Source organism: Pseudomassariella vexata, assembly GCF_002105095.1.
Source record: "Pseudomassariella vexata strain CBS 129021 chromosome Unknown BCR38scaffold_6, whole genome shotgun sequence".
Lineage (NCBI taxonomy): Eukaryota > Fungi > Ascomycota > Sordariomycetes > Amphisphaeriales > Pseudomassariaceae > Pseudomassariella > Pseudomassariella vexata.
The window spans coordinates 339,228-575,183 of NW_024467961.1; the positions used below are offsets into that span (position 1 = coordinate 339,228).

At 50.5% G+C, this 235,956-nt stretch overlaps 65 protein-coding genes and 2 non-coding genes across 67 annotated transcripts; 40 read left to right on the top strand and 27 right to left on the bottom strand.

Moving 5' to 3' along the window:
- Positions 1-739: 739 nt before the first annotated feature.
- BCR38DRAFT_340947 (uncharacterized protein) lies at positions 740-2,135 on the bottom strand (the record flags this gene model as incomplete). Its single annotated transcript, XM_040855825.1, has 3 exons — positions 740-1,585; positions 1,648-1,855; positions 1,909-2,135. 3 exons carry the CDS (start codon positions 2,133-2,135, stop codon positions 740-742), a joined length of 1,281 nt encoding a protein of 426 aa, XP_040716013.1.
- Positions 2,136-5,182: 3,047 nt separating this feature from the next.
- On the top strand, positions 5,183-6,446 carry BCR38DRAFT_431172 (palmitoyl-protein thioesterase 1). The gene has a single exon (XM_040860083.1). The coding sequence runs from the start codon at positions 5,325-5,327 to the stop codon at positions 6,333-6,335; it is 1,011 nt and encodes a 336-aa protein (XP_040716014.1). The 5' UTR covers positions 5,183-5,324; the 3' UTR covers positions 6,336-6,446.
- A 121-nt stretch (positions 6,447-6,567) lies between these two features.
- Positions 6,568-7,775, bottom strand: BCR38DRAFT_408627 (electron transfer flavo protein alpha-subunit; the record flags this gene model as incomplete). Its single annotated transcript, XM_040858284.1, has 2 exons — positions 6,568-7,653; positions 7,713-7,775. The coding sequence occupies 2 exons, from the start codon at positions 7,773-7,775 to the stop codon at positions 6,568-6,570; spliced, it is 1,149 nt and encodes a 382-aa protein (XP_040716015.1).
- Positions 7,776-8,551: 776 nt separating this feature from the next.
- BCR38DRAFT_465492 (putative reductase) lies at positions 8,552-9,883 on the bottom strand (the record flags this gene model as incomplete). The annotated part of the gene is made up of 2 exons (XM_040862704.1): positions 8,552-8,800; positions 8,932-9,883. The coding sequence occupies 2 exons, from the start codon at positions 9,881-9,883 to the stop codon at positions 8,781-8,783; spliced, it is 972 nt and encodes a 323-aa protein (XP_040716016.1). The 3' UTR covers positions 8,552-8,780.
- A 2,873-nt stretch (positions 9,884-12,756) lies between these two features.
- On the top strand, positions 12,757-14,949 carry BCR38DRAFT_185869 (Rho GTPase activation protein). The gene is made up of 3 exons (XM_040853969.1): positions 12,757-12,931; positions 13,014-13,409; positions 13,461-14,949. Exons 1-3 carry the CDS (start codon positions 12,921-12,923, stop codon positions 14,941-14,943), a joined length of 1,890 nt encoding a protein of 629 aa, XP_040716017.1. The 5' UTR covers positions 12,757-12,920; the 3' UTR covers positions 14,944-14,949.
- A 1,787-nt stretch (positions 14,950-16,736) lies between these two features.
- On the top strand, positions 16,737-18,216 carry BCR38DRAFT_340786 (uncharacterized protein; the record flags this gene model as incomplete). Its single annotated transcript, XM_040855811.1, has 2 exons — positions 16,737-18,131; positions 18,184-18,216. The coding sequence occupies 2 exons, from the start codon at positions 16,737-16,739 to the stop codon at positions 18,214-18,216; spliced, it is 1,428 nt and encodes a 475-aa protein (XP_040716018.1).
- Positions 18,217-22,117: 3,901 nt separating this feature from the next.
- BCR38DRAFT_408631 (uncharacterized protein) lies at positions 22,118-24,799 on the bottom strand (the record flags this gene model as incomplete). Its single annotated transcript, XM_040858285.1, has 1 exon — positions 22,118-24,799. One exon carries the CDS (start codon positions 24,797-24,799, stop codon positions 22,118-22,120), a length of 2,682 nt encoding a protein of 893 aa, XP_040716019.1.
- Positions 24,800-25,620: 821 nt separating this feature from the next.
- On the top strand, positions 25,621-31,249 carry BCR38DRAFT_431192 (uncharacterized protein). Its single transcript, XM_040860084.1, has 3 exons — positions 25,621-26,327; positions 26,386-30,738; positions 30,838-31,249. Exons 1-3 carry the CDS (start codon positions 26,034-26,036, stop codon positions 31,099-31,101), a joined length of 4,911 nt encoding a protein of 1,636 aa, XP_040716020.1. The 5' UTR covers positions 25,621-26,033; the 3' UTR covers positions 31,102-31,249.
- Positions 31,250-32,015: 766 nt separating this feature from the next.
- Positions 32,016-32,291, top strand: BCR38DRAFT_342343 (uncharacterized protein; the record flags this gene model as incomplete). Its single annotated transcript, XM_040855939.1, has 1 exon — positions 32,016-32,291. A coding segment is annotated over one exon (276 nt), but the record flags the coding sequence as incomplete, so codon positions are not given.
- A 625-nt stretch (positions 32,292-32,916) lies between these two features.
- On the top strand, positions 32,917-33,267 carry BCR38DRAFT_408633 (uncharacterized protein; the record flags this gene model as incomplete). The annotated part of the gene is made up of 1 exon (XM_040858286.1): positions 32,917-33,267. The coding sequence occupies one exon, from the start codon at positions 32,917-32,919 to the stop codon at positions 33,265-33,267; it is 351 nt and encodes a 116-aa protein (XP_040716022.1).
- Positions 33,268-34,552: 1,285 nt separating this feature from the next.
- BCR38DRAFT_186048 (Sodium/calcium exchanger protein-domain-containing protein) lies at positions 34,553-36,337 on the top strand. Its single transcript, XM_040853970.1, has 3 exons — positions 34,553-35,151; positions 35,222-35,428; positions 35,484-36,337. The coding sequence occupies exons 1-3, from the start codon at positions 34,712-34,714 to the stop codon at positions 36,241-36,243; spliced, it is 1,407 nt and encodes a 468-aa protein (XP_040716023.1). The 5' UTR covers positions 34,553-34,711; the 3' UTR covers positions 36,244-36,337.
- Positions 36,338-37,497: 1,160 nt separating this feature from the next.
- BCR38DRAFT_390704 (cytochrome P450) lies at positions 37,498-39,383 on the top strand (the record flags this gene model as incomplete). The annotated part of the gene is made up of 4 exons (XM_040857561.1): positions 37,498-37,563; positions 37,639-37,752; positions 37,830-38,967; positions 39,078-39,383. The coding sequence occupies 4 exons, from the start codon at positions 37,498-37,500 to the stop codon at positions 39,257-39,259; spliced, it is 1,500 nt and encodes a 499-aa protein (XP_040716024.1). The 3' UTR covers positions 39,260-39,383.
- A 101-nt stretch (positions 39,384-39,484) lies between these two features.
- BCR38DRAFT_431199 (AARP2CN domain-containing protein) lies at positions 39,485-43,916 on the bottom strand. Its single transcript, XM_040860085.1, has 11 exons — positions 43,785-43,916; positions 43,408-43,728; positions 43,190-43,354; positions 41,209-43,076; positions 40,979-41,061; positions 40,912-40,928; positions 40,649-40,753; positions 40,451-40,591; positions 40,276-40,360; positions 40,173-40,200; positions 39,485-40,120 (listed from the first exon to the last, which is right to left on the bottom strand). The coding sequence occupies exons 1-11, from the start codon at positions 43,846-43,848 to the stop codon at positions 39,584-39,586; spliced, it is 3,414 nt and encodes a 1,137-aa protein (XP_040716025.1). The 5' UTR covers positions 43,849-43,916; the 3' UTR covers positions 39,485-39,583.
- A 710-nt stretch (positions 43,917-44,626) lies between these two features.
- BCR38DRAFT_484353 (peptidase inhibitor I9) lies at positions 44,627-44,954 on the top strand (the record flags this gene model as incomplete). Its single annotated transcript, XM_040863732.1, has 3 exons — positions 44,627-44,641; positions 44,698-44,807; positions 44,864-44,954. The coding sequence occupies 3 exons, from the start codon at positions 44,627-44,629 to the stop codon at positions 44,952-44,954; spliced, it is 216 nt and encodes a 71-aa protein (XP_040716026.1).
- A 420-nt stretch (positions 44,955-45,374) lies between these two features.
- Positions 45,375-46,920, top strand: BCR38DRAFT_408637 (branched-chain alpha-ketoacid dehydrogenase; the record flags this gene model as incomplete). Its single annotated transcript, XM_040858287.1, has 3 exons — positions 45,375-46,213; positions 46,269-46,333; positions 46,418-46,920. The coding sequence occupies 3 exons, from the start codon at positions 45,375-45,377 to the stop codon at positions 46,918-46,920; spliced, it is 1,407 nt and encodes a 468-aa protein (XP_040716027.1).
- A 1,362-nt stretch (positions 46,921-48,282) lies between these two features.
- BCR38DRAFT_484355 (chitin synthase) lies at positions 48,283-53,731 on the bottom strand (the record flags this gene model as incomplete). The annotated part of the gene is made up of 3 exons (XM_040863733.1): positions 48,283-49,651; positions 49,713-53,375; positions 53,427-53,731. The coding sequence occupies 3 exons, from the start codon at positions 53,729-53,731 to the stop codon at positions 48,283-48,285; spliced, it is 5,337 nt and encodes a 1,778-aa protein (XP_040716028.1).
- Positions 53,732-56,186: 2,455 nt separating this feature from the next.
- BCR38DRAFT_431205 (class V chitin synthase) lies at positions 56,187-62,745 on the top strand. Its single transcript, XM_040860086.1, has 3 exons — positions 56,187-56,901; positions 56,958-62,218; positions 62,288-62,745. The coding sequence occupies exons 1-3, from the start codon at positions 56,597-56,599 to the stop codon at positions 62,317-62,319; spliced, it is 5,598 nt and encodes a 1,865-aa protein (XP_040716029.1). The 5' UTR covers positions 56,187-56,596; the 3' UTR covers positions 62,320-62,745.
- BCR38DRAFT_186155 (uncharacterized protein) lies at positions 62,128-62,846 on the top strand. The gene is made up of 3 exons (XM_040853971.1): positions 62,128-62,218; positions 62,288-62,746; positions 62,803-62,846. The coding sequence occupies exon 2, from the start codon at positions 62,346-62,348 to the stop codon at positions 62,715-62,717; it is 372 nt and encodes a 123-aa protein (XP_040716030.1). The 5' UTR covers positions 62,128-62,218; positions 62,288-62,345; the 3' UTR covers positions 62,718-62,746; positions 62,803-62,846.
- Positions 62,847-65,364: 2,518 nt separating this feature from the next.
- Positions 65,365-65,467, top strand: BCR38DRAFT_t162. Its single transcript has one exon. It is a non-coding gene; the product is annotated as a tRNA-Thr (tRNA).
- A 1,571-nt stretch (positions 65,468-67,038) lies between these two features.
- BCR38DRAFT_408640 (glutathione S-transferase) lies at positions 67,039-68,271 on the bottom strand (the record flags this gene model as incomplete). Its single annotated transcript, XM_040858288.1, has 3 exons — positions 67,039-67,817; positions 67,900-68,155; positions 68,269-68,271. The coding sequence occupies 3 exons, from the start codon at positions 68,269-68,271 to the stop codon at positions 67,039-67,041; spliced, it is 1,038 nt and encodes a 345-aa protein (XP_040716031.1).
- A 1,558-nt stretch (positions 68,272-69,829) lies between these two features.
- On the bottom strand, positions 69,830-70,314 carry BCR38DRAFT_431209 (uncharacterized protein; the record flags this gene model as incomplete). The annotated part of the gene is made up of 1 exon (XM_040860087.1): positions 69,830-70,314. A coding segment is annotated over exon 1 (257 nt), but the record flags the coding sequence as incomplete, so codon positions are not given.
- Positions 70,315-70,662: 348 nt separating this feature from the next.
- On the bottom strand, positions 70,663-71,784 carry BCR38DRAFT_340958 (uncharacterized protein; the record flags this gene model as incomplete). The annotated part of the gene is made up of 1 exon (XM_040855828.1): positions 70,663-71,784. A coding segment is annotated over one exon (1,122 nt), but the record flags the coding sequence as incomplete, so codon positions are not given.
- A 182-nt stretch (positions 71,785-71,966) lies between these two features.
- On the bottom strand, positions 71,967-73,761 carry BCR38DRAFT_186225 (uncharacterized protein). The gene is made up of 4 exons (XM_040853972.1): positions 73,065-73,761; positions 72,714-73,014; positions 72,384-72,668; positions 71,967-72,335 (listed from the first exon to the last, which is right to left on the bottom strand). The coding sequence occupies exons 1-4, from the start codon at positions 73,493-73,495 to the stop codon at positions 72,090-72,092; spliced, it is 1,263 nt and encodes a 420-aa protein (XP_040716034.1). The 5' UTR covers positions 73,496-73,761; the 3' UTR covers positions 71,967-72,089.
- A 2,637-nt stretch (positions 73,762-76,398) lies between these two features.
- BCR38DRAFT_484358 (uncharacterized protein) lies at positions 76,399-76,752 on the top strand (the record flags this gene model as incomplete). The annotated part of the gene is made up of 1 exon (XM_040863734.1): positions 76,399-76,752. One exon carries the CDS (start codon positions 76,399-76,401, stop codon positions 76,750-76,752), a length of 354 nt encoding a protein of 117 aa, XP_040716035.1.
- A 1,941-nt stretch (positions 76,753-78,693) lies between these two features.
- On the bottom strand, positions 78,694-81,842 carry BCR38DRAFT_484359 (putative ubiquitin-protein ligase; the record flags this gene model as incomplete). The annotated part of the gene is made up of 2 exons (XM_040863735.1): positions 78,694-79,428; positions 79,479-81,842. 2 exons carry the CDS (start codon positions 81,840-81,842, stop codon positions 78,694-78,696), a joined length of 3,099 nt encoding a protein of 1,032 aa, XP_040716036.1.
- Positions 81,843-83,702: 1,860 nt separating this feature from the next.
- On the bottom strand, positions 83,703-87,380 carry BCR38DRAFT_484360 (uncharacterized protein; the record flags this gene model as incomplete). Its single annotated transcript, XM_040863736.1, has 9 exons — positions 83,703-85,544; positions 85,652-85,907; positions 86,034-86,174; positions 86,450-86,568; positions 86,713-86,832; positions 86,884-86,935; positions 86,991-87,056; positions 87,115-87,132; positions 87,187-87,380. 9 exons carry the CDS (start codon positions 87,378-87,380, stop codon positions 83,703-83,705), a joined length of 2,808 nt encoding a protein of 935 aa, XP_040716037.1.
- A 3,528-nt stretch (positions 87,381-90,908) lies between these two features.
- On the top strand, positions 90,909-93,744 carry BCR38DRAFT_186468 (uncharacterized protein). The gene is made up of 5 exons (XM_040853973.1): positions 90,909-91,228; positions 91,303-91,398; positions 91,457-92,118; positions 92,172-93,192; positions 93,261-93,744. Exons 1-5 carry the CDS (start codon positions 91,102-91,104, stop codon positions 93,707-93,709), a joined length of 2,355 nt encoding a protein of 784 aa, XP_040716038.1. The 5' UTR covers positions 90,909-91,101; the 3' UTR covers positions 93,710-93,744.
- A 971-nt stretch (positions 93,745-94,715) lies between these two features.
- Positions 94,716-95,627, bottom strand: BCR38DRAFT_457190 (chromatin modification-related protein EAF7-domain-containing protein; the record flags this gene model as incomplete). Its single annotated transcript, XM_040862010.1, has 1 exon — positions 94,716-95,627. One exon carries the CDS (start codon positions 95,625-95,627, stop codon positions 94,716-94,718), a length of 912 nt encoding a protein of 303 aa, XP_040716039.1.
- Positions 95,628-96,044: 417 nt separating this feature from the next.
- BCR38DRAFT_484364 (Spc98 family-domain-containing protein) lies at positions 96,045-100,646 on the top strand (the record flags this gene model as incomplete). Its single annotated transcript, XM_040863737.1, has 4 exons — positions 96,045-98,893; positions 99,116-99,368; positions 99,436-100,459; positions 100,513-100,646. The coding sequence occupies 4 exons, from the start codon at positions 96,045-96,047 to the stop codon at positions 100,644-100,646; spliced, it is 4,260 nt and encodes a 1,419-aa protein (XP_040716040.1).
- Positions 100,647-104,290: 3,644 nt separating this feature from the next.
- On the top strand, positions 104,291-106,100 carry BCR38DRAFT_342044 (cytochrome P450 61; the record flags this gene model as incomplete). The annotated part of the gene is made up of 4 exons (XM_040855922.1): positions 104,291-104,450; positions 104,541-104,691; positions 104,760-106,011; positions 106,062-106,100. The coding sequence occupies 4 exons, from the start codon at positions 104,291-104,293 to the stop codon at positions 106,098-106,100; spliced, it is 1,602 nt and encodes a 533-aa protein (XP_040716041.1).
- A 690-nt stretch (positions 106,101-106,790) lies between these two features.
- On the top strand, positions 106,791-107,429 carry BCR38DRAFT_341779 (rhodanese domain-containing protein; the record flags this gene model as incomplete). Its single annotated transcript, XM_040855894.1, has 2 exons — positions 106,791-106,979; positions 107,097-107,429. 2 exons carry the CDS (start codon positions 106,791-106,793, stop codon positions 107,427-107,429), a joined length of 522 nt encoding a protein of 173 aa, XP_040716042.1.
- Positions 107,430-107,668: 239 nt separating this feature from the next.
- On the bottom strand, positions 107,669-108,786 carry BCR38DRAFT_484367 (uncharacterized protein; the record flags this gene model as incomplete). Its single annotated transcript, XM_040863738.1, has 3 exons — positions 107,669-108,129; positions 108,234-108,639; positions 108,709-108,786. The coding sequence occupies 3 exons, from the start codon at positions 108,784-108,786 to the stop codon at positions 107,669-107,671; spliced, it is 945 nt and encodes a 314-aa protein (XP_040716043.1).
- Positions 108,787-109,044: 258 nt separating this feature from the next.
- On the top strand, positions 109,045-109,861 carry BCR38DRAFT_431234 (uncharacterized protein). The gene has a single exon (XM_040860088.1). The coding sequence runs from the start codon at positions 109,159-109,161 to the stop codon at positions 109,663-109,665; it is 507 nt and encodes a 168-aa protein (XP_040716044.1). The 5' UTR covers positions 109,045-109,158; the 3' UTR covers positions 109,666-109,861.
- A 1,710-nt stretch (positions 109,862-111,571) lies between these two features.
- On the bottom strand, positions 111,572-114,981 carry BCR38DRAFT_484368 (uncharacterized protein; the record flags this gene model as incomplete). The annotated part of the gene is made up of 4 exons (XM_040863739.1): positions 111,572-111,818; positions 111,880-113,891; positions 113,950-114,438; positions 114,496-114,981. The coding sequence occupies 4 exons, from the start codon at positions 114,979-114,981 to the stop codon at positions 111,572-111,574; spliced, it is 3,234 nt and encodes a 1,077-aa protein (XP_040716045.1).
- A 1,035-nt stretch (positions 114,982-116,016) lies between these two features.
- Positions 116,017-120,443, bottom strand: BCR38DRAFT_341545 (thermotolerance protein; the record flags this gene model as incomplete). The annotated part of the gene is made up of 5 exons (XM_040855876.1): positions 116,017-117,872; positions 117,946-118,274; positions 118,329-118,828; positions 118,880-119,995; positions 120,213-120,443. 5 exons carry the CDS (start codon positions 120,441-120,443, stop codon positions 116,017-116,019), a joined length of 4,032 nt encoding a protein of 1,343 aa, XP_040716046.1.
- A 3,098-nt stretch (positions 120,444-123,541) lies between these two features.
- Positions 123,542-125,489, top strand: BCR38DRAFT_431239 (rab-GTPase-TBC domain-containing protein). The gene is made up of 3 exons (XM_040860089.1): positions 123,542-124,013; positions 124,083-124,298; positions 124,425-125,489. The coding sequence occupies exons 1-3, from the start codon at positions 123,764-123,766 to the stop codon at positions 125,285-125,287; spliced, it is 1,329 nt and encodes a 442-aa protein (XP_040716047.1). The 5' UTR covers positions 123,542-123,763; the 3' UTR covers positions 125,288-125,489.
- A 56-nt stretch (positions 125,490-125,545) lies between these two features.
- BCR38DRAFT_390763 (Sac2 family-domain-containing protein) lies at positions 125,546-128,026 on the bottom strand. Its single transcript, XM_040857562.1, has 2 exons — positions 127,366-128,026; positions 125,546-127,309 (listed from the first exon to the last, which is right to left on the bottom strand). Exons 1-2 carry the CDS (start codon positions 127,829-127,831, stop codon positions 125,763-125,765), a joined length of 2,013 nt encoding a protein of 670 aa, XP_040716048.1. The 5' UTR covers positions 127,832-128,026; the 3' UTR covers positions 125,546-125,762.
- A 637-nt stretch (positions 128,027-128,663) lies between these two features.
- On the top strand, positions 128,664-130,072 carry BCR38DRAFT_431247 (eukaryotic translation initiation factor eif-5a). The gene is made up of 4 exons (XM_040860090.1): positions 128,664-128,803; positions 129,039-129,305; positions 129,368-129,500; positions 129,561-130,072. The coding sequence occupies exons 1-4, from the start codon at positions 128,786-128,788 to the stop codon at positions 129,629-129,631; spliced, it is 489 nt and encodes a 162-aa protein (XP_040716049.1). The 5' UTR covers positions 128,664-128,785; the 3' UTR covers positions 129,632-130,072.
- Positions 130,073-130,235: 163 nt separating this feature from the next.
- On the top strand, positions 130,236-133,971 carry BCR38DRAFT_523464 (uncharacterized protein). Its single transcript, XM_040865261.1, has 9 exons — positions 130,236-131,254; positions 131,367-131,574; positions 131,622-132,396; positions 132,567-132,703; positions 132,943-133,017; positions 133,087-133,093; positions 133,186-133,366; positions 133,506-133,616; positions 133,675-133,971. The coding sequence occupies exons 1-9, from the start codon at positions 130,607-130,609 to the stop codon at positions 133,759-133,761; spliced, it is 2,229 nt and encodes a 742-aa protein (XP_040716050.1). The 5' UTR covers positions 130,236-130,606; the 3' UTR covers positions 133,762-133,971.
- Positions 133,972-134,941: 970 nt separating this feature from the next.
- On the top strand, positions 134,942-135,271 carry BCR38DRAFT_408659 (uncharacterized protein; the record flags this gene model as incomplete). The annotated part of the gene is made up of 1 exon (XM_040858289.1): positions 134,942-135,271. The coding sequence occupies one exon, from the start codon at positions 134,942-134,944 to the stop codon at positions 135,269-135,271; it is 330 nt and encodes a 109-aa protein (XP_040716051.1).
- A 6,083-nt stretch (positions 135,272-141,354) lies between these two features.
- On the bottom strand, positions 141,355-144,045 carry BCR38DRAFT_431259 (hsp88-like protein). Its single transcript, XM_040860091.1, has 4 exons — positions 143,806-144,045; positions 143,710-143,741; positions 141,870-143,634; positions 141,355-141,810 (listed from the first exon to the last, which is right to left on the bottom strand). The coding sequence occupies exons 1-4, from the start codon at positions 143,878-143,880 to the stop codon at positions 141,547-141,549; spliced, it is 2,136 nt and encodes a 711-aa protein (XP_040716052.1). The 5' UTR covers positions 143,881-144,045; the 3' UTR covers positions 141,355-141,546.
- Positions 144,046-144,944: 899 nt separating this feature from the next.
- BCR38DRAFT_341187 (uncharacterized protein) lies at positions 144,945-146,783 on the bottom strand (the record flags this gene model as incomplete). Its single annotated transcript, XM_040855851.1, has 2 exons — positions 144,945-146,552; positions 146,697-146,783. The coding sequence occupies 2 exons, from the start codon at positions 146,781-146,783 to the stop codon at positions 144,945-144,947; spliced, it is 1,695 nt and encodes a 564-aa protein (XP_040716053.1).
- Positions 146,784-148,189: 1,406 nt separating this feature from the next.
- Positions 148,190-150,252, top strand: BCR38DRAFT_484377 (amidase family protein; the record flags this gene model as incomplete). Its single annotated transcript, XM_040863740.1, has 9 exons — positions 148,190-148,329; positions 148,416-148,530; positions 148,584-148,629; positions 148,691-148,811; positions 148,864-149,008; positions 149,064-149,479; positions 149,532-149,938; positions 149,995-150,036; positions 150,083-150,252. 9 exons carry the CDS (start codon positions 148,190-148,192, stop codon positions 150,250-150,252), a joined length of 1,602 nt encoding a protein of 533 aa, XP_040716054.1.
- A 440-nt stretch (positions 150,253-150,692) lies between these two features.
- On the top strand, positions 150,693-153,165 carry BCR38DRAFT_484378 (GMC oxidoreductase; the record flags this gene model as incomplete). The annotated part of the gene is made up of 9 exons (XM_040863741.1): positions 150,693-150,870; positions 150,922-150,952; positions 151,020-151,281; positions 151,339-151,468; positions 151,522-151,799; positions 151,857-152,070; positions 152,117-152,209; positions 152,266-152,942; positions 152,995-153,165. 9 exons carry the CDS (start codon positions 150,693-150,695, stop codon positions 153,163-153,165), a joined length of 2,034 nt encoding a protein of 677 aa, XP_040716055.1.
- Positions 153,166-153,700: 535 nt separating this feature from the next.
- Positions 153,701-154,648, bottom strand: BCR38DRAFT_484379 (uncharacterized protein; the record flags this gene model as incomplete). The annotated part of the gene is made up of 1 exon (XM_040863742.1): positions 153,701-154,648. One exon carries the CDS (start codon positions 154,646-154,648, stop codon positions 153,701-153,703), a length of 948 nt encoding a protein of 315 aa, XP_040716056.1.
- Positions 154,649-159,627: 4,979 nt separating this feature from the next.
- Positions 159,628-162,429, top strand: BCR38DRAFT_341079 (uncharacterized protein; the record flags this gene model as incomplete). Its single annotated transcript, XM_040855837.1, has 1 exon — positions 159,628-162,429. The coding sequence occupies one exon, from the start codon at positions 159,628-159,630 to the stop codon at positions 162,427-162,429; it is 2,802 nt and encodes a 933-aa protein (XP_040716057.1).
- Positions 162,430-164,099: 1,670 nt separating this feature from the next.
- Positions 164,100-165,608, bottom strand: BCR38DRAFT_341529 (glycosyl transferase family 4-domain-containing protein; the record flags this gene model as incomplete). The annotated part of the gene is made up of 2 exons (XM_040855874.1): positions 164,100-165,083; positions 165,174-165,608. 2 exons carry the CDS (start codon positions 165,606-165,608, stop codon positions 164,100-164,102), a joined length of 1,419 nt encoding a protein of 472 aa, XP_040716058.1.
- A 1,206-nt stretch (positions 165,609-166,814) lies between these two features.
- BCR38DRAFT_187053 (major facilitator superfamily domain-containing protein) lies at positions 166,815-169,673 on the top strand. Its single transcript, XM_040853975.1, has 5 exons — positions 166,815-167,338; positions 167,403-167,919; positions 167,977-168,078; positions 168,225-169,006; positions 169,084-169,673. The coding sequence occupies exons 1-5, from the start codon at positions 167,141-167,143 to the stop codon at positions 169,192-169,194; spliced, it is 1,710 nt and encodes a 569-aa protein (XP_040716059.1). The 5' UTR covers positions 166,815-167,140; the 3' UTR covers positions 169,195-169,673.
- A 209-nt stretch (positions 169,674-169,882) lies between these two features.
- Positions 169,883-171,754, bottom strand: BCR38DRAFT_431287 (S-adenosyl-L-methionine-dependent methyltransferase). The gene is made up of 8 exons (XM_040860092.1): positions 171,542-171,754; positions 171,410-171,483; positions 171,333-171,355; positions 171,244-171,262; positions 170,763-171,191; positions 170,505-170,618; positions 170,253-170,445; positions 169,883-170,191 (listed from the first exon to the last, which is right to left on the bottom strand). The coding sequence occupies exons 1-8, from the start codon at positions 171,685-171,687 to the stop codon at positions 170,080-170,082; spliced, it is 1,110 nt and encodes a 369-aa protein (XP_040716060.1). The 5' UTR covers positions 171,688-171,754; the 3' UTR covers positions 169,883-170,079.
- Positions 171,755-173,095: 1,341 nt separating this feature from the next.
- On the top strand, positions 173,096-174,668 carry BCR38DRAFT_473916 (uncharacterized protein). Its single transcript, XM_040862950.1, has 4 exons — positions 173,096-173,419; positions 173,479-173,535; positions 173,713-173,861; positions 173,891-174,668. The coding sequence occupies exons 1-4, from the start codon at positions 173,350-173,352 to the stop codon at positions 174,185-174,187; spliced, it is 573 nt and encodes a 190-aa protein (XP_040716061.1). The 5' UTR covers positions 173,096-173,349; the 3' UTR covers positions 174,188-174,668.
- A 1,276-nt stretch (positions 174,669-175,944) lies between these two features.
- BCR38DRAFT_408670 (uncharacterized protein) lies at positions 175,945-176,280 on the top strand (the record flags this gene model as incomplete). Its single annotated transcript, XM_040858290.1, has 1 exon — positions 175,945-176,280. The coding sequence occupies one exon, from the start codon at positions 175,945-175,947 to the stop codon at positions 176,278-176,280; it is 336 nt and encodes a 111-aa protein (XP_040716062.1).
- A 1,184-nt stretch (positions 176,281-177,464) lies between these two features.
- Positions 177,465-178,834, top strand: BCR38DRAFT_457208 (WD domain-containing protein; the record flags this gene model as incomplete). The annotated part of the gene is made up of 2 exons (XM_040862011.1): positions 177,465-177,689; positions 177,782-178,834. 2 exons carry the CDS (start codon positions 177,465-177,467, stop codon positions 178,832-178,834), a joined length of 1,278 nt encoding a protein of 425 aa, XP_040716063.1.
- A 3,998-nt stretch (positions 178,835-182,832) lies between these two features.
- On the top strand, positions 182,833-183,878 carry BCR38DRAFT_484386 (NAD(P)H-dependent D-xylose reductase; the record flags this gene model as incomplete). The annotated part of the gene is made up of 2 exons (XM_040863743.1): positions 182,833-182,871; positions 182,928-183,878. 2 exons carry the CDS (start codon positions 182,833-182,835, stop codon positions 183,876-183,878), a joined length of 990 nt encoding a protein of 329 aa, XP_040716064.1.
- A 4,582-nt stretch (positions 183,879-188,460) lies between these two features.
- On the top strand, positions 188,461-190,243 carry BCR38DRAFT_431318 (uncharacterized protein). Its single transcript, XM_040860093.1, has one exon. It carries the CDS (start codon positions 188,600-188,602, stop codon positions 189,884-189,886), a length of 1,287 nt encoding a protein of 428 aa, XP_040716065.1. The 5' UTR covers positions 188,461-188,599; the 3' UTR covers positions 189,887-190,243.
- Positions 190,244-190,587: 344 nt separating this feature from the next.
- BCR38DRAFT_367714 (uncharacterized protein) lies at positions 190,588-191,825 on the top strand. The gene is made up of 2 exons (XM_040857248.1): positions 190,588-190,826; positions 190,901-191,825. Exons 1-2 carry the CDS (start codon positions 190,713-190,715, stop codon positions 191,537-191,539), a joined length of 753 nt encoding a protein of 250 aa, XP_040716066.1. The 5' UTR covers positions 190,588-190,712; the 3' UTR covers positions 191,540-191,825.
- A 10-nt stretch (positions 191,826-191,835) lies between these two features.
- On the bottom strand, positions 191,836-192,764 carry BCR38DRAFT_523478 (uncharacterized protein; the record flags this gene model as incomplete). The annotated part of the gene is made up of 1 exon (XM_040865262.1): positions 191,836-192,764. Exon 1 carries the CDS (start codon positions 192,331-192,333, stop codon positions 191,836-191,838), a length of 498 nt encoding a protein of 165 aa, XP_040716067.1. The 5' UTR covers positions 192,334-192,764.
- A 1,070-nt stretch (positions 192,765-193,834) lies between these two features.
- Positions 193,835-194,841, bottom strand: BCR38DRAFT_431326 (uncharacterized protein; the record flags this gene model as incomplete). Its single annotated transcript, XM_040860094.1, has 1 exon — positions 193,835-194,841. A coding segment is annotated over exon 1 (197 nt), but the record flags the coding sequence as incomplete, so codon positions are not given.
- Positions 194,842-196,996: 2,155 nt separating this feature from the next.
- Positions 196,997-199,963, top strand: BCR38DRAFT_431330 (acyl transferase/acyl hydrolase/lysophospholipase). Its single transcript, XM_040860095.1, has 2 exons — positions 196,997-197,378; positions 197,445-199,963. Exons 1-2 carry the CDS (start codon positions 197,165-197,167, stop codon positions 199,655-199,657), a joined length of 2,427 nt encoding a protein of 808 aa, XP_040716069.1. The 5' UTR covers positions 196,997-197,164; the 3' UTR covers positions 199,658-199,963.
- BCR38DRAFT_431332 (ribonuclease III domain-containing protein) lies at positions 199,964-201,611 on the bottom strand. Its single transcript, XM_040860096.1, has one exon. It carries the CDS (start codon positions 201,495-201,497, stop codon positions 200,226-200,228), a length of 1,272 nt encoding a protein of 423 aa, XP_040716070.1. The 5' UTR covers positions 201,498-201,611; the 3' UTR covers positions 199,964-200,225.
- Positions 201,612-201,873: 262 nt separating this feature from the next.
- Positions 201,874-202,298, top strand: BCR38DRAFT_484394 (uncharacterized protein; the record flags this gene model as incomplete). The annotated part of the gene is made up of 3 exons (XM_040863744.1): positions 201,874-201,917; positions 201,974-202,156; positions 202,229-202,298. 3 exons carry the CDS (start codon positions 201,874-201,876, stop codon positions 202,296-202,298), a joined length of 297 nt encoding a protein of 98 aa, XP_040716071.1.
- Positions 202,299-202,722: 424 nt separating this feature from the next.
- BCR38DRAFT_187261 (uncharacterized protein) lies at positions 202,723-203,289 on the top strand. Its single transcript, XM_040853976.1, has one exon. It carries the CDS (start codon positions 202,923-202,925, stop codon positions 203,205-203,207), a length of 285 nt encoding a protein of 94 aa, XP_040716072.1. The 5' UTR covers positions 202,723-202,922; the 3' UTR covers positions 203,208-203,289.
- Positions 203,290-209,211: 5,922 nt separating this feature from the next.
- BCR38DRAFT_187306 (uncharacterized protein) lies at positions 209,212-211,336 on the top strand. The gene is made up of 3 exons (XM_040853977.1): positions 209,212-209,506; positions 209,560-209,722; positions 209,775-211,336. The coding sequence occupies exons 1-3, from the start codon at positions 209,394-209,396 to the stop codon at positions 211,137-211,139; spliced, it is 1,641 nt and encodes a 546-aa protein (XP_040716073.1). The 5' UTR covers positions 209,212-209,393; the 3' UTR covers positions 211,140-211,336.
- A 1,474-nt stretch (positions 211,337-212,810) lies between these two features.
- BCR38DRAFT_513245 (uncharacterized protein) lies at positions 212,811-217,957 on the top strand. Its single transcript, XM_040865054.1, has 2 exons — positions 212,811-213,235; positions 213,291-217,957. Exons 1-2 carry the CDS (start codon positions 213,022-213,024, stop codon positions 217,544-217,546), a joined length of 4,470 nt encoding a protein of 1,489 aa, XP_040716074.1. The 5' UTR covers positions 212,811-213,021; the 3' UTR covers positions 217,547-217,957.
- Positions 217,958-219,756: 1,799 nt separating this feature from the next.
- BCR38DRAFT_408679 (uncharacterized protein) lies at positions 219,757-221,015 on the top strand (the record flags this gene model as incomplete). The annotated part of the gene is made up of 2 exons (XM_040858291.1): positions 219,757-219,871; positions 219,928-221,015. 2 exons carry the CDS (start codon positions 219,757-219,759, stop codon positions 221,013-221,015), a joined length of 1,203 nt encoding a protein of 400 aa, XP_040716075.1.
- Positions 221,016-225,725: 4,710 nt separating this feature from the next.
- Positions 225,726-225,899, top strand: BCR38DRAFT_341171 (uncharacterized protein; the record flags this gene model as incomplete). Its single annotated transcript, XM_040855849.1, has 1 exon — positions 225,726-225,899. The coding sequence occupies one exon, from the start codon at positions 225,726-225,728 to the stop codon at positions 225,897-225,899; it is 174 nt and encodes a 57-aa protein (XP_040716076.1).
- A 1,155-nt stretch (positions 225,900-227,054) lies between these two features.
- Positions 227,055-227,157, bottom strand: BCR38DRAFT_t175. Its single transcript has one exon. It is a non-coding gene; the product is annotated as a tRNA-Thr (tRNA).
- Positions 227,158-227,496: 339 nt separating this feature from the next.
- Positions 227,497-229,587, bottom strand: BCR38DRAFT_513253 (uncharacterized protein; the record flags this gene model as incomplete). The annotated part of the gene is made up of 2 exons (XM_040865055.1): positions 227,497-228,407; positions 228,474-229,587. The coding sequence occupies 2 exons, from the start codon at positions 229,585-229,587 to the stop codon at positions 227,497-227,499; spliced, it is 2,025 nt and encodes a 674-aa protein (XP_040716077.1).
- Between the last annotated feature and the right edge of the window lie 6,369 nt (positions 229,588-235,956).

Consider the following 235,956-nt stretch of genomic DNA (forward strand, 5'->3'; position numbering starts at 1 on the left):
ATCACGGGATAATTGTTTAGTCAACAATGCATTCCGTACTCTATAAGTATGCTAGTGTGTGTGTGCGTGGCCTCAAAGCGGACGTCAGGACATGGCCTTGATGCCAAGTCTCCCAATCCAAATGCTTGTCACTGCCGTATTGCGAAGTTTGAGGCTATTACAGGAAGAATCCATACTATGGACAGACACGCAGTCAGTCAGTCCTACCGCAGAAAAGCGGAGACACAATGCAAACTAACTACGACAAAGAAAGCCAATTAACAAACTGTCGTCCTACCGCAGACGAACAAATGCTGCAATCCAAATACTCCTCAAAGAAACAATATGCCGAAACATGCCTCTCTTGGGGGTATCATTCAGTCATCCTTCCCTGGACGCCTTCCAGATGTAATGCATCAAATCGTAGTGTGCAATCAACAAATCCATTGCTACACCGCCCAGATGCGATGCAACATAGTGCAGTGTGTGACAAAATAATTCCAGTCCTCAAACGCCTAAAGACTTTTCAAACACCTTCATTCCAAGGCATCTACCGTTGATATCGACAAAAGACCAATTGGTCAATCTCAAGTCATGGACGGCAGGGTAGATTGCAATGTGCAGGCTTGGTTCCAAATGATCAGTGTGTGAACCTTGAGGGCAAACCAGTGAAGATGTCAAACATCAGCCATCGAAGGTCGGGAAAATCAAAGGTGACAGCCGCCATAGACCGACGAAGTTACCAGACACGGCGCAGAGCTTAGTAAAAGCCACCACGGTGTCCTCGATCGCGACGACCACGCCCGCGGCCACCGTACCATCCATCGGAACCATGACCGCGGCGCCCTTGACCACCGTGGCCATGTCCGTGGCCATGACCACGGTGATCGCGAGGCCGCTCGCGGGGCTCGTGGATTGGCTCCTCGACCTCGATCTCGTGCTCCTCGTACTCATCCTCGAAGTACGGTGCAACAATTTCCCTCTCTCGTTGGGCCTCTTCCGCATCGAATACAAAGCGGTTGGTTCCGGACAATTGGTCTCTTCCATGCTTAGTGGAAGTGCGACTGTTGTTGGAGGCAGCAGTGAGCAGGGAAGTTGCACCATCATCAGATCCGCAACTGTCACACCAGTGCTTCTGGTATCGAGGCAAGCCTGAGCGCTCCATCTCCTTGTTCAGCTGGATCTTAACATCAATGAACTTAGCGGGATCGAATTTCTCTCCAAGCCTTGTCTGCTTTTGATGCTGCGTGTATAGGTCAAGTAAGTCGAGCACCGTCTCCATGACGCGACCACGAGACGTGTGCCAATGTTCGGGATCCAATCCATCGATCCTGTCAGCAGCCAATCCGCTGATGCGCGAAGTAAGCAGAACAATGCTAAAGGCCATGGTGAAGCTTGTCTGCTTGAGCGGCACAAATGTCTTGTACATGTCAAACGACATATCCCACGCGAGGGGCATGAACGCCATTGTGCCATCTCCAGCGAGAACGTCCTTGACCATTTTGACAAGAACTTTCTGCGGGTTGCGAACGCGAAAATCGAAGGACATGGTCTCGAGGATCAGTCGTTCAATACCGATGGCAATCTTGGCAGGCTGCTCAAACATCTTCGTAGATGTCAGTGCAATTCACTTAGAGAAGTACATGCTGGTCCACAAAGTAATCTCACCTTGTCATCTTGGGTTCTGGGCTCAACATTGTCCTTATGATTATATGCAGCACAGATAATCTCCTTTGACTTCTTCAAGGTGTCCTCTGCCTTGCAAGCGACAAATATGCAAGCAATTGCCACGTCTTGATAGTGGTAATCGACATCTCGATGCTTCAGGCGAAAGTGATGGTAGAAGGTGCAGGCAGCATCAAAGGTTTTGACTGGTCTAATGAAAGTCAGCAATCGAGCAACAATGGTCCAGTGCCCGTTGAAACTTACAGCTGCATGGCTTCTCTAATATTTTCGATCAGGGTTACACCATCAATTCTGTACTGATCCTCTTTGGAGCTTGACCTATCCTCACGTAGTAGACGGGCAATAATATCCTCAGTCATGTACTGCTTGCTCGAGGCGACGTGGCCAGGGTGGGGGTACTGAACAGTTGCCTGCGTGGCTGCACCCGGATCATTGCCATTTGTACTGGCTTGGGTCGTGGGAGGAGCCATGGTGGTCTTGTTCTGGTCATTGATGTATGGATGAGGACCCTGGTCTGCTGGGTGTGCTTGAAGTCCGAAGAATTGCTCACTATCAGGTGTGCAGAAACGACCAGGAATCCTGTCTTGCAGAGACTCGGCGGTGTCGAAGAAAACACTGGGATCGACGGTAGGGACCTCGAGTGCGTGGATAAAAAAGATGTTTAGAGGTGTCTCGTTATGTGCGGGTTGCTGGTGTAGTTGGGCCTCTTCCTGTTGAATCTCTTGTTGGACCTCTTGGATGCCCTCGTTGCTAGTAGCAGGCTGGCTCTCCTGCTCCTCGGGGTGCTCCTGTTGTCCCTTTTGAATTTCCTCGTCGTCAATAGTAGTTTCTTTCTCTAACTCCTCGGAGTTCTCCTGTTCCTCTTCCTCTTGAGATTTATTGTCGCCAATAGCTGAGTTGTTCTCCTGCTCCTCAGGGTTCTGCTGAAGTGATACCGCCGGAGAACTCGAGTACAACGCAGGGGTGATTGTCGCGTCAGAATCGTCAGAACCGTCAGAGTCTTCGTATTCAGTGTCGCTCACTAGATCAGAGTCACTGTCGTAGTTGCTGCCTCTATTGGCATTCGGGTAGGCTTGCAGGCTCTGCACCTGGAGCGGAAGGGGGCCGCTGTAAGAGGCTTGTGTGATGGGGTTCGATGCCAGAGGATTAGGGTGGTGCGAAAAAGGCAGAGACAGCGGACCAGTACGAACGGACAATTCCCAGTGTCGCCGCTGAAGTTCAGGACCGCCGTAAATGGGCTGTGTAGGGCTCACTCTCGTAGGGTTCGGCTGTAGCGCCAAAGGTGCCGGGTGAGCAATGCGTGAAGATGCACCACCAGCGCTGTTCGTCAATGACTGCCGGCTTTCCGGCTGGTGAACAGCTCGTGAGGATGCGCCAGTGCTGTTCGTCAATGAGTGATGACCGGAGCTTGGCGGCCCGTTGTAATGAGGCTCTGCAGAAGCTGTGAGATATGCGTGCGGCCTAGGATGACAAGGACCAGGTGGCGGCGGCAGGTACGAATGGTCAGGATGGAATTGCGGAGTCGGATGATAGTGGGTCGGATTCAGTGATGGCACAGAACTTGGGAGTCGCCACTCTCCTGGGGGAAGGCGAGGAGCGGTCACGGAGCGACCTTCAACCCTGGTATAGCTTTGGGTAACTTCACCTGGAGGAACGACTTGAAGCTGGAGACGTGCAGATGAGTCTGGCAACTGAGGTTGAACTTGAGCAGATGCCTGAGCTCGCACCTCATCAGCCTCATCACGGCTATTCTCCGGTAGAACCATTGTGGCGTTGTGGCAGTATAGAGATTGGTACCACGTGATGTGGCTGTGGTGATGTCAGAATCTGACGTAAAGATGTGGCGGTGATGTTAACTGCCCAATGCAGGACGCTTGGGCTTTGTGGCGGTGTAGCACATGTAAGTGCAATAGTTGTGACAGGAAAGCTGAGACAAAAGTCTTCAGATATCACCATCCACGCAAGACTTTGTTTTGGGTTTTTTCTTTCAATCAGTGTCGTGATGATGATTTGAAAAAGCTGCTGCTTTCCAGAAACAAAAGAGGTAAGAAGTAAAGTTGGCAGATGGTAGTCACCCAGGTGAGTAAGAAAAAGCGGATGCTACTTGTACTGGTGCTTTCCACGACTAGCTTTTGTTCACGGAAATCTGCTTTTACCGCAGCGGTCTTGAAAATCACCCAGGAAGTTTCATCAGAGTGATAAATGGTGCGTTCAAGGGAATTCGTGGGTTGCTTCTACCCGTTCTCGAGTTGGGTGCATATGAGGTTGTGGCAGTTGTGCAAAGCACCCTTTGTTGTGTTGTGATGTGGAATTTGCAATTCCGTCAGGATCCAAGGATCAGAATTCAAAGCAGAAATAATAGCTGGTAAGAGTCCTTATGCGTATATTGCAGTGGTTGACGTTCTCCTCTCGGTCGTCTTCTCGAGTTGAACTCTTGAAGCTTAAAATTGTCCCAGATGGGCGTACTGGTCCAACACATTCATAAGAACCTCGTTGATCCATATAAACAAAGTATACATTGCCTGCTTGATGGTAGACGTTGGGTGGCTTCTTTAGCATCATCGTTTCTAATGGGTTAAAATGTCCCATTCAGCTTCGGCGGCTCTATTCATGTTTAATTTGGTTTGCAGTCCTTCAGGTTGAATACGGTATTGGAATCAAGCATATATCAGTTAGGTTTCTTACCAGGAAAGAAACAACATGTTGACTGATTCGCGCTCTGGGTTTTGCGGCATGTTGCTGCTCTTGATATATTCCCGCCAAAGATGGATACCCATCATTCGGGAACTGGATGACAAACTGAGCTAAACCACCTAGATATTCCCAAGCTGGTTGGTTATGCTGTTTCCCCAAAGCTACTTGATCTCCTGACATGAAAACCCCACTGAAGGAGAACACGGCGATCATGAGGATCCGAATACGACCGATGATATCAAGGGACAACAAGTTTTGCTCATCTAATAATAATATGCATACGCCATGGTAGAATCTCCCCATTCAAACACACCAGAAGCAGCAAAGGTGATAGAATAGCCACCGTTGTTACTGGGACATGCCTGGAGCAGGGCCTTCATGTGTTTATGTAAGTCTTCTTGCTCTTGCTACCTCGGTGTCGAGGAGTCTTCTCCCAGGCATGGAAAGTTCAATATGTAAGTAATATTCCAAGATGTTTGATATTGTTGGCTTGATTCGACACAGGAGAGCCGATTGATGGGTATTCCGGTGCTTCGCACAAATGCTACACAACTGGTTATGGTTCACTCTAGTCAGATGTGACAAGACATATTCAGTCAGTTCAATCTTTTGAATCTGGATAATGTACGGCAGAAACCTACCAGAATACCATGATGCACTTTCAAAGTGGTTCATCAAGCAAGGACAAGTGATGTTGGGAATGATGCTATACGCAGACAGGCACGCCAAGCCTGTGGGACCTACCGCTGTTTCCAACCAACAAGAGATCTTGGCAGACCCCTGCTAGCTTGATATTAGCTGCTGTCATGAGCAAGCTCCGTGAGCTCCATCTCTCCCTTTAGGCAAACGCATCGATTTCAACAATAAGTGAATAACACTCAGTAACAGATGAACCATTCTTCCACGCATCTCTCCTAGATGCAACATCTTCACTGAAACCCCCAGTCGTACAACTAACCACCAAAATGCCCTCTCTCCGTAACATCACCATCCTCCTCTCACTCGCAACCTCCACCCTCGGCTTTCAAAAGCCCATCAACCGCCGCCCGCGACTCGGCAATAACAACCACGCAACGCCGTACTCCACCGACGATGAAGACGACACCCCTCTCCCGCTAGTAATCTGGCACGGCCTAGGTGACGACTTCGCGGCCGACGGCCTACAGTCCGTCGGATCCCTCGCCGAGTCCATCAACCCAGGTACCTTCGTATACTTCATCCGACTGTCCGAAACCCCATCCAACGACCGATCTGCGACCTTCTTCGGCAACGTGACCGAGCAGCTTTCCCAAGTGTGCTCCGATCTGGCTTCACACCCGATACTCTCCACCGCGCCTGCCATCGACGCCCTGGGCTTCAGCCAGGGGGGCCAATTTCTACGGGGCTACGTAGAGCGGTGCAACAACCCCCCGGTGCGCAGCCTCCTCACCTTTGGCAGCCAACATAACGGCATCGTGGACTACCGCGCGTGCAGCACTACCGACCTAATTTGCAAAGGCACCATGGCGCTTCTACACGGGAACACCTGGAGCCAATTTGTGCAGAACCGGCTCGTTCCGGCGCAGTACTTCCGCGACCCGGCGGACATCGATCGATACCTAGAAGCGTCGAATTTCCTAGCGGATATAAATAACGAGCGCGCGCTGAAGAACGAGACGTACAAAGAGAACATCGCCAAGTTGGAGAACTTGGCCATGTATATGTTTGAGGATGACACGACGGTTATACCCAAGGAGACGGCGTGGTTTGAGGAAGTTAATGGGACGGAGATTACGCCATTGAGGGCGAGGCAGATGTACGCCGAGGACTGGTTGGGACTGAGGGAGCTTGATCGCAAGGGGGGCTTGAGTTTCAGGACTACGCCGGGGGGTCATATGCAGCTTGGGGACGACGTTCTCAAGGCTGCATTCAAGGAGTTCCTTGGCCCCATTGGAAAGAAATTCCCGAGGGGAACCGAGACGATGGACGAATTGTAAAATATTACCGGCAACTTTTGGTATTGGGGGAAGTTTTCTTTCAGTCACGGGGTATCAGGAGTTCGACAAGTGAAAGCTGTTCAAACCAACGACATTGCAATGATAGATAATACATGTCTATCACAACTTGCTTTCTCCCTCTCTGCAAACGCCGTGCTATGACTTTACAGCGAAACATGATTAACTCCTCCAACGCCTCATCCACTATGTACGTCCAGGATTTCCATTCACATTAGACCTCGAGCGCCTTTTTCGCAGCAGCCTTTTGCTTCTTCAGCTTAGACTTCCGCTCCGCAATCTCCTGCGCCAGCTTATCTTCGCTGCTCTCGGACAGCTTCGGGACCTTGGCCTTCTTCACCTTCTTGGGAGCCGGTGCGGTCTCCTCGGGGCCATCGAGCGACTTGCGCTTCTTGCCAATATTCGCCTTCTCGGTATTCATCAGGCTCTTGGTCTCCTCGCCATTGGCAACGATGTCCTTCTCCTCGAGCCACAGCTCGTCAGTGAGCCAGACTGGCAGCGCAGCAGTTTCCGGGCCCTTGATGTAGATGCTCCTGACGTTTTGCCATTTTTGCGGGACGTACTTCTCCACCAATGTAGAGGCGACGGTGTTGGCGTTGTCAGCAATCTGCTGAGCGGTCCAGCCAGCGTAGCCGATGCGAATGGCGGTCGAGGTTGACGGCGTGAGGTTGACGAGCGCAGTACCGACGGCCTTTGCAATTTCGGCAGCCAGCTCTTTTGGTGTGCATATGTTGATATGGTCTCCGCCCTTAACGTGCTTCACCTTCTTTCCGTCGACTTTCGGTACACGCTTCTGGATATCAACCGGGATTGGACGTTTTGCCGTAGTCTTGTAGAACGTCTTGCCGAGAACTTTTGGTAACCGGTTGATGATTCTGGAGTCTCCGAGAAAGACGTCATGTTCCGCGAACAGCTTGCGCAATTCCTCATATGTCTTGAATTTAGACTTCAGCTTCGACACATCAACCACTCTGGTGACACGTTTACGCCACTCCTCTGGAAATTCCTCAGACGCAATCAAGTTCTTGTAGGCTCTCTGGGGGTCGGCACTGATCAGGCAGATGGTAACGGCAGGGTCGGTATTCAACGAGTGCGGCAGGACGATTTTCCCAGGCTTCAGGCTCTTTCGGTTCGACTCAACGATATGACGCTTGGTTGTAAGGTTCAGCCATATGGGCAGCTCGTCAGTGGAGGTTTCATCATCTGGGCTGGCAAGAAGGTTCTTCTTTCCGGCAGTGTTGGCCTTCTCCGAAGAGGTCTTCTTCATGTGGGCCAACAATGCCTTTGCGGCCTTGAGAGTCTGGACGAGGCAGGGTCAGTTTTGGGGCAGGAGCAGTCTTCTTGCGCTGTTGAACATACCTGATCAGCATCAATGCCTGCGATGGCATTTGAGCTCGTAGAGACTTCCTTTGAAGGCGCCATTTTGTTGTTTTGAGAGTTGTCAAGATGATACTGACCGCAGAACTTCGTCAAAACCGTCCATCCAATTGGGCGTGGGGCAGTTCTCAGAAAAATTTCGAGAGCACGGAACATCTGTAGCCGTGGTTCCGCGATCCGAAATTTTGAGCCAATCAGACCCCGATACCAGATGAGAATCCCTGTTAAGGCAAGTACCTAGTCATATGTACCCCCACCTGCGGCAGTGATGCCGAACAGTTACAAATCGATGCCAAAACTTGAGGAGATACTGTTCTTATTAACCAGAGTTCAGAGCGGCGAAGACTCGTGTGTACGTGCAGATAATGCGCAAAATTGCCCTTGATGTAGACACCGAGTCAATCGAGGGCAACCCATCAATTATACAGGCGAATGGATAGGTATGGTGGAGTAAGACCATTAAGGAGGCATTTTCCTTTTACAAATCGAACAACATCAGCTGGAAACTTCATGGAAGGTACTTTTCGTCATACGTTATGGTCTATCTTTCTCAGCTACTGAAAGTTTTGCTCAACTTCTGGAATCGGACTGCGAGTTATCAGAAGATACCTTTGTGGCGAGACACCTCTCAAGTTAACCAACCATCTGCAATAATATGCTGGAGCCATCCGAACAAGTTGTACTCCAGACACTGCAAGTACACCACATGATCTTCAACTACTAGCCGATTGGCACTCATGGCCTTGGTTGCAATTTAGAGTATGGTCAGACAGGGGTTCCCATCCAAGTAGTATGACAGCACCCACTAGCTGGACCCTCGACCTCAAAGTTGGAACATTTGATGGTGAAAGGTTGACCTTTATTAGTCGTCGACAGTTCTGTGCTCCTGAACATACGTTGTAGCAAGTACCAAAAGTACCAGTAGATGGCCCATGTACCAGGCCATTTCTTGCCGCACAACACCAACCTTGATTTTTTCTGCCAGTCTTGTCTTAACCGCAAGAAGCACCAATCGCGCAAAGACACAATACGAGCCCATCAAACTATCCGTCAAACGACGTAAAACTGGCCTACCACCCCAAAATCCAACACTTACACGCATCCCATCATCACCCTAACAAAACCGCCTCCTTCTCACCACTAAGTCCAATGACCAACCCCCCATCCTCCCCACGTAACTCCTCCGCCATCGGATCCCCACTCCCAACCCAATCCCACGTATCCCTAACCGTCTCCTCACACCCTCTACACCTCAACCCCTGGTCCCTCGCCTTAGAAGCGTCACACCCATACACATACACCCTCCCCGGCGCATCGGGCGGGAGCCACAGTGGAAGTTCCTTACCCGGGTCAGTTACTACTTTCATGATCTCCCCCGGTTCCTTCCACTTCAGTTCCGCCCGGCCACCGGTGACTTCGTTGCACGTCTCGAGGAGTTGTCTCATGGTCGTGCGGCCCGGCTCGCTGACGAGATTATACGCACCCGCCAATCGTTTCTCCGCGGCCCCGATGACGAAGTTGACCAGATCCCGCACGTCAATGTACTGTAGCATGAGATCGTCCGGTCGTCCTGGAGCCAACGTAGGACCGCCGCGATGCATGCGATTTAGCCAGTACGGGAGTCGAGCGCCGTTAGCCTTCCATTCATGGGGACCCAGTATAATTCCCGGGCGTGCGAGCAGGATGGGGACAGCACCAGCAGCTGCCTCCTCCGCGGCAATCTCGCCAGCGCGTTTGTTGAATTGGTAGACCGAGTCCTTAGCATTGGGCTTATTGACGTCGTACAGCGGCGCCTCTTCCGTGTAGAGCTGAGAGGGGTCGCGGTCCAGGGGCAGGTCGTAAACGCTGATAGTGGAGATGTACGTGTAGTGCCCTATATAGCCACGAAGCGCGTCAACGGCCTTGCCGACGGCTGAGGGCTCATCCTGCCAAGTATCAATAACAGCGTCAAAAGCGGTGCCGTTGTAGGCTGCGAGGCCCAAGACGTCGGCGAGCCCGCGGGCGTCGAGACGGTCGCCTGTTATGGCGTTGGCGCCTTCGGGGATGGACTTGGTTCCGCGGTTGAACATGGTTACTCGGTGCCCCTGAGCCATAGCTTCCTGGACTGCCACCTTGCCGATGAAACCGGTACCACCGAGAATGAGGAAATGCATCGTGAAAGCTCAACTTGACTAAATGGAATGAAAATAAGCCAAATAAGATATTCTGACGACGAGTCTCGTGCACATTCACTAAATCGATTTTGCGTCTCGCGAATGCAATACACTTGTCGCAGTAAAAGCCAACGATCAAAACCATGAACAAGATACTAATCAACTCGAAGATTATTCTAGTTGATGGAAGACCTACTCCGATGGCATGGATGAATCGAGGCTTCGATATCGGCTCCGATGCGATGAAGGAGGTAGCATAACCCGATGCGGCATGATAGTGCGCTGCGGATTCTCTGCGCAAGAAACGATTCGCTGCTGTGCCCCTGATATTGAGCCAGTCCCATCTACCTAAATCTGGAAGGCACTTCGTGGCTGGCCAAATGGCCACATTTAGAAACACCAATGCCGATTGTCGGGACTTCCAAGGGCTCTTTAAACACGAAATGCTCGAGATTTTAGTACTGGCGCAAGATGCCAACGGCATAGCCACTAGGTGGAAGGCTTCAACACTGGTACTGTAAGCCCATTGTGCGTCCTGCAGCAATAATTGTCAGCAGCTATCATCCAATGATGGGCCTCAAGCACGATAGTCCGGTTCTTATACCTATGCCAGGTCAGATAACTCGCGAAAAGCCCAATAAGTTGTGAGCATGTCACTAAACAAGATGACTTGAAGATTTGGATCCTGGTCGGACAAGTGGTGGATCACATGTCGAATGCCCCAGTCGCCGGGTTACCAGGTTACCCGGACTGTAAACCCCACGATATTTGACAGGCCTCAGCGGGTCACATCCCGCAAAAGGGAATCCATCCCATCAGATGAGCCCAAAGCAGACAAAGTAGACATACTTTCCCACATGTGATCTACAACTGGTACGGGGTGAACAAGCTTGAAACACACCAGTGCTTGCATGTCGGGTTATAATACGTCAATTCAAGCTTCGGTCCATTACACACGGTCTCCCAGGAACTACCTCCAACCGATAGGACCGGACGATTCGAGCTCTGCGATTGGACCGGGAGGCCGATGGCAGGCTGTCATCGTCAAAAGGCTATGCCGAACCAGAAGACGAGATGCAGCAGTCGAGACGAAACGAAGGGTCCAAGACGCGCCACGACGACCATCTACCAACGTAGATACTAAATGGGATCGTCTTCAAAGCGCTTGCGGCCGGTGGCTTGATTTTCACCAGAGTGCATCAGGACCGATGCCGCGATGTGAGAGACACATGTGTATCAAGGGTTGGTTCTGCTACTAGCTTGCACAAGTTTTTGGTCCCTCTCAGTAAGTAACCCGCTTCGCACGTGCATGTCGCATACTCTTACAGTTAGCTTCCTCTCTTCTAGCGCTAACTCCACACATGGGTCCACCGGTACTTTGTCAGGCTGAGGAAAATGCTAAAATAGCTGAAAGGCATGTCATACTGACAGCAGTAGACTGCCTTGACTGCAAGCTAATCAATAATCAATCGGTTCTACAACGAATATGACATGGTAGGGATGGGCGAATCCTTCGAGGCACAAGGATGCTCGCAACCAGTACCGGATGCAGCTCCAGGGCTCGGTGTTGCGCCTTAGAAAGTCCAACTGCCACACCTGCGGCTGTCCCCATGTCAGCTCGAGTCGTTATCGTCGCACTACTCCGTACCTAGCCCAATATCGCCACAAAATGCAACAGCATGGTTCAGACTACCACCAAGCTGTAATCAAAATGATTGTATTGAACCGGAGAGTGCAGATATCGCAAAGCATCCTAAGGCAGCGAGCCTTGCATGCCAGATAAACAGACGAGCCCAGCACCATAGGCCGGGGGCGTATGTCGGTGTGTGACGCCCCTCATCACGTCTCCTCCCCCAGTTCATACACCTCGTTTCCCGAGCATCCTGACATGACATCGATGTTTGCATTGCCATTACATACCTCGTCCAACAATGGGAGCGATTTTCACATGATGGTCGCGCATGATATCAAGCGTGTGGAGTCGGTTGCGGGTCCCTCGCCAGATCATATGCAAATGAGATGGTGGAATAATCCGTAGCGCACCAGGGTTGGCACCTTGTTCAGATCCCAAGGTCGACGATCCATTGCAGGAGTGAGTTTACTATGGTATACCTGGCATACAGTCGCGGGCAGTCGGGGCGGGCCAGACCAGAATTGTATTAGCCAAAGATCGAGGGAGAGTACGCCGAGGAAGCCGACTGCAACCCATGCGACCAATGTCGTTTAGGAACTTCGGATATTGGTCACGCAGGCTCGACTGTATTTCCCAACTAAGAAGCTCTATGCCAGCTTGACGAAGTGCAATTGGGTCGTAGAGTGAAGCTGGGGTGGTACGCTAGACAGCCGGCTTGAGGAACGGTGTAGTGTCAGCTTTGCACTTTGGAGCGGAGCTGGACGAGTCAGCAGCTGCAGTTGTGAAGAATTTGGGGTTCCGGCGCTGCCAAGCCAGGACCTGTGCTGTGGCAAACCAGGGAGCTATTGTGGGGGGGCCTAACACACCTTGCCAGATAATAGTTCGTGGTATCATACCGGAATGAGGGTGCAAACCTGGCTCCTTGCCTGCCCTCACGTACAGGGGAATGTCGCAAGAAGGGCCGGGATGGTGTACATACCCTTGTTAGATGATAATCGGAACTATCAAACTTGTGCGTCCGGCCACATATGGCATGGGTGTCAGCGAGCAACTGCCTCCCAAGAGCCCTGCGCATGCGCTACCTTGTTTTGCGTGCTACTATGTGCTGCCCTACGTGCTGAGCCCAGACGAAACCTGTCTGCAATTTAACAAAGCCCTTGGCAGGTTCAGGATTGTTGTTAAACATAACGAGGACACCTTGACGGTGTGTGACTGGCTCAGCTTTTCTGCATTCCATCACGCACGCTCGGGATGTGAGAGCCAGCGAATTATCTTCATCTTCCCATTTCGAGTCTTAGCCCCCTCCCCAAGTCGATGGCGCGGTCGTCGCATCTTTAAAGACTCTTCATCCCGTGTTTTGGAATAAAGTAGCGGCCGAGACGAGATTCCAGACAAGCTCCAACCATGGATTCCTTGTAAGTTGACGTTCCCGGTGTCTCTAATCCTGCTTTGGCGGATTCAATGAGAACGGGGCAGCTAATGGCATCGGTGCGGCAGCTCCATCACGACCGATTGTATCGAGCTCGGGAACACCATCTCGCGGGCCTCATTGGTGCTTAATGAATTCGTTAGAGAAGTGCGCGAAGCCCGTTCGGACTTGGACACCATTTCACGGGAACTACATTCGCTACAGAGTGTCTTGACTCTTTTGAAAGAGGATGCCGGCAACCTGCCCTCCAAAATAGCTGCTCAAACCCCTGCACTCCTCGAGCAGTGTAACAGGGTCGTCAGCGAGCTTGATGCTTGTCTTTTAGCACTCAATGGCAGCGCCTTATCGAAAACGCAGAAACGAGCACAATGGATAGCCGTCGGGAAGCAACAGATTGCCCAGCTGAGGGCAGCTCTAGAAGCTCATCGTGCAACCATGGGCTTAGCACTGGACCTGGTTGGAGCGTGGGTGTAATCTCGTGTCGTACAAGAGCACGTTGCTGACTTGCATGCTAGTACCAGTGGCCGTGATCTACACGACAGCTCGGAACAGGGTGATTACGATGGCATCGAGAACGAACAACAGCTGGCCGAGGTCAGCAACGATGTCATAAGAATTGTCGAGGAGATGGCACAGCTGCAAGCCAAACTGCCCGGCGAATTCGAGCATACCAGGACCGGATTCAGTCTACGGGTTTATTTAGCCACATTGGGGGTATATGCAAACTTATTGACCGGTGGTAGCGAACTCGAAGATGGCGGTTATTTCGGAGTATACGAGGAAGACACGCCAGATAGCGCAATTGAGGTCACGTCCGAGTCCTCGTTCCCGGCATTCGACGACGCACCGCCCAAGTCCCCGGGGGCCGACCAGTATATCCAGGAGGTGAACCAATTGATGGATGAGATTCTGGATGTTCCAAGTCGAGCACCTACTCCCCCGCCCAAAGACTTGAAACGCTTCGAGAGTCAGCGGAGGTCTATGGTCACCCCATTCCTTGATCCTCCGATAGCCAGGTATGGGGAAGAATCGTTTGGAGTTGTCACCGAAATCAGTTCAGATGGCAGGAAGCCAGATCGCCCGCCGCAAAGCAAGCCCGGTCGATTTGGACGAATGCTGGGACACATGCGCAGTACTCTCTCAGAACCGTCGAGTTCAGAATCCATGTCGACCAATTCCGAAGTTCGTCCGTCGACACCCATCATCCAGGCAAGTCTGGTACGGCGCGGCAGTCGGAGGTTGTCGACATCGATCAAGAGACTACCGCTGTGGAACACGGAATTGGAAGAGCCCGAAGGACCCCCTTCACCAGGATCGAATGCTGTCTTTGGGGTCTCTCTGCAAAAGAGTATGCAGGCCGCCAAGAGTGGTGCCAAAACCCATCATTCCGGCAGCGGATCCTCACGAAGAGAGTTTCCCCTTTGCTTGCACAAGTGCTGTGTGTTCCTGCAAACGGAAGGAATCGAGGCACCAGACATCTTTGCGGAACCAGGCGACAGCTTCCGCGTCCAGAAGCTCAAGGAGGTGTTCAGCAAGGCGCCGCTCTACGGCGAGAATATCAACTGGGACAACTACGGGGTGCATGATGCGGCGGATATTATCCTGCTGTACCTTTCTCAGCTGCCGAAGCCGCTCATCTCCGAAACGATAGCGAAGCGGTGGATCTCACTATCCAGGCAGGCAACCATCAGTGGTCCCCACGGCAGTCGCGCCGACCAGTGCATAGATTTCTGGGAAGAAGCGCTGGGCGGTCTGCGAGGAACCAGCAGGAGCATCTTCAAGTTGCTGATGAACGTATGGGCGGAGATCGCGGACGCAGCCGAGAAGAACGGCATGACAGCCGAGCGGCTCGCTAGTGTCATTCTGAAGCCATTGATGCATACATCTTCGGAGAAGTACAGCACCGACTTTATGTTGGCAATGGCTTTCTTGATCCGCAAACGCAGCGAATACATAATGATGCTGAATGAGGGCCGAAAGAGTCGAGCAGCATTTTGAGAAACCCAGTGGTCAGTCAATGGCCGTGGAGACTGACCACCTTGCGCTGAGCATCACCAGAAACCGGAGATCCGGCGCCGTGACTGGTGTCGCTATGGAGCCGCCCGAGTTGCTGGTGCATCTTCCGAAAATTGTCAGGTTTCTGCCGAATCTGCAACAGAGTTGCCGCACGAGGTTACGCAGATGGCACATGGATGAGACTTTCTGGATATTTTACCTGACCTTTGGGTTTTGACACACGGCATTGTTTCCTAGTGTTGATCTATGATTCCTCTGGGGACTGGGACGTTTTGAAGAATAATGAAAACATGAAGTACGGCGATTTCCCAGGTCGGACGCGATCATGATCTTCCGATTCATGACACGATTTCGATAATAGCTCGCTGGGGCGGCTAAATTAACTCGTTATTCGCACCGATTCCGTCAACTCCGCAGGAAGGCTTGGTTAGCGTCAGTTCGTGGGGATCGGGGCTGGGTTCCAATGAGACGAATTGGAAAGCATTATTGGAGTCACTACGATCTGCAACAACCCAACACTCGGGTCGGAGGTGTTGGCATCATGAACCACCCCGATCCCACTATACAGATGCGGTTGTTGGGTGGGGTTCTTAATTTTGTTCCTTGTTCGGTCTGTTCAATGATACCAACTAAGTATAATAATATTACTCGTTGCTTTTGGCTTTTGACTTTGAATATGACTGCAGCAGTGCATAGTTCCGTCCCGTCGTGTCAGAGTCTAATACCCGTCGCGTGTAGAGTTCGTGATACCAGGTGGTTTAATTGACATCCATCTTATCTAAGTAAGGAAGCCGCGGCGCTGAAACTGATCCGAGCGGCGGTGAAAGTTGCTCCATCTGCGAGCCCACTTGCATCGTCGAGCGGGGGTCAAAGACACATGGAAAGCGATGACATACTTTAAAGCTACGACTCGGGGGTCTCAAATAAGTTATGCTACGCTCTATTTGAATGTTCTATTGTGTTCTAAAGCTTCAGTATCATGCAGTTGGCGGAACGTCAAATTTTACTTGAAGAATTGTACCAGTATAGCTGCAATCTCTTTCCACCAAGCCGAGGAATCTATCAAATTAACCTCTACCCGCCTGGCAGGGCTATTCTTACCCAACCTGCTCTAAATCTTTAGTGAAGCACCGCTGTAAAAACTCCACTGCAGGCCGTCTTGCCGGAACACGGCGCGCACTAGTCAAGACGCGCCTAGAGGACCGCGTTTTGGAACCCGAGCTTTTCTCTCTCACTTAAAACCCGCCCAAGCCCATTTCTCTACCTTAGGCCTCTTTCTGCCAGACCTAGACCTCACGGCCAGAGAGACCACATCTGCAGACCACTTTTTTTTCTTAAAAAAATCTCCACCGGACGGAATCGTGACATTTCTTTTCAGCCCTTTGTCTGCTAGCAAAGCTGATACCCTTCTTTTGGTTTTTGTCACAACTGTCCCTCCACCTTTACTACTCGGATTTCAGACCTCGAGAGGCTGGCTGGGCTGAGCGACTTACACTAGTACGAGTGGAGAAAGCAGGTGGAGGACACGCGCACCGCGAATCGACCTAACCCAAGACGCGAGGAAACCTGCCAGGGCGTGATACTGTGCCACCAATTTTTCTCAGGAGCCGAACTCTACAAAATTATTCGTGCTTGTTGTTCAATTCGTTTTGTATTGACATGCATCTTGGCTCATCAGCATGATATCCTCACCAGAGAACAGATTGGCCGCGGCCGTGGCCGTATCTGAACCTACGCTGCCACCGCCCGTTCCCGCTCCCTCTGCCATGTCGACCATGGCTGGCGTCAAGCGGCCTGCTCCCTCACTCCTTCCGCCTTTCGAGCCTTTGTCTTCCTCACCTGGGTTGCCTCGCCCGCTTAAGAGGCAGGCTCGTGGGGGTTCCATTGGGGCAATCAAATATCCTACGCCCGTCCCAACATCCAGCACTGGCATACTCTCGTCGTCGCCACCACATGCCCATCTAGCCAGACCGAACCTAGTTCGCACACAGTCTATGACAGAACGAGCTCCTCTATCCGCCGTTCCGTCAGTCGAACTAAACGAAAATGGCGAGATGCTACTCATGGGCCGTTCCAGTAACTCGTCCCATTACCAACTGTCTGCCAACCGTCTCGTGTCGCGTGTTCATGTCAAGGCGCGATATATACCTGCCACGGCGCCCCTGGAACCGAACAAAGTCGAGATCACGTGCAATGGTTGGAACGGACTGAAACTGCATTGCCAGGGAAGAACGTGGGATCTGGCCAAGGGCGACACGTTCACGTCAGAAACCGAGAGTGCGGACATTATGTTGGACGTACACGACGCGCGGGTCATGGTGCATTGGCCTAAGAAGCTTGGTCATGAGTCCATCGCGAACTTGTCCGATAGCTCGTGGGATGACTCGCCGCGTTCTCGACTACACCGAAACAGTGTCGTGTCATTGCAGTCCAGTCCCCTGCGAAGACAGACGCGTGTCAAGTCGCCTGAGTCGCCAACACCCATTAATAAGTCATCGTCGTGCAGCCTGAATGCACTGTTGGCCAACAACGAAGCAAGTGAGCCGGTTCAAATCTATGAAGATACCAGTGCGGATGAACAGGACCTGCCGGAACCTGTTGTCGACGCGGGCGCATCCTTCGCACAAACGGTCACCACCAACAGCTTCTCGAGTGATCTCAGCGAACTGGATGAGAACGACCCAGACGAGGAAAATGATCCCATCATCCATTCCTTCGGGCCCTTCGGCGCAAACCTCTCAAATCGCCTCGCAGCAGTCACGACAGGCTCTCCGAAACAGCCATCGCGCATGTTGTCAGGTGATTCGACTGCCGCTCCTTCCGTCGAACCCGAGGAGCCCCTGAACAAAAACATTGATGTCTCGGCTGTCACGAACCATGTCGTGAACCAACTCGCATTCTCGCGACTGTCATCCAACCCGCTGTCCGGCATTATGAACAACCTGCCCGCTGAAGAGAAGAAGGATCTCAGCAAGCATAACTTGCGACGGATCATCGAGTCCACTAACTGCATCGGCATCATCACCCGCTCAGGCAAGGATGCGGCAGGAAAGGCACTGGAGAGTGAGTATTACTACGTCCCCGAGAGAGACACCGATGAATCTCGCCGCCTTGCCGTAACCGACGGCCTGAGGAAACCGAGCTTGAGAGCTTGTAGAAAGCAACACAAGGTAACATCACGCCTCCCATATGGCGACAGCTGTACAAGCTAACCCCTGGCAGCAATATTATTGGAAACGACCTAGAACTCCTTGACCTATGTCATTTCTAGGAGATGGTGAAGATGGGAACGAGACCCTGGATTCCTCTATGTTGGCATTTGGAGGCATTATCTTTTGTGCGACAAATGCGATCATACCCCCACATCATGTTCATCCCGTTCTGGCCTTGGCACTATACCATTTTTATGTGTGGTTCTGTTTCTCTGCATAGCAAATGGCGTTCTGTATCATATCCTTTTTCTTCCTGTTTTTTTTCCTCTTCGGTACTTGTCAAGTTAGAGTACCGGCTTTGCCCTCAACCATCACCACTATATAGTGTTGAGGTATAGATAGATGACGCATCATGGGGGAGGGGGGCGGCATATTTGCAACGAGAGACGGAACTCGACACAAAAAATGATAGGTCCGAACACCAAAAGAATAAGTATGTGTATATGATTGCCGAGGAGACGGAAAGTAAAAAAAAAATATGACGAATACTTAACTCAGTGTCACACCAAGTTTGCGTGAAAGTCATTTTCTTCCACATGCAGAAAGATTAATACCAAATTGGCGAACTTCGACTAACGTACCCCACAAGCAAGTTGGCCACTTTTTCTTGGCACCGTACGAACAACCTTTTAATTAACATCTTTACACATACCAAGATGGGATCGAATTGGAAAGAAAGCGACATGATTCTAGCGTGTCAGGCGCTTCAATCGAAACCCGAATTAAGCATCCGACGCGCTGCCCAACTCTACAATGTCCCTCGTACAACTCTAGCTAACCGGTAACGCGGACTACTATCTCGACGCGATACTCGACAATCTACTCATAGCTTACGGAATCAGAAGAGTTAGCGGTCGTATAATACATACTTGACCTAGATTCGCGATCATTTCCTCCCCGGCTCCATGGTGTTGAAGCTATGGCTAACCGACTGCTCCGTGACCGTGGCGCTAGAGGCGTCGGCGTCAACTGGGCCTCGAACTTCGTACGACGACAACCAGACCTTCGGACGCATTTTGATCGAAGAATCGACTACCAACGAGCCTATTGCGAAGATCCTGACGCGTATCGCGCGTGGTTTACGCTCGTACGAAATACAATTGCGAAATATGGTATCCAAGAGGCGGATATCTATAACTTCGACGAGACAGGGTTCGCGATGGGCTTAATCTCATCCGAGATGGTAGTTACAAGTGCCGAACGACGCGGAAGGCCTCGTACAGTCCAACAAGGCAATCGAGAATGGGCTACAGTAATCCAGGGTGTTAATTTGTCCGGCTGGGCTATCCCGCCGTATATTATTGTCGCGGGTCAAAACCACCTCTTATCCTGGTACGAGAATAGCCCATTCCCGTCCGATTGGGTAATCGCTGTAACTAAAAACGGTTGGACAACAAACGAGCGAGGCGTAGACTGGATTCAGCACTTTGATCGCTATACGAAGGATCGTACGAAGGGTGTTTATCGTCTTCTTATCCTCGACGGGCATGAGAGCCACCACTCGACTGACTTCGAGCTATATTGCAAAGAGCATACGATTATTACATTTAGTATGCCTGCTCATTCGTCACATAAGCTCCAGCCTCTCGATGTAGGCTGTTTTAGGGCTTTGAAAAGGTCGTACGGCAAAGAAATTGAAGACCTAATACGGGCGCATATAACCCATATCTCGAAGGAAGATTTCTTTTCGGCATTCTATAGGGCGTACCGTACGACTATAACTAAGTCGAATATCCAGGCAGGTTTCAGGGGGACAGGACTTATTCCGTACGACCCGGAATATGTGATTTCACAGCTGGATATTAAGCTACATACGCCTACACCTCCTGGGAGCTCGTCTGGCGCCCCCTTAATCTGGGAATCAAAGACTCCAAATAACCCAACCGAGGCGCAATCCCAGTCTGAATACGTTAAAAACAGAATCGTACAGCATCAGAATAGCTCCCCGACGACAATAATTACGGCTATTGACCAATTTTCACGTGGTGCGACGGCTGTTATGCATCGGTTAGTTTTACTTGAGGATGAGGTTACTACACTTCGGAAGGCCAATCAAGAGCTAAGCCGTCGTCGAAGGACTAAAAATCGACAGCTACAAGATGGAGGATCTCTTAGTTTACGAGACGCTCAGGACTTACAGTCTCAACGGGATATTGAACAGCAGCTACAGGATGATATACGTGAAAGTCGTCGTCGTACGAGGCGCTGTAGGATCTGCGGAGAGCCCGGACATAATGCTCGTACTTGTGAGAATGATAAAGATACGTACGAGGAAGAGGATTCCGATTAGTTTGAATTATTATTTTTTAGTTTAGTTAAGTTATTGAAGTTATTCATACGGTGCCAAGAAAAAGTGGCCAACTTGCTTGTGGGGTACGTTAAGCAGATCGCGAACTAAGATCATTTCCTGACGTCGCCAGCCGATAACATGCTTATCGGCACAGCTACCCCGCACTCCGAGCTCCTTCCCTGCGATGAAGCTAAACCATTATCCTTATCCTATTGGTCAGAGTGATCGGGTGGTAACGCAAATGGTATTTCGGAGACGACCGGCGTCGATCGACGTCAATGTTTGCTAAGGAATCCGATATATTTCATTCTGGAATTGGACCATTTGGTCGTCTGTGTCTCATCATCGCACCCTCAACCCTACCGCGAAATTGCATTGATTCCCCATTCTGGACCCGAAGAGACAAGTTCGTGAAGCCCAAACTACCCGATAGCTACCCCCTGACACCCCGCGATGGATGTTCCCGAGTAGCTCCACTGATCTCAAATATGAGCGGGGCCCTAACCCCGTCGTCAACACCTTTCTATACCATCCCTCCTACGGCTCTATCACAAGGCTTATTTGACTAACCTACTATCTACTAGTCCACCTGCCGACAAAGAATTCCACATCATTCTCCTAGCACAGACAAACCCACTCCATTAACAATGTCCTCCACTCAACGACCCCCCCAAATCGACACCTCCAACCTCCCCCTCACCACCCCGGCAGGCCCAACCTCGCTCCAGCTCGAAAAAGATGCTGCCCGCGCTATGAGTTCGACCGACTCGTGGCAGCCCATGCTCGACCGCAAGCAGAGTTACAAGATGGAGGAGCAGAAGCACGATTTGCAGATGTCGGGCCTGAGTGACAGCGTTAAACCGGGGGCGTCGGGCTTTACGGAGAGGGCATAGGTTTATGGGTTTGATGGTGCTTGCTTGTTTTCTCGGGTTTGGGTGGATGTAAAATCATGGGTTACAGCGGTTGGTTGGTTGGGTTGGTATCGCTAGTTGGTTCAGGTTGGCTTTAGTCTGAAGGACGGGAAGCAAGGATCGGGTAGGAGAGTTACAAAAGTCTTATTGTAAGAGCAACTGGGTTTAATCTTGGCTTACGAGGTATGTTATAGGACACGATGAACTGCGTAGTATGAGTGGCTTAGTATTCGCTCGTCATACGGTTTTCGCTGTCTGGGGAATAGGGTGGCATGGGAAATTGCATGACAAACAGGCTGGTGGTATTCCATGGAAATTGGCGGCATTGCACATTGGCATAGAAAAGTAATTGGAACACTCATTCAGAGAAATTTGTACTTGTACCATTATCTCACATTTCTATGTGCCTGTATTTCATACAACCAGATTGATATCCATTCACCTTTGCAGCTGGAGAAAGGGGAAGCCTAACTCCAGAAGACATTTTCCACGCCAGAAGAGGGTTACTTATTAACGATATATGGGCTACTATACAGAATGCCATATAGAAAACGTAAGGACAGACGATATGACCGGTACTAAGATACGCGCTTTCCAATATAAGTCCCATGATGAAATTATGACGATGTCCATATTCCGCTTCAGCCATTCCAGTCCAGCACCCCGTCCCGTAATAACTCCTTCATGCCAAAGTAGATCCTTCCAATACAGATTGTCCGCAAATAAACATTTCCAACATCAACTTAGAAGCCCATAGGCCCCTTGCCGTCAATACCCCCAGTGACGAAGTATTGGCTGACAATACCAAGTGCGTACGAAATTCCAGCAACCGAGGCACCTGCAATGAAGACTCTCTTAACCAGACCCCTCTTCTTCTTCTTATTCTTCTTTCGTCCCTCGCTCGAAAATGACTTGGGCCCACTAAAGACTGTTTCCTCCCGCTGCACATCAATCATTGAGCGGAATGGCGGCGTCTGCGCTTCTTCAACGGGAGGGATGTCGTAGTTGACGAACCCAGTAGGCGAGGCGAAGGCAGCGGCGTTGGGCAAAGCTGTGGGTTTTCCCATCATGTCAATAGGGTTGACCGGGGATGCTTTTGCTTTTGCTGTTGCTGGCGCTGCTGCATCTCGAACCTTGCGGAACACCAAAACATCGCCGCTGCCGGAGACGATCTCGAACCCTTCAGCTTGCAAAGGAGCGAAATGGGGAAAGAATTTGGTCGGGTTTGACAAGCGAAGGAGGACCTCGGTTGGTGACAACGGTGATGCTTGATCAGGTACCACAGAAGTCGTCTCAGCAATGTTAATGTTCTGCATCGTCGGGTCGTAGGCGAGGATCTTGTAAATGGTTGGTTCCTCCTTGCCTGCTGGTGTATCTGCAGTGGCAGTATCGGACGCTGCCGCTAAGTCTTCCATATCCTTGTTCTGCAGACTCCCGTACATTTTGACAAAGGTTGGCCAAGTTGGCAATGTGCCGCATTCCTCAGAGTAGCTCGTCTCCAAGCCTTGAGGAGCTTTTGAGTACGGGTCAACTTCAGCCTCTCTCCTTTCCAAGCGACTTAGACATCCATGGCTTCGATCCAATGAAGATTCGAGCTTCGAGAATTTCGCTTCTGAACTCGATGAATATGACAGACCCTCGAAAGCCTTGTTTTTTCCAGTCTGCTTCCCTTGTTCGTATGCCGTCCACAACGCTCGCGGGGAGGCGTCATGGCCCCGTGCATCTGTTCCCAGTTTCTGCTGAAGGCCTGCTTCGGATGAGCTAGCATTTTCCGACCACGATGTCGCGAATTCTTCTGGAAAATCGAGGACAAAGTTATCAGTCAAGGTTGACTTTTCGTCCTGTACCGACTGGCGAGACTTCTGAACATCCACACTAGCCTGTTTGTCAACAGCGTCAGAAGCTCGTATGCGATTTTCCATGGCCTCCTCGAGCTGTGCCCTGTTCTCTAGTTTCGCATCATATTCTTTCAAACCCTTCCCCACAATGTCCTGATCCGGTGTACCCTTTCCACCCAATTCTTGATATCTGTACGCTTTGTACTTTTCCAGGTCGCCGTACTGTTGAAATGGCTCTCCATATTCTGCGGATTCAGCATCTGGAAACTCTTTCGGATTGTACTTCTCCAAGTCATCATACTTGGGTCCGGGTTCTGGTGCTTCTTCATATTTTTCAAAGTTATCTGACTTGTATTTGTCCAGATCATCGTACTTTGGAGCAGTTTCATCAACCTTAACGTCCTCTTGGTGCTTGTATTTGTATTGGTCCAGGTCATCGTACTTTGGGGCTGGCTCTTCAATAGCAGGATCCTCGCTGTATTCAGTTGGGCGATACTCATCCAAGTCATCGTAGGCTGGTTTCGATGGAATTTCAGTGGAGTCTACCTCGTCGTACTTATCAGGCTTGTACTGGTTGAGATCGTTGTATTTCTCGGTTGGGTTCGTAGTTGGTAGCTCCGACTCATCATGGCGACATGGTTCGTGCTTGCTAAAATCGTCGTACACCTCGGTTGTTTCCTCAGGTGGAAGGTGGTTCAACGCGTATTCTTCACTTTCGATCACGGGGGCTTGGGTAGTGTCATTTTGGGCTTTGGAGAACATGTCTGCTGTGGTGCTGTAGTCCAAACTTTGAGCACCTTCCGACATGTGATCAATTTCAACTTGGTCATATTTAACCAATTCAGCGGCTGGCGGAGGTCCATTCGAATGGATGGGGGTCCTGGCTTGCCCATCCTGAGGAGGGGCAAGATTCGAATTTATCGATCTGTTTGACTTGCATGTCGTAGCAGGGGCCTTAGTCTCGTCACCAACAGAGCCGTAGCTCTTCCTCAGAACTTTACGGTTAGTGATAGGATCGATAACGTACTCCTCCTCGATCGACGCGGAGTTGGCTGTTGCATTTGCTCGTAACGTTGATGATGCCGCCGGGGATACCGTTCTCTTTGCTCCTGGAGATGCTTGCTTGGACAATTCGTTGACCACATTGTTCAACTGTGACCGCCAGGAGCTTTGGTCGCTTGTATCCTTACCCGCAGCAGTATCTCCACTGGGGTGCTTCCCTGTGTCATAGCCACCGGCCTTGCTGTTGTTTTCTCTTTTAGCGACTGCCCAGTAGTTGTGGTCTATGTAATGCAGCCAAAATCGATGTTCTTTGGCAGCAGGATGATCTTGATCCCGCGAAAGCGTGCGGTTGAAAGACTCGGTATATTTGTACTTGAGCTTGCGATGGGAGCGGCGAGTATCCCTTCGAGCCTCGGGATCACAGTGGGATGGCCACAAATCCATGCGATATGCACGGGTCTGTTGAGGGTGTCGCGCCTTCAAAAGAGACGACACAGCAGTCGGGCGAAGGACTCTGGTGGCACACGCGCTGCTCTGGAGTGAGCTCGCCCGTGTACCCGCTTGGGAGACGACGTTGGTCAACATGGTGACAGGTACTATTCTGACCCCGAACAATGCTTCATGCTAGGTAGATTCGCCTCCTAGATGAGCAAAGTGGTGTTAGAGAGGTCTAAATCGTGGCAGGTTGCAAGTGCTGTGCGGGGTGCTCAGAAGGTGTCGCGTGTCTCGGAATAGCATTGGAGAGAGCAGTTGTATTTACTTACACGGAATGGTAGGCTGTCAGCTGCTGTGAGAGCGAAAGCTGGGAGGATTAGGCGAAATGTCAGAGCTGGATGATTTGGTTGACATCACCATGAGGCACTTTGTACCACAGTCACGATCGAAGGCTGAACACAAGAGAAAGGTCGGATGAGTTGGGATCGACGTCTGTGTGCTATTGGAGGGGAACTCGTTACTCCTCACACAAGGTGTAGCCCGTGCTTGTTAGTCTAGGCGTTCCACAGCCCCCACGGCCTACGACCACTCACTCTCCTTTACTTCCCCCGGAGTCCTGTGACTTGCAAGCGGTGGGCCAGTGGTTCGGGCGATTGCGGGGTAACAAGGGCAGCGATAGGCCGAGACTACATGTGTCACTGGCTTGAAGCCACCAAAGTTTCGTCAATCAAACGCAGCGAGCATAAGTTCATTCCGCTCCAAATAACCAACATCATCTTAAAACAACGATATGGTTCTTGAAAGCGACTCTAGGACCATGGAAAATTACAGGCAATGAGCCAGATGGAAGAGGCGGGTCAAGTGCAGTCACAACGGGATTCACCCTAGCTGGGCGCTTGTGGGTGATATCCATGCGGAGAATCCGGTTCAACCCGACCTGATGGGGGGGCAGCTGGATCACAGCGGGGGAAGTACTAGACTCGGCGAAGGCAAGCGCTTTCTGCGGGTAAGGCCCGGTAAAACTCAATGGGTTTTCTTAGAACGACATCGTCATTATTCAAACTGCTTTCTCAGCCTGAATCAAACGGCACCTGCGAATCCAGATTCAAGTTTCAAGCCACAAGCAGTCCCTGTTGCGGATTCACATTTCAGGAATTTACCGTCGCAGATTCTCATCAAGCCAGCTTTGCTAGAGATACCTGTCTTCAATTTTCTCACTAGTTCATTCCACCTCAGGTCTACTAACGCTCTATCGCGGGGTTAAAAGAACAGCTTCTCCAAGTCGCCCTGTGAAGCGTCTGCGGGACGTTTTTGACGAATCATCTCCAGTTACTCTTCTGTCAACTCTAACATCAAGTAACCCGACCAGCACGTACCTCGAGTCATGAGTAGACGACAGCTGAAGTCTCGAGCCGCCAGCGGCAAGGTGTTCACGACTACCAGTTCCAGCGGTTTTGGCGCATTTTCTTCCACTTCCACAGGCAGCACGCTGTCTTACTTATCAGAACCCCCGGACTTTTCCTCCATTTCCGATGCCAACGTGGTCGTATCATTCAAGAACCTGCTCAAGAAAGATGGCACAACAAAGGCCAAGGCGCTGGAGGATCTCATAACATATGTGGAGGCGCATCCGTTTGAACAAGGTGGCGGCGCCGAGGAACCAGTGTTGGAAGCTTGGGTGGGTTGTCTCTGTGCCGGAATGCTATACATGTGTCACTTAGTAATGTATGTAACAGGTCCAATTATACCCTCGCACATCAATAGACAATTCTCGCCGCGTACGCGAATTATCTCATACTCTGCAATTTGAGTTGATGAAGTCGGCACGAAAGCGAATAGAAAAGTATGTGCCAAAAATTGTTGCAACCTGGCTTGCGGGTACTTTCGATCGGGACCGAGTCGTATCCCGTAATGCTACCGAAGGGCTATCTTCATTCCTCACAACCCCAGAGAAGGTCACTCAGTTTTGGAAAAGATGCCAACCGCAGATATTGGAATATGCCTCGAATGCCATCTTAGAGACGAAAGACACGCTCAGTGACGAACGATCTACTAGCACGGATGATGCAGAAGCAAAATACCACCGGGTCCTGGGCGGAAGTCTAGCTCTGGTCCTCAACCTTCTTCAGAAGCTAGATGCTGCTGATGTCGAGAAGCACCAGGAAAACTATGACAAGTTTTTCGAAGCAGAAAAGGCATGGGGTAGTGCTATAAGCAATGACCCTACTGTTAGGAAGCTATCTTGCCAATTGCTGCTGGTTTGTTTGGGAAAACGTCGTAATGCGGTAGAAGCCGAGCTTCCCCGCCTGAGCAAGGTGTACATTGCAGAGGGGCTGAAAAGCTCCCAAAGCGGCTCTGCCAGTGACTACATCAAAGCCTTGACCACAATGAGTGCAGAGTTTCCCTCCATATGGACATCTGACTACCGTGGAAAGAAGTCGCCGTCATCACGCCTAAAGATATTTCTGGAGAAAGGATCTCAGGGCAGCGCCGTGACATTTTGGGATACTCTTAGTCAAATGTTGGCAAGTCTTCCTTCCGGTATCATCCCTGACGACATCGAAGGAGCCATAGACTTCATGAAGGTCATGAAGTTAGGGATCACACGCCGTGAAGAGCCTCGAAGCAATGCAGTGAGTGCCTGGACGTGTTATCTAAATACGGCAAAGCACTTTCTACAGTTACTTCTGGATGAGGCATCTATTCATAGGTTCATTGAAGAGACCGTTTTCCCCTTGACGGAGCAGTACCTCTTCCCGGTTCCGGAGAGGTCTTCATGGGCCTCTGGTGCCCAACTTCCTGTTCTCATCAAAGCCTATACGCTGGCTGCCACGTCAACAAATACCGAGCTTGTGGGCGCAATCAAAAAGGAGTGGGAAAGACTCAAGGAAGAGTACAAGACCCATATGAGAAACTCGCTCCCGGAAGCTTCTAAAGATCATGAGAGGTCCCAAAAGGCTATAGCAGATGAGGGTTCTCGGTGGTTCGCTCTTGTCGGCCTCATACTCGAGGGACACGCAAAGACCACAGATACCGAGCGTCCCATTCCAGATATACCAACAGGGCCATCATTAGAGCTACTGCAGGAGGGACTTAAGTTGTTGGTGAGTAGAAATTGGAAACCTTTTGGTGCTGCTGCGACTGTCGAGTCGGCTTTCAAAAACAGTTCGTTGCTTTTTAAAAAGCAGACACCGGCGTCGAATAGTTTGGTACAACTTCTCAAGGGTTCGGTCCTGGAGACCACGGAGACGTTGCTAGTTTCCTCTAGTGCGCCTTACATATTCTCAAGTATCATATCCTTGGGTGATATCTCTGGCCGCGAGCAAGACTTCGTCCAGCTCTGGACGACTGCCATTGAAGCTATCCTCCCATATATGGACGAATCGGGAGCAATACAAGGCGTGGCAAAGCTTGTAGCGAGCAAACCCTCCGCTTCTTTGGCTCGTCAAGAATCTAGGTTCCAGTCGCACATTGTAGAGACTTGCATCAAATGTGCATGTGGAACTCTTACGGCTGGCTGGACCCTATTCAATGCCGCAATAGGGTTTGACGCTTTGAGTGAACTATCTGAAGGTCAACTGGCGAGGGAGCTTACGGCACATCTGACAGCTCCTGCTGGGCCGGCTAGTCCTGGGGTGCTGAAAGCTTTAATGCTGATCGCACAGAAGAAGCCCAGCATCCTTTCTCAAGACCAAGATACCCACATGAGTTTAATGATGAGCCTGCTCAGTCTTTCGGAACGCTCCAACGCCAATCCTGAAGTGCCCACCCTACGTACCCTATTGGAACACCCCCTGACAGGCAAGTCAAACCTCGTGGAAATCATTCGGCAGAACATCAACGATGTCGGCCCGAATTCTTTGGGGATCGATACGCTCGTTCAACAAACAGTTCAGGTCCAAAAAGCGCATGGGGGTCTGGAACCCGGGTCGCTTGTGCCCGATCTGAAGATTTGGGACAAAGAATTATCCGTATTCCTAGATCACGCTCCCGATGCATCTCTCTCGCTCACAAGTAGCCTCGGAAGCTCATACTTCTTGGTGTCTACGGCGTCCGAAACCTCTACCGCAAATATCAAGCGGGATCGAAGCGGTTGCTCCATTCCTGGCCGCATGGCCATGTACACGGCCCAACTATTGGAATTCGTGTTGGAGCTCGGTACTTTGCATCTCGACAAGCAAGTGGACCTGGTTGTGTACCTAGCTGTCACAGCAGAAATTGTAGCAGATCAGCTTACCATTATGGACAATGAGAAGATCTGGAAGAACCTGGACATCGACGAAGCCAATATCGACGCCGAAAACTTGGTTTCTTCTGCCCGGAAGGTTGTAAGCACATTAGCGGCGAATGCTAGCGGATGGCGCGACGGTTTGGGGAAAGACCAGTCACCTGTCGTCCGTGGAGTATTCAGCAAACTGCTTGAGATGGCCAAGTCACTGTCGCCGTCAGGACTTTATAGTGCACGAGTGTTGAGTGCTTTACTGGAAAGTCTGACTGAGAACCACGGGTTCCCGTCCAGCGCAGAAGATTGGATGGCAAAGTTGGATGTCCTCAAATCTAGCCCAACGGCTGTGCTTCCTGCCGTGGCATTGATGACTGGGCTTGGCGAATCGCTGTCGGTTGGCAAGAGCGTCAGCAATTTCTGTAATCGACTGGTGAGCGACATTGCTGGCGCCAGCCCCCAGTCCGAGAAATCATTGGTTACCCTGGCTCTGCTCAATGCATGCATGCCGATTTATGAAATTGGGTTGCTGCCGGTGGCCAATAACCGCATAGTCTTTGCTGTTAGGCAAATCACATCCTGGCTGGAAACACCTGAGACCCTTGATTACAGGCACGCTGCTGAAGTGTGCCGCAGTCTCCGCTACCTACTCCCGTGCATCAAAGATGTTTATGGCGCGTACTGGGAACGGGCGGTTGAATTCTGCATCCACCTTTGGACGGAAGATAGCAAAGAACCGCTCAACAACCGTCTCCCCTATATACACGCATCGCTCAGACTGATGAGCACGATTCAGTCAATCGAGGAGCCGAATGACGATCTGGTGGATGTGCTGCAATCGACCTCAGAGAAGCGGTCCATAGCTATACTGGAGCTTCTGAAGCTTCCACGCGACAAGGAGACCCAGCCTCTACAAATTATGGACGCCATTATTTGCAGAGAAGTGGAGAAACTGCCCTTGGAACATGTTCAAGACCTGTCGGACCTGTATGGCTTGGTAGCTGTCGACTCGCGGGCTATTCAGACGGCGGCCTTCACTGTCCTCCACAAAGCCCTGCCTGCTGCTCAAGAGGAACTTGCACTCGATGTGCTTCTCGAAAAGAAGACCGCCCAGCTGCCTCATGAACTCTTGTCTCTTCTCCTCGAAGCTCCCACTCTCGAGGCGTACTCTGACGAGGCTTTATCCCTCTTCCCCACGTCGATACGATCATATTTACTCACGTGGCATCTGGTCTTTGATGCATTCCAAGCAGCTTCCTTCAAAGTCCGCAGCGATTACGCGGAAAACTTGAAGACGGATAATTACATCGGACCCCTGATGAATTTCACCTTTGATGTCCTTGGACATTCGGCTGCTCAAGGCTTGAATCTAGACAAGGCGAACTTCACCGTCGAACACATCCGCTCATACGACTTGAAGCTCGCTGACGCGGAGCCGGAGGAGAGGAACATGCAATGGCTCCTCATCCACCTATTCTACCTTGTCCTAAAATACGCACCCGGGCTGTTCAAGGCGTGGTTCATCGAGTGTCGCTCCAAGCAGACCAAGATCGCGGTCGAGGGCTGGATGACCCGGTTTTTCTCGCCCATCATCATTTCCGAATCTCTCGATGATGTAGCCAAATGGGCGGCGACACAAGAAACTCCGGCTGAAGATGAGAGGGAGCTGCTCGTCAAGGTCAGCAGACCGGCAAAGGAGGTGACGGCGGGGTATGAGGTGGACGAACTACATGCTGCAATCGCTATCAAAATCCCTCCTGCGTACCCGCTCGAGGGTGTCTCGGTTGTGGGGATTAATCGGGTGGCGGTCAACGAGAAGAAGTGGCAGAGCTGGATCCTAACAACGCAGGGTGTAATTACATTCTCAGTATGCATCCTCCTCCTCCTCCTCCTTTCGCATCCCCCCTTTCCTCCTAGCAAATCTCCAGGATATCGAAGTAGCACTAACATCCCATGTGTGACCCAGGGCGGGAGCATTATCGACGGCCTCGCCGCCTTCCGACGCAACGTTGTCGGCGCCCTCAAGGGCCAGACCGAGTGCGCCATCTGCTACAGCATCATCAGCAGCGACAAGAAGATGCCCGACAAGAAGTGTCAGACGTGCAAGAATCTGTTCCATCGCACGTGTTTGTATAAGTGGTTCCAAAGCAGTAATCAGAATACGTGCCCGCTTTGCAGGAATCCGATTGATTATCTAGGGGCGGACACTAAGGCTAGGAGGGGCGGTTAGAGAAATGGTTGAAGGAAGACGAGAAGGGAAGGAGACGGGAATTACGGACGATTAGATGAGTGGGTGGGTGGATGGAGAAATGGGTATCATAGATTAGATGGGATAGACAAAATAGGATTGATGGTGATGAGATATGGACATATTCCACGTGGAAGGTGAATGCTTTGATGTTTCTGCTAGTGGATTCAGGCCATCGTTCTTACTCGGGTTGTAGACTGACAGTAGACTATGAGTCAAGCATGATGGCTTTGTAGCTTAATGAGAGAGTAAGTACTACTAATGGAAGCGGCACCGCTACCTGAATCTGGTAAGTGTAATGGATTAGAGGGTTTACAATCCTGAATAAATCTTATACACCTTGGAACGCTATGGAGTAGCGATAGCTCAGAGCCTAGCTAGATCCGCAAACATAACATTTCTGCAAATAAGAGTGCGTGTAAGTCTCACTGGTTTGAAGACGGCAATTCTGGCCATGAAAATATCTGCCAGATATGCCGGGGAATTCCCGAGCTACTGTGATGAATAACGTAAAGAATTCGATCCTTCCTAATTACTCTGGTTCCTCGATAGTATAATCGCTACTGGTGTTGCAACTATGATTGTGCTTGCAAGGCCTCAAATGGGCATGTTCACGCTTTGGCAGCGCAGGGCTCCCTACCTTACCTAATCCCGTATTGTGCCGGCATATTATCCGACACACGATATGCAGTAAATGCAACACAACTCATCCCCATTATGGATAAACCCGAGTCTTTGGCCTACCCGCGAAGGTTATTATCGGGCTCTAGAGAACACATACCCCAGACTGCGGCCTCATGTAAGCCTCCGTGGTAGACGGAGCCTAGCCGGCTACTTCAATCTACGTAGTACGCGAATTTGTACATCTTTGCCAGTCGTTTATTACGATGTGCTAGCAAATTACCGAGCTGTACTCTGCATGTAGATTTATCTACTTTAAACATCCAGTTGACCGTTCCAAATCGTATGGAAGGCCGGGTCATTATCTGACCAGGAGGACGCTACTGGTAGTGACGCCTGCCAGAAACACGGCAAAATTTTCAAATGCCGGATCTTCCAACCACCAGTCCTGCTCACGAACCGGGGAAGGTGGCGGCGCAGGAAGTGGACGTGGGTCACCAACCCCGGAATTCCCGAACGGATTTAGATGGCCGTGCCAAAGCGGTCCCTAAACGCGAAACAAGCCGAAACAGTATGCGGAAGTACTGCCACGACCACTCCGATACGCTAGGGCGTGGATATCGATCCGTCCAAACAAGGGTAACTGGTAGCCATTTCTCCTGGCATAGGCGGAGAGAAACCTCCAGTGTCTACTAGCTGCCAGCCAGCACCTATACCACCTATACCACTTACATTTAGCATTTATACTCAACGTCTAATCCTTCTGAAACTGCTATTGGGCAAAGTTTATATCAAAAAGGGTCTTGCATATTGATAGCGCACAACACCCGAAGATAACCACAGTCCTGAAATGCAACCAAATTATCTAAGTGTTAAACAGTGGCATTGCCTAGGTCCTCCACTACCGAAAGATGTCGGTCGCGCGTTACTAGCAGAAGATTCCGGTCTGATATCGCCAAACTGTCGCGATTCGTAGACATGATGCCAACGCCTGAGCCCAATAAGGATCGTCATTCTGACCTTCAGCGTCTGCGTGACAACTAAACATCATCCAAATAAACGACGACCCGAAGGGCAAGATCGGGTACATTGGGGCTGTAGCGAGCATGCAAGGTTCTCGGATACCGTCCATACCACACATTTAAAACGCTGGCACGAGGCGTCCCACAACTCAAGATGTGTCAGGAAGCTATCCACGTCAGCGAGTTTGGAGAGGAACCCATACGAACGAGAGGATTGCGACAAGTGGCTCGGGGATTACGAGGTGCCCCTCTTCCCAACGCGACCACCTACCTGGTCGCCAGCTACCGGACGCAGGCTATTGCTGATATCAGAGTGTACCCGGAAGCCAAGTTCATACTCGTCGAGCGCGACCCGGACATGTGGGTGAGGTTGATGAAGAACACCGTTGGTGCCCGAGTCGAAGCTATCTACAAGTTCCCGCTGTCATATTCCAGGCGGTTCGCTAATTTCATGGACGAGTTTTCCAATTTCAGCGCCAAGCTCATCGACGTCAACACTCGCTAGAAAGGGCTGTGAGATGAGGGCTGGGAGACGGCTAGACAACACGATGTCGACTAATAAGCTCCCCGCCGATCCCTTCGTACCTGCAGTACTGATCCCATGAAGCATTGCCATGTGTAAGAAGCTAGTTGCGGCTGGAAAGCTATGCATCGTGAGACTCGAAGACAGGTTGGGCTGGAGACAGATTTGCCTGCCCCCTTCTTAGGGAGCCGAAGGCGAAGTATTCTCAAGGCAACGATCCGTTAGAGTTCAAACGGATCGTAGGTGACCGCTGGCACCCGGGATACAGAAGGCCAGTTTCTCGACGGGCGCGATGCACGTCGCACACTCGCGGTTGGAGCTTGGAATGGCATGTCGTCGGCTTGACCGGCGTCGCGCGATCATCTCCACTTCAGAGTCTCGTATACGTCGTGGGAAAACCGCGAAACGCCCCAGCACAGCAATTTGTTGCATGACTCAAGACATTCGAATGTTTTTGACTTTATTTGACTGGGACAATCCGCGCACCAATTTTCTAAAGTTCACACCAAAACCATGTTTTCGAGCAGCCATAGAGCAATTCGCGTCAAAACAAGCTCTCCCAAGCCGTCACCCACGTTGCCTAGGGTCTTGGTGATTCTCGACCTGGATCTCGGGCTGCTGAAGAACGGCCTACGTACGTAGGTTGGCAGCGACTGTCCCTGTGATTGGCTACCGAAATAGTGGCGGGCTCTTTCCGTCGATCAGACAGCTTTTCGTGGACTTGGCCCGCGGTTGTCCGTGCCAACTAAGCAAATAGTCTCGCTGGTGTTTCTGTCGTGCATCATGACAATTTGATAAATCATTCAACGCAAATATGTTATTGCGTGTAGCGCAACGTTCGTCACCATGTTGTCCGATGGTCGATACAGAAATACAATCAGCCCCCGAGACTGGAAGAGTCCAGACCGGGAATGTAACGGTCCAGGGCGGTCAGTTATGCACACTGACGCAATAATCCCAACCCCAAATCTGCGGAAATTGACTGGATAATCCCTCGAGCGAACCTGCCATCTGGCCTGGAATGCCCTTCGTGAAACGTATGCCAAGCAACGTAGAATGCTCACTAACTTGCCATTGTCGTCGTGGCAATGACCACCAGGAGCACTGAACGCCTGGAGGCACCTCACCTCCCAATGGAAGCCAATGGCCGCGGTTTCCCTGGTTTACAGGGATGCAGCGCTGTGTTGTTCCAATAGGAAAGCGCGATCGTCAGACAATTGGTTTCGTCTCAACAAGATGGAAAAGTGATATTTTTAAGCACTGCCCGCCCAACTGCCATTCACAATCGACTGGTCGAGGCCTCGTTTCCTTGCTTTGACTATAGTCTATTTCTTCTTCGAGCAAGCCACAAAACCTCCCATTCCCGCACACTGGGACTTTTCTGGAGCCCAACTAGCGTAACTACAACAATAAAAGTCTTGTGAAAATGGCGTCGGCAAGACACCCAAGACGATCGACTGGCCCTCACCGTGAGAAGAACCACCGAATATCGGCCAACGGCACACGCGATGCCACCCTACCACGACATCGCCAGGACATTGAGCATGGCACGAGCGGTACCAAGAGGAGGCGCAGGCGAGGGCCCAAGATCCGTGTCGAAGGAGAGAGTGGACGTCGTGGCCTGCACCCGCTGCACTTCTTCAGGATCATCTGGCGAAGCACCTGCTTCCTATCCCGAGCCGTCAATATCCTGTGGCCCATTGTCCCTATCGCCATAGCTGTCTACTATCGAGTCGAAGGGCACGACACAGCCAAGTTCACTTTGGCATATATCGCCATGGTGCCTTGTGCTAACCTTATAGGATTTGCCGGTCAGGAATTGGCACGCAAGATGCCTCACATGCTGGGCGTCTTGACTGAAACCACGTGAGTGACCGATATCGAACCTTGCTACTGGATTTATGAGCGGCGGAGACTAATAGCGGAATTGCCTCAGCATCGGTTCCATCGTCGAAATCGTCTTGTTCATGATCCTCCTTGCGAATAGACTCTACCCGGTCATTCAAGCCGCTATCCTCGGTTCGATCCTGGCGACTATGTTGCTGTGTCTTGGAATGTGTTTCTTTGCCTCTGGTATTAGACGGGAAGACGCTCACTTCGACGAGGCCATCACTGAAGCGGGTAGTGGGCTACTTCTTACTGCGTAAGTGTTCTGAGCAAGCCCAACTCGCCACCAAACTATTAACCACCATCTACAGCGGTGTGGCTCTTGCGGTTCCAACCATTTACGAATACTCTCTGGCTCCACTAGTTGAGAGAGGTGAATTGGCATGGACCACGGAACAGCTCGACGGAGAGGTACTCCACATCTCGCGTGCCGTAGCGATCCTCCTCCTCATCGGCTATGCAACATTCATCTTCTTCCAGACGCGTACCCACCACGGTCTCTTCACCGCCATCTTCGAACACGATGAGGCCCGAGATCACGACCGTGAAAAGGACGAAGCGAAAGACAAGCTCACATTGACGGAATGTATCGTCGCACTGGTGATCTCCGTCGGTCTCGTTACCATTATCGCCTATATTTTGGTCAACGAGATTGAGCCCTTGGTAGAGCACAACGGCATTTCGGATCCATTTATGGGATTGATTCTTGTGCCGCTTGTCGAGAAGGCTGCCGAACATCTCACCGCCGTCGATGAGGCCTGGGATAACCAGATGAACTTTGCCCTTTCCCACTGCGTCGGCGCAACGCTGCAGACGGCGATGCTCAACGGTCCCCTGGTCGTTCTCGTAGGCTGGATCATGAATAGACCCATGTCCTTCAATTTTGAAATATTTGACATGGTCATGTTAGTACTGGCCATCATCACGGTCGGAAACTTCTTGCGGGATCAGAAGACCAATTACCTCGAAGGTGTATTGTGCGTCCTCGTGTACGTGGCAATCGCAACAGCGGCCTTCTTTTACCCATCCCTTCATGTCGCCAGCGCCGAGGGGAGTGGCGGGGAACACTAACTCGATGGGAGTTTCTCATACACGGGATTGGTGTTGAAAGTAGTTAACTTGTGATTTTGTCGTGTTTTAGGAAAGGGAAGCGAATATCGGAGTGGCGGAATCAACATTGTTCCAAGGTCATGGGTTGCTCATTTGGGTCGTTTGATCACCGTGTCCATAGAGTTGGTTTCATACGAATGGACATATTATGCTCAGGAATCGTCCGAAACTTTTCTTTTACGGGAAACGCATGCTGTCCTTGGAAACTTCATGCCGGCCCAACCAGTGTCGCTGTGCCAAGTGCAAAGTGCTCTTAGCTTCAGCCGATCTCCTAAATAGCTGCTTTGGGATCATCATGCCGTTCTGTTAGGGACACTAGCGAGGCCAAATTGCCCAAAAATCAGACACGGCCGAACTGCGATGTTGCAAGTGAAGAGTCGCAAACGTCCATTATTCAGAAGATAAGAGCTGGGAAGAAACCCACGGATGGGATTCGTCGCCTGCAAAGCATCCATGGCATCGTCAACTGGCACTCAGCAACAGGGAAAACTAGAAGAGACTCCAACTCGAGTCTGTGTGCATGACGATTACTAAGGGCAATCGTCCCAAGAAATGAACCTAGTAGCGAGCCTATAGAGGACAATTCCGAAGTGCATCTCGCAGTCTATCTATTCCCACCATCCCAATGGTACGAAACCACGGTCGTCGTCCCATGTTCCTCGGGAAACACGGGCTTTCCGCTGGCTCGGGTGTCCACCAACGACTTCTACTTCCGATCTGGCTTGTAAATGTATCATTTTACCGAAGCGGCTTCATGGAATCTCCTATTGCGTAGCGGCCAAGGGTGACGTCCAACTCAAAAGACCCCGCCATCACGATTTTTAACATTTCAACGTGTATGAATCAGCTCACGATGAATCCGCAAATGTCAGAGCTGATGGAGATCGTTCTATTGAATCCCAGGCTGGCGATCTGGGGCCCGCCGTTGCTTGTTCGTTGCATGGAAGTCACATCCAGACGTGGTAACTGGAAAGAGCTTTGATTGGGGGACATTACCCTGGATTCTGGCTTGTTTCGTTTCACCTGTTGATACATATGGGCTTTATTGAAGCTCCAAGAGTGGATGGATGGTAAGGAAGAAAGTAGAACGAACCACGGGGGGAGCTGGGGGAGTTATAAGGACATGATGTCTTGAAACCAAAACAGAGTTGTTCGTTGTCTTTCTCACAAGTGATCCCATCAATTATACGACTGAACATCAGTCTCGAGCTCATGATGCCTTTATTGGTGACAGATCCTGTAACCATTTTGGGGGCCCTCGTCTTCACAGTAGTAGGCGCAGTAAGCACATAACGCTCATTATGTTATTTCATTATGTCCTCGCCGGTCCTGGCCAGTGTTAACGAATGTTTCCAGTACATCTACCAAGGCCTTACCAACCCGCTTCGAAATATTCCTGGACCATGGTACACGAAATTCACTACCCTCCCATCAACCTTCTACGTCATGACGGCCAAGCATCCCGCCTGGGTCCATGCCCTCCATGAGAAATACGGCAAATCAACCCCTTTTCCGTGCCACTCCAGCATTCTATCATACGATAACAGACACTAACACACCCCCAACCAGGCCCTATAGTCCGCATATCCCCCTACGAAGCCGACACAAGCTCCATCCCGGCCGTAAAACTCGTCCACAACGCCACCATGAAGTCCCAACCTTTTCTTAAGTCCCCCTTCTACAGCACCCTCATCACCGACTCGGACAGCGTCTTCAACACGATCCATCCGGCTAACCACCGAAAATACAAACGCCTCCTCTCCTCACCCATGTCCGAATCAGGACTGAAAGCCTTCCTGCCGCAAATCGACGCCCAAGTCCGGCTCGCCATGACAAAGATCCGCGAAGAGGACGATGGACCACGTGGTGTCGCGGACGTGGCGAAATGGTTCATGTTCCTGTCATTCGACGTGATCGGCGAGCTGACGTTTGGCGAATCGTTCGGAAACCTCGAACACGGGAGGAAAAACCGGTCCGTGGACGACTTCGTGAGTTTGGGCTACGTCGGCGGGCTAAGGAGCATGTTCCCCGTGATTTCCAAGATCTCGACTGTGCTGCCGATCCCGGTATTCAGGGACGCGACGGAGATTCAGTGGCGGACTTTCGAGTATGCGGAGCGGGCGTTGGAGAAGCATCGGAAGATGGTAGAAAAGCATCATGCCGAGAGCGGGGGAGCAGTGAAGACGGACCCGAAACCGACCGTTTTCAGCAAACTGTATAACGCTGAGCATGAGGAGACTTGGACGCAGAAGGAGATCCGGGATAACGCACAGGTGTTCATTGTGGGTGGGAGCGATACAACGGCCAATTCGATGATTTACCTTGTCTGGGCTGTGTGTCAACATCCCGAGATCAAGCAGAAACTCCTCAAGGAATTGAGCAATCTCCCTGAGGGCTGGGGGTACGACGAGCTGAGGGATCTGCCCTACCTGAACTGTATTGTCAACGAGACGCTGCGACTGCATACCGCTTTGCCGTGCGGATTACCTAGGATCGTGCCGCCGGGCGGGTGTGAACTGGCGGGTCACTTTGTGACCGGCGGGGCGACGGTCACGACGCAGGCGTACAGTCTGCATCGGGACGTCGAGGCTTTCCCGGATCCGTATCGGTTCTACCCCGAGAGGTGGGAGAATACGACGCAGAGGATGAAGGACTGTATTATGCCGTTTGGTGGGGGTGGGAGGAGTAAGCTTTCCTTCCTCTTGTCTTTGCTCTCCAGCGCTCTTCTTTCTTTTCATAACTCACGTAGGACGCATGCGGAAGTTGAATATGCAGAGCTGACACGATACGATTAGCATGTCTAGGCCGCCACCTCGCTCGCATCGAGTTGCGTCTCATCACAGCTCGCTTCTTCCTCAATTTCCCAAACGCCGTTGTCTCCCACAAGGAGGGCATGAGCGACAAAGACATGGAAATGGCTCTGTATTTCTTGATGGTGCCAAGTGGTCACCGGTGTCTTATCCAGAAAGAGGCATAAATACGAATTTGTTTTGTATGGTCACTACCGAAGGTTGCTTGGCCTCATCACGGAAGACGTAGAAACCCTCGAATATTTGGGACTGTTGAAGTTGTGAGAGGATAGCAGAGAACGTAGCTTGAAGGTGAGCTCAAATTGGGGTTCTGTGCCGCTTGTAGACCAGAACGAATGCACCTTATCTACTCGAAGCTGAATTACTTGAACGACGAGGCGAAACCCATGGTAATGTGTGTCTAAGTCTATTATAACCTGAAGGCCGATGATGCTAATAACTGTGACTTGTACATCGTCTCCAACACAACTAAGCAAAGTAGCCTGCTGATACTACTGCCTCCTCCTTTTACCACCGCCCCCTTCATCCCCAGTCTTCCTCTTTTTGCCCTCCTTTCTCCAGTACTCCTTAGTCTCCCTCTTCTCTCTGGCCTCCTTTCGCTCCCCTTGCTCTTCCATCTTCTTCCTGAAAACGACCCGCTTCTCCTCCTTCTTGGCCCTGCGCTTGGCGACTTGGTCCTTTCGGATCGTCGTCAGCTTCTGCATTAGATCCCTTGCCTTCTTCTCCTCGCCTCCAAGCACCACAGCTCGCTTTTGCGTGTACGTCTGGTGGCGCTGGGGCTTCATGCGCACGATCTGAGACTTGAAGGGCAACTCGGCTGCAAGTGCTCGCGGCACCTTGAGTGGGTTGAAGTGGCGGGTTGGGCGTTCAATAGCGCGGTATTTGCTGTTCTTATCTTGGGGCGTCGGGATGTTTTGATCACGGCGAACTTCACCCGTCAAACGCATACCTTGCCATGGACCCAAAAGATTGGTGACAACGTTGTAGAAGCGATGCGGGCGGATTGGATACCAGGCACGCAAGAATACCTACACGTGTCATCAGTCAAGGTTTCTATTGATCAAATATGCTGTGGCTTACCAGGTCGCTCATCAAGATCTTGTCCTCACTACAGTAACGGGAGTTAGTCATTGCGAGTTTACGATTAAGGTGTCAATATTGAGAGTTGGCAGCAAACACGTACAATGTAGCTCGGAAATGGCCCTCGGGTTTGGACAGAGCACGTTTTATCTGACCACGTATACCTGAGACCGTTTTGATGGCGGCACCTGAAGCTTTTGGTCAGTATACACTCTTTGTGGTAGGTTTCGAGAGGGATATTGGAAGTGAAAAAGGCATATGGTACTGCAAGAACTGACCTTCAAACTTGGCAATTTCAAGAGACGATGTGAACATATCCTTGATGTACGCAGTGTTCTTAAAAATCTTCACAGGTGCACCAGTGAGCTTCAACTTCTTGACTATTTCGGTACTCTCGTCAACCGAGAGAACATTGCCAGCTGATTTCGTGTATTAGTACCCATCACTTCTTAGCAGGCTGTTGGACTGATGCTTACTCGCGGCGATGCGGAATCCTGTATTAGTAGGCGAGAATGAGTTAAAGGCCACGAAACCCGTGTTTGGCGCTACCAGAGGAGCGTAGATTTGAGCAAAACAGTGCACTAGATAGCGTGAGTCAGCAGTTACTCCAGCAGACAATCATGATATAAATCATAAAGTCTAAGTCATAAATCAAAACAAAGGCCCCCAAGTCGGTTCAACTGGGGTACCTTTGCTCTTGAATTAGGCAAGATGGTATGGGGACTGGAAAATTTCTTACTATGCTCAGGGGTGTATCTATGTCATGGTTAGCTCCATTTCATACATCGATGGGATAATAGACTTACTTCAACATCCTGTTCCGGACCCGAGAGTCCGAAATACTATAGATAGGCATTGTCTGGAAACGCCGCCAACCCAATGAGATGATCTGTAGCAACGGGAGTCAGCGATGTCTAATACGAAGGGGTTTGAAAGTTGCGGATCATGCATCAATAGCATACGCCGTCTTTGAAGCAGGAATACAGGAACAGGCACAGTAGAGGGGTTGTATATCAAGCCCAGAGTGATAGCTTACCAAAGGGTCGTTTGTCTTCAGAATCTTCTTATGCCATCGATGACGCTTGATCCTCACTTGCACAAAGCCGAATCTATCTTCCGTCGGTGCAAGACCGCCGATGATGATCGGCGTCCGGGGATCAAAGTTACTGATGAATTCTGCAGGAACTCCCTCGAGGACCAGTTTGGCATATTTCCCAGCCTTGAAACCCTCGACGGCAACTCGTTGGTGTTCATCGAGTGCCTCAAATTCGGCATTGTTGATATCCAACTGTTTCTGGAGCTCAGCCTTCTTAGAGTCAAACCAATCGTCTTCTCCAAACTCCTCGGCATCATCGCCACCTTCGCGGCGTGCTATGGCCTTGTCGTTCTTGAAGCCTTCGCGGTCTTCTTCCTCGAAACGTTGTTTGAGCTCCTCTTTCCTCCGAGCGTTCCGGGCACGAGCTTCCTCCAAGCTCTCTTCGGGCTCTGCTTCCGCTTTTGGTTGTTCTTCGGCTTCAAGATCGACGAACTCGCCGTCTCCTTCATCGTCCTCGTCTCCAAAGCCATCGTCTTCAGACCCATCATCATCACCATTGGCCCCATTCAGTGTGGCTGTTGTGAACTTTTGACGCAGCAACTCGATGTTATCCGCGTCCGACCATTTAGTAGCAAGTCGCTCGTAGTCGAGTTGAGGGATTTCACGGTCGTCGGTTGAAGCATCTTCCTTGTCCTGTCGAGCCTTATTGAAGAATTCCTCATCATCGGATGCTTCGATGTCTTCTTCATCTTCTTCAGTTTCGCCCTTCCATCTCTGAAGGACTTCGTCTGAAGTAAGACTCAGGTCGTACATCAGGCGGGCTAGGTCACTGGTCCGGTACGATGGGCGATTTCCGTGCATCATTGCTGCCCTCTCAGTCATGTTGTCTTTCCATCTGAGTGCTCCGGCTTCGTCATCCTCATCATCTTCGGAGTCAGAGTTGGAATCCTCAGCTTCTTCGCCCGATATAGAGCCCAGGTCAGAGTCAGAGTCCGCCCAAGCCACATCGTCCTCGCCGGGTTTCTTGTCTTCCTCCTTCCGGAACACCTTGCCCAGCTTCTTCTCGTTGAACTCGACTTCGTCATCGGACTTAAACTCATCTTCGCCACTGACAAAGCCTTCATCTTCCGGAAACTCATCTTCGTCTCCATCCCTCTCTGCAAGCCTTGCTGTCCTTTGGCTCTTTCTCCCAGTGTCTTCCTTCGCGGGGACCGTTTTGGTCTCCTCGCCTCCGCGGAAAAGTTGGATCCCCTCGTCCGTCTGACCAAGAATTCGTCGTTCCGCCTGGAGACCGATGATGAGCTCCTCTCCCTCGCCCCTCTCGACATCTTCATTGTCTTTGTCGAAATTAAAACCTTTCTCACGGGTGAACCAAACCGCGTCACCCTCCATTTTCAGACCGTGTCGATCTGAAAAAGGGGCGTGCATCCTCTTCTCCTTCTCATCCAGCCTCCTCCTGGGTTTCTTCCCTGTAACGTTTGCTATTGCTTGTTCCATAGCGGGGGTAGGACAAGGATCGGGCAGCGCCTCGATGTTCGCTACTGTGAAATCGCCCAGGCCAGGGATATGCACTCGTTGAGCCTCCGAGGAGAAATTCGTGCCTCTGAGGTAACCGGACAATACAACAGTACGATCGCATTTTTTATCCTCCTCTATCTTTGTCGGATGTGTAATGTCTCTCATTGAGTCAATAATCGTATACGGATGGGTATTTCGCCAGATGAGCGGGCGTGGGTTCTTCATCACAGACAGGAACCGGGATAAATTGTGGATTTCGCGATCAGGGTACCGTCCGTTCATAACACCGGATAAGTAGAAAAGATGGGCTCCTTGGTACAGCTCCGACCACAATCGGTGTTTTAAACGTTCTAAACAGGAGTAAATTAGCAACAGTGACGTACTTCTTGTCTCTGGAGTCAATAAAAACGTCTTCGGCCCTAGAGACAGCCCAAAAAGGGGATGATATGATGTAAGCACGTACTCTTTGCGTCCTTCAAGGCTTGGGGTTTCCGGAAGAGATCGAGATGAGTCAGGATGCCGAAAACGTTTCCAGGCATACCGGTCGCAGCTAGGATATTCAACAATTCCATGGTCTCCATTTCAAAGCCGTAGTTTCCGTCGATCATAAGGAGGACAATGTCGGCAACTTCAACGAACAGTCAGCATCAATCGAACGGCTTCAGAACCAAGCAAGCTCACCTTTGGCCATGTCGACCATCGCCTCGAGAGTGTTGGGGCATTCGATAAACGTCAGACGCTGCTTCTTCGAGGTAATAACGGTGATAGGACCCTGCGGGTCTGACAAGGTCTCCTTTGCATAGCGGCGGATTAACGACTTCAGCAGTGTAGTCTTTCCGACTCCCGGAGGTCCAACGATGGCAACGACTCGAGGAGGAGCTTCTTCGGGAAGTCTGTCGACAAGAGGGACGTGGAAGCGTTTCTCTTTGATATCGTGGGATCGCGCGGCAGCTCTGTGCAACTTGCCCGGATTAGAATAGGCGAAGGCTTTGGGGTTCCGTTCTGTAAACAAGTTAGGGTGAAGATTCTTGGTGAGGGTCATGAGTTTTCTGGCTGACCTCCTGTGTGCGGCTTCTTCTTATCCTTCGCTTTGCGATGCGCCTTATGCGATTGGTCGTCCATGGTTGCGAATTTGGTAATAACAGCAAATTCCAGCACCACAGTTGCGACGGCCTCTGCGCTTGTACATCGTCAAGCTTCAAATTTTTGAGAACGGATGTTGATCCACAGCTTATCGATAAGATCGATAAGATCGATAAGACCTTTTTATGTACATGTACTATGTAGTTTCCGGGTTTCTCGGATCGCGGGGCTTTGTAGACTGGGAAACTCAGGTGGGGCCGCCAAGACACTCCCTGAATCCACTCCCAGGTAGCGTCCATCAGCTTTTCCTATGGGTAGCAACCTCTTGCATCTTTGTCTGAGCCATGCAATGCAAAGATAACGTGCTAAATACATACAGCTGTATCCTGGTCGTATGCAGGCCCTTACGCAATCGCTGCGAATGACTCGAAATAAACTTGGTTCATCGCAGTCTTGACACCAGTCACTAATACTTCGAAAACTCTAGGAAGCGGAGTTGGTTGGTTGGTGGGCTCTCACGATACGCTGTGTGTGTGGGCTCGTGGGTGTGTCAGTCAGTCACGGCATGACGTATTCATACCCGCCGCGTCAGGCCGCGATTCCCTAGTCGCCCAGCCAGCTTCCGCAGTTGTTCGAGGCCTCTTCTCTTTAAGAACACCACATGCCCGTCTTTCCGCATCTTCCGCATCTTGCCAAACAAGTCCATTATCCACTCCTACAAAGACAAATCCTCTCTTCTCCACAAGAGTATTCCCGGCAATTATACGACCACTCAAGACCAAATAGATACTTATTTCACACTTCACGCACAGTCAACATGCCTACCTACATTGTATGTTGATCGCCCTCCAACTGTAGCCCGCTACTCCCTTTACTAACATTTTCAAGGTCACTTGTAAGCCAGACGCCTCCCCTGAGCAGGTTGCCGCCGCAAAGAAGCACGCCGAGGAGCAGGGCGGCAAGATTGGCCATGAGTACAATCTGATCAAGGGTTTCTCGTACGAATTCACTCCCCATCGACCACCATTCCCCTGAGCTGACTCCATCATTACAGTGTTGAGTTCCCCAAGGACTCCGTGCAGACTCTTGAGTCCCATGAACACGTTAAGGCCGTTGAGCTGGACCAAGAGGTCAAGACTCAATAAGCACATGTAAACAATGATGGAGGGGCAATCCACGATGCGGGGTATTGGAGTTAGAGCTAGTATTACCTAAAGGCACCACTTGATAAATGGAGACCCAACACTGCGACAAGTGAAATGGTAATCACGATGCTCTGATCTACTCTTCCATGTAGAAATTAAAGCGATACCCTTGCGAATTCCCAATCGGTTCGCAGCAATCCCAGCTGCAAGTGCATGGCGAGAAGAATTGGTGTCCCTGCCGGCAAGCCAACTACCGATCTCGGCTTGGATCGGCATGTTTGGTGATAAGATAGCGAGCTTGGATTGTTTTGAGGTTGGCTTATGACGACTTTTAGAACATCACCGCCTCGACTTGTGCTCATGATTCGATCAATATTCGACAATCTCACGACTGGGCATATTAAATGCAATATACCAGTCATGAGAGGGTTACACCGGTCATTGAGGCTGAAGGTCCCTGCGACTACCGTTATACCCGTTGGACAAGCGTCCTCCAGACGAGCTAGACTATGCGCAACTCGTGCTTCATGCTCAACGCCCCTGGGTATTGCCTCTAGAACAGCATTGTACACGACTTTCGCCACAGCAAATTCTTCCTCCAAAACCCCGAATTGGAATCCACTCACGACAGCCCCAGTGACGAATGGAGAGATCGCCGATTTAAGCAAACAACACCAACATCCCCTCAGCCTCGCAGACCTCGTGAAACATGGCAGACCACCGCTCTCGACAGAAGCCCTCTTCTCCTCAGCGAACTTCACCTTGAGCCTGTTGCCGATCCGACTCGCCCATCGTATCCAAGCCCTGCGCAACCTGCCTTTCATCGTCGTCTCAAATCCCAACATCAACAAGATCTACAACAACTACCTGCACTCGCTGTCGACACTCCTCCCATGGAAACATCGCACGATATCGAACGTCCAAGATGAAATCGCCTTCACATCGGTTCTCGCCGAACTAGTCGCAACCCACCAAGACACGATCCCCATTCTCGCCAAGGGCTTCCTGGAGTCCCGTAAATACATCTCGCCTGAACAAGTGACGGAGTTCCTGGATAAGCACCTGCGTGCTCGCATCGGTACGCGTCTCATTGCGGAACAACATATCGCGCTACATTATAGTAGTGCGGCTCATTTCGACCCCTCGGCTAGTCCGACTCCATGCCCCGAGCACCCGCACTACATTGGTGTGATAAACACGGCGCTCTGCCCGGCTCAGATTGTTGATAGCTGCGCTGGATATGTGGCAGAGATCTGCGAGTAAGTTTTGGATACAAAACGCTTCTGGCTTTATTGTTGACGATGCGCTATGAAGGTACAAATATGGCATAAGACCCAAGTGGATTATTGAAGGGGAGCTAGAGACAAACTTTGCGTATGGTAGGTCACTCGAGGACCTCCCTCCTTTTTAGAGACTACGAGTAGTTGAGAGTTTGAAAATCAATGCTGACTCCCCGGATTTAGTCCCGATGCACCTAGAATACATAATCACCGAACTGCTCAAGAACGCCTTCCGCGCCACCGTCGAGGAAAGGGGTAGGACCCTCGAGCCCGTCGTCATCACCATTGCACCCCAACGGCCCGACACGGAGGCACCGCAAGTCAAGGTCGGTCCTCCCGCCGAAGACAAAGGCGCTTTCAGGAGCGAGGCCATTAAGCCGCTTGACGACAATGCGCCTGGCGTGACGATCCGGATCCGAGACCGAGGCGGCGGTATTGCGTCCGATATCCTCCCCCGAATTTGGGGTTACAGTTTCACTACCTTCTCCGAGGAAGAGGAGTTGTTCGGCACTAGCATGCTTTCTGGCGCTGGTGGAGGCGGGAGCTCGCTTGCGGGGCTCGGGTATGGGCTGCCGCTCAGTAGAGCATATGCTAATTATTTCGGTGGGGATATTGCGGTACAGAGCCTCCATGGTTGGGGTTGTGATGTGTACCTCAAATTGAAGGGCGTGGGGAAGATTCATTGATTTTATCATAGTGTGGGATCGATTGCTGGAGAAACCTTGGGGAGTTCATGGCGTTTGGGCATACGGCGCAAGAGTGAACGTACCGTAAAGAGGTTTGAAAGGCGTTGTATGTTGGGAGCATTCGCTACTTACATAGACGTACATATATACAGAAGACATGTGAAATCACATAATTAATTGCAAGGCGCTCTACATTGGACTATACGTTGTCTTCTTTGGCATGGTGATAATGACCACGGTATCAGTAGAAGTAACACAGTATGTCATCGTTAAAGCCGCTGAGTGTATATACACGTTGTATAAAATAACTGGAATGAGGAATTACATGCTGGACTAGTGCCCAGGAGACTTGTTCTCAACTGCCCTCAATAATACGTAGTAACGCAGCTTCTAAACAAGTCTACCCTAACATTAACACAACGTGAACATTATCAATGAATACCGCTCTAAATAACATGCGCGTATAACCCGAAAGTGAAAACATCCCGTAAGACTATTCTGGTTTAATACTCACAACCCTACAGGGGAGACGTCATTGAGGTTACGCTATCCATATCTTGATAAGTCTATCAAGAAGGCAAAACAATCGTGGGGCTATGTATTCGGAATAACGTTGGATAACTTGGTACCGACATGTTGCTGCTGTTGGCATATTTCACCCAACGAAGTTGGGTCTCGAAGATGGATCAAGTGCGTCTGTGGTCATAGTGGAATAAGTGGCACGCACTTGTAAGTCCTATCGGATCGACATGTCATGAAAAATCTTCAGTTTTCCTTGCCATATACCGGAAAATTGGATGAAATTGAGACACAAAGTGCCACGCGTTAGTTGTCTGGTTAAGAAGCCTTACTTGAACCGAGGGGCAACATCAACATTTCCGGGGTATGGTCACTTTCGAGTATAGACAAGACCAGGATCCGCTCCTTGGCTAGTAAGAAGGGTGAATGACTGTGAACATACTTCGGAACATGACGAGCCTTCACCGGGACGAACGAACGAAGCAAAGTGTAGGAAGCATAGTGTAGGAAGCAAAGTGCAGAAAGCTACATCCTATTCTTGAGACCGTCTGTATGTGATGCAAAAATCCACGCATCCTATCCCATTCCTTTCCTTTCCGAGGATTTGTTAAAACAAGTAATTTAACCTGAAGCTCCCTTCAAAATGCACTACCCTAGGGCGCTCACTCGCACCTAGTACTAAGATTAACACATCATTGTGTCTCTCAACGCCCGGTCCCCAATGTTTTAGTAAGTTTCACGAACCCCAGATGGCTACTTTGGTAGTTGGTTGGTGAGATGTATGTGTATATACAAAATATGACGTGAAAACACCAACTCAACAACTGGAGTCACCATCTCCATCTACATATTAGCAAGCTCATTATCAATCTGCCGATCCATAAACGTCCTCCTCTCGCCGACAAGCTCTGTCTGCAGACGCTGCTCCACAAGCGCACGCACCTGCTTCTTAGTGCACGTATCAAGATCAATATCCCGGAGCACGCCCTGGATAGCTTCGGTGATACTGTAGTCATCGGGCCCTGCGGTGCCCCTCTGGAAATCAAACGAGGTCACGGATTGCTGAGCCTGGGGGTTACGATGGCCGCCCGAATAGCCCAGGCTAGTGGTAGATTGCCGCTGCTGCATATCGAGCGCCGGCGAATTATTGCTGACGGCACGCAGGTTAGACACTGATGGGCGATAGGGGTCTTGGTATGGGCTTTGCATGCGGTGGATGTCTCCGACGGAGGCCATGGAGCCGCGATGCATGGGGTTATCAGAGTACGGAGCAAAGTTGGATTGGGGTCGAGCGAAGGGTGCCGGGCTCTGCGGTGGCATGAAGGCTGATCCCGCGCGGTTGGCACCGTGAAGGCCAGTGAGGACCGAAGGCTGGCGCACAGAGGAGTAGACTGACTTCATGTCATCCATCTCGTAGCTGTCCTCGAACGGCGTATGCTCCGACTTCTCAGCGTGAAAGCCGCGACGGCCGGGCAGGTTGTTTAGCATGGCGTAGTCGTCCCAACGCTGCAGGGGAATGGAGCGGGGGTCGAAGCCCTCATCGTCGACAGCCACAACCTGCTTGTTGCCCTTCTCTCCAATGACGATACGCGTGTTACCCCACGAGAAGTTGTCCTGGTTCCAGAAAGAGTAAATGGGCAGAACGAACGAGTAAATGGGGAAAGCCATGACGTAGATAATCATCCATCCAATATGCTGCCACTGTCGCTTGAGGATGAAGATCAGCGCCTGGAGACCGTACACGGCCGCCAACATAATAATTGAGATCAAGGGGAACTGGCCCGTGCCGGTCGCGACGAGGTAAATCAGGTATCCGAGGTACACGCATGTGGCCGGCAAGATTATGGTACCCGTCAGGTCAATCAGGACGACAAATCTCATCGAGAAACAACAGAAACCGCACATGTCTTTCAACAACACCAGTTCAGCCAGGTTGTGAATAGTCGAGTTGATCCATCTTCGTCGCTGAGATAAGAGAATGCTCCATTCGTCAGGTGCGGCCGTTTGACAGTATGCATCGGCGATAAACTTGAATGACATGTATGGAAAATGCTTGGTCATAAGGGTTGTGAGATATCGATCCTCTCCGAGTGATAGCAGGTTCTTCTTGTGAAGCGTGTCCACGTTGCAAACGGAGTATTCCTTAATAACATTATCCGAAATGATCAGAGGCTTGCCTCTGTCAGATGTTCGCAGACGGTACATGGAGAAACTGCAGGTAGGGTTAATTTAAATGCAACAAACGCGATGGAAGCGATTTTGGGAACACATACCATCCAGGAAGACAAGTAACACTTCCAAAGAGTGACTCAAAGGCCTTTGCCAGATGATGCGAGATGAAATATTCGTAGACCTGGATCATACTCCACCACGATCTGTCCTCATTCTGAAGAGCAGTCTCGCCACAGATACCGGCGATCTTAGCATTGTTGGCACAAGCAGCGACAAGCCGGTTCAACGAATCTTCGCGTACAGAAGTATCGGCATCGATCATGAGCAGGTATTCGTAAAGCTCGGGGTCGACTCCAATAATGTTGTTAATTTGGTGGAACATTTCCAGCTCAAGAGGGTTCATTGGAGCTCGGTGGTGCACCCGGTTGAGGAAGCTCATCAACAAGATCTGAGAATCACGCTTGCCGCGGTTACCAGGCTTGGACTTGGTCTGCTCGGATTCTTTGCCGACCTTGACGACAACCATGTACGGGACGACGTTGCCTTCGAATTCGTAGAGGCCAGAATACACCTTTCCGTAGTTCAATTGCTCACTGCCGGTTCCCACAGACTTGAATGGCAAAGCCGGAGGGTCAAGCTTCGGGTCGACACCCAGAATATCCAGTACAATCTTGGGGGTTGGGCGGTCGTTGCCCTCACCAATGAGGACACCATCACAGATGACGCAGATCAGCTTTCTCTTGTTATCGTATTGCAGAGCTGTGAGGGAGTCTAGTGCATTCCGCAATGAGTCCTCGCCTTCCGTATAAGCAGGAACTTGACAAATAACGAACTTGTCCTGGGGAGCTGGTCGTCGCTTGGACCCGAACTGCAACGCCGAGATAAACTTGATGGCGATGACTGAACAGACAATGATGGTGAAAGTGAGCAGAATATAGTTGTTGACTTGGCACCTAGCCGAATAACGGAAATCTGGGATGCCAACATAGAACGTCTCCTTGATGCAGTTGAGACTGTTGAGGGCTGTGGCATACGCAGTCTCATTGGACTGCACGTTCTTGATATGGGTGTTCCAGGACGTCGTAACATCCTCGCCCGGGTTGTTCTTGACAGTGTTGATCATGGTGGTATCCAGGAAATTGTATGTGTCAAGATTTTGGTAATAATCAATCGTGTTGAAGTAGTCCGTCAAGTCATAGATCGAGCCATCATAGATGACCCACATATGGTTGTCGTCGGAGCCTTCCGAATTAACCGTCTCCTTGTCCCAAACAAGCTCACCATGGTAGTATTCCTTAATTCTGGGCTGGAAGTAGTCGCGGTACCACGTGTCAGAATGAAGCTTGGTGGTCGTATCGGCCTGGAGGTACCCGGAAGTGTGGACACCCTCTGTGAGTGTTGGCGTGTTGTTCAACGTAAGGTACGTCGTCTCCTTAATGCCGAGCCCCGGACAGGTGAGTGGGAGAGGGGCCACAAAATACCCATCGAGATTCATACCAGCGAATTGTAGCATCAGTTCGCTTGTCGTGTCGGTATCTGTGTCGCTATGCTGGAGCTTCCAAAATTTGGATATGTCATATACCTTGCCATGGATGCTGACCCAGAAGTCGGCTTCACCTAGGTGATTTGCGACTTCGTCCTGCGTCCAAGCCTTATCCATATTGGGACAGAGCAATTTACCAAACCAGATGATCCAGAAGATGATGAGTGCGTTGGACAAAAATATGAGCCACACCAGAACCAATTTCTCACGCCATGCCATGCGGACGTCAGGTCGTTTCATACGCCCAACCCATTTAAGCAAGGGAGAGGGAATCCAGAAAGTGTTAGCCCACACGAAAGCAACCCAGATACGGCGAGTGAAGCTCGTGTCCTGGGTTTCAACATGTTTGCCTTGAGCCAGATCAGGGTCCAAGTTGCCAATGAACTCGCCTTCAGCCGTATAATAGACCTGGTCATGGTGTTTGTCTCCCTTGTTGCCAAGACCGTAGTCGCCACTGCTGGCGTTGCGCATAGCTGTAGAGGCCATGAAAGGGCCAGCCAGGTGCTGACCGAGAGTAACTTGACTCTGGTTGCGGGACTGTAGCAGCTGGTCGCGGCTCCCGTTGGTGTCGTGGTCCGCCAAAGGGGCTCCGAAGTAACCACTGCCACCATTCGAGTACCCCGTTTCAAGACCGCCTGGAGCTAGCATCATGTGGCCCATGCTGGGCACGTTGCCGGTGGGCTTGAGGTCGAGCATGCTCTCGGCTTCCCACCAAGCATTTTCACGCATCCAGACGCGCTCTCTGCCTACAACAACTTCACCGTTGCTCCAGCCTCTTTCCAGGATCCACGTTTCGATTCCGTCCCGGCCATCTATGCAACCTAGTGGGGCGAATCGCTGGGCGAACTCCTCCAGGTCGAAATCTGCGGTGAAATCCAAGTTCTTGTTTCGACGGTTGGCCCATTCCGGCAGTCTCCAGGCTCGGAGTTGCCGTGACACGGTTCCGGCAGACCACGCCGATGTGACGGACGGTAAGGCGGCTAAACTGGCGGGAGACTCGTCAGTTGGGTGCAGCGACAGGTGATACCAGACACGGCTCGAGCTCAAAACCGAAGCCAGGTCGAGGCGGCCATTTCGGCCGAGATTAATGCCCTGTCCGTTGACTGGGAACAGCAGTTTCTTGAGGAATCCATCATCCTCGCCGGCCAAGCCGACCTTCTCGAGGACCTCCTCCCGCTTCTCCAACACGTGCAGTCTTTCCCGGGCAACTGGGCCAGTCAGGATGCCCAAGTCGGGTGCAACGTCCGAGACAGCAGTCTGCATTTCGCGAACGACAGAGCTTCCCGCAGAAACTACTTCGACGCCGTCCTCTTTCATTTCAGCATTGATGCCCGTGCTATCATCGAAGATGCTACGCATGGCCAAAGCCTTGCCTAGCGATGGGTCGGGAATTTCAATGACGGAGATGCAGACAGTGTCGCCATTGTCCTCGTTTGGAGTAGGCGTACGGGCGCCACGTCCGTCGGACGATTCTGTACCATCCCGAATCCGTTCCATTTGAGCCGCAATCGCCACATTAGCTTTGAAGATGACCCAGTCAACAAGGGCCTCGTAGAGCCCTCCAATCAGAGTTTGCCTGTCCTCGGTGCTGCATTGCCTCGCGAGCACCTCAGGATCGAGACCCAGTAGTCCACCTACATCCTCGCAGATGTCATCAAGAACATCTCCGTCCACATTATAATCTAGGGTGTTGCCTAGTTTGAGGAGTCCGGCAAGTGTCGAAATAAAGTTTCTGTGAGCTGGCCCCTTGATGCCAATCTCCTTTAAAGCCGTGCGGAAGTCATCGGCAGCCGCAGCGTCGTCAGCAGTAGGCAGGTACGAAGGAGGGTCGTAAGTGCCCGATTTGGCGAGCAAAGAGTAGTTCGCAGCTGGCTTAAGTCCCAGGAACTCGCGTTCGGCGGGAGTGGATGCTGAAGTAAGCAAATAGTAGAAGACGTCAAAGGCTCGGTGCCCTGGCTCGGCGGGAATGTTCAACAAGCCCTTAGTGGTGTCTATTCCCCCCTGAGACAGAGCGAGAGTCGCTGCAGTCAAGTTGCCCGCGAGGTTCAGGGTCAAAGTTGCACCGAGTCCGATTTCACGGGGTGTTGAAGGGTTGTAAGGCGTTACACATCGAATGAAGGGCCTAAGAACTTCGAGAGCAGTAAACACGGATTGCGGGATGGAGAGAGGTAGCGACAAAAGGAACGGCGCCAGAAGAGAGGGCGCCGATGGGTGTAGGGAGCTACTTCAAGTTAATAGAAATACCTTATATTTGCGAAAGATGAGAACGAACCCAAGAATAATGCATCCATCCTCAGCACGTCGTCGAGCATGTTCCCAAGCTCGAGCTCCCAGCGCAGGGTCTACCGTCCCTCCTGTTCTTCCTTCAGGTCCGGCTTGTGTGGCAGTTAGCCATGTGTTAACGACGACGCTCGTACCGGCATCGAGTCGATATGGCTGAGCGGAAAGGTAGATGTTGTGAATGCCGTTGAGAAGTGTCGTCGTTGATACTTGGGAGGGTTGTGGTCCAGGTCCTCGAGGTCCCCCAGAGTCGGACGCTACCGAATACATCGACATACGGGCTTGTGAATTGGCCATTGTCAACTCAATTGAGTCGTGGTGTCCTTACGGACAATCACGTTGGTTTGGTCAAGTTGAGCGGGACGCGGCAGATGTTGTGGTGTATCCAATCTTTCCTTTCCTCAAGGCCAAGTCAGTCGCTGCGCTCAAGGCAGCAACGAGCAGTTTATAAAGTTCAAGTATGGGAGCAAATCGTGAGGGGAGCGAGTGTGTCGTTACGTGATGGGGAGTCTAAAAAAGAGGCTGCAGGTGGTGGTCGCCGAGCAACACTTTCAACGCTGCCGTCCTATTTCTCGCCGTGCAGGAAGTAATAAGGAAGACGATTATAAACGATAGATACTATATGCCGCCAAAGCGAGTGAGGCGGTTGGATAGCACAATTGGATAGCACAATGGCAAGATACAGAAGGAGAAGAAACCCGAGAGCCGCAAGGGAGACTCTTGATGGTGTTGGGGAAGAGACAATGAGGTTCGCTGTTCTGTCTACTCTGAAAACCGATCGAAAACGACCTTCAGGGTGATCACCACTGTTCCCTGCTGAGGGAGCGGGTAGCTGGGTAGGCGAATTGGAATACGGCGGGCTTTAGAGCCATTTGCGCACTCGCGCCAACCCCAAAAGACTATTTTGCACAAGTAATTAAGGTGCTCGGCCGGCATTAGAATAGTGTCGATCTGCCTATTTTGTTCTGTCCGGGGCAGAGCTGGGTAGAGGCGCGGTCGCGAATGAATTGAGGCCGCGCTGACCCTCAGTCCAACCCCTGAGACGCTCTTCTCTGACCTTGTCCAACCACAGCGCCCAACTCATGGTTGGAACAGCCGCACCTCCCCACTCAGCTCTGGCTGTTGTGGAGGCTCTATGCATAAAAAGCTGGCATCGGCCATGTTCGTGTAGAAGGAATACGAAGGGGCGAGACTGGAGCACTTACCCACACGATGACCAATTTGGCTTCCGATTGATGGGCTGATGGGCGGTGGGCACATCAGATTGATCACTGATGCGTTGCAAGTTGCAAAGTGCCAAGGTCGATGACCTTCTCGAACTTCCCATGGGTTTTTTCACTGCCTCACTGCCCACACACGGGCATGGCCGCACCACTAACTCGGGCCAACAACAATACGAGTGAAACTCATGGGTCAATCAAGCGTCTTTTTGCCTCTCTCTGCCAAGCTTTGCTCAGGGTCAGTCAATCCATGAATAGACAAGTAAATGGCATTGTTGATTGGTAGGGCACAATGCAATAATTGTGAATTATGGATGGAACGGCAACCTTGGCTCAAGACTCAAATTCTCCTGTTCTCGTTGTCGGGTGTCACTTCGTGACACCACGATCAGAGCGCAGGGAAGCCCGTTGCCCATCGGAAGCAGGTGTGACCCTGTCGTATTCAACTTTATTTTTAGCTGCGTTCCCACAGAACGCCGCCCAACGGGAGGGCTCATGCGACAAATGCAAGTCGCCAGCAGACTCATGAACTGTTGAACTGGCCACTAAAAAATGACTGTCTTTTTCCAGGCCAAAGACACAGCCTTTCGGACTGGTTTTGTTTAATTCCTCGAGCTATTTGCAGTCACTGTTTGGATTTGGGGGTTTCTTTTCAACTTCGAGGCTGTGATTTCAAGAGTTCCCTACTATTTGCTACTAAGGACAAGCAGGATCGCTCTTGTCAGCGGCTAGTCATCCTTGTCGGACTCTTTCGCTTCCACGCCGGAACTTGGAGCTGATCATGCGGTTTCTGATACTACGATGCATTTGCCGGTGCTGATCTGGAGCAGCATAACGTGATAGCTGCAGCTTCAACTTGGGCGAGACAGGATACCTCGTCTTGGTCTAAAGTCTAATCCGTCCAAACTGTGCATCATCAGTTGAAAGGTAACGGGTAACTCCCCTGACATTTCCGCTCCGGTTATCCAAGCCTCGGGCGGCTTTCGAGCTTCCGTAATGTTTCTGAATGTACTACAGTAAGTTGCATAGCAAGACTCCAGACAGTGACAAATCCGTGTCCTCAATCTCAACAAATATCAATAATGCGGTAGAGGAGGTTAAACAGAATGAAATATCGTCGCATTTCCATCAACCCCTGAGTATGCCAGCTTGGGGATCCAAAGATTTGCGCCAATGGACTGAAGGCAATTTATTGTTTGTTCAGCGTACCCGGAATCAATCCCAACCTCTCAGCACAACTGACAGCAAACAACTTGAATGAGGTCATACCAAATGCAACGTGAACGTCGTTTCTAGAAAAGCAACACAAGTGTAATGGATTCGAAGCAATGGTGATTCCGACTTGGCCAATTTACACCACGTCGAGGACCACGGATCCATACTTCGTAGTGTAAACCAAAGAGAACGTGCCGGGATCTAGCTCCGTGTTGGTGCCACTCTCCAGAGTACTTCGTATGAGCTGCATGAGGAATAAATATGCGCACCTGGCCCCTGCGGCCCGCCGTACAAAAATAAACTCGAATGCAGCGCTACCAAAGACAACAGTCCCTTTCCCTGTTGCACGACTGAACTCAAGTTCGAGTACACCCCATTTTACACTTTTTGGGAAGTAAACGTTGCGGGAGAGAAGAGCATCACCAAGCTCTCGCGTTTCTCTTGTTTATTATTATCTTTTCCATTGTATCCCACATTCGTTGCTGTACTTAATTTTACACTCGCTTCCAACGCTACATACATACTGGACCGAATTGGATGGGTTTTAGCTACCAAAGTAGAGACAGCCAGAGAATTTACACGCCATCAACCACGATCCGCAGTCGGCATACGAATTGAAGGGCCTTAGGGGCCTTCGCGTCTCTAACGCTCACGATACCTGCAAACAACATCTTGCATCGTCAATCCCTCCTTCCCGCCTGATAATTTACTGCTTGCTTCCAACAACATGGCTCTGAATCTGCCCATGGGTGGCAGTGGGGGCGCCCATACTCAACCTTCGCTGCCCTCGTTGCCCACGCATCTACAGTCCGACACGAACATAACGGCACACCTCGCCAGTCGTTTCCATGTTTCGATACCCACTGCTCGATTGTCCTCACATGCACTCGTGTCTCTCAACACCTACACGACCTCCACCAAAGGTCTCGATGGCGGAAAAGAAGGAAGCGCTATGGCGGGCGCTGAGGACATGGCCGACAGGGCTTTCCTTCGATTGGGACATCGAACGGAAAACCAGGCAGTTTTGTTTCTGTAAGTCGATCGAATTTGGTTCGTGACTTGTTCCCGTAAACTGACTTCAATTTCAGGGGTGAATCCGGATCTGGAAAGACGACGATTCGATCCCATCTCCTGACCTCGCTCTTGAATAAGTCTTCAACGCCTCTGTCTTCCAAGGTTTCGCTTGCGGCCTATATCTTCGACACTTTGACCACCACCAAAACCGCAACGACTCCTACGGCGTCCAAGGCTGGTCTGTTTTACGAGTTGCAGTACGACACAGCATCGACGACGAATCCAATTCTCATTGGAGGAAAACTGTTGGATCACCGTCTGGAACGGAGCAGAATTGCCGATGTTCCCACGGGAGAGCGCAATTTTCATGTTCTGTACTACTTGCTCGCAGGGACAAGCGAGGCTGAGAAGTCCCATCTTGGAATCGACACACCCAGAGACGCCGCGGGGCATCGCCGGTGGAAGTACCTGGGCCACCCCACGCAGCTCAAAGTCGGAATCAATGATGCCGATGGCTTCCAACTGTTCAAGACGGCTCTGCGTAAGCTCGAGTTTCCCAGGAGCGAGATTGCCGAAATCTGCCAAATTCTAGCTTGTATCTTGCACATTGGCCAACTCGAGTTCGAGACGTCGGCAAGCACAACTGCCATGGGAGACGACAGTGGCGGCTTCTCCCACGAAGGCGGACAGACGGTAACGGCTGTGAAGAATAAGGATGTGTTAGGCATTATTGCGGCGTTCCTGGGTGTCAGTTCCCAAGATCTGCAGACAACCATGGGCTACAAGACCAAGATGATTCACAGGGAGAGGGTGACTGTTATGTTGGACCCTATTGGAGCTCGGGCAAACGCCGATGAGCTTGCACGAACACTTTACTCGCTCATGGTCGCATATGTGATCGAGACGGTCAACCAGAAGATTTGCGCTCCCGAAGAGGCCATCGCCAACACCATTTCCATTATTGACTTTCCCGGTTTCGCCCAACAATCATCGACGGGTTCGGCCCTCGACCAGCTTCTCAACAACGCCGCCACCGAAACTCTTTACAACATGACGCTCCAAAACTTCTTCGACCGCAAGGCAGACATGTTGGAAACTGAGGAAGTTACGGTCGCTGCAACAAGCTACTTCGACAATTCGGACGCTGTGAAGGGCATGCTCAAATCTGGAAATGGTTTACTCAGCATTTTGGATGACCAGACCCGGCGCCATCGAACTGATATGCAACTCTTGGAGAGTCTCCGAAAGCGGTTCGAGGGCAAGAACCCTGCCATTCACGTCAGTTCCGCTCAGGCCAAGCTCCCAGGAAGCAATTTCTTCACGGAGAACACAGCCGCCACTTTTACTGTTAAGCACTTTGCTGGAGAGGTGGAATACCCCATCAAGGGTCTGGTAGAAGAGAACGGCGAAGTCATCTCGGGTGATCTGATGAACCTCATCAAGTCCAGCAAGAGTGAGTTTGTCACCCGCCTGTTCGGACAGGAGGCTTTGCAGACGGTCATGCACCCGCATGAGAGAACCACAGTTATGCAAGCCTCGGTCAGCTCTAAGCCCATGCGAGCGCCCAGTGTTATGTCTAGAAAAAACGGTAGGGCTGCGCGAACGGCTCGCGTGCGCAGGCAACAATCTGTGGATGACTTCGGCAGTGACAGCGAAAACCATCCGGAAGGTCGCACTGGCGAAACTGGTAAGAGTTCAAACACCCGCCATTCCGAGCAAGGTGCATCCGGCCAGTTCCTCTCGTCACTTGAAAACGTCAAGCAGTCTCTCACGGCGTCCAACACCAACATGTACTTCGTATTCTGTCTGAAGCCCAACGACCGACGCATTGCAAATCAGTTCGACAGCAAATGCGTTCGGACCCAAATTCAGACCTTCGGCATCGCTGAGATCAGCCAGCGTCTGCGGTCAGCCGACTTCAGTCTGTTCCTTCCCTTTGGCGAATTCCTTGGTCTTGCCGATGTCGACACCATCTTGGTCGGCAGCGAGCGCGAGAAGGTGGAAATGGTGGTCCATGACCGGCAATGGGCCAGTAATGAGATCCAAATTGGTTCAACGGGTGTCTTCATCAGCGAGCGCTGCTGGATGGAGATTGCCCAGCTTGGTGAAGGCGGCTCTGCATCTGGACGGTATCCCTCCGAAGTTGGTGATGGCATAACGCCGTCTGCCGGCGACCTACCATTCGGTGCTTCCAAGGAGCGTCTCCTGTCGGTCGGCAATACCCCTCAATATAGTGACAAAACACGAGCAGGCTACTTTGGGGGGGATGCTGATGCTCGGTCCGACGCTGGCGCCTCGGCCCTCGGCGCAGGTGACATGTTCAAGAACCTGGACACCAGGGAGCAGATGGCGGAAAGGGGCAATGAGAAGTCGCTTGTTGAAGTCGAGGAGTACCGGGACAGTCCAACCCGTAAGCGCTGGGTCTTCGTGTGCATGGCCTTGACGTGGTTCATTCCCGATTTCTTGATTCGTTGGCTGGGCAGGATGCCTCGCAAGGACGTCCGTCAAGCCTGGAGAGAAAAGTTAGCCATCAACATGATGATCTGGCTCACCTGTCTCCTCGCCGCCTTCTTCATGGTGGTCTTCCCGCTGCTCATCTGTCCTAAGCAAAACGTCTTCAGCTCCGATGAGCTATCGGCGTACAACGGCAAGTCCGGCAGTGACGGCTCATACGTGGCCATTCGTGGTCAAATCTTCGACCTCGAGGCCTTTCTCCCCACGCACTACCCACCTTACATCGCCTCCAAGCAGCTTACTCAGTACGCCGGGTTGGATATTACGTCCTTGTTCCCTGTCCAGGTTTCGGCTCTTTGCCAGGGCGTCGATGGCCAGGTCGATCCTGCTGTCCAACTTGACTACAAGTCGACTAACACTTCTGGGTCGACGAGCGTCATCAGCAGCCAGGACTTGAACTCCAAATACCACGACTTCCGCTACTACACCGATGACCCGCGTCCCGATTGGTTCGCCGAGAAGATGCGGGAGCTCAAGTCCAACTTCAAGAAGGGCACCATTGGATACTCTGCTGAATACGTCAAGTCGCTCGCAGAAAACAAGAATTCCATCGCCATTCTCAATGGCCGTGTCTACGACTTAACCAAGTACATTGTGGGTGGCCGCCACGTCGCCGTCCCCGATGGAGTTGCGGAACCAACCGACCCGGATGTGTCCAATTTCATGAGCCAAACTGTCGTTGACCTTTTCCAAAAGAAGGCTGGCCAGGATGTAACCAAGACGTGGAATTCTTTGGCCCTAACCCCGGAAGTGCGAGCGCGTCAGAAGCTCTGTCTTGACAATCTCTTCTACGTGGGAGACCAGGATACGAGAAACTCCATAAAGTGCCAGTTTGCAGATTATTTGATTTTGGCCGTCTCCGTCTTGCTTTGCAGCGTTATTGGCTTCAAATTTTTTGCAGCTCTACAATTTGGAGGCAAGAACATGCCCGAGAATCTGGACAAGTTCATCATGTGCCAGATCCCAGCATACACTGAAGACGAAGAGTCGCTTCGACGAGCTATTGATTCGGCGGCTCGCATGCGATATGACGACAAGCGCAAACTCCTCGTCATCGTCTGTGATGGAATGATTATTGGTCAAGGAAACGACAGACCGACGCCCCGCATCGTGCTCGACATTCTTGGCGTGTCCGAGACGGTGGATCCCGAACCTCTCAGCTTCGAATCTCTCGGCGAAGGCCTCAAGCAGCACAACATGGGCAAGGTATACTCTGGCTTGTACGAAGTCCAGGGCCACATCGTACCTTTTCTGGTCATCGTCAAGGTTGGCAAGCCGTCGGAGGTGTCGCGTCCCGGAAACCGTGGCAAGCGAGACTCGCAGATGATCATCATGCGTTTCCTCAATCGCGTTCACTACAACCTCTCCATGAGCCCACTCGAGCTGGAGATGTATCACCAGATCCGGAACATCATTGGCGTTAATCCGACCTTCTACGAGTTCATGTTTCAAATTGACGCCGATACTGTGGTTGCACCCGACTCGGCCACGCGCATGGTTGCCGCGTTCCTGGACGATACAAGGCTCATTGCTGTATGTGGTGAAACGGCGCTGACCAACGCCAAGTCGTCTTTCGTCACCATGATTCAAGTGTACGAGTACTACATTTCGCACAACCTTGCTAAGGCTTTCGAAAGCTTGTTTGGCAGTGTCACTTGTTTGCCCGGTTGTTTCTCCATGTACCGTATCCGCGCCGCCGATTCCGGGAAACCGCTTTTCGTCAGTCGGGAGGTGGTCGACAGTTACTCCACCATTCGTGTGGACACACTGCACATGAAGAACCTGCTGCATCTCGGTGAGGATCGTTATTTGACGACGCTCCTTCTCAAATTTCACAACTCGTACAAGACCAAGTACATTTTCGCGGCTCACGCTTGGACCATTGCCCCGGACTCGTGGGCCGTCTTCCTCTCACAGCGTCGACGATGGATCAACTCGACGGTGCACAACCTCATGGAGCTTATGCCCTTGGCTCAACTTTGTGGCTTCTGCTGCTTCAGCATGCGTTTCATCGTCTTTATTGACTTGCTTTCGACGCTTGTGCAACCCGTTACGCTCGTCTACATTACGTACCTCATTGTCTTGGTTGTTACCAAAGCCACGGTCGTGCCCATCACGGCTTTCATCATGTTGGGAGCCATTTACGGTCTGCAGGCCATTATCTTCATCTTGCGTCGCAAGTGGGAAATGATTGGCTGGATGATCCTGTACGTGCTCGCCATCCCTGTCTTCTCCTTCGGTCTGCCCTTGTACGCCTTCTGGCACATGGACGACTTCAACTGGGGTAACACCCGTGTTGTGGCTGGTGAACGTGGTAAGAAGGTTGTCGTTACCGACGAAGGCAAGTTTGACCCGGCCTCGATCCCGCGTAAGAAGTGGGAGGAATACCAAGCCGAGCTTTGGGATGCGCAAACGGCTCGCGATGATGCCCGCTCTGAGGTCTCTGGCTACAGCTACGCCACCAAGCCCAACCTTGCCACGTCTGAGTACGGGTACGCCCCGAGCCACAATGGCTCCTCACACGGTGTTGTTCCGCCTTACAACATGCAGCACATGGGTGACACCTCCCGTATGTCGCTAGCTCACACCGACTCGGCTGCCAACCGGATGAGCCAGTTTGGTGGATCCCAGTTCTTCGGCCAATCCGAAATGGAGATGGCCAATCTGGCTGGCATGCCGAGCGACGACGCCATCTTAGCTGAGATCCGTGAGATTTTGCGAACGGCTGATCTGATGACGGTTACCAAGAAGGGCATTAAGCAGGAGCTGGAACGTCGTTTCGGTGTTGCTCTTGATGCAAGGCGAGCTTATATCAACTCTGGTAAGTTGCCACTACCGCTATTACTACCCGTTGCATCTGATGGCACATGCTAACATGAAATTCCCATAGCGACCGAAGCACTCTTGTCTGGCCAGCTGTAGATAACTTGTTGTTACACCTTCTGCATATGAATGAAAAATATATTTCATTAAATCTTATATATTATAATGCGTCGCAGCTGGCGACACGACTCTCCTGGCCTGACACTGGAGCAGATGGGTCGGTCAGATGGGGTTTACCAAAAAGAATCGGATGGAAAGGAGAGAAGAGCTCCTTGCTCTTCAGCAACGACCAACAACCGCAGCGCCAGCAGAAGAGCGCCAGCATAATATATACCGGGGATTTGGGTTCGGGTGGGGTGGGGTATAGTTATATCGTCATTGTATCTGAACTGAATCCGCAAAGAAAGGGAGCGTGGAGATATATGGGAATTGGAAACATTGGAGTTTGTATGTTGTCTGTGCTGTATTGCCAGTTTGTTGGATGTTGGATACATTGAAGAGTAAACATAACTTACATTATCATTATGTGTGTCCGTCCCAGTGTTGTGACTTTCTCCTGATACCCACTGATTCATGCTGGAGCCTCCTGGATACCTTTCTGCACGTGTTTGCCCGCATAGAAGGATATTGGTTTATAGCAGACACTACTGTTGTAATTACAGTTTCGCTGTTATTTGGAAGTGCTAGGTGATTAGTGCAGTCCATGATTTGTTTATTGCGGCGCACCCTCTCATTTTCATAGCTTCGATTAGTAGCCCACCGTTTGTTTTCGAGAACCAAGGGAACATTATAGTCATGTGTTCTTTTTGTTGTGCATGTTTTAACTTGTTTAAACAACTACTACTCAAAGATGACCTTGCATACCATGCCGCTGGGCTAGACAAAGGATGCAGCGTTTGCTCAACTATGCCGTAGCGCTACTACAATAGCGCTGGGCATTTGGACGGTGTATTGCAATTATAGTGCGAAATACCTGTCGAAGGGCCAGTCGAAGGTCTCGTTACCGGACTCTTACGCCGGAGTTGTGGCCAGTCTCGTGTATGAAATTGTGGTGATGGCGCCCTGCAAGATTGCATACTGTGTGCACAGGTGACTATAAGTGTAAGTGTCCGGATCTTCTGCATCAATAGCTGGGACCTGTCTGGCTTCAGTATCATATGTCCTCTTCGCTGTCCCCCTTTTTCTTGTCATACAATCGCGGCCTTGTGTGACTAGAGTTCGTCCTAGTTGCAATTACATACTTGCTGCTGTTGCCCGACCAATTCATAATGGGCCGCACCCTATCGACAGAAACATGTATTTTGAAAGCCAGATCTAGGACAATGGTTGGGTCATTGTACTGCACGACCTTTTCTGACAGTACATACCTTCCCATGTCAAGCTCGTAACAGCTTGTGCCGAATGGCAATACTAAATCTTGCAGCTCTAGTTCGTTGCAAGTGGGCGTGCCTGCCTGTTGGATTTACTTGTACCTATGTACATATCTCTGCCAACCTCGGAGAGCTTGGAAGAAGTCTCATGGAAGGCATGAGCCTGCCTTCCTGTCCTACTGCAAGGTAGGCAGGAACACCTGGGAACCTGCTAGCCCCAAGGACACATGTCTTGAGCCTAATCGATGCGGGTCAGTCAAGCTCTCAGATATCCTGTCATTTGCCGTACTGTCACCCAACAGCAAATGAAATTAGTCTTTGCAGGCTGGCAGTCTCCAGCTACGAACATCAACAGGCAGGAATTGGAGGAACTCAGCCACCAGCACCATATTAGATTCGACTCCGTCAGGAAGAACATCTCAACGTCATGGCGCCGAACTGGACCGAGATAATACGGTGGAATGTGTAAAAAGCGTAAGAACTCATTAATCTATGGTGAGATATTGCAAAATTTGGTCAAAGTCTTCGCCTGGTATGTCAACAGCAAGCTTCCAATCCACGGATGGAGGAAAGTAAAGCAAAATGAACCAGAAGACCAAGCGGAGCGGCAGCGGTTTATGAAACATTGGATGAAAGAGATTTACAATGGAGGTCGGGAGCTATTAAACCTTTTCTGCCGCAGCGGAAAATTTGGTGGTAAAAGGCTTCCACCATCTAGAAAGACCCTGGCACGACGGTTCTTGCTGGTCATGAGAGGTTCCTTGTTGTCTTGCCAGTAATCGTGAGATATCACAGCAACACAATGGTTTATTCGCACCGCTACTTACTTAGTCCTACTGTGACACTAAGGGTGGTTTAAACGTACATGTAACAGCACTATCATGTCAGGATCTCAACCTCGCTCCCTTGGAATTCTGGAGGTGACCAGATCAGGAATCTTCGGTGCCAGTTCCAAGTACAAGTACGCGGGCACAACCACACAGGCGGTGGTCCAAGTGGATGCATTGATGGAGAAGAACGTGTTGAATAACCCAAACTTCTAATACCAAGTCTTCGAGTCCCGGCTGCAAGGCTGTAAACCTGTTCCCATGACGTGTAAACCTCTACTTGATTATGTGGTTCATGACATAGCTGAGTCCGGGGATACAATTGGTGCATATGACCCCGGGCCCTTCGTACGTAGCGGGATGCGGAGTGGTCTATTATAGACTCCTAACACATTGAGGTATTCTATTCATGCAGTTTCAGCCACTTTGGAAGCCTACCAAGTTGACTTGGCGGTCTGCCAAAGCCTGGAATACATAGGGATAGCAGGCTTCTAGGCCTGGCAAGATAAATTAGGAGTATTCATGCCTAGTTCAAGACCATCGCAGTCGCAGAAAAACCGTCTGACACAACTTCGACGCTTCAAAGTTGTCGCCATAGGCAAGCCCTGGTGGGTAGGTAATCAAGAGGAAATTCCAAGGTTGGCATAACGTAGCGGCCTCGTGAGAGTTGAATTTTGCTGTGAAGCTTCTGGGTTGGCTAACTTTGCAGTGAAGCCGCCAAGTGTGGCTTTGCTGCAACTAAGTTCATCTACGACAGTTCAAACTGGTTCATGTGTTTTGCCTCATGGCAATTTCCAGAGAGTCTAGTCGCCCGGCCATAGTGCAAGTAAGTAAGTAGTATTGGTGCTCTTCGCGAGGGCTACTGTTGCAGTGGAATAGCCGAGCGTGGCTACGCTATACATCAGATCAACACCTCCATGAGGGGCAAGATCATATCATATTGGTTGGTCGGCTGGTGTAGTTGGTCACTTCGCTGGTAGATAAGTCCCGATTTGAGCCTCGCCCACTTGGGTTGGTGACGAGTCGCGGGTTCGAATCCCGCAGCTGACACACAAGGGGGTTTAGTCAACCCTTACGGCGCGCTGCCCACCTTGTTGACTTCGCCTACCTAGCGATAATAGGGAGATTGGTGCAGTTTAGGATTACGAGCATCCTAGCCAGTCGACCGTCAAGCACTACGTCGGCGGAATATAACTCGACAGCCGGTCCAGAATTCGAATCGTTAATCCGACCCCTTATCGGACCCTCACGATAGAAGGCGCGCAGCACGCCCCCTCGCCGCGATTCTTGCGAGCGTCTAGACCACGTTACGGTCTATCCACTTGAGCGTATGGTTGAGATGTATACGCTCGACGAGAACCCCAATTAGCAGATACTACGACTTGTCGCGACAAAAAAATAGTCGAGCATCTTCTGCACATCAGCAGCATCCCACCCCTGAGGACGAATTTAAGTGCCACATTACCACACTTATCGGTAGTTCAGGCAGGGGTTGTAGCACAGACTTAGGGAGGGACAGGAGGTTTAGTAGTCGTTTGGCTACAAGTTTACCTGTATAACCGCCCGACGCGGCTTAAGGGCCCGCTATATCATCTATAGCCCCTTAAGGGAGTACTTGTAGAGGTACCGAGGGTTAACACCTACGGCGTATTTAATATTATTTCATATTGGTTCGCCCCGTGGCATTCCTTCAGTGAAGCAGCCAAGCGAGGCTATGCCGCAACTGAGTTCACCCACGATCGTCAAAATTTGGGTCAAGTGTTTTTGCCACACGGTAATTCTTCAGACAGTCTAGTTGCCCAGTCATAGTGTAAAAAGTGGTATCAATGCTCTTCATGGGAGTTAATATTGCAGTGAAGGGGCCAAGCGTGGCTATGCTGTACCTCACATCAATACCTCCATGAGGGGCAAGATCGCATTATATTCGTTTTCCCCGTGGCATGTCTTTCCTGGTGAAGTTAATAAAAATATTCTTATGAGGGTTAACATGGTGGTGAAGCAAAAGCGACACGCTGGCATGTATGGTGGAGTACGTAGTACAACTGAAATGGACGCCCTTCGTGAGGATCAAAATTGCAGTGAAATCCGGCGTCACAGGAACATTCGCCTGGTGTGCCTGCGCCAACGCAACAGCATCACTCACCTACCACCCTTGTCATAATATGTGTAGCTGTTTGAAATGCCCTTCAGGCGGGGGAATCTCGAAATGAACTGTTAGCGAGGCCGCCCTGCCGTGGTATGACTGATATCGATACTTTTTGTGAGAGTTGGAGTTGCAGTAAATGCGTCTCGTCATATGCTACACAGCTCAGCAGCTCACACATAGCATGAGTAGCTGATATCAAACCCTTAGTGAGGGTCGTGAAACCTCTTCGCTCTGTTGTGGTATTTGCAGCTGGTATCAAGTCCTTTGAGGGTTAACGCTGTAGTTCAAGATTTTCGAGGGAAAGGGAGTAAGCATTTGGAATCCAGCTTATCATGCGCTGTTCCTAACGATGTTGAAACTAACATTGAGTCCTTTGTGAGGGTTAAGATTGTATTGAAGAGTCTTATCCAGTTGTCCAGTTTATCTAACAATCGCTAGCAGCCTCTCCCTGGCCTCTCTCCTCTCCATTCAACCCCTAAATCTTCGCTCCAACAATAGCAACCTCCTCCCTCAAAGGCAACACATCCGGAACTGGCCCCACAGGTGTGATGGAATGGGGATTTATTTGCGTATGGCTCTGAGTATAATGCCTCTTAATATGCAAGAAATTCGTCGTGTCCCTAAACGCGGGCACATTCCAGTACAAGTTCCGCATCCACTTGTGCAAGTACGGGTAGCCCGAGCGAATATCCCGGATGTTACACTTGAAGTGCTGGACGTAGACGGGATCAAACCGGATCAGCGTTACGTAAAGCCTGATATCGGCTTCGGTGAGCGTTTCGCCGAAGTAGTAGGGTCCCTTGGAGGAACTGGAGGTGGCGATCGAAGAGAGGTGTTTCTCGGCCTTGTCCAGCGCCTCGAACAGCGCTGTCACATTCCGCTCGTACGCTTCCTGCGTCGTGGCGAACCCGCTTTTGTAGACGCCGTTGTTAATCAGATCGTAGGTCCATTCGCCCGTCTCGTCAATGTTGTTTCGTAAAGATTCAGGGTATAGATCGACTTTTGCGTACTCCGCGGGGAGTTGGTCGTTGAAGGCGGTGCCGAGCATGCGCAGGATCTCACTGCTCTCGTTGTTGACGATGGTGTTTTGAATCTTATCGAAGAGCACGGGGACCGTGAAACGACCCCCGTAGTTGGCGTCAACACTGAAGTAGACGTCGCGTAGGTGGGTGAAGGACTTGTGGCCTGGGATGGGGTCGGGGATTACGTTTTCGCCCTCGGCGTCGGTGTCCTGGGGGTTGGGGAAGCGCCAGCCTGGTAAAAGGAAGAATTTGTGTTAGTTTCAGGTCTCGAAGTTCAAGCTACTTCAGGGGATAGGGGGTAGGGGTGAAAGCACCCTTCTCGCCCATATGCCAATGTACCACCGAGAAGCTGATGTATTCCTCCAGTCCCTTCAGCTTCCTCACGATCAGGATCCGGTGGGCCCACGGACATGCGTAGCTGACGTAGAGATGATAGCGGCCCTTTTCAGGGGGAAACTGTGCGCCCGATTCCGTCGAGATCCAGTTGCGGAACGAGCTTGCCTGCCGTTTGAACTCGCCACTCTTGTCGCCCGGCTTGACCCACTCCGTGATCTTGGAAGCGGTTGGAGACTTGAGTGTTTATTAGCTGGGGTTTCCAACAACTGATAAACCGAGAGCTCTGAACAAAGAGTCGTGGTGATCCTATGTATAAAGCTGGACAGTGTCCATGGCTGTTTACTCACCATTCTGTATTGCGTACTCAAATAGCACAAGCTCGGAGCTACGAATACTGATTCAGGACGAGGTGACGATGCTGGCAAGCAAGATGATCGACCACAAGAAGCTCTGGATAACGAGAAGTTTCTCAACCCAGACGATTTCGCAACACGAGAAAGCGCTCTAGATGTCATGAACGACAAGCTTCAGATGAGGGGTCTGATAAGGTGGGACGCCAGGACCTTTTTTGCACAACCTACTCTGCCCTACGACAAATCCCCAGCAAGCACACATGCGAACTGCTCTCTAGTGTGGTTGCTGACTGTCACACTAAGCAGAACTTCCCGAATGCGTGGTAAGTAATCTCTAACAATGGTCGCGAATCATCCATGGTGCTTTGTGGAAGCTCCGCGGGGCAGGAATCACCAATCCTGACGTAAAGTGGAGTATTAGCTTTCGTGCCGAGACCATTGCTCTGTAAGTCATCACTAATAGCCCCCTGTCAGAAGTGGGGTGTAGAAGGATGAACCTCATCCGCCAATACATAGTATTTCACTGAATTAAAGGTCTGTTTCGGTCGAGGATCTATTGACTTACTGCACTTTTCGTCGTTCCTTAAGTGGCAAATAAAAAGCTTTGTCAGCCTGAACCCCGTCGAAAAAATTCGAAGACTACTTGAATTCGATGGCACTGAGGTTCTGTGGTCACACTCGGTGTGTTCGTTCGTAACGGGGGCACCAGCCTGAGACGAGGAACCGGAGGTGGTCGTAGGAATACTCGACCTAACAGGGTTAGACTCGTAAGCAGAGTGGCAGTGTTTGTATCATACCTGAGTATGATCACATATTAGAGTAGCTGTACCAAGTGTAGGCTTCAGACAAGCGAGGGACTTCAATGAGGCAACCAAGCAGCGATGCCTAGGAAGAATGACGCAGCGACGGCGACAGATGTATAAATATCAAAGCAACTCCCATGCAGTGCTTTCTCAAAGGGAATTCTAGTCCCCATAGGGCGTTCTCCATCGCCCATTTCCACTGAGAGGAGATCCGGGGTGCAATTGATGCGGAAACTGGCTAAGTGGCTGCCCGAGATTGACTATCGTTGATTTTATTGTAACGTGCTCTGCAAGACTGATATCGATGTGCGGATTACTGCACTAGCATCATGGATAGTTGCTTGTCTGGATCGTCTCCGACACGGTTTGAATCAGCTCGTGTTCCCCACCTTTGGTAGAGTGACTCTGCGTGACAATTGAGATATCTCAAACAGGTTTGATGCGGGATAAGAGCAAACCGAGGAGCCAATACACGCATTTACACTAAGCAGGAACGACCTATAAAGGTTCAAATAGTTCCCTATATTAGGCCAGTAAACTCTTCTGCCTCTCTCTTCTACTGGACATAAATACAGCAATAATTGCTAGGAAAGCTGCTTGAAGATGGAAAAAGTTCATACAGATGGAAATGAATTCAGCTCGTCCCTATGGGACGAGACCTTGCGCAGTACCGCCAACGCCATTGTCTCCCCTACTCGGCTTACTATTCACAACACAGCTGGGTTCATCAAGTCGGTAGCCCTTAGGTATGAGATGAAGTCCCATAATACAGTTTTGCACCAAAAGGCTATCTAACTGCAGCTTCGACCACACCGTCCGTAATAGTGATCTGGTCACCCTTCCGGTCGAGAAGCAGTCTTACAATCTGCTGACCGAAGCTTTCTGTAATAGTGTACACAACCTCTTCCGTAATAGTAATCTGGTCTCCCTTCCGGTCGAGAAGTAGTCTTAATACCTCCTTACCCTGATATTTATTTCCAGCTGCAGCCTCGACTACACCGTCTGTAATAGTGATCTGGTCTCCCATCCGGTCGAGAAGTAGTCTCATCACCTCCTCACCCTGATCTTCGTTTTCAGCTGCAGCCTCGACTAAACCGTCCGTAATAGTGATCTGGTCTCCCTTCCGGTCGAGAAGTAGTCTCAATACCTCCTCACCCTGATATTCGTTTCTAGCTGCAGCCTTGACCACACCGTCCGTAATAGTGATCTGGTCTCCCTTCCGGTCGAGAAGTAATCTCAATACCTTCTTACCCTGACCTTCGTTTCTAGCTGCAGCATTTAGCACTGCTTCCCTGATCTCCATTGTTTCTACTGCGTATTTTAAAAAACAGTTAATGACCGTACTGTTCCCTGAATATGCTGCTACTTCGAGTGGTGTTACTCTCTCATTATCGGCGTGGTTTTTGTCGTCAAATCCTGTCATTTTCTGTCGCATTCCTGCTCCTGATGTATGCTCGTAACCAAGTCCCTTTTTCAGGACGTAATCGACAATACTTCGGATTCCCCACATTGCAGCTATATGGAGGATGGAGAAATCCTTCGGAAGACGACGATCCATAAATCCCCTGTTAGTATATCGAGTTCGCCAAGCTTCCAGATATTTCGAGTCAAGACTAAAGAATTCAGCCTGCGCGTCCTTGACATGGAACACGTAATCTGCCCTCTTTGCATGTTCAGGCCAGAAATCTGTCGAATATGATAGGAACCTGTCGGATGCAAGATCATCCTCCTCCAAATGAAACTGCGTGCTGAGGTACTCAATGCATCGATATGCGAGGTTTGCATGGGCCTCTAACTGTTTGATGTCATACTCGAATAGGAAATCCTTGACTGACTGGTGGAGTAGAACGACCGTCGTATCTTGAACAACCACTAGCATGCGGCAAGATTCCACTTCCTCGATCGTAAATTGGACCCGTTCTTTTTCTTCCTGCCCTTGATGTAGTTGGCAAGCTTCCGCAAGCTCTAGTATCGTCAACGGTCGTAAAGAAACTGCGACGACGTTCAAAATGCGTTCGATTGTCTGCCTCTTACCTTCCAACTTGAAGGCTTTATTAAGAAGATCCCCGTACAGTTGTAGAAGTCCTCGTGGCAAGTCTTCCAGAATTTTGACGGCATCTTTTGAAGCGACTGGATCAAGTTCCTTGCAGGCCATGCCGACCCAAAGAAAGGTCCCTTCTGCCTTTGTCTCCAGTAACTGTGCGGCCTTCTCCTTTACCTTGTCTGTGTAGCTTTTCCTTTGCTGGAGGTCTGCCATTTTGCTTTCGATAAATTTTCTGATATCCAGTACTGCCTCTGGAAAAGAAGCCAAGTCTTTCTTGGCAAACCCCCCGAGGTACTCGCGAATCTCTGGATATGGTCGACTGGTTATCAACATGCGGATGCTCAATGTATGGCCTGAAGAGCTCTTAGGGTCGAACGACTCCTGAAACTGCCTCAGCAGCGTATTCTGAGACTCTTGGTCACACTCATCCAAGGCATCGATAATGCAATATTTTTGACCTGTGGCTGTATCTGCGACGGCGTTCATGAATATTGTCCAGAGAGCGTCAAATGACGTGAACAAGTCTGCCCCGCGTTCGTGGTATTGTGGCAGTACATATTTAAGTAGCGCCGGATACTGCTTGACGAGCTGATAGAGAAGCCCCCTAATGACTCCTGTAGCAGTCTTGCGCTTTTCAAAACTCGAATCGCAGAAGAAGTACATGATTGTCTTGCGCTCTGTAGTAGAGAACTCCGACAAATTCTCGGCAAGGAATATCGACATGATTGATTTCCCTGTCCCAGGATTCCCGAATAGCCATAGGATCGGACCTGACTTTTGCCAGGCAATCAAGTCTTCAGTCTCGAGGATCCACTCGCATGTGTTTGGAGCACGACTGCCCTTTTTTCGTTTCAAGTTGTTCTTGTCTTCTAATGGGTCGGTCAAGAACAGGTCGCGCCAGCAATCCTTGGCTTGAGGATCCCTCGAGACGTCTTGAAGCCATTAGAATAAGTTTTGCTAAAATATTACTAGGACGTACAGGTTTGATTAGATACAGATATTCGCACACGCGCTCGTTGAGCAAGGCCCTTAAGCCTCTCACGAACATTATCGTACTCGTGGTCATTGCGCCGAAACCTCACCATGTCGGAATGCGTGCGAGCAACGGCACATATATGCTCCGGGCCAACTTCCCATGAGCGACAGTGCGTCGCTGAGAACTTGGTGACAAGTAATTCGGATGGTCCAATCATTTTCCATTCACCGAACTCATCCTATTTTATATTAGTACATCTTCGTTAAACAGATATATATTTACGTGCTTTTCTTGCTGTGGGCGACATCAGTGTCTCGTAGAAGCAGATAATCTCCGAGTCGCCCTGCCCGCCTAAGGCCTTGGAGAACTCTCGCTGTTGGATACTAAGAATCTGGGAATTGATGCTGCTGATAGACTCCACAAGAAAACGGTTCGGCCCGTCACCGACCATGGGGATCAAGGACTTGATCTGCATGCCATCGTGTGGAACTCCAAAGAAGACTATCCCATACATTGCTCGAAAAAGCGTTAGATCGTCCTCGTTCTTCGACTTGGACAGTGATATTAAGGCCTGGAATTGTTAGATTCTATACGCATAACTTCAGATAGAACATACCTGTTTAACGATCAGCCCTCCTAGGCTGTGGGCGACTAAAATAATCGGTCGTACTGTGGGAGCCCTAGCCAGCGCCAGCAGGCTATCATGAAACGATGTTGACATATCCTCCAGGTTCTGCATGTTCTTGCTTTGCTCAACGGTTGATTCATGTCCATAGACGATCATTCGCGCCATCGGACGGCCTGTGTCCTTGGAGGTGACATCATATGGAAGGGCGTCTCGTAACCACATGAAATCAGTTCCCCTTTCCTTGAACGATCCAAAAGCGTGACTGCCAAGACCAGAGACTGCGATAACACTGCAATATATTTAGCGCGGAATCCTACTCTAGAAGACTGGCCTGCTTACTCGACTTTGTGGTCCTCCGGGAGAGGGTTGTAGAGGGTGGTGATGCCGAGGAAACCATCGTCGAGCGTGAGATATTGGTCGCGGAAAGGCTGGTCTTCGGATGGTAGCGACAACGGTATATCCCAGGGGTGGCTTGCTTGGAGTGGGAGGGGGACGTCCTTGAAGGTGACCGTGCCGGTGTTAGAACCACTGTGGATCTCGGTAGCGATGGACTTAACGGTGGGGCTGCTATGCTCTGCCAGGAAGGTCTGCAAATCGGTTGCTTTCCAGTGGAGAGGCACGTTGCGGACGCGAAAAGTCCTGCTATCTTCAGAGGATTTCCTGCTAGCTTTCGATGGTTTCCTGCTAACAAGCCAACAGCACGTCGTAAGGATGATGACCGCCGCAGAAACAGCCAGAACGCCGAGTTCACTAGCCTTAGGCAGATCCATAATTCCGGCGATGATGTGAGCCGTGTACTTACGGCCCCGCCCAGCCGGTCGCTGTGGTTGGTTGCGAGATGTAGAACAAATACCGTGTCACCGTTCGCCCTGTTTATTCTTGTCCATCAAATAGCAATAATGATCAGAGCGAGGAGGAATAGGAATAGCGAGAAGAACAGGACCGTAACGCACCCGCAGTTTATGCGCCCGGCTTCCTGATAGAAGAATATGCGGCTGAGTCGTAAACAGCGCAACCAATCAATACATACAAAAGTAGGCATCCCGAGGCGCCGTCCCTCGGGATCTCGATGAAATTGAAGTTCTGTAATCCTACTGCAACTGGACCATGCGCTGGAGTGGTGTAAATCATCCTACGCTGCTCAATCATGCCCGGCACATCCTATTGGTTGGTACCGGCTAGGGTCTCGTCGCCCGTGATATCGAGCGGCAGTGTGGTGAGTGATTCCTGCTGATTGGAAACACGTACGCCACACAAGTGTTGGTCCAGAATACTGCATTGATTTGTCGACTCGGTGTCAGGACTAGAAATTCCATCCACCCATCCTGTCAGGTAACTCTAGGGGGTATTTCCAATGTGTGGATCCGGACATCAAGGATTTGAGCCAGGTCTTGCGCACGTTACTTCTATACTGGTTATTATTTGGAGAGTTAATTGTGCATGTGCTCTTGTATTGCTTGGTTGAGACTCGCTGTCTTGTCGTCCTCGTGTTCTCGGCAGAAATATCGCCAGCCGTCATGGACTACCTATCACCTGGCAGAATTCCTACCAGGTGGCAATATCCAACACCAGGGGTACGAAACCACAGAAAAGTTCACCTCGAGCATTGTACGAAGGAAATCATAAGTACAAGTAGGTAAACAGCGGTTCGGGTAACCAGACGGACGTATCTGGGGTAGACTCGGCAGTAATATGACTATTTGACGGCTACTTACTTATTTGTAGGCGTGGGGTATGCAGCCCTCGAGTAAGTCCGCAGTGCGGCCACTACAGCGTCTGTCAGCTCTATTTCTCTACAGTACACGCATACTTGGTTATTTTCTCATACATCCTATGAGTGCAACTCCCCTTTTCCAGTAAAAATGACTGAGGGGTGGTTATCCTTGTACACTATTAATACTGGCGCTACCGCGGCATGGATGAAGTGTAGGGAAAGTACTTGTTGAATTCCGAAGATGGAGACGGTGCTCTATTCCCTTTTCAATAATTATTCGCTTTGGATAACATCGACCACATACATTTCACACATCTTCCCCACATAAACACCCTACATTTACTTATGGACCATTCAATAGATAATTAAGCAATCAATATAATTAATAGATTATCCTGTAGATGATTCCAAGCGCTATCTAATGATGCTGGTTTTACTCTCTCTGGCGAGTTAGGCGTCAGATTGCACGGCTGCGAGTTAAGCGTAGCGGTGCTAGCTCCATTACTTCGTCCACATCTTCATCTGGCTGGCTATGTGTAATGATGTCCTCTATCTGCATTAACCGCTCATTAGGATCCATGGGAAGCTTACGGCAACGCTTTGGCTGAAGCCTCTCATTTTAGGCTTCAAGGGCCAACTTCCGTCTACCAGTTTGAGTGTTGATCGGACAGCCAACCGCTTTTCGGCGTTTCTAGCTGAAGGGACCAACAGCAACGCGATATCCTTTCCAGGTCGCAGCTCTTCAGCCAGAGAGGTATTCTAAGGCTTAAATAACGCTTTTGACACCTCATGAACTTAGCCGCCTTCTGTACATGCTTGTTTGACAAGTTTCACGAAGGGATTTAAGATAGATAATAGTTTGACGAGGCACAGAGGTACTGCGAGTAGGAATCGAAGTTACAATATAAGTCCATCTCCGTTGAAAAATACTAAACTAATGAAGAGAGGGAAAGGGTTATAAGTACGTGCGCTCGTTCCTCTGTTACTATGTATAAGGGAAACGGGTGCATACATAGTACGGGGAGGACAGCCTACCCCGGAAGACCTTTGACATCCACATGTTATGTTAGATACAAGGGGTTATAATGAATGCCATGTTAGATAGGTACGTGTCCACGGCACAGACACTTGGCCATCTATAAGCGATAGTCCACAGTTATAGAGAGCCGGAGAAGCCATGTCTATGATGGCTCACGACCTATACATGTCTACATAGGAGGAGAGCAGCTCGAACCACAGCGACTCGACCATACAACTATGGAGACAGAACAAGATAATACAGTCATTGCCTATCATATAAAAGATACGCGACTATCTGTTATATTGCAAGTGTATCTGATCAGATGGACTAAGATAGGTAATTGATGGTTTACTATCCTTTTGTGTGACTTGGTTGAGTCGCGTTGTCTTGGTCACGCTCCTCGCCTGTCGAGAAAGCTTTCAAGACGGGATTGAATTCGGCAAACTTACAATCCAGCGAAACTTCGTGGCACAGATCTAATGTAGGGTAGAACCTGTCTGATTGTCATTCTACTTTTAGTCACCTGGGTCAGGTGCTTAAGTAAGGCTTGTCACTTACACCTCGGCCCCTCGGGGTTCACCTATCTTGCGTACTTCCGCTGGCTCTGGGATACGATCACTTTCAAGATCGGACTTGATCGTCTCAATATGCTCTCATCCGCATCGTGTTCATGTCGACGGGTTGTCGGAGGCAAGAGTTGGTCTACGCCCAATTCAAAACTGTGAAGAAAAGGATTCAAGAGTGCGACGAAGAACTCGACACCTATAACGATGTCGACAACAACTCAGACGAATACGTCCAACCACGCCCGAAGGAATGCTAGGTTTGCGGCGGACTGAAAGAGGACGGGCGCGGCATACAAGGTCCTCTGCTGGGAAGATATTGATTTCTGGATCCTGCACGACCCGCTAGGCGACGGCGGCAGAGATCGTCTTGCGATGCAAGTCATCCTGCGCTTTTATAACGCACATGATAAGGAGCTGGTGCCTACTTGGTTCCCCTTCGTCGAAGAGAAGCTTCCTGTTTTATGCCCGCCCTCTCACCTCCTCGCCAAGGCTTTGGCGGAAAGTGTTATTGATCGACCCGGTTACGACACCCGGGCCGAGCCTTTCTTTAATAGCGAGATCAGCATATCTGCCGTCCACATACCGTGGATGAAAGAGTTCTGGCATAAGACAGTGTTTCGGCTGACCGTCGAGTCCGTCGAAGGGCCCAAGAAATCGGACGAACTGCTGACAACAAACGCGTTTGATAACAACTCGGGCAAGCTCAGCCGCACAGCTGACTGGTGATTTGGAGACATCACAACTTCACATAGAGATACGCGCTTGTAACAGAGTGTTGAGCTGTGACAGTAGCTAGCCGGTTCGATTTCTCTTAGGGCGGTAAGTATATCCGCTGGTTTCGATCTATTTCTCTAATTGAGCATTGACTAGCCAAGTACCTAACTATTACCAACACGATTGCGAGTATCTTCAACAACCGGATCGGCCAACTGCTTGATGAGATCTTGGATTCTGCGACTGCTCAGATGATGGCCAGCGGAGGAGGCTATGTCTCGGCATCGGCTGCGCAGGTCAAACAGTTTCCACCCGCGATCCAGGCCGAGACACGCTCTGTCTACTCCCAGGCCCTTCAACGCGTCTTTCAGATATATATTGCATATGTGGGAGTGGGTTTCCTCTTATCCATGTTCGAAGATGAGATTGTGCTGCAAGAAAAACTCGAGATGGAGTACGGCCTGAAGCACGAGAATGAAAAATGCAATCGCGCGAAAGCTGCGCCGACAGCGGTCGAGAAGGGGGCAGCTTCAGATGAGAGCAATGGAATGCAATGATGACGTGCGCGCGATCACACAGAAAGAAACACTGTCTAGACGCATTTTCTAATGAGTATCAGGCCGAGATAAGGGCTACTACTACAGATGCGTCACGGACACTTGACTATGATGTAGCCGCGCCTGATCTGTGATGCGTATCAATAAACGAAGAGGGGGGGGGGAAGAAAACTACAAAATGCCGCATATTAAGATTTTAATACGCTCTACTACCAAGCGAGAGCATCGGCGGTTGGAGGATGCTTGGGCAGCCCGATGATGGACATGACATGCATGGCAATGTGCTCGCGATGATGGCCGGTGGGATGGGGGCACAGCAACAGATTACTTACTGCCACTTCATCGGGCCGTCCGTGCTATTCAGTACCTGATAGATGGAAAACCGGTTGCCAGGGGGGAATATAAAAAGTCGATTTGAGCTGTGCTCTTATTCCGACTGCCGCCAGCGCGTCACCTTGTCAATCGAGAAAAATATGAGACGGTTATTCCCGACAGCAAAAGATTTAGCTGTCGCGAACCGTGTTCTTCGGAGGTATCATCGTTCAATAGGATCAAAGAAGGCGATATACTTCTCCAAATCGATGGCCATAACGTGGGAAGCCTTCTCGACATAGACGAGCTCTTGGATGAGAGAGTCGGCGAAGAGGTACAGGTCCTTCTATTACGATGAAGAAGGCGGGTCGCCGTCAGGATCAGAGTAGTAGACGCATACAAAACTATGCCTCGACGGTTTGTGTCGGTAGGAAGAGCCGATTTCCACGACATTCCCTACAACGTGGCCATGAGGAACGGGCTCCCTTGTAGAGGAGTTGTGACGAACGGGACGTTTTGAGGACTGGAGCCGGCGAAAGCGGCGATTGTCGAGTCACTCAACCATGCCAAAGTTACCGACCTTAATCCTTCATTTCAGTGGTCATGAAGATTCCAGATATGAAGAGGACCTCGTTAACTTACATATTGGAAGGATAAAAAACTCTGCGGGGAGAGCTCGTTGATATCGATCGACATTTCTACCCAAACATGACCTTATCGGTACGGAATGAAGCCACTTATGGCAGAATTTGAGTTTAGACCGCCTGGATGGCTCGGTAGAAATGTCGACCATAGTTGAACAAACGTATGTTACTGGTAAGTAAGTCGGTTTGGGTTATCTGTGTAAAAGTTGTTGTCGCCAATCAAGCAGTGTCATAGGCGGACAACGCACAAGAGACTATCCATACCTCTGCCATAGTTGAGTCGTATGATTGCGCACTCGGGTACTAAATCGGTGTGAATACCTTTACTTTATTCATTGATTGGGGATACAGAGTCTACTCTGCGGCCGCCTCCCTTTTCGTGCGACTACTCATCTCCCAGTGCTTGCTCCATTCTCTCCTCCAGCGACCAAACAAATCATCTACCGGATCTTGACCTTGATATAGGGCACCTCAACATCTTCCTCATCCACATCCTCAGCCACCATCTCGAAGATGACCTCCTTCTGGTGCTCAGGGATAGGCTTCTTCGACACCGTCTCAACCAGCTGGCTGAGTTTGAGGCTCTTTCTCTCCTTGAGCTTGGCGGGAGGGAAGAAGGACGCGTAGAGTAGACTAACACCGGAGCTTAGCATCGTTATACTGAGGCCCTTCTTGGCGAAGTCGGCAATGAGCTCGTCCAGCGTCACGTCCTCCGACTCAAAACGATCCCAGATCTTGTCGAGCGTCACCTTGCCGTTCGGTCCCTTGTATTCCACCTTTGGACTCGCGATGGGTTCGCTGAAGCCGAAGAACGGCAGCGCCAGGTTGATGAATCCGTTCTTGTATTGCTCAATGTCGGTCTTTCCATCGATGATCTTGTAGAGCTCCAGAACGACCAGACCCGTTACCAATGCTGTGGTTGTGGCAATGGCTGGGATGATCTTGCCTGCGATAAACTTCGTCTTGTGTCTATCGGCCTGCTCGATCTTGTAGTTCTCGGCGCGTAGGTTGCTTGCAGCTGTGATGAAATCAATATGGTGGTTCGTGTCGTCATCCTTCTCGAAGTCCACGGCGGTCAGCTTGAATCCAGCCATCTTGTTAGCGGGCGGGATGCTGTCAGTGATCTTCTGCAGCTCGGACTCATCGTCGAAGGCACCCTGGTTAGCAGGCGGGACCTATATCAAGTTAGTACATACGTCGCAGACAGTATACGTTGCGGACGTACCGGGTCGCTGTCCTTCTCTTGAATCTTAACATTAGAGTCAGGGGAGAAGTCAGGCACAATCATGTTGTCGAGGACCTTGAGATAGCTGCCCTTGTCAATGCCCTTGGTGTTGATATTGTAGTTAAACGCATGGAGATTGGCAGCAGCAACAACAAATCCAAAGTGAGTGGCGTTGTTCGGGTCAAACTTAAGCGGGTCAGGGGCTCGCTTTGGTCCAGACCAGAATGGGGTACCAGTGGACGACACAGAATCCTTGGGAAAGTTGAACAGGAGCTGCTGGATAGCGTTGTTATACTGCTTTTCAAACAGCATTCGAGCCCAGATAATGCAGTCCTCAAAGGTTAGCGGCTTATCTGTCACCAGGTAATCTCTGATAGTCTCCAAAGTCGCCTTCTCATTGCCGCCTTGCTTCAGTGTTGTCTCCAGATAGTTAGGCTGAGTCAAGTAGAGGTTGACGGTCTCGGCAGACTTGACGAACGACGCCTCAAACAGCTCACGAGCCCATGCGATTGTGTGCTCGATCTTGTTCGGGAAACTCCTCAGAGTGCACATGGGGAATGACTCCTCGGGGGGGTCGTGCGAAGAGGAGTAAGACTCGGTCAAGCGGGGAAGAACGACTTGAGTATTACCCTTGGTACCCAGGGTTCCGCTCTCCAGCAAGGGCTTGTGGAAGAAGACACATCGTCGATCAACGTAAGTTCTCGCCTCTACGTTATCCAACGCGTTGGTAACACCATCCAGGTCATTCCAGAAATCTTCATTAAAGATATGTTCAGTTTCCGGGCTGACTCGATCCTTCAGGCAAATAATATGGCCCGTCAGATCAGGGTTCATTGCGACAACAGCATTCGCCGCACAATCACTCTTCATCCCACCCACATCTTTTGGTCGGAACAAGAACTGGCGGTTGAGGTTGCTCTTCTCGATAGAATCCATATCGGTGATAGTAATCTGACCCTTGGGACCGACACCAAGCCCAATCATAGCCCAATTCTTCAGCATCTCACAACCGATAGCTCCAGCTCCCACAAGGAATTGTCGAATATTGGACAACTTCTCCTGGTACTCCTTTCCGAAAACAGCGATCTGACCGTCATAGCGCGAGCCGACGGGTTTACACAGCTCTTCGGTTCGGGCGGTGGAAGTGGGGAGGGATTCTAGGGAATCGAAGTAGAACCACTGCTTGATGGGATGGAACTTGCCGGAGACGGCTTTCAACACTTCTTGGGCCGTGAGACCACCGAAGAGCGCGGCCATGGGGTTAAGATCTCCTGTAGCCTGGTAGCTGAGCTCCTTGATGAGCTTCTCGTCGATCTCAACCTCAAGCTTTTCTTTCTGAACAAAGGCCTTGGCGGATGCCACGAGAACAGTAGCATCCTCTTCATTCATAGGCCGAGGTAATCTGCCTTGTGCTTGAGAAAAAGCGTGAAGAGCTTCAAACCCGACGTGGAGTTGTTGAGGTCGGTCAAATTTGGCGAAGTCAGACATGACAAACTCAGGATCCCTCATGGCGGCTGATATGGTCTTGAAATCCAGATACTTTGGCATCTTGACTTGCTGGTAGAGACCCCCGCGCTTGTACTGGCCTAGTCCGGAAACCTCTCCAATAGAGAAGGTATAAGGGCCCTTGACAGTGATTTTTCGGGGTTCTCCGCCATTCAAGGCCTCCATTCCTTCCACCTCGCTGAACGTGACATAGTCCCCGTCTTCCAGACCATGTCTCGTCTCGTCAAGAGCGGAGACCAGCCCCTCCTCATCGATGCCTGCTACAATACCATTGGCAGGGTTCTCGCCAGTTGAGTCCAGACAGGTGAACTTCTCGCCAAAATCGCAGAAAATGGAGCCAAACAGACCAAAAGTATCGGCGCAAACAACGTAGATACCTTTGGAGTGGCAGTAATCGCCAATAACCAGCTGGTCTTTCAAAGGCGTGTTGGTCAGGACGACTACTTGGTATTTGTCGAATTGCGACAGATTCTCGGACAGGCCGGAGGACTTGTGGAGGCTAACGGGCGTGTAGGCATTCAGCTCGGCTACACGGGGGGCTGTAACCGCATCGCGAGGCTTGCCGATGTCTTCGAGATGGAGAAAGAACTGCGAGGATAGATCGGCGGCGGCGGTGGGTGTGGGATCGTAGAGGGTCAGGCTCTTGACACCAGCAAGAGCAATGTTCTTGGCGATCTCGACTCCGAGTCCCTTCAGACCAACGATGAGCACGTTGGACGCACCCATACGCTTCATCGCTTCGTGACCCAGCACGTAGAGCTGTCGGCTGTAGAGGGATTCGTCGATCTCGTGGGTGCCGATTTGAGAGTCGTCAACCTGTAGCCGGGTGACCAGGTCAACCTCAGGGGGGGACGTCATGTTGGTGTCCTGTAAAGGGAGATCCGTGTCAGTCGCGGCCTTCGATAACTATATTTGGACATCCTGAGTGCCCGTGTAACTCAGTCGATTGCGGAAGATCAAGTCCAGCTGAGCTCAAGGCAAACATATTCCAAAGCGAAGGTACAGGATGGCCCGTAACGGAGCGGCAAGTCAACATACCATCGTGATTCGCTTCGGGGACAGAGGCAGGTCTCCGTTGGAGATTTTGCGCTTCCCCAGTTTGATGGTTTTCCGTTCCTCAAGCTTCTACAGATGGGATGCTTGAGAAAATGCGCGTGGGTGGGGGTGGTGAAGATGTAGAGGATTTGGTGCAGCTTGGAAATGTTGACGTCCGGTCCTTGCCAAGTGGCGTTGTCGAGCTCACAACCCCACCAAGGCTGTCCCTTCAAAGTACCCGCAAATGACGTACTGGGGAAGACGCGGATTTGGTCAGATTGCTGAGGCAGTATGTAGTCTGGGAAGTGCGAAGATGGCAGGCTTGAAGTATACAAAAAGGTTTCTTACACAGAAAGAATGTGCACCTCAGGTTTCTCGAGATTCCATGGGGCGCTTCCAACAATCCAAATCATGCAGCCAACTCACTGCCTCCTCCAGCAGCGGCAGCAGCAAGGATTCATGCTGGTGACGCTAGCATTGAACAGCGCCGGCAGTGGCGGGGTGCCAGCTGACAGATAGGCCTGTTCGCCAGACAACCACTAAATGGCTAGTAAGTACCGCAAATAGTAATATTTCGTACTGTCAGACACAGTTCGCGACTGCCAATATTCAGCTGTCGTGAGATGACAAGAAGTTTTACACTGTAGCTTATAGTATATTCTGCTTGAGTACGGTGCAGTAGGTAGTTCTTAGACCCCCTGGTATGATCAGTGCTACCTGGTCTCTTTATCAGTCAACGTCTCACTCTTATCAGCATCTGGTCCGTTTCACACTGTTTGACGTCTTCGCTCAGATTCTCTGACGAGACACCACCACCCGTGTGCCATACGTAGGATCGGCGGTCGAGGCAGCAATTTCATCATTGCACCTCACATTTTCACCATACTTCCCCTTCTCAATCCAGAGGGAGGAGGGAAATACGAAACGACTTCCAGTATTTTCACTCAAGTTACGCTCATCCGCACATATGCGAGTGCTCCACTGAAAACCTTCCTATCCATCAAAGGGTAGTTGGTTAGTCACCTTTACCAACAACGACAAATAGTAAGGTAGTCACCCAAAATCTCTCACTTCCATTATTATATGTACCGTCCGTCAATCATGAGGTAGTATCACCTTCCCCTCCCCTTCCCTTCCTCAAACTTTCCCAAAATGGTATGTTTATGTGCCGGATGATGGGATGGGGTTTCCCCTTTCACCCGCTCCCCTCGGCATGGAATATTAATCACAAAGAAGTATGTCTACTCTGAAGTGTGAAGTCCACCAACAAATGTCAACCTTTTTCCATGCGTTCTCTCTCCCAAGAAACAGAAAAACATTACATTATTATGAAGTGAAATGCAAAAAGTTATTTCCTGATAATATGCGTCATCAGCTCGGCTTTGGCGGACTCGCCTCTCTTTCTCTCTCTCGTAAGGATCGTCATGTGTTGGGTATCATCCAAATCCAAAATTCCGAAAACCAAATGTCTAAAACCATTGAAATGCTCCGCCAAAAAGGAGTGTGTGTGAGCCGCTCTTATCACCACCGTGTGATGCTTCGACCCCGAAGATGCGATATGTCTCATCCTTACAAGGAGTGTCATGAAAGTCGAATAAAGTCGTAAATCATCAAAGGATTGTCACGAAGAAAGAGGTGGGTGGGTATTATTTCCCAATCAATCGAAATGTTAAATGGCATGAATTAGAAGGCGAAGATGAGAGCCAGGATCGTGAAGAGGAACGATGCCGAGGTGGATGGATTGTGGAGTCGAGACGCGGCACCCGGACTAACAGTTGCCGGAACGCTGGTTGTTTCTGTAGGCGAAACCGTGGGCGAGGAGCCGCCGGTCGGGGAAGTGGTGGTGGTAGGTTCCTCCGTGGTGCCCGGGGCGGTTGTTGACTCGACCCTCGAAGTGGTACCACCCGAGCCGCTGCTGGTATCCGCCGCAGAGGAGACTTCAGTCGCAGTCGAGGATCCAGGTGCGGTCTCACTTGCAGTGGGTGATGTGGTTTCTTCGGTGCTGCTCGGCGTGCTGGTAGCGACTGTGCCGGTCGTGTCTGTGCTGGTCGTGTCTGTGCTGGTCGTATCTGTGCTGGTCGCGTCTGTGCTGGTCGTATCTGTGCTGGTCGCATCTGTGCTGGTCGTATCTGTGCTGGTCGCGTCTGTGCTGGTCACGTCTGTGCTGGTCGTCTCCTCGGTGGCCGATGTTTCCGATGAAGTGGTCGAGGAGGCGGTAGTAGTCGCAGGCACCGAGGTTGAAGTAATGGGCATGATGGAAGTTTCCGTTAGTGTGGGCTGTCCGGTGCCCGTCGAACCTGCTGGTGATGTGTTTGTGACTTGACCGGCCGCAGAACTTGATTGAGTTGTCTCAGCCGCTGTTAAGTCGCAAAAGGTGATGAACTGGTTGAGTTGATTATCCACAGCACGCCCGCTGTTGGCCTGGTCGTTTGTATGCGCATTAATACACTCAAGGCAGGCGTTGTAACCATTCCTGAAAGCAGTTCCATCGGCACATAATAACTCATACGACTTGCCTTTGCTTTGCCCTTCAAGGTTCACATTATTGCATAAGTCGTAGCATAGCGCAGGGATTGTCAAATCCCGCTTCGAGAGTCGACTGAAGCCTGCGGCATAACCACGCTTTGCGTAACTCAGAGTAGTAGTTTGCGGGTATTCCGTGATATCGGTCTGTGATTCCCAGTTTCCGGTTGTAATAGTAGTCTTCGACTTGTGGCCGTTCGCATCAATGACTTTTTTCACAATGAATTCTTCCTCGAAGATGTCGTAGCTCAGCCCGAAGGCAGGTGGCGGGAGATTGAAGTAACCTTTTGTTGGAGGGTAATAACCAGTGCTGTTCTCCGGCCAGCTGACCGGAGTATATCCTGGCGACGGAATACAGTAAGCCTGACTCTCGCAAACATATTCCTTCTCTGGTGGACCGGCCCAGAAGTTGCAGTCACCCAGTAAAGGCGGGCTGCAAACGGTACCGGGGGGGCAACCCCATGTCAAGTTGGATTTGGCATCGTAAGTAGGCATCGCAAATCCTGCCGCATTGGTCGGGGTTGGACATATTGTCAAGTCCCCAATGATGGAAGTTGTCAAGGTGACTGTCTGGGGTGGAACTGTTACAGTAGTGGTCTGAACAGATGTTGTACCCAGTTGGCTGATGGTAACGAGCGAAGTGAGCGTGGATCCTGATAACGTAGTTAAAGACCCTGGAAGCTGAGTTGTTTTCGTCACAGTTGACGCAGGCAGTGTTGTCGTAAGCAGCTCCGTTGTTACAAATGTAGTTGTCCCCGAGGAGCCCGGAAGAGTCGAAACTGTTGTGTGAGTAGTTTGAGAAGTCACAGTGATAAACGACGTCTCCTCATCAGTAGTAATTTCTGTTGTTGTCGATGCCGGTAGAGTAATAAGCTCGGTTGTGATGATTGTGATCGTTCCCGAAGTACCTGGGAGAGTTGAGATTGTCGTATATGTAGTAGTGTCGGTGATATACGACGTCGATGCAGGCAGAGTTGTGGTAAGAACCTCCGTCGTTACATACTGCAAGGAAGCCAGTTAGTAATTACGTTGTATATGTTGAGCAATATAAGCAGAAGACCCGGATCACTTTACTCTAAATGGCAAAGAGGAACCTTGAAACTACTTACAGTACTTGTAGTGCTGAATCCAGGAAGAGATATTACCGAGGTAGTAGTGTATGTAATGCTCGACGTTTCAGTGATATATTCAGTATCGGTCGTAGGAGAAACTGAGACCTCTGTTGTAGTTTTCGTGTCCGTGGCAGTCACCGTGTCCGTTGTAGTGTCTGTAGTCGCACTGGTCAAAACTTCCGTCGTAGTAGTTACGTAGGTTTCAATAGATGTCACTAGGACACTAGTAGTCAGAGTGGAAACAGTCGAGTAGCTGCAAACTTATTGTTAGTAAAACTTGTGTCGCATCTCAGGGGAAACGGAGCACCGCTGGCAATCTCTATGCGCCCGACACAGGGCAGCAAGGGGATTGATTGATGAACTCGGAGACCTGACTTACGTGGTCGTGTCCCAGCGTGTCGTTATACTAGTATGATCCACCGTGATTGTTGTGGGGACGGTGGTCACAGAGGTATAAGTAGACGTGAGGGTCGTGGGAACTAGAGTGGTGTAGGTTGTCGTCGTCGTCGTTGCCCTCGTACTGCCACATTCGCATTAGTAAACTCAAGACAATCCCAAATAAACCCGCCGGTCAATAATAAAAGCGGTCTCTGAGCAAACAAAGGGAGCAGCTAACTGCCAGTGGAGAAACGAGGAGAATTACTGTCCCAGCAGGTTATGCTAAAAACAGTATATATTCCGCTTGTTGTTATATTCCACTTGTTGTCCCTCGTTTGAACAACCTCCATCACGGGTAGCCTTTACTGCCACAGTTGGCCCAAGGGTCGTGTGGAAATAACAAAAAGGGAAACTTACGTTGTTGTCGTATCAGTCTCTGTCGTCTTCTTTGTGGTAGTCTTGGTCGTTGGCACCGTGATGCGAACTGTCGTAGGCACTGTCGTAGGCACACTTGTAACGAAGGTCTTTGTGGCGGTCTGTTTTCAGTTAGTGACCGCTCCGTGTCTAGCAAGATGCAGTCGCAGGAAAACCTATTCCCGCTGCGAATACTCGTCGACCCAGACGGACCGGTTCTCGGTCAATGGTTCTTCGAGTGAGTCGAGAGAGCACGAGATACTGACCTTAGTGGTAGTGACGTAAGAAGTGCTGACGACACACTTCTTGTCTGAAGTCGGGTGGCCATAGCCATAGATCGTCGTAACGGGCGATCCCGCGCAGATTGTCACATAGTACGGGTATGACTGGCGCAACTATTAGTTGGCATACAAGAGAATATAACAGTCCAAACGCACCGTTGTGAATGTCTCGCTGGACGTTGTCGTCTTCGTGATATATTGAGTTGTCCTAATGTCGCAGTCAGTCCACCATTGACACTATAACCCAGGCGTGGGAGGAATACGTGGTGGTATCTTCGTCCGTGATGGTGGAGAAGTAATCGATTGTTGTAAACAGAGTTATCGTGTCTCTGTTTTGAGTGAGTCAATATTCCGAAGCCAAAGCCAAAGCCGCACCGCGGAACTCACAGGTAAGTTGTAGTATCACTGCCAAAGGTCAGCTGAATTCGAGCAGTTCTTGATTTATGGATTCAAACTTACTGTACAGTCTCTGTGCAGGTCTCTGTGACAGTCTCATAGCAGGTGCTCACAGATGTCTCCGTCACAGTCGCAGGGTAGCAGTCCGTGTTGTTCTTGTAGATTCCCCCGTTTGAATCCCTCTCCTGAACGTCTGCCGCGGCGAGTGCAGCCAACGAAAGAGCCGGCAAGGCCCACAACGGCTTTGTGGGAAGCATTGTACTGTGAGTAGGTCCTCACGGAGTTCGTTTGATACCGATGAAGGGTGGTTCAAGAGATAGCGAGAGTCGTACAAAGCGAATGTCGATGCAAAGAGCGCCTCGTCTTATACAAGCAGGAAGCTGACTCAATGTGGAAACCGACTGTCTAGACCAGCTTATGTTCCTTCCCAGCTTGTATGCTAACTTAAGTATGTTGTGGGGTGAGCTGCTTCCGGACGTTAGCCATGACCGAGTCTCTCGACCTCGTGCGAGCTATCGGAGTAGGCAATGGCGCAGTCCCTGGCTGACGTGGAAAGTATTTGTAAACAACTGCACTTTGACCAGCTGTCGACGACACTTGGGCGACGAGGCACTTTTGTGACTGTCCTAACGGCAAGCCACCTACAATCACCTACGTAGCGAAGGACAGAATATACTTAGAGACAGCGGATGGTAAAAACTGCGCGCGAGGACTGGTGGATAAGGCTGAAGAAGAGCGTAAACATAACATAATGCCACTGGGAAGACGGAGCTAGGCTTGTCTGGACTTGCAGATCCTTGAGGGGATTCGTCTAGGTTGAATAGAAGCGGTATCCATGAACACAGAATGTAACCAGGAACCCCTAGTGGAAAACACATTTGCCGGTTACGATCCCGGACTACGATGCAGGTGTAGGGTGACTGACCACGTACCATAGTACCACTGTCCGGACTCCTTGTACTCGTCACATGGATACAGTAACAAGCGGTTAAAACATGCGGATCATGCCGTCAGTTGCAGAAATACGATCTCGAGAGCTTGAACCATGGAGGTAAAGAGTCAGGCTTGGGAGCCGCAGACACTTGCCTGACCAGAGACAACCACATCTATCTCCCGCAGGCGTGAAGGGAGAAAATGAATGAAGGTGAACGCGTTCTATCCAAATTATGTTACAGCATCCACTGCTCACGCAGAAACAAGTCGAAGTAGGCGGGTGAAAGTGAAGAATTTTCTAGTCAGGCTCGGCAGTTCTTCCTGTCGTCCTCGGGTGAATCGTGAATACGACAGAGGGCAGCTTGGATCGAGGATTAAGAGCGGTAGCCAAGTAGAATGGAATGCAGCCAAAAGAACCAAACCCTGACGCTGTCGGGATGGACATGGATCTATGTCGTGCCCCGATATTCCACCCGCCGAAGCCGACAGCTTTCAACTGCCTGTACGGCCCGTACGGCTGAGTGGCACCGAATTACGATGGCCAGATCACGAAAAGTGCACTTCTGTGCAGAAGAAACACCGGGCCATGGTCCAATGAAGAATTACTGTCATCTTTGTAGTTGCGTGAGATTCTCCTGGGCGGCCAGAGCCATACCCACACCATTACACGTTGTGTTGTCAGTATTCGGAAGGTGGGGACATTTAGAGCCCCTCTGGGCCTCATCTGAAGTAATCAATATTTCTCGTTAGGGCGAGCTAGCCGAGCTGTATTCCTTGCAATGTGGGTATGACCGTTGGCGGGAACAGTGGCATGGAGCCGAGTGATAACACTGACCAGAAGTTTGCCCCCCCCCCCCCCCCCGCGGGTGCTTTATACCACACTTTAAAGTAAACAGCCGTGCAACGTCATGACGAAATGTCGGGGAAAGCGAAATTGGGCTTCAGAGCCAGCATCGCAACCTGGGGTTCGCTGGTAGGTTTTAGGTACAAGATGCGGGCAGGTCCATCTTGGGGCGTTCGTGGTGGCCGCAAATTCCTCGTCGATATTGGCCGGGTGCTCACGCACAGGTATCCCCCAGCTGCGGGGTAGCTCTGGGTGGTAGTCATTTATTGGCCTTGTTGTCGTATCCAAAGACAGAGCTGTCAGCCATGTTGTTCTCCAGGGAACGAGCCGGGTGGTTGGACAGATGTCGATGGTGGTAGAAATCACGGATTGCAGGATGACACCCTTGACAGAAGCTTACCAGGCAAACCCTGCAGCAACCAAGGGGACTAGTAACCAACGACGGTTTTAGTGACGGGACCGAGAAGTTGGAAAGATGCAAAAATAGCAAAAGACGGTGTCCAAGTCGAGGCGGACAGCCTCAGATGCTAGTGCGCACTAAAGTACGAAAGAAGCCGCCAGGTTCGATGTTGTCAACCGCTCATTGGTTCCTCTGCAGAGGTTCCACCTTATGGTAGCTGCGGCGGGTAGGGCCTAGCGCAGCTCTAGTGCTGGCGTGGGTAGTTCTTGACTTCTATGGCGCTGTTGCACTGGGAAGACACGAGCTGCAGATGCTTTACATCGCGCAGAACTTCCCTGATCAAGATGTTACCTCTCGACCTCCACTTCCCTTTCTATCTATCTGCAGAATGCGAATGAAACTTTAAAGACGAGTGATGAGCTTCGTTACTGGCGGTGTATTGGAGATATTGAGGCCATTTTCACTATGATCTCGACGATCTTGACCTTATTTGGCTCAATCGATATTATGTACCTTGGCCATCTCTCATTTTCGTTAACATCGTACGCAACAGGTCGCGAGACCATCACACCAACACCCAGATCTCTGCAGGACGGACAACCCACTCCACCAATAGGATCCACGATGCAAATACAATAGTCGCACTGCGCCACCCGATGTTACCCATCAAAAGCAGGTGTTGCACAATCCGCCCTTGCCTCAGGCCTCAGTACGAACGATGGAAGCCGCACCCGCCTCTCCTTGGGTCTCTTTTGGGGCAGAGTTGCTGTGGATTCGCGATGCTTATACTCTTATGTAGTGGCTTGCAGACAAATAGTCGATGCCGTCTAGTCATTGTGATCCACGTTCTTCCGCAGCTGACCAGGCTTTTCCATCGCTTATGCCCGGGTTTATTGCACTTTATTAAACCTTGCTGCTGATGCAGTGTTCGTTATCTTGGTCCTTCACAGCCTCTTTCTACGTGTGACCGACCACTACTAGGCAGGGTACTCAGATTGAAAATCGATAGCAGAGACGAAATCAACTCAAAGCTGGTCGAGGCTCAAGTTGTACCTCAAGAGATGAGGTTAAGGTATATTCACTGACATTTGGAATACTGCCGAGGACCTGGCTCTAGCTGTTTTCAGCCATAGTAAGACACCTGTCGTGCTTTTTTTGTCCCTTCTGCGAGGCTCGCACATTGAAGGTGGGAAGAGTCTCAGACCAGATCTCTGGAACCATTGTTCTGGACCTGCGTGTCGGCGGCGAAATTGCTTCGTTGAAATCTGCAATGGCCAGCCCGTCCTGCAGCGATCAGCAGGTAGAACGCAGCATAAGATATTACCCGCTTGTCACCTGGTTTAGAGGTATTGACGGGTTCTGGCCAACCCGAGGCTTCTGGAAAATCCTTTCGTTCCCTCCATCCATCATCCATCCCTTGCCACTCCCGGTCGTTGTTTGATGCGGGGACGCCGCGGCGAAGCTCTCCTCTTCTCGTTCAGCAGACAGAGAAGAGCTCTTCAGACCGCCGGATCCGTCTTTCATTGCTGCTTTTGTCTCGCAGTCTTGTGGTCAAAGTTCCCTTAACCACATTACCTTGACAAATCATATTCGCCTGCGGATAATGCCATCGCATCCCAGACGTTGACTTGGATATCTTTGTTGCAACCTTGCCATCGAGCCCCTCTAGCAGGACGTGCAATCTTCTGCATCCAACCCATGTGATGGAGTGAGCCTCACCTTCCCTGCTCAGCTCATCTCACAACTTTGTTCTCTGTTTGTATTATCTCCACCAGTTTACACAGAAATAATCGTATACACAATGTTCTGGTTTAGGATATCTTGGTTTGCATTTGCTGGCTACCTCGCTGCATTCGTCGAAGGTCAACAGTCAGGATGGGCGGACGACCAAGTCAATGCCACCATGTGCGCATGGAAGGCTTCGCGAGGTGAGGAATATGGCATATTACCATCACCGCGGACCATCGCCCTCTATGAAATTCAATACTCACGCGGCGAATAGTTGCAAAAATTCGTGATACAGTCTATATCGACGGAGGGTATCTATATTGGGCCCCTGGCATGGCGGACGGGTCATATGGCGCCCCGACCCAAGACAGTGAGTAGATCATCCCTGCTCTGCTCACTGGTACTGCAATTAATGATGATTATTCCAGACAATCCTCTTGGGCTTATATACACCTTGAACTTTAGCACGCCTTTCAACACCAGTGCCAACATCAGCGAAGTTCTCAACGTAACATCGAAAGCGCCAAACGGAAATGCTGCAAACAATTTTGCGCCAAACTATTACGATGGGGCCATATTGGCCAACGACAATGAGTTCTTCCTCTACGGGGGTTTGCTGAGAGAGACCGACGTGTACTCTTCGCCGGACGCAGATGAGGTTCTTGGCTACCAGTTATTCCAGTATGGAGCCCCAAAGGAGTCCTGGTTCCCGGGCTTCGTGAACGAGCGCTTGGATGATGGCGTAACTCGATACATCACTTATGGTGGCGCTGCCAGCAGCCCCTCGGAAAATAAGGGTTGGTACTTTGGTGGCATGCGCTCAGCGTCCGGGGGGCCTATCTACTACCCCGGATCCAACGAGTCGCTCAACCCGCTCAATGTTTCCAATACCCTGATCACCCTGGATATGGCGACGCAAACAGAGGAGTCATGGAGTAACAGCACTCTGCCAGCCTCTATCAAGGGTCGCGCGAATCCGGACCTAGTCTGGGTACCTGTTGGGGAACAGGGTATTCTTGTCGCCATAGGTGGCGTCATCTATCCCGACTTCAACAACCCGATCATGTTATCACAGAACGAAGCACAAAGTGTAAGTCAACTGAAAGTATTCTACTCTACGAACCGTGCTGACTGTGGCTACAGAGACTTGAAAGCCCAGAATTCATGTCAACAATAGACATCTATGATATAGCGGGTAACAAGTGGTACAAGCAAAACACCACAGATGGCCCGGGACAGCTCACACAAGGCTGTGCTGTTGTAGCTCCTGCCCAGGACTACTCGAGCTACAATATCTACTACTACGGTGGGTACGATGGCCTGCATGCCAATGGGGACTTCAACGACGATGTGTGGATCCTGTCGCTCCCATCCTTCATTTGGATCAAGGTATCGTCGGGCCGTACGGCTCATGCTCGAGCTGGCCACCAATGTGTCATGCCGTACCCTGACCAGATGATGGTCATTGGTGGCTATGCGTCGCTTAAGGGCGTAGATACGCAACAGTGTCTGCAGGGCGGCATTATCCAAATGTTCAACCTCACTGAGGGCAAATGGGTGGATTCGTATGATCCAGCTAGCTGGGCTCCGTACGGTGTTCCAGAAACGATCTATGCCACGATTGGTGGCACAGAAACGGGCGGTGCCACAATGACGACTCCCTTGTCGATAGGGTGGGCGACCACTGAGCTGGCCAGCGTCTTTGCCACGCCGTACCCTACCTCCAAGATTACCACGTACTATCCCTACGCCTCGATCGCTAGCATAACACATCCACCTGATGTCAGTAGTGGAGGCGGAGGGACTCAGCCATGGGTCGCGCCAGTCTTGGGTGTTGTTCTCGGTCTAGTCTTCATCTCGGTTCTCGTCGTGGCCATCTTGGTCTACCGTCGTCGCAAGTTGCTGAAGCGAGGCGGCATGAGTGCAGGAGGTACAGACGAAAATGGTTACCGCATTATCTCATGGATTCGGGGCCAGGATAGCAACAAAGCTCCAACTGTCACAACGGACGACACGGCGATGAATTCGGATGATGTGGAGAGCCGCATCGAACATGCCCAACCCCATAACCAAGCCCGCCTCTTCCCCGATGCCCGCCAGGGACCCGAAATGGCGAGTGTTCGGCCTCATGAAATGTCCGGCACGGCATTAGCTGAATTAATGGGCAAGTGATTTGCCTTCCTTTGCCTATACCTCAGTACTCCTGAAAGCCAAGTAGCTAACATGCCGCAGACACATCTTCCCCTGCCGAATTGGGCGACACGGGCTTGAGCCCTATTGACATCATAAACAAACACTCCCACTTCGCCCGCACTCCCCACTCAGCAAGCACTCCCACAAACCCCTCCGCCTTCTCGCAGTCCAATTATACTGTCTCCCAAGACCACACCAGCGTGAGCTCAGTGACCGGTACAGTGCCCAGCACTCCCCCGACGCCGGTCCTCGTCAGCGCAGCGCCCATGAGCCCGGAGGGTGGAGGCGCTCCCAGCCCGCTGCTGCCCGTCAGTCCGCCTACGGCGGATGAGCAAAACGCAACGGACTATATGAGTGTCCACGGGCAAAGTCTGGCACCACAGGAACAGCAGGAACAGCAAGAGGGCTTGGGCGGGAACACGAGTAGTCCGCTACGGAAGAGCGTGTTTTACGAGAGCGCCGAGGATCTGGGGGATATGCGGAAGTAACACTTAATCATTAGCTCCTTTTTATGGATGACGAGGTAAGTTTTTAGAGATACCATGGTGTGTTGGAAATTATTTTTCGAGTCTTGTCATGAGCACGTATAATGGGAGTGGGGAGTAGGGAGTAGGAATAAATAGCTGCGCAGGTGAAGTTCTTATCACAGCAGTCTGCATATAGCTTCTGGGCCTCAAGAATGGCTGGATGGATGGATGGATGGATGGATGCATTGAAATATGATCTTTTGGATATTGTTGCTGCCACTTAAGCGGGATTTGCATCTTGCTTATCGGAGGGAAGAACCTCGATCATTAGGCGAACATCTAGAAGCTAGGTTAGCTTCCAAAATTTGATTTGTCCGTTTCTTGTGATATTAGTGTCCTGATTTTCTGTGGCTGATCATAGTTACTGAAGTATGGCTATGTGAGGGAATGGACGAGATGAAAGCAGACGCGCACTAGTTATATATGTTCGATTCGCAACCACCTGGTTAGGTTACTTGCCTTTGGGGTTAATGTCGTCAAGGCCTGGCGAGTAGTAACAGATTGCTAAAATGGCCTTTTTTGGACCTTTGGCTCGTTGCGTATATGGTCAGCATGCTGTAATGCAGACATTAGCATACTCATCGAGATAGTCAGGCAAATGACGACGCAAGAGAAGAAGAGGTCAAGTTGGTTCAATCCTGTCCATGAAAAGTTCCAGCCCGCATGCGTACAGGTTGCGAAACATTCACTATCAACCACAGTTTGCCGTAGACGATATTTCATGATAATCTATTTAGGCACTCATCGTCAAAATACGCCGAGTCCACTACCGCTAAAATGCAATGCTGGAAAAAGGAAATTTATACCAAAACACAAGCCCCTGAGAATACCGAATCACTCCATTGGGTATCACAATCCTTTTAAGCCCCAAGATCCCAGGTGCCAAAAGCCCACACGCATTCATTCCAGAGTATAGCTTTTGATCAAACCGCCTCATGGATCTGCTCCGAGCAGAGAGCTGCGTACTTCACTTACGGCCTCGGCTCCTTCTAGTTGAAGTTGTCTGGACCCTCGCACGGCCTTTATTTTTTGCGGCGCCTCTACTGGATTTGGTGGTGGAAGAAGCTTCGGCATCCTCGGGCTCACTGTTCTCCTCGTCCTCGTCGCCCTCTTCCTCGTCGCTATCGGGCTCGGTACTACCGGTCTTGGCTTTCACGGCCGCTCTCTTCCGGCTTCGGGCGCCGCGGGCGGATTTCGTTACAGGACTACTGGCAATGTCCTCCTCGGTATCGTCCACGGTGCTAGCGCGAGTCTTCGCCACACTGCCAGCCGCACTAGAGCCATCAGCACCCCGCTTGCGCTTCCTCCCCGACTCGGATCCCATGGAGAAGTCTATCTGCGGCGGCGATGAAGCGACCGAGTCTGGACCGTGGAAACGCCGTCGCCATGCCTCGTCTTGATAATATTCTTCATCCGGCAGCGAGAAGGCCTTGTATTTCTCCCATATTTTCTCGTCCTCGGCATCGACGGCATTGTCCCGCTCGTCGATCACGTCCATGTTATATAACGCGTTGAGCTTCTTCCAGATGCCGGGAATGCGCGTGTGCGGGTTATCATGGGCGTTGATGCCATGGTTTCGCAGGTGCTCGGAAATAGCGATTATGCGGAAGTGCTTATGCATGCCCGTGGGCTTGTAGCGAATGATGCCCTTGTAGAGCGACGAAGTCTGATCGTCTGTCCAGGGATCTGATGTGACGTCTTCGAGTGTCGGGTTGTTGTTATGTATGGCCGCAGTGGGAGTATCGGCTGCTCGTGGGGTCTCTGCAGGTGCTGGGGAATCGATATCCATGGCATCGTCATCCGGCCGAGGCGTCGGCGTCTTGTTGGGTGTCGAAGTACCAGCCAAGCTACCTCTGGCCGTCTTGCGCTTGGGGCCCATCTCGTTGGCAAGGGAGTGGATGACCTGGTGGTAGAGCTATGCAATTGAGAAGGTGAATGGTCTAGCATGTGCTTCAAAGAATAGTGTGCTCGTCTATAGCTTCAACAAGATGTAAGTTTAAAGAATCTGCCGAATAATACAATGTCGCAAAGTAAGGGTATGATGTTGAAAGAAGCTTCAAGCTGACGGAGCTTGCCAGAGCTTAGAAAGTCCACGCCATGACCCTGAAGATCTCAGTGCGGGCGCGGGGAGCACACAGGTGGAGACGCGACTTCCTCATTTCGCGTCTTACCTCTTAAAGTCCGCAACGAATTGCTTCGAAATCGCACCATCACCCAGCAGATGAGGAAGTGGCGTTGAAGCAGGTATGAGGAGGGCCCAAATGAAGCTCTCGCCATATCCCATTGACCTCCAAAAATGGCAGACGAGGACGACACGGATATCTTCGGAATCTCCAATTTCTGGAAATCTTCCCGTTGGCTAGACCCTCTTGACAAGAAACAGAATGAGTTTTTCGACCTCGATATCCAGGCTTCAGAAAAGTCTTGTTGGGAAACCATCGAGTCTAGCACTACTGAAGTAGTTTCCGACGAATTCTTCAAATTGCCAGCTGCTCTCACCACTTTGAATTTTGATGGACAAGCCATATCGCAGGATGACACCGCTAGGCTCCAACTTCCACTTCCCCGAAAGGCTGGTCAGCGCTCTGTCGACTTCTTCAACGATGCTTGGATATCGAACGAGGCTACTCCAAACGTTCGTGCCGAGTTCAAGAGCTGGGATGGGTTCACTATGCTGGATACCCCACCGGCTCCGGCACTGTTCGCGACGGAAGCCGGTGCTACGATATATGATGCCGTGTTGAGTTCGCCACAGGACCCGCTGAAGATTCAGAACAGCGACCATAATGCCATTGAAGCTGATCCGTACACGGCTTCTCTGCTTGCACTTGCTCTAGGCAGGGCATCCATTTTCTTCGTATGGGACCGTGAAAGGTCATCATTCACTCCAGATTTGAACCAAATGCGAGTTTCAGGATACTCCGCAGATGTCCTACAAGGCCTGCAGAATTTGTGTATCACATGCGGAAATATCACTCGGTTTCTTTCAGCTATGGTGTGGATCACCTACAAGACTCATCCGTCTCCTGGGAGGATTGCTCTTGCAAAGGCTGTCGACATCCTTCTCGTCGCCATACAAACCAAACTCGGTAGCCATGCTCGAACAATCAGGTCACTCTTGCAGCTTCAATCGATGATTCAACCGGTACATTCAATATTGACATATTTCAAGTCACTTATCACGAAACTCGAGAGGGCTATAAACGATGAGCATTTGCTGTCAATCATTTTCGACGAGACGCAAGCACTGGAACATGGTAATGAATTGCTGAGCGAAGTCATGCGCGAAGTTCTAGCCCGAGTCTCTAAACCATGGGCGGACTTTGCGCAAGAATGGATAGGCACCAAGCCCGAATCAGGGATCGGTATCACAAAGGATGGTCCTGGGCGAAGTTTCGTGAAGGTCGAGAATGTGGCCTTCATGGACGATTTTGGGCTGGAGATTGAGGAGCCTGATTATGTGCTCGACCATGACCGTATGCCAGACTTCGTACCAGAGGAAATTACCCGAGTGATGTTTGAGACTGGCAGGAACTTACGACTACTACGCACTCATCTCCCAGATCACCCGCTATGTTATGCAGATAATCACAGAGCCAGTGAGTCACCAGCACTCGCGTGGCACTTCGACTGGAATTCCATTCAGGGGATGCAAAAAGAGGTGGATGAATATGAAATGTCTTTGTTTGAACTCGTCCGCCGCCCTTTAGATCGATCGGACGAGCAAAGCCATGTGCGTATGCGACAAGAACAATCCCAAATAACATATGAGCTACAACTTTTCGGCCGAGGCGAAAGCGACATGGTCGAACACCTGTTGGCATCCATCAAGCAACTTAATGAGCCTCTTCCTGCGGTCATAGAGGAAAGCGGTCTGTCCCGTTTGCTACTCGACAGACTGCTTGAGAATAAGCAAGGTACAGAACAGGCGGGCCTAGCCTTGACTCCCCACTGGTCGTTGCTCCCTCTTCTGACTTTCGGCCCCCTCGTCGAGGCTCAGGCCCGGCTGGTCAACAGGGAATACATGAAGCTCCTATTCAGCGCCCATAACCTACGAGCTCATATCACATTACAAAGGGAATTCCATCTGCTGGGTAACGGATTCTTCTGCACTCGGCTGTCTCATTCCCTCTTTGATTCTGAACTCGAGACTGCAGAACGCCAAGCTGGAGTGACCCGATATGGTGGCATGATGGGCCTTCGCCTTGGGGGAAGAGACAGCTGGCCTCCAGCTAGCTCCGAGCTACGACTGGCATTAATGGGTGTACTTACAGAAAGTTATTTGCCACCATCTGGGCATGGCTCGTCAAGGCACCCGTCGGGCGAGATCAGTGACCTACCTAGACATCTGAGCTTTGCTGTGCGGGACTTGTCAGACGAGGAGATCGACCGCTGCATGGACCCGAGCTCATTGGAGGCCTTGGATTTCCTACGGCTATCCTACAAGCCGCCGTCACCTCTGACTCCTATTATGACTCCAGTGATATTGGTTAAATACGACAGGATCTTCAAGCTGCTGCTTCGAGTACTTCGAATGCTATACGTTGTCAGTGAGCTATTCCGAGACACGAGTGCCAGGACGTCGCAATGGCGGGGTATTGACAACACATCACTGCGATTCCGAATAGAAGCACAACATTTTGTTTCCAGCATTACAACCTACTTCTTCGACACGGGTATTGGTATACCGTGGGCACGTTTTGAAGACTGGCTGGACAAGGTGCAGTCAACTCTGGAAAATGATGACACTGATGCCAAATCACGTCATGTTCTCAGCCCTGATGAGATGCGGGAATATCATGAGCAAGTGCTGGACCAGATTATGCATACGCTGCTTCTACGAAAGCGACAGCAACCTGTGCTCAAATTGCTGGAGGATATCTTCACCCTGATACTCCGGTTTTCCAAGAGAGCATGGGAGGAAGCGCATGGCAAGCCTGGTTCGAAGTCTGGAACGGCGTCTCCAAAAGAACTGTATGCCGCGTTCAAGAAAAAGGTTGGAGTATTCATTACGGTATGTCGGGGTATGAGCGAGAAAGGAGGTCACACCTTGAGACAGACGAAGAACGAAGCCACCATCGATGAGAGGAAGGCAGGCCTGAAGGAAGAAAACACGATTGACCGATTATTGCTGCATTTGGAAATGTCAGGTTACTACGGTGGATCGATGCCATGATGACAAGGAATATGAATTAGAGATACCCAAATTCAGAAAGAGGAATTTACCACATCAACAAGGTTGACACGCATGTCTAGGAAGTAGCTAGCTGTCTTTCAACCCCTGAAGCATCAATGTACTGAACCCCGCATCGCGTATCGGACGCGCCCGCGCATCTTCAACCCCACCAAAAACGGTAAACTCTTTAGAACCTCGGTCGAGTACAACTTCAGTATCATAAGACCAATCGAGCACACCGTCGCCGTCATCATGTCTCGGGCGGGCTCGGCAAGAAACTTGACTCTGACAGAAGAACTCGAGAAGCTTGAGCAGTCAATCACGCTCACCCTGCAAGAGATTGACCGCAACTTCAGCAAAGCCCATCGCATCGTTACGACCAGCATCCTGCCCCTCGTCGAGCAGTATGGCGAGCATTCCAAGAATGTGTGGGAGGCATCCAAGGTACTTGTCATGCTATCTAGCTCTTGGGATTCGTTTGTATCTCATCTGACTGACCACTGCCCATCAGTTCTGGAAGCAATTCTTTGAAGCCTCGGCCAACGTGTCCCTGTCCGGCTACGAAGAGCAAGCCAACGATGAAGATGCCACCGCCGCTGATGAGACCACGCGACTCACAGACACCACAACTTCGGAGGACTACACACCCAGCGGGCACGATGACAGCAGCGCAGACCAGTCAGCCTATCACGAACAACAGTCCATGCACCGCGACGTCGAGGATTCGCTGCTAGACGACGGTTCTCTAGCTGGCAGCACCCCGCGACCACCCGCCACCAAGTCTCTCCGCCCGCAACAGTTGCAATTCGCCAACCTAGACTCGCCCTACGAGAACCTCCGTCGTGAACTCAAAGGAGATCGGGACCCTACCGCTAAGAGCGGCCGCGCCTTCCCGGATTCCGACGACGACGACGACACCACACAGATCCACACCAAGCTCCTACCCGATATGTCGATGGAACCTCACTCGTCGTCCATCCTCGAGGCGCCGACCCCTACGCAAGAATCGAAAAATGGGAGGAGCAAAGACCCGCTGCTCCACCGCGTTCTGGATAGGACGTTCCGGATCCAAGCGACGCCACATAAGGGCGGCGGTGGAGGTGGAGGTGCTCTTGCGGCGCGGGATATCTCGCCCGACAAGACGGATCGTACGAGGAGGGCGCTGTGGGCGGATAGTCCGCAGAGCTCGCCGGAGATCGCGGCCCCAACTTTGAGGACGAATTTATATAGTGCTGGTATGTCCCCTTTGAAGGCGCCTCGAGGGTTGGGAAGAGCAGCTTCAGGTGTAGGAAGGGGATTAAGAGATGCGGGCCCGAGGACTCCGGGAGTTAGCGTGCAGACACCGGGTACTGCAAGGAAGACGAGGGACGTGTATGCAAGTGATGGAGGAAAGGGAAAGTTGGCGAGAGATCCGGATGAGATTATGTGGGATAGTGATGAGGATGAGGATACCGGGAGCGTGTTGTTTGGGGGGATGAGCCCGCCAAAGACCATTCAGTTTGCGTTACCGCCGAGCAAGTTGATGCAGACGCCAGGTAAGCCGGCTTTTCTACTGTTGGGAAGGGTCATGGCTAATAATAGGATTTAGCGCGAGAAGCGAGCAAGCGCATCGTCGAAGACATACTTATGACTGCCGGCGCGGCCCCTGAGTACGGCGAATCGTCTGACTACAGCCCGACTATGGTAAAGATGAACCAGGACATACTGGATGATACATTCTAAGCTGACCATTTGTGTACACATCATGTGGCTATGCTCTATGTCACAAGTATGCCATACAGATGGAGCAAGTCAAGGCAAGCAGAACCTGCAGGGATAACGAGAGCGTCGCCTTGCATGAATATACCCCTAGTTCCATACAATCGCATACGAAACAACATCGTGAGCTATTGCTCTCAATATAGAGAGTTTAACTCCCGCAAATCAAGTATCAAAACGAAGACAATCGTGGAAGCTACGTGTCAGTCGCATCGCCCTTCTTTGGTACTCTGCTATACCCCTTTCCGCAACAGAGTCCCAATCTCACCTCGTCGATTACCTATATGACTTGTCCTTGTCCGCCTTTTTATACCCGTGGACACCGTCTGGTATTTTGGAGAATAGGGTTTTCACTCAGGTAATGCAAGCCGTGTCGAGGAAGTTAAAAGAATGACGGCGCATATGGCTTGGTTTAGCCTTGAGAACTTTTATGTTACTTTTACACCTAGCTACACAACAGTCCTCCAAGAAGAGTAATGAGTTCTGCAAATTTCCTTGTAGCCCGTACTGTCCTAAGATAATCTAGATAGCGAGAAAACTAAGGCTCTGGCCTCGATGCTCTCCAGCAATCTCACTGCCCCATGCGCAGTATCCTCGAGAGCGCAATACGGTAGCCGCCTAGCTACATCCGTGGCTGGGTCGAAACGCGTGATCAACATCTCCTCGTCAGGAACTTAGCATGCACCGGATACCGTTAAGGGTTCTCGATGGATTATTTGAATGCGCCGCCAGACCTGGGCGAAGTGGTGAGGTCTTTGACACTGGCACGGAGACTCAGTCTGTATTGGGGAATGGGACCAGGGGCAAGTCTCACGTTGAAGATTTATCATGGCCTCCTTCAACTCGTCCGCCTCCTGCGGAAGATTTAATCTTAGTAGCATGTCGTCGCTGGCAAGGAAGTGATCGATATGGAAATCGCAGCGAAGTCCACACTATTTTATGTTGCCCGCTTTGGGTTCGTGCCAGCAGGATGGGCCGCAACGGACTCTATAGCGGAAGACTTGCACACCCGAAGCTCCTGTGCTAATATCGGGTTTCATTTGTCAGTCGGGATATTCTTTCTTCTCGTCGCACACACGGATGTCTTGTTCATTTTAGCTTGCCCTGTGATGCGTTCCCCTGAATGTCATCACTTGTTGTCTCGCTAAAACACCAATACCCCTGACGCAAGATCAGACAATGCACAAATACGTTTTGCTAATTCCGCAGACTTGGCATCATGTAGAGCTTTTGTGGCTTCCTTGTCGTAGAATGACGTTTCTATGCTCTTGTATCGATGGACCTGAATTTCGCGGGGTTCGAGCGTGTATTTATTTTTACTCTCCGGCCGCAACGTGTCAGACTGTGGTTTCATAAGCCCGGATCGATCTCTCGTTGGCTACACTGATAGGGCAGGTTCACTGACTTGTCCATCGCAGCTGGCATCGAAGCGGTGAGCCATATTCTTGATCATCGCAATAGTTCAAGGAGGGCACAACACCACGCCGTGTCGGCTTTCTCTTCTGCGCAAAGCGAAGTATGGGTTCAGGGATCCGATGGGAGACCAGTATAGCCACTCCCGATACCGAGGCGAGTTTGCTATGCGGGTTTGCTGAGAAATGGAAGTCCGATTATCTCCGCTATCTAATAAAACGACGCCGCTCCTAGATGCTATCGGGGAGTGGTTTGGAAGACTTTGAGATATCTCAGACTGCAAGGAACGATATATGAACCTCGGATCCAACTTCAAGGTCCGGGGAAGGTCGGCGGTGCTTGGCCGATGATTTATAACGGCGTGTGATAGTCCTGTAGTCCAGCTTGGGGCTCATCTACATGTGGTATGTGAAAGCTCCTCAGATTCATAACCCGTACGAAAGTAGTCTGGCATTCCCGACTACACGATGCATGAGACAGTGCCCTGAAGCCACAACCACACGCCACTGCCGCATGGCTAGGGATGATCGAGGCTTCACGGTCATTCATAGTAGTTCTCGTATGGCATACAAAAGTTCTAGTTGGTATCCTGATCTTGCTTACAAATTGGTTAACCCGCTGCGCCACAGCATGGAGTGAACTACTGTCGAGAGAAACGAGGTGGATATGGCTACTTATTTCGGACACTCAAAAGAGGTGTAAGTGTAGCAATGTGGATTTCGACTCAGTGGACAACACAATCAGCGACATGATCATGCTTGACCTGGCTGCAACACGATGCAGATGCAAAGCACAAGCCGTCCATTGAGCCTCAGCCACCTGGGCAGATTGAGTCCTTGTAGTAGTTCACCGGATCTGGTCCCAGAGTCGGAGGTCGGGTCACCGTACAACTCCTCTAAAGATTCTACGCTTGGCACATGCACCGTATTCGTATTCGAACTGCATCTAGACAAGCAATGTAGTGGATCAAGGGACGTGGCTTTGCTGATTGGCCAATTCATCTGTAACTAGGAAAATTGCTGCACCGGTCGCCCTACATCACACCACTGCAGATCATTGTAGCACGATGCGAAATGGAATTAGTCGAATTTAGTCGAATCGATCCTCAACCATGTGCGTAATAAGAATGCGGATCGAGGCAATGCAGGCACGGTCGTCAATCATAATTTGAGTTCGGCGCGGCAGCAGGGCAAAAAGATCCCGAAAAGCTTCTTATGGCTTGTCAACATGTCAAGATGAACATTAGTCTTGGCATTCGGATCAATGCGCATACTTCGCAGTCTAATCGATAGGCCATCTCCAGCCTGGGCATCAACCCCCTCAGTAGACGACGTCATTAGAGCTGTGTCGAGTGCCTCCCGCGATGTATGGGCAATTATTAAAGGGCGCAGTCAGCACCTGCAGTATATATCGACTGGATTCCTCAATTCAGCTCAACGTCTCCATCAAAGAAGGTAGGACGCGAGACGAAGATGGCGTGTTTTCACGGGCTCGGAACGTGTTGGAACCGGGGGCGCGCACATTTATAGAACACGAATCAAAGCTTCCCACATACGGTGTTATCGTTGGGGTGGGGAAGCGTGTTTCTTCATGCCAAAACACCGAGGCTGCGTAGAATTGGCAAGCGCCGGCTTGTCCATTTGTAGCAATTGCAGAACAAGGAATTCAACCAATTTCGGCGTAACGTTGAATGGCGAGCGAGGATTGCACAAGGAAGGGAGGGTCGGCCCGGAAATTATTTATGAAACCTTCTCCGCGATCCCGAAGTGGATAAAGGAAAAGAAGGGTCATTACAATCCTTGACCCGGGTCACTCACCCCTTGGGTTGGATCTGCATAGATAATCGATCTTTTGCCCAGCTAATTTTCGTCTCTTCGCCCTGTCTTCACCTTTCCGCCAACTCTTCAAACCCTCTTCGCCCCGGGCCAACCTGCTCAGGAAGTGCCTCTTCTTCTTTCCTCCGTTTCTGGCTCCCTCCTCGCTCCCCCCCTCCATGATAAATTGATCGAGAGTCTGCCTGCGGCTTTTTCGCAGAGGAATCGCACCCGGCACCCAGTTGGATCGACCATACTTTTTGCAACAATCCACTCACCGGCCTGCCAACGTTTTTTTTTTCGTAAAACCATCAGCAGTGGTCACACCCATTGCGCACCGCGATACCCAACCCCCTGGCCCCGTCCAGTAGAGCCTCGGCCATGGCTTCGAACGTTACCAGCTTCACGTCGCCGCTGGCTGACAAGTTCACGGCTGTCGCCCTGCCACCGCAGCTGGACTATGTCGTCGACAAGATCGCCAGTGCCGGTGTCGGCACATGGCTCTTCACCGTTCTCGCTCTTGCGGTCGCGTACGATCAAGGTGCGCACCCAACGCCCTCGACACTTCCTCGTCTCGAAGTCTTGATGAAATGCCCTGGCCACATATACTGACTATTCTCGTGTGTTCTAGTCAGCTACTGGACCCAAAAGGGCTGCATCGTCGGCCCGTCGTTCAAGCAGCCCTTCATTGGTCCCTTCCTCGAGTCCATGAACCCGAAGTTCGAGGAGTACCTCGCCAAATGGCAGAGCGGTCCCCTCAGCTGCGTCTCTGTTTTCCACAAGTAGGTACCCGCCTCCAAAAAAAAAAAATACCCCCGGCGCATGTCTGCTGACCTGTTGCGCCGCGTAGATTTGTCGTTATTGCGTCCACCCGTGACCTGGCCCGGAAGATCTTCAACGCTCCCGCGTACGCCAAGCCATGTGTCGTTGACATCGCCACCAAGATCCTCGGCGAGAAGAGCTGGGTGTTTCTCGATGGAAAGGAGCATGTCGACTACCGGAAGGGTCTCAACGGACTCTTCACCCAGAAGGCCTTGGAATGCTACCTGCCCCGTCAGGAGGATGTCTACGACAAGGCCTACAAGAAGTACGTCGAGATCACTAAGGACGCCGGAGGCAAGCCCGTGCCATTCATGCACCAGTTCCGTGAACTCATGTGTGCGACATCGTGCCGTACCTTCGTCGGTTACTACATATCGGACGAGGCCATTACCAAGATCTCGGACGACTACTACCTGGTTACGGCTGCTTTGGAGTTGGTCAACTTCCCCGTCATCGTCCCATACACCCGCACCTGGTATGGAAAGAAGGCCGCAGACATGGTGATGGACGAATTCGCAAAGTGCGCCGCCAAGGCCAAGGTTCGCATGGCTGCCGGTGGTGACATTACCTGCATCATGGATGCCTGGATCAAGGGCATGATTGACTCCAAGAAATGGCGCGAGGCTACCGAGAAGGGTCTTTCCACCGAAGGTCTGGAGAAGCCGACTCCCCTCGTCCGCGATTTCACCGACATGGAGATCTCTCAAACCATCTTCACTTTCCTCTTCGCATCCCAAGACGCCACAAGCAGCGCTGCCACCTGGCTTTTCCAGATTACCGCCCAGCGTCCCGACGTTCTTGACAGGGTCCGTGAGGAGAACTACCGTGTTCGTAATGGCGATGTCAATGCCCGGGTTACTCTGGAACAGCTTGAGTCGATGACGTACACCCGTGCTGTTGTGCGGGAGCTTCTCAGATGGCGCCCTCCAGTCATCATGGTCCCCTACAAGGTCAAGAAGGCGTTCCCCATCACCGACACTTACACCGTACCCAAGGGCGCCATGGTCATTCCCACCACGTATATGGCCCTGCGCGACCCAGACGTGTACGAGAACCCCGACGAGTTCGACCCTGATCGGTATTACAGCGGCGACGCTGAGGTGAAGGGTTCCAAAAACTACCTGGTCTTCGGCACTGGTCCTCACTACTGTCTCGGACAGCAGTACGCCCAGCTCAACCTGGCTCTTGCCATTGGTAAGGCGTCTGTGCTTCTGGACTGGAAGCACCACGCAACCCCCATCTCGGAAGAAATCAAGGTGTTCGCCACCCTTTTCCCTAAGGTAAGTTTTGATATCTTCAAGTGCTTGATATGTCGCTAACGACAGATTAGGATGACTGCCCGTTGACGTTTCAGGAGAGAAAGTGGTAGAAGAAAAAATGTGTGGCTGCGATGGAAGCTGAGAATGAAGCTTGTAATCCTTCAAGATTACATGTCGTGGCGCAAGCCAAGGCGGACGAGTCGTGAGATCAAGACTGGAAAGATGGCCCAAGGGCCCGTAGTACGTCAGCATCATTAACGACGAAAGACCACCAATAGAATAATTTTAATCAAAACATGGCACAAAATCCTCGTACAATCCTCATGTGTTTGCTGATGAATTGAAGTAGATGCCCGTGTGTGAGACCGAATCTATCTATATATATTATACCAATTGCCCTAAATTCAGATACCAGCAAAAAGGGTTTACAGTTTACAGGTTTCTTGGCGTCTCGACTCGAGTCGCCAAAAACGTCCCCGAATGTGTGACTCTAGAGATGCGACAAGCCCTATTAATAATAGAGCAATACTACGACCAGTTCAGATACTTAATTCTGATGTCATTTAAGCTCTATAGGGCTGATCGATCGGACTTGTATATAGCGTATAGTGATGGGGACCCTAATTCCATCGCACTAAGTAAACTTTGGACCCCACGTCATTTCAATATTGAGTTTCGGGTCCCATACTGCCAGATACATAGCTCCGCTCCTTATCAGAGAGACCCTCCACTCACAACAAGACAACATCACTCGGTACGATAACAGTCCTGCGTCCATAATGGCGACCAAACGCCTCGCAATGAGCTCTGCTCTGCGCACCACTGCGCAATTGACCACCCGTACGACGCCCCGTCGTAGTCTCTCGATAGCAGCGGCGCAAACGCCCCTCAGACGCCCGCTCGCCCTAACACCGCAACATCGACAGCGCTTCGGCATCCGCTGGTCGTCTGAGTCGGCAATGGGGACCAAGATCTGGACGTTCGAGGAGGTGTGTCTGCCCCTTCCCCTTCCCGCCCTCTCCCGCCGTTCCCACTCTCTGCGCCGCTTTCGCCAGCGCACTCGACTATACAGTATCCCACAGCTAACAACCATACCCAATCGCCAGATCGAGGCCCTCTCCTCTTCCAAAAAACGCAATGCCACGATAATCGACACGCGCGAGCCCGGCGAGCTTCAGCAATCCGGCCGGATCCCCGGCTCGGTCAACATCCCCATCACGACGTCGCCGGACAGCTTCCACATCTCGAAGGACGAGTTTGAGGACCGGTTTGGGTTCGAGCGCCCTGCACAGGAGGATGAGGTAGTGTTTTACTGCAAGGCGGGGGTGAGGGCCCGGGCGGCGGCGGGAATTGCAAGGGAGGCTGGGTGGAAGAAGGTGGGCGAATACCCTGGGAGCTGGTTGGATTGGGCGGCGAAAGGGGGCAAGGTTGAGCGGTGATGAGGACATTTTGGTCACCATGAAGGGGGGGAATTATGTGCGAATGTGAAGTCAAGGCAATTGGGACTGGAGCTTGACCGAAGCCCGAGATACTTATTAGCTGTAATGAGGCTGATATCCATGCAAATACTGCCTAGTATACATATCGAATACCGCATCCACTAAAAACGCCGGTCATGCAACTACATTCTACGAGACTCATGCTCTCTTCCATGGCCGTATTTAGGACTTTTCACCTCTCAAAACAGGAAGCGCATCATCATACTCACAGCCTGCGCCGCACCGTCCCCCTCTCCATCCACTGGATTCGGCTCCGCTGGCGGCGGCGCGTCCTTGATAGGCGCCGGGCTACCCGCGGCAAAGAACAAGATTTTGATGGCGACGGTCAAGCCCAAGTGCAGCGCCACGACGAGGACTAGCAGCACCTTGCTAGTCTGGCGGTCCGTCGCGCTGAGCACGGGGTACAGATTGCGGAGCAGGAAGGCGACCGAGACCCCGAAGCCGATGCCGACGAAGATCCAGTTGAGAATCTGGATCGGAGACCAGCTGATCAGCGCCACGGGGATCCAGATCAGGTTCGCGTAGCCGTAGAGAGCCCAACACTCGAGGAGGTTGGCGCTTTCTGAGCCAAAGTAGCGGAGTGCGCCAAAGAGGAGGACGGGGATGCCGAGGGTGTAGCCGTAGATCAGACCGGCCGCGCCTGTAATTGTACACATCATCGTGAGCCGTGGACTCTTCCAACTTGAGGAACTCGTCCTGTTTGCAGACAGAGATTAAGACTGTGCGGGTGGAGATGACACATACCACTTAACAAAGTAAAATCATATCGAAACGGCTCGTCTCCCTTGATACTTAGATACCGACTAATAGTCCCGCCCAAGAACAAGATGAAGATGACCGTAGTAGCAATCCAGAAGGGCCCATACAAGTCCGCGTTACCCTCGAGCACGTCGAGGAAGTTCGCTCGCGGGTAGAGCGCCGCCCAGCAGCGGGACAGGACCGACGAGGTGTCGACGTCGAAGAACTGCGCGTAAAAGGACAGCGTCCAGAGGTAGCGCTTCGACGAGCTCGAGCTTGTCGTCGCGGGGAGCGGAAGGCCGCCGCCGCCTGCGTTGCTCACTTTACTGCGCCCGCCGACCGAAGGGTTCGACGTGAAGTTGGAGTTGTGGAATTCGAGGTCTTCTTGTAGGTCGGTGTGGCCGAGGTCGCCCTGGATTGTAGGCAATGCATCATCAGTTCAAGCTCCTGTAGCTCTCGCAGCTCTCGATACGGTGCTGACGAGAGCCTGAGCTATCGAGCTGGGGAGATTTACCTCGTCATCGACGTCTACGACGGCATCGTAGCCTGCTCCCGACATCTTGGTTGATACTCGGTGGTTTTGGTTGGTCGTCTGGAGCTTCACCGGTTCGTGAGATGTGGTTGCGATGCGACCTTCAAAGCTGCCTAGCTCGAGGCTGTAAGTTGGTTGATGCGGTTGCTCGTCAACGGCGAATTGAGGCCACGCAGCCGCCGAAACGCACGGGCCAGGATCCTGGTCAGCGCTCGCTTCCAGGTAGCCTGTGTCAAACTGTGGGACTTGTCAACCTCTAAACGCGCCATTCAAATATTGCCTGGTAGTAGTAACGTTGTGCTCATGGCACCAAACCGCTATTGGTCTTCAGGCATTATATTCTTTCTTTGACATGGGCTCTTGCCATTCCACGCAGTAGTCCAAATAGCCGCCAGTCGCATGTTCCCACTCGAACCGAAGCAGACCTCCTTTTCCCACGCAGCTTTTGCATCTAACAATTCTTGTCTCATCTGCTTTTCTCCGTGGCAAGGAGCCTTCACTTCATTTGTGGTCGGGGGCCTTTTTAAGAGTTCGAGATGTCCATCACTCGAAGCCTTCGTCCAGATTCCCGTGGTCTCAAGCGGTTTCCCTCGACGAACTGTTCTAGAATGCCGGCGTTGGGGAGATATACACGGCAATTGCCACAAGCAATTCCCCTTGAATAACCCAGACTGGACGACCAATGATGATATTCCTGGTCCAACTAATCCCAGTGATTATATACACTGTGCAGAAGTCCCACACTTCGTTGGGTTCGTTGAGCTCCGTGCTGGAGCAAAGACCGTTTGTCGTAGTGACCAATGCGATGAAAGGATGAGGCTTGAAAGAGTGCAAACAAAGATTTCAGAAATAATGATTTCCTCTGGGTTCACGGGATCATCCATAATTTTCCTTCTTCGAACCTGAGTCCGCTTCTGCTCTCTCGAATTTCAAGCCCAGGTCGTGCTCACTTTGAGGGGTATTAGCCAGAACTTGTGTCGCATCATGGGTCAAACAGTGAAGGCACAAGGTGGTTAATAGCCTGCTGCAAGTTTCTAGGCATTCACATAGAGCCTTATAAAAGATCAATTTCTCTTGGAAGGGGTACTGTCTTCCTCCTAGCAACCCAGCCGACTGATAATCTGCTGCAGATTGAACCATAATGAAAAGTACCGGATCACAATATTACATTCCTTGAAGAGCACCTTGATTTCTTTTCCATGGCGAACCCGACTAGAACCAGGTCGCCTTCCTCGCATCTCGTTAACCTATCAGTAGGGTTGGTTTTATTCCTGAAGGCCTGCTTCAAATCTTTGGGTTTGGGCTGCTTCTGATTATACATGTTAAAACAACAGACTTTCATACCTCGCTACTTCACCCCGACTTCACTGACAACAGAGTTGCCATGCTAATGGTAGGAAGGAACGCCAGTCCAAATCCCGACGCTCCGTGTTCACTCGTTTCAACGTCAAGACCAGAGAAAAACAAGGTACCTCGACAAGGCAGCACATTAGCAAATTAGTAAAACTGGGAATTCTTTTCTCCAAGAAAGATCTACTCCAGAAATGCCGGGTCTCACTATACTGGGTCTCCCCATTTCGAGTCACTGCCTCATATTAGGATTTAGAACAAGCTACACATGGTCTTCATTAACGGTGGATTTCTTGAGCCCCATAAACTCGACAGTGTAATCCACGATCTTACACCCGTTTCCTCTATGGGCGCCAGCTGAGAGCAGCATCTTTTACGTGCTCAGCTGGTACCTCAAGCTTCATCCAATCGCTGGGTTGCTTTCTAACTAACTCCACTCCACAAGCTATAGCATGCGGGATGAAACTCCCCCACGTAGCTGTCCAGAACGGAATGCATGCACCATCACGCTATATAAGCCCTTATACTCTGCCGATTTATACTGCCCTTTCACGTCACGTCTGGGCAAAGCGGGATGTTTGCTATGATGGCAAATAATTGGAGCTCGTACTCATTCGACAATAAGCATCTTGAAGCACTGATGTTAAATAATCCCCATACATACAGTAGAAAAAATGCGAGGAAGTTAAGTTACGGTATTCGGGGGCTGCCTGCAAATACACCCCTTTTCGGAAGCAGCTTTCTGCCGCGCCGGGTTACCAAAACCTTGTCAAACTTGGTGAATTCAACATCCTTGGATTCCTCTATGTGAACATATGATTCGTTTGTAATAGCCTCGAAAATGGTGACGATTTGTATAAGTGAAGTCGTTGAGGTTTTGGTGGGTTCCCAAGCTTATTGCTGTGCAGAATGGGGACAGCCCATGGTACTTGTTCGATCCAAACCATCATGATCGACCACTTGAAGTTCGCTGTATAAATACCCACTTCGGCAGGTAAAAGCAAGAGGCAGCTTACCTGTTCCTTATTCCACTTATCGTACTGACCATTCCAACCCCCAAAGCACGTCAACAGGACCAACGTGTGCGGAGTGAAGAACCCCATCGATATTAATGCTGCGTGCAAAACAAACGCGAACGCCTAATCTACCTCCTGGATTTGGTGAGAAATTGAGTTGGGAGCGACCAAAACAACTTTAGGAGCAAGAAAACGGGACGTCTCTAACGTTGTCGGCACAATCTAGATTGATTTCCTTCCCCTTAGCCGGCGACGCTCTCGTCCATAAAGAAAAGCCCCAAAACAGAGCAAAAATAACAACAATACAAGCCATGCATGCAGAGCCAGCCTTTTCCATCATACATCCATCCATGCATATGCCCTAAACTATTTTCTCTAGCATTTCGCGAGCCAGCTAGTCCCTTTTACTTCTTCTCTTGCAAGGTCGAGACTCTTCTTATCTAAACTTAGGAGATGTCAAAAAGCGGCTTCAGCTTAATTATAAGCTGCCACTCGTCTGGCGTCATGTCCTTGCGGTAGAACTCCTTCAGGGTGTTAATACTGGCACGGGAGATCAAACTGTAGAGTGTGTCGGCCTCCTCCAGTTGGCGGCCGTAGACGGGCTGGTGGCCTCCCATCTCGATCTTCACGGCTACCGAAGGTTGGCCCTTCTTGCAGATGGGGATCTGCTTATGGTCTCGCTCGATGGACGTTCTGTTTTTCAGTCAGCTTCCGTATCTCGGTCAAGCTTATGGCATTGTAAATGTAGACTCACACTCTGCCTATGGCAATCACCTCCTTGATGCCAGCTGCGTTGTTCTTCACAGCAGCAACCGGGGTGTTGATCCTCAGGCTCCCCTCGACGACATCAACACCAATGACGATCGGGCCGGTCTTGTTGAAAACTGCAACGGGCTTGAGCACGCAGGGGAAGACAGCAAGCATCTTGGATTCTTCCTTCTTCTTTGCGAGCTGTTCGTCCATGTGCTTTGTGAAGTTGTCGAAGAGATGGTAAATGATGTCCGCAGTGAAGATCTTGATGCCTTGGTCTTCGGCGTATTGCATCGCTTCCTTGTCAACCTTGACATCGAAGCAAAGCATGACGGCGTAATCGGGAGACTTTTCCAGCATGGTACCGCATTGCATGACATCGCGCTTGAAAACAGGTCCGATACCAACGTTGGCGACGGGGATCTTACAGTCTTTCAAGAAGTCGAGCAAAGCCTCCAAGGAACCGAGGGTGGATGCTTGGACTGTGACACCACGGCCGGACTTTTCGACACGGCTGAAGAGCTTGTTCAGATCTCCCTCAACCTCATCCGCCAGGTCATCTTCATCATCATCGGGTCCGACAACCAGGAGTCGAGAGCCAGCAATGGCTCCTTCAAGGTTAGGGGCACTAATCTTGACACCCATAGCGGCCTTGACCTCCTTGTTGTGTACGTATGCCGACTTGACACGTAGTTCCTTAAGTGGCGCTGGAGTGAGAAGTGCACGAATATTCGTTACAATGGCCCCTTCCGTACCACAGACAACGATCTTGTCGCCTTCCCGCAGGATACCGTTGGACAAGATCACATCGATGGTCATACCGAAACCTTCGATGGCCTTGACTTCGAGCACGGTTGCCTGAACCTCGGAGAGATACATGAGAGAACCAACCATCCTCTCCTGTGTCAGCTGAACGATGAGCTTCAACATATCAGGGATACCTTCGCCAGTGTGGGCTGATGTGGGAATCAATGACACAAACTTGGCCATCGACTTGTTCTCGTAGTAGAGCTCCGAGTTGAAACCCTGCTCGGCGAAAGCGACCTTGGTCTGCTCAAGACGGTTCCTGAATTCGTTCTGGACACCCTTGTTTTGCATGGCCAAACTCTCCTGGAAGCCGTTGTTGTCAACTTTCTTCCAGCCGTATAGGCGATCGATCTTGTTGAGTGCGACAACGAAAGGAGTCTTCCTGTCACGCAACAACTTCATCGACTCGAGGGTCTGAGGCTCGAGACCATGCATGATATCGACAACCAGAATGGCGATGTTGCAAAGGGATGAGCCACGAGACCGCAGGTTGGAGAAAGACTCGTGACCAGGGGTATCAATGATCAACAGACCAGGAACCTTGAAGTCGAAGCTACCATCACGGTTGATGACAGCAGTCTTTTGCTTTATGGCTTCCACTGGGAAGTACGTAGCACCAATTTGTTGCGTAATACCACCTGCCTCGCCTTCTTGCACGTTGGTTTGGCGAATCTTGTCGAGCAGTTTAGTCTTGCCAGTATCGACGTGTCCCAGAATACAGCAAATAGGTGATCGAAGGTTGTCCTTTGACCTTGCTGCCATAGCGGCTTCGTGTGCTTTCTCACGTCTTTCGGCAGCTTCTTTCTTTCGTTGATCCTCGGCCGCTTTTCTTGCAGATTGCTCCTCGTCTTCAGACTCCTCAGATTCAGATTCAGACTCGGACTCAGACTCGGAGTTAGAGTCGGAGTTCTCAGGCTTCGGCCTCGAGGGTAGAGACTTTTCTGTCTTTGGTACTGCGTTGCCGTTGGCTTGTGTCTTTTCATCATCGGAGTCGGCATCCCAGCTGTCCTTCACATCTTCCTTGTCAGATGCAGCAGCAGCCTCCCAGTCATCTTCCAGGTCATCTTCGACCTTCTGCGCGGCAGCTTTAGCAGCAGCTTCCTTTTCGGCAGCCTCTTTGGCGGCCTTTTCTTCGGCCTCCTTCAGAGCCGCTTCAGCTTGAAGCCTCGCACGCTCAGCGGCTTCCGCCAGGGCCTTTTCCTCATCAACCTGGCATCGCGTTAGTGATTGCTTACAAGGACCGCTTAACCTGGCTGGCAGTCCATACCTTTTGGTTGGCTTTCTTGCCCCTTTTCTGGTTGTCAGGCTTCTTCTTCGGAGTTTCACCCTCCTGAGGGCCCACTTGGAGACCGGCAGCCTTCATCTGCTGCAGTTTCCGCTCGTTCGCAGCCTTCTCGGCTTTTTGCTTAGCACTCATGTACTTGCCCTCTCTCTTGAGCTGATCTATTCTCTCCTTCTCCTTTTGCTTCTTACGAGCCTTCTCCTCTTCTTTCCGCGCCTGTTCTTCGGCATCTCGCTTCTCCTCTTCCTCGATGCGGGCCTTTTCTAGGGCGGCGAGTCGCTCTTCCTCTTCTCGTTTCCGTCGAAGCTCTTCTTGTTGCTTCTGGATCGCGGCAAGGTGCGGTGGCAGCTTCTTGCCCTTCTTGCCACCAGCAGGTTCTGCAGCAGGGACCGCCACTGCGGCCTCCTTCTTTTCCGCGACGACGGGAATTGCGGCCTCGGCCTTGGGAGCAACGGCTGGCTTCTTCTTCGCAGCCTATACGTAACTGCTGGTTAGGACGAATTTGTGCGACTGTTTTCAAAGTAATCTCACATTTTCCTTCTTCCTCAACTTCTCTCGTTCCCTCTTCAGCTTTTCTTTTTCGGCCTTGGTGAGTACTCGACCGCTCTCGCCAGTCTCTTCAACGGCAGCCTTCGACGCCGGTGCTGCAGCAGCAGCGGGCTGTTTTCCTTTGCCCTTACCCTTCTTGTCCGGTAGTGCAAATTCGTCGTCCAAGTTCGCCTCGGTCGGGGCCTTCGCCGTCAGGTCCTCCACCGGCTCAGCGGCTTTAGCAGCAGCGGCCGCGGCAGCAGCTTCGTCGACGAAGTCCTCAGAGAGACCCTTCTTCTTGCGCTTCTCACGGTTCTTCTTCATCATGGCCATAAGGCCACCGACGGGCGCATCAGCCTCGCCTTCCTTGGCCTCTTCGCCATCTGCAGCAGCGGCGGGGGCATCGCCGTTGGTGGGTGCGATGGACTCGCCTAGGTCGGCTTCCCAATCGTCAGCTGCCTTCTTGCCCTTCTTTGCCTTGGGCGCCATTGCGAATCTGTTGTGGTCGTCGTCTTTACAAGTGTAGATTGGTCCGACTTTGAAAACAAAAACCCACTCCAGAACACTTGGGAGTGCTTCGGCAAGGATAGACTCTAGAGTTGAGTAACTTTTCCTGTGGCGAGTTGGTGTCGCTGGAGGGGTACCGTTGCAGATTGTCGCCGGCGGTGATGTGGGGTACACTTAAATCCGCATTTTGCAGGGTTATTAACGTGGGCCCCACTCGCATAGACCTTCACGGGAACCAAGAAGGACTGCTAGCTTATAAGGCAGATATCATATGAGGTTGACCGAGTAACTCGGGAGGAAAGAGTCCAGTCGGGATTCTTGTCTATTAATGTAGTTCAAAGCAGAAATGCCCAGCCTTTGCCTCACGTCAGTCACTATCTGTCGGAGTGTCACGCGGAGCAGCTCTATGTAAATTACTGAGCGTATTTGTGAATTAAGCGAATGTGAAGCCCCGCCATTGCCTCAGTTATCGATATCACTTACACCGATAACAGAGTGAACAACAAGGATGGAACAGGTAAGTTCTTGATTAACCTAGAGCCTAACCGGTATGTATTCGAAAGTGGCAATCATGGAGTCCAACTATAAGGGTACTTACGAACATCGCAATTTATCACACATTCTTAAGTGGCCCACAGCGGCAGCAACTTAGGACTATTCAGTCGTCACACCTCATCTTGTATGTACTCTATTCATTTCTAATCTGACAACACAACATGGGCGGGAAAAGCATGTTTAACTACAATAAGACCGAACCTCGCCGTCGACACGTACAATGCTTAGAAGCAAAGTACAGTTCAATGCTACTTTACATCGTCTGCGCTACTCAGACGACAACATGGCTCATCCAGAGCATCTACCCCGAAACAACAATTGCCACCCAAGATCTAACTTCGACGTAGGTATAGGGGACTCGCTCTTCGTTTCGTAGCTTTTACAGTCCATGAGCCTTTAAAGGATTCCAACTGCGTGCTACTGGAAGAACCACGACCATGAAGCTGGTTTGGAGGCGATCTATTAGAGGACCGGTGCAAGGTAGTATTTCAGTACATCATAGCAGAGCTCAAAATAACCGCTCAAGTCTTGGAGAGACTGTGTGTATAGCCCCCCATCGAGGGCCTCAAGAAGTTGTCGGAATCGTGTGATGAGTTCTGGTTGGGATATGAGTTCTTCGAGGGCATGCTGACTCAGACATCGCTGAAGAATGTCTCCGTCGACATGCATGTTGAGTCTGGGCAGCATCTGGGGCTCGGGATTCCATTCTTCTTCTTCTTCTTCTTCTTCGTCGTCGTCGTCGTCTTCGTCTTCGTCTTCTTCCCTGCCCAACACGTATTTGTCGGTAGGAGTCCTGTAAGTCGGTTTGAACGGGCATATCGAGGTTGACACGAGTGCTATGTTCTGGATGAATCTGAGAAGTCTCCAGGCATCCAAATCAAGCAGGGTAAAATGATGCAGGGAGCCCTCGATGCCAATTCCGATGATTTCCGATCTGTCCGCGCTGCTTTTCATGGCTCCATATTGCAATCTTCGACCAAAAAGATCCCATGGTGGCCTTGTGTGCCCGCGTGTAAACCGTTTAATCGAAACCTGGAGCTCAGCTTGGAATATGAGAAAGAATCTCCCATCGTGCGGTACTGCCCACATTCCATAGACACCGCAAGCCAAATCAGACAACAGAGTGACCGACTGGTAATCATCCCTGTTGGCGAAGTTGCCAATCTCAATGAAATGCAAACTTTCTTTTGTCTCGGTATCTGTGTAAAGTCGAGCCATCGAGTCATCTGCTGAACTGGTCTTGTAGTCAAGAATCTCGAGTGAATGCCTCGCGGTGGCCACATAGAGCCGACCATCCACGACTTCCATCCATGCTGCCGGAGAGGAAAGCTCATGCTCCTTCGCTTTTCTCAGTTTTCTTTCTTCATCAAGCGTCTCGTAGAGTATTGTGTTCCCCGAGCAAAGGAACAAACCTTGTGCTTCGGTTGCAATGGACCAAATTGGTTCATCGTGGCGTCTTTTCCACTTGGTGAAGAAACGGACTGTAGGTGGACCATCCGGGTTACCCACCGGATCACCCCTCTCGGCTGTGATAACGAGCAAGTTGCTCTCTTTTTTCTCGTTTACAGTGGAGATGACGATATACTCCCAAGTGTTACCGCCTTTTTGGTATCTCCAATTCATCAGTGACAGTACCTTTGTATCCACTTCGCCCAGACCGGTAATATACTCGACTTCTTGTCCTTTGTTGGTAGGATAAGACAAATCCAGTCCAGTGTCAGGGTCCAGGAAGTGTAAGGATGGCCGCATATCTTTGGAGACTAGGATGATAACAAGAGCCTCAAGTGTACGAGAGTACATGATTTTTGTTGGAGTCCCTTGTACATTCATGTAGCGTGGGACTTGTTTCGGTTTGGGTTGCAATTCAGCAACGTAGATGGTCGTCCCGGCTATCATCAAGAGGGAACTATTACCATTATTCTCCAAATTGCAGTGCATTGGGGCAACAGAGTGAAAGGCTGGTGCGGGCATCTGTGAGGTGTCGTCATCAGTGGCCCAAACACGAAAAATTTCCTCGAAGCGGTACTGTCGACGTGCTGAGAAGCCCGTCATCGCCGCCACTGTTGAGTTGCAGCACACGAGAACCGAGCCAGTCCCAAAGCCTGTACTAAGTGGAAAGACGTCGGCCGCAGATGGGCCTAGTCTATCGCAGTGAGCTCGGTAATCATGAGGCGCCGTAGCATCAACAACTAATGTGAGGACATAGCCAGTTCTCGTACCAACGACGAGGGATATCTCTCCAGGCTGTTCGTCAATGATGACGATGCTCGTTATAGCTTCGAGAAATGCCGTGGACTCGCTGGTCTCGTTAGCAGGTTCTCCAGGATGTTGAACTGTGGAGGCCATAGTTAGTTGAATTTACAGGGCTGGTTGTGTGGCGCGTTTGCTCACCCTTTGATAGATCCAAAATTACTGGTGGAAGCGGTGAGGTTTCTTGCAAATCACCCCGGGGGTAGAACGCCAGCGTAGGACCATCAGCTTTCCAAAGTCCGGCTATCAAGGTCACGTTACCAGCGAATTTGCCTAGAGCAACGCAAGTTACTTCACCCTCCACCTCGAACAGGAGTCCATAGCTAATATTGAGTCTGTCGACGGTGAGAGTTCTGAGCCCATATTGTGCTCCAGTATGGAGTGCTACGGCAATGGCGTCATCTCTCACCGCCGCATGGGTAATTACTGGAGATAAGCCGGCGCTGAGCTCATGCGACAGATAGCGGGTGCTGGAACACGTCTCAGTAAGATTCCACGGCGGCGCTGGACAAGTGCATACGTACCTTTCGGTCGGCGATAATATGATCGTGACAGAACTCGTTGTGACCTGGACAACCACGCCTCCTAAATCCGCGGCAGCCAATGTACTCGATGACAGATCATAGGGCACGATTTCTTGAGGTAAGTCGCTGCCAGTGGATAGATCACCCGAGACTAGTAGAATGACAGAAGTGTTCGGCAGCGCGAGTAGTAAATGAAAGGACTCTTGGAAGTTCGGTCCTGCAGCAGGCAATGCCCAGCACTGACGAATAGGGAGCTCGTTATCAAGTTCCATGCCAACCTTGGCCTCGAGACCATATCGGAATTCGATTATGGAGCCGTTTCCGCAGCCAGAGCATGCAAAAATCCTATCAGGTTGCAATGGTAAATCCCCTCTTGCATCGGCTCGCTCCTTGCCCTTTGAGGACTTCCGGTTTGCTCTTGTGCTCGTGGTTACGAATTCAACCGTTGGGGACCAATTCGGTATCGTTCCAATCCGCTTTGGGACTTCCCTCGCTTCAATCTGTGGGCACGCATTAGCCGTAGCAAGTTGGTAAGGACGCTGCTAACATACATTCCAAATCGCGCCAGGTCCCGAGTCACCGCCGGTGATCAATACGTCCCCATATGCGTGATAAAGACAAGCAAAAGCTGTGTCGAGATTACAGTCTACGGAGCCCATCCCGAGATCTGTATCCAAACCCGAATCGTCATATTCTAGAAATTTGATAATGCCGTCCTCTCGAGCCAAGTATATGACATCTTTCTCGCGATAGTATGCAGCTATCCTCCAAGGTCTTGACCATGCAGTCCATAGTGGAGTGTGCTTGCCTCGGTGCTGCTCGGTGGGTTCGGGCTGTTCTCCGATGTTTATCGCTTCAATCTTTATCTGTCCATGGAGAATATCGAGGCAGCAGCCCATCTGACTCTCTGTGACCAGAAAGAAGCCATTTTGAATGGTCAGTGGAATCACCAACAGCGGCATACTCCATTGTACATCGAGGCGATGACCATGCTTCTCTTCTTTAAATGCGTCTTTCAATTGGTCGCCAAGCTCCCATTCGTATGTTGCCAGTCGCGAGACCCCTTTTTGAATGATGATGAGCATGAGGATGATGTGGCGTTCATTGTCTGGATTAGGATAGAGATACTCGATCCTATAGATAGTGCCTCTGACTGCTCGGGCTTTCCAGGACTTTACTGGCTTGAAGGGCTCTCCGCGTGAGTGTAGATCGCGGAGCGTTTCCATAGACTCTAGCTCATATACGAGAAACAGTTTCTCTGAACAAGCCAACGTCAAGTATCGTGAATTTGGGTCGACTACCATATGGAAACCGGGAAGTCTGATGCGCGCAACTTCGATCTCTTGTTTTGCAGACCTGAATTCCAACTCGCCAGTGGGCCCCTCCGTAACGTAAAGGAACACCAAGTCGCCATGCTCTAGGACAAGGGCCAGAAGCTGTGGAGGAAACTGATCATGAGTTATTGAGGAGTCGGACATGTCAATGTCATCATCCAGATCCCGCTTGGATTTGACCTTCAGCTTGTCGGTACTGTCGTGCCCCCCCGGATAATCGCGAGATAACCCAATGACTCGAGCATTTCGAATCCGCGAGCCAAAGTCTTGCTTTCGAATAACCTCTTTGAGCTGGTAGTCCCCTCCCAGTTCGCATATTTGAACAAATGAGTCCTATTGCTAAATCAGTATCGTGTAGTTGGCACACATGTCGAGCTGGGGAATCCTCGTGATTCTGGTGGATATCGACGACAGATGTGGAAACACACAGTCGCCATGAAGTTGGAAACTCTGTTGCCCCGGCTTGAGGAAGACATGATTATGTATCCTATTTGCAAATACACTTGGAAGAAAGGTTAAACCAAGAGTTAGGAAACTGGCATAGACTCACCCCTATGAAGGCAACATCGTTGTTACGGGGGGACCGGATTTGCACTGGCAAGACCCAGCGAATCACAGGGCTATCGATGACGGTCTTGTTGAGTATGCCATAGGATCGCGGCGTCAACGGCTGTTTCCTTTGCTTTTCCTTGGGTTTTCTTGCCTCACGGAACAGTTCCTGAGGAGTAAGTGTTCGAGTGACCCATCCGCCATTCTCGTAAACATTTTGTTGGAGTGCCATCTCGGGTGATCATAGTTGACACACAAGATGCTGCATTGGTCGTGGAGGAACTGGGGCGGGTTGGAGGCAGCCTGGTAGTGCGTCTTGGGGTGGATGTTGTACCGAATGCTTGTCACAACAGCAGCTCAAAGTACACGGCACGAGGCTAATGAGAATAGTTTGCCACAAAGCTTTCGAGGCACAAGACCATAAGATTAAACGTTCTTACAGAACGGAAGTCAGCCCACACAGAAGCTCACATCTCAGACAGTCTCTGACCCGCTGTCTTGGATGGCTACAAGAAGGGGAAGCTAGGAAATCAGTCAGCAAACAGGGGTGACTTCGGGCACGTCGTCTGGAAGCGTACAAATGCAGGCCTTCTCGATCTTGCATGTCTGACAACTGGAGTTGTGTATAAAGCCAAATGATTGTGGTCTAGTGCCCAGGTTTTTGATATCGTTCGGATTGAATGTTTGCTCAACCTGAGAGCCCCAAAGCAGACTTGCGAAGTGGACAGTGGGCTGGCTCCTTTGGGTCAGATGAGTGGAGCGTTCATGCGGGCTTGATGCAGCTCCAGAAAATCCTCAACTCGGTTTGTTGGGGGAGCAGACCAGATTTGATTTTGATCAGATGGAGAGGACAACGAAAAAGGCTCAGCATTGGCTTTGGTCATGAAGACAATCAGCCTTGTCGTGAAGGTCGGAGGGCATGACCTCGGAAGTATTTTAGGCAGATCTAATAGCCTGCAGCTGCGATGCAAAGATGCGGGGGAGAGTTGAAATTGGTAGAATATTTCGAGGTGGGGCCCAACAGTCTACAAGTAAGTACGTCGAATAGCCACTTTTGTGGCTACCTGCTCTCACTTGACGAACTACATGCCTCGTAACTGCGGACGCAAGGGGCTACGGTAATATAATAAAGTCTGGTGAAGGATCTCGCGGCAGGGTGAGCTGTCTGTGACTGGGTATGGTGACCCAGGGACCGGGGTGCTGGATTGACTTGAATGTGCAAGCGTGCAAGCGCGGCTCCCAGACCCAAAGAAGCGGTGTTGTTAAGGCATCACAATTATGCGGCGACGTATCATGTCACGTCCTGTGAGATTGGGTGTCGAGATCGGGCTTCCCGGCCAGTGAAAGTAATGCTTGGTAATGCTACGCATGTGAAGGTATCGGAGAAATTTCCTTGTATCTTACTCGGCATCCAACAACTGGGGTGCAGTCGTGTATCTTCAAGCAAGCAAACAAGTCATTTGGCCAAATGAGCATCTACCTGTGGATGTTGGAGCTGTGGAAAAGGCTTTGGAAGGAGTATTCCCATGGTGAAATCGGCGACCAATGGGCTAGAGAACCTTGCATGGCAGCATTGCATGAGTATGCACTATCCATAGCGACATAGCCGCAGCAGTACGTGCTGAAGAAGTCGGCCCCCAGATTTAGAGGGACAAGACACGGCTCAGTGGCTGCAAGCTGCATGTAGTGGCAATAAGCATTGTGACCAACGAGTACGAAGGCGCAGAATATTGTTGGACTGCAGATTACAGTTGGGCACTGAAGACTGCCACAATTCGTGTCAATTGGTCGGTCCCTTGTCCGCCGAGACGGTTGGTTGGCACACCTCATTCTTGTTCGCGCTTGGAGTACAATATTTGTCCTGCAAAACCAGAGTGTATTGCGATCAAACAAATATTTTATCCGATCGTGGGGTTATGTACGGCTTAATTGTCGTATTGGATCTGTCAAGGCCCAGCTGCCGGGCAATGCAAGCGATCGATCTTAGTCGCTCGTTACGTTGGACGGCCACTTGTCATCACAATTGGCTTTTCAGGTTGCCTGGTATGTACGACACTGCTTGTCTCAGATCCATACAGATGACTATCATTTTGTAGAGTTTTCAAGGGTGGGAGAGCTGTGTGCTGCGAGAGGTATTATTCAAATGATACTAAAAGTTGTACAAGTTGCACTTAAGAAGATGACATCAACTGCCGCACGTTCTGGTCATCTTCCTTCATAACGAACTTCTCTCATTAAGTCCGCCCCTGGTCTGATATATGAGCCTCAGCCATGGTAGTCTTCCCGGCACGGGCCATGGACAAAGAGCCATCCGAACACAATGCCATTCATATTAAGCGGTCTGCAAACATGACAAGTTTGGAGGAGTAGAGTTCAGCAAAAGCAAATATTAAAACAAAAGCAAGCACAGTTTGAGATACCAAGTTAGATACATCTAGGCCAGTACTCAACGCCTCAATTGCGAATGTCATATATTTGTACTTTACAATACTTAGTACCCCTGTCTCTTGAAGCAAACACAATTGTGACAGCCGTCTCCGAGATAGTCCAACCGCCCCAACTCGGGACGGATCGAGAGCAGCGATATTTAGTCACTTGGTAATATAATCTACCTTGCGAAGTTTGCGTATATCTACTTTGGTAAGTAAATACGTGTGTTGGTGGAGTAAGTAAGAGTTCATAAGGTTCACACATTGATACTGAGCCGTTGGCTAGATTACTCAACTTGTTGTGTAACCCGAGCGTATGCATAGTCACCACCACACTGAATGACTAGCATCTTCGGCAAATAGTTTGGATAATATGTATCATGCGGTTTGCTATGTCATAATGATGGCTGCGAGATCCACCAAGCGGCATGTCACGTATGCAAATGATTGGATGTGTGTCAGTTACCCCTTGCCCTATAAGTCCTTTGGCTACATGTTCGAGTCTCTGTCATCTGTTAGCCCGTCGGGCGACCTTCAACTCCAATTACTGCATAGTACCTTTGCTTTCCAAAGACATCCCTATCATTGGCGTCGCCGAGAACAGTCCACAGCAGACAGCCCCCAGCACCGTGTTCTATGCGCGTGCAACTTCGCCGACAAGCTTCTGCTCTGAGTGCTCTGACGCATACATTTGACAGCTGGCTCGAACAAAGGATAATGACGATTGTGTTTGTGGCCGCAGTGCATGAACGCCACAGCTCGACTCACCCGGAAATATGCATTTTCATCCTGGACTTCGTGTTCTATGCTTCGAGCCAGTGGTGTCCGGTAAAGGAATACGGCCGGGCCGCGCCGCACACTATCGAGGAAATTGATCCCCACCAACACTACGTCAGGTACGAAGATACCTAATTACATGGTACGGAACTTACCAAGAAAACCCCTGGTCCAACGAGGCAACCACGTAACTGCAGACAAGCGACAACACTCGAAGGCGAGCACATTTAGCATATTGAACTACATTGAGATATACCCATTTAGCCACAAGGAAACCCGGGCATAATCAACTTGCAGCGTCACCCCACCACACCCCGTTTCGTCACCGACGGACAAGGAGGTCAGGATGACCAGGGAGGGGGAGGGTCCTGGTGCTGAGAAGCCCGACGACGATGGTTCCTCCATAATATCCAGCGCTAGGTTGACTGTCACATCCCGGTCGTCGGATGTGCAGTCCGAGAACGATGAGGATGAGGCATCCCGCGCGAAATCTCTCGTCATTCTCGACGCGTGTAATCGGCGAGACATCGACGATTTGAAGGATCTGGCATTGTCCGAAGGCGGGTTTCTTTCCGATACCATTCGATGCCAGGCATGTGAGTGCTCGTTGTGTACTATAATCCCTTGTTACTGTTGCGGTGAGACTGATGGGAATATTGGTAAAGGGCCAGTCTTGCTGGGCCTTGATACCCCGAACGGTGTCGGCGAATACAATAATCAGACATCGACGTTAGGCGGCGCATCTACAGAACCCGAGCACTTCGAGTCCAATTTTAAGAATACCAATTCAGGCAAGGGGTCGTGGAGGGAACTGCCGCGGCACAGGGACGAGCACCAAGTTTGTCTGGATGTCGAAAGGAGTTTCATATACTATCCTGACCGTACGTGCTTTGCGAAGCCCCTAAGTCGCCCCGCCGACGAAGCTGCTGCTCAACACAATCTGAGCTGCTGCTTTGACATAGCACCTCCTCTGACCCCCACCTCAAAGCTGACGTTGCAAACACCAGACCAATCCCAAGCCCAACTTGAACTCAAGAAAACCGAACTCTCCGACCTCATCGTCGAAACCCTCCGGCGAAACCCCTACCTCTGCTACTTCCAAGGCTACCACGATATCTGTCAGGTCTTCCTTCTCGTCCTCCCCGTCTCCCTGCGCGCCCACGCCATAGCCCGCCTCTCGGCCCTCCGCATCCGGGACTTCATGCTACCCAACCTCGCGCCTGCCATCGCCCAACTGTGCCTCATCCCCTGTATCCTCAACGCCGTCGACCCATCCCTTTACCGGCACCTCTCGCAAACCGAGCCCTTCTTCGCTCTCTCGGGCACCTTAACCATGTACGCGCACGACATCCAATCGTACGGCGACATCGCGCGTCTGTTCGACGCCCTGCTCGCCCGCGAGCAGGTCTTCAGTGTGTACATGTTTGCGCAGATCGTGCTGAATAGACGGGAAGAGCTGTTCTATACACCCGCCAACGAGCCGGAGATGCTGCATTCTATTCTGTCGAAGCTGCCGCATCCGTTGAGACTTCAAGAGCTTATTGAAGAGACGGGGAATTTGTTCGAGAGGCACCCGCCTGAGTCGCTGTACGCGTGGCCGAGAGTGTCGAAGGCGAGTGTGATGAAGACGGCGCGGGACGTCAAGACGTGCGCTGCGCAGAGTATGGGAGACGGGGAGAGGTTTTTCGAACGGCAGTTGAGGGAGCTGCAGTGGGCGGATACAAGGGAGAAGATGGTGCGGACGTTTTGGATGTATCGCAAGCCTGCGAGAGGCATGGCTTTGGCGATTGTTGTGGGTGTCGCTGCTGTGTACCTACGGAGATCGCCGGGTATTTGGGCATACCTTGCGCCATGGTTACGGTGGACATGATTATGATAAATTGACGGATTTGGGCATCATACCGGAAAGAGGAGTAGGACAGGCTGGTACAGGGGCATTTTGAACGGCTGGAAAATAGAATTATTGATACTCAGTAGCGCTGTATTACTACTGCAACGAGGACGTCGAGCTGGATGCTTGTACTATAGCGAATATACCCAACAGCATCATGCTTGAATACACATAACCACTGGTTTCATATACAATGCTCTACAGCTCTACAGCACAGCACTTTGTGGCATCGGTTGAGGTTGGTAAAGTGTCTCGCCTTGACGAGGTCCTCGATTTAGTCTATTCACAATTGCCTCTATCCGCGGTGTTAACTGGTGGTTTCCAAGCCATTCTGTGGTCCGTTGTGGGAGCATATAGGAATCTTAAGCTTGATCTCACATGTCTCTAATGCCAAGACAACTCTTTCGCACCATAGTCTGGACCATCTAGTCTAACAATTTCTCCCCTAGTGGAGCTACGACACATCCTCCTGGAACGCCTTCTTCAGTACCTCAAAATGTTCCTGCTCTTCTTCCGCCAACTTGCCCGTCGTATCGCTGATAATGGTTAATATCAGACTGTAGTTGTTGTAAAGGAACCTCTCGCGTTTCCGCTTATCCGTCCCAAACGCCCCGCTGTATTTCGTCAGAAACGCCTCCATCTCTGCCCTCAGCCGACGCAGACTTGTCACGACCGGCTCTTCGTCCCCGGCCTCGGTGCTGAGCGCCAGGATCCCGTGGACTAGCTGGCCGAACCGCTGCGTCACGACGTGCGGGGCGGTGGACAGCTTGGCCTGTTCTAACTTGGCAGGTGGCCGCGTGGGAAGCGAGTGGGTCAGGGTCCGGACCGACTCGGAATGGGAGTCCATGATGACTTGAAGGCGGGGCCACAGCAGCATGGCCGTGCCGTTCACATAGCTGTCTGCGGCGGGCACTTTGCGCCTCTGCAGCTCGAACTGGAAGTGTTGGTTTAGGCGAACGACCAGGAGGAGGCCGAGGGTATCATAGGTATCGTGAACCAGGGATTTGGTCAATGACTGACCTAGAGTGAACGTCGGCTCGAAGATGTAGGTAAAATGACGGGAGATTGCGGAGTAAGACAGGGCAGGCGAGAAGAAAGAGGCTAGGAAAGTGTATTCTGCTGTCGCGTTGTCGATGAGGGCTAGGTTGAAGTTGCGGAAGGGCACTTCGAGGTAATGCGTGCTTTGATCTTCTTCCGCGAGGTAGGAAGAAAGAGCCGCTTGGTCTTTCGTCTTCAGCAGATTGATACGCCGGCCGAGGTTGAAGGCGTCATGTGGGGGCCCGGAGATCTTGGAGGACGACAGCACTGTGCCTTTGCGTGATGTGTCTTCATTGCCAAGAACGTCGGTCCTTTCCAGCAAGTGTAGCTTAATCTTCTTCAGTGCTGACTCGTACCGGGTGAACTGGTTGTGGTAATACCAGCGCATTGTGTTCCGGTAGGCAAGACATATCTCGTCGGCCAGGGTCGCATGGTACCGGTGCAGAAACGAAAATAGATCCTTGAAGCGAAGGAAGTTCTGCTGCTGGATGATCTGTGCATTGATATGTGGTGATCTCAAAGCCTTGACTTGAGACACGAGGAAGTCACGTATCCTCTCAATCGCCTTGAGGACCAATTTTTCCAGCAATGGGCCAAGATCTTGTAACCCCTTACTATTCTGTGATATTGCTGCGTTGTTCTTATGTGTCGTCGCTCGCTTATCAACTTCTGCCAGAATCTTGACCCATGATTCATCAATATGTCCCTCTGCGATCTTGGACACGACCAAGGGGGATACGCTGATCTCGTCGACTACCGGCGCAAGTCGTTTCTCAACCGCTTTGCGGTTCTCTAGCCTGACATTCAGAGCGGTGGACCGAGCCTGCAAGGTTTCTATGTCTGCAGACACGGTGGCGAGGTCGTTTCGGAAACTCGTGAGGTTCGTTTCAACTGAGCTCAATACTTCGTCGCATGTTCGTATCGACTGGTGTAAGTCCTCAAATTTGGTCTTGTCGTGTTCATCTGGGCAACGGGATGAGCCAAACAACATCTAATGGATGCAGACAAGGTAAACGTACATTCTTCAACTGTCTGAGATCTATGTACATCAGTGCCTTCTGCTTCGATATCCTCGGAGAGTGCCAATTCCCGTAGTGACAGTCCCCCGAAATCGAAGTCCAGCTCTAGATCACCAGCAGTGACGGAGTTATTTGGTTGAAATCCAGGGGCTGTGTCTTCACCATCTTCAGCCAACAGCGCATTCAAGACCTCTAGAGGATCTGGGCCAGAGTATGTTGTGGTTGACTGCTTCAATGTAGACCCATTTGCTCGCTTCTGGGATGCCAACAGGGAGGACGTCGAGGAATCGTTCGAAGCTAGCGACAGTGAAGATGCACGCGGAGTGATTCCAGGGCGTTGCTGAGACGTGATATAGGGCCCGAGCACGGTTGCTGACCTTCGTGGAGGCACTGGGGAGTATGGGCGGCTTCCCGGTTGTGAGGTGGACGGCGATGTTGCTTGTCCAGCCAGCCGATCGAGCCACATGTTGGAATGAACCGGGAATAACTAAGCGGGTTGGTCAGGTGTTTGACAACAGCAAATCAATTACGAAGTTTACCAGGTCGACGTCAGCAGGTGAATGCTGGAGGCTCTTGAAGCAACAGTGCAATTAAGCTGGCCAATTCACGCTGCTCAAGTTGATGGAATCCTTTCTAACTGTCGACCAAAGCTCGTCGCGAGGCAGCGCAGCCTTCCTCCCTGCTCCTTCATACGCAGGAGTTATACGCAAAAGGGGAAAGCGCACTCCCTGAATCTAGCGCTAGTGTGCTAGCCAATCATCAGGTACAATTTGTTCGCAAGTGTTGGCGGTCGCAATGCCCCGGGAGCCACCCCATGTCCCAAGCTGTGATGCACAACATCTTGCCTGTCTGCCTGGAGTTTGTCGCCTCAAATCAATTTGACTGTGATTACTTCGAGGTAATACACGCATTGTTGTGGCATGATAAGGTAATTCAAGATAGGGTCATTATTATCTCTCCCTTGACTAAACAGATGCCTCCCTAGAACTCCTAAAGTCCTGACTGTGACGAGTTTGCTGAGATAGCCGTCCGTGGTTCGTCGAAGCTTTCTTTAAGAAGAAGAATAAAATTCAAGTCTGGCACTGGATTCACGGAGGCGAATTGGCTGAGACCTCCGGCCCCTGTACGTAAGATAGACGCGAATTGTTCTGGGCCAAAACTCACAGGCTTTTGCTCTGGTAAGGAAGCCAGCAGCCCACACTGGATACTGCGAAAACCCCGCCCCACATCTGCAAGTACAAATCTCGAGCATCCAATTGGCATCCCAAAGAAAAATCCTCTGCTCCTCTCCCTCGTCCACCCTTCTTCTCAACCCTCATTCTCAACTTTTGGTGTTGGAAAAGTTGCTGGCACCGTCGCATCCTTTCACTTTCCTTCCTACCCAAGACCAACTCTCAAATTCGCTCCTCAAGCCTTCAAGATGGCGGACGACGCCCAGGTAAGCAGCCCGCCATAGCTTCTCCCTCTCGCGCGCACTGGACTGTCATGGAGAGGAGGGGGAGTAGAAATCACCCCGCAATCTTCCATCACCAACATAGCGCGCGCCCCGCGATACATTTTAGCATCACACAATTGTCGCTTCCCTCCGCCGCCACCTTGGTCAGCGCATCACGACTATCGAAATGCTCCTTGAATTTTCTCAATTACATTAAACTGACACATATTTTCTGCAGCATGAGCACACCTTCGACTCGGCCGATGCCGGTGCCTCCACCACGTATCCGATGCAATGCTCGGCCCTGCGCAAGAACGGCTTCGTCTGCATCAAAAACCGTCCCTGCAAGATCGTCGACATGTCCACCTCCAAGACTGGCAAGCACGGTCACGCCAAGGTCCATCTGGTAGCCATCGATATCTTCACTGGCAAGAAGCTTGAGGATCTCTGCCCCTCCACCCACAATATGGATGTCCCCAACGTCTCCCGCCGCGAGTATCAGCTTGTAAGTTTACTTACGGTGAACCTTACAAACGCGTAGCAGCAGGCTGACCCTCTTATCTACAGCTTGACATCGCTGACGATGGTTTCCTTTCCCTCATGTCCGAGGACGGAGAGACCAAGGACGACGTGAAGATGCCCGATGGTGAGATTGGCGACAAGATCACCCGTCTCTTCACCACCGAGGAGAAGGACACCAGTAAGTTGGCTCTCGAAATATCACGGCATTCTGACTCGCTTGCTAATGCTTCGTTTCCAGACGTCGTTATCCTTACTGCCATGGGTGAGCAGTTGGCTGTTGAGGCCAAGGAGGCTCCCCGCCAGAACTGAGCGACCTGCCCCCCAGGCAAGCTCGACGATGACAACCTTCGTTGATTAGCATTGACGAAATGATGCCTTTATCAAGATGGATGTCAACTGCGTGAGGTGGATATCTTCGATGATGCTGCTTGATCGTTGATGTCTGGGGAATCTCCCCTTTTTGGTCGTTACGCAGAAGGGTTCTATCTGGACATGCACTTGTTTCTGCTGGGTATATGAAGTGGTCGTAATCACTCCCACAGTTTCCACGTTTTCCTTGACATGCCGCCTTCCCCGCGTCTTACGACACGTACAGCACAAACAATATGGAAATCTGAAGCTTATTGGCGGCGACATGCTTGGCCCGTAGAATCCACAAGTTTCCCAAGATGTATCTCTCTTACAATTTGAACGATGTGACTTGATGTGAAAACGTAGCCGAATATTTGACCATGCCAATCGTCGCAAGTAGACGATATGTTGGTCATGCCCGAGTCCTCCAGATAGGAGTCTTATGGGAAAGATATGCAAATGTGAATATGCATGGTAGACTCAAACTGTTATCAAAGGGTGAATCGGTTAATTCCCGTCGACCGTCTGACTCGAAATTCAAGGGTGGACCATTTCGTGTACAACGGTTGTCTTTGTTCCAAAGTCAAACCTTGCAACGACGAAACCTCCACCGTCAGCCAAAATATTCAAAGACTCGGCACCGCAACATTGTAGTCTTTTGTCTTGCATTTAGCAGCTGTTTAAATGCGACAGGATCTTATGTGAGTCGCGGACAGCCATCGTGGAGAATCATTCGGCACCGTTCCCACGAAATGGTCAAAGTCGCTTCCAGGTCTTCGATGTGGATCCCATGAGGACGAGCAAAGCACCAACTTACACCAAGTTACCTTGACGTTTATATTGGTCACACGAGAGACAAGCTTTCAAAGTTGATTAATTGATTGATCAACCCAAGCTACCTGTGATAAGAACGACATTCTCGCAAAACGAAACATGGCACCATCCAAATATCACCGCTTCGCTAACGGTGAGCGCTGCGAGGAATGCTCAGCGCGCTACTGGTACGCGCAAGATGGCCTGCGCTACTGCCGCAACGGCCACCAGCTAGAAGGCTTCGCTTCGCACGAGGCGGGTGAGGACGACTTCAACCCAACGGGCAAAGTGACGCGGAAGAAACGGGAACGGCGCGAGCGGATCGCCGTTAAGCTGGAGGGCGCCGCGGGTAGGGAGCTGTATCTCGAGGTGTTGCAGCTTATTCTCAGGAGGCAGCTATGGTGGCTGGTAAAGGATAAGGGGCTGCCTCAGGAACTCGAGGCGGTTGTGAAGGGGCTTTGGGATTTGAGGGTGAGGAATTTGCCGTTGAGGGGGGAGGGAGAGAGCGGGAAGGAGGTGGGGCCCGAGTCAGAGACGGAGAGCTTTTTCAGTGCGCAGAGCGATACGGGGACGGAGTTGAGTGAGGATGATGCGGCGTCCGTTTCGACGAGGAGTTGGGCGCCCGAGGCGGGGAGGTCGTGGAAGATGCCTAAGCTGATGGACACTCTGGCTTTGTGCTACTTGGGGTGTCTGACGATGCGTTTGCCAGTTACGACAGCGGACTTTCAGGTTTGGGCTCAAAAAGGGGATATGGAGTTCTTGGCTGTAGTAAGTGTCTCCCAAGTTGCGGCAGACCCAAAGTATTTATCACCCCGCTTGCCCCGTGGCCTTCCTTCAAATGGACTACATATATGGAATACTGAATACTAACGACTTAAAGGTCAATTCGTTACCTCAAAACGTACGAGATCGTCTGCCAGCGCAGTACCACAGAGCTTTAGAGGTCAAGGATCACATCAAAACTGGCAAGCTCCTATCTGCCGTCCAGGAAATGGCCATATCCTTCAACTTCAACTTCGAGATTAAGTTCCCAGCACTCAACTACGTTCCCATGCTGGTCCACTATATTGAGGAGTTGACTCTACCTCGTGAGTTCAACGCCTACTTCCAGTTGACAAGTACTGATAACGGATAGTCAACATTTACCTCACAGTTAAATGCTTGGCCGAGATGCTACAAGCAGACTTTTCATATCCCCTTTCCGGGGCTAAGAAACGCATTCGGTCAATGAACAATCCAGAAGTGTTTTTGCTGACATTAGTCGTGGTTGCTACGAAGCTTCTCCACCCACTCGATGGCATTGAGCGGCCACCAGCAAGCCACAATGATCCCAGAGTCATGCAGCTCAACTGGAAAGAATGGCAGCATGCTAGGACAAAACGAGACGGTACTAAGGGGCTGGAAAAAGGCACCGAATACAGGGTCACAGCAAATGAAGCCTTGACACTGGACAAGACGAAACTCGACGACTACATGGACTGGTTCGAGAAGATGTGGATTGGAAACGGCGAACAAGCCAGGGCTGTTGACTCTATACGAAGGCCATTCCAGGCCAGTAGGTTCGGCACCACTGACAGCCAGTCGCAAGCTGATAAACGTTTATTACCGGAGAACGATGTGACGATAAAGGAACGGTACCGAGTCGTCAATGAAGGCATAGTAGTCGTTGAGCCAGTGCCAGACCAGCTCGACAAGAAAACAGGGAAGCCGCAACGGCTCGAGCGAGACTTCTGTCCTGTCTGGCGCACAGAGGAGGATCTGCCAGAGGTGGCCAAGGTCTTCTACCAAACAGCGGCGGACCTGGCTACGATACAATTGGGGACTCTTGTGACAGCTGCCGCTCAAGTTGAAAGGCGGTTGGAGCTGTGGTGTTTGGAGAGGGAGAAAGAGAGGCGGAAGGAACAGGCAGAGTTGGATCGGAAAGGCGAAGGGAAGGCAGTTACTTGAGCAGTGAGTTCGAATCAACTGGTCACCGGAAGCAGATTATTACTAGGAACAATATGTTCTTCGAGTAGACCTTCCAATGCAGAACATCAACTTCAACTAGCTGCAAACAGAGGAATGTTAACCATGTAAGCAGTTTCGGCCCGGCTGTTGCGAAGGGAGCAATCGTGGCCATTGTGAATTCAGTATTGCGAGACATGTCTTCAGAGCCAGAACCTACAGTGGAGGCGCCCCGTCCTGAGCAGTTGGCCACGATTTCCTACCTTTTGAACGGTAAGAAATTCGCCTCTGCCTGTAAACTCAGTCCAGCTCAATCCTGAGGCTTCATAGCTGTACTTGCCTTCAGAGAGGGATTTCATGAGTTTGCGGCCCACACAGCTGACGAATCAGCTTTGATGTCCTGTTTTTTTACCCATCTTTTCCGCCCTTCGATTAAAACTATACAGCCACACCCGCAAATCCATGACCCACGCCGCTTAGGGCGGCTTCCCTTCGAAATTGACCCCCCACAGCGGATTTTGCGAGGCGAGTTGAATATCATTCTATCACCATTCATCGACAACAACCACCGCGAGGACCAGCAAAAAGTGAGTCGAAAATGTGCCCCGAATTCCATTACATGCTGAATTTCTTATGCTAACGATGATACTTAACAGTGCAGATGTGAGCCCTCCAATTCTTCGATCGCCCCAAACCCACAAACGAGCGCTGAACAAAACGATCAAAAAAAAATACTGACATGTGTGATTTGACAGCTTCGTGAAGACCCTGACGGGCAAGACCATCACCCTTGAGGTGGAGTCTTCCGATACCATCGACAATGTCAAGTCCAAGATCCAGGACAAGGAGGGCATTCCCCCAGACCAGCAGCGCCTGATCTTCGCTGGCAAGCAGCTTGAGGATGGCCGTACTCTTTCCGACTACAACATTCAGAAGGTGCGTGGGGACAATGATCGCGATGCCGATTAAATGATCTTGTTGTGTCTACGGATGTCGCGGATTCTTAGAAAGCCTCGAGCCCGGCTCTGATCCATCCCCCAAGAGGGACAGTGGAAGCTGACATGTTCAATTACAGGAGTCCACCCTGCACTTGGTTCTCCGTCTGCGTGGCGGTGTTATCGAGCCCTCTCTTAAGGTTCTCGCCAGCAAGTACAACTGCGACAAGATGATCTGCCGCAAGTGCTACGTGAGTTCTGCCTCCCATCCCCTCGCCGTCGACGCTGTAGCTAACTCTTTTGATATAGGCCCGTCTCCCTCCCCGTGCAACCAACTGCCGCAAGCGCAAGTGCGGTCACACCAACCAGCTCCGACCCAAGAAGAAGCTGAAGTAGACGATTCTCCTTTCAATGTCACGACGGTACTTGGTTTGGGCTTCACGAGGCAAATCGGAAGCGGATGGCAGATCTCTGGGTGGAAGACACGACATCGACTGCATCCATGGCTTGCGGTTCCCTTTCCCTACAGAATAGCACGCCTAGTTTAGTGACAATCAAACTATGGTACATGACCTGATCTAGAAACCTGACAATCAATCATTGACGCTTTGCATCTTCTACACTAAATTCTGCTTTCCTTCAAATTCACACGCTATGGATCAAGTGGCCAGTGAAGCGGTCCAACGCATTCAGCTAGATTTCCACATCTTGCAGAATTTTGACGCACGCGAGAGTACCAAAACAACCGCCTCAACAATTCAATGTGAATAGGCTTCCCGCATGTATTTCATCGTCATCGGCATACTAATGCATGTTTCTCTGTCGACCTGTATAGCCATTATCCCCCTAGTACATGAGCTTCGTCACGGGACCCTTAACGTCCGCTTCCGAAGTATCAGGTGTCATCAGGTGCGCTTATCCCCTGATGCACTCAAATAGTTATGTTACTATCGAGCGGGCTTTGCAGTCAAACGGAGGGAGATGGCGATATGCGAGTACTTTTGTAACATCTACCACCCAGGTAAACGAGAAAGACATACTTTTATCCTATAGAGGGAACGCAAGGATTTTACGAACGCTCACCTCTTCAACTAAGTCAGGATATGTCCAAGTCAACACTCCGTGGAAGTTCTCGGGATGTCTGTGGTGTGAGTAGTTTGAAATATGTAAAGGGGTTCCTAGGTCCCAACTAGAGTGGTAGAGGAAAAGGGGTTTTGATCAACTACTCAACTGTCCGAGCTACTTTCCATAGCTTAGGAAAAGCGTTTTACTAACTGGATACTAATATAATAGTCTCTTATCTACACTTCTCTATAAATACAGATGTACAGCTACGATCCTTGGCGCTTAATGAACTTTCTAGGTATGTTGGGACATATTCTATTGGCATGTGCAGGACGGACGGATGGGGTAGCCACACTCCCTTTCTTTATCAATATTAGCACCATTGCCACCAATGTTCACACTTCATCCAACAGTTAACCAGAAGGCAATCCACAGCAAGATGATCACAATGAACTTGACGCCGACCAAGGCCGCCGTCTTATACTAAAACATCAAGGTGTTTCGATGTGCAATGCCGGAGGGTTTCCCACGTGTGCAGACGATATGCTGGGCCTATCCGCTACAAACTATCATGATCTTTCCTGCTGCTTTCTTGTACCTAGATCCCATTGAGGAAGTTCCTATCCTGACCTTTGCAAACCGGAAAGTCCACATCAGCAAGGAGATCCCGGATTTCGGCCAAGAGGACATTACCAACCTGCTGTTGCCTCGTCTGGTACCGCTCCTGAGGGGACTGACTAAGGGTTTCCTGAATACGGGTGATGATGTGACTATGATCGCAGTTGAGCAAGTCGTCCAGGGCATGAACCTTAACGACGAAGCTTGGCCGAAAAGAATCTAGAAGGTTCGGACGCTGCCTTTCTAGCCCTGACTATGAACCAATCCACAGCAGGAATGTGAGGATAAACGACTTCTCGGAGAACAAAATGACCTGATTTATCACCGACGAAGAGAAGGCGGGGAATGTGTGGCTGATTTCTGGGGTTGAATGAGTGCATCTTGGCTATTTTGAGGGCGGTAATGAAGAGCAGTGTACTAATATCATCCGCGTCTATTTCCAAGCGTCTCTAGATCCTATGAGAAGACTCTTGGAACTACTTTCAGCCGGGACGAAACCTTGAATCGGCTTCGGATCTCAGTAGTCGTGCTCCATTTGCCGCTAGAGGGAAGGGTAGTGGGCGGCTCTGTGGCCTCGCACCCACTTAGTTGGCTACACAAATCTCTTAACCCACCACATTCCGATGCAATAAAGTCAAGATGGTTCGGAGAGTTAGTTATTTACAGGAAGTTAGTGGGCGCCTATGGTCTGCATGAACCCTCCCCAGTCACTTGGTCCATGAAGTCCCCCCAGCCCACCACCGGGGAATGTGCTGAGAGGCAGTGCCCGCAGATGGAGTTTTGGATATTCGAATTGTTAATTATCGTCGGATTCCGAGTATTGGGTGCTGTATTGGCACTATAAAGGTGCGTGACAGACCAATCCCAAGTTGGCCACGAGGGGTCCCTAAATACTACAATCCGCGCCTACCCGCCTCTTACCCCTCTGTACCTGAGACCACAGCTTCCCAGAGTTCTTACATAAACGAATATATGATTTATTTAACGCGAATTACTAGCTCATCTCCGATGATTCGTGGTCCGGGTAGATGCGACCTGGCCAGACTCTCACTCCATGATGCGAGTGCATATGGGGTGTGAATTGTTGTATTGGGAAAGGATGGCCAGGTCAGCTATTCTGGCCTGGCAGAGCTCTTTTATAGCTCCTATCTATCTATCTTATCTATAGCTACAGGGTAACCCCCATGGGGTCACGTATCACTCCACCTGAAGCGCCGGTGAGATATTGCCTGGCTTCCGTATCTAAGGACCGGATTATCCGGCTTCTGAAGCACAAGGAGGGCTTCCAAGCAATCCCACAAAGTCTCCAAGACTATGTGGCCTTCTTATGGTCCGACGAGGCCGACAGAAAGAACACGTACCCGGTGGGAATCTTCTAGGAACAATCTTCAGGTAATCCATCGTATTTGATACTATTTAGTATTGAAACGGGGTCAGGCGGTCGGTAGGATGTACCTATCACCTAACACACTGAACAGACGGCTCCAGTACCAATAGATCACATCTGTTGGTCTGATCAGACGGAGATCATGGTGCTGGCCGTAAAAGCGAAGCTCTTATAAGTCTTGTGCGCAAGTTGGTCGGATGTGCCTCTGAGACTCTCGTGTCGGGATAATTCTCAGAATAGGACGTCTGGCTCCTAGGAGTCGAATTGAAGCTGTCTCTAGTACTGGATTGCTCTGATCAGAGCAAGACACAATGTCTCATAGTTGTCAAGGCTAAAATGGAAAGGATAGATGGATTCTTAGAAGCTATCCCTTGAACGTGTAAGTGAATCATGAACTGAAGCTTCTGAATTGCATGCATTGAAAAGAGTGCGATGATGGCTGACTATTGCTTGTCGAATCGAAAAGATGAAGAAGCCATTAAAAAGGGTCCTTCCTCGAAAAGAAAGTTGCAGCCACAAGCCTCCTTCATCAAAGCAAAAGATCCTCCCCATTCCGTCACCTATTTTCCCTGGCGTCCGGCCTTACCCCGCTACAGTATTCACTAGATTACCATCCTACATGGATAAACGCTATTTACGATTTTACAGGAAGACTACTTATCGGGCTAGCTTTTATGGTAGTAGGTTTTACTAATGGGTATTTAAGTAATAGAGAATATATAGAAAAGTGTCAGGGTACGGCTAGGCCGAAGGCAATAGTACAGAGTGATGGGGAGTAACGGGCGTCCCTCCTACGTAGCACCGGGTGGTCACTGGCGGTCTCAGGTAGGGGTGCCCACGGTGATGCATTGATCTCTGCCCTCTCTATCTTCCTCCGTCTCGACTCCTTACTTATAGCCAGCCGAGGTTCTCTCTTGGATTCTGGATGTTTGCTTCCGTATGTCTGTGTTCCTCCGACTTCGGCCAATATCTTGGACAGCGGCTCCTTATCTGCAACCAAGCGATTCCCTATCCGCTGCAAACGGCTTCAACGGCTCTCATTCGCCACAAGCGGCTCTCTAGCCGCCACAAACGGCTTCCTACCTGGTGGAAGCCGGCCCGCCTCGGATGACACTTGTGGCTCTGACAACTCCTTCCCTATCCTACTTCGAGATGGTCCTTATATAGATAGCTAGGCCGCCGCTTGGACCCGGCATAACAGCAGGGTCGGCGATGCCAAGGATCTTGACTCTCGTCATCCCAAAGCTTCACATAGATTGTAATCATGATTCGGGAGTCTTTTGTCCGAAACACCCCTCCGGCGGCCCGCCGGTGTCCTGCGTTCAGTGTCCTGACACCCACTGGTGCCTATGGCATTCTGTTCTCTGACAAAAAGGATAACAAGGTATAATTATTAAGGCGTAATAGGCCTTACCTGTGACGGGCTCACTGCGAAACTATACAGCTCAACATGGCCAAATACTGTTAATTATCTAACTGAGGAGGAAAGTAAAATATGCGAGTTGTCCCGGGAACACGGACTATGTTTTGTATGCCCTCGATGGTTCCTTTGGTGGATCCGGACGCACGGTCCTTGCAGCTCCGGATCCCATATCAGGCACAGCCTGTCACATTACCTGTAAGTTAGGTAGATATTTATATTAATTACTAAGGTAGAGACTATTTAGTTACAAAACAGTACATGACCTCGTTCCTTATGCAGCTATTTCCTTCTTTAATTATTTCTGCTACGTCGCCTAGCTTAGTGTAATGAATACAGAAGAAAAAAATATAAGAACATGACTAGGCACAATCATCTGATCCCTATAATATCTTTCTTATGAGAAGGAAACTTTCCCCCTTTTCTTTATGTAACTAGGCGGGCTCTATTTTCCTTATATCTATTAGTAGCCTGTTTCAGACGTACTAGCCATAGTATGAGCTTTTAATTAAGGCCTTTTACTGGGCACTATAATACCCTAGACTAAGGCTATTAAGCGCTGTATTTAGTAAGTGGCAAAATAAATACTCATCAAAGTTAGCTATCGTGTCGTTCGTATTTGTCAAAGGGAGGACCAAGCCCCTAGGCCAATAGACCAAAGATCTTGAATATCCCTGGATCACTGACATTTGGTCCTACTGAACTGAAACGGGGTCAGGCGGTCGGTAGGATGTACCCACTACCTATAACACTGGCAAAGCGGCTCCAGTACCAACAGATCCCATCCGTTAGTCTTATCAGACGAAGATCATGGCGATGGACGCTTGAGCGAAGCTCCTACAAGTCTTGGGCGCAAGTTGGTCGGATGTGCCCTCTTGTATTCAGCGAAGGGGTGATTCTCAGAATAGGACTCTTGACTCCGGGAGTTGAAGCAAAGCTGCCACTGGCGTTGAATTGCTCTGATCAGAGCAATTCACAATTCCTCGTAGTTGTCAAGGCTAAAGCGGGAGAGATGGATGGATTCTTGAAAACTATGCCTGAACGTATAAGTGAATCATGAACAGAAGCTTTGAATTGCACACACTGGAAAATAGCACGATAACTGTTAACTGTGTAGAATAGAAGAGATGAAAAGAGGTGATTAAAGGGGATGAAGATGAAGGATTCGTGCTCTGCTCCGTCTCTGTGCTTCTTAAAGAAGAGAAAATAAACTTCCTCCCCGCTCCGTAATCTATTTCCCTAATGTCCGGCCTTACCCCACTACACTACTAACTACTATATACAACACTCTGTGACTATGTAATCGCCAGTACTGTGACAGTATTAATATTAACGATATTCTCTAGCTTAATCTATTCGTACTTCTTGTATTATATATCAAAGTACCATCATGCTGTTTTTGGTATAAAAGAGGTAAGTTAGATATTCGCTAGCTTACGGCCTACTTTAGTACGAACTTCGGGGTGCCGAGAGACGAATAGGTTAAAGTCATTCGTACCTAATTCCGCTATATCGCTATATTACTCTGTAAGTGCGAATTATAAGCGCGCGCTTAGTTATACGTCAGAGTATAGCCTAGAGCCTCTTGAGGATATATTGAAACGGGGTCAGGCGGTCAGTAGGATATACCTACCACCTAACACACTGAACAGACGGCTCCAGGACCAACAGATCCAATCTGTTGGTCTTATCAGACGAAGATCGTGGTACTGGTTATAAGAGCGAAGCTCCTACACGTCTGGTGCGTGAGTTAGTCGGATATGCCTCTGATACTCGTATCGTAATAATAGGATCTCGAACGTAAAGATAAGCTGAATAACTAGATAACTAAATAACTGACTGAAAAGCGAAGGTGAAGATATAGATAAGAAGGAGATGATGATATGAAGATGAGGATGATGATGCGTGAAGACGGGGAACTCGTGTCCTACTCTGCCTCTGTGCCTCTCAAAGAAGAGAAAATGAACTTTCTCCTAGCCCCGTAACCTATTTCCCTGATGTCCGGCCTTACCCCGTTACAATATTCGACAATTGAGGCCTCCTAGGCTAGATAAACTCGCTAGCTAGGTTGAGTTTAGATGTTAGGCAACCTTGGTGGGCTTTGCTAAGACCACCAAGGTTACCACGTGACTTAGCCCTTTGGGACTAAGTCCAACCTTCGTGCTCCATAGGACTAGATAGAATGTCATGCTTTTACAACCTCACAAATCTTTGACCACCTTTGCGTGTAACATTAGACTTCTCGGGCTCTCTAACTATTATCACCGTTAGATAATTTCTGCTACGTCGCTTTATGTTTCTAGGCAGATTTATACTACGATAGGCCGTTATTATTGATATAACCTCAGCATATTTTCCTCTATGTACTGATAACGCGGTATTCTAACATCCTAGAGCGTAGAGCGCAATACTTGGAGTAACACTTAAGAAACCATCGTGGCTATATGTATCGTAAAAGTGGTATTTCACGGCCTACGGAGTTCGGCTCTACTGACGTGGGATTGCATGTCACCTTCAAAAGATCGATGAATCCAGTACTCGATTGAATTTTCTATCCATTTATCAAATCGGCTTATGGAAGCTTCAGTAATAGTCAATATTTGTATAAGTGAAGTTGAAGTAGTCATGAGGTGCACTCCTTATTTGGGTACTAGTAGCGTAGTCTTACCAAAAGGGTATTAACTATCAAGGGAGTTAGGCTAGTTATTATCACTCGGTAGGCATACAAGTAGTCATCGCACTCCTAGTACGGTATACTTCCAGTTGCAAAGCGTTCAACCTCGGCCTGGCTTTCTTCTTCTATCAAAAGTTCAACCCATGATGTGGGCTCTAATTGCCTATGTAGTGCTATGCAGACTCTACTAAGCGGAGCCAAAAATAGAAAATAAAGTAGTCTGAATAGAAAGCGATCGAGGGGTAGATAGAAGCAGAGAACCTGACCATTTCCTGACGACGTGCAATGCCACGTCCCATGGAACTACCTAGTTTGCTCCTTGAAAGCATGGCGTTCGTAGCCTGCCCTGCATGAAGTGACTTTGATAACGGGATTGGCTTTATCTTGAAGGCCAACACCTCATCGATGAGATGGATACTCGGACTTTTTTTTGCCACAGCTGTTGGTCATGCTAGAATCGCTGAGTAATGCATGCTTGTTTGTTGAAGCTGAAGTAGGTGAAAGAGCTTTGATGTGGTTAACGCTGAGGTATAAATGTACATAAAGGATATATCTATGTTCTGTAGAGGAGGCAGGGAAGGGTCTGTCTCTAGATGGCTCGTTTACGAGGCCACTTTCAAGGCAGTGGTGGCTGTGATGGTGTTAGGGTTTGATTTCTGCTCTATCTTATCCTCTGGCTCTAGTCATGTTGTACCTGTAGTTAGTATGATAATATAATATCGAGAAAATAGCAGCTATCAAGAACATAGGTGATGAGTATGTGCCTGGACAGGGTATTAGTCATGTGAGACTGGCAAGCAACAAGCCCTACATCCACTGATTTTACCAAGGAACGCATCGGTCAATTATCGTTAACGCAAGTGTTCATTCATAATGGATCATCCATTCCGGGGGGTGGGGGGTCTATCTATTGTTTATCCATCCATCCATCCGGGCACATCAGCAACACGATCCCCGAAACTCATTTCAAGCATTACGTTCCGTTCCGCAGTGTGCTCTAAACTCTTCTTTTTCTTTTTACTCCTTGGCCTCCGTCTCGGGGGCTTGCTCAACATCCGTCATGGGCTCGTCCTTAGCGGGCTCAGCGGTTTTGCGAGCCTCCTCTTCGGCCGCCTTCCTCTGTGCGTTCTCGGCGTCGAGCCTGGCCTGCACCGCTTGGCGGTCGGCCTCGACCTTGTCGAAGTATCTTTGCGTGATGGGGCCAGCCATGGCCCGGATCTCGTCCATCTTGGCGATATATACAGCCTTGCTGGCATCCTCGCCATCTTCGTACAACCAGTCCTACAATTGCAGTCAGTATACTTGATCCAACCAGAACGCGTAATTTCGGGAAATCTTACCTCGCTTTCTGTCAGCTTCGTTCGGATCTTCTCCTTCTCTTCCTCACTGGCAAATTCGGAGTACTGTTCATCGATCTTGTTACGCAGGTCGTAGATATACGTCTCCAACTCGTTCTTCTTCTCCTCGGTATCGGCGACGAGCTTGTCCTCCATGACCATGGATAACTCCTTCTCGCTGGCCGCCTGCTTCGCAGCTGTGTCGAGAGATGTCGTGCCAGCCACGATAGGTAGGTCGCCCTTGCGTACCTGTTTCTTCACCTTTCGTGTCTTGGGCTTGCCGTCATCCTTCTTGTCGTCCGTATCCATAGCATCTGGATCCTTCTTGTCGCCGTCCTTAGACTCCTCTTTGATCTCCTCCTCCACCTCCTGGTCCTCGACGAAGTAGCCGCTTTCCACGTTGAGAATGCCGTGGATATTGACGCGGGCCTTCAGCTTGCAGATCATGAACTCGGTCTTGGGATCGGCCTTAACGCCCTTGACGGAGAACCGGCCAATGAAGGGGCTCATCTTACCAGGCAGATCCTCGACCTTGGCGTATCTGGCTTCGAGATCGAAGGGCTGCTTGCGGTAGAAAGTCAGAATCTTCGTGGAGGGCAGGACGTTGCCCCTGTTGAAGACGGTCAGGCTCGTGTCCTCGTCGGGGATGTCGGCATCTTTTTCCCAAGAAAACTCGATCGGGTAGCTGACGATGTCCTGGACGGCGAAGTCGCGGACCTTGAAGACAGGCGAGAGAATGGCGCAGCTAAATGCGCAGCCTCTTGCGATGGCTTCGTCTTGGTTGAGAGTGAAAGACAGTGTTTTTCCGAAGAAAGCCTGGATGCGCTCCTTCAGGGCAGGGACACGAGTGCAGCCACCGACCAGCTCGACAACATCGATGTCATCCTTCGTAAGCTTAGCCTCAGCGAGGGCCTGCTCCAGCGGAACCGTGACTTTTTGGAGGAGAGGCTCAATCATGGCCTCGAACTCCTCCCGTGTAATCATGGCCGTGACATCTATGTCGTTCATGAGCGACTCGATGTTTATGGGTGCCTGCTGGTTGGCAGACAAGATCTTCTTGAGCTTCTCGGCGGCGGCATCCACGCGGACCATGGCCTTGGGGTTGGTCTTGATGTCGATGTGATATTTGCCCTTGAACTCCTTCTGTAGGTGGTTGACGAGAGCCAGGTTGAAGTCACGGCCACCGAAATGGCGATCGAAGGCAGTCGCCTTGACGGCAAGCTCGCCCTTCTTAAACTCGACGATGGAGCACGTATAGTTACTGTGGCCGATATCAATGAAGGCGACCCGACGTGGTTTCTCCTCGGGGCCGGGGAGATCCAGCTTTGTGATACCGTAGCCCAAGGCCGCGGCGGTTGTGTCGTTCATGAGGCGCAGCATCTTCAGGCCAGCAATCTCAGCAGAGTCTAGCAGGGCCCTTCGTTGGACATCGGTGAACCATGCGGGCACGCTCATGACGAGGTCTGACACAGGCAGCTTCAGCTCAGCTGCTGCTGTCTGCTTGATCTTGCTGAGGAACATGGCCGTCAGCTCGGTGGCAGTGAACCTCTTCGTCTCGCCCAAGTACGAGACCTCTGCGCCGACCTGGCCATTGCAGTCGACGAGGAGCGCAGAACAGTATTTCTGCTCGATGGCGACATCTGGGTCCTTGAAGCTTCGGCCGGCTAAGCGCTTGAGGGAGCTGACTGTGTTCTTAAGATTGGAAATCTCTTGTGTCTTTGCCGGCTCGCCCAGATAGCGGGATCGAGGACCAAACCCCACTAGGGAACTGTTGAGGAGGGGAGGTTAGCAAGATTTCTAATAACGGCCGTGGATTCGCCGTAGAGATTGTAGGTAGACTTACGGAGTAGCTCGGTTGGACACTTCATTGCTGATCTGGGAGTGGAAAATCGGTCAGTCAAAGAACACAACAGGAATGGGCACAGTGGTATCTACGCACAACATCAACACCTCGATTCCGCGCAACAGCGATGGCGGTGTTGAGGGTACCGAAGTCGACACCGACGACAGACATCTTGTCTGGAAAGTGGTAGACTACGAGGTTGGTTATGCGACGGTGGTGGAAATGCAAAAATAATCGCGTTGCTTGAGGTTATCTCGTCGTGTTTTTTTTTTGCAGGTTGTAGTGGTGGTCTGCAGTGGTAGCGAAAATTGATGCGTTGGATTGCGCCCGCCTTTGATCAAGCCTGACCAGAAGAGAACCTGCCCCTCGTTGCCTATCCGGGCCGTGGATCTCTTGGCGGCCTAGTGACTATGCAACTTCGAGGCGGTACTGGAACATTCTACTGGCAACCACCCGCACCACCAAAAACAAGTTCCGTTGCATCTTTAGTCAACTAGTCTGGTTCTCTTTGTGCTACATGGTAGGTTCTTGAAGAAATGCATCTATTCTGGATCATTTTCAATTTATTATCACTCATTGCCCTTCCTTTTCTGCGTTCTATTGCTGTTATCCCCACGTCATGCCTTGACTGCGTCTTTGTTGGCGTGTGGTACTTTTACATAATTGTGGAAGACATGCATGGCATGGCTGTGTGTATTTATAAAACATTTCCAAACATGTTGTTCCGTTTTCGAAGTGGAAACCATCATTTCCAACCAAGCAGCCTCCGTGGATTGTGACAAATTGCATTCTGTTCCCGTTGGTGTTGCTTGCAAAGAGTATGTCTGGGAGCAGACCTATCATCCCACTATACCCATTGATCGGAGAAAGAGTTTAAATGATTTTTTGGATCTAGTTATGGCTGTATGTGGGCTGAGCTCGGGCAACGGTCAAGCTCTGTGCAGCGATGACATCAATCTTGGTGGGGCTGAAAATTGTGCCTGATGGAAACGATGAGATGGAGAGGTATTCCGTCCTTGATTAAATATGGGGTTCAGGGTATCGGCAAGGCTCATATTTTAAGTCTGCTGTACGGCAGGAGTTGATGTAGAGTGGCGAGAGGCACGGTGGAGATCAAAACAAATGCATGCTATGCTGGGTTTGGAAGCTACTACATAGTAACACACTGGAGAGTGGGTATCAGTCGTGTTCGTTTTATCGGGCTTGCGCTGTCTATCCCGTTACCTAATGCTGGTCTAATCGAGAATATGTTTCTTGTCTGCCCATGATGGCTCAACGCCACGGCAGACACTTTCATAGTCCCGGTATTTCTGTTCATCCAGTGTCAAGTCCGGTGTCGTCCAGAACATGGTCCAATTCATGTCGCTCAACTTGTGCGTTCCCCGCGACCGCTCAAAATACCACTTGTTCACGGGGTTGTCCTTCCTGCTTCTCCAGCAGACACCCTCCGGGAAGCAGTCTCGTACCATGGCATTGAACACAATGTCTGCCACGCCACCCGCACCTTGACTCTTCCTCAGCACCGCGAACTTGTCCAGATAAGGCACCATTCTGGATGGGTCTATCGTCTCCGATCCATCTTCACGGAATGGCTTCTCCCATGTCAGGATGGCGCCGCCCTCATACTCTCCAGCAATGATAATGCCTGCAATATTTTCATTTACCCTCTTCAGGTACGCTTCAACATCCAGCTTGCGGCCAAACGAATCATCAATCAAGTGCACCAGCCGAGGCAGATCAACGCATGAATCCGTTAGCCTCAGACGCGACTCGCCAGGCTGAGGTAGTTTCCAAGGCGAAATTTGAGGATTGGGAAATATCGTCAATGGCATTCCCTTTTTAGCAAGCGTCGTCAAAGAGCCAATTCGCGGCGCCCCGCTGGCTGTTACGACCGGACGAAAGCGTCCAGGTGGCAATGAGGATGACTGTACGGGCTTATCCGTGAGTAGATTATGGATCAGCGGGTTCAGTTTTCGTCGGGTGCCCACGAAGGCAACCGTGTCGTCCTTGTCTGGCCTTCGGTCATTCACCACCTCCTGTGGTGTTGTAATGACAGCCGAGGATGTGGGTGGTAATAAAGATAGCACCCTCTTGGCCAGCTCTGTGTTTCTCAGGTGATGGTAATTAGCTGACCTCACATCAGCTGGTGACGCTGGAACGTCCAGGTGCTTGGTAACCTCGTCAAACTCTTGCGCCATATTGAGGAACATATAGCGGCCCGTTGCACGATTTCTTGCAGGAATTCCTCCAACAGGATCTAAGACAATTAGTCTGTACACCTCCGCCGCCCTCAGCAGCTTTGTGATGTGAGCATCCTCAGTTGGCTGGCCCAAGAATTGAAGACCGGAGAGCTGTCTTGCCAGTGCAATCACAGCCTCGTTTGCATCTACGCATTTGAATGTGCAGGTGTCTTCTTTGTACCCGACGGAGGGGATGATGGGGATGAGCTCTTCCTGGAGTGAATTCATGAGTTCGTATGGTTGGCTGATAAATAGATCGTCTGAGGTGTAGGGAGAAGTCCCTTTGCCAATTGAGCTTCCGATCGTAATTGGAGAGTCGACAATTCTAGCACCAGGCTCATCGTAGCTGTCGATTGCCATGGCTATACGCTCGGCTTGCTGAGTAATGACACGGCGCTGCTCGACGGCATTCCCAGCGACAGCATCGCAATCAACAACAACGATACTGATAAGACCAAGCTTTCGCAGCTGGCCCAAAGTCCTCCCCACACCAAGAAGCGTTGTGTCGTCTACCTCGTGGGGGGCTCGAAATTTCACCACTGCAACGTACATGGGCTCCTGTTGTGCTTCAAGCTCGGGCTCCGGTTTCGGACCATGGAGGACCTCGGCCGTAGCGATATTTTTCGAAAGAACATTTTCTGTAAAATGAGCTTTACTGGGGATTGCGTTAGGCTTGGGGCAGTTCTCGCGTGACTGGAATGCTTGTTGCTTGAAGCTGGTGGCGCCTTTCCTCTCGAGTAAAGGCACAAATTTGTTGATGTAAGCACGAGCATCGCGCTTAGTGACGGTGGTTTCAAGCACGGAAAGAAGAAAGTCCTCAGATGGCGTTAGCATCGGCAAATTATCAAGGAGGGTAGTTAAGTTACCCTATCCTGGCTTTTCTTCTGCTTCTGCGACTCAGAAATCGAAGCAAATCGTGATTTCGATGCTATCGACATCCGAACCCGACTGGCATTTTCAGATGCTGCTGTAAGCGGCGATGCAGGCTGTGCGCCATTGCTCGCCGTAGTCCCGAAACCTCTGTCCAAGTTTTTTCCAAATGGTGCCTAGTTGGTATGTCAGGCAATGCATAGCAAATATTCCGAAGAAACCGATGAGCGGGTATAGAAAAGACATTTCTTTCGGTCGGTTTTTGGTTTCAGGGATTGAAGGACTGGAGCTCACATTGAAGCTAGAACTGGCCTTCGTCAAGGCAGTCCTTCGCAAAATCATATTGCATAAAGCATTTTGCGACTTGCAATGTTCAACTCGAAATTCAAAGAAGCAAAATGTCAGCCCATCGTGACTTTCAGTCTAAAATAAAAGTTTGAAAGTGAACAACTCGTGATTGTAGTTGAGGTGACCATAGACCCCCTAGTTCAGCCGACCAACCCGCCACTTTAGTCAAATATTTATGGGGCGCTCCTAATAAAAGCCGACCATGCTCACACTTTTCTCTTTAAATCTGCAAACAACTCCCGATCGCAAACTGTCGAAGATGGCCATCTGATAAGTAACCCTGGTCGGCAAACACCACCTACATAAGTCAATGCCAGTCGATAAGGCCGATAGCACTACCTTGGGCCAGGACTAGCCGTAATTGGTTTAGCGTAGCTTCAGCCCAAGCTAACTAGGAACCACACCAACCAGGGACACTGCGGAATCGCCAAGGTTGAAAAATACTTTTCGACTTCGGAACATGTCTAGCCGTATGACGCAACGCGAGCCCCGTCTTATTTTTAATGGAGGAAATAAATCCTTGCAATACAACGTCAAGTGTGATTTTCGCCTCCTGATAGGTGGTTTATATATCTTCGAGCAGGAACTTGGAACAGCTGAAAGCGAACATCGGACGCCCCTTGAATGCGGCTATAGGGTAGCGTCCCCGCCTGGTTCCTGGTTCTTACTACTACAGTACGTTGCGCAAGATTACAATCCCTCCAGGATTGCAACGTATTCATGCAACCGTATACCAGCTTGCACTACACCAAAGAACATTTCTTCGACGTGGTTATATGACTGTTGCGCCTCATATGTCAGCTCTGGGAGTCGCAATGAGAGCTTCATGTTTGCCACTTGAATTCTGATACACCAAAAGAGGGGTTACCGAAGCCACTGTTGTTTAACCCTATTTGAACGACCTTTATGGACTGCCCAGTCTTCTAGGTTAGCTCATGCCTCTCCGACTCTCCGAGTTCTCTTCTGTTAAGTCTTCTACTGTTTGAAAAAAGGCCAATCACATGGATACTCTTAATCTTGAGATGCCAAAATGTGCTGGCGTAGACATTGAGGAAGCCACCATCCAGCAGTTGCAGCATTGGCTCCATGATGGCCAGTTCTCCTCCCGGGATCTCACAGTATGCTACCTCGTGCGGATTCGTAGACTCAACAATCAGTTGCGGTAAGACGTGTTCGACATTGCATAGACCAACATTATACTGTACTGTCTGGAGTACGCTGCGAGCTGCTGAGTGATAGCATATGTAGCGCCGTTATCGAGATCAACCCGGATGCTTTAGAAATAGCAGAGCGTATGGACCAAGAACGCAAGAATGGAAAGATCCGAGGATCGCTTCATGGCATACCTTGTTTGGTCAAAGACGTAGGTTCTGTAAGCTTCTTGGTCGTTTTTGGGGCTGACTCCTGGGGTGCAAGAACATCGCTAACAAAGATAAGATGCAGACCACAGCGGGATCCAAGAGTAAGTCAAATTCCGCGAGTGGTGCGACGGATTACTTGGACTGATACATGTATATATATAGTGCTTGTCGGTTCTGAAGTCCCGGAAGATGCACATGTCGTCCAGCTTCTGCGCAATGCAGGAGCCATACTACTCGGACATGCGAATATGTCAGAGTGGGTCTCGATGAGATCGACGTATTAGTAGGTAGTTTACTCATAGAAAGGTTTCTATGCTACTTGTTAACAGTACAAGTGCCGAAGGATATTCTAGCCGCGGTGGGAAAAGCCGGAATCCGTATAACCTAGCTGAACACCCGGGGGGGTCTAGTTCAGGATCCGCCATCGCATTTGCAGCAAACATGTGTGCGTTCAGTATTGGAACAGAGACCGACGGCAGCGTAGGTCTGTATGGCACATGTCTAAAGTGTTCTTCTAATATAAAAGTTCATTCAGGTAATATTCCCGGCCGATAGGAATGGAGTTGTGGGCATCAAACCTACCTTGGGACTGACATCTTGTCATGGTGTGATCCCCGAGTCTCGTCATTTCGATATTGTGGGCGTATTCAGAAGATCAGTGGCAGACGCTGCGATTGCCTTGAATGCCATATGTGATGAACCTGAATCAGAAAGCACACCAGGTCGTATCTCCTCAGATGTTTGTGGGAAAGAAGCCTTGAAAGGGGCAAAGTTTGGCTTACCATGGAAGCGCATTTGGGAAAAAACAGCATTAGATGAGGGCAAGAAGTCACAGTATGCTATTTACCGTTCTCTGATACAGAGAATCGAAAATGCCGGAGCCACGGTTATCAGCCGCTGTGATATACCCAGTGCAGAGGAAACGGTACCTCCTGGTGGTTGTTGGGACTGGTGCGTTCGCATATTTCCTCAAACTTTAAACGCTTTGCTAACCCCTGATAAGGGACTCTGGATCGAAAAGGGGTCACCCAGAGCAGTCCGAATACACGGTGGTGAAAGTTGACTTCTACAACGATCTCAAAGGTTACCTTGATGACCTCGTCACAAACCTGAACAGGATCGAATGCCCCGAAGATGTGATAGCATACAATATTAAACACACGTCAGACGAAGGAGGTATTCCGAAAACCCATCCAGCATGGCCGACGGGGCAAGACAGTTTGGATCAAAGTGCGGCTTCGAAAGGGGTCGAAGATGGTATCTACTGGTCTGCTTTGGCCTATGTTGGCCGCAAATCTCGTGATGAAGGCATTAACGCTGCTCTTTTGCATGAAGATGGGAGTTTGGACGGTCTGCTGGTACCGGTTCAAGGGGATGATGGAGTTGCAGTGCAAATTGCGGCCCAAGCTGGTAAGCACTCATAAAATTCGGATTGGTATTGTGTGACAACGATATTGACGGCGCAGGATATCCTATGATTACCATGCCGGTGGGAGTCGACACAAACGGTATGTGATCTGTTGTTGGGAATTCAAATTGCTCATGATGGCGCAGGTGTGCCATTCGGCTTGGCCATCATACACAAGGCCTTCAACGAGAACATATTGATTCGGTTTGGCTCTGCTATTGAAGACCTTGTTAGCGGCCTACCAAAGCCACGGTTTCGGAACAAAGATGCAGATGGCTACTTGTTCATTGGTGCCGAACCCGAATCCACGTCCTGAACAGTTCGAGCTTATCAGCTGGGAAAGGGTTGGCAATGATTTTTACAGGGAGTGTTTTAGGCATCAGAGGTCACCACAACATTCGCCAGCTATGATTTATTTCCCAGTGGGTGGAGTGGGTCCTTGAAGCTGATCACGGTACATCAAAAGGGAGTAGACGGTCTCGTACAGGTAAGAACGCAGGTGTCGCGAAAAAAATCAGAAATACCCGGCTGCCCTTCAGCACACAGGTTTGCACAACCAACACGACTTGACAGACACTTATCCGCATCCCTTTGGGCGATTCTTCGAGTGGTACTCTAATTATTTATATTTCTCCTTAGTCCGTCTTTCTTCGTTCGAAGCGCGATTACCTCCCCTCTCTACCTCCTAATTCATGTGATTTCTCATCCCACGCGTGAATTTTAATGTTTTTCCACCTCAAGAGTAGCTTCGACAACATGAAGCTATTCATTACTGCTGCCCTTCTCGCGCTGCTCGCATGTTCGTTTGCTCAGGGTATACATATCAACAACCTCAACGGGACTCTACCACTGGACGCCACGTTTGATTACGTCGTCGTCGGTTCTGGCATTGGAGGTCTCGTCGTCGCGAATCGCTTGTCTTCGGATCCCAATGGTGAGTCATCTGCAGGCTGGACGTTAGGTCGACTGCTGATATTTCGAGTAGTGTCCGTCTTGATTCTGGAAGCTGGCAAGCTGTGAGTTGAGAGTCGGAGATTGCGATGCTTTTCTTTCGTAGGAAGCTGATGAGTGGACTTGGAGCAGAGATGACAGAAGTGAGGACGTAACTGTTCCTGAACATATTGGCTTCAGCTACCCCGACCGCTACGACTGGAAACTTGAGACCGTCCCGCAAGATTACCTTGACGGCAGCCGTCGGGCTTACAAACAAGGCAAGGTAGTCGGCGGCAGTGCTGTTATAAATGGCCTGTGTTGGACCAGAGGCTCGGCCGCTACGTTCGACGCTTGGGAAACTTTGGGGAATCCAGGATGGGGTTGGGACGGTCTTATCACCTATTTTCTGAAGGTCAGCAAATATACATCTTGCGCTTTTGAATCAACAAATCGCTAATTACTGGAATAGTCCGAAAATTACTCGACAGATGTGAATCAGTCGCTTCAAGATGCCTTGCATATACATCCGGTATCTTCAGCGCATGGGACTCACGGCCCTGTTCAAGTGGCATACCCAGAGTTCTTCTACAACCAGTCCCGTAAGTCCCCTTGCCATGTCATTGATGGTGTAAAGCTTACGGATTACCTCAAGAGAGTTTTCTGGATGGAATTCGACAACTTGGTGTGCCCATCATCGACGAACTAAATGATGGCGTGGCGGCCGGAGCGGCAGTCATACCCAGCTCCATATCTGCTAACAATCAGTCTCGCCAAGACGCGCGCACATCATACTGGGAACCCGTCATGTCGCGAGAGAACTTGCAGCTTATGACAGGCCAGACCGTGACACGGATCCTCCACGATGATGTGTTGTACCCAAATTCGACCTGGATTCCAGGTGCAGCCGTGACTCGGATCACTGGTGTTGAGGTAGGTACGAGTCTCATGTTCCCAAGCTACATTTGCTGACCTCACGTGTTTCTGCAGTTTGCCGCCAATGCGACAGCTGAAAGACACACCGTTCGCTGCTCCAAAGAGGTCATATTGGCTGCAGGAGCCATCTTCTCGCCCACCTTGCTCCAAGTTTCAGGCTTTGGGCCCGTGGATCTTCTTCGTAATCTGACTGTTAAATCTGTTGTCGACCTTCCGGGAGTGGGGAGAAATTTCCAGGACCACCCCATGGTCCAGGTGCTCTACAATTGTTGGTAGGCTGTTCCTGATCGTGGATCTTTTACTGATCGTACTAGACACGTCGCCAACTATCATGACCGGGCTGCAAGTCAACAATAACGACACTCTTGATCGCATAGCGCGGGAAGAATACATTGCAAACAGAACAGGTACCTCTCTTGTGCTATCCTTCATGCACAGCGCACTAATAACCTGAGAATTACAGGTCCATGGACTTCCCCGATGGTCAATACCGTCGCATTCCCGGCTCTCAAATGGGTCATGAACAGTCAGGATCTGCAAGCCTTTAACCAAGAAGTTACGATGAACGCAACTGGTCATCTCCCAGACTCATATGATCCGACACTCCGTGCTGGCTACTCTCAGCAGCTTCAAATCATCTTGTCACTATTGTCAGGAAACCAGAGTGGTGCATACGAGCTCATGTCAACATCATGGGGCCAACTGACCGTGAGCAACATGCAACCCTTCTCACGGGGCACCGTGGAAGCCGTTTCTTCGTCCATCTTCGACTACCCTAAAGTCGACCCACGCTACTGTTCTCAGCACCTGGACTGCGATATCATATCCCTCGGCATTCAATTTAACGCCGAATTGGTTCAAACACCTCCAATGGCCGCATTGCTGCCAGTGCCTGACCCTGGGTTCGGCCCGTACGAAGTGGAGAACAAGACCGCGCTTGATGAGGAAGTCAGAAGACGCATCACCACAGAGTTTCACCCCAGTGGTACGACTGCCATGTTACCTCGCAGCAAAGGCGGCGTGGTGGATCCTTCGCTGAGGGTGTACGGCACACAAAACCTGAGAGTGGTGGACGCGGGGGTGATGCCGTTGATCCCGGCGGCGCATATTCAGGCTGCCGTGTATGCTGTTGCGGAAAAGGTAAGTTCTACGTTCCCTGGAGGTTGAAAGATCGGTTGCTAATATGCAAAAGGCTGCGGATATCATCATCATGGAGAACACAGTCGCGTCGAATGCTTCGGAGGCAGATCGAGTCACGAGAACGCAAGCAACATGTGCGCCGCGTCGTAGGGATCCTGGGCAGGGCCTGGGCGAACAGATGGAGGTACTCCTTCATCTTGGAAGGATTGGGCGAAGGCTGTAGTGATTTTGGGAAGGCGTTTTGGACTGAAGCTCCCACAGTCTGACCTTGTGGGAATAGGATAGAGACGCTTTAGCACACATCAGAGATAATATCGACGGTATTAGTATAGAATCACAATTATCCACATCACTTGTCCGACCACTGAATATTGAAGTCGAGGAGTTCATGACCTCTCCTTGAGGATAATTTGGTAGAATAGACGGCGAGACTTAAAAGTTAGACCGGAAAGGAAGTGTTGGTAGTTTGATAATAGACATTGCGTAACAAGACCACGACTAATGAATTACTATCAGTGCCATCACACACGAGCCTCGTGATGAAGCCTGGGCCTGTTTGTATTTCCGTCCTACCCTTTCCTGCACAGATCTCTAGTCAGTGACCTTTCCAACCTTTTCCATCGCCTCATCCCTCCCCCTCCCATCCTTGTTCCAATCTCTCCTCTCCTCACCCCCAAATCAAGCCGAGCATCACATTATTGCTCACTCCTCCCTAAAATAGACCCTCATTGGTACATCATTATACTGCGCATCCCATACTAATTCTCGAACTCCCACAGTGCCGCCGGTCCACTCGCCCGCTGGAGTTCGCTCGACGGCTCCCACATCGGCTCGCGGTCACCTACCCAGTTCATGAGGACTTGGCGCCCGTTACCGCGTGGTTGAGGGTTATATGGCGATAAAGACGAGTCGATTAGCGATTGAGTATTATCTGGAATGGTTGGCGTTGGTGTTGGTGTTGGTGTTACCGAGGGTGAATGCTGGTACGCAGAGGATCGATAGTTGCAGCGACTAGTGCTGATGTTAAACCGTGTGCACTGGATCTCGGATGCGATGGACGTACCATTTATCTGGACTCGTGCCGGCTGGGACGCGTAGGTGAAGGAAGGAACACTGGGGATCGAGGTTGTCGAGCTTTTTCCTGCTGATATTATGGGCACCGATGGCGACGTTCCTGCCCCTAGGAGTGGAATCTCCGCAAGAGAAGAATCGCCCCCAGTAGGCGCATTTAGTGGACAGAGGGTCCGCGATGATGTCTCTCTAGAAGCAGTCCTAGTTATCCACTCGCCATTCTCACGCCCGTGCTTCACTAATTTCTCGCCCGCCCTCACAATCTGCTCAAATGGCACGCCTCTCGGCCAAGGCAAGAGTAATTCCTCCCGCGGCCCTTCAGCGTAGTCATCGTAATCTTCGTGGTGAGCTTCCCCCGATCCTTCCAAGACTCGATGGCATACCTCGTCTAGCAATGCCTTCCAGATCGTCTCATCGATATTGTGGGATTCATGAGTAGTTCGGGCAAGCGCGGTTTCTCGCAGCATGGCCAGGCGGTACAGCTGTTCTGAGCCGCAGGTCCCCTCGTACTCGCCTTGTAGCCGTCTAGCGAGTTCCGCAAGGAGTATTAGGGCGGGTGAGACGAGGCCGTAGTCGGGGAGGATGGCGAGCAGACGGTGTCTGAGATCTAAAATTACTCGGTCTTCGAAGGACATGTTGGTGGTGTTGCTGCAATGATAATATACGGTGTGTTTTGGGGAATGGCAATTTTATTATTGGGCGAGAGTCCTGCACTGCGAGGATGAGTGCGTAAAATACTGATCTAGAATCGATCAGGATCAATATATATGACGCAGTTTGGAGAGCCTGGGGAGCCTGATCAGGCCAAGGTCACCTTCAAGTTTTGTTGCATTGTTTGTACTTCGGAACACTCTTCATCTTCTGTAGAAACTGCCCGGTATTTCTGAGCCTCGACATCGTCTACGTCTCTCTACTTAGGAGAACCCATGGCCACTCCCCAAGGAGCAATTTTTCTTCTCTGTCAGCAGATTTGTGTAGATACCTGCAGTATTGATGACTTAATCACCTCTGTTGGCATTGGCAAGGACCAATAATTATCAATGCAGAGTGAAACCATTATGGTATCAAGATTCTCTCACATTACCAATATCTGGTAGACAACAGTAATTATCCCTTTCCGTTCCGAGTATTGGAAGCTGTCTTCATTTTGATGTTATCAACTCTAATTTGGCCCATGCTTCATATCATTATCTACATCCGCTAGCTGTCCGGCACTGGCTGATTCCGTATGTACAACAACACTTGGTTACGAGTCAATCTCGTGGCATATGGCGAGGAATGAAGTTCGGAGTTATGGCTTATGAATCTGGACGCCCCTTGCTTTCGCTTCCGGGTAGGCTTGCAAGCGGATATCAAGATTAGCACAGGGTGCAATGCTTGTGGGCAATACAGAGCTATTTTAGCGGTAAGTATATACTACTAGGAGTAACTCGCAGAATTTGTAGCTACGGAAGGGCTATCTATGGGCAGCTATTGGCCCAAGCGCTACACCCAGCTCCCCAGCTGGTGTGCCTGGGGCACGCAACAATACCACTATTGTAGAGAGACAGCAACAATGATACAATCAGTTGACGCCGACTGAGCGTACCCTTTCTTATGTCGCTGTTTACTGCTTGCGACCATTGGTTCTGGTCTGGATCGACCTGTATCTGTATAAGGTATTCTAGCATCGTCCAGATCATCCAATCAGGAAATCGAACATTTGATAGTAAATCCGAAAGGCGGAATCATGCAGTTCTGCTTGATATCAGCCAATCAGACAATTTGCAAGCCCTCTCCAAAAGCGGTATAGCGCAAGTGTCTCGCAATCAGCCATCACGTGATACCCATGTTCTGTACCTGCTTAAGGCAGTCGAGGGTTCACGAACTTTTCAGGCTTTATTTTATTTTATTTTTTGTATTCTTTTTAATCATGTCAAACTTAACTTGTCCTGGTATCATTATGATCAAGAAAATGGGGATAACCATCAGGAGGCGCCTGTATTGCACATCGCGGAGCGGCTTCCTGATCGACGATTCTTTGCGGGCGTATGGGGGCGTAATTTTTGATCTCTTTTACTTTCTGCTTTTTCGTCGTGTACGGCGCCTGGAGCATCGGCATGGGAAGAATACGATTGGTGAAGCTATGTGTATACATCTGGCGTGTTGGGATGAATCGGAAGGTGCTATGCTGTCACCCTTATGAACAAGCTACTTCCACTGACTGATGTCTGTCTACTTGAGCCCGAAGACACGTTTCTCGATATTTCATTGGAACAGGCACAGATAAACGGCAGTGAGTACCGTGAGTGGTATTCTCACGTATCATACCTATATCGTGTCATGACAAAAATCTAAGCCAGGTAGCAGAAAGGCGTTCAACTTCGTGGATGAGCAAAGCCCGCCTGCCAAATCCATTGTAACATGCACATGAGCTATAAGCTTGGATCTGCAGATTTGGTGATTTTTGATATGGTATGTGGGGAACTAGTCAGTGTGTGTCGAGAAGTTAACACCACTGTTGGCGTCAAATGAACCGGAATGGGAATTATGATGGAATTTGACAAATTCATATGCGCCTATCGGATATTGGAAAAGCCTTGGCATGGACTTCTCCAAGTCCCGGTAAATACTGACGAACGGCCTATAGCTTGAGCTCCGCTCCTCTTGCCAGATGAGAGCAGCTGGTAGGAGGAATTGCCAGAAAGGACACCATCCCGGATGTGTCGTTCCAGTGCGCAAATATTTCGCGATCTCCTCCTGGACAATGATTGGATGTCGCATATGCAGCTCCAGCATATCCCACACCCGACGCACCTCGCCCTTTCACTGGTCAAGACGTGGGATTCCTAACATCGGCTCTTGGTCGGATCCCGGGAAGGAAAATAACAGCACGAGCATTGTCTGACAGGCATAGTTCCCCTCACTTCGAGCTGTAGTTTGATCTCCGACACACTGTATTTGCGTGTCACCAACAATCAAGCGGTCAACAACCGATGAATAGTGTCAGGGCCTGGGAGGAGACAGCACCGCTGTGCCACTTTTGCATTGAGATTCGACAGAGGGATTGCAATGCTTGGACCCTTTTGGAGTTGGGGTCTTCCTGGGAGAGCGATAGGATAGCGCCAAATGGCTGTTTCGTGTGTCGACAAGTTCAGTTTGCACCATCGCCTATATTTCTATTTCTGACACCTGCTGGCCCAGGTTAATTTGCCGTCACAAAGCGAAGTGTAAAGCGATAAGGCTTACCCTCAATTTATTTGCGGCGATTGGAGGCTGTAGCAGCATAAGCACAATCCGCCCTGATATGCAGCATAATCGGGGACACCAACAGAAATTTTCACACGGCACCTGATTGTGCCGCTCTAGGCAGCTAGGCAGCCACTGGTCTACTAGCCAACCAGACATGCTGTGTCTGTCGCGGATCCTGCTCAACAACTCCCGGGAATGTCATGTGCCGATTGTTTCCCAAACGGCATCAGAGTTTGACCATTCAAGGGCTCGACCTGGCTGCGTAGCCACCACATTTTTCGCGACCAGAGTGTGTCCATTTTCAAGATATTGGTCGGCTGGCTGATTGGTGTTGGCTTGCTGGGCATCCAAGCAAATCTTCAACTTCGCGACAGCTCGCCGAGAGTAGCACGTGCAATCCTTGTCGAGCTCAACCATGGCGCGAGCAGGGAGCCCCCCGTTGGGCATAATGTTTCGGACAAGTTGAGAGATAGCGCTAGCACTGTACCACTGCGCGTGGACAAGTCGACACGGAGTCATCAAGTGATTCAGGTCTGGGCGGAGCTATGGTCGGCTCACGTTGTCCTGTCTACCTTTGCAAACAGTTTCGTCATTTCGAACATAAAATTCTCCTCCATACTGTCGTATTTGCGCTGATATCAGGTCGAGGCCAACTGCCAGTAGCACATCACCCGCACTTACTTGTTTGCTTTGCTTACATGGTATTTCATTTTCTGTTCTTCGCCGTTTCTGCGAAACGAGTCAGATAATACCGTCCGACTTATGATCGAGTTATCATGAAGCTCAACCGTCACGCTGCTCTCTATTCCCGATGAGATTCGAAAAGAAAAAAGCCATACGGACAAGCCTATCTCATCAACACCAAAAAGTCGGGCTGACGATGACATCGGGACACCCTCCTCCTATTTTCCAACTTCGAAGCCCTTGGCACGACTTTTGTGGTGGAGGGCTTTGCCTCGCCGTTGACGTTATGGCAGGGTTCATAATGCAGGAAGGACTTGCCTGCTGCAAAAGTGCGCTAGGTGGTCTATCTCGGTCGACGTACCCAGCCGAAACCCATTGCGCTCACTGGCTGCACTGGGTAATGGGTCCAATCGGGGATTAGCGTCAACCTTTGGAAAGGGTGAGTGAGTGGCTTAGTCGCAGACACTGAAGCGGCGCTTTCTTGTTTCCCTCTCCGCCTTCGCGCTTGCCTTGTTTTCACCCAAGCCGGTTCTGATGCAGCAGCTGCTGCATCGTTGCTGCCACTTGACCACCAAGCTCGCCGCTTGGTGGACTTTCCTCCTGAAAGTCAACGACATAACCGACTCAAAGTTCATTGGTGCACGATAGTGCACAATAGATACAATACAGGTGAGCGAGGTTTGTTGGTTTTTTCATCAGGTCAAATCATCTTCATTACCCAAATCACCTTTTCATTATGCCACTGCTTGCTAGCACTGGTAGCTAGAGTGTGCACTGCAGCTCAGCGCACTGCAGCAGCAGCAGCAGCTTTCTGCCTTTGGTGCGAGCTTTGGGCAGCCCCCCTTCCCCCTCCAGGGCTACTGGCTACCGGCTACCGCAGCAAGTCCCCCCTCCCAGATTGATTGATGCACCAGCACCAGCACCCAGCACCCAGCACCACCAGAGTGCACCAAGCAAGTCTTCGTCTCCGCCCAATCTCGTCTTGCTCGCTCACTGCAAGTGCGCAAGTCTTTTCCACCCACCCAAACTCTCCTCGACTCTCTCCTCATCCTCCTTTTCGATTTCGACGAAGACTTCTCCTTGACGCAATTAATATTTCCTTTTGGTCCGAACCGGCGATTTCTTTGAATTACTCGAATTTGTTAGTCTTCGCCCCGATACCTCTGTTGAGACCCGCTCAAAGCCTATTTTGTGTCGAGGCGCAAGTTTCCCCGTTCCAAATCTAGAATTCGTCGTCTCCATCGCCACGCACCCATTCGCGATCAGAACCCAAATCCTCCTTCTGGCCCTCCACGCATCGCCTCGTCTCGTGGCATACTCTGTTTTGGGTATTCCCAGCCCGACGAACCGCTTCAATTGCCTCATTCAATTTGCACATCTGAGTTTCCTTTCGTGCTCGACGTGTCCTTTGTTGTCGACCATTGTGCGCGCGCCTGAGGCCGGTCTCGAGTGCGATCGGAACACCTCGTACAATTTGACCACGAGCAGGAAAACAGCATAACCGCGGCTACGATCTACGAAACCCAACGACTTCGACGGATGGTCACCCATCACGGCATCATCTCGCTCTCGACCCCTCTGGAAGCCGTTATCGCGTTGAGCCAGGCTTCGTCATGCTCTCCCGACTACGACGGTAAACCCACTTCTTCAACAGAACCCTCCGACACCCAAACCACCTCGCGAGGTGTCTTGTTAGATTATGACAGAAAAATTCCTTTCGCTGTCAACGCATATCGTGGCTCCGAGTCAGACGACCGCCCTCAGTCCCAAATCAAATCCTTCCATCGTGCATCATGTCTCTAATAAGGTCGAGATGGCTGAGGAAGAGCCGTACACCATCAAGTGTATTTGCAACTACTCTGACGATGACGGGAACACGATATATTGCGAAACGTGCGACACATGGCAACACATCGAATGTTTCTATCCCCACAACATCCAGGATGCTTACCGCGAAGACTTTGCTCATTCGTGTGCCGACTGCAAACCTAGACTGCTGGATCGCCAGCGTGCTATCGAGCGACAGAGGTTGCGACACAGCAAGCCCACTACCGAGGGTGTATCGGAGAAGAAGCCTAAGAGGCCGCCATCCAAGAGCCACAAGAAGAAGGTTAAGCCCAACGACCTTCAACTGAACGGACACAGCGGATCTGATTCAAATACGAAACACAATGATCACACACTCTTTCACCAGCACAAGAAATCCAAAAGCACACACCGACCGAACCATCCGATTAGTTCCCAGGCTCTGAAGCGTAGTCCTTCCTGCGGCCAGAAGAATGGCAACCCTCATGGGCATCCTCCTAGTCCGGCTACGACGCCCCCCGACCACCCTGCCGACCTCGAAATCCACGACTATTCGAGCGCTTTTCTCTCCTTGTATAATGACGACCGCGATTTCCAAATAGTCCATTCAAATTCCTTCGCGAGCCTCGTTATCTCAAACCACATATCCCTCTGGCTTCGAGATCGTGAAAAACTGTGGCGGGAGACCGGCCGCAAGTTCGAAGACGTCTTCCAGGACCTGCCTGCAAACATCGATTCGGTCAAGCGAACGCCAGTGGTGGCGCACAAGAAACAGCCCATTGCCGATGGAGAATTACAATGGCAGTATCTAACCGCACCGTACGCCATCGAGAAGGACGTTCCACTGGTGGAACTCAACGGCCAGATTGGCATCCAGAAGGATTACTGCGAAAATCCCGACAATCGATGGGCGGACCTGAGCTCACCTCTTCCCTTCGTCTTTTTCCATCCTATGTTACCATTGTATATTGACACGAGGAAAGAAGGCTCGCTTGCCCGTTATGTGCGGAGAAGCTGCAAACCCAACGCTGTATTGGACACATATCTCTCCGAACCCTCCGAGTACCACTTCTGGCTGGTGAGCGACCGTCGAATAGAACCTAACCAGCAAATAACCATCCCGTGGGACTTCCGACTCCCCAAACAGGATGGAGACAGAATGCTGAGGCTCATCGGCATGGGCGACGACGAAACTAATTCTCAACCTGAGTTTGACGTCAACGACCTCGAATTGTACCAGACCATCTCCCAGTGGTTGTATCAAATCCTCTCGGAGTACGGAGGCTGCGCCTGTGATCTAGGGTCAGATTGCACATTTCAACAATTCCACCGGCACTACCTGCTCAGGTCGCAATCCCAGTCCAACTCAAGCAGAAAGAGGCCTAGGAAACAAAAGACGCATACTATCTCTCCAACAAGTACTGGCCATGCTACAAATAGCCGTGCTCCTAGCGAGGGCAACGGGGATGATGGCGGGGAGAATGACTCTGGATCATCGCGCAGTAAACCACCTAGCCGAGACATGACCCCAGCACGACAAGGGTCTTTTGACACGTTAGGCATTTTAACGGAGCCCACTGACAGAGACAAACGGAAAGTTGCCATGGTTGAGGATTCCTTCCGCCGTATGGAGCAGCAACAACCACCACGAAAGAAGAAGCGAACTTCGGATGGTACAGTGAGCTCAAATACCTCGAAACAGAAATCGCGCAACTCTGTCAGCCGGACCCCAGGTCTCCCGAATGGAACATCAGAGCGTCGCTACGTTGATGCTGGAACAAACCGAAGCATATCTGGATCTCCTTCAAGCGCCACATCACCATATACTGCGGGTCACCACAACAAGTACACTACATCTAGGCTTGGTTCCATGCCAATTCCGTCACGCAATTCATCCGAAGGCCCCCACCCAGAGTACTGCGATGCTTCTGTTCAGACGGATCCTGTAGATGGGGAATGGTTCAGCCCAACCCGCCAATCAGCAAAGCCAAAGCGGCGTGTGGTATCCCTTTCAAAGCGATTGCTCGAGAACCGACATCGCCTACGAGCAGACGAGGAACAGCGACGAAAGCCATCAGCCGGTTCGCCAACTTCAGTGACATCCGCTATGATTAAGATGGATTTGGACTTACCTTCAAGCGAAACGGCTCAACTCGCATCATCTGGTACAACTCAAGGCAGTCCGGTGCCGTCTGGTGGAACAGACCCGGTTGTTGATACGCCGATGAAGGATGTACCGGCAGCATTGCCTTCTCCTCCGAACATTCCCTCTCCAGCCGTCGTTCTCAATGACGCACTGGTTGTCAAGATTAAATCGCCTGAGCTTCGAGTTCAAATGCCGCCTGTCCCTGCCTTCAGTAGCTCGAATAGTCCGAAAACCGCCGTGTCTGCGACAACACCATTATCGGCAACGGCCTCAACGGTACAATCAGCTTTTTCTGCGAGCAGTTTGCCAAGCCCATTCGGCCGAACCTCAATGAATGGCATTGCTTCTCACCCAGCTCACCCGAGTCCGGTGAAGAAGAAGCTCAGTCTGAGTGATTACACCAAGAGCAGGATGAATAAGACTGTTGCAGCGAAGCCGGTGGGGGCGTCGCTCAAGCCGCCAAGTATTGCTGCGGATGAATCTAAATCACCAACGAATACTGACGTGCCACTGTTGGATCCAGTGCCAGTCGACAACGCCGAGCCATGATGAGTATAGTTCTGTCAGCAGAATTACGGTGCTGGATTTTCTTTGTACCATATAGAGCTGGGCCTGGTAGATGTGTGCGACTAAAGGGTATGTTTTTAGCAGCTACTCTGTCGGCATCTTTCAAGGTCTCTTCTCAAATCTACACCGCTTGTCCTTCAGACGGATCGATCGTATAAAAGCGGGAGGGCTTGGCTGGCGCTGTCAAGGCCGCGTTGATTTCTGCGTCTGGCGTTATGGATGATTGATAAGGGTTTGGCTGGGCAGCAAAGGGGCTGATTGATTGGGTTTTCATGAAATAGGTTTAGGCCTTCGTCATTTTATACAGTTGATGGCCCTTGTTTACTACTACTATCCAGGACGGCTTGCTACACTGGCTTTAGCATGAAACCTGGGAAAAGACGATTTTCTCGGATCTGTTCGGAGGCGGTCAATACCCCTTGGTGTTATGGAAAGGCAGGCACGTACGTACACACCCACCACATACTCCCGGCTAACGGGGAGGAAGAGGTCAAGGGCATTGATGACAATGGAGGAAAGGGGAAAACTGTAGAATGGAGTTCGGAAAGGTTATAGCCGCCGTCGCCGCCTCCCTGTGTTATTTGTACCATTATGGCTTTTGGAGTCGAGGGTTGACCAAGAAAACAATCCCGATTTTCCGATGGAAAGCAAGTGTCTTGGATTGAGGACCGACCTGACGAGTCGAGTTGTTCTCCATGCACGCGTGCATCCTTACCAAGACCAAAGCAATTATGAACCAGCTACTCACTGGAAGCAAAGCACCTCGCTGTTCCTCCTGGTTTTATGAAAGTGACATGAATAGCGTTGTGAAACGGAAATGGATTGTTGAACTGTGCTGATTGGGTAAGTATGACATATAGACATCGTAGTGGGACCGGCGCTTTCTGGACACGCCAGGTAAGTAGGACCATGCGTACCGAAGAGATGTTGAACTTCACTGCCGACTCCAGGCAATGCGGTCGGAAAATGATACAACACCTATGCCCTTGGTTGGAAGACAAGCTTTGGCGAGGTTAATGCACAAGATTTTGAACTTCCATCAAACTTCCAATTCTGGGTTCTCAATAATCACAGCTATGTACAACTATATACGTACGAGGGCGCCACTCGGTCGTCCATCAGTAGTAGGTATGCTGGTCTATAGGTTCACGGGGTATAGACATGCGACGACCTCCCGTCGTCTCATCTCATAGGTGACCAACTAGTGTGGAAAGTGCGTCACGGAAAAAGGGGGTTATCTCCCTTTCCCACTCCTCTTGAAAAGGTGGAAGACCTGGACTCATAAATGCAAGTATTCTTATCGCAACCCATCTTGCAAATTCTGATCCACCGCCGGCACTGAGAGATAAGTAACTCATTATCATGGTGTGATATAATGTTGTGCTGCGTGTTCCCTTCAGCCTCCAGGTTAGATTCGGCGGGATGAATCAATTTGCCTGCTGTGGTTTCTGTTTGCTAGGCAGAAACCCAAATATTAGCAGATTGGTTCCGGGGCGAGGAGCGATACCAACAGCGGCCTTACAGAGAAACATGACCATCATGCCTTTGGTCTTGAAATAGTCTATTGAGGCCACTTTTGTTCTCTAGAACCACAGCGGGCCCCACATGGGACTATATGGACAGACTTGAAAATCATCGAGAGAAACAGTCGTCTAGACGGCGCTTCCGATGCCCCAGTTGTCCTCCCTGAAAACCAGCAGGGCGAGTCGGTGTCTGATAAACAAGCCGAAGAGGCCCACGGCCGTCTGCATAGCCGTGATCTCCCACGCTAGACGATCCTCGCGCAGTGGACCCCGCCACACCAGCCACAAGTTCAGGATGGTGAAGTTGCTCGTCTCGAGGATGCGGCCCGTGTCATTGTCGACCTTGACCCGCAGTAGCTTCAACCGTCCCAACAAGTGTAGCACCGACTCGATGATAAGGTGTGGCTGTTTGTCCCCCCACTTGGTCACGCTCGGCTCAAGAAGTCCGGTTCGCGCATTGAAATGGGGCAGTCGGTGGCGCGGGCAGGGGACCAGACCAAAGAGCTGGGGCACCGAATATACGAAGTTGAAGATCTGGGGTACGAGCAGCAGAATCAACGTCTTCGAGAAGTGGCCCAGAATAGACACCACCACAAAAATCATACCCGCAAAGTAGCAGTACGTGTCGCCGACGAAAACTCGAGCAGGGTATTTGTTGTGGGCCAGTAGGGCGAAGGAGACGCCGAGGAATGGCAATAGGAAGTACAGCGAGAACAGGTGGCTGTCGGTTGCTGGGTGCGGGTACGGGGTTACGAGGTAGAGAACGTCGTTGAAGGCCAGGAGGAGGGCGATGACGATGGATTGCAACACTTCAATGCCATTGATGCCAGCCAGAATGTTGATGCTATTGGGGCTGAAGATGCAGAAGGCGGCCATGTAGCCATAGTAGAGGAACCCAAGGTCGAGTAGTTCGCGACCGACGTACGGTTGTAGTACGGTGGGTAGGACAACTGAAGTAACCCCGAAGTCGATAAAGTAGATGACAAGAAGCGGGATCGAGGCGAAGGCCGGGATGAAGAATTTGTGCCGCCAGCGGATATCGAAGAGGTCGTCACCAATGCCAAGCAGGGTGATCGACTGAAGAGAGATGATGGCCGAAAGGAAGGAAGCGAGCTGTGCGTAGTGCAATTGTTAACCACCTGTGTCGATGCTCCTCTTGAAGAACAATGGGTTGATGTACAAGGCTATAGCGATGATACGTACCTTGCTGTGCGGGAACTTGTGCAACAGCCGTCCCTTCTGCACGTACTCGACGTTCATGACGACATCCCGGTTTCCACCACCACTAGTAGCGACCACTATGTCCTTGTAGAAAGGGAACGGAATGAAGATGATGATCACCAGTAGGTAAACGACCGCACAAATGGCCCCCATGCACTCGGGCAGCTCATACTTGTTATTCACCTTGGCCATGTCACGACCTTTCAGCCCGGCCTTGATGAAAGATGGTCCCAGCCATCGGATCATAGAATAGTTTGCTGCGAAGGCAAGACCACTGAGGGCAAGCGATGCGATCAGGGGTTCGCCTTCACCCTGGAATGTATTGGCGAGGACAGTGAAGCAGACGAGGGCCAGGGCGCTGAGACTGAGTGTCTCAGAGCGCGTTAGATCGGTCGGCTTTGTGCTTGGAGTCGACATCGTGGCTGGCAGTTTCTTTTTTTTTTTTGGTGTGCTACATCTCAGTGCAAGAAAGTCGGTGATTGGGTTTTTGGTTTGCAAAAAACAAAGTGGACGGGACTGGCTGCTGAGAAAGCTGTAACCCGGTAAGGTATCGATAATGGATCGGCTTTCGTGGCCTTGCGGATCCAACAAGGCTGAGCAGCCTCGAATTACGAGTCGTGAAGAGAGTCCGTGCATGATTCGGGCATCTTGCCGGGGGTGGGGTCGAACGGGATGCTAGCAGCTACTGTTAGCGCCATAAGCACAAAATGTTAGCGTGGATGGAAGTGGACCATGTTAAGTTACTAATTTACGCATACAATTTGCGTAGGACCTTCAGTACCTTAACATGGCAGATTCTTATGTGCAAGGGCGTGATTACCTAACGAACCCTAAAATCTAGTAGGATGCAGAAGTATTTTGGGCTACCATCTTAAATCCTGTGAGTGGTGTAATCAGATCGCCAAGCTCATCTGAAGCAGTGCTACCAAGTTCCAAGTAAGTACCAACAGTGTGAGGATCTTAGTATGGCGCTAAAACTGGAGACGACGCGAGTGGTCAGCACTCTTCTGTACTACCTTTCGCCATTGCATTTTGAAAGAATTGAGCAAGTGTGCGGTGTCTGTAAATACTGTCACATTGTCTCAACTCCTCCCAGCTCCTCTTCTCCATCTGGCCGCAAGCTAGGATTGAGCGTGACTTGGTGTCGATCAGAATCGGCCTCAACGTCCAACCAACAAGTTCAACCTTCGGCCTGGTCTGTCACTCATCATCATCGCTACACTTTGCCATCTAGGATTTGAACTGCTGCCCAGGAATGACATCCCTGGTCACTATTTGAGTCCTTTGCCTGCTGTTAAATTAGTGGTCTCACGAAGGCGTACTTCGTTGGTCCAAATGCTCGTCAACGTCGTGTTGTCACTTCGAGGTGTGATGCAAGCGCAGGTCAGCCTCGAATCCTACAGTTCTCTCTTGTCGTTAGCTCACGGTACTCATGCAGCTATCTGTAGCCTACGGTTCCATTCCTTGTCTTACATTTCAGTTAGTGATTCTGGTGCATCCACACACCTGCAAAGGCGTCTGGCATCCCTGCCTATCGGGTGCCATGGCCAAAGTCATCAGTGTGACAGATCTGCCCCCATGGAAGGGAACGATCCATAAGCCTAACCCAGTCTAGCAACGCGACCCTAGGGTGACGTATTGGGGGCCATAGGTTTTGCAATTGGCTTGGCCTGTTGGCTCCGGACGTGATAGTGAGTGACTGCAATTTATATCCGACCCAAATTCTGGTCAGCCCTTGTACATGGGGCAGGTGCTTCCCAGCCTGGGTGGCTTCAACCACTTTCACCTTTTGTCTGCTTTTCTTCTGCGAGCCTTAACCTCTGTGTCGTGACCATCGACAATTCAGCTTCGTTGTGTCTGCAATTTATCTACTTTGAGCTGTCCGGCATACCCCAGCATTGCGCAAGGCTCTAGTCACAAGTTACCAGCCCTTTTGAGTTCAGTCAAATATGTCGACAAACTCAGACATCGAAGCCCAAGTCGGCGGTGACCAACCAGCCGATGCCTTGGCTCGCGTCTCATTCGACCAAGACCTGCATCATTCTCGACGCTCAAGCGCCAACCATGAAAGGGCCAGCGATTCTGATAAGAAATCGACACGGGGTAGTTCGGAAGGCGAGGGGGCCGTCGAGATAGAAAGCGCACAAGTAAGTTGATCTCCAACTCATACTCGGTGCAAGACCATCTTCCAAAGATGCTCACAATCGTCAGAACGAGATAGCAAGAGTCGAGTCCTTTCGCAGCCGAGCAAGCAGGAGAAGCAAGAAGAGCCGAAAGGACCATCTAACTGCTGCCCCCTTGCCCCTGTCTGAGCTCGAAAAAGGCGTAGTTGGGTGGGAAAGCCAGGACGACCCAATTATGCCACTCAACTATGCCACTAACAGGAAGCGCTGGATCATATCCCTGGTCGCCTTCGTCAGTCTCATGACACCACTGTCGTCTTCCATCCTTGCCCCAGCCATCGCAGATATCAGCAAGGAGTTCAGCGTCACGTCGACAACCCTGGCAGCAATGCCCGTCTCCATCTACCTACTCGGGTATGCGTTTGGGCCGCTCTTTCTCGCCCCTCTGTCTGAGATTCACGGCAGAGCGGTCGTGTTGACGACAGCGAATATATTCTTCTGCCTCTGGCACATTGGCGTTGCCCTCGCGCCAAACTTGGGCAGTCTGGTTGTGTTTCGCTTCTTCTCGGGGGTCGGAGGTAGTGGATGCATGACACTTGGGGGAGGTCAGTAACTTCTTGAGCTCTATGGTTTGGCTATTGCTCACCTCGGACGCTTCATAGGTATCATCGCAGATATGTTCCCTGTAGAGGAACGGGGACTCGCCATGTCGCTATGGACCCTTGGCTTGACTTTAGGCCCGTCCCTCGGACCCGTTATTGGAGGTATGTCCGGCTCAGAAGTCTTGCTGCCTTTTTCATATGATCGAGTCCCCCGTCTTCCAAAATACCTGTTCGTCCCATCGCACTGCTTCTTCACGCCAGAGCAGGCCTCTCAGGAAATTGAATAGGAGTCGGTGCTAACTTCGCAGCTTTCATTGCGGGCTCGATCGGCTGGCGCTGGGCCCCTTGGATAGTCATGATCCCATCCGTCATCTGCACCATCCTGCTATTTTTCCTCCTCCCCGAGACGAACCATCGCGTCCTCATAGACCGCAAGGTCAAAGCGCTCCGTGCCGAGCTCAATCGACCCGAACTCGAAAGCCGCTACGAGACGGAGCAGACACGCGGCCTCTCCCGCGGCGCTGTCCTCCGCATCGGCCTCACCCGTCCCCTGCAGATCCTTGTCTTCACGCCCATCGTGTCCATCCTCTCCATCTACGTCTCCTTCGTCTACGGCACCGTCTACCTCATGTTCAACACGATCTCGCCCGTCTTTGAGAACCAATATGGGTGGAGCCCGGGAGTCGCCGGGCTTCCCTTTATCGCCCTCGCCCTTGGCTTCTTCGCCGGACTCCTCGCCTTCTCCGTACTCTCGGACAGTACCGTCATCCGGTTGTCGAAGGCCAACGGGGGCGTTTTCAAGCCTGAGATGCGGTTGCCGCTCATGATATATTATGCCATTATCACCCCGATCACTTTCTTCTGGTACGGCTGGGCTATCGACAAGCAGGTGTGCTGGATTGTGCCGGTTCTGGGCCTGTTCCCACTGGGTGTGGGTGTTATCGGCATTTGGATGCCCGCCCAGGCGTACATTGTTGACGCGTATTCGGCTTATGCGGCGAGCGGCCTGGCGGCCTTCACGGTGTTGAGGAGCATCATTGCGGCGTTTTTACCGCTGGCGGGGCCGGCTATGTTTAAGAGTTTGGGGCTGGTACGTATTTATTCTAGCTCATGACTTAATTTACATATTTGGTTTTAACGAGGGGGTATGCTAACTTCCATATATAGGGTTGGGGTAATAGTCTACTGGGGTTTCTCTGTGTCGCCATGATCCCGGTGCCGGTGCTCATTCATAGATTTGGAGAGAGGATTAGAAAAAGGTACCCGTTGACTTTCTAGTGGATTTGGGAGAGCGCAGTGTCATGACATCAGATGTAGGTGCCGCTGGCTATAAAGTTACTCGATACATGGGCTGAGCATTAAGCAGAGGAAGAGTATGCGCATGACTTCATCAACGCGATGGCTCTATCTGCACGAGTTTATACACTCTACCAAGGAATTCTTCAACCCATCCACGTAGCCATCACAACACCAAGAATAACGTCTTTATGGACTTAGTGTTATGTTTCTTGGGGTAATATACATCATTGAGGATATCATCAAGCGTTTCAAGCCAGCCTTCAACTAACATTGGTGTACAGAAGGTAGCTTGACTGCGTTAGATGAGCATTCATATCCGATGTGCGGAGAGCGAGGAAAGGCAACCTGTACGCCTCGGTACGCTTATACCCAGGAAGACCTAATATATTAGCGTTCCATTTTGTAACCGAGGCTGCTCAATTCTATTCACCTAGGCAAGATGCTAGTAGTTTATCGACCTCGAGCACCAACAGCGCCGAGGAACAAAGAATCGAATATTAATCGAGGTCGAATGACCTTAATGTTGTGATTATGGAGAGATATGTTCTTCATGATACATACATAGTCACGGGATACTGTCAGTTCCAATAGAGAGCAGCGCAGCGCAGCATGAAGTCCGGGATCCCTAACACAGCAACTTCAGCTTGCCACACTGACCACTATGATTGCAACTTTTTACATTTTCATCTATTTTCATCATGTATAGATTGTAACAAAATACAGGCAGACCTGTTCCTTGGTGGGCGCAGTACATACTTATTCAAGCAGAGGTTATTCCATGAACTCGACAGAGGTGGCTACTGCCAGTCTGCGAGGTTGAGGGACGTCTCAGGAAATTGGTGCTGCCGTGTCACTCTGTGGAGACTACGTTGCAGGGCCTGGGTGGTATTCAGATGGCCACATCCGGAGATTCGGGGGTCGCGCAGGAAAATATTTGGTTTCCCATGGGAATGGTTTTCTTCCGTATACGATCCATCTGCAAATGGCAATGACTTGTTAGAAAGGATTGATATCCATCAACGGACCTGGTAACTCACATGGGCCAAAGGGCATGGATTTGGGGATTCGAAGCATCTTCCAGGGCCTGCGTTACAAGCTCATCCGTCTCCGGACCAGACAGACCGGCTGCTGCGAGTACTTTCAAGGAGATGCCCGAAAATCCTTCGTGAACATTGGTTAGGTTGTAACTTCCAAGCTTCTTGAACTTTGGGTTGGTCGGCCAGGGACCGACTAAAGATAGTTGTACTCTTAGTCGCCAGGTTTGTGTAGAGGGACTTGGGGTCACTTACTTGGGAACGGGTATTTGTTTTCAACCACGTCGACGAAACCAGCTTCTTCGAGCCATTGCTTATAGAAACGCGCCTTGTTTGCGTCTCTTCCTAGAGCCATCAATCCCCGACCCACTGTGATATTAAGGTCAGCGTGATGCTCGTTTGGTCATGACACGAGTATTAGAACTCTGAAGCCAGGTCTCGGAAACAGGAGGCTCCAAGGTGTCTGGCTCCCTGCAGTGAGGAGGTGAGGCAGCAGGTCGTTTGACTACGTACTGAGCTGGCTCCATCTCTCAATACGCGTGCCCTGTGTTGTACCATCAAGCGACATGATTTGCACACTTGAATCCTGAAACTCGATCCATCCGCCCTCGTTCATGTTATCAAAGGCTTGTTTAATCACCACTTTGGTGTCGGCGAAACACGTGCAGACCTGTCGCAGGTGAATGTAGTCGAACTTCCAAGGAAAGACCCACGGGTCCTCGGAATCTTCCCTGATGAAGCTGCAGTTCGGGATGTCGAGCCGCGATGGCTGGATTTTGCTCAGATCGGTTCCAATAACCCGCGAGGCTTGGTTTTCTTCGGCAAAGTCAATGGCCCATAGACCTGTCCCCGTGGCAATATCCAATACGTATCCGGGGTTCACAATGGGAGCCGCAGCAAGCGCACCATCCAGGAGAATACGGAACATCTCATGTTGTAAGTCTGGGGATACGATTATCAGCATTTAGGTGGCATAAGTGGTATATCAACATACCTAGACGATTCTGTTCAACCTAGATATGGGTTAGGTACACTGAAGCACATCTTCGCTCAGACTGGAAAGCCAGAGAAGGTGATACTTACACCATCATTCGGCAGAAAATATTCTAAGTACCTATCAATGAATTTTCAAAGCCTTTCCGGTCAGCAGGAGGACATACTTCCTTGTTTGTAATACTGAAATGTTCTCCCGCCCTCTTCTGAAACGAAGTCGGGGTCCGAAATCGTGCTACCCCTGACAAAACTTTTAACAGCCTATTCTCTCCAAACCTACTTCATATCACGCAACCTACGTTGCAATACGGCCTGGGGAACTGGGGTTGTTGCCCTCAGCTTGCAGGCAGAAGCCATTGATAGAGATCCCGAATTGACTCATGTGCTGTTCCTCGTTCAAGTCAATATTCTGGCTTGGACCGCCGCTAGATTGCGAATTATTCATGATCAAAAATTGCTGTTTTCCCTTGAATATTTTGGCTTTCGATTTTGTCTACAAACATATGAGTTCACCACGAATGCGCAACTTAAATGTACATATATACATGTTGCAGAGACAGCCGTATTGGGAGCAAGGATATCTGGTTGGGGTCCCGGTACGTTGAACCGAAGAGTTGTGCAGCCAATTACGATAGGAATTTAGGCGCTGGTATATTATTGCCGCGGGACCGCGAAGCTAGAGTGTGGAGTTTCTTCCCAGACACAGCAACTTATCCTTGCACGTCGTGTAATGCGGCCCTGAAATGCCACCTAGCCGGCGAGTGACCCCTATAACACCCCTGTCTATAGCTCAACTAGCTTTGGTGACGAATCTCGTCTCGTCGCGGAGAAGAAAACGGATGGAGGCTGCGATCTCTTCGGCCTCTGCATACCGACGATAGAGCTGTGGCAATTACTTTCCCCTGGCTTGGTACAATAACCCATCTGGTAATTCGAAGGGAGTCGATGTCATCTGTGATCGAGTTCCTCCCGGGCATAGGCAGTTGGCCCGGATATTTCTGGCGGCTCCTTCGAACGCGGCGCATCTACACTCCTACAAGTAGTTCCTGTACTTGACTGAAAAGAAATCAGAGGAAGACAAGGCAAGAAGAAGAAAAAAGAACTCACTTCGTCAATCCAAGCAGTCCTTGTTTCGACGCAATATAACCACTATAGTAGGGCGAGCTGTGAATACTACAGGCAATCGCAACATTGATGATGCTGCCTCTATCTGCAAGTACACACCTTAGTATATGGGGCTCACACTCACATCCACGATTTGGTCGTCTTGTAATGGCAGGAAAAGTTCAGTACTGTTGAAAGAGTACTTTGGGTGTGGTTCAAGGGTCTAGTTCATGCACTGGCTGATTTCGAGCCACAGAAGTAACTACGGCTCGAGTATGTCAAGTCTGCCATATCAAGATTGGTGACAATGCCAGGAAGTGCTCTGTGCTGACCACCGCTGGAATGAGGGGAAGCTGTACTCTCCAACCAGCTAACCAGATTAATTCACTGCTGGCCTTATTCCAATTTTTCTATTCCCCCTTTGCTATACTCGAATAGGAAGGCACAATTGATGAAAGCTTGGCCCGCAGGGGCACCTGTGGCTTAATGGGCGGTGCAGGCCTCGACTAGCAATTACGCTAGTAGGAGCGTTCTGTTCGCGTCCTAGAGGCCTATACCGCCGTAGGGGCCACAGATGGGTCCCTTGGCACTCTTTTTATTAAGAGGGAAGCTATTACAGAAGTACATACATAATCGGGTTTGTGGTGGGAGGGGAAGCTGTTGCGGGAGGAGCCTTTTCCGTACCTCTGGAGGCGACAACGTTGTCGACGATATTGCTATGGGAAGTCGCGGGTGACGAGCCCAGATGATCGGGAATTCGTCTCGGGGTAATAACGGCCCGAGGGTGTGGCTCCTCCCGCAATGGGTCCCAATAGAACTAACTAGTTAAAATCTTCAAATCCCCGTTTGATTAACTCGTTGTCAAGTTCAAGACCATTGTAAAACATGTGTAATCTTTTTACGTTACTACACTCCAGTGGGCGTTACATGAAATCCTGTAAACCATTGAAGTACTGTGTCGGATATTGCTGCCTTCGGAGTAGTGACGACAGTTTTTGCCTTCATGTCATTGGCTTTGTGGCTGTTCACGAGAATCTACGTGGTTCTAAATGGAATGGAGGTGGGGGATGATTGTGAGTGGCACCGACTTTTCCTGATAATCCGGACAGAAACCAGCTGACAACGAATGAAGACCTAGTCTTTATCTCGATGGCTATTTTAATTGCTTTCTTTGGCTTCACCCTAAATTGTGAGTCGTGCCGACCAAAATCACCAGTCACGTTTGCTGATGTCACTTCAGCTACCAAAATACGGCGCCGGAGTTGATCTGTGGAATGTTTGCATGTCTGACTATCGCCCGCCATTTCTGCTAGTAGATCTAGTTCCAGGAGTAGAGAATAGGAAAGAGATTACTAACATATTGCAGATCGTTTTAGGAATGACATTGCCATACTCCTCTGCCGTCTCGTTCACCCAGTTGTCTACCTTCGTCTCTCACCTGAGACTCTGACGAGGATGGTCATTCCGTTTGGATGTTTACGGCCTGGTTGGAATAGTCAGCTGATACAGGGTAATGTATTGCTCCTGATTATTTTCAATTGTAGCCATACTACACTGCAATGCGAGTTGAGTCTCACTTGGAGTTGCGTCCCGTTGATGGTGTCCATGCTGGCGCTAAGTATCGCCAGTTTCTTGATTGGCATATGCTTTTGCTCATCCCTATCCACGCTATCGTCCCACCACATATGCAAGTCAGACAAGAAGACATCATTGGTAGTGTTTGGGACTACCTCGAGATCCATTCCGGAATCATTTGTGCCTTCGTCCCAGCTCTCAACCCGCTTGTCACACTACCTGCCGTCGATCATGCCATCGCATCAGAGGTTATGCAAGAAGCCTAGCTTTCCCTTTCGTTACTCCGCAGGTACAAATAGTCAACCACATTGAGTCGACACCCAACAGTCTCTCGAGTCGCACAGCCGTGACAACCTTTCAGACCAGGCTGCTGAGGATGAAAGAGAATTTTGGAATAAGGGCGCTACAAATATAACGACTCAAGCTGGCAGCCATGGAGGGTTGGATGATGACTTGGGACATCTGTCAACCTCATCAGCTTGGGGAATATGCCAAATCCGGAGTTTAGGTGGATTAGTCTTACAAAGGAGACCAAGGCTGTGTACAGTTTGTGAAACCTCAATGTTTTCAAGCCAGTACATCGTAATGCGTGTCGACTCTACATTAGGTTCTTGGATTCGGAGGTGGCGGTGAGCATTCGCAAAAGAACTTCGGACTGAAATAGGGACAAGTGTAAGTTGAAATTGACATAACTGGAAGATTAGGGTTAGCTTTCGAAACCATCCACCACATAATCAGATAGTCAATGGCGTTCGTCGCTATGCGATGTTCGGTTACTATAGAATATCAGATTACATTGCTGTGGTAACTATTGCATGGTTCTGGTCAGTATCACGGATTTGGAAATCACTTAGATCTTGCCTCAGGGGCATTGCAAATAAAAAATAAAGCCTCACAAACCCCTTAGGTATGCTATGGTGAGGGCTACACAATTTTTGTAGCAATCTTCCTAGGCTTTGTCCAGACTTTTGTGTGAATACACGGGTAGCAAGGTTAAAGGGACCAAGCTCACTTCTACTGTGTGGCTCGGTGTTCAATCTAGATGGAAAAGCAGCCACATGCAAGCGGTAGCACCAGTCCTTACAAAGGCTTTAATATTCTGCATAGTCATCCAATGCTGTGCGGCGCACTTCTTCATGCCGCACAAAGCGTGGTGTAATATGCCGATATAACGTCGGAAAAGATCATTGGAGGCGTCTCCAATCTAGCACTCTTATACAGTATCCTTAGAAACGAAGGCCACAGCATAAACTGGAATGATATGAACAGCTTGATCGCAGCCCAAAGATGGAACATGTTCCTCGTTGGCAAAGTAACCAAGACGGACTAGAAGACTTGTGTCACCCGCTTCTTGATGGCTGCTGGGTTCTATAATGGTCCCGGTACGTCCAAAACAAGAGAGGAAACGAGCTCGTTCTTAAGGGCCGGACTAGATTCTTACACGTTTTGGGAAGTTAACACAAGCCACAAAGAAGACCAAGGTAGAGGGGCCCACGCGATCATTCACAACGGATGCTGCTCTGTGTGATCGTCTTGGAACGTCTCTTCCAACTGCCACATCGACAAAAAGTTCTGACTTGATGGTAACGCTCGCACGCTCCGCAACGAATAGCAAAGGTTGATTGATGTTGGTTAGAACTTTGCGAATCTTTCATTAATTTATGGTTGTCCGAGTAGCTCTAAGGGAGAACCCGACCAATGAGCATACCACGATGCCCAAGACTTCCACGTAGTCTAATTGAATTGTGGTGTTGACAATGAACTGAAATATTGGCACGTAATCACCCACCCTCCTCAACCACATTGGGGCTTTCAGAGAAGACGGGTCTTGTGAGCGATCCATCTACACATTCATCCCCACATCACATTCCGTCAATAGCGGGGCACAGCTTGGGTTGCAGACAGTGTACGTCATAGCTACAGTGGACGACAGACTGGATGGACATCCACATTCTGTCTTCAAACCATATTCATCCTATATCATATTATCTGCTTAATTACACCTACTATTCAACGCGTCAAGATGCTTAAGAGAGCCCCCAAACGTGGCTTTAGCCTTTCTGGGCACTTGCCCGTCATTGCTGCATTGCGCTCCCCCAGACGATTCGCGAGTGGCAAACCAGATTTGTCTAAAGAAACTCAACCAAGCAAGGATGCATCAAAATCAGAAGATATAACTTCACCACAATCCCCGCAGGTAGTGCAACGGAAGAAGACCATGGCGGAACTTGACGAGGAGATGAAGGAAAAGATGTCAGGTCTCTCGGGCGAAGGTGGAGATGCTGGTGTCGAGTATGAGGATGGACAGCCCGTATCCATGAAGCGGAGTGTCAAGAATAACATGTTTCGTTATATTTGAAGTGAACTGGGCAATTACCTGACAAATTTTGCATGTTTGGTGGTTCGTGCTATCGCCACAAAGACGGATTAGAGACTAGGGTTACCTTAAGGGCGCTACAACGAAACCTGCACTGAGCACCTGACCGCGACTTCCTCTTGTGTCTCCTTCTTGGACCACCACGATACTACGCTGGCAACTATCCAAGGCCCTGGTGCCGCCGTCAAATTGGCAACTATCCAGAATTATACGCGGACATGAGTTCCGTACTGGGAACCTGACCTGTTGTTCTGGTATTTACCTCTACTTGATGACTATGAAAATTCAAATGCCAAGTTCATGTGGGAAACGAAGATATTTCCCCAGTCCTGAAGGTGGTCGGTCTGTGCTCTGAGACACCCAATGGATGCTCAATGGATTCTCTTTATAGCATCATGCCCTGGGGGGGAAGGGGGGAATACAGCCTCGAGTCAATGACCTCTATTGGGAATGGCCACAGGCAAGACGAGTTCGTGAGACCATATAGAACTCTTGTGGTAAATGCAAATCTAAGCGTCTTCCTCCAACTTAATAACACATAAGCTCAGGCCTTTTCTTTATCCGTCTTCTATGCCTGAGCCTACATTGGCATTGCCCTACATCATCCGCGGGCACCGATCCGCCAGAAACGACGAGATCCCTCTACAATGTGAGATGGTGCAGTTTCCATCAACTCCTGTGATACCTAGTGGAGGAGACTTTTGATAGAAATACAATATTACAATGACACCACCCAGCCCGCCTCAGCTGATGGTTAATCAAATAATGACAGGGGGTTGTGTGAACTTTACAGGACGTGAACACTGTATCAGTGGTCTGTACATGGCTACTCTTGTTGGTACGAGACTTCCATGGGACCGTAGCATAGCAGCATAGAGCTGCCAACAAGAGATACTTCAAAGCAAGTAAATGAATTGGCGCATGGAAATCAAGGAGATATGTGTAGAAACAAGTTATACCTTTACACAAAGACCGCCTTCGCAGGTTAGACATGTCACAGTCATTGATGATGGGTAGCTTCGGACAGTGTAGGTCCGTGCCTGCTACCCCGCGACGTAATTAGGTGCAGGTCGAAGTCCTTCAGGCCAAAATAACCCAGATGAAGTCATCACACGCCCACTACTTCACCGATCCCGCCAGTCGTTATGCTGGTATCCTAGCTGAGGATGCCTCCCCCAGAAAGTGTGCCGTCCCTTATGGACGATAGCACTAGTTTCGACCTCATTGCGCATGGACACCGCGACGTGGTGCAAGCCGTGACATTCAACGCGTACGGCGACCGATGCGCGACGGGCTCGGTCGATGGCAAGATCCGCGTCTTCAACCGCCAGAAAGACGGCATATGGCGCATGTGCGATCATTGGGATGCCCACAGCGGAGAGATTCTAGAGGTGAGTTTTCCACTGTGAAGTGACCTCAATTGCCCTTTTAATGGCTTGCGACTCCCGACCAGACAGACAGCTGACCCGACCGACTCTAATAGCTCCAGTGGCTAGCACCCACAATCTACCCTAACATCCTCGCATCGCTCGGCATCGAAGGCCGATTCAAACTCTGGGCCGAAGACGACACAGCTGCGCCAGGCCGCCGGTTTAGTTCACGTGGCGGTGGTAGTAACGGCAAAGCCGCTTCGGAGACAAGATCTGGCAAATACCCTTACCGATCATTTTCGATCAAGCACAACGAGGAGACGCGCTTCACGTACTTCGCACTATTGAATGCCGATGGAATGCTCACTGTCCACGAGAGCGAGGAGCCCGAGTCCCTGGCCGACTACGGCAAGATCGATGAGTTCCAGGCGCTGCCCAAGCCGAGTCGTGGCGAGGAGACCTGCTTCAAGGTCCGCTTCGATCCGAATCCCGACCCCTGCTATACCGCCTTGAGAGCTGGCGTACCTACTGATGCACTGAGCTTGGTGGTTTCTGGATTGAATACCGTGAGAATCTTCCGTACTCGCGACACCGTCGCTGGAAGCTTCGGTGCTGTGACGAGCAAGAAGGAGTTCTACCTTGCGGCCGAGATCACCGGACATACGGGTTTGGTGCGTGATGTTGCCTGGGCACCGGGAAATTTCCGCGGGTACGACATTATTGCGACAGCTTGCCAAGACGGGTTCGTCAGGGTGTTCCGAATCGACACGCCTTTTGCGAAGGACGACGGCAGATCGTGGTCTACGGCCGACCTTGTAAAGAAGGATAGGAAGGATGAGGATCAGGCAGCCGCGAGAACCCGAAAGGAACGAGGACAGGCGCACGCTCTCTCAGGCATAAGAGCCGAGATCGACAAGTCGGGATCCCACGCCGAGCGCAATGCGACCGGCCAGCCGGGACTGGTTGAACACAAGGTCAAGGAATTGTCTAAGCTTGATAGCCACCGCTCGCCCGTCTGGAGGGTTGGATTCGACGATGATGGTCAGATCTTGGGCAGTGTAGGAGATGAGGGCAAGCTGATGTGCTATCGACAAAAGCCTGATGGACTGTGGGCCAAGAGCTCCGAGTTGGGCATGATGAAGACGAAAATGGTCGCGCCTTCATAAGTTGACCGTGGAGAAGCCTCTGTTGGACGATTGCATAAGTATGGTAAAACTGGAGGCGTATTCATCTTGACGGCTAGAAGATTGTTGGGTCGCCCCCGGTAATGGTAAAATGGTAATGGACATGAAATGGTCTGGTAATGAGCTATGATACCCAAGTTGGTAGTATTTTCTCCTGAGCTCCAGGTTAATGGCATGCGCTCAAATACACTCCTCTTGGCCGATTACAAGGTTTGTGGTGTTTCAGAATGACATACTTGTCTCAGCCAGTCGGCACGTTGCGATGAGCTTAAATGGCATGGGAAGTTCCAGGGCTCACTTGCCCTCACAGTCAGTACCGTTCGCATCGCTTTGTCGGAGAGCCGATAATCCCCGCAATGATATCAACGTCCGTCAAATGAGCCAAACTGTATGTGGACGGTAAGAGTTCTTCAAGACACCTTCCGCGGCCTTGTTCCGCAAGATATCATCTGCAGTATTCCAAATCCATAATAGGGATATTCTCCAGTGACAGCAGATTGAAAATGTCAAGCAATTTCACAGCGTTTTGGTCAGGACTGAATAACGTCATCACCAACAGCCCCGGCAACAGCCCCGGCAACAGCCCCGACAGTTCAACAGCAGAAGACAGTCGGTTGCGTTTATGGTGTCAATGTGGTCATCCCTGCACTTCCCTCAATACGTTCTTGTGTTTTCCGGCCAAGAATCTGATATTGGATTGCCTTGCGAACGGCCCTTTAGGCTGAACTTGAAACCATGCTGGCAGAGTTCAGCAAATATTTCGTCCAATTGTAGCAGTAGCAAGCCTGTTAGCTTCTGCGGAGCATAATGTGTAGAACTATGCTCGGTAAGCTACCCGACTCGCCCATTGGGCACTCAAGTCACGTATACGTAAAAGAGATCGACCGCAAGGTTTCAGCACCTTTTGAGGTAGAACTTTGAGGCTTCCATTGTCTTTAAGAATAAAGATCGCTAGCCATACCTTAGGGTTTGGCTGTTTTATATATTTTCGGCACTTCATGAAGTACATCCCGCGCTAGCATACTGCAAACACTCTCCTAGATCTTGCACCTGTGTACCCTGCACATGACGATCATAGGCGAACATTTCAGGAGGCATATATAGTCCCCACGTCTTTGTGGATGAGGCAGTGTGGACCATTCATCCAGTTTTAATACCCACACCTTTGTTGTCCAAGTTCTGCTGTTGTTAATTCCCTATCCGTTGATCCTGCCGACGAGACAATTAGAAACAGCAATTCTGACGAGTGCAAACGCTACTACTACGGTAAAGACGATACCTGCGATTGCGCGGCCTCCGAAGCCTGCAGGAGGGGACGGTTTTGGTTCCGTCGACGGTGTGAAAAATGATATGGATGATAACACCGACATCGGTTCGACGGCTAGAATTTGCACACTATATGCACAGATAGCCCCGTTACTGGTCGTTATGTTGCTGTAGCTGGCAAGCAAGATCCTCTTGGCCGATGAAGTTCGTTCAAGTGAGAGTCAGCATGAAAGCTGAACTGCAGTCGAATGGGTTGTCTGCGATGTCCTCACCACAGGCAAAAACCTGTTGTCTATGGAATACTACTAACCTACTCTTGAAGGAAGTATAACTCGACAGCGACAAATTTCAACTTACGTAAAGCAGCCAATGGTAGTATCAACACTGTGCGCATATTTTAGTAGGCGGCCATTTAGTCATTTGGACGTACGCCAGGGGAATAAAAATCGGGTAGAACCCACCCAAAAGGCAAGCAATCGCAAATGGAAGAGAAAGCGTTGGAATCCGCCGTAGTGTATACGGTGGTTGTGTTACAGCTCGAAAGTGATGTGCAAGTCAACATTAGAGGCCCAAGCGATACGACAGGGCCTACCGCACCGCCAGTCGTGGTTGACGCTGCCGATATACTGTTCCATGGAATAGAGAGACAGCGGTGCGCATGGTAGGATCTGGTTTATAAGGAGAACTCTATACGAGGTTGCGCACTTCGGGGGCCCAAGGACGGGCAGATATATACTGCATTTGTACTACCAAGTGTTTTTGTAATCCTAACCACCTTCCTGTCTAAAAATTTAATTGTTCCGCTAACTGATGGTGAGACATCCCAATGTGATTGGCATAGCTACTGCGAGTCACAGTCCGTCCATCACACCAACCACAAGTGACATATCGCCTATTTGGTGTGTGCCCAACTCTCCTCTTCATACCTGGAAGTCAGGAAGTTCAATATATGAGGCAATGCTACTGTCTCTACCTTCCTATCAAGGCCCGAGTAACCAAATCATCAAGTTTTTTTTCTTCCAGAAGGTCTATGACATGGGCTCGACACACAGTAGAATTCTTGGAATGTTTCCACTTGGCTCTAGGCAGCCAGGCAGACGTGATTCTACTTGCGCCCAACTCAAAATGACGCCCTTTCCTCCATCAGGACAGATGTTGAGACACAAAATGACAATGTGCCATTAAAAAATATGTTTGCAGCTGTTGAAATGCTCAAATTTACAATTGCATTGTTCTCAATTTGCTTATCTAGTGCATCGCAATATACAACTCCTTAACTCCTTTTGCTCGCCATTTACGCTTCCAAAACAATTTTGCTAGAGTAGTGATCACCACAATATATTTTTAAACTCTCCAGGAGTGAATATTCTTTACAAAAGCCTCAAGTCGTCCTTCACTCACGCCATCCTGAGATTGAAGATAACAAAAACTGGCTCAACCATCTTCTAAACCGACATCACTCCCTGTGTGATCTTAGTTCCGAGCTCCGTCCTTCCAACAGAAATCCCATATGTCCTTTACGATATGTTCAACATAACCAAATTGGAATTGACCGGATTGTTAAATGTCAGTTTTCCGTTACAGAACTTGCAAGAAGGAAGGACAAAGATACCATTAGACCAAGGTTCGTTGAAAGTGGGATTATGTTATTCTAGATAATCAGGAGGGGCTATGGCTAACTGGCATGGATGACGCAATATAACCTAGAAATCCTAAAACTCTTTCCTCGCCTCAAGCACCTTGAATTGCCGTCATCCTATTACCTCAATCTTGGTTTCGACGGTGGCCCGTTCTATGGAAACGCATGTGATGGGCCACATGACAGTGCTCTGAGACGCAGCGCCATGAAGGAAGACGAGATCACTACAGAGCGAGCTGCTGGAATGATCATGGCGGAATCCTCGCTTGATCTCTGAGCATCGGTGGCTCGTCGCTGAATATCACTCGATTTGACGATGGCAGAGCCCAGCTACGGTGGGCTGGCTGACTGTTTAAAAGCGAGTGAGAGTGAGCTGTGGCCTGATGAATGAGCATGGTGAAGTTACTGCGTCGAACACGGATCTTTTCGCGTCATAATTGTTATAGGACTTTCTATGATGTGGTGGACGGCAGTGTTGGACGTGGGCAAGTGGGCCCGTGGAAGTCTCAAAAAAATAGCATACTATAGTAGCCTATCTCACCTGTGGTGCATGTGTGGTGCTGCCAGTTGCTTCGCGCACGGATATACAAATCAAGCAAGTAATACCGCTTTGCCCCACCATCTTGGCGCTTCTCCAACATTCTCCAAGAAGGCGGGGGTATTGGCGGTTGAGCCTGCCTAATTCGGCCTTAATCTATAGGGATTGCAATTTCTTAACGTCTTCCTCGTAGTTTGAGAATTAAAACATCAGTGATTGGAATTCTGAAAATTGCTCTTGGACTCTAAGAGTTAGATCAATCGATTGACTGTCATGTCCCTGGAGCTGATATCGTTTGAGTCAATTGCACTATTTGTCTGGGGAATCGAGACAAGATGACTCCACAAACCCCGCCTCGGAGCAAACAACTTGACCTCATGTCGGAAAGTGCAGGTCGAAGTAGCGTTTCAGCCCTCGTTTGGTGGAGCGAAGCTTTCGAGTCAAGCGCTTTTAACTACCAACCCCTCCTCAAGATTCTTCTGCGAACTTCCAATTCTCTAGACGTTTGACAGCAATCTACGATCTCCTCTGGACAACATGGCGAACGTTCCATCTATCAAGCTCGCTTCGGGCTATGTAAGCTCACTCATTATACTCCATGTTTTGACTCTTGGCTCACAGAACTGCTCTAGGAAATGCCGGTTGTCGGCTTTGGCATCTGGAAGGTTCCACGCGAAAGCTGCGCTGACACAGTCTACAATGCCATCAAGCTAGGCTACCGTCACTTCGATGGTGCTTGGGACTACACCAACAGCGCCGAAGCTGGTCAAGGATGCCGAAGAGCTATCGATGAGGGACTGGTGAAACGAGAGGACCTCTTCATCACGTCGAAGCTGTGGAACAACTACCACAAGCGGGAGCATGCACTCCAACAAGCCAAGCTGGAGAACGAGGCCTGGGGTCTTGGCTACCTGGACCTCTTCCTCATTCACTTTCCCATTGCCCTAGAGTTCATTCCTTTCGAGACGCTCCGATGGCCGTGTTTCTGGAGTGATAAGGAGCAGACAAAGGTCACGCCACTGGCGAAAGTACCAATCTCCGAGACGTGGGGCGCTCTTGAAGACCTCGTGAAGACACCGCAGAACCAGGACGGCTTCGTCAGGAGCATCGGCGTCTCCAACTTTCACACCCAACTCCTCTATGATCTGCTGTCCTATGCCAAGATTCAGCCCTCGGTCCTCCAGATCGAGCATCACCCGTATCTGACGCAGCCAGAGCTCATTGCGATGGCCCAAGAGAACAACATCGCCGTCACCGGCTACTCTACGTTCGGACCTCAGTCCTTTCTTGAGTTGGGCAATGTCACGGCAAAGAACGCTACCCCTCTGTTCGAGACGAGTGTTGTAAAGAGCTTGGCGGAGAAGTACGGCAAGGCCCCTGGCCAGATTCTTCTCAGATGGTGCACGCAGAGAAACATCATCGTCATCCCGAAATCAAACAACGTGGACAGACTGAAGCAGAACTTGGAATGTTGCTCATTTGACATGACGGAAACGGAGTTGAAGCAGATCTCGGAACTGAATCTCGGTCTTCGATTCAACAGCCCGAACACCTTGCAACGACCGATCAGAATTTTCACTTAGATCATGGAGTCTAGGATATCATCCACGGCTTACGTAGTACTTGATGAGCAAAAAGGAATGAAAACAATCCAGATGGTCCACCCACGCGTTTTGCCGTTTGACTCTCAATCCTCGTCATAACGCCAATCTTTTCGGGCGGAGGTTGGGTGGTTGTTCCCACGTACGCACTACCATGCCCAGCCTTTCAATACCTCGAAATACGTGCCTCTCAGCCTGATCTGGGTTCGCTGTCCTGTCTCTTTATACTTTTGCTCCTAACATGCGAAGTCACCGCCACCTCCATATTTCGGGGTGATGATTCCTCTGACTCTCCGAGTCGTTGTCGAATGCCATTCAGGTATGGCAGTCGAACGAGGGTTGCTGCACTCATGAAGACTCCAAGTGCCAAGATTGACGCCACTGACCATTTGACACGTCATTTCACTGGAGACTGTAAACCACAAAGCAGGGAGTGATGGAACAGGTGCAGTCGGTGGTAAGGGCAAGGACGGATATAACGTAACTGATACCAGTGATCATACGTACGTCTGTGCGGGTCCCGTCGAGAGGTTTGTCCCAGTTGAAAGCCACAGGCCTGCAGACAGCGACGACAGCAATAACGCCGACCGTCGTACTATTTACCGACCAAACCTTGACTTCTCAAGGAAACCCCCGTATAGTTTCTTGTTCGTGATTCGGAATAGCGTTGAATAGATGCTAGATTTAATGAAAGGAACGCGTCAGGCGTAAGTCACCTAGAACATAATCATTATCAATTCCGTTCGTACTAAAAAGAAAGGGAGATTCAACGACCACCAGAAATCGACTTAGTTTGATAACAGCACAAAACTCCATTCCCACGTCGCCAGACGACAGCTGTCTGAGATCCGAAAGCTAATGAAGTGCCCTGAGATACTGTGCCTGCGGTAATGGCAGGGACTTTAGGGTTTTGATTACCCGCATCCGCATGCCGCGATTGTTCAGCGGTCTTCCTCTCTGTCGGGATCACTGTTTTCTCTACCACTTGAAATAAAGAGTTGTGATGACTGATCTCCTGTAGTCAGAAATAGGGACGTGTGACCTAAGGCTCCTTGTGGGATACCCAGGTGAGATGTCTAGGGAAAGAAGAAATGCGAAAAGAAAATACAATAATTTTCTCAGTATCGACAATGTGCTTTCTTTGTCTCCATTTATTCACTATTCCTGTTAATATTTCCCCAAAAAGTTACGTGTGTAGGCAATTGTTCGCTTTCAACCTTTCGCCGAGTTGAGCCAGCATATCCGAGCTCCAGTCAAGATGGACGACAGCCCAGAAGTCATTTGATAAGATGGGGGATATTGTATTCGCCAACCTGAATCCGTGGGAACTGCTTGATTGGGCATATCTTTCTCATAGTCACCTCTATTATAACCGTCACGTTACGGATGTGAGCCAGGATGACAGCCATCAACCAAGGACTTGATGACTACTTGATGGTAGTTGGAACGGCGAGCAAGAATCAACCGTTGCGTTTAATTAAATTTTTTTGCAATTAAATTTGATGCTGACATGTAACACAATAGTGTGTCTTCACGGTCTGCCGTATCTTTACCTGCATGGACGTCTATGCGGGCTTTGGAACCGTTGACGCTCGATTGGAGGAGCTGCTTTCCGTTGATATATTGGGAGATTCCACGTATAAAGATTTTCAGGGAAGCCTTATCGGGCTATTTCAAAGCAGGCAACTGCCTGCCGCGCCACAGCAGGTCGATCTGAGCTGGGGCCGGGTGGTAGTTCCCGTTTGAGTTCACGAGGGTTAGTATATTATGGATCCAGGTTCGGATTTCATACATGACAAGACAGAAGATAATCCTACTACAAAAAATCTTACCAGCATTTCCGGGCTAGTCAAGCCTAGGGGGAGAGAGCTGTTCAACAGGGTGGAAATTGTCAGCAGAGACTCCACCATGGAATTATCACTTCAAGATTACAGCGATACGACACACCTCAACTCATGGCTGTATACTAGATGAGTTGATAGCAGAAACCCGCCCGATCACCTTTCTTACCTGCTTGCCTGCCAAGTTAAAGGATGACGGCAGTTGCAAAGCTTTTTTTTTTCAATATTTCTGGATGTCACAAGACCACTCCATGGTTCTGCTTTCGACAAGACGGGTCCTGATCTTCTCGAACCCTGAGCTTACATACAACCTTCCGGCCATTTTAGCATCCAGTTTATCCAGGAGTGGGTTATAATCAAGCTACTTGGCAGATTGAGACTGGCTGTCGAAATCGACATATCAAGACAAGCAATGATTGTCGAGCCTTGGGCATCTGGGTCTGACTTAGTATCGGGCAGGTTTTGAGATAGGACTTGCCAATCCAATCATATCATCTAACCACATTGACCACATTTTTGCGTGCACCCCCATTTTGCAGGGAATTCCTACGCCTCAACAACACGACGTCTCTCAATTTACCTCGCAATTGCTCTCTATCTACGTACAAAATGGCTAATCCAGTGGAGAATAGTCTGGACGGTTTTGAGCAGCGAATCGAACGCGCTAAAGAGCTTGTCCGTCAGGGCTCTTCCCAGGCCGTAGCAGCTCATCGGTACGGTATCAAGGGGACTACACTGTCCTACCGTATTCGTCACGGTAATTCGCATCGCGACGCCGCCTCCAGGCAACAAAAGTTGACTCCAGAGCAAGAGGAGGTTATTGTGAACTGGATCCTACACGAAGAAGTGTGTGGACGGGCTCCTAGCAAGCGTTATGTGGCCGACTTCGCTGCCGAAATCCTCCTTGTTCAAGGGGATAACAATACACTCGGCCAACACTGGGTGGATCACTTCGTTAGCCGCCATCCACAGATACGTACCAAAATTGGGCGCGTCGTAGATGCTAGCCGAGTTGGAACGTCCGATTCGAACAAGATCCGAGACTTCTACACCCTCCTCGAACGCTTACGTACGAAGTATCGTATCAAACCCGACAACGAGTATCATATGGATGAGACAGGTGTCCAAGAGGGGGAATCTGGGCATGGTACGGTTATTGGGACGTCTAATTCACGCCGGGTACGCGTATCAAAGTCGGACGCTTCGTCGTGGTGCTCCTGGTTAGAGTACATTTCGCATACCCAACGGGGTACATCTGTCTGCGTATTTTCCGGCAAGAGAGTCCAAGCACAGTGGTTCCCAGACCAAAATATCCCTGAGTGGGAATACACTACGACGAGTAAGGGCTGGGGTGGTAAAGTTATCGCAAATAGGTGGTTAGATCAGGTTTTTCTCCCCGAGACGAAGCCTAGGGGTACCGAATGGCGACTCCTTATCCTCGAAGGCCACCAGACATATATTCATGCCGAATTTATGTGGAAAGCCTACTCGAATAGAGTCGCCGTGCTGTATTTACCCTCACACTGCAGTGACGATCTCCAGCCGTGCGATGTCGGGCCGTTCTCACCTTTGAAGACCTACTACCACCAAGAGCTCAGGGCTTACGCTTCCTACAAGGCTACAGCCCCAATTTACAAGCAACGTATGCTAGAAACATATCTACGTGCCTCGGAGAGAGCCTTTACTACGGAAAATATCAAATCTGGCTGGCGGAAGACTGGTATATGGCTCCTAGGCTCCGAAGGACTAGTCGACGTATCTTGTGATCCTCCGGAGCCTCATACACCAGATCCTCCGCCTCATATATCACCACCTTTAGTTGATTTTACTCCTCAGAAAGTGCAGCAACTATCTAGCCAACTACAGTCGATACAGAAAGCCGAGGGCGGGGTATCTCGTAAGATTCGTACCCTAGTAGGCAAGGCGGGCAAGGCCCTTACACTCCAGGCCGCCGAGAATGCCAAATTACGTATCGAAAACGAGCAACTATATAAGGAACTCGATAAATACGCTCCAGATATACGCCAGCCCGTCGAGCCAGACCCGAATAAAGTATTCGTTAACTTATCAGCGATCCGAACAGCCCAGGACAAGCGAAATAAGCGAATACGGCCTATTTTACCGGATAAGCAGTTAGAAATTGATACTTTTCTCGAAGGAAGGGTCCCTCCTAAAAAGAGGGCTCGAAAGAATATATCCAAGTCTTCGGACACTTAAATTAAGTATGTTCTGTATATAAATAATATGGACGAAGTATTTAGGTTGATTGAGTTAGACCCTGCAAAATGGGGGTGCATGCAAAAAGGTGGTCAATGCGGTAGTATAGGTTGTGTTGATGACATCGTGAGGGGTTTGGACTTCGATGCGTCTGATATCAAATCAACCACTGCAGATATGCACGCATGCTTGAAGACTCGGTGAAGCAAGCAGGGTATTTCGAAACCTCTCGCACTCTGAGGAAATACGCGTCAATCATAGCTGAAGTGCAAGAGCGGGCCAGGCATCAGATTATCATCACAAAACTCGCAGGATAAGATTTTAGGACCTTGCCTTAGGTTAGCCTTTCAAGATTGCGATTAGCGATCCACTAGGATACGACTTGATGCAGCTTGATCACTATCACTGCATATGCAGCTCGTCAGATATGGGCGAGCCGCAAGAGTTTGCGAACCCACAGATCGGCATCTGCAGCATCGCAGAGTATAGAGAGTCAGTATTCAGAATGTTGGACACCAGCACGACATTTTATCATACACTCATTTTTTACATCAAACCCCCATTCAGTTCCCACTTGATTCCGATCTTTTTTTCAATTGACAGAACTTTCTTCAATCAGCCACTTATCAAACCAATTTGATCACTATGGCAGGCGTCGCCCCTGGTCCAACACTCACCCCAGGGTTAGATTTCAGCGGTCAATCCTACAGAGATCTCGCAAAGAATGCAGATGCCACCATCACTCGGGCTCATGAAATCATCAAAGAGAAACTACCTGTCCTAGGCCAACTCAAGGCGCTCCTCTCGCTGACCTTTGGCGACCGCACCCCAGTCTTCGTTGACGCCCGCTCAGGAGAAGCCAAGTTCCTCGAGGACTGCTCCGACGAGCCCGACACGAAGGTGACCATCAAGCCCGAGTACATCGTGCAATTTTACGAGGGCAAGCTTGAGCCCCGTTACGGCATCTTCAAGGATGCCTTCTTTCACGTAGCCTCGATGCCCCAGGGCAACATCCCCGTAGCCATCAAGTTCGGCGACCTACTGACCCCCTTCCCCCCCTGCCCCCCCAAGAAAGTCACACCCGTGGCCTTCCCCCGTCTCCCCCAGCCAACAGAAGACATCGAACAAGTCAAACGCGACATCCAAGAATTCGGCTACGGCCTCGTCAAGAACGCCCTCACCCCCTCCCAAGTCTCCATCTTGAAAACCGCCGTGCAAGAGCAAGCCGCCGGCGAGCGCGCCGCCGGCGTAGCCCGAGCGGACGGCGGTCCGAACGGCCCCAACCAGCGCATCTGGACTCTAATCAACAAAGGCGACGAGTTCCTCGACCTGCTCAACCACCCGCTCATCGACGATATCGTGCCGTGGTTCCTAGGCGATCACGCGCTGATCCACAGCTACAGCGCCAATATCGCCCGGCCGGGAAACGAGCCCATGCAATTGCACACGGATCAAATTGCTATCCAGCCGCCTATTCGGGACATGGCGTTCGGACTGAACATCATGTGGTACCTCGAGGACGTGACCAACCGCAACGGTGGGACGCGTGTCTTCCCCTCTTCGCACCTGGGGCAGGTCGCTCCCGATGACTTGTTCACCGTCGATGGCACGGTGGCGGCAGAGGGCCCCTCAGGGACGGCGCTCGTGTTCGAGAGTCGGCTTTGGCATGCTACGGGACCGAATCGGGAGGAGAAGGGAGAGAGGCCCGTGATTTTGATATTTTTTATGAGGTCGTTTATCAGACAGCAGGAGAACAATTTCTTGTCGCTGCGCAAGGACGTAGAGGCTAGGTTGTCCGATCGGCATAAGCGACTTTTGGGGTTTTGTACCACGGGGGCGTTGGGTGGGATTGAGGGGGAGGTTAGGGAGGGGATTTATGTTTCGAGGAAGGATGACTGTGTGGGGAGGATACGGGCGCCGCATGAGGGATAGGGGGGAGGCTATAGGCAAGCTCGTGAGAGAAGATATATGAGATAGAGATAGACCATTCTGGTTCTATTCAAATGAAACTTATCTGTAGTGCAGCGAGGGATTCTTCGGGAAGCTGGTTTGAGTCCTGGAGCCGGTTCCGTTGACTTGTGTGATTTCAGGGGTGTGTTCCAGGGTGGGTTTGCTGCGCTGGGGTTCCGCTCCATCGGGACAACCCGAGTCGATAAATCGGAAATGGAGGATACCACGCTTGAGTTAGCACTTGGAGTGTATGACGACGCTTACTTTGGTCGACAGCAAGCTACTTGTTGCATTGCGTAAAGCTGCCCTCACCGTGCTGCGGCTCATAAACCTGTTGATCTAGATGCCGAAATCAGCTCTGTACGAAATGCTCGTTTTGCCTCATGAGCGCTTTGAGAATGTCAATATGGTCGTACAACAGATGAAAGTAGCCGACCGCTGAGGATCTCGGAGTTGAGATCAAGTTGATAAAGGTCGGCCTACGTCAAGCTAATTTGACATGGCAAAATGCAACACTGGATTGTGGAAATCTCAGCTATCAAGGTTAGGAATCAAAACCCCAGCTGTCTGTGCAGAACTTGAGCAACTGTTCCAAGCCATGGCTTGTCTACTGTTGTTTGCCTGCTGCGAGTCTGGAACGCCGCAATCCAGCTGCACCGCCACAGGCCTTACGGCGCCAAGACCCCTGGTCCAACTTTCAATTTATTGTTGAATTGACTTTAATCGCATCGCGTTGTCGCGTGTGTCGCGTCTTTGACATCTATCTTCGCAGCTCTACATTGTCACCGCGATACCGATTGCCTGTGAGATGGCGCTTCCCTTACCGCCCGGCCTCGTGCCAACCGAGGTGGCTTTCCTCTGTGAAATGGAAATGGTGACCATTATTCCACGCCAAAGACTCGAGTCAATCTCACTCCTCAGCGTAAATCAACCCCGCCATCCGCATCCCACTTACACCACCAACATGGCCGCTAACAAGACTTTCTCGCTCTCCAGGGTCAAATCCCAACACTGCGGCCACCTCACCGCGCACAGCTACCCCTCTGGCTCGCCCTCCTCCTCAAGAAACAAAGACGCGCAAACATTGTCCCGCCGTCGTGGCTTCACCCCGCCTCGCTCTCCGAGATAATCCACCACGAAATCAACATCGACCCGGAAGGCTTCTCCCCACCTCCGCCACCCGTCACGCGATCCGATGGCCGGGGTATGGCGCGACCCTACGGCGACTCAAAACCGGGCGACATGGTCCTCTCCCCGCCGTTCCTGCCATCATGCGCCGCCGACGCACCGTCAAGCTACCTGCCGTACCACTGGCTCGAGCTGTCGGAGACGCTGCTGGCGCACGCGAGTGACGATATACACGGCGCAGCCGAGGTGCGGACGCTGCTGCGGGACCTGCAGGAGGTGCGGGCGGCCAAGATGAGGGGCAGCACGACGCAATTGGAGGGTGGAGGGGGCGTGGTGGGATTGAGGGGCGTGGGGGCCATGGAACTGGCGGAGAGTAGGGGGTTTGTGTTGGGAGTCGTGGAAGGGGTCAGGAAGTTGGGGGCTAGCGCTGAGGCGACGAGGAGGGAAGAGGAGGAGGCGAGGAGTGAAGGCGGTGAGGAGAGTGATGAGGATATGGCGTTTGGCTGAGGAGGGCGTTTGGGGGGAGGGGTGATGAATTTACGAAGACATGACGGTATTTGAGTCTCGGGACAGGTATGGTGTGCTGGGTTGCGCCTTTATGGCGACACTCATCACGACTTGGAAGGCAAGCAAATGGTTTAGGTTCGTGACAATTGAACTTTCCATTTGGAACATCAAAACAGGCTTGGGTTATATACGTAGGGGTATCTACTTGTCCTTCAAATAACCTACCCAACAACAAGAAATAAGCAGTAAATAGACAACAGAGCCTACATACCTACCCGATACGTACCTTCTCCCCATTACTTAAACGAAAACCTCGGCCGCAGGTGCTGTGTCTCACGAAAGAACCTCTCAATCCTCATCTCTACTTCTGTCAACTGCGGCGTAGGAAAAACGAACTCCCACGCCCTGTTCCCTCCATCCTGGAACACAACGCAATACAACACCCAAACGATTCCCACCAATATGGTAATCCGCACGATCCTCGCCCTTCCCTCGCGCGTTCGCCACTCCAGCAGGTCGAGCTCCTCCTGCACGTACTCAAGCGCGTGATCGACTTCGATCCAGAACCCCTGCCCATGGTGGCCAACGGCGCCCTCGATTTCGTGGCGATGCCGTGTAAGAGCCAGGTCAGGTATTCGGCCGTGACGGGAAGGAGACATAACAATACACAGGGCGAGCAGGGCCAAAGTGACTTCATAGGCGTTTGAAGGATGTGTTCGCCAAAGCGTGGAGGCCGCGTTTGCTTTCTGTGCAGCAGCTGCTGCTAGGTGCTGAGGGGGTTGGGGCAGGATCATACTGGCGGGAGGTGGGGGCTTTTTGTGGTTATTTTCGATGTTTCTGTTGGGGTTTGCACGTTGTTGATAGAGGGCAGTCGTAGGAGGTACAAGAATATGCCGAGCAGGGCGAGGGTTAACACAGCGAGGGCAATGACGTACCAAACCATGGCTGCGGGTTGTGTTGGTGATTTGGTGGGGGTGGTATATAATTCGATGCCCTTTAGGATTGTTTGTGGTCGTCGCGTTGAAGCTAGGCGTGTCTGGGCTGCTGAGCTCAGATGGAGATGTGAGGTTTGGGTAGGAAGTTATAGAGTTGCGAAACAATGGCTTGTCATTGCGACGGGCTCAAAGGAGATGTGTATCATAAAAGACAATGACGGCTTCGTTGAGGGTAAGTAACACAATGGATCTCCATCAATGGCTTGTGTTCTTTACAATAGGCACAAATGCATCTTGGTTTGGGCATGATTGCCTAGTCTTTGTACGAGCAACGCCAAAGCGACAAAAAAACGGCACTCGACCTCGCAATCGGTAGTATCACTCTGGATATTCTAGGAGTTAGGGTAAAAGGATTCTTTATTTCGAACTGTCCGGTCTGCCACTGGTGGCAATGAGTCGGACAGGAATATGGAATGGAAAAATAATCCTCTTATACCTCAGCTGACCACAAATCCGAGTTTGTTGTCGTTGCAAAGGGTGCTGTTGATCTCTTACTCTCAACTTGTCTTCATTCTGGGATGTACAAATAAAGGGTGCATGCATGGGACTGGAAGACAACCTGGTCATCCCCCATAGGAGTAATTATCAACCGAAGTATGCGAGACAGCTTGCGATCGACTTCCTGTGTTATAATACGACCGGTAGTGATTCTTGAGGCTTGCATTCGAATCCTAGATTCATCACAACTATCCATCTGGGGGTTTTAATTTATTGGCAATACTATTAACATAGGCAAACATGACGAGGGGACACGATGTGTACTGTACGAACTTCGGCATCACCTTGTGAGTGCAGGGTTCCACGAATGCGCATGGCGATCCTGTCCTTATCCTTTCCTGTTGTACAATCAAATTTCTAAGCATCCACTAGAACAGTTTGTTTGAGAAGGCTGTATGAATATGATCCTATTTAGCGGAAACGCTCCCGTGATACTGTTCCTACTTCTACCTAGATAGTCGCAAGAAGCTGACCAGAGCCACAAGAGTTCAAATTTTGGTAGACTAAGTTCTCACCAGCGCTGAGCTCTAGGACCTCACACACACGCAACTTGGTAACCAATAGGACTTGGCATCAAAGCCAAGCATAACTGCCATAGCCTCATTTCCGAAGAACGAATTTACATACCGCATGACACAAATTTTCGATTTACGTAAAGCTTACAGACGGCACCGAAGCCATGGATGAGTTAATGAAGCCACGTGGGTAGGGAACATCCCGAGTTGCAGAGTTACACCGCGGTAGGCCGAATTCCACTCTGTCCGCTCAATGCGTGCAATCAGTGTTAGCTCTATATGAGGCTACAAAGTGCAAGGGAAGTTTTATTACTTCATTGACTAAGGCAAGCTTTAGATCCCTTTCGTATTTGACTGTTTTATCGCAACACAACCGTCAGTCGCGACCCCATTCTCAAGTTAATATATCACAGAAATGAAATCCTTTCACAGGAGTAGTTTCACATAGTTTACAGACAATTAACGCTCGATATCGCCCAAAAGCTACATGCCGAAGTACTCGAGGTCTCTGGATGGTCCACGTGATGAGAGTTGCTACGAATGAAAACATCCACAGCCTGCAGCAATCTCGAAAAGACCAGCAACAAATTTTAGTGCCATGAGAGTCTGAGTATTATCGATATAATGTACTAGAAAGAGCGAAAAACTGGCCAAGCTGGTAAAGTACCTAAGGAAAGTAAAAAAGAAAACCCCCTAGTTCAATCATCATGCCCCAACTTTCCACCGCATATTCATTCAACCCGGATTGCCCCCCTTTCCAATCTCAAGGGCACGGACATCCACCAACCCCCAATATACTTAGTCACAGCAGAAGTTGACCCCGTCACAGGTGTTATGATTAGGTGGCTGGCAGTGTCCGGCACCTCCGGGGCACCATTCGACTTCGTCGGCGCTGTGCGCGTCGGGAGCGCAGGTGTACAGTGAGTCGTCATACTGCTCGCCCTTGGTGTTGCGGAGGTCGGTTTTATTGCAGCCTGTTTGGCGGATAAGACATTATCATCAGTTATTGTACTTTAAAATCAATGATACGGCATAGGTGATCGGGGATGAAAGGACTGGGTGAGCCTACCGTACTCGCTGAGGAGGGAGTAGCCGCAGTAATTCTGGCCTGGAACGCAGGCACGGGTGCACGTGGCAGAAGTCACAGTGATGGAGGCGGCGAGAGCCATGATGAAGGTTGCGATCTGGACCATTTTGGGCGGTTAAAGGTGTTTTCTGTGTAGGGTTATGATGCTGCGAGTTTAGTAGAAGATGTTGTGATGAGCTTGAGTAGAAAGAAATAGAGACAAGTTCTGCCACTTATATAGACATTTCGAAGAGACCCTTACACACTTAGTTTCTAACTCTTCGACTTCTCTCGCCGGCTCTTCAGCCGCTCAGCCGAGCAGAAAGCCCACCAGTCTCCCAAAGGATTCATCACGAGACAGCCACGGAGTTGTTGCTAGTCTTCAAACGGTAGGTTTGCCACAGCGTGAGAGACTCGTCAGCGAGAATTCTCCAACCATGGTCTCAAAGCAGCTGTCCGGGGACGCCATCTGAAACTGACAGACGTAGGCACGGCACAGCTATGCATCAGCAGTACGAGCGAATCCAGGCTCCAGAGTGAGGGCCAATCCTAGTGATTGCCTAGGACTATTGAATCTAAATCAGTCATCGTCATGTACTGAAACTCTCCTCTATGAGGATCCAGCCGTATCCAAGAACCGAATGAGATGATTTCCAACGCCTATTGAAGCATCTTACAAGGCTTTTGGAGAAAGCCTCTTTAAGACACTCGTAGTATTACTGTGTTTGTAGATACATGGCCATGTCTGTCGCACTGGTCCACGTTGAATTCGCCCAAGGTAGCCTTGCAGGGCCGGTGTCTCTCATTCAAGCACAATGATATTCCGTAATCGTGGCTGACCCACAAGTCCATTAGGAGCAAGTACAATGCTGACAAGCGGATACAGTCGGCAAAGATGGAGAGTACCGCATGGGGATCATCGGATGCGAGGGATTAGGCGCTGTCTGGCGTTCGAACTGTCGCCTGTATCTTCAAGAATCAAGAAAACGCGATAAATTTCACCCTATAGCGGAAGCGGAGACCCCGTCCCACGGCTTAGCCTATCAGAGCCGAGGGAGCTACCAGCTACGAGCCGAATTGATGGGACATGCGAGAAATATTGATGCTTAACTTTCCCCTCCCCTTTCCACCTGGCCCTAGTGGTCTGGCGAGTGCAGTTTGCTATGAAGACCCAATGCAGGGCGACGGGTGCTGAGGAGTAACCAAAGATCAAACTCTTGCAACCGCATGACTTGCTGAAAATTAGAAGTAGTCCAGTGATTTGATCTCTCAAAGTCGGACCCGGCATTCATGGTCGTAGGGCTGAGAACAGCATACAAGCCGTTTTTGTCATATACGGAAAGGGCCAATCATTATTCAAATACCCTAGGGTACTTGGTAGAAGTTTGTTTCTTTGTTGCCCTTTTGGTCGATGTGCAGCTGTCAAACGTTGGTTATGCTGAGTGCGCATAATCCTCCGAACCAAAAAGTTGAAGTCAAAGGAAGCGTGGGCCGGTTTCATGTAAGCTGACGGAGGCTTGATGCGCAGTAGAGACCCAATTTTGGTGACTAAGGTTTATTCGCGGCTTACGTACCAGAGAGGAAGACAGGTAGAGGTGTCTGTTCGGCATGAAATAACTTGGGTCACTTCAAAGGCGATATAAGTCGAAGTGTATTTGCAGTTCTCGGTGGCGAGTAAGACGAATCGTCATGAACCCAATACCACTACTTGAGCCTTGGGAGAAGTGCTCCTCCTGGTAGCTAGAATCATACCACTCAGATTCTACTCCTGAAGTCAGTGGACTCAATTTTGATAGCTTTGGTCTGTTCGACATCAGAAACCTGGGCGAATCTTGGATTCAACCCTCATGAGTACTTGAGGCCCGAAGTGAAAGCTTCCAAAGACAACTGTCACCTACATAGAACTAATCATGTACGACTGAACGAATTGTATCAGAGTAAGGCACTGAAGTTGCTGAAATGTGTGGGATGAATTTTGAAAGTGAGCGACAGCTCCTGTCTGCACGAAGTGTCAATTCCGCTGGGAAGTTAAGACACCATTTCCAGCTCACCAGCATACCACAACATTTATGGCTCCAGAGAACCGCTCTGACACTGTCAACTCAATCGCCCCGACTTCGAGTTGGAGTTGTGAAAGTCAGGCATAAGCTGTGTGGTGGTATGGGAGACATGTCGTTGAAGTAAGCTTATGTGTGTCTGGAGTTCAGTGAATACCATACCCCTGCAAGCTTGTTTTCACTTGAAGGCAGGCACTTGTGACAGGGGCTATCCACAATCCTGCATGTCAGACATTGCATCTTAAAGATAAGCATCAAACGAGGCATGATGTCAACGTCGAATGATCGCGATGTGTAAAGCCGCGAAGCTTGTTTTCTAAGTCAAGAAGAACTTCAAAAACGGCGGAGCATCGAGTCCGGAGTCCGGAAGTGTCTGGGGTAGATTGAAATCCGGAAGTTTGGAGAAACTCGGCATTTGTTCAGGCAGCCTCAATTGAAGCTATGCTCGTCTCTTCCCAACCTCCCACCAGCAAGGCACTTCTGGATTCGCGACCATGAGACCTGCTGCCCTGCAGGAACGAGTGAGACCGCTCCGCAGGCACAGGAGCTTGCAACTAGCGCCAATCTCCCACTGGGCGTTGAGGATGCGCATGCCACCTCTGCGTTTAACACCCACCGCGGCGGGAATCCGGCTACTACGGCAAGGCCAGTTTCCTCGTGGCTTCTTCTCCTCCAGGAAACAACGCAACAAATCAGCATTTGGTAAAGGTTCTCTTGCAGTCACGCCGGCAGTTCTAACTTTGGGTGGCTTGCTCATATACTTGCTTTACCCAGGCAATGAACTCCGCCAGGCACGACAAGTCAGAGAGAAAATTGAAGAACGAGAAAGGACTGAGGAAGATGAAGAGACCCAGTCCCGGACGCAATCACAACCGACGGCTTGGACGTCCTTTACCGGCAATTTCGAAAGTTTTTCCAAGGTGACAGATATCGAATGGTCCACAATCCCAGATCGCGTCGTCGACATGATAGTGCCAGAATGGTCCAAGTCGTTGCCCATGTACATTCGAAAATTGCAACATGAACTGTCCATGGCCCCTGGATCGCTGGCCGATGAGATCTGGAATGAGGCCCATGACCCTTTTATCAACCCTGAGATTCAGTACAAGGCCAATGTGCGCGTCTCGGATGAGTTATGCGACGATGAGAAAGAGTATCTGGCACGGCGGAAAAAGGTTGCCACTGCTGCCTTGGCCAGGTACCTCGGCCTAGATGAGAAAGAAGTCCATCCCGACGACGTGCCCACCATTGCCATGTGCGGCTCGGGCGGGGGCTTACGCGCATTGGTCGCGAGCGCAGGCTCACTCGCTGCAACTCAAGACGATGGGCTGTTCGACTGTGTGACTTACACTGCCGGTGTAAGCGGTTCATGCTGGCTCCAAACACTCTACAACTCATCCATCACGAACGGCCGGTTTGATCGCCTCATTGCCCATGTGAAGGCGCGCATAGCTGTTCACATCGCTTACCCGCCAATCGCATTCTCATCTGTCTTGTCGGCACCAACCAACAAGCTTCTCTTGAGCAGCATGGTTGAGAAACTCCGGGGCGATTCCAACGCAGACTTTGGACTTGTGGATGTGTATGGTATCCTCCTAGCGGCAAGACTACTAGTCCCTAAGGGTGAACTGGAAGTCAATGATCGCGACTTCAAGCTCTCAAACCAGAGAGACTATATCAAGTACGGGCAGAACCCAATGCCCATATACACGGTTGTACGACACGAAATTCCAGTTGTAGGCGGCGCCGTGACGCAGGACTCACCGTCCGAGCAGGCTAAGAAGTTGGCCAAGCAGGAGGCCTGGTTTCAATGGTTCGAGGTGACCCCCTACGAGTTCTTCTGTGAGGAATTCAATGCTGGTATCCCTACTTGGGCTATGGGACGAAAGTTCGAGAATGGGGTCGATGTGCCGCAGGAGGTTGGCTTCCATCTGCCAGAAGTGCGCATGCCGATCTTGATGGGTACTTTTGGAAGTGCATTTTGCGCAACTCTGAGCCACTATTACCGGGAAATCCGGCCTCTTGTCAAAAGTCTCTCGGGATTCCGTGCCGTTGACGAGATGATCTACGGCCGCAACGATGATCTGGAGAAAGTACACCCCATCGACCCGACCAAGGTGCCCAACTTTGTCTATGGCATGGAAGACCAGCTCCGCTTCACCACGCCGACCAAAATTTACGAGAATGAGTACATCCAGCTCATGGACGCGGGTATGTCCAACAACCTGCCAATATACCCCCTTCTGCGGCCGGGACGAAATGTAGATGTTATCGTCGCCTTCGACGCCTCTGCCGACATCAAGACAGAAAATTGGCTTTCAGTTGCCGACGGCTACGCCCGCCAGCGCGGCATCAAAGGCTGGCCCGTCGGCGCAGGCTGGCCCAAATCCGGCGAAACCCCCCAAGAGACCGAAAAAGAGCTCGCAGCCGCCGCCGCCGCCTCCCCCGCCGAAGCCGAGACCAGACTCCGCGAAGCGCAAAAAGACGATCCGGCCACCCCCCAAAGCACCTCCGAACAAGAACGCAAAGCGCTCCACGACCAGTCCCACCCCGAGGACTCCGACCTCGGCTACTGCACCATCTGGGTCGGCACAACGGAAGAGCGCTCCTCGGAACCGCCTCCCCCCTCCAAGGCCCTCCGCGACGACACGACGTGGCAGCTCATGGAGCCGGATGCGGGGATCGCGGTCGCCTACCTGCCCTTCGTCGCGAATGAGAAGGTGCAAGGTGTCGATCCCGCGAGTAGCGAGTATATGAGTACGTGGAATTTCGTTTACACGCCCGACGAGGTGGACAAGGTTGTCGCGTTGGCGCGGGCGAATTTCGATGAAGGGAAGGAGCAGATAAGGGCTTGTGTTAGGGCTGTTTATGAACGAAAGAAGAAACAGAGGCTGGAGAAGGAGAAGGAGAGGAGGAGGGAGGGGAGGAGGAGGCTGAGGAGATTGGGGATTGAGGGGAAGCTGGGGGAGGGAGATCATTTTAGTTGACGGGGTGAGTGGGTGAGTGAGTGGGAATACCCTTTTGCTAGATGATACTGCTGCTAAAATGTGTTTGGTGGTGTAGAGTGTAGATGGGTAATTTGCACTGTAGATGCGCGACATAGATCGAAGAGAGCAGGATGATACCCACGGCAGGCGGGTGCTATTGTCACGTTCACCCTGACCAGCGCTGCTCTATCCTACGTAAGCAAAGTCAGACGAATCGTGATCAAATATGGGCTGGTACTTGACATGAAGGCATTGTACATGATAATCGATTGAACAGGACCAGGTTGTATATAACCCAACAGAATATGTACACTCATTTCGTGGAGCGGGTTTCTCTACTTTTATGTTCTACATGCCCTCCCTTTCTTGTGTGTTATGGTACATTTCGGTTTGACTTTTGATGAGGGACAAACAGACATGTGCCAGACCAAATTCTTCTGTCCAGCCGTGGCCATGTCGCACAATTGTACACTCTCCTTTGCAGAGATTGATAGATCCTCGTACACAGATAGACAGTTCTTATGTCCATCTCCCCGTGACCTCCTTCCTCTTCTCCAGTCTTCATTGACTACGAGATAATCTCTCCAATGTCGATATACACAGGCTTCCACGGCGCCGCATCCTCGGCAAAGGTATCACTCGGCAGGGCCACTTCACCAGGGCTGTACAGGTACCAAGACTTGAGCGCATTCTGGGCGGCAATGACCCTCGCCTCGTCCAGACTCGACCCAGCTCCCTCCCCTAACTTGTCCTTTCCGCTGTAAATGCCCACAACGAACACGGGCGTCCTACTCATGCGACCCGTCTCGCTCTCCAATCTTGCCACGGGCGCCTCAAAGTCCTCGCGTGCGCACAGTCGTGCCAGCTCCCTCGTGGGCACCTTGAACTCGAACAAATTGGACAGGTCGAGCGTGCGCGACAGGAAGTGCGACTTCACAAAGCTCTTTGCGTTTTCCCGGCCGCAGTGCAGGTAGATGGCGCCCACGACGGCCCGCACAAAGTTGGCATGTGCATTCTGTGCTGCGTCCCTCAATATCTTTTCCCGTTCATTGTGCTCGTTGCTCACCGCGGCCATGTGCATGTTGGACACGGACGCCTGGCCCGGCACCATCTCGCCGAAGGCGTTGTCGTACGTGACACGGCTGCTCATACCGCGTCGCCACTTGAACCGGGCGATTTCGGCGCTTTCGGCTCGCACGTAGCCTCCTTTCTTCATCTCTACCGTAGGCCTCAAAGGGTCGAACTGTAGGTAACCAGGGTCGACCTCCTCTCCTGGTGCGGCTGCAGCTTCCACACCCCACGCGCGAGCGACCCTTTGTAAAACCTCGGGGCCTGCGTAGCCCTTCATGGCGGCGAATGTGATGGCGAGAGGGAGACGTGGGTATCTCGTGACTAGGAACTCGGAGGTGTGATATTGGAGGAGACTGGCGCCCAGGTAGGCCAGGTTTGTGTTGTTGAACTTGGTGTTTGAATCGGCGGACGGGTCGATGAGGGCGCGAGCCAATGTTTCTAACGGTAGTCTGGGAGATAACGAGAGACGGGCGTGCAGCGCTGCCAGCTTTGCGGAATATTGCGCTCGAGAAGGGGGCGGTGACGGAAGAGGCAGTGTCCGCGGGTCAACTTCCTCGGGGTCTTCTTGTATGAACTCATCTTCGTAAATAAGATCGGGCGAAACTGTCGTCGACTGGCATCGTATCTGGAGACATGCTGTCGTGCGGAGGCGGGGTGACGAGGTCGATGCTCGCGGTGCTCTACTGGCGAATCTAGATGCCGATATGGTTCGTGCTGGAGGGGCAGCCAGCAATTGGCTCGATAACCGTTCTAATCTTACTCTCTTCATATTTAGCAACTATAGTCCCTCCCCCAGCGCATAACTCGGCGTTGAGATTCGGATATGTTGCCGTAGAAATCGTAATACCAAAGGTCGACGATGGGTATCTGGCGTCTCGTGTCGAAGTCTTGCTCGAGAAAAAGTTTCCTATTGGAAGCTGCTGTCGGGAGCTCCAATAAGGGACCAAAACGGCCGTGCGCTCATGCAAGATACATTGAGGTGAACCGGAACAACCATTTCCCACTTGAGCGCCTGCACTCGACCACCCAGGAACAGCTACATCACATTCATTAAATTTAGGGAAGCCAATTGCCATCAATTCCCGAAAAGACTCAATTCATAGCACACTCGGTCAAAATGGTGAGTGCCCCGATTGATTGAATGAATGACTATCGCTAATCCGCACCAGGGTGGCGGTCCAAGAGTCCCGTAAGCTCAACTCACATCGCCCCGCGAAACAACCTTGAATTCTGACCTCAATCCAGGTACCCCAAGCACGTCTGGTCACCATCCGGTGGTTGGTACGCTCAGCCGTCCAACTGGAAAGCCAACACCGCCGTATTCACTGCCGTCATCATTGGAATCACGGCCTTGACATGGAACCTCAGCGCCCAGCGCGAATACAGACATAAGATGCCCGAGCCCGGTCGCTTCTACCCAAGTCGCTAGTACGTTACGAGTCTCCCCAGAGCTCTGCATGGCGACAAGGGGTTGGAATGAAGCTAATGTCAATCCTGCAGTTGGAGCAAACAGATCGTCGAACATGAGAAGGCGCAAAAGGCGAAGAAGGAGAACGAGACCTCATCATGAGGCGAGGCGGGGCGACCGGAAACACCACATTGTACATATTGTGCGGATCATGGGGAATTGAAGGCATTGAATTCAGCGTGCCTTCACATCTTGACCCGCATCTTTTTGCCGACCCGACCAAATTGCTGGATTGCCTACCCTGACGACTTCGAGCCATGCAAATGGACGCCGCAAGATGCAATGAACATTTGCAACTTTTGCACTTGCTTCCAATACGTGCCATTGGATCGACTGCTAAGGGCCCTCTTACATGGTACTTGGTTCTTGCCCCAATGGACCATAGGATAGATAACACGTACAGTTCGAGCGCTACATGATCCCGCGATTGGTATCAACTTCGAAAGGTCGGGTTGCCCCTCGACTTGCGCATTTGCCACGTTCGGAGTTATGTTTATGGCCATCCTCAAAAACCTTACCGCCTCAACTTGCCCTCACCAGTTTAACTTCACCATGGTGACTGGCGCCCCTCCAATTAGTCCCAAACTATGCGGCATCAGACTGATTAAACAAATTACGAGTGTTACAATGATCGGGTGTTAATATTGCTGGCTGTTAACGCAGGTTCAGTTTCTGTACCAATTCACGCTGCTGATGCGTCCTCATGACATTTGACGGTCGAGATAGATGAGGAAGAGAGATGGAGGGATTTTTTGTGCTTTTGTTGTCCCCCTCTTCTACTCCTCTTTTCTCCCTGCGTTGCTGTCAAACCTCTTTCGTGAACTTTCGGTACTGATAGGACGACATGATCTCTGTATTAAATCGCGATCATTACTGACCATGTTCGCAGACCTGGATGCCAGCGGCTTTGGAACACCATTGTCTTCTGAGCAAGTGATATGCATTCAGGGGCGTCCCTATGCATCCCCTGAGCTGAAAATACTGGCTCCGTATCCCTCCTTCCCCAATTGAAAATTGAAGCTTGCCACGACTCAGCTTCGGCGGGACTCATAGAAAGCTGGGGTGTGCGGTCAGAGTTCGATATCCAAGGGGCAATGATTGGATAGGAAAGAGGGGCATATCCTTTACTTTTATCCACGAAGAAGCAACAGCAACATAGAAGTGAACCGTGAAAATTAAGATATGAAAAGCGAACACCGCCTAGTACCTAAAGACATCTTGGTAAACGGGAGGAAGGGGTTGGGGCGGAGATGATGACGGAGACCAAACACCCACAACCTCACGGCATATAATGATGGTAATGATCGGGGAGATGTGTATGGTAAATGATAGAACCGATTGTCAAGGCTGAAGGTCCAATGGCTTTGTACGTGACTCTCAAAATTGATTGCGTACACGACCAATGGCAAACCAACGTCGCATACTACGACATAAACTTGTTGGTCTGATAGGCCAACACCCCATCTCATCCCCCTTACTGGTGGATGGTGACGCTAAATTCGCTTCTGGATTGAACAACGGCCTGTACACATATAGTATCCTGCTGTCTCGGTGTGAGACATCGCATTCGTTATTGAGAACACTCGGTCATGTATATCCCATGAGCTTGAGAAGCATTGCCTTTTCAAACATTAAAGCACTGTGCTTCAAGATCTGGTGGCTGTAAAGAATGCCTGGAGTGGCCTGCTATTGAAAGACGAGGACACAAAGGACGATAGAAGCAACGCTACACTCAGCCGCTACATTTTATGCTTCATACATAATGAAGCATCATATGGTCCCTGTTACCCGGTTTTCCTCAATGTCTAATGTGTTTTGTTGTGCTTTCCAGCAACCAGAATATGTACCGGTGCTGTTTCACAGGGCCTTTGCTTCCAAAAGAGTAACAAATCTCATAAGGCACTTCCCTCAAGCAGATACCAGGCCTGCACTTTCCATAATATCATAATTCGAGAAGTCTCTCTTGTTTAGAGATCAGTTGGTTTCGTTGGTGTCCTCAAGAAAGGAGCTGGAAGTTAGCTGAAAACCTTGGTCATTCGTTGAAAGACTGAGGTACTGCATCACAAACTTTCTGCCGTATCTTACTAAAGATGGAGCGGAATTGTTGTAGGGGTATATGTCAAATACGTAAAGCTGGTCCGGTCTAACAGGTTAGTCATACCATGGACTATAAGTCCGCCGTAACATAGACTTGCCTCGACCTACGTAGCAGTAGAATCGAAATTCTAACACTGGTTGGGGCATGATTTCCAAAAAGCTGCGATAAAAATGGCCTAGTAGCATGTCTGATAGACTGAATCAAAAGCATTCCAAGCATAATATCGCTAGAGTTGCGCAGTTTATAGTAACTCGATCTGGACCTATTTTAGACTCGTCAACACAGCTATATAACTTACTCCAGTTTAATCAGGAGCGCTGGAGCTGAATGGTCGAGAGATAGTTGAAGTCTGACCAACGTCAGTAGCTAATACCCGCGCATCCCATGTCATGTCATTTGCTGTAGTCGTTACCCGCTACCTCAAGGCAACGTGGTGATAAGAATGATCCCTGGCCAGCGTACCGCTACCTCAACGACAAATCGAGCATTTCCTCAGATGCCATGCTACTAATTGTAGACCCAACACATCGAAGTGTTTCAAAACCTAACAGGGGTATCCCTCTACTAGATTATCAGTTCGTGTAACTTTTTTTGGTGAGACATTCACCGCTTACCACGTACATATGTCTGGCTAGCTGGGCAGCTGGAACTGAAGAATGCACCTGTTTCAACAATCTTCCATAATATACCAACAACGACAGACAGCATCGGCTCGGTTTCTTTGAGGTTTTTCAGTTGAAGAGACAAACCCGCATTTCGGGAAGGATGTAAGCAGCTGAAACTCCTATGTCCGTCCATGAGCTGTCAGCTGCTGAGGGGAAGCTGAAATTCATGCAACACGATGATAAGATAGTATCGGTCGTCTACCAGACAAGAGCTCTGTTTAGCCATCATACAATCAATAGTGAGCCGCGTGAGGTTGCATCACAGGGACAAGAATATCCTGGAACGCAATCAAGAAACACGAAACCGACGAGCCGAAGGTGGTGTATGTAGGGGTGAACCCACCCCGAATCTAACGAACGGTACATATGCCTCCAAACCGCATGATCGACGTTTTCGAATGCTGTCTGATTCGCTGTAATTGCCGAACGAGATCGTAGATATTCAACGTGGCGACGTGGATGACAGAATGGTCCCAAGTTCTTGAGCTTCGGTTGAGACCCTGAAAGTGGAGTATCAGGGGTCCGCACGTAAGGCTTAATGCATAGCAATCGACCGTCTTGATAACGGGTTTACCAGTAACCTGTCTCCTTTTGTCCAGTTGATGGCACTTCTCCGGACGCAGCTATCATGCTTGAATTTGTGATATCCAATCATACAAGTGTGTATGATTCTGTATTCTGGGTTTCCGCTTTGGTCCAAGGGGGAAATTACCCGACCCAATGTAATGCTTAAAGCGCATGATGCTTCGTGGAGACGATGGGTACTCTGTAGTGATAAGCGCCGCGCAAGTGAGAAGCGCAAGCGGGTAACGCCACCTGCAACCCCTCTTTACGATATAAAAATAGTATTAGAGGGTAAAGCTTTTATACTGGGATGCTGCCGACATGCAAAAAGGCTGATGCCCGGGTGTCGGAGGTGTACGAGTTACGATAATTCTATACTATTACTAGGATATCTAGACGTATTGTAAACCATAAGTCGTGGAAGGTGGTTGGTATTCATAAATGCTCTGACCCGCTACCGCTTTTTTTTAATTTTTTTTTTCAGCATGTTGTCAGTGATCATCAAGCTGCATACTGGAAGTCCTGAATTATTTTGGATTGTGGCAGAACCAAGCCGCTTGTGGCAGTTGCCTCCGTTTGATGCAGGTCGGTGGCTGGGAGAAACGTGTGCATCGGTGTATGCCACATGCACGTTCGAACGAGTAACGAGACTCTAGCCTGCAAACCCATTTTCTTAGTCGGGTTGAAACACATAACGCCAGCTTGCGGCGATAGGTGATCAGTACTTGCGAAGGGGTTCGGTAGATGGTAAAACGATATGATGGATGAGTGTTTGGTACAACAGACCGACTGCCGGTGGTGCAAGCGGAATTAAACTACATGCTCCTCCATGTTATACCTACTCAGCGTACGCCGAAAATTCATCGTCTGAAGCCGTTCATACCTCTTTTCCGAGTGTCTGAAGATAGATATGGCCGGGGAAAATGTGGTCGCGCTTCTTCGTTCTACACATGGATAATGCTTGGTCCATATTCGTTGGCATGATTAATCAAGCAGGTTCTGAAGCGCAATAAAGAGTGCCTAGAAAAACCCAGATTCTATGTTGGCTCAGACGAACGGAGGGCCGTCATGGAAGAACGTAATTGTGACAATTGTGACGTGCTATTTATTGGACCTTCTCCTTTATTGGCCATGACTGTGAGCTTTCTGCACAAAGGCCATCATCATCTCACAGACACCGTTCATGTTAAACCAAAACAGCTGCCTGAAAGAAATCGGGAATTTTGCGCTCGAGCTGGGAACGAGGGTCCTTGCAGGCGAGCTCCTGCATCATCAACAAATAAGAGCTTGTCGACCAATCACTGTGAGAGGGCAAGACTTCAGACGAGCCAATTTGATGACGAAAGGATTTATGAATCAGTCCAAAGAGAGGTATCACTTCCTGAAGAGTACTAGCTCGGTGTAGTTCGATCGACGCCAAATACGACTACTATTCTGCTTTGAAGTATTCCAAGATCCAACATCGTTAGGCAATATTTGACTTCAGTGAAGGCACTCTTCGCAAACTCAATGCATGACAACACCTTACGAGGCATTCAAGTTTGGAACAAATGGGAATGAAGAAGAGACCAAAGCATCGTGGTGTGTCCCCATTTAGCTGTCTGGCAGCCCCATTTGCCATGTGCGACGGCTGCAGCCACTGTCTAAGACAACGCGGAAGCCCCATAGTAATTGGCGTTGAGCCGTGCTGATAATGACAGAAAAGGCAGCAGAGGGTCTCGAGCCTCGTCTGACCCCATTCCCAATACTGTGGTCGACTGAGTGGCCAAATTAATCCATAGTGATCTGTCAAATTCGTCCAACCAGGCTGGGGAATTGAGGTAGAAGGTGCGAAACTTGGAGTGTACGCTCTCGAACCTAAGACAATACTACAAGGGATGTGAACGCACTTGCTACCCCATCGCCGTTGGATTGTTCGGATGACACTCGAAGTTTCGTGAGGCATTTGACAAGCTGAAGACGGGATAAACTGCCAACAGTGAAGCAAGCTACAGAGAAAGGGAAAGGCAGGCTTCCTGTGGTGGAGGAAATTTTGCTGTCCTGGACCCTTGCAAAGCTTGGGCTGATGCTTATTGGATGTGGTTGAAAACCAAATTTCAAATGCATCAGGCACGTTACCCAGTTCTGATAAAACCCAGGCTGGAAGTGGGTGCACGCTCTATCAGACCCCTGGACTTGCGCAACGCTTGCGATTATACTCGACCAGGGTACCTTTGGCTAAGCTCAGGAACCGGTCGGCTAGAGTGAAAGTACCTGCGCCGGCTCACTGCATCTGTTATATTTGAGAAGCCCATTGCGGTGGACGAAGAGCCGTTAGCAGTGTTCTGTAATGGTTGCAACTCAATCCACAGCGACTGCTATTCACTTTTTCAAGGGAGTCTCAAGCTAGATGGGTCTCGGCGACCCGCTTCTCACGTTAACAGAGTTGCAAGTGAGCTCTGCTAATCGCTAATCAGGTACGAGTACATGACCGAAAAGGTGCTATCTGGCCGGGAACTCGGGAGTCGCAACTCTGTGCGGGAATAGCCAAGGAACAGCCCCCCGGCCTTCCTGTCTGCTCCTAATCGCTGCGAGGGCTGGCCACTGGCTGATGAGTGGCCTGTTTCGATGTGCGCACCAGCTTTTGGCAATAGCCTGCAGCGTCCCCAGCCCGGGCAGCTGGGCATTGTACTTCGTAGTCGGGTGCGCAAGCAAAGTGGACACCCGCTCCAAAACTTCGCTGGAAACGCCCTTTCGTTCCAGTTTCTCTCTCCTGCCGTCGCCCCCGTTGCCATCTCGACCTCTTTTCTCAATCCTCCCATCCAGATCGGCCGTTCCACTGCCGCACCACACCGCTGGTCACCCGTTACGTTCTTTCTTGTTTCTTGTTTTGCTATTTCCCCTCATGATTCGCGTGGTTTTTCTTTTCGAGTATTGTATAAACTGCCCCTAGTCCCAAATATATACATACTTCGAAACCACTGGAGCAATCCAACGGACATACGCCCCATCCCACCCGTCAGCAGCAGCTGCGTGTCTAATGCGTGCGGTGGTCCTGTCCTATCCAGCATCGTGCATTGAAAGTCCACACACGCAGCAAGTCAACCACGACCGACCGACCTACTGATCCGTCGTCCTATGGGAGCTTCCGATTGTCATTGCCGCCCGCGACCCACGTTCTTTCCAGTCCTGCCTTCTCCAACTGCAGCCACTCATTCATACCTATTGAAATACCCGACAGAGCCTACTTCACCCTCTACTTCAACTAATAATTCAAGTCAACACCTACGTCGTCAACATCGCACAACAACATTCCACATCCTCTTTTTGGTTCAATTGACTCAATTGCCAAGAGATTTTTGGTTACGGCTACGGTTAACGACTATTACACAGACCGAACATCTGAAAAAAAAAACACCGAAAACAACAACAACAACCAGCATACCCTGCTCTTGTTGTCGATACCTCGCCAACAACCATCTGACAGCTTCCGCTCGCAAGTTTCGATATTGAGTAGCATGCGGCATTGAGCAATGATAGGGTCAGATCAGCATGCATTCACCGCGCCACTGATCACAAGCGTTGGCAAGAATTGGACCTCCGACGGGGTTGCCATGGCAGACTTGGGGGTATCCGGCAGTCAAAGGGTAGTGGCAGGTTCGAAGTCAGCGAGACCCACAGTAAGGCGGCGGACGGGCAACTACCGGAAAACGACAACAGGAGCGCTGCTTTTATCGCTTTTGTCAGTGACGCCAACTGTCACGGCCGAATGCTACACATTGTCGAATTCCACGCAATGCTCAGCTTTCCAGGAGGCTTACGTGTCGACCAGCGACTATCTCGTGGGACTATAGTGAGTTGCGCTTGGCGTGAAACTCACGTAGATGTTCGATGGTTATCCCTAACTCATGCGCTTGCAGCCCCTTCCTCCAATACGTCTCAGATACCGCTTCGTTTGATGAACAATTGAGTTCGTTTGTCCAAACCAGCTATGTCCAAGAGAAGTGAGTGGACTCTGATCTCCTCGAGCTTATGCTCTTACTAAGTCATCATTCAGGTACCAAACACTACTCGGGTGTAATAACGTCGATCTCACCAATACAACTGAGTTGTATGCACGATTTACAACCTCGGTCATTTGTAATGCCATTGTTCAAAATTCAATCGACGATTGCGATTTGTCTGGCACAGCTGCGAAGCCACTTTGCGCTGAATCTTGCGTGAGTCTGGTCGAAGTCTGATTCGTGCCTTCAAATCACTGACCATGAGAAGGCTCAATTTGCCGAGAGTGAAGCGTACGTCGTGGCGGACAGCAATATCTGCTCGGATCCCAGCAGCAACAACCAAAGTCAGATAAGAGCCGACTTCACGAATTGCGCTCTGCCAGCTAATTCACTTTCGACTGCAAACTGCATCGACGGAATTGATAATGAACCACTCAATTGCGGATACGGCAATAGCACCATTGGTCTTTGCACATACTGCGCGTCGGGGGGGATCAATTCCACAGACACGTGCTGCTACAACTCCAACGCCGAGACCCGGTGTGCCGGGGTGGTGTTACCCAGCATTAGGCCGTCGGTCACCTTCACTGCTACTGCGACATCGACTGCGACAGGTACTGCTGTGCCTGCCACAGGGAATACTAACAATGGCCTGTCCGGCGGTGCCATCGCGGGCATCGTTGTGGGTTCAGTGATTGGTGTTGCCCTGCTCGCCTTCCTCGTATTCATTTGTCTTAGGTTGGCACGCCGCAGGAACTCCAGCCAAAAGGGTAGCATCTTCAACCAACCCTCGCCTTCTAGGAAAGGGCAGTCAACCACACAGCTTCCACCACCGACTCCGCCACAAGGATACGAAATTCTTCCTGGTGGGAGGATAGCACGCATGTCTGCACTGGAGGGTCACTCGGGAGATTCACCCTCGAGGCCCGGCGATTCCCGACGAGGAGAGTCCAGGCGAGGAGAGTCCAGACGAGGGGGATCCGCAGGCGCTGCTACTGCCGGCGCGGCGGCAGGATACATGACGGGAAGAAGGAGAGGTGATAATCTCTCATCATCCATATCTGGAGACAGTCCCGAATCAGAGACTCGCATGGGTGTCTTGCGACCACCACCAACAAGCCGTAGGAATGGCTCATTGTCGAGCAACTCGATAATGGCTGGTGAGGATGCTCAGTCCCCCACTAGTGCTGGCGGAATGTCGTCGCCTCAGGGGGTTGCCAGCCAACAGTCTGAGCAGCTGCCATTCTTCAAGGACTATTACTCACAAGACGACATTCACCCCGGAGATCGCGTGGCTGTTCTTTGGGCCTATCAACCCCGTGCCGCAGACGAGTTCGCCCTGGAGCGCGGCGACATGCTCAAGGTGGTTGGCATATGGGATGATGGCTGGGCTACAGGCGTCATGATGGAGGAGCACGCTGATGAATGGGAAGCTAGACGACAAGCTCAAAGGGACAGTGGTGTTTCCAACACGTCGGGCCGTGGACGTGATACCTCTCCTCCAGTCACTGGTGAGATCAAAGCATTCCCGCTTGTTTGCGTGTGCCTGCCCGAACATTGGAGGAAAACCATAGAGGGAGACGGCTCAACAGAAACCGCATCCAGCGCCCACCAAGGCAGCCAACTTACTTGAGCCATATGATGACCTGGTATTTCACGCATCTCTGGATTTAGTCCTGAGTCAGGGCGGTGTTTTATTCGCATTGCTTCGGCGTTCAGGGCTTTTGGTTTGCACTCTCGGCCGTGGACCACCTCACGACACCAATCCGATCTTGTTTACAGCATTGCGACTTTGTGCTGCGCTCTTATCCACACAATCCCTCACCTGCACATAGATACGACAGTTTGCATTTTTGCGGACACGCTTAATGCCTTCAGTTCTAGACGACCTAATTTAATTCATTTCGGACCGCTTCGCCTCGGATCACGACTTGGACCGCGAGCTTTTGGCCTCTACTCCGACGGTTGTGCTCTGCAGCTTATCAGCGGCAAGCTGGACGAAATGAAGAGACGCGATTGGATCACTCCTAATATGGCGATGACGCATTGTGCCCTCCCCTTTTACTTCGTTGTTCTTTATATACCCACTTGGCCAGCAAGAAGCGTTTTTCGATGCGCATGGTGTCGGGGAGGGCCGCTTGCCGCGTGATTACGTTCGGCTTCGAAGGGGGGACTTTTGGGGGTTCATAAGAGAGGAAGCTGTACGTCATGCAACCTGCAAACCTACATACTTGAAGACAAGGGGACGAGGCTTGAAGATTTGGGATATGTCTTCACGATTGCCACGGAGAGCTGTTACGCTACCGAGCATAGAGATGTCTTGAAGGGGGCCCCTGTCAATATCTTAACTGCCACATCTCAATTAGTTGAATGCAGAGAAAGTTAGCTTCCAATCACTTGTTGGTGATGAACATTTCGTACCGTCCCAGGATCAGCGGTGAGCTATGCCTGGGATTTTCTGGAAACAGTTTCAGCACCCAACCTTGAAACTCTCCAAGATTGCTAAATCAGAGGGAGGCCATGGAGTCCAATGAGGTGGGCGCAGCTCGATTGGCGAAATTAAGTATATGAACAAACGACCGGGTTCGCAAGGACCATGGGTTACATGAAGATGGTACGGGAAGTACCGGTTCCTTGAATGAAGGTGCTGCAGAGAGACTTTTCAAATCAGCCCGATCTGCCAATTACCATGGGGACATAGTGTTTCGATGTATAATGTTTCGGTAAGTATATAGACCACGACCAAGAGATACGGACCCTGGACCAGGGTAAATATGTCATTGTGTATCTCAATAATGATGCAAAGGAAACTTAACATTACCTAGGTGTTGTAATAGTTCGAATTAAGATGCACGAACGGATGGTGAACCTACGTATTCATTGATATTTTTAGGTGCTGAACCCGAGGATCTGGTGATGGTGTAGTGGTGATCTGACAGGCGAGTAAAGAATAAGAGAATATGCATCAGTGAACCAAAGTGACTCAAAATAACTCTCATCTCATAGCTTGTAGATTTAGAGCTGACTATTGTACCTTCAGCAAGTTTAGAGGATTGCCAGGCCAATGGCTACTTGAGTAAGTAATTGGTTACTCGATCATTTTAACAAGAAAACAATCTCACTCTAGGAAACTCTTTGTCTTCAAGTTCTAGTGGGTGCTGCTTCAAGGTTGAGTTCAGTGGAAGGGTACGTACCTGATAGTAGATCGATGGACCGTGCACAACAGTGGATCCCACTTGCAGCCCCCAACTTTACTTGCGGTTAGACGGGGAGCTGCTGAGCTGCTGGTGCTGCAGCCTGTAATCGCAGCGAACCTCTATGTCATCACAGCCTCGCATTTCTGCCTTGTCCTCTCCACAATCGACTCAGATATTGTTGTTTTAATTGAAACAGGCCTAGAACACCGACAGTCGTGTGCAAGCGACAGTTCTTAGGGGTAGGTCCAAGATGAGCTGTGACCCGGCAAGCACACTTCCCAGGTAGGCCCGTTGGTACCTGTGAACTCGGCATCCATCATGGGGCAGAGCTACTCTCTCACGACGCCGTATGCTGGCTCTGCCGGCATCGACGTCCCAGAACTGTCAGACCTCGTCCACGAGAGGTCCCTCGGAAGCGCTCGCTTTATGAAAAGCATCCGAGCTCGGAATTACGATGGTCTAGTCCTCGTCAAGGTCACTGTAAAGCCCCACACGCCCATGTCCTTGCAGTCGTATGGCAACAAGATACTGCGTAGGTAACAGTTTACTTTCAGACCAGGTATTTCATATGCTAAACCTATAGAAAGTCGAACGAGACAAACTGAGAGACGTTCCAAACGCCCTGGGCTACGAGCGCGCCTTCGAGACCGAGATGAACGCCTATCTTATTCGACAGTACCTTTATAGCTCCCTATACGATCGCCTATCCACAAGACCCTTCCTGGAGGATATCGAGAAGAAATGGATATCTTTCCAGCTTCTATGCGCTTTGCGCGACTGCCACGCCAGGGATGTTTACCACGGAGATATCAAAACGGAGAACATACTCGTCACCTCCTGGAACTGGGTCTATCTGTCTGACTTCACCGGTAGCTTCAAGCCCTCGCGCCTTCCCGACAACAACCCGGCGTTGTATTCATATTTCTTCGACATATCAAGTCGCCGGACATGCTACATCGCGCCAGAAAGATTTCTTGCCCCTGGGGAGGATGCAGAGGACAGCGACGGGATTACTTGGGCCATGGACATATTCAGTGCTGGCTGTGTTATTGCAGAACTGTTCCTGGAGACCCCCATCTTCCACCTCAGCCAGCTTTACAAGTACCGCCGTGGCGAATATGATCCCGTTATCTCGCATCTTAGCAGGATACCAGATCAAGGCCTGCGGGAAATGCTCTCGAGCATGGTGGCGCTGGACCCTGAGAAACGGTATTGTGCTGAACAGTACTTGGATGTCTACAAGGGAAAGGTATTTCCCGAATATTTCTACAACCCCCTTCATCAGTATATGGAGTCGGTTACAGATCTTACGTCTGGGCGGGCGCCCATCTCGGGAATGTCGAAGAACCTTGGCGAAGCCGATGAGCGAATAGACCGGGTTTACTACGACTTCGATAAGATCTCGTACTTCCTGGGTTATTCCGATACCAAGGAGACTTCAACACAGTTGTCACATTTCACCCCCAGGTTAGGACTCGGCCTTCTCCCGGTGAGGCTCAACATACCCAACAATGAGCACTACACATCTATCACAACACAACCCTCTGCGGATGATGGGACCTTGATCTTTCTCACATTGGTTGCTGGGTCGCTCCGTAATACGGCCCGGGCAGCATCAAAGATACGAGCATGTGACGTTTTGCTGGCATTCTCGGAACGATTGACAGACGAGGCCAAGTTGGACAGAGTCCTTCCCTATTTGATGACTTTGCTCAATGACGACTCTGATATCGTGGCTATCGCTGCGGTTCGTGCGGTGACGCAGCTTCTGGCCATGGTGACAGTCGTCACACCTGTCAATGCACACGTCCTGCCAGAATACATCATGCCCAGGATGCAGGTGTTTCTGTCAGGCGCTTCCCGACAGCCTGTTCTAGGAAAAGAGCGCAGAGAGCCAACTCTTTTAGTCAGGGCTACATATGCATCTTGTCTGGGGAGCCTAGCAACGACAGCCTCTAGGTTTTTGGAGATGACTGCCATTCTGAGAGCGGAAGGATCCATTTCTGCCGCTGATCCCGAGGTTGAAGCCGGGAGTGATGATGCTGCCTTTGACAATTTGTTTGACAACGCGCAACGGGAGCTTGTAGAACTATTTGAGGTGCACGCAAAAGCTTTGGTCGAAGACTCGGACGCATCGGTTCGCCGGGCATTCCTCAGCTCAGTCCCGGAGCTTTGCATGTTCTTTGGAAGTGCTGAATCGAATGATATTCTACTAACTCACTTGAATACCTACCTGAACGATCGAGACTGGATGCTGAAATGCGCCTTTTTCGATACGGTTGTCGGTATTGCTACGTTTCTCGGCAGCACAAGTTTGGAAGAATTTAACCTGCCCCTAATGGTCCAGGCTCTGACGGACCCTGAGGAGCATGTTGTGCAAGCAGCGCTGCATTCTTTAGCAGAGCTGGCCAAGCTCGGTCTGCTGTCCAAACCAAAGATATGGGAACTGGTGGATGTGGTGGGTCGCTTCACCATGCACCCGAACCTATGGATCCGAGAATCGGCAGCAGAGTATTTGTCGAGCGCGGCGAAGCTCCTATCACCCGCGCAAATCAGGTGCTTGATATTGCCGCAAGTTCAGCCTTTCCTGAAAGGCGCCATAATCCCTGACTTCTCCGAACTTGGGCTCCTCGACGCGTTAAAGAAACCGTTATCCCGAACTGTGTTTGATCAGGCTCTGGTGTGGGCCCAGAAAGCCGAGAAGGGCTTGTTTTGGAAGGCAATACAGAAACAGAAACAATCCATGTTCAACATGGGGTCTACAGGCATAGCCATGAAGTCCTCGCGAGAGTCGCAACCTATTTTCATGAGCAAGGTGTTGAAGAACGATGAAGATGAGCAGTGGCTTGCACGGTTGCGTAACCATGGCATGGCACAAGAGGACGAGTTCAAGCTTCTTGTTCTAAGAGAGTTCATTTGGCGACTCAGTCAAATGAGAGGTCGAGACTTGTTGGCTTCGGATGCTCCATCAAAGGGGCTCGGCGACATCGTGAATGTGCGAACCATCAAATCGACCAAAATACAGAATGTCATGTTCGACGAAACAGTGCCTCCCGGCGAACCTACACAGCAACCTAGAACACAAGCGGGTCCGGACGAAGGTCCTTATACCATTGCCGATGCTCTTCTCGATGCATCGATGACCATTGACGAACCAGTAGGCAGACGGCGGCGAGCTGCCTTGAACAGCCACCGCACAAGGATGAGCAGCACAGGCGGTGCTGTATCGCCGCAGAATATAGAAAGCAGGGCTTCACTATCGCCTACACACACCCAACCGTCATCCCCTACAGGCGGCCGTGCGAGCTTTGACGATGCGAGACGAGCATCGTCGACCTCGCGGGGACGTGCGTCAGTTAGGGACGACGAAACGTCTTCACAAGATCGACCTTACTCAGCCCGCCGTGCGATCCGTCATCAGTCAAGTGCACTTGACTTGTTGAATCGAAAGGACAGCAACAGATCTGTTCCCGAAACCGGGACCACGGAAACCAACGCGTTTGGGCAGGTTGAAGGGCCTTTTGCTCAGAATCCACCACCGAGGATAACACTCCCGGAGAAGATAGGCGAGAACGGTGAAAGTGGGCCAAAGAGGAAAGTGGCTCATTCTTACGAAGGCAGCGATCCCAATATTATGAAGATGTTGGACGGCATGTACTTCGATAACTACCCACACGACATTGCTGAATTTGGCCCTCTTGTCACGCCACCATCTCGGCGACAAAACACCACTAGGCACACCTCACAGGGAGTAGATGAGGCCTGGAGGCCCACTGGGAAACTAGTTGCAACCTTTGCTGAGCATACGGGGGCCATCAATCGCGTCGTTGCGTCTCCTGATCACATGTTCTTTATAACCGGTGGTGACGATGGTACAGTGAAAGTGTGGGACTCGTCGCGGCTTGAGCGTAATGTCTCTCACCGCGCGCGACAAACGCACAAGCACCCGCTCGGCGGCAAGGTCGTTGCGCTTTGCTTCATCGAACATACGCACTGTTTCGTGAGCTGCTCGACGGATGGCACTGTACACATTGTGAAAGTCGTTGCCAGTCCGTCGGCGTCATCGACAAAATACATGCAACTCCGACTTCTCCGCGAGTACCAGCTACCAAAAGGGGAATATGCTGTTTGGTGCACACATTTCAAGCTCGAGCTTCATTCCGTCCTCCTCCTCGCTACAACTCGCTCACGCGTGGTTGCTATCGACCTGCGTACCATGACACCCCTTTACGCGCTCGAGAATCCCGTCCATCACGGCACGCCAACCTGCTTCGTAGTCGATCGTAAGAGGTTCTGGCTACTCCTGGGTACTTCTCATGGCGTGCTAGATCTCTGGGATCTTCGCTTCAAGCTTCGCGTCAAAAGCTGGGGGATCCCGGGCAAGTCGCCCATATATCGCCTCGCTCTGCACCCCAGTAGGGGCCGGGGCAAATGGGTCTGTGTGGCGGGTGGGACGGGCTTGGCCGAGGTGACGGTTTGGGATATCGAGAAGGCGACGTGTCGGGAGATATACCGCGCCACTGGCTCCTCGTCCAAGGACGGACCGCGTGACTACGTAGGCTGGGACGTTGATGAAGACAAACCCGAGGGTATGTTGGGTCGGTTTGCGACTAACATCGAGCCGTCTGCGAGTGCCGCCGATCGTTGCATCAGGGCTATGATTGTTGGGAGTGCTTCCATGGAGGAGCAGCGCGACGTGCGGCATGGGTATATTATTACGGGGGCTGCGGACAAGCAACTAAGGTTCTGGGATCTGAATCGCATCGAGCAGTCGTGCGTGTTCAGCGGCTCACCAAACGAGGACTCCAAGTCCGTCTTTACAAATCACATATCGCCCCAATAACCCGGGCTTGACGCTGAACGTGGAGCGCATGCCCAAGAGTACTGCTTCTGCATCCTCAACGACCGGTGGGGAACAAAAAGGCGGCAATAATAAGAATAACAGCGGCGATTATTCACCTACAGCAGTAACGCCGCCAGCGAAGAAGGGCCGTGAGAAGCCACCGCGGCACACTGTAATCTCAGCCGAGCAGGCCAGGCTGCTTAGAAGCCATCTGGACTCCATCCTCGACGTGATCGTCCTCGAGGTGCCGTACACCATGACGGTATCGGTCGACCGGTCCGGAGTCATTTTTGTGTTTCAGTAAGGCTGGAGACCTTTCAACCCGTTGGCGGTTCTGAGAGGGCTGGAAAGGTTGGAGGGGTGGGGTCAGAAGTGGGAGGCAAGGATGTCGAAGGAGGGGATAATGGGATCGATAATGAAGGTGGAGGTTGAGGCAAAGGTTGAGGCGAAGGTGAAGACGGACGGTGTGGGTGAGGTGGAGGATCCCCCGGCATAACGAAGAAATAGACGTAGGATAGTGTGGTGCACACCGAATGGAACCTGTATTTGAATATGAATTGGGTGTGCTACTTAAAGCGACGATGCAGTACAAATGCCGTCCGTGGTTTGCAAAGGGGTACAGTCGTGTACTTGTGATTCAGACAGCTGCTCCCCTTTGCGGTACACTTGGCACAACGTCGATTCGCCAGATTCCATCTTGTATATCAATCAGCCTAGCAAGGCATAGAGTACCTAAGCGAATGAGATGCGAGGGTCTTCAAGTCTAGAAGCCGGCCTCTTCTATCGTAATCCCTTTCTTCCCCCTGCGTTGTCTTCCACTTCTATGGCTACCCCTATTTTTATCTCATCGTCCCTATGCTTGACGGGCTCGTAAGAACAATAATTTCTGTAAGGGGGTCTTTCCTTATTGAACACAGTGCGTTGTGGTCAAAATTTGCGCAATCGGCCAACTATCTCATTACCATGAAGATAGCTCCAAGTGACGAACAAAAAGGTACAGGACCTGGGGGAACCTCCCCCCGCCGCCGGCGGTACCGTGGACAACAGCAACTTAACATTGCATACTGTATAATTCTGTGAGATACTCATTTACATATACGTGCGATTCCGGTGTACCTCCAAGTATAGTACTCTACTACTCAAGATGTGACTTCTGAGTCTCTGAAATAATGATAATAGACTTTCAAGACAATGGAAGACAAATTTACGCCTTCGTATATTAAGTTGGAAACGGCCAAACGAAATGCAATCCAGGCAAGAAAGTAGGGTAAAACAAAAGTCATACGCTCAATTATTTCATTTGTATAGATCCACGGGTATCTTCTCTTCTTCTTATTCCCTCTATCTCGCCTCACGTCTTTGCCCATCTGGAGCAAAACTAACCAACCTGCTCCCACTCAAGCAAATCCGTCTTTTTTCACGCCATCGGGATCACGTCCCAGTCCACCCACCCCTCTTCACCAAGCCACACTTCCTTAACTAGCCCTCCGATCTGAAAATAAAACGACCCCATATCGACCTTACCTGACAGCGGCACATTTCGTACAGGTCTGGGGCTCAGAGATCACGACACATACATATATAGGGCTGAGGTGGGTTGGAGCTAGATTACTAGCACATTTTATTCATTTATCGGGCTTCTCTGACAAATCTTCCAGTGGATAATCCAGTTGAGTTGAAATGTAGAGTTAACTCGTCCTTACCAACACAAGTCTCACCAACCGGCTGCCTCTCTACAAATCGATATGGCCCCTCTCATAAAATAGGTGCGTTGCTGTACAAGCTTCATACTTGAGAAGGTGGGTGAAAGTAAAATCCGTCCGTCCTTAGGCAGCTTTGCCACATGCCGACAGTTGAATGCCGTGTACGAGTAGGTACAGTGGGTGGGATTACTTTAACGTGATCACACAACTAGCTATATCTGCATCGGAAAGAGTTGCTATTGAGTGCCATCAAATTGGTCTATTGGTCTTGGCAGACTAGAATCGATGTCGTATAGCCGGATACCGGCTTAAATGCATAATACCGACTCGTTCGTTGTAACACGGTTTACTCTGACGTACTCACAATGTTGGCGGGGCATGTGAAAGCTTCCAACTGGCGACTCTGTCAATCCAAGCAAGTCACAGTTTTCTATATATCCTTGGCAATCGATACTTCGCATGGAACCAGCCCAGAACCAATCATATCAACAACACCAAATGGCCAGCATGCCCCCCCGAACCTCGCTACAGGCATTCCTGGCAACGGCTCGCGCGGCACTTACAGCCCCTCCATCGAAACGAACAGCGCCTGTGACCTTTGTGGTGGGCAATGAGTCGGCTGGTATGCACCACCCCCTGGTTTATACAACTTGACCAATTGGCTGATCTACCCCCCAGACCTCGACTCTCTCTGTTCAGCCCTTCTGCTAGCCTACCTACGCACCCACACCCCGCCTCACGCCCTGCACGTCCCCCTCTGCAACCTGCCCCGCGATGATCTCACCCTGCGCCCCGAATTTACCTCCGTCCTGCGCTCCGCCGCTGCGCACCCTTCCGACATCCTGACCCTGACCGAGCTCCCCCACCCCGAGGCCCTGAAAGCCGAGGATACCGAATGGCTACTCGTGGACCACAATGCCATGACGGGCTCCTTGGGCGAGCTCTACGGCAGTAGGGTCGTGGGCTGCATCGACCACCACGCCGACGAATCTAAAGTGCCCCGCGACAGCGCGACCCGCATCATCGAGAAAACAGGCAGCTGCGCCAGCCTAGTCACAGAACACTGCCGCTCAGCCTGGGATGCGTTGTCCACGGACGAGCAAATCGACGCGCAGCTTGCGTATTTGGGACTCGGACCCATTCTGGTCGACACGACGAACCTCACAGACAAGAACAAGACGACGGAGCACGACGTCGGCGCTGTGGAGTACCTGGAGTACAAGCTCGCGAATATGAAAAGTAGCGACGATGGCATTTATGAGAGAAGCGCCTTTTGGACGCGCATCTCGCATCTTAAAGAGGACATAGCATCGTTGTCGCTCAGAGACGTGTTTCGGAAGGACTATAAGGAGTGGGATGAGGGGGCGCTGAAGCTGGGCACTTCGTCGGCGCCGCAGGACTTTAGGTTTTTGGTGGAGAAGGCGGGTGAGGGTGCGGAGGAGGCCTTGGTCGAGACGCTGGGGAAGTGGGCCGAGGAGAAGAAGGTGGATCTGGTGGCGGTTTTGACGGCTTTTCGGACGGAGGGGGTGTTTCAGAGGGAGTTGCTAGTTTGGGGTCGGACGGCGGCGGGGATTCCTGCTGCGAGGGAGTTTGAGAGGAAGTTCGGAAAAGAGCTGGAGTTAGAGAGCTGGGATGATGGGAAGCTGGATTCTGACGGGGATGAGGGCGAGGGAGGGTGGAGGAGGTGCTGGAAGCAGGGCCAAGTGAAGGATGGTCGGAAGCAGATCGGGCCTATGTTGAGAGAAGTCATGAATGGGGCCAAGTAAGAGGTGGCGAGGAAGAGGAAGAGAAGCCTGTCGACATGGCATAGCTCGGTGTTGGAACAATACCCCATGTGATTCTAGACTGGTTTAATGATGGCAACCCTAGATTGTGTCATAACCGAAATGGATGCTTATAGACAACTATTCATCGTGCTCATAAACATGTAAATCATTATCAATTCTTAACATCTGTCCTAGACCCCAACCTATTGCACAGGCCCCAAGTTGCCAACTCAGACAGCAGCTACGATAGCCTCCAACCACTTACCCAGTCTGTACGCCTGTTTCGCAACCTGCAAACTAAAAATCGGCTGCGCATCATCCGTAGAATCCCCAGAAAGCCCCTTATCCTCAACCGCCCGGATCCCACCAACCAGTACTAATTTTGGGGTGAATAGGACCGACTTTTGCGACCAGTACCAGTTTGAAGATAACGTAAGGTTGCTGATTGGCTACTTAACAGCCAATTCTCAACTCGAATTTGTCTCCGGAGTCTCTTCACAGGAATCGGACTGATTGTACAGATTGTGTGCTCTGAAGGTGTGTATATCCATGTCTTCTCGAGCTATTCAAAAGATTGCACTGTGGCCATAATGGCCTTATGTACGTAGAAATGATCGATGCTCTTAGACGGCCAGAAGTTATATGGCATGTTGGGGAATAGTCCTGGGGCACTGTTAAGTTCATGATCTGTTTGAGCGGCCTGCTAAGCCGGCAACGCGGCTATATTGGCCATCATGGTCCAACAACGGGCCACGTATTATGTGAAAATACTTTGCGGTTGCGTTGTTGTAATTGTTGTAACTGTTTGACCTATAGCGATAAACAAGTACGGGTAACCGAACCCTTGAATGGCTTCCTGATAGCTGACATAGGGACCAACTTCAAGCCCCACCGCTCATGGAGGCCTTGTCCAATATCCCTTTTCGCAACTGTGATTGATCAATCATATCAATGCCATCCTACCCAAGCGCCCCGGACATCCTGGGTTCTGCCTTTTAGCGCCGTCTTGTGCACTATTATAGGGCTTGTTCGGTGAGGCGAAGGACAACGAAGCTACAGGAATACTGAATAATGAAACCCTCCAAAATCCGTGCTCCAGGAATAAGCCAGAACTTCATGGCCCCAGTCGACGATGTGAGTTTTGGACGCCTGGATTTTATACTCAACATGTTTTTAACTAGCAATGCCAGACTTCCAACAGGCGATGTCAAGAGTGGACTACAGATTATCTCACACTTGCGTACCAAAAACTATATCAGCCCCGAGGCCGTCGAACTCACACAGGCACAGCGCGACCCGCCTACTTACGAGGTAGGACTTCGGCCGGCTGGGCAGGGGGGACGGAATATATAGAGCGAAGTTTAGTATGGATAGCTCCGTACATATTGCGATTTTCCACATCTACAACGAATCCAAGGATCATGGGCGCCTCCACATCCAGTACTCCGAGAAGGTGATCGACTCATCTGCGTAAGGTTTCATGAAGGTCTCAGACCACCCAGATTCACGCCATTCATGCCAATAACGCTCAGCAACGAGCGCCTTACAGTACTCCTAATATTCAGGATACCATCCTGCCTGTTCCCAGTCCAAAATAGCAGCAATCTTTCATGATCCAGGGGTACCTGATACTATGATGTTCCCGAGGTTAAGATCCCCGTGGGTTAAGCAGATATCGCATGTGTCAGGAAGGTAGGCTCAGTATGGATCCGGGGGTCTTGTTGATGTAGGTGATAACCAAAATGCGGCATCTTGTACCCAGTTATGAAAGACCTTAACTGTAGCAAAAGGACCGGCCTCGTAGTCGAGGCGGGAGTAAAAGTCCTGAACCCGCCCGCCATTTGTAGAGCCGGAGCTAAATTCAGTATTTACGTGAAGTCAAAGGTATATGGAATATGTACCGACAAACTGGGTCAACGGATTCTGCCGTGGTCGCCTTAGAGTTGCAACTATCTGTTTCAACTGATCACGTAGTGACACTTTCTCAGCTTGAGTAAGCGACGGCCAACTTTCCCAGAACGTCAAGCCTTCAGCGAGGCACATATAGATGAAGTTTTCACCTTGATCAACTCTCCACCTAAAAAGTTCGGGTACAGGGACTTCGTTGTTTGGGAATAGCTGACGGATCGCTTGCCTTGTTTGCGCTTCTTCGAGCCTAATAGAACAAGAATCCCCAAATTTGACTATAAGATTCAAACATCAAACCTGACGGCTTTAGGATACGCCTATGCCTCCTACTCCTTACGAACTGTAGCCGGTGTGGGTAGTTGTGGTGGAGTAGACGAGGCGTTAGTTGGGGCCTCGAAAAAGGAAGCTGCTACAAAATCCATCTGAGTGATGGACATGTCTGGTAAATCCATGGCTAACGTATTTGCGAGTTTTATTAGCGACTGATGATACTCAAGAGCGAGTGCTGTTCTATTGAACTTTGTTTGGGCGGTACGCGGGGTCATGTGAGACAGGGCTTAGTGGGACTATTACAAGTGTCAGTCCGTTTTACTACCTATCTGTCACTGAAGGTTAGATCACTTAACGTAACCATCTGATTGCTGGATTACAGCCACTGGTCAGGTTGCACGAAGCGTCTTCGCTGGCCATCATATCGGGTGTTTTGATTGATCCATTTTGTTAGTTATCCTTGATAACCGACTGGGATTCGACAGCCCACTGGTATTTGAGGTGTGCGAGAATCTCATCTCGTTGTTGCCCACAAGTCAAGCCAGAGACCTTAGAAGCTATCCTATGTTGCCCGGCTATCTTACCCGGCATTGATCCAATCGCCAGCAGGAAGACCTGCATAAAAATTGGTAATGTGTTCATGAACGATGGCCGTCGATGGCGCGTCTTTACAGCATGGAAAAGTGTACGGCCGGCAAACAGTAAACCGTTCGGCTCGCACCTTGGCCAAGACGAATGGTTGCACGTGTATTTCGATTTTCGCCCAATGGGTTCCCTCAGGCACCAAGAAGCCTATAAAAGCTTTATCCTTCTGGAGTCGATACTTCCCTGGTTCACCTAGATTGGCAATATGAAAGTGAGAAACCATGATTGCAGCCCCTTTGCGTTCGACTCTGGCTTCGAGGCACAGGAGATATAGGAGACACAGGAGACAGAGGGGACAGAGGGACAGAGTCCAAGGCACGCAGGGGTTCCCGTCGTGCAGGAGCGCTTACATTTCCTCCACCAACGGCGCGGGCGTCTGGGATTTCGTCACAAAATCTTTAGTGGCCCACAGGCGGTGATGACTGGATATAGCATTGCTTCTCCGTCTAGCTCAACCTGGGGTCCATCCCCACACCCATAGGCGTTACACCCTGGCTGGCATGGGTGTCGCAATTGACGTCATTGCCACTCATCTCTACTTATAATAGCCGCTATGGTTTTCAACAACCAAGGCCTTCATCGTAATTTTTGAAATTCTAACAACTATCCATCGGCTCACGACTTATGTACCAACTTCCTGGTTCTAGTCTTCCTCCTCGCTTATCTGGAGCATCTGCTGCCAGCCTGGCCGTACCGGAGGAGTGTTCCGAGCTGTATAAATGGGAGCAACCAATTTCGAGTCGACAGATTCAACGCCCTCGAATTCGGACGGAGGCATCATGCCTTTACGGCCGCAAAGCTCTCAACCGCCGCTATGAGCCGTTTCGCAATCGGGGCTGTCAGGCAGATTAGGCCGATAGGAAGGAACAGTATCAGTAGATTTAGGAGTTTGCAAGTCCATTATATGCGTAGATGGTGTGGAGGCTCGTGCCCATTGATGGGTTTTGCCAGCTTTCCTGTTGCTTGAATGATTTCCAATCCTCAACATACCCCTGACAGGCCCCCCTGAAGATATTAACCCTGAGGCTCTGTAGGTACTATAGTGGCATCTTGAACTGCTGTGTACTTCTCTCATACGGCGAAGAGGAAATTCAATTTTGAGAGCTATCCAGCCGCAACGTGCAGATAAGACCGACGCTGCGCTCATAGACAGACACTGCAGATAAAGCCAAGTCAGGCGCTCTATTTAGTCGTAGATACCTTTCAAGCTTCTTTTCGAGCTTCTTTTTGAGCGTCAAGGTATAGTCATTTAGCTGGGTCGTAGTATCCACCGATATTTTGAGATACTTTAGCCTATGTAGCCCGAAAACCCAGCGCATATGATTTAGGCATATGTACGGTCGAAAGAATGTAGAGCATGGTTACATGCCTCTGAAATATTTTATTATGGTACTGTGAGAATTCCTAGACCCAACGTGCCTTGCTTGTCACCCCTACTATATTCCGACCTATGTTCTAGGCACATTGTACCGTTAAAACCAAAAGTGGCTACTTGTGCTTGTGCTTCTCCCAAGTAAAAGGAAGTAAAACAAGGTTAGGCATGGATGGCGAAGACAAACAAAAAGAAGTGACGCCAAAACATAATCGTCCAGCTTGACTAGTTTTGTTGAATAGGCCCAGACACACAGATATGTGGCTAGGCTCCCTGTCAACCGGGAATATTTATGAACGGGTTGCAGGCACCTCATCGACGATGCAGTCGAGTAGTATCTAACGGAAGGATCAGTCACAAAATTTACAACATGCAACTAAACATAAAGAAGCAAACGTCTAGAAATCTCCAAATATAGTTCAGGAGGAACAGGAACATTGCGGGTCATCAATCACGGTCAAGTCTTGCTCATATCTTTACCTCCGAGCCGCATGATAACACTTAGCTTACACCAAATGTGCGACTTCGAAGAATTCCTATTTGAATGTAAACATTCCGTTGTTAAACTCAAGTCATATTGTCATTTCGCGCGTAACGATCCTAACCACCAAGGTTTTGGGGTCAAAGTACTACGGAGATCATGGAAACAGCATGGTAGAATCTGTGATGATTGCACGATGAAAGCTTAGGCCGAACTGCCTGTACCGACGGGTAAAGCTTTGGCCAGTCTTATGTACCAGACTACCAGCTAATAGAGGATCAGAAGATCCGCTCGACATGCTTCATCAGGGGTATTACTTGACAGTTTCATTATAAACTATGATATGCTTCCTTCTATGCGAGCCCGGCTTATAGATTGAGAAACATATATACATACTGAAACGGGGTCAGGCGGTCAGTAGGATATACCTACCACCTAACACACTGAACAGACGGCTCCAGTACTAATAGATCCCATCTGTTGGTCTGATCAGACGAAGATCGTGGTACTGCTTGCAAGTCTTGTGCGTAAGTTGGTCGGATGTGCCTCTGATATGCCTCTGAGACTAGCGACGGGATAATTCTCAGAACAGGACGTCTGGCTCTGGGAGTCGAACTGAAGCTACTACTAGTACTGGTTTGCTCTGATCAGGGCAAGACACAGGCCTCTGTAGTCGTTAAGAATAAGATAAAAGCAGAATAATAGGATCTTGAACGTAAAGATAAACTAACTGAAAAGTGAAGGTGAAGATAATTAAGGATAATAAATAAATAAAAAATAAATATTAAATACGCCGTAGGTGTTAACCCTCGGTACCTCTACAAGTACTCCCTTAAGGGGCTATAGATGATATAGCGGGCCCTTAAGCCGCGTCGGGCGGTTATACAGGTAAACTTGTAGCCAAACGACTACTAAACCTCCTGTCCCTCCCTAAGTCTGTGCTACAACCCCTGCCTGAACTACCGATAAGTGTGGTAATGTGGCACTTAAATTCGTCCTCAGGGGTGGGATGCTGCTGATGTGCAGAAGATGCTCGACTATTTTTTGTCGCGACAAGCCGTAATATCTGCTAATTGGGGTTCTCGTCGAGCGTATACATCTCAACCATACGCTCAAGTGGATAGACCGTAACGTGGTCTAGACGCTCGCAAGAATCGCGGCGAGAGGGGGTCCGATAAGGGGTCGGATTAACGATTCGAATACTGGACCGGCTGTCGAGCTATATTCCGCCGACATAGTACTTGACAGTTAACTGGCTAGGATGCTCGTAATCCTAAACTGCACCAATCTCCCTATTATCGCTAGGTAGGCGAAGTCAACAAGGTGGGCAGCGCGCCGTAAGGGTTGACTCAACCCCCTTGTGTGTCAGCTGCGGGATTCGAACCCGCGACTCGTCACCGAAAAAAGTGGGCGAGGCTCAAATCGGGACTTATCTACCAGCGAAGTGACCAACTACACCAGCCGACAAGGGTAATAAGAAGAGGATTCGTGTCCTGCTCCGTCGCTATGCTTCTTAAAGAAGAGAAAATAAAGTTTCTTCCCGTTCCGTAACCTATTTTCCCTGGCGTACCCCACTACAATACCATGTTGCTTCCGCCTAGTAAGCTCAAGCCGAGGATTGTGCCTACAAGACGATCGACCCGCCTTTACGTGAATTGATATATTTTGAAACCTTCCCTAAGACAAACTGTAGTTCCTTCTCAAAGAGGCCTTTACTTTGCTCTTTTGGTCCACGTCTCCGTCTGCTTGTCAGGATATTAGGACCAACCACGCCCAGGGGTTGACGATCAGCAGATCTCGATCTCTCAAAATCTACGATCATGATTTTTTTTAGTTTGTACGTTGTACAAAATATTCCTTATTTCTGCATCGGAGTGTAAGACACGTAATTGGTGCATACTCATGTAGGCTGTTCTGACGGCATCGAGGACGTCATACTTGTCGATCTGGTTGATGCATTCGACCAGCGGCAGCCCACCAAAGCTGAGAAATAGGAAGTTTGTATACAGTCCTTGGTCATAATAGTACGGTAGGACCAGGTCTGTCATGCCGAGGCACACGGGCAGGTGTTCCCCTTGGATTGGTTGGAGCTGTTTGTATATGGCGTGCTCATGTTGTAAGCGACTATAATCCGGATCTTTCATACCTTTAGCCACCAGTGTATAGCCGTGAGAAGATAGCCGCAGCTTGAAGAGCGCTCCAAGCGCACCGGCCAGATAAAGCGGCGCGCAGTCTGCATCGCGACCACGATCGGTGGCGAGCTGGGCGCGGATAAGCCGGATGAATTCAGGCTGATCGATATGTTGACCTTTGTGATCTGCGATGTTAGGGCACGCCGTATCAATTAGCCCACCGCGAGCCAGTCCCAGAAGACACTTTTGAGTGCAGAATGGCCGGTCCTGGATCTTCTGTTTTCCCGTTTGCTTTTGATTTCGGTCCCTAGAAGTCTGAGTCCTTGACGTGGCTGTGTGCTTGCCGGGGTAGGGGGGTTGATTAGGTGATGGGGAAGCCGGACCCGATTTATGATCATTATTATAGTCATCGTAATTTCCGTCGCTCTTGGGCTGTAGATTTAATTCCGGTGGCTTGCAGCCGGAGCTGAAGCGTGTCCGGGTCGGTGACCGCTCGAAACCTTTCCAGCGCTGCGCCTTGTACGGAGGGTTGCCCCGAGTGTTCTTCTCTGGTGTTTGTTCGATATCCTTCAGCACGTCGTCGACTTCAACAGCTCAGGTACTGAGTTGTGCGGCAGCGTCGTGCCAGGATTCAGATGGCGGCTCAGCACCGACGGCCTGGAGGATAAACGCAAATACCTGGGCGACGGCAGTGCGATGAAGCCTGTTATCATCGTCGTCTCGCACGTCGAGGTCTGGCACGGATGTATGATAGTAGACGACGGATGGATCGTCGGGAATGAACAGAAAGATGAAAACCTCACCGGTACATACATACCCATACTGGACACCCTTGCCGATCATATAGGAGAACAGCTGGGTCACGACGGCGGCCGCGAGCCTCGTCAACATCAAGTTATAGCCCTTGCCGTCATTGTGTATCACGTCCCGCTCGGGCTGTATTTCCCACTGGAGACCGGCCATAATCTCGTCTCGACCCAGCTTGTGTGGTGGCTTGTACTCGATAGCAATGACGGGTACGCGTCGCCCCTGTTCATCCTTATATATGCAGAACTGATCTGCTCGGTTGCCTTTTCCTATCGCCTTGCCATAAGCCCTTTTAGCGACCTTCTTCTTTGTTGCTGGCTTAACAGCAGTATTATCACTGCTGATAGATATGCGTTCCATAGACTGGGAGGTGGTCTCGTTATTATTCCCAAGGTTGGTGTGGCTTTCGAACGTGATAGTGCATTGTAGGTCGAGCGCGGACCGAAGCTCTGGGTCGCTATATGCCTCGCTAAACAACGTCCGGACAGCGTTCTCGACCGTTTCATGCTCGAAAATACGGAACCCAATCTCACTGCTGATGGGGTAGAGCATGGACTTGACATATTTGAGCTGAATAGGGGCCGGGAAGAGAGGCCGTGATGAGAATGAACGGCCGGCCGCGAGACGGTTACAGACGCCTGCTTGCCTGGCCGCGAAGTCGCGCCATGGGACGATTCTTTGAGTAAATCTACGGCCGGTAGGGTTGGTCGTGTCGCCTTGCGTAGTCGAGGAGGGATCCGTCACGATGGGAATGGCAAGGTTCAGTGAGTGGCAGGCTTCAAGGTACGGCTGGAGCGTCTGTAGTTGCGATGGTTGGGCGGCCTCCTCGGCTGCTTCGCGTCGGCGTTGCTCGTTCAGCACACGGCCCTCGGCCTCTACGCGTCGTCGTTGTTCATCTTCGAGCTTCTGTTGTTTTTCTTGAAGTAAACGCCTCAGCCTCAAGATTTCATCATCCATCGTCGAGAAGCCTAATCAAGAACTGTTACTAGCTCTCCTGGACGGCGTGGGGAAAGAAATGGTGCTCAGTGTCTCCAGATAGGGATGGTGATTACTTGGAATTGGACTGCTCCCAGGTGGCTTAAATAACAAAGTGGATGACCGGAGTAGTACACAGAAGAATGTGCCGTCTCGTTCTGATTAAATCAACAAACGTGCCTCAACATGTCACTATAGAGAACCACCTCAACAGACGGAGGATAACAATTCCCTCAGCAAGATCTACTGTTTGGGAGGGTGATCCACAGAAGAACGAACCGTGTACCGCAGACAGTGCTGCCCTAAGGAAACGTTCCTTGTGATGTCCTAGCTCGGGACGCTGGCACTCTGGGCAGGGGAACGGCTGTTGGAAGGTTTTCTGTGGATGTTTACGGTTATGATGCCGCGTCAAACTGGATCTATTCGCACAAGGCTCGCGACAAAGAAGGCACGTAGCCCTCGTCTCCTGCTCCGAACTGGGCGGGGTTGCCTCTGCAGCCTCGGAGCCTGACATGGCCCGTGGCTGTAGGTAAATCCATTAGTATTTGCACTATCACTGCAAAGTAGATTGTGCTGATATAGACAAAGCAATAACAAGAACATCATCGCGAGCACATTCATCAGCGTTTTGACTTTATCCCCGCAAACTTTCACCCCATAATCTCTAGAACCTCAACTTCGTTCGACCACGCATCATCATGCAAATTTTCTATTAATTTGCTTTACATCGTATGATGGGCGATCCTTACCATCAGTAAGTGTTATTGTCACAAGCTAGACTTAGGATGGGCTAGAAGGTCGCGATCGGGCCCGCCTGGATAGGCGGGCGAAATCATGACGACCCGATGGCGTTTCAACAAAACCTTCTGGGACCCTCAAATAATGCTCAGGGCACAAGGAAAACTCAGAGGGGGAAGTTTGTTTCTTTGTATCTAATTGCTACTGGCATTAGGAATTGACGATTGTGCCTGGCCTCCCCTTACACAGTATCTACTGTTACAGTTATCAATACCAGCATTCCCAAAGAAAATATCGAAAACTACATATAATTATTGGAATACATCGAAAACTATCCGACAAACGTCTCAGTGACGAAGTTGCCCGTGGAAGTCTATGCTAGACTACTTGCAATAGTTGACGAACTGCCCGAAGACCAGCTGAAACAGCACAAAGCAAACATACTACAGAAATTACAACGTAACGTGGGTAGTGTGGGCGCGCTTGCTTCTGGTAGTAGATTTATGGGGAAACAGCAGGGTGTGTACATGATAATGGGGTGGCTCTCAGTCATTTTTACACATCTACCAGCAGTGTGCCTTTAATCAGAATCTTGACGAATACAACACACCTATCTGGCCCAGAATTCCTCTTTGGTAGGAGACGTACAGAGAGAGCGCAAAGTCAAGAAACCAACCTCTATGATCCCCAGTGGGTAGTTGAACCTCACCTATTCCGCACACACCTATGAAGGGCAACCAAATACCACAAAAGTCTGCAAGACGAGAGACACAAGCAGCTGGCCGAAGAGGAGGTCGCCAAAGCTCAGGAAACACCTGCTCAAAACCAACAACCCGAAGCGGCAAGGGAAGCCGCAAAGACTAAAGAGCAACTGCAACGATACCAAGTAGTCCCCGTCTACTGTGGCCCGTGCATTTAAGGCAGGGTTCAGGAGAGCCAATAGTCTTTACATAGTGTTGCCAAAGAGGTGAGAAATGTCATAGATGGAAGATTTATTATCTGGAAAAGAACTCTTACAGCGACTTCGGTAGTCATCTACCGGCTCTGGATGGTGTGGGAATGGATGCTTCTTTTCGGAAGCCTATCGAAGCAACACTTACTTGCTACGGCACGGCCTTCAAATATTAGCTTCTGGAGCTACTGTCCTGTCCACTGTTAGTTGCACCCAACCTTAATGGGCAGGCAGTCTCTGTCCGCCATCGTCGCCCAAAAATTCCTCTATTGACCTGGTGGGTCAATGCAAGTAGCCGCTTAAGCCTTGTGTGCCAACTAGGGTTGGCCTACCACAACAGACTATCATATGAGGTTCCACTACAGTTAATTAAAGAAGGCTATCGTTGATCACTTTCCATTAGTTGATTTAACGAGCAAATCGTAACGAGAAAGATTCTCCAATTGCTTTGAAACAAAATAACATACATCGTCGTGAAATAATACCCCGATTCCGTAATTCTACCTATCCCGAAATGCACATGTGCACATGTGCCACCGTGCACTCTCATACGTCTGTAAATAAGTAGTCTCTGATACTGGTGCCAGGTATGCTCTGGAGTAAGCCTATGGCAAATGAGCAGCCGACATTCCTGAATCTTAAATGAGTTTAGTCTATAGGCCGTTTAAGGTTGTTCCTATTACACGTTAACATACGTAGTAGTTAGAAACCCCGGACAAGTAAGTTAAATGCACACATATATTATTATTATTAAATACGCCGTAGGCTCGAAGCCCCCGGTACCTCTACTAGTACTCCCGTATGTCAAACCGTGCCCTAATGGCTGGACTAAATACATACGCTGCGTCGTCGGTTCGCCCTATTGGCGACTGCGTTGCGTTCACTACCATACTACGTTGGTTCTCAACCTACTAACAAAGTCACCCCTGAGAAGATCGATGCTATCTGGGCCTTGAAGCTGTCCGACCCGTCCCTAGCAGCCACCTTACAATAGTCCCACTAACTACTGGTTCTCTTGTTGCCGTTGCGAGGTCTCTGCGAGAGTATAGTGGCCGTGGTGCGATAGCGGCCCGTAATCGTTCCCTCGGTCCTTCCAACAGCCCGCAAAAGAGGATTACGTGCTCTGCCGTCTCAGGGGCGTCGCCACAGCGGCATAGCGGCGAGTACACGCCAAAAGCCCCTGTATTGAATAAGAAGGCTGCTAGTCCTATTTTTTCCGTCCTGATCTGGCACAGCGTAGACGCCTCCAGTCGGTTCAGGCCGAAATACTTGCCCCCTTTCGGTATCTGCATCGAAGGGCCCTCCGGTTCCTCAGCTATAGCGCGTCGCTGGCGATCGTGATGCTCTGCTCCGGTGAGCCATCTCTTCCTCCAGTGGCCGAGGAGGGCAGCCGGGACCTCCTTTTCCTCACTCATCCACTCGGAGCCCCGGGCCTCCTTCTCCATAGTGTACCCTGCCGGTCGGAGTAGCTGCGACGCCTGCTTCCTCTTCGCCGGCCTATCCTGCCGGAGTATATGTGACGCTTTAGCGCTCGCGCTGCGAAGCAGATTTCTCTTCCCGCTAAGCCGTAGCCGTTCTTCAAACTTAGCAGCCCGGGCACTAAGATAGAGGTCTAGTGGCGGGATTGCTGCTTCTGCTTCCAGGTGGCGAACCGGCGTCGCTTTGTGGGCGCCACAGACTACCCGGAGGCACTCGTTCTGTATCCCCATCAGGCTCTTAGCTGGCCCTGCCGGTTCCTCACTTATAGTATGCCACGCAGTCGCCCCGAAGGCGATCGCGCTACGGATAACCACCGTATATAACAGCCTCGCCCGTATAAGATCGCAGCACCACGACATATTGACTAGCTTTGTCAGGGCTAGCTTTTGAGTTGCCATTTTTGTTTTAACACGCTCAACATGGGCGTGCCACGTCAGTTTGCGGTCGAACCAGATTCCTAGGAACCTCGCTGAGACTACCGGCGACACTGTGGCGTCCCCAAGGCGAATACTTTGCGGCAAGGGCTCTCGGGCCCTAGTAAAGTGCATTAGCTCACAAAGCAACATATTGATTTGGAGGACAGCGTGGAAAAGAATGATCGTATATTCAAGTGGTTCACGCTTCAGATATATGAAGTGGCTCACACGCAACTTGCGATTTCACGGGGAGGCAGGAGTCACCTGGTTTATGAGATAGACTTCGAACAGATACGTAGCGGTAACCCTGTGGTGGAGTTAGCCGCAGAGCAGTTTGAATTCAAAATATAGAACTAATGCGCTCCAATGTTAGTAGCCATCGTGGCCTGTTATAAAGGACCGGATAATCGAGGTTTAGCCCTAAGCTTGTTATGCTAGACGATATTCAGACTGCGTAACTAGGAGAGACCCTGTAGATGGCAACTTGTGCATAGCCTTCAAATATGACAATTTGGCCCTGTTGAGCTCTTTTCCCTCGCCAACTACAGCCGGAAACGTCCCTCAATGCTTATGTCTCTTAGTGCTGGTGTCCTAGATAAGTCTCCGTCATCCGATATTCATCTATTCTCGTGAATATCAGTTAGATGACCCTCAAAAACCTTGCCCGGTGAGCTACAGGCATAATTGACGCCATTTGTGAGATAGTAGGGATCCTATCGAGTACCGCTACATCTATACTAAGTTTATATAGAAAGGTATCATCAATGCTACATCCTTCTCCTTACATATAAGAGTTAACCAATAGGACAGACTGAAACTCAAGATACATGCATATTTCAGCCCGAGTGAGAAGGCTGTTAGTGATTTAGCGGTGGAACATGAACCGGGATTAGGAAAGGCTATGCTAGCTCCTGCCTGGAGGGTTAAACATAACTCATGGCTTAGAGTCAGGTAACTCTTGGTCCCGTGTTCCAAATGCTGCGGCTTGATGGGTTAGGCCCGCTTCAGGAAAGGAAATCCACCACGATATAGACCTCCTCATTCAAGGCATAGCATGGATCTATAGTTCAATTGAGAACAGAATCAGCCATAGGAATCAAGTAACCGCATTTTCACTCAGCATGATCATATCAAACGCTAGAAGACCTTACTGAGGACATGACTACTCAAAGGCAGCTGTTCACTATGTTCTGCTCAGTACAAGGCTCTGTGACGTCGTAGAGTTACGCCAGGTCTATAGAATACTGTGAAGTCCCGTGTGAGTAGTGAGTACATGTTCCGCGTGGCTTCCTGGGTCTCGGTGCTGCTGAGAGATTTCAGCTGACCCATCTTCTCAGCTAAGCTGGATTGCTCTGGCAAGACTCGAATCATGTCATTTGCATCCGTTGATGATATATCCTGAATCTTGCCTTTGGTTAAGACTTTCCAGTCTCGCTTATCTCTGACCCACTGCGTCGATACGAGGCTAGCCTTGCTCGATACAACCGTTTGAGCAGGTTGACACGCTCTTTCGCTCGTTCACTGGGTTCTATGAGTAGCCTGACTGTCGAACTCAACAAGCTCTGGCGCTTGAAGAAGCACTTGCTCAAGTGCCATAGGTAACTTTGTTGGTGCGCCCTCCTCACAAAACATGGCAAAACTTTGGAAAAACTCAGGGACAGTGTTGTCGGGCTTCTGCGACAGGAAGACGTCTTTGCCAGCCACAGATGACGTGTTCGCAACATAGCTCTGCCCAAAAACCCGAGGATCTGTGTGCAAAATATGCTGCGATCGTTCTATTTCAGTGTAGTGCTCTGAAAACAACTAATCAGTACTGCGGAAAGAAAAAGGACATATGACCGTTACCTACCGTCAACACGTTTACCCAGAAAGCGACGGATTGGCTAGAAACACCCACGTATCCCTCTCTCGACATGCAATTCTTGAATATCTCAATGAAGGTGTGCTTCGCCATCGGCTTAGAGTCAGACAACTGACCGGCTTTGTTGATATTCCGGGCGATGGGTATCTTCCTCTATTTTTCTTCCCATCGATAGATTTTTTCCTGGTCATTTTCTGGGATTTCTTACTGATATAGATTATCAAGTGTGCGAATACCAAACAGTGGTCCATCAGCGATTACCAAGGCCATCATTAAAGTACCGTCTTTATACGCCAGGATAGAATAATCTTTCCCAGTAATAGCGAAACTGATACGTGACTCCATGGGGTGTTACCCTGTAGGTATAGATAAGATAGAAAAGAGCTATAAAAGAGCTCTGCCAGGCTAGAATAGCTGACCTGGCCATCCTTTCCCAATACAACAATTCACACCCCATATGCACTCGCATCGATTTAATACTTCATAACGTGTAATAACGTAGTCCACAAGCGAACGGGTCACGCCAACTAGCAAAATATGGAATTCAACACGATTTCGCAACCACAACGCCGTAAATCAATTAAAAATACTCAGAATACTCTTGCCCAGATGATTCTATCTCTACCTGACAGGTTCGCGCATTATCCCGGTCTTCCCGCATACACCACAGCGCCGTTGCCGTGGCTGGATCAAAGTGGCTGGCCACGATTTGATCCAGCGCTATTTCCACGCATTTCCTGCTGTACTTGCTGCGCAACGTCCTTTTGATCTTGAAGATCTTGTACGTCTTGTGAATTAAGTGATCCTCCAAGCCGTACTCGTGTTTTTTTGGCCCTGCGCCGCTTGCTAATTAGAGCATTTACCTCTCGAAGTTCGACGACCTCAGCTTGGAGTAAAGCCATCTT

What these genes read in the sequence shown, in the direction of transcription:
- BCR38DRAFT_431172 (XM_040860083.1), top strand. Translation starts at nt 5,325, where the DNA reads ATGCCCTCTCTCCGTAACATCACCATCCTCCTCTCACTCGCAACCTCC.
- BCR38DRAFT_185869 (XM_040853969.1), top strand. An exon ending in GCACTGGACCTGGTTGGAGC is followed by an intron (nt 13,410 to 13,460) that starts GTGGGTGTAATC and finishes CTTGCATGCTAG; the next exon opens with TACCAGTGGCCGTGATCTAC.
- BCR38DRAFT_431192 (XM_040860084.1), top strand. Translation starts at nt 26,034, where the DNA reads ATGAGTAGACGACAGCTGAAGTCTCGAGCCGCCAGCGGCAAGGTGTTC. An exon ending in AACCAGTGTTGGAAGCTTGG is followed by an intron (nt 26,328 to 26,385) that starts GTGGGTTGTCTC and finishes TGTATGTAACAG; the next exon opens with GTCCAATTATACCCTCGCAC. An exon ending in AGGGTGTAATTACATTCTCA is followed by an intron (nt 30,739 to 30,837) that starts GTATGCATCCTC and finishes TGTGTGACCCAG; the next exon opens with GGCGGGAGCATTATCGACGG.
- BCR38DRAFT_186048 (XM_040853970.1), top strand. Translation starts at nt 34,712, where the DNA reads ATGGCGTCGGCAAGACACCCAAGACGATCGACTGGCCCTCACCGTGAG. An exon ending in GGCGTCTTGACTGAAACCAC is followed by an intron (nt 35,152 to 35,221) that starts GTGAGTGACCGA and finishes GAATTGCCTCAG; the next exon opens with CATCGGTTCCATCGTCGAAA. An exon ending in AGTGGGCTACTTCTTACTGC is followed by an intron (nt 35,429 to 35,483) that starts GTAAGTGTTCTG and finishes CACCATCTACAG; the next exon opens with CGGTGTGGCTCTTGCGGTTC.
- BCR38DRAFT_431199 (XM_040860085.1), bottom strand. Translation starts at nt 43,848, where the DNA reads ATGGACGACCAATCGCATAAGGCGCATCGCAAAGCGAAGGATAAGAAG. An exon ending in TGAAATTGCCAAGTTTGAAG is followed by an intron (nt 40,361 to 40,450) that starts GTCAGTTCTTGC and finishes CAAAAGCTTCAG; the next exon opens with GTGCCGCCATCAAAACGGTC. An exon ending in AGATCTTGATGAGCGACCTG is followed by an intron (nt 40,121 to 40,172) that starts GTAAGCCACAGC and finishes TGACACGTGTAG; the next exon opens with GTATTCTTGCGTGCCTGGTA.
- BCR38DRAFT_431205 (XM_040860086.1), top strand. Translation starts at nt 56,597, where the DNA reads ATGGCTCTGAATCTGCCCATGGGTGGCAGTGGGGGCGCCCATACTCAA. An exon ending in AACCAGGCAGTTTTGTTTCT is followed by an intron (nt 56,902 to 56,957) that starts GTAAGTCGATCG and finishes CTTCAATTTCAG; the next exon opens with GGGTGAATCCGGATCTGGAA. An exon ending in GCGAGCTTATATCAACTCTG is followed by an intron (nt 62,219 to 62,287) that starts GTAAGTTGCCAC and finishes AAATTCCCATAG; the next exon opens with CGACCGAAGCACTCTTGTCT.
- BCR38DRAFT_186155 (XM_040853971.1), top strand. Translation starts at nt 62,346, where the DNA reads ATGAATGAAAAATATATTTCATTAAATCTTATATATTATAATGCGTCG.
- BCR38DRAFT_186225 (XM_040853972.1), bottom strand. Translation starts at nt 73,495, where the DNA reads ATGGATCTGCCTAAGGCTAGTGAACTCGGCGTTCTGGCTGTTTCTGCG. An exon ending in CCGGAGGACCACAAAGTCGA is followed by an intron (nt 73,015 to 73,064) that starts GTAAGCAGGCCA and finishes AATATATTGCAG; the next exon opens with TGTTATCGCAGTCTCTGGTC. An exon ending in TGTCGCCCACAGCAAGAAAA is followed by an intron (nt 72,336 to 72,383) that starts GCACGTAAATAT and finishes AATATAAAATAG; the next exon opens with GATGAGTTCGGTGAATGGAA.
- BCR38DRAFT_186468 (XM_040853973.1), top strand. Translation starts at nt 91,102, where the DNA reads ATGTTCTGGTTTAGGATATCTTGGTTTGCATTTGCTGGCTACCTCGCT. An exon ending in CGCATGGAAGGCTTCGCGAG is followed by an intron (nt 91,229 to 91,302) that starts GTGAGGAATATG and finishes CGCGGCGAATAG; the next exon opens with TTGCAAAAATTCGTGATACA. An exon ending in GGCATTAGCTGAATTAATGG is followed by an intron (nt 93,193 to 93,260) that starts GCAAGTGATTTG and finishes AACATGCCGCAG; the next exon opens with ACACATCTTCCCCTGCCGAA.
- BCR38DRAFT_431234 (XM_040860088.1), top strand. Translation starts at nt 109,159, where the DNA reads ATGTTCCCACTCGAACCGAAGCAGACCTCCTTTTCCCACGCAGCTTTT.
- BCR38DRAFT_431239 (XM_040860089.1), top strand. Translation starts at nt 123,764, where the DNA reads ATGACCAGGGAGGGGGAGGGTCCTGGTGCTGAGAAGCCCGACGACGAT. An exon ending in TACCATTCGATGCCAGGCAT is followed by an intron (nt 124,014 to 124,082) that starts GTGAGTGCTCGT and finishes ATATTGGTAAAG; the next exon opens with GGCCAGTCTTGCTGGGCCTT. An exon ending in TTTCATATACTATCCTGACC is followed by an intron (nt 124,299 to 124,424) that starts GTACGTGCTTTG and finishes TGCAAACACCAG; the next exon opens with ACCAATCCCAAGCCCAACTT.
- BCR38DRAFT_390763 (XM_040857562.1), bottom strand. Translation starts at nt 127,831, where the DNA reads ATGTGGCTCGATCGGCTGGCTGGACAAGCAACATCGCCGTCCACCTCA. An exon ending in ATCTCAGACAGTTGAAGAAT is followed by an intron (nt 127,310 to 127,365) that starts GTACGTTTACCT and finishes CCCGTTGCCCAG; the next exon opens with ATGAACACGACAAGACCAAA.
- BCR38DRAFT_431247 (XM_040860090.1), top strand. An exon ending in CCCGCCGCGAGTATCAGCTT is followed by an intron (nt 129,306 to 129,367) that starts GTAAGTTTACTT and finishes TCTTATCTACAG; the next exon opens with CTTGACATCGCTGACGATGG. An exon ending in CACCGAGGAGAAGGACACCA is followed by an intron (nt 129,501 to 129,560) that starts GTAAGTTGGCTC and finishes CTTCGTTTCCAG; the next exon opens with ACGTCGTTATCCTTACTGCC.
- BCR38DRAFT_523464 (XM_040865261.1), top strand. Translation starts at nt 130,607, where the DNA reads ATGGCACCATCCAAATATCACCGCTTCGCTAACGGTGAGCGCTGCGAG. An exon ending in TGAGGAGTTGACTCTACCTC is followed by an intron (nt 131,575 to 131,621) that starts GTGAGTTCAACG and finishes GATAACGGATAG; the next exon opens with TCAACATTTACCTCACAGTT. An exon ending in GATTTCCTACCTTTTGAACG is followed by an intron (nt 132,704 to 132,942) that starts GTAAGAAATTCG and finishes GACCCCCCACAG; the next exon opens with CGGATTTTGCGAGGCGAGTT.
- BCR38DRAFT_431259 (XM_040860091.1), bottom strand. Translation starts at nt 143,880, where the DNA reads ATGTCTGTCGTCGGTGTCGACTTCGGTACCCTCAACACCGCCATCGCT. An exon ending in GGAATCGAGGTGTTGATGTT is followed by an intron (nt 143,742 to 143,805) that starts GTGCGTAGATAC and finishes TTCCACTCCCAG; the next exon opens with ATCAGCAATGAAGTGTCCAA. An exon ending in CGAAGCTGACAGAAAGCGAG is followed by an intron (nt 141,811 to 141,869) that starts GTAAGATTTCCC and finishes CTGCAATTGTAG; the next exon opens with GACTGGTTGTACGAAGATGG.
- BCR38DRAFT_187053 (XM_040853975.1), top strand. Translation starts at nt 167,141, where the DNA reads ATGTCGACAAACTCAGACATCGAAGCCCAAGTCGGCGGTGACCAACCA. An exon ending in ATGCATGACACTTGGGGGAG is followed by an intron (nt 167,920 to 167,976) that starts GTCAGTAACTTC and finishes GACGCTTCATAG; the next exon opens with GTATCATCGCAGATATGTTC. An exon ending in TGTTTAAGAGTTTGGGGCTG is followed by an intron (nt 169,007 to 169,083) that starts GTACGTATTTAT and finishes TTCCATATATAG; the next exon opens with GGTTGGGGTAATAGTCTACT.
- BCR38DRAFT_431287 (XM_040860092.1), bottom strand. Translation starts at nt 171,687, where the DNA reads ATGAATAATTCGCAATCTAGCGGCGGTCCAAGCCAGAATATTGACTTG. An exon ending in TGAGAGATGGAGCCAGCTCA is followed by an intron (nt 170,619 to 170,762) that starts GTACGTAGTCAA and finishes TTAATATCACAG; the next exon opens with TGGGTCGGGGATTGATGGCT. An exon ending in ATCCATGCCCTTTGGCCCAT is followed by an intron (nt 170,192 to 170,252) that starts GTGAGTTACCAG and finishes TGCCATTTGCAG; the next exon opens with ATGGATCGTATACGGAAGAA.
- BCR38DRAFT_473916 (XM_040862950.1), top strand. Translation starts at nt 173,350, where the DNA reads ATGTCATTGGCTTTGTGGCTGTTCACGAGAATCTACGTGGTTCTAAAT. An exon ending in CTTTGGCTTCACCCTAAATT is followed by an intron (nt 173,536 to 173,712) that starts GTGAGTCGTGCC and finishes AACATATTGCAG; the next exon opens with ATCGTTTTAGGAATGACATT. An exon ending in GTCAGCTGATACAGGGTAAT is followed by an intron (nt 173,862 to 173,890) that starts GTATTGCTCCTG and finishes TTTCAATTGTAG; the next exon opens with CCATACTACACTGCAATGCG.
- BCR38DRAFT_431318 (XM_040860093.1), top strand. Translation starts at nt 188,600, where the DNA reads ATGGCAGGCGTCGCCCCTGGTCCAACACTCACCCCAGGGTTAGATTTC.
- BCR38DRAFT_367714 (XM_040857248.1), top strand. Translation starts at nt 190,713, where the DNA reads ATGGCGCTTCCCTTACCGCCCGGCCTCGTGCCAACCGAGGTGGCTTTC. An exon ending in AGTCAATCTCACTCCTCAGC is followed by an intron (nt 190,827 to 190,900) that starts GTAAATCAACCC and finishes CTCGCTCTCCAG; the next exon opens with GGTCAAATCCCAACACTGCG.
- BCR38DRAFT_431330 (XM_040860095.1), top strand. Translation starts at nt 197,165, where the DNA reads ATGAGACCTGCTGCCCTGCAGGAACGAGTGAGACCGCTCCGCAGGCAC. An exon ending in CAAATCAGCATTTGGTAAAG is followed by an intron (nt 197,379 to 197,444) that starts GTTCTCTTGCAG and finishes TGCTTTACCCAG; the next exon opens with GCAATGAACTCCGCCAGGCA.
- BCR38DRAFT_431332 (XM_040860096.1), bottom strand. Translation starts at nt 201,497, where the DNA reads ATGAAGAGAGTAAGATTAGAACGGTTATCGAGCCAATTGCTGGCTGCC.
- BCR38DRAFT_187261 (XM_040853976.1), top strand. Translation starts at nt 202,923, where the DNA reads ATGAGGAAGAGAGATGGAGGGATTTTTTGTGCTTTTGTTGTCCCCCTC.
- BCR38DRAFT_187306 (XM_040853977.1), top strand. Translation starts at nt 209,394, where the DNA reads ATGGTTATCCCTAACTCATGCGCTTGCAGCCCCTTCCTCCAATACGTC. An exon ending in ACCAGCTATGTCCAAGAGAA is followed by an intron (nt 209,507 to 209,559) that starts GTGAGTGGACTC and finishes GTCATCATTCAG; the next exon opens with GTACCAAACACTACTCGGGT. An exon ending in CACTTTGCGCTGAATCTTGC is followed by an intron (nt 209,723 to 209,774) that starts GTGAGTCTGGTC and finishes GACCATGAGAAG; the next exon opens with GCTCAATTTGCCGAGAGTGA.
- BCR38DRAFT_513245 (XM_040865054.1), top strand. Translation starts at nt 213,022, where the DNA reads ATGGGGCAGAGCTACTCTCTCACGACGCCGTATGCTGGCTCTGCCGGC. An exon ending in GTATGGCAACAAGATACTGC is followed by an intron (nt 213,236 to 213,290) that starts GTAGGTAACAGT and finishes ACCTATAGAAAG; the next exon opens with TCGAACGAGACAAACTGAGA.